The 288358-nt window shown below is 42.5% G+C and overlaps 7 protein-coding genes across 9 annotated transcripts; all 7 read right to left on the reverse strand.

Annotated features, from left to right (window-relative positions):
- Positions 1 to 2721: 2721 nt before the first annotated feature.
- Positions 2722 to 6785, reverse strand: BCL2L10 (BCL2 like 10). Its single transcript, XM_088519475.1, has 2 exons — positions 6367 to 6785; positions 2722 to 3857 (listed from the first exon to the last, which is right to left on the reverse strand). Exons 1-2 carry the CDS (start codon positions 6766 to 6768, stop codon positions 3729 to 3731), a joined length of 531 nt encoding a protein of 176 aa, XP_088375601.1. The 5' UTR covers positions 6769 to 6785; the 3' UTR covers positions 2722 to 3728.
- A 3771-nt stretch (positions 6786 to 10556) lies between these two features.
- On the reverse strand, positions 10557 to 30185 carry GNB5 (G protein subunit beta 5). The gene is made up of 11 exons (XM_010218176.2): positions 29967 to 30185; positions 26124 to 26260; positions 24944 to 24985; positions 24072 to 24148; positions 22570 to 22702; positions 18999 to 19142; positions 15558 to 15649; positions 15388 to 15436; positions 12968 to 13064; positions 11749 to 11915; positions 10557 to 11350 (listed from the first exon to the last, which is right to left on the reverse strand). The coding sequence occupies exons 1-11, from the start codon at positions 30076 to 30078 to the stop codon at positions 11339 to 11341; spliced, it is 1062 nt and encodes a 353-aa protein (XP_010216478.1). The 5' UTR covers positions 30079 to 30185; the 3' UTR covers positions 10557 to 11338.
- A 10579-nt stretch (positions 30186 to 40764) lies between these two features.
- MYO5C (myosin VC) lies at positions 40765 to 71648 on the reverse strand. Its single transcript, XM_088520890.1, has 41 exons — positions 71622 to 71648; positions 67727 to 67837; positions 67133 to 67298; positions 66725 to 66869; positions 66160 to 66316; positions 65450 to 65593; positions 64580 to 64661; positions 63888 to 63995; positions 63249 to 63355; positions 62347 to 62612; positions 61811 to 61892; positions 61310 to 61450; positions 60931 to 61056; positions 60325 to 60408; positions 59893 to 60027; positions 59496 to 59593; positions 58319 to 58405; positions 58118 to 58229; positions 57035 to 57246; positions 55904 to 56069; positions 55361 to 55507; positions 54405 to 54569; positions 54089 to 54182; positions 53472 to 53535; positions 52726 to 52900; positions 52088 to 52181; positions 51710 to 51773; positions 51547 to 51627; positions 51139 to 51319; positions 49756 to 49849; positions 48900 to 48951; positions 48528 to 48693; positions 48187 to 48274; positions 47369 to 47467; positions 46274 to 46428; positions 45117 to 45206; positions 43719 to 43869; positions 42556 to 42838; positions 41808 to 41982; positions 41238 to 41318; positions 40765 to 40960 (listed from the first exon to the last, which is right to left on the reverse strand). The coding sequence occupies exons 1-41, from the start codon at positions 71646 to 71648 to the stop codon at positions 40808 to 40810; spliced, it is 5208 nt and encodes a 1735-aa protein (XP_088377016.1). The 3' UTR covers positions 40765 to 40807.
- A 1779-nt stretch (positions 71649 to 73427) lies between these two features.
- On the reverse strand, positions 73428 to 168322 carry MYO5A (myosin VA). Its single transcript, XM_088520906.1, has 41 exons — positions 168296 to 168322; positions 146672 to 146782; positions 145090 to 145261; positions 142114 to 142258; positions 128049 to 128205; positions 125730 to 125873; positions 124636 to 124717; positions 122991 to 123098; positions 119859 to 119965; positions 118215 to 118480; positions 117620 to 117701; positions 114955 to 115095; positions 113937 to 114062; positions 111535 to 111618; positions 107992 to 108153; positions 107375 to 107472; positions 106852 to 106938; positions 106643 to 106751; positions 105459 to 105670; positions 104364 to 104520; positions 100552 to 100791; positions 99786 to 100034; positions 98142 to 98235; positions 97166 to 97314; positions 96349 to 96462; positions 94594 to 94737; positions 94193 to 94246; positions 93254 to 93481; positions 91017 to 91117; positions 90353 to 90433; positions 88283 to 88481; positions 86717 to 86791; positions 84707 to 84800; positions 83312 to 83458; positions 82772 to 82926; positions 81448 to 81537; positions 80578 to 80728; positions 79492 to 79774; positions 78621 to 78795; positions 77615 to 77695; positions 73428 to 76767 (listed from the first exon to the last, which is right to left on the reverse strand). Exons 1-41 carry the CDS (start codon positions 168320 to 168322, stop codon positions 76615 to 76617), a joined length of 5634 nt encoding a protein of 1877 aa, XP_088377032.1. The 3' UTR covers positions 73428 to 76614.
- A 6295-nt stretch (positions 168323 to 174617) lies between these two features.
- On the reverse strand, positions 174618 to 184188 carry ARPP19 (cAMP regulated phosphoprotein 19). The gene is made up of 3 exons (XM_088519484.1): positions 183962 to 184188; positions 179178 to 179300; positions 174618 to 175921 (listed from the first exon to the last, which is right to left on the reverse strand). Exons 1-3 carry the CDS (start codon positions 184004 to 184006, stop codon positions 175751 to 175753), a joined length of 339 nt encoding a protein of 112 aa, XP_088375610.1. The 5' UTR covers positions 184007 to 184188; the 3' UTR covers positions 174618 to 175750.
- Positions 184189 to 187755: 3567 nt separating this feature from the next.
- ATOSA (atos homolog A) lies at positions 187756 to 228076 on the reverse strand. Of its 3 annotated transcripts, none has more exons than XM_088519549.1 (12): positions 227987 to 228076; positions 201706 to 201890; positions 200733 to 200935; positions 200337 to 200462; positions 198224 to 200069; positions 197608 to 197724; positions 196498 to 196577; positions 195703 to 195811; positions 195286 to 195444; positions 193134 to 193202; positions 192086 to 192285; positions 187756 to 188746 (listed from the first exon to the last, which is right to left on the reverse strand). In XM_088519549.1, the coding sequence occupies exons 1-12, from the start codon at positions 228000 to 228002 to the stop codon at positions 188593 to 188595; spliced, it is 3264 nt and encodes a 1087-aa protein (XP_088375675.1). In that variant the 5' UTR covers positions 228003 to 228076; the 3' UTR covers positions 187756 to 188592. The 3 variants fall into 3 exon arrangements, with proteins under 3 accessions (XP_088375675.1, XP_088375669.1, XP_088375683.1); XM_088519543.1 differs by lacking the exon at positions 227987 to 228076 and adding an exon at positions 217936 to 218035; XM_088519557.1 differs by lacking the exons at positions 187756 to 188746; positions 192086 to 192285; positions 193134 to 193202; positions 227987 to 228076 and adding exons at positions 194840 to 194937; positions 217936 to 218035.
- A 23141-nt stretch (positions 228077 to 251217) lies between these two features.
- On the reverse strand, positions 251218 to 266767 carry ONECUT1 (one cut homeobox 1). The gene is made up of 2 exons (XM_088519641.1): positions 265687 to 266767; positions 251218 to 252503 (listed from the first exon to the last, which is right to left on the reverse strand). The coding sequence occupies exons 1-2, from the start codon at positions 266765 to 266767 to the stop codon at positions 252211 to 252213; spliced, it is 1374 nt and encodes a 457-aa protein (XP_088375767.1). The 3' UTR covers positions 251218 to 252210.
- Positions 266768 to 288358: the final 21591 nt, after the last annotated feature.

Consider the following 288358-nt stretch of genomic DNA (forward strand, 5'->3'; position numbering starts at 1 on the left):
TCAGCTCTCGGTCCTGCAGGGATTGCTGTGTGTGGCACAGCATTAAGGATTCAAGTGTGGTATCCATGATCAGGGAATGACCACACGACTCCATGTCAAAAGCCACAGGTGACTGGACACACAGAAGGAAAACAGAAAAGCTCAGATCAGCACTGATATTAAATGTCACGGTCAAGGTGGGCGCCTGACTTCCCAGTAGACCAACTCTGGTGTCCTCAAACCTCCATTCAAATCTCTGAGCTGTGCTGTAACATGGGATAAGATGTGTGGTGAAATGGGACACATCGGGGAGTCCAACTGCCCTACGTGTGAACAGGGCTCCTGCTCATAGAGCAAAACCCCACAAAGTCCAACTCAAAGAGTGCTCCCCTCTCTGCTCTTCCCTCAAACAAAATCCTTCCCAGCACCTATGTGCCATGAGGTAACCCGTTGTACACAACCTCTGCAGGCTACGACACACTTGGGCCTCAGCTGAACCTAGGACCTGCTATATGGGACAAGGCCTTTTATCCCTGGCACCTGCCAGGAACGTACATGAACTCTGAAGATGTGGGCACTATAATCAGGCTTAGATACAGCCTTCTGCTTGAGCACTGCCTCCTTTGCTTCTTCATATAAAGAAAGGAACAAGAGAATTTTACTTCCCTTTTCTGGGGTAGGAAAGAGGACGAAAAGCAGTTCCATATCAATTGAGAAACAGCACGTCATTCAAGCAAATGCTCAGACTGAAACGGGAAAAAAGACCAGAGGGGTCAGGCAAACGTTATTTAGTCTAAACCACCCCGAAGTCAATGGAGTCCCAGCAGTTCGAGCCACAGTGCTCAGCCCTGCATCACAAAGCTCCCTACAACAGGGGAGAGCAGAGGCTGCCGCCAGCCAGGCCAGCCCCTCTCTGCTCCTCGCGCTCCGGCCAGCACGAGGAACTCCAGCTCCACACGTGGGTTGTGTTCACAGCTAAGAGAAGCTATCCCTTGGGCACAGGCTGCCAGAGGCTGGAAAATCCAGCTCTGGAGTCAGGAATCCTGCATGCGGTGTCGCTTCTGCACTGCGGAACTTCGCGGATGTCTCCTAATCCAGGGCTCCCATTTTCCTAAACCAGTCTTCTCTCCCTTCTTAGAAAGGTTGAATTCTCCCGTGCCAAGAGTGCTGCCAAATACTCTCCACAATCTACCTCCACTTCAAAGGGCGACCTGTACACCAAGGTTGATATGACTTAGGAATAAAGTACTTTTCCAGAAGCTGGCTCATAACATAACTCATGGCATTTTCATCTCTTCTCCAGAGTGAACTCCTAACAATCAGCACAATATTCTCTGCTTTTGCAGGGCTTGTCAGATCAGGGTACACTAGAAATCAAGACACTGTTATTATCTTTGTCCTGCTCAGCAGGAGACAGACACTGAAATCAGCAGGAGGAGATTTCCATGCAACATTTGCCCTCTGAAGGAGGCATTTCTCACCCTGCCTGTGCTCTCCAGTGTGTGACTCCCAGAGCGCTCCATGGGTCAGAAGCCCCTTCCTGGTCTGCCAGGCTTCTCCCACTGCATCCCATGGGTCAGGCACTGCCTCCCCCTCACCTTCAAAGAGGAGCAGAGGGAGACCCCTAAGGCCACCGAACTGCCCCTGAAGCAGCCACTGTCAAGGTGGGAACCCAAGAGAGGAACCAAACACACTATGGTCCCACATCCCAGCATCTTACTCCTTTTGCTGAGAGGAGCCAGACCAGAGTTTAGAGAACTGGAAGTCAGAAAACAAGCAAACGTTTGTTCTCAGCAAGCGGTGCGAGGGGGAGTTACTGCTAGTTCCTTCCAGCCTCCATGGGACTTACCGTGTCTGAATGTTCCTTTTTGTTGTTCTCCCTGCGCTTGCATTCAGCCAGCACAATGGAGCTCTCTGTGAGGGCACTGCAGCGCGCGGTGCTCCACACCACGGTAGCTGCAGCAAACAGCCCTCCTCGGCCAGGGCCCGGGAGGCCTCAGCTCGGAGCTGGCGGAGAGGCTGCCGCAGCGCTCGCCCAATGCCGGGAGGAAGCCCGGCACGCGCTGAGCGCCCGGCAAGCGGCAGGTCCAGCGCAGCACGGAGCGGCGGGCCTCGAGAGGAGCACGCAGGCGAGCTCAACAGCAGACTGGCACCTTTTAACAGGCATCGGATCCGTCAGCGCCACTGAAATATGCAACCCTGAAAGTTTTCCATGTCATAGGAATGTGACAGGGCTTGCAAAAATATTCAAGCCTGAGACGCTTAACACACTCGCAGCGGCTCAGGTATTGCTGAACCGAGGGGCACTGAGCTAAACCAGCAGTTGCTCAGTCACCGTTACGCCAGACCAGCTCCTGCTCCAGCAGGAAGCTCCACAGCACGGAAGAGCAGCAGCAGCTCGTTCAGCATGGCAGCTCTCTGTACCCAGCTACGTTAGCAAACTTTGGAAAGATTTTTGCCTACAGAACCACAGGGTTATTTCCATTTACCGCGGGTAAAGCTGGCCTTTGGCACGGGCTTTTCCCCTGAAGTATTCTTATCACTAATTGTGAGCGGCAGGACTTCTCTGCAACGAAGACTGGGAATCTTCATGCTGCTCTAAAGTTGCACTGATCCTTTTGTTTGATGCCAGAACACCAAGCAAGCAGATACAAACTCATGCACCCAGGCAAACAGTGATGCACTCACATTCCAAGCAGTTAAGTCCCATCATCCATCTGATCAAATAAGCAGAAAGTTAGCTTTTTAAAATAAAAATACTCAACATTTATTCACAATTTGAAATCACCATAGTAAAATTGTACAAGCTATAAGCAACCCAGGAACATCAAAAGCTACCAGAAACATAAGGCAATTTGTACAACCATTGAAAGAAATACACAGCATGAGTGAAATGTTACTCCAACAAGACAATGCTTGATACACACTAGAGTGATACGAACCAGCATTAAAAATTAAGTTCTAAACAAAAATAAAGATGTCATGGCTACAAGTATTAAATGGTGATAAATACTTCAAAAATATATTAAGATATATGGAAATTCTCATTTTGTCAGGGAAATCCAGAGAAATTCCAGCCTTCACTGGATTTCAATATACCAATTAAGGTTTAACATTTAACTTCCGTTCAATAAGAACTGGTACTGCAGCCATTACTGTTCTGTATCAATAGTCATCTTCTTGTAGTGTAGTGAAATCAGCCTTATGCTATTATTAAGCCATGTCTCTCACATCACGAGCACTGAATCGCTCTAAATCAACCAATGAGTTGCCTTTCAGTAACAAGTGCACTGCATTTGAAGCTACAAATCATGTTACATCACAGTCGGCGTCAGCCCACTTTCCAGCATTAATAGAAGTTGAGTTCTGAGACTTGCCTCCAATTAAATAACACATCTTGAACAGAGGATTTAGTTTCAAGTCCACCACAACTCATCCTAGCGTAACATTGAGCACAGTACAAGAATCATGGTAATGTTTGAGTTACACCTTTAAAAAGAAAGTCCAAAGGATGTTCAGAGACAACGGGTTTTGAACATGCACAAATGGTGGTTTAGTACACATCTGTTTGTGCCGTTACTGGGTAGCGAGTGGAGCAGTTCATAGCCAAGGGTCTGGTAAGAGAGTCGTCCAAGCCAGTTTAAAAATATAAACTTCTTCTTATAGGGTCTGTTCTATAGAAAATAGAATCAAATCTGGAAATTGTCAGTTTTGAGAGTACTTTCCCATTGCAAGATCCATCCGTCAGTCTACCGCACCACCAAGAGAAAAGCTAATCCTGCTATTCCAAACCCTGCTGCTGCCATTATTGCATTGCTTATGGTACTGTTCTGTTCAGCGGGTTGAGAGTCCTGTCTGAAGAAGTGATGGAAGCCATCCTAGAAAAGCAAGAGAAAGGAACGTTGAGTTGGTTGGCTTACAATTAGTCAGATTTAGCAGATCCCTGAGTTCATATTCAAAGCACAGCGTTTGTCGACTCTAGAGTTATCTCGACTTTAATCACAAAAGCCTAAGCCCTGCTGTCCTCAGCACTCAAAAAACGCTTTGTGCGAGCCTGTGCTGTAGCCTTCCCACAGCACGACCGAAAGTAGTAGCTACAGAGTATTTGCAACTTTGCTCAAATTCAAGTGCAAACTTCCTATTGAGAGACTCAACATGTCATTACACTATTTTTACCCTTTTAAGCAAGTTTCTGACCAGAGCTGCCAGCATTGTTTCCCCTCATTCAATTTTCATATCGCATCTGAAACACAGGATAAGGAAATCTCCACTGGAAAGGCAGGCATCTGAGGCCGGTCCCATCGCGGCCAAGGCACGACTCCGATTACGTATCCCACTTGGAAGGGCCTAGTGGCCGCTGCTCAGCGCTGACCTATGACAGAGCGAAGCTGGCAGCTGCTCGACCAGATCTTTATTTGTGATAATCAGAAGTGGCAGTAACGCAGCTCCAGATGGTCGTGTTTGAACTCTGTTCGGCAGATGTCTATGTAAACAAGTTATACTCTTAATTTCTTCCGGAACTTTGTTCTTTACACTTTAATTTGTGCGAACAGGTAATGTGATTTTGCTAAATGATAGTTTACTTTGTAGCCAACCACCATATTGTTCTTAACATTTAACATTCGGATGCACAAGTGACCACTGAAAAAAAAACAAGTTAATTTTGGTCACTGGATAAATCGAAGCCAACTCTTCCCCCCTCCCCGCCCTATTTTTAGTCCTTATTTGTACTGGCATAAAATATTCCACTAGTCTTAAAAATAGAGAATTTGAAATTCTAGGGGATAGCTGATATTTTGTTCAGACATAGACACAGCTGGACACACACCTTCAACATCATGCTTCCAATACGCAACCCAAATGGGAAAAAATAAGCAATAGCAGCCACTGCTTTATGTCACAGTATGCAGAGATCATGGCCCCCAGCCTGACCATCAGTTTTAGAACTAGTGGGAAGCAGAGCAGGAAACCTACAGGACAGGTAGCTTAACACACAAGCATATCTAGGAACAGGCACATCAGTATTTTGGGTTTATACTTTGGAGAACACAGATATGCATCAGGCTGCTCTCTAAAATCCAGCCATGCAGATCTCCAGAAATAAACCTTGGCTCCCAGAACTCAGCAGCATCACCTCTATATTTCGTTAGGGGCCACTGGGCCTAGGAGCACCTCTTAAGTACTCTAATATATGCTCGCTGCATATTGCTAAGAACTAATGACACGCAGGTGGGGCCTGAAGCCTTCCCCTCACCTGCAGGCACCTCGCCAGCAGCGCTGCATCAAGCCCATCGCTCCGTACACGAGCGGCTTTCCTTGCTTTCCTTGCATCCCTGACTGAGCTGCAGCGAGCACCACTTAGCTAAGGGGAGGACAGGACTGACAAGACCCCGGCATTCATTCCCATGTCTCTTGCTGAGGCAGCGCCGGAGGCTGGAGCTGCTCCGGGGCTCTCCCCACCAAGGGCAGGAGCTGGGGCTCCTCTGGTGTCCCGAGACTTCACTGTATGTTTCAGAGCAAGGTGAGAGCTTATCCGCCGACGTGGTCGTGTCTAGCAACTAACCCTGAAACACCTTCAGAGGATACAGCAGCAGCATCGCCCTGGTCCCGCACAGCGGGGGCTGCAGAGCAGGATACCCGGGTGACACACACACCCACACCTCGCCCTCCGTGAGACACGTAGGCAGCGAGCGCCGCTGCACCGACGGGCTGCCGGCTGCCCCGGCAGGCCTGGCAGCACCCGGTGACACGCGGCCCGGAGCGCCCGGCAGGCAGCGCAGAGCTCTCCGGTGGAACAGACGTGCCACGCAGGGCTGGAAGGCAGTACCCAAGCCGGCTCCGCCATGCGTGCAGACGCAGCAAGAGCGATGTGGGGACTGCAGCGCGTTTAAACCCCCTTCCCAGCCTGCAGAGGCTCCTCCTTGTGCCTAGCTTTAAACGCTGTAAGCGTTTTTTTAACCGAAGGCAGGCACAAATTTCACAAGACAGTGCACAGTTTTACGCAACGTTAACTGCTATGCAAGCAGCGCTCGAGCTTCGCTAGACGTGCTCATCCTCTCCTGCACGTCCCCACCACATCCAAGGAAGGCAGAAACCCCCTGCCCCCCACATCTGCCATAACCCCATAACCCCCCTCGGGCAGCGCCTTCACCGCGGGGGCAAATCCCCCCTTCCCTCCCGCCTGCGAGAGGCGCAGAGCCCCTGGGGCCGCTGCGGCCGCCTCGGTGCGCGCTCAGCCCGCGCTGCCGCCCCCCTCCTCCGCCCGCGCCGCGGCCGCCCCCTCCGCGGGCTCCCCGGGCCGCGCGCCCCTCGCGGCTCCGCGCCCAGCCCCATCCCACGGGCCGCGCTGCTCCCGCGCCCCCGACGCCCAGGGGCGGCCGCGCTCACCCATCCGCCGTGCGCCTCGAGCCAGGCGCCCTTCTCCTCGGCCAGGTAGGCGGTGAGCGCGGCGGCCAAGCGGCGCGGCCCGTCGCCGCAGCCGCGCTCGGCCATGGCGGCGGCCAGCGTGCCCGCGAAGACCACGAGCGCCAGCAGCCGGCCCCAGTTGAAGCCGCCGTCGGCCTCCAGCTGCGCCGCCACGCGCGTCAGCAGCGCCGCCGCCTCCCAGGGCTCGACCCGCGCGAGCGGCGCGCACGAGCGGAAGAAGGGCCGCTCGCGCCGCTCCAGCTCGCCCGCCGCCCGCCGCAGCGTGGCCGCCGTGGCGCTGGGCGGCAGCGCGGCGCCGCCGCGGCGGTGCTGGAAATAGTCCTCCAGCAGCAGCGCCGTCTCCTCCTTGAGCGAGCCCGGCATGGCGGCGGACGGCGGCGGCTGCGGCCGCGCGAGCAGCTGCCGCCGACTAAGAGGCGGGGCGGCCCCTCGGCCCACGTGGCCCCGCCGCGCCGCTCCGCTCCGCCCCGCGCGGCAGGGCCGGGGAGGGCGCGCGTTAGTTCCGCGGCCTGAGGGGGAAAATGGCTCCGCGGTGACTGCTGCCTGCCCCGCCACGCAGAGGGCTCGGTTCTAGCGCTGCTCTGAGAGACACTGTTGTCATTTGTTACAACAGCAGCGGCCAAAGCCTTCCCTGCAGCACAGGTTCGGGGTTTCTAGGACTCCAGGACACGCACAGTTTGTATTCACCACCTTAATGCAAGGACACCTGCTTGCTGATGGGCGTATAGGCACGATTTAGGATTACAATGCAAGGTGCAAAGGTTGGGCAGCGCTGCTGCTGTAAAATAAGGAGGCTGAGAACAAGCCCGGCCGGCAGGCTCAGCGCTGCGAGAAGCACCCAGAGCCTGCGCCCTGGCCGGCCCTTGCAGCACCAACAACTGCTACCACCCAGCGGGTAACCAGACCTCCCAGGATCAGGAACCAGAGCGGGGAGCTGTAGTATCACCCAGCCCTCGCTTCCCGCTCAGTGCGGGTCGCGGCGGCTGTGCTGGTGCTGCCAGTGGGCACCCCGAGCACGCGGCACGGGCAGGGGCCGCAGCCTGCAGCTGCACGAGGCTCCCCGCGCACCAGGCTCACGGTGCCTCGCAGGCCTGCTGGGCTTCATGCTGCCCGGCCTGGGTTGGGGCCCTCCTGCCTCAGTTTTACTCTCGCAAAACAATCCCAAAAAGCCCAGAAGGTCGGAAAACATATAGGTGGAATCAATTCTGCTATCAGGAATCGGCCTGATCTCAGTCATTCCAAAGGCGATCTCTTAAGTTTTAACCCTAATATTAGGCTTAAAACAAATCAACCCACAAAAACCAGGGAAATCTAGACTGTGTTATGTGCTAGGGCAGTACTTGAAATAATATCTTTATTTTCCACCAGGGCTTTACACACATGCTTTTTTAAACCATTTTTTCCCTATGATTGTTAATCCTCCAGTGGAATTTCCTATCGCAGTCCTCGTGGCAGGAGAGCAAGAGGGAGAGGCTACTGTTTCTCCAGCAATATCCTATTCCACCCTTCCTGTTTATACAGCAATTTTTTTTAATAGAATGGGGCAGTTTGACAGTGACTTAGCTCTTAGGGAAACCCAGCTATGGTTTCCCTTGCACTTTCAACTTGGTTATGGCCAGCTTCCATATCTGTTCTGGACTGTTTTTCATTTACTTTCCTGCTTAAGTTATGGAGCAGGGCAAGAAGACAGAGGCCAGTGCCTCAGTTTCTAGAGGTGACAGTGCTGTTTCATTGCTCTACCCAGGTTGCACAGCTGGTCACCAAAGTGGGAGAAACAGAGGAAAGGCCAAGAAGCAGTTGTAAACCTCCCCCATGCTCAGGAATAGGGCAGCTGTGAGACAGGTGTTTAGGAGGAACCAATGGCTTGACTTACCTAATGGGGGCATCTCAAAATGCTGGACTTTCCAAAGGTTCCTTGGGCAACCTTCAGTCAACCAGATTTACATGAGGTATATTAATGCCTTTCCTTTATTTTTATTTATTTGATGGGAAGTTGAGGTCTCTCCTGGTTTGTAACTTCCAATATCGTCAAAGAAAGAAGATGGGTTTCGTAGGTGTTGAACTCATTCAAACCCCAGCTGGAGACCACAGCAAATATACAGAATTCCAGCAACATTGCCATGAAGTGGAAGAACCGTGGAAGAACAGAAGTCCAAGTTCTGCCAACCTATTCTCACTGAACCAGTGACAATTTTGGCACTGATGTCACTTAGAATAGGCTGCCTCAGCGCTTTCCCCAACCCAACAAAAGAAAAGGAAATGAAACAATGTGCTTAAGTTGATGTAGTGCTTTTCCAGTGTCTAAACTGAGCACTTCCACCAACAGCCGTAATGCTGACCACAAAACCTACACTTAAGTGGAGACAGCAGCTGATTCTAGCACACTGCTCTTCTGCTGAGAAGGCAGAAAGCTGAGCTGCTCCATCTATGGTAATTTGCAAATATGATTTACCCAAACAGTGATAGCCCAGGCATACAAGAGTGTTTAGGTGCCTAACTGGCCTCAATCTGCAACATGAGGAGAATCCCATGCTCTCTGCATTTTCCAGTGCGTTTCTGCGTAAAATGATGAAGATCTGAAAAGCTGTGACTCTCCTAGGCAGGAACACACAACCTGAATTCTGGCCTCCTAAACACAAAAGTGATGGAGTACAGAGCAGGTATTTTCAAGGACTACCGTCTCACCATTACTGTTGCTCACCTTGAGTATTTCCAGAAGATATTCCAGAAGCAATTTGCTGAGATCTGAATTTCACATGGCTCTTTGTAGGGCAAATGATCCAAGAAACTGTACCTTGCAAAAAATAAATACTGAGAAACAAAAACTATAGCTTCTATTGTAAATACCTACCTGATGGGAAAAATGACTATATACACATTCACAGTATGTAAAATACAATTTATTATATTTAGGTCATTCATAAGTATCAACACTGTGTAGTATCTTCAAAACAAGTATCTTACCAATAAATACTATCTAAACATTAATTTTCAACCTTTGATCAAATGTGTACAGTGTAGTGACTCAGTATTGCACAGTGAGCTCTATATGACATTACATTTTCCATAGTGCATTCAGCTTTTTTACAGGGACAGTTTACCATAAATATTGCAAAGCATTGGAGTTGACTTTTCCAAATGGAAACAGCTGAATTATTTCATTAGGGACTGAAGACTGACCTTTCCCCTGAAATGTCCATAATCAGTCATGGATCCTGATGTTTTCATGCAAGTGGAGACCTCTTTTCTAAAACAATTTTTATATAGTTAAAAAAAAACATTTCTATATAATTAGGTTGTTAAGCATCTAAATTATGTGAACAGCCAACTCCAGTGATTGTTAGTTTACTCTTGTTTCCAACTAAATAAAAATTATATCTTTCATCATTTCAGATATGCATCTTATTACTTGCATTTTGGAGGCCAGACTCTGCTGATGCCCCACATTACTCTGGTACTTCACTCCCCGAGTTATGCTCGCCTCAGCACCATCCACATGAGCAAAAGTGACTCATTCTAGTCTCAGTAGTTTCCAGTGCATGGTACAGATAGAATTTTTCAATAGTTCTGTAATTAACTATACCTCCATTTTACCCAGATATATTAATTCTACAGCCTTGGCTCCACGTGGCTGCAGCCCTGCTGGTTTATATCACATTCTGATGGTCACACAGAGGGCCAGGTCCTGCAGCACATGTACCTGTTACATTCCTTCCCTAAAACCTGCCTGCTCATCAATCCGCTGGGATTGCTTGTTCTGGAAAGCATCGTACCTGTGTCACAGGTTTGCAAGGCTGTGACTTAGAGCAGTTCTTCAAATACTCACTGCTGTTCATGCTGAGGACCAGTTATGACAAAACTGCCTTTGCTTCAGTGAGAGATCTGTTAGAGCAAGAACTGTACAATTTGGCTTCTAAGGTCTGAACTGTATTTACATTAACTTTTACTTCTCTCATATGGCAAAGGAACCTTAAATGGGAATATATTGCCTTTATACGCATTTAAGGCTATATTACCCTGCCAAAGTAGTGTGAATTGGCCAACATGTAAATAAGAATCATGATCATAGAATGGCTTTGACTGACTTGGAAAAGACCTGACCATCAGCATAATGGTGCCTAGTGCTTAGCATGTAGTATCCCTTTATGTAAAAGAAAATTCACTCATCAAGTGATACAATTGAAAATTTCTAAGAAACTACTGGTTAAAATAGTACCTCATGATTATGCAAATCATGTTAATATCCCTCAACTTCGTAAGTTAATCTTTTTGTCTACATTTAGATTCTTTAAATTCAGATAGCAGAGATGAAATACATACTTCTATCTAAAAACGAAGTAGGAAAAACAGGGATTGAAAGGATTCATTTTTTTGTACAAAAAATGCCTTTTTATCACAGCCTGTGCCTTCCCAATGGGTCCTTTGCAGCTCCACTTAGTACCAAGGCTCAGCCATTCATAATGCCATCATAAAGCATCAGAGAGTTGTTTTTCTTTCCACTCCTCAATATCAAAATTCAACGCACTACTATGGAATGTTTCCAAAGTCTTATGCTACACCCTGATAAAATAAAATCAGGATTTGTTTTTTAGTTTGCCATAAAAAGAAACCCAATTCATGCAAATAAATACATATTGTGCACAGAAGAACTCATTTCTATCATACAGACGACTTTAGAGAAAAGCCTCTTTTTATCCTTATCTAAACTAGTAGAAGGTAGTTTCAAAAAGAGAACTAAAAACATTTTGTTTTCCTACAAGTTGATGGTTGCTATGTGTTCAAGCAGATTACATTTCCTACTTAGTTGTGTTTATCTGTAGTTTCAGTATCACTATTTTGTAGTTAAGTAAATACTTCATATGGTGGTGTTTTTATGCAGCTTTTGTAGTCCAGGATCTAAGTCTTCATTTGATTTTAGATACAGGATCTCAGGTTAAGCCCAGATCTGCAGAAAGAAGAGTTGAACAATCATTTATGACATTGCCTCTTCTATCAAACATTTAAAATTTATACAAACAGTCAGATTATTGGTACAAGCTGTCAGTAACAGTGGTATGAGGCAAAATTACAGTTTAAAGCCATAAGATCAAAATTCTTTTAACAGTCCTGATAGCATGCCGTGGCGACTGTTTGTTACCAATCTCCTGTTAATTTGTTTTACATAACAGAGGAATATTGCTTAAACCTAGATCTTTGTTGCTTCTCTACAAACATTTAATTTTGTTGAAAATCTAGGGGATATTAGTCCCTTTAGAGACCTCTAATCACCCTGGACAACTCGTCTCAGCCTATTTATTTATTTGCTTATTTTTAACACTCAAACCAAGTCCTCCACGTGCTTACTCTCAGAGTGTGGTCCCAGGATCCTGAGCAGAACGCTGTGCCATCGGGAGACACGCGCAAGGTGCTAACACGATTTTCATGGCCAAACAGGATGGACACACGGGAGCCTTTCAGCACATCCCAGACATTTATGGTGTAGTCATTATAACCTGCAAACAGTAGACGACCTGCAAACAGAATTAGATTTGTACAGAATAAGGTCTTAAGCAGGTAGCATTCCTAGACTGCAGCAGGACATCCACCACCAAAGCAGCCACTACCCACATTTCCTGCGCCCGACACAGGAGACCTCCCTCCTGCTTCCCACATGCCAGCTGTGCTCTTGCTAGATGCATGCCCTCCACAGTTGAACTAGCCATATTAAATGCTGAATCAATTACAATTAATTAGCTAAAATAGGGTAAAAAACAAGTGAAATTAGTTTGGAATATGCATTAAAAATACATGGAATCTGCCCAGTCTTTAGAGAAAAGGAATTAAAAAAAAAACACTTCAGTTGCTATTGCAGGTAAGAATATTCTGCTCAGACTTTACACAAGAACAGCTTCACAAAGCTGAACATAGATGGGTCAACAGTTTGGTCGTGCTTCATTATCAATGAATTATGGAGTTATTACTCAGTGGCAATTCCTGCTATGGGGAAGGTGACTGTGCATGACGATCGGAGGGGCAGCTCGCGCCGCACGCCCGTCCCCAGCCGGGGTGACAGAGGCAGCTCTGGGCTTGTGTTGGAGCAGGGAAGGAAGGGAGGGAGAGAGGGAAGGGCTCACACTGATCTCTGAATCAGTAGTAAAAAAATGGCTCTGTCTTCATGTCCTTCTAACATAGTTTTACCATCTATTAATCATTTATTATCCTTTATAAACTATTTATGGGAGTATGCTTAATATTTTAGTTACATTTCATGTTTCCTTTGAAATGTTTTTAATCATTATCATGTAATTCTAGGCCAGCTGTAAAATATGTCTTGTCTTCATTGGGGCCAGAAAACTACTCTTCGTCACTACAGGTAAGCAGCAGCCAAGTAGATTACTTGGGAATATTTTTTCCTTTATGAAGAGGGAAAGAAATAAAGGTTTCCATGCATTACATATTTCTTTTGGTATTTAATGTTGCTTTTATCTGTAATAATATATGTTTTATCAAATTAAAACTTACAAAACTTTACAATCTTTACCAACTCCCAACTCCAAGATAACATCCAAAACCCAGTTCTCACCGCTGAGGGAGAAGTCCACACTAGATGCTCCAAAAATGATGCTCTCTTTGGAATAAATTGCTACTTCTCTGTCTGCACGAAGGTCATATAAACGACACTAGGATTAAAACAAAAACAACACACGTGCCTCACTAGGGGCTGCAGTCAGTAGCTTGAAAAAAAATAGTAGCTTGTGGAAAAATGTGAATGGGAAGGACCCCAATAATCTAAGCAGTAATTGAAATCCAGGATTCCAATTTGATGCACAGGATTAAATCTTTCGTCTGCTTCAGGAAGACTGAGTGTAGAGCATGGAGGTCGGGACAGTCCCTCGGCACAGGGGGAAGCCTAAATGCAAATCCATGTGCTGAGTAAGACAGGACAGAAACAGCCACTGGCCTAATGGGAGGCCTGTCTGTCTCAGCAGCAGTGCCACCCGAATCTGGAAAATCAACGTGAAAATCACTTGTGACACATTTTTATAAAATCTCTGGCTTCTGTTTCTTAGAAAAAGTCCACAGTCACCTCCACAATCTTAATTTTCTGTTTTTAACCATTTGCTTACTTAGGCTTAACATGGAAATAATATATAGTCAGATCAAACTTCAGTGCCTTTCAGAATGGCAGCCTGTTAGGCCTCAAATCAAAATGTGTTTTTGAAACTATTTTAACTTAATATCTTCCTTAGTATGTTGAGTTTAAGCAAACACTGGCCAGGTGGGTTTGTTCATATTAAGACTAAACTAATGAAAAATGGCTGATATTCAAGTCTGTACATAAAGGAAAGACTGTTTTATTCACAGCATCATGGTAAGCTGCCAGATATTTGAAGTCTAAGTTTCCCAGTGCTATGCACTAATGAATAATTCTATCCAAATATCCTGAAACAGAGTCAGGGTCACTTCAGGTGACATACTGCTGCGTGAACACACTTTTATAATTTCCCTCCAGACAGTCAGGATTATCTGTTCCCCCCAAGTCCCCAAGGATACAAATCAGGTCAGGGATACCAGTCAGTGCACCAGTCTGTAATGGAAGGAAAAAGAACTTCTTCATTTAAGCAAGCAAGGAGGCAGAAGCTGCTGAAGCCTCTGTCAGAAGTGCAAAGATGGAAATTTCCATTCTCCTATTCAGGTCAGGGGAGTCAGGAATTGTTAAGAAAGAAAAACTCATCGAATGAATTAATAAGCAGAGAAGCCCAGAGCCAGTGGTACTGGGGAGAAAAAAAAAAGAGAGTGCTCTCATTGGAATTTAATGATGGAGAATTTCTCCATCTCTCTCAGCATCTCGCATACTCTAGTGCCACAGCTGAATGCAGAGATGCACTGGGCTCACCACAGAGACAGAGGTGTTAATTTATAATAGAAGCTTTCAGGATCTAAAAGCGCCATGCTTTTTTTTTCCCCTCCCAGAAGTGCCACAGCAGCTTTCCACTTCCAGTGAGTCCAGGGGAATGTTTCTGCTGAGGTTAGCCAGTTTTGGAGCAGACTTAAAATGCACTTGGAAGAGAGTACCTCAGAAAGATCTGTCACCCTCATGCAACTCAATGTGGTGTTTGAACAGACAGGAGAAACAAGGTGCCAAGCATCTCTTCCAGATTCTCTTTGGAATTAGAACTACTGTCAGCTCAGCTCCTGCAAGACTGTGCCCATGGACAGCCTGCTCCCTTGTGGACACCCTCTGCCTGCCACGGGATCCGCTGGCCCGTACGGATAACTCAAGGGCACCAGCAGATAAGTGGCATTTTGCATGCAGCACACTGACCAGAATTACCAATCGAAAGGTACTGCGTCCCCTCCTCAGAGGTAGTCATATTTGGCAAGAGCTATTATAACATCAAGGATGCAGTGACTCATTGCAGCAAAAATCACTGGAAATCTGAGTCAGGCTCACAGGAAAGGAATACATAGCCAAAGGCAACCTGGGCCTGCATTCCCAGAATATGCAGAGGTTCTAAGGCCAATTGACTGGGTCTGCCCTGCACTGCAGGGTCCTTTGCATCTGCCTTGCTTCCTCCTTTGCAGGGACATGCACATTTGTGTTCAGGCTCTGCCCATGCCCTTGCAGTGTGCTGGTCCCTGTGACACCAGTGGTAGGTTCCTCTCATGCTATCATCAATGACTCAATGCAATCAAATACCTTCTAGTAAGACAATTAATCAAAAAACTTAAAAAAATAGAAAATCTATTGTGAAAACCTACTGTGACTATTTGGAGAATACCTCATGCAGAAAACTTCACAGAGGTCACCCAAAAAGCCTTACGAGAATTTTCCAGTAGCATTATATGTGTTATATTAGAGAATCGTTGTTTCTGTGACTTTGGTGTCACAGGTACAGTTTAGCCACTTAAAGCCATCTTTAGATGTGACCTGGTCTTTTAAGAATCTCTGACTTGAGAGGTAACAGATCTTTCCTAAACTACGTTGCTGAATTAACATACCGTGGCATCGTCTGAACCAGAGGCAAAAGCATCTCCACTTGGGTAATATCTGTGCATGAGTAAAAGAAGACCAGAACACATTACATTACTTGAATGAGGTCATACTTCAATAATAGAACCAGTGCATGGCTCAACATCACAACTGTGTCCTCACCCAGAAACATACTGACCTGACACTGTTGATATCTGAATCATGGGTTTCAAAGGACTGGATGCACTGACCGGAGCGCATATCCCAAACCATGGCCTTCTTGTCACATCCCTAGCAAGACAGAAAAAAAAAAATCACTACGGTTGTGCAAATGGTGGCATTCACCCCTCGTGTCTTATGTGTGTGCTCAAGCCCAGTAACGTGCGCAGGGCTCTGAACATGACAGCTCTGAGGAGAATCAGCCAGCAGAGTTTGCAATCCTGGATCTTCCCAAACTGGTGCAGCTAGAGATTGGAGGAATGTGACACAAAAGCCAAATCCTGAGGGGGTACCACATGCAACTGCTCGTTTAGGGCCGCGGTGCCACTCAGCAAGGGGAGGCTGGTGAGCTGTTCCTATGCGAGGAGGCTGTCGAGCTGTTCCTGTGCAGGGAGGCTGGCGAGCTGTTCCTGTGCGGGGAGGCCGGCGAGCTGTTCTCCTGCAGGGAGGCTGGTGAGCTGTTCCTGTGCGGGGAGGCCGGCGAGTTGTTCCTGTGCGGGGAGGCCGGCGAGCTGTTCTCCTGCAGGGAGGCTGGTGAGCTGTTCCTGTGCAGAGAGACCGGCGAGCTGTTCCTGTGCGGGGAGGCCAGCGAGCTGTTCCTGTGCGGGGAGGCCGGCGAGCTGTTCTCCTGCAGGGAGGCTGAGGTGCCCGTGCACGCTGCCTGCCTCCCTGCCTTGCTCTGCTGCTGCCATACCTGCGTCCTGCAAGTCCCACCAACACACCAAGCTGCAAGACTGACTCATGCTCTACCACTTAACGTGCCTGATATAAAAAATTAATACCCAGCACTTAGAGTTTTATGGGAAATTCTTTTTATACACTGAAATAGAAATGAAATAACTGTATCTGGAGGGTCCCCCTGCTTACCCTCCCAATAGATTTACCTCCTGTTGTGGCTTGTGTGCTGGTTAGATGAAAGATGTATAAGGCCATTTCATCTCATCATGGAAATCTAAGCTGTCCTTCCAAGCTGTGCTTCAGGGGAATCATTTAATGCTCAGTCCTCAGAGTAGGGACCATCTCTTACACGAAGGACCAGCTCTGGTCTCATTCTCAGCTGCGGTGTCTCATTACTGTCACAATACGGTGACAGGAGAAAGAACACAGGGGTTTTCTCAAGGGAGATTTTTATAAGTATGATCTTGCTAAAGGGAAGGCAGTAAGCAGGCTTAGCTCAGGGGACCTCTGCCTTTCTGTGCAGGTCCCAAAAGTCCCAAAGATACGTGAGGAGCATGGTGCAGGCCAAGCCTCCTGCCTAGTAAGCACATTCTGCTGAGCAGCACACGCATTATTTATTTTTAAGCAGATATAATTACTACTTAAACTAAACTATCTCCTCACAATTCAAATCTCTCTTTCTGTACCAGTTTGTAGTTTCTGCATAAGGAAAAACATACAGGATGGAGAACATTTTGGATTCAGCAGATTTCACTCTCAAACCCAGGCACAACCCAAGCCCATCCCTGCACATTTCTTCCATGTGCATCATTCTTACTGACCTCTCTGGGAGTTTGGGGGCAAGACCAATCTGACAAGATGGTGTTTTGATCCCTAAGGTTTTGAAGGAGAAATCAGCAACCATCTGTGGAGAGATGGGCTCCCTACGTACTACCAAGTTTGCCCCAAGGAACAGTGCTCAGCGAACACTGAGAACAAAACGCAGGGGCTCAGCCCTGAGATCACCCAACTTCCTAAGGAGGACTGTGATTTTTAGTTAAGTAGTTAAATTTAACAGTAGCAAGTCTACGTGCTGTAGTACTAGAACTGCTTATTGTGCCTCAAGCTTACTTTATTATGTAGCCATAAGGCAGTGAGTGTCTCTATGCCACTATAACTTCAGGTTCTACTGGCTAATGCTTTGGCTATATCCATATCAAATCAATGTAAGATGAATCTTTGCTGAGGCAGTATTCTGAGTTTGATGAGTTAAGTCCCTGTAAGCACAGACATGCCCATGCTGCTATATTGATGCAAGTATTACATATTCTCTTAGTAGTACCATAGCTGCTTGTGATTCTTTACCCTATAATAAGCTGAACTGTTCTCATGGAAAATGAATCTGTCCTTTCTGGGAAGTAAACTGAGTTACAGGAAAGCCTGGCAAGACTAATGCACTCCGGTGGAATTAGCTTTCGGTCACGCTTCAGAGCAGCTGTGCTAGTGGTGGACAAACCGGGCCAGTCTGTTAGGCTCATGATGGGCCAGCCAAATAAAAGAGCCATAACAGGAGAGGTCGGGTTTATTGTGCATAGATGGGATTTTGACTCAGAGCACAAGTGGAATCTCCCAACCCAGGGTTTGAGACTGCTGGCACAACAGCGAGCAGCAGGACCAATGCCAGTGGGGACCACAGCACCCTGGGGGAGGCACCTCTGTGAGGCAGCACCCTGGGGAGATAAGGAATCACACTCCAAGAAAAAGAACCTGATTTCCCCTTAGAAACCAGGCTCCTTCAGCAAAGGTGCTGGTAGCAACCTGCCTCTTTAAGAGAGGTCATTGCACAGCTCCTGCCTGTTCTTACAGCACACTCAACCTCTAACATGGGAAAGAACACCACCACCTTGAGACAGAACCGAGGTTTGTGCAAGTCACCTTCACACCTTGCCTGACTTGCTGCCTGGTTAAATGCCAAACAGCTGTGGCTCAGTTGCCCTGGGGAAAGTAGTCCCTCAGCAGCCAGCCAAGAGTGAGAAAATGTGCAGCACTTTCCCAAACTGGCCCTGGGGGCCCTGCTAAGCTTGTCTATTCCTCCAGGCCAAGGCAGGGAGGCGGGCAGTATTTGCCTGACTAAGGGGCTTTAAATGCCTGTGGTACCACTGGAAGGCAAAGGGTACTTAGCAACAGCTGAAGATGTGGCCACACCTCATCTGTGTCTGCTCCAACTTGTGCTAGAGTTAAGCCAGTGCCTAAGCTACCCCTGGCTTCTGGGGAGCAGTTGAGCAACGCGGTGGCATGTACTGTATTTACAGCCCCGCTGCGATGCCCAGAGCAGCGCCTGGCACACCCTGTCCCTGACTCCTGACAGCTGGGTGCGAGAAGGGAGCCAAAGGCGAGAGGTTGTTTGTTGTGCAGGGGCTCCCATGTAAGGGGGGTTCACACCTCTGCTTGCTCCACAACCCGCTGCTTTAACTCGGAGCCTTTTCCTTTCCCAGGAGCAGCTTTGTTTTGATCATGAGTTGGATTGTTTTAGTGTGGGGTGGAATTTGTTAAGTAAGCAGAACTGCAGTCAGACTGGCGGTGTGGGTTTGACCCCACAGTCAGAAGTTTAATTTGCTCCAGCTTGGGAAATGTGTTTGCAATGAGTGGATTTCACTGAGTCTCCCACTAAATACTTCAGCACTCTCTAACAAGATCATAAGCCCCCTGCTTTGCTGCCTTTTCCCTTCCACATACCTTAATTTTATATTAAGCTCTAGCTTACCCCAGAAACAAAGGTATTTCCCGTTTCAGAAGGGGCCAGATCCAGACACAGGACATCAGCTCCATGGCCATGGAAACTTTGTAGAAGCTGCCCACTCTCAACATCCCAGAGCGCACAAGTCCCATCTCCGCTTGCTGTCAGGATCTACAGGACATGGCAAGAAAAGGCATGATACAAAAATCAGCATATGATCTTTAAGGTCATGAAGAAACCCCTAGTATCCTACACATATAGCAAGAATGGCTTGTGTAATATTACACTCTAAAACAAAAACATAACAGCAATGTGGATCTAAGCGGAATCCATGTTTCTTATTTTTTCAGAAAAAAAAAGGTAGAGTGGTAAGGAGTATTGACAAATCTATTACTTAACAGTGTACATATTATTAAATAAATAATGCTCAGTTTTGTGCAGTGGGCTTTGAAGAACTGGTGTCAGCGGGGTTCTGTCGATATTTCCATACCCTGCAAAAGAAGGAGGCACCAGATTTGTATTTCTGTCTGCCCAGGTACATAATCCTCTCCACACTTAGGTTGCTGGAATTCAAAGGGACTTAAAAAAAAAAAAAAGAAAGAAAAAAAAGAATTGTTGTATTTAAGCACCCTTGTTTTAATATACCTGTTTTACTCTACATTTTTTTTCCTTGACTGAAATAACCAGATCAAACCCAATAAACTGAATTTCATGGATTTTCTGAAAGGGAAGTGAGTCTGTCTAGACAGTTGTTTGACAAGTCCATCATCTCTCACTTGTCCAAAACCACTTATGCGTGAAGGGACTTGAGCGAATACTGACCGAACACAGCTCACAGCTTCTCTCGTCTGCTGCAGCGCTTGCAGAAAGCACATGTGATCTTGGCTTGTTATTGCGGTTAAATCCTGATGATGCTCAATTGTTCAAAATTTCCCCTTGGCACTCAAAGCTGTTATGCAATCACAAATTCTGTAGGTTGAAAGGGTGCCTGTGCACAGGCATGGAAGAGACAAAGGCGAACTTAGGAGACCTTTCGGTTTTGTACACAGGCTGTTTTCATGCTCAGTGAAGAGCTCAAGGGAACCCAGTGCATAGTCAGAAGCCAAGAAGAAAATGCACTTCAAGAAGAAAATGATCACACAACTGTGAAGACAGTAACAGAGCTGCATAAAGGTTAAACACAGATCATGTTTGACAGATGCTCCAAAAAACACTCCCAGAAACAGAGGTCTGCAAAAATTGCAGAACAGACCATTGTGAATCCTGCAGTAGAGACATACTAATATCTTGAGATTAGTAGATCAGCAGAAGAAAGTCCTAAACGATCTTTTGGGCCAGCTTTAAGTCTCAATTTATAATTTTCTCTGTTCTCTGGAATACTAGTACTACAGGATGGGGTATAGAGACTTCCAGTTCTGAGGACTTGCTTTTACAATAGCATGTGAGGAAGACAGGAAGGGAGCAGAGGTAACTAAACGTGGAAGCAGATGATCTGTTGGCAACCCAGACCTCCAGCAAACGTTTACCACAAAGTATTTTGGACTGAAGTTCAGAGAACTATCATATAAAAGCAGAAAGGAGTGAAGTGTCATTGCTTTTAGATGTGCCTTTCCCTCCATGGCTCTGGCAGCGTGGGATGGGGGATCCTCACCCATCACTCGCCAGAACAGGCCGGGGAGCCCTGCACCGCCTGCTGCCTTCGCGGGCCTGCGGGGCCAAGGCCAGGCTGGAGGCAGCGGTGGGGAAGCAGCAACCCCCACTTGTCTTCGCCGGCACCAAGCAATCGCTCCTGGGGGCTGCACTTCCATTTTCAGCCCTGGGGAGCACAGGAGGTGGGAGCATGCCTGGATTCCCTGCATGAAACACTCCAGATCCCAATGAGCTGCAGCTGCTAGTGGAGGCGAGCGCAGTGGCAGGCCGCAGCGCCACACTCGTGATGTGACCCCGATGGAGGCAGCTCTCCCGGCTCCGCGTGCAGCGGGGGCACAGCCTGCAGCGCCGCGCGCGCCTCGCCGGGCGCCCCTCTCCCCTCACAGCTTCACAGCTGCTGGGCAATTTTAATCCTTCGGCCATTACATAAGAGGAAGGAGATAAGAAATTCAAGATTCGCTATGATCTTTAGCAAAACTGTGTCCTAACAGAGGCTTAGACAGCCCACTTCTGTATTTTGAAACAAGGCAAAGCTATAAATGTTCACTTAAAAGCATGAGCCTATCACTCTCAATAAAACTTCATTATAAATTCGTCAGAAAAATCTCTGAATCACTGCATATCACTATATACAGCATCTAAATCCACTATTGGTATTATTATATAACACTGATACAGGCCCTTCAACATCAGTGTAATTTTGTATGTATTTTTTCTATATATTGCAAAGAAAAAAAGATAAAATTTTTCTTTCTTTTTTATTATGAAAAATAAATATTTTCTGCCTTTTATAGGATATAATCGGAATGCAAATAGGTATGGACAAGAAAACATAATACTGGGTTTGTTTCTCTCCAGAAGGTTCCACTTAATTTAGACACCGTTCTAGCTATCCAGGGCTCCTGCGTAGCAGGGTGGCAGCTACGCTCCTCCGTGTTGCCTGTTTCCATGACAATAGACTTGAATTAGCACCTCAGAGTCATTACTGAAACAACAACTTTCTCCTGGGGATCTTGTGTCTTGAAATAGAAGCAATAAGAGCTCGTGTTTCTTTCCTCGGAGCTCCAAAGATCTGGAAAGAAGGGAACAAGTGTATTCCCTTTGTACCCAGCCTGCTGCCACTGAGAACAATGGAAATGCTCCCTCCTTCCCTTTATTTTGCTGCAGAGTTGGACTGAGCATCAAAATGCTACAGCCAGAGTGGGTGAGAGGATTATTCTTTCATGTTCTTGGAGAAACAGATCCTTTAGATGCTCTGTACAGAGCTGGGTTTTGTTCCTTGCTTTGCTGCTGACTGCCCTGTGACCTTGAGCAATCACTGTGTGCTTCAAATCCCAGCTGTGAAACAGGGATAACATCACTTCCTTGCTCTCTCTCGGGAATACAGCACTATGTAGACAGACAGGGCCAGCCCTGCGGAGCTTTCATCTTGAGCTCACATATCTCACTCAGTACAAAAGAAGTACTAAGGAGGAAAGCACAATGCTTGCAAAAGCAAAGTTGATTGAACATCCAGGACAAATTAGGCAAGCAACAGTCTCCACCAGCTGGCATAGCATATACCCAATCTAGTCTTATCCAAAATGGGTTATTTGTATTAGTCTGAGCTCCTAAAAGCACAAGACAGCAGAAATATAATAAACAGAGAATGCACTGGGTACCAGAGAGCTCCCTTCACCATGGAGCAGCAAACAGGACAGCTCTGACCCTGTGCAGGAGCAACCGTGACAAGGGCAAGGCCTCATGCAGGCTGCTACAAGCATTTCCTTACAGCAGCACCTGCAGCACCTCCACTGCCACCAGGGAGGCTTTCCCAGCTGCCCTGCATGCTGGCATGTGCCACAGAGTGCCAAAGTGCTCCAGGTGCAAGGAAGACAACCGGCACCAAGGCCGAGTGCAGCCCAAGCTGGGCAGGGCTAGGCAGCAGCAGCGCTAGGGATGCATTTACCTGCATGTCTGAGTTAGTGAAGCTGCAGGCAGACAAGTAGTTTGTGTGCATTGCAACGGATTTCTTCTTCGCAGCCATATTTTCATTTTTGTCAAATGTCAGTGGGTACACAGAACACTTGTTGTCCAGGCCTCTAAAGAGAATAATAATAGTAATAACAGACAGAAGGGAACTCGTTAAAACTGCAGTGACAAAAGGCAAGCGGCGATAAGAAGGAAACCACCTGGCAGTGCTGCGCTGCCAAATCCTGCCTGGTCACTGACTTCCCTGTATTATGCTAGCTGGGATCTCCCTGCACAAGGAAACCCCAGATGCCTCACCACACAGTTCTCTTTGCAGTACTTTGCCAGCTGAAATCCAGCATTTTTTACCCTTGTTTAGTTTATAAATGGCACTGAAAGAAACCTCCATAAAGCATAAATTCGGAGGTGAGACAGCAGTCATCTTACGGTTAGTGGTTTTATTTTATTTATTTATTTATTTATTTATTTATTTATTTTTGGATAAAGCCAACTTGGGATTTTCTATTGTTTTTTGTGATTATTAGTCTTTAAATTATTTATCTACCTTAATAAATATGATCAGCAATGGAAAGATGGTATAGCAAGTTAATACATGTGGAGACAGGGTTTTTAGAAAGAGTTCGGAAAAATGGCAACATAAATACTGACTCTGTGCCTTGTGTGTCCAGCTACCAACTGTATCTACACCAGCCACGACTGGGTCTCACAGGCCTCATGTGCCCACTCTGACTCATTCCTAAAGTCCTAGGAGACTCAGGTCTCCATGGTCCCAGGTACATGGTCAGCTATGAGAGTTCAGAACCCTTCTCCACACACACTCAGGAGTCCCTCTGCCTCAGTCTGCTGCCTTCCATATTTAATAGCTGCACAGTAAAATAGTTTCCCATATTCCTTTCTCTTGCCCCACGCTTTCATTGTCTAATTCATCCAGCCCCATCCAGTCCACTTTTAAAAGGTGTTTTGCCAACATGACATCTCTTTGTTTTCTTCCCTGGGGAAAAAAAAACTCCATTTCTTCAAACACGAACCCTCAGAGAAGTTGGAGAAGATTATCTGTACAGAGGATGGGGTTTCTGCCCCTCCTCTCCCTCTCCCAAGATCTATTCAAGTGCTGATAATCCTCAGTGTTGCCCTGAGATATCCTTGTGCTAAGATCATGGTTAAAACAGCTCTCCCTTAAAGGATGTATACAATACGCACAACTGAACTGGAACTGAGAACTGCATGCAAGCAGAATTCCTAAGCTATGATACAAATGCTGGAAGAGGATTATTTGCCCTGCTTACACAACAGATGTTATCGTGCTGATGTCAGTGGAGATCGTGTGTATGAACCATCACGGGAACAGGATCAGAGGCACGGAGTGCAGTCCTCCTGTCTGTGATCAAGACATGCACGCTCATAACCGTCAGCATGTGCTGGGACAGTGCTACAAGGAAAGGCTCCCTGTGTAAGCAGCTGCAGAACTCAGGAACTCACCCGCAGGCAATGGCACATCCCGATGGGGCATACGCACACGCCATCACCCAGGTACACGGCATCGTCACTGCGTGTTCCTGAAACACAGCATTTCCATGAAGCCAAGCATCACCATTTCACTAACCAGCGCAAGGAAAGGAGCATACAGTAAAGAGTCTAGGGACCTCACTGTGGTTGGTGAAAGATATGGATACTTCTCCCAGTTGTAGCCCAATGTGAGGCTGGGTTAACCCTGGCTGTGTAACACTGGGGAGCAGCAGGAAGGTGGCCAGTCACTCCCTTCCTAATATGTCCCACATTATACATGAGCCCCACACTGATCACAGACTATCTTTTATTGAGGTTACTGGATTTGGTGTTTTAAAAGGTACCAATGCTGCATGCATATGAGCGAGTTACAAATGACCTGCTTTTCTCAGGGGTCTGAAGTGGCGGGTGTTAAGGGAGCCCTGGCAGCACATGGAGAAGCCCCGGCACTGTGTCACGGCGAACACCAAAGCTGAAGTGTTCCAGTTGTTTAAACGTGGCACCCGGTACGGATATTATGCAGGGAGCATCTCCGTTTCAGCAGCCTGGCCCTTCCCTGCAGCAGTGCGTGGCAAGGCAGCACGTGCTGGAGCCACGTTCCCTGCGCGTGGAGCCACAACGCTGCAGACCCCAGCCAGGCCAGCTCCAGGACGCAGGCCCTTTGCTGAGACCTGAGTGAGCTTCTACACCCTGGACTCCTCAGCTGGAGGTGTCCTGTGATGTTTGAAGGTTATCCAAACATCCCAAAGCCTCCCACGAGGCACCTGCAAGCCCTCCCCGCCACCACTGCTGTCCCCACTATCGTTGGCACAGAAATCTTAGGCTTACTCTGAAGTCTTGCCTACCTTGTTGGTCGTGAAGGAATCCCACACGATCACCTTCCCATCCTAAATGGAAGCACACAGAGACAGAAACACTGAGAGACTGAGGACATCCGAGTGCGTTACTGTTAGTCCCTTCCAATATCTGAGGAAAACACTGCTGCTCGTTTCTATCCCCTGTTCAGTCCTCTCATGAAATTTTTGTCTTCATCTTAATAGCACAATGGCCGTAATGAAGTGCAGAGGAGAGCTTCCTCATGCTAATTATTTCTTTGACCAGGATAAGGGCACATCTTCTCCTCACAGACATGACTAATGTGGATTTAAAAGACTGATTTATTTATAAAAGGGCTTCCTTTAGCCTGCTTATGGGCAGTATTTTTCATTTACAGCACACACGGAAAAGATGATCTCCTCAGGAAACCATTACTAGAATGAATCCTTACTTGCTTCCTTTCAGTGACCAACTATTTGTCCCAGCCTATTGACAACATCTGTGAAGCCAGTCACATTTCCCATACAAAATCTATTGGTGACTCTGGCAAGGGCCTTACAAATACAATAGGTGACCTATATTACAAATCACTCTCAGAGCTGGCAGCACTCATGGGAATTATTTATGAATATCGAATTGCTTATTCATTTTTGTTTTTCTGTCCTTTATCTGCTTTTCTCACCACACCTACTTAACCTTCAATTATCCTTTGATGCAACTGGCTAAAAAGCCAATAAAAACACTCAGTAAAAAGCAACGGTCCTTCTATCCATGCTGTCAGGCCAGCTACTTTGTCTCATGCACATAATATTGTTATCCTCTCCGCATTTGAAAGTGAAATATTTGTTAAGAAACAATTGTTGCTGTACCTGGACTCATTACAGTTCTTCAAGTCAAAAGGGCAAAAAATGCCTTACAGTTTCCCTGTTTAGTTCTCTGATCTACACATGGACATTTTTTTACCATTTACAAATATCACAGTAATTATTTAAATTTTTGTTCTCTTTTCTAAGAGCACCATGAATGATAACAACTAGCAGTAGCTCTGAAGGTGGCTTGCTATGTAGATCATCTCCTTTTATCCCTCAAGTGAGACCCCTGACATTTCATACATGCCTAAAACAGCTGTGAGATGCAGCAAGCTCGCTCACTGCCATTCTGGGTGGCAATTCAAGATGCCCAGCAATAGCTCTGGAGCGAGTGGCATACCTGGGAAGAGCTCACAATTCTTCTTTTGTCTTTGCACCAGTCCATGCAGAGCACTTTATTGCCATGGCCCTTCAGGGTTCTTCTGGTCTTCATCACAAACTGGCCCAGGGCCTCCACACGTTCTGCCACCTGGTGCACTGCAGAGAACTGGTCGTTAAGAGAGACCCACTTCAAAGCTCTGCCCTGACAAACCTCTACACTCCTGAGCAATGCTACTTGCAGGAATAAATCCATGAAATATCTTTCTATGGTGTAAACCAATGGGTTGTGTTTCAGAGTTGACAGGTCGTAAATCCCTATGCCACGGTGAGCTGTGCATGAGTGGATAAAGATATGGATGAACTCGCTCTGGGCTGAGCAGCTGAAGTCCTCACAAACTACCACAAGTAGAGCTAGAAACTATTTTACCCAGCCCCTTATCTCCTCTGACTGGGAAATATTCAGTCTGACTGAGGCTTGAAAGACTAATACTTTCAACTGATATTTCCTAGCCATTCCCCTCCCCACCCCCAAATTTCCAACTGTGCAAACTCACTTTGATGTAAAATCCAACCCCTTGCAGCTGACACAACTTAAGCCATCGCAATTAACCCTGATGCCACATGCTGGAGCCGTCTGTGCACATCTGGGAAAAGCACCATCTGTGGAAACCCTTCTCCAGTGTTGTGGATTCAGTTGGGGCTGAGCAGGGGCACAGTGTGTTCTGGAGCCCCGTGGCAGCTCCGCCTGCTCCAATATACCTCACACAGAGAGCCATGGAGTGTGGGAGTTGCCTCAAGTCTCACAAAGGAGTGCAGGTCCTGGGGCAGAGACTGGAGACCCCAGCACTGGGATTAAAAATGACTCAATCCAGAGAGGAGTTACTAGGATCCAGCCCTTCCTAATGTTGTGTGCTTGTACACACGGGAACCTAAGATGACACAACTGCTGTTAGACAAAGGGGCAATGCCTGACCCAAAACATTTGAAATAAAGGCACAAACTCACATGCTTTAATAAGGTGGGAGAGGAATGCTTAAGTTTTTTCAGCACAGTGCTGGAGACTGAGCTCACGCCTTGCACGGCAAGTGATGCTCTGGAGCTTTGTTGCTTCTTCACACCTGTCTCTTTTCTAGAGCTGCTGTAAGAAAACTCACGGGCTGGAAAGGGCTGTCAGTGAAAGAACGGGCATCCTTAACATTATTTGTGATTATTTCCTGGCACAGGGTCAGGTGAACAATTTCTGTCTAAATCAGAAACGGATTTCTAGTGGATTAAGCTTTTCCATAGATGGTCTCCACAAATACCAGCCTTGCAAACTGTGCCAGCATAAGGCTCTCATCTGAATTCATCAAGTGCTATCCACCATTCCTGCCCACTACAGAATCATCTTTAACAGGGATCAGGAACAAGTAAAAAGATCAGAGAAATACTGATATGAGAAATACAAGTCCACTGAGGAAAAAATATATCTTTCCTCTCCTTTTGCCCACTGAACTTTGCTAAATGATTACTATAGTTATTATGGCACCTGAAAAGATGTTTGTCTCCAGAATATATCTGGAAAAAAAAAAAAAAGAAAAAAAGCATTCCACAGGTAATAGGCCATGTTTCCATTATGTCAATACAACCTGGACTCTGTGGAATTGTCTGTTTTAGCTTTACTGGTTCTCTGAGGACGCTTATCTCCAACAACAGTCATAATAACCTTGCACCTGCCTAGCACAGGTTTTAAAAACACATAATTATTTTGAAACATTCGCCAATATTGTTTCAGAACAGCGTTAAAAATTATGCGCTCAGGAAAGTAGATAAGCTAAAGTCAATGAGAAACTAGAGCAGTTTTACAAGGGTCCAGATGAATCAGATTTTCTTTTCAAATCATATGGCTTGACCTGAACAGAGGCTGTGGACTTGATGCAAACAATGCTGGGTATCAGCCTTTGATCTTTTCTGTTTTGGAAGTCAGTTGGTCTTAGTAATCCTTTCTGGCTTTAAAAATCTATGGATCATATCAACAAGACAAACTGTCTTGTCTGTACCTGAAATTCTAAGTGATGGAATTCAATCCTTAAAATTGTAGGACTGCAAATCAAATGTATGTCTGCTATTTCCTCTTTCCATCCACAGTTTTGAGAGCTGCAGTTCAAAATGAGTTGAACAAATAAGGACAATCCTAGTTCAACTAGTTGTTTTGCTTGGGAACCGTGAAGGGAAAACCATGATTGGACTAAAAAAATGTGAAAGATATAATTTTAGATTAGAAAAAAAAAAAATCCAGAACTTCTAACCTCTCCAGAAATAGCTCTTGGGAATAATTTAAGTGCCCCAAAGCTTTGATCAGTGAGATATCGTGAGGGAGCACTGTTCCGTAGTAGTTTAAGATTTTTGTCTTGGAAATCACGTCATGGATAAGTAAACACAGCCTTCCAACATAATTTCACGGATTTTACATGTAACTGCAAGTTATAAATGGCCTATGACACACATAGTTGCAGTTTCACTTCAATCATAGGTAAAACTCTTTTGCTGATCAAATTAAACTTTAGCATATGTTGAAGTGGTCTGTTGAATACAGGCCACACTACCTCTGATACAGAAATTACATTGTAGGATTACGATGATTTACAGTAACATTTCTATAATGAGGCCATCTGCAGTTATTTAATGATTCCTACTAATGGGACACTGATATAACAGATGATTATTCAATTTAAACAAGAAAATGCCTTATTTACTTTAAAAAAAATCTTAAGCTCCATCCTCCCAAATGTAGGAATATTTGCCTATCCCTTTTAAAACGCTAGCATCTAAATCACTAGATACAGACTCATGTTCCTCTTCAACAATAAAGGCATCAAAACAGAAAAAAATAAAGTTGTAATGACCCAGCAAAATTGTTAATAACATGAGCCATAGGATTTCAGAGGAATCTAGTAATTGCACATATTTTCTCAAAAAAACATTTCAATGCATCATCATAATTATAAAGATGATGCAATCAAAATAAAAAGTTTTTTTGTGTGTGATCTTGTATCTCTGGTAGACTCTGTATGTTTTTGAGAAGTTCCATAAAAATAAGATCAACTTATTTTTCTGCTGAATAGGAAGCAGAGAAGGCTGAACTCCTCTTATGTCATTTATATTACATTAACCACATCTTGAAACTGCAGCTGATGACAGTGAGCTAAGCCTGCAGGGCTGGAGGATGGACTCACCTAGCAGCTCTGGATGTCTCTAAATTGTTTCCTTGGAGGAACAGGGATGGCTTTGGGAAACAATATATATGCCGGCCTCATTAAATAAATTCCCCTCAGCTTCTGCAAGGCTGGGCTTAACCCCTATTTCTGCTGCTAACAAGTGCACTACAGCAAAGCAAATAAATCTCAGAATCCACAGAGCAAAATACGTCCCTGCTTCTTCCCCGTGTCTCCCTGCTGCACCGAACGTGAACAGAGCCGCTCTGTGCCCGCAGCCCGGGCCCGGCGCGTGGGGAGGAGGCGCCCTGGCCTCAGCGCTTCCGCGGAGGCCGCAGGCCTGCCCACCGCGTCGCGCCGCTCCCTCCTTGTCGCAGCGCGGGACCCGCGGCACGGTCGTGTCCGCCTGCCCGTCGCTGCTTTCGTCTCCCCCGGCACACGCAGAGACGTGGCTGTGACAGCGGGAGCGCGGCGCGCTGCGGGAGGGCCTGCCCGTGCCGGCCGCACGCGGGGCCGCAGGGCTCCGTTTGCGGGCGGCAGAGCCGGCCTCGCGCTGCACCTCGGCCCCGGCAGCAGCACCGCGCGTTACGCGGCCGCGCTCGCCCGCGGAGCCGGGCGGCAGAGCCGAGCCCCGGATGCGGCACGCGCGGCCCCTCGGTCCCACTCACGCTCCACGTCGTGCAGCTTGGCCCTCTCCTCCTCCAGCTTGCCCTTCAGGCTCTCGGCCTCGTTCTTCAGCGATGCCAAGGTCTCGTTCTCGTGCAGCCCCTCGGTTGCCATCTTTGCAAAGGAAGCAGGGAGGGAGAAGGGGAGCGAGCGGCGGGGAGGAGGAGTTTGCCTGCCCGGCTCTCAGGGATGCTGCGGAGGCTCCCGCTGCCTCAGCAACTGCGCCGGAGCCGGACTGCGCTCCCGCCCCCTCCCCACGCTGACGTCCGCGGCCGGAGCGGAGGCTCCGCTCGCTGCGCCCGCGGGCAGCACCTGCCTGGGCGCCCCTGCTCTCCCTGCGCGCCTGCCACCCGGGCTGGCCGTGGGGCTGCGGCCTGCGAGCTGGCCTCGCCGCCTCTCCCCTCTCTGCGTGCAAGAGTGCGCACGGTGGCGGGGGAGATGCGTGCCATGCAGCACAAGTCATTTGTATGGCCTGGAGTCATCGTTTCCCCAGATAAATGTGCAAAGCAGTGCCTGTGCTTGGAGCCAAAATCTGTTTGTACCCGTAATAGCATGCTCTGTGGGAAAAGAGGGAAAAACTACCTCATTCTTTACCTCAGTGGCATTTTAAAATGTCAGACGGAAAGGCAGGTCCAGTGCAGGCTCACCTCCATCGTCCCCTCTCACCCCTGCACGCAGGAGCTGCCTAGAGCACTTAGGTACCAGCAGGTCTCTGCTCAGCACAACACACGTAGTGGTGTGGTCTTTCACTACACTTTGAGTTCTTTGCTTTTAAATCTTCTGCTATCACATTTCCTTTTTCGTTTTGAACTAGCTACCTCTTTACCCTGAACAGACATGCACGTTAGGGTCTTCAGCCTTCCCTACCCCTGAAATGAGCCAGTACTAAAAACTCAAGCAGAAGGAGGAATCCTCGAGCAGCTCTGACTCGCAGTCACCCAGTATCTCACACATCCAGAGACGGAGCCTGCGGCAAATAGCCCTGCAGCTATTTGGTCCCTGGAAGGGGAGTTCTTGAAAACTCCTCTTCTCTTTATACGTGGACTAACTTTGCTAAGACTGACTCTCATTGTCACCATTTAGCCAGAAAATAGGCAACCCAGATGCCTATTGTTCAACCTGGAGATGTTCCCAGAGCGGAAAGTGAAGTAAGAAAATACAAGTTTGCAGCTGTTGTTTAGGCTCTGGGTACATCCTGGACACACTACTGGGTCTCAGAGAAAATCAAGTCCTTTCCCACAGTGGGTTTAGCAGTAGTGCTGCTGCCAGTGCGACACGCAGGTAGAGCTGCTGCGCTGTTCAGTGTGGGTCTGGAGGCTGAATTTAAGCCTTGGTAGGACCTTGTGCTCAGTGTCTGCCTTAGACAACGTATCTGCAAATAGCTGTCTTATTTGGCTGGAGAATCAAAAGCAAGGGAGGCATTTCCAGGCTTCACAGTGTCTGCAGAAACTAGTGCAACTTAACCACATCAGACTGATGAGGCAGCCCTGGACTTACTTTGATACAATTATGTTCAAAATCACAAAAAAAAAAGGGTGACAGTGTAATCTGCCAGAGCTGGAACATTCTTCAATGTTACTTCAGAGTAAACAGCATTTGCAAAACCTTCCCAAGACACTGATGGGGCTGAAGAAATTAATATTTGGTGTTTTCAAGTCATACAAGAACTATTAAAAAAAAAAAGGCATGATGAAGCAGGAAAGTGTCAGAAAGCATCTAGCATATTATCTTTGTGGCTGAAAAATTAGATCTGTTTATATTAAATTCAAAAATGTGGCTATTCTGTGTCCTAACAGAGGGGCAGGGGAAGATCTTGAAGAAGAAATTTGGTTTTTTGAAGGACTTTCGTCTCTGACAAATGTCCTACTTCTGACAGCTGATAAGTGTGAAGAGACCTGGAAGCGGAGTCCAACAAAATCCATGAAAAACCTGTGCCTTAATAGGAACTCATCAGCTCTGAAGAACCTGGCTTTGATAACACTTGTATGTGAGATGGCTGGCACAGTAATGACAGCGAAAGGTCCAGACTTTCTTGCTTTACTGATGTTGGCAGTCTCACTGCCTTGGGAAATGGGATTAAAAAGCTCTATGAAGAATAGTGTAGGCGGTGTGAGAATTGTATGAAACCACACATGTTCAGACTGCGTCTTGATGTCAGTCCCAAGATGACAAGGATGAGCAGAACCATGAGATGAAAGGGAAGTCTCTGCTGAATAGAGTGAATCTTTAACTGTGTGATATATAATGTACATGTCATTAGTATGAGTAAAGTAGAAAGTACTTAGTTCATCTAACCAAGCTGCTAAACTACCAATGTAGTCATTAGCTAGCCATCCAAAAAACAGAGGTGAGGGTAAGGCCATTTGGGAGATTTAAATAAAATGAACCAGGATTGGATTAATTTAGGGGATAACACAATATTAGGGTAACTACAAAAAAAAAAAAAAAAAGGCAAAGTAAAGAAGTAAGAATGTTACAATGTGGTAAACAATGCCTAAATCCCAAATCCAGCCTTTTTGTTTCTCCCTTTTGATAAAGCCTAGTCATGCTGAAGGCAAAGTACTTTTAACAGCACATGAACAATTACTCCAAATAATAATTATAAATAATAACTTGTTAGTACAGTCTTAAAATTCATTATGCAAAAGGTGTGTTTAATCTGAAATGGCAGAACAATGTGCAGCAGTGGATAAAGTGAAGGTCCTCTTAACTTGGACTCTGCAAACTGCTTTGGGGTGGGTTTCAAAACATGTCAATGCAGGCCAAATGTTTGTGAAATCATTCCCTAGAGGATGGGTGGTATGTGGATTCTATGGGAAAGGGGCAACTAACTGAACTGTGATATATAATGTGATAATGATTGGTGCAAAAAAAGCGTTTGTTGCTGTGGCCTCATACTGTCCACTGCCGTTCCCTAGAAAACTGCCTGTTTCCAAATTAGCTGCTATGTCCTCAATCACAGTGAGCCTCCAAGCTTCCCAAAACAAGGACAGCTTCTGACCAGACGACTTTTGTCTCTGACCATTCCCAACAGAGCAAAGGCAAGCTGGCCTCATATAATTTGAGTAATTATCACTAGCAACCATTCTGGAGTGGTCAGCTTTCCATGCACACAACAAAATTAAGTCGAGTGCTACAGAAGAAAATGCATTCTATCACCAAGAATTGTGACAAAACCAATAGTTACTGCAGCTGTAAACCTACTTTTCAAACTTTGCAAAAAAAAACAACACATTACATTAATTGGAAAACATAAAAGAAATTTGGTATTCTTCTATCAAAAAGGACATATGAGAAAAAGGATGGTGCAAAAGTAAGACACTAATGGTTGTCTATCTCAAGATGTAGGTTTTAAAAGTTTTCAGTCTCGTGGGTTCACCAGCTAAGCCCTGTAGTAAAATAATCTAATACTTTTTGTGGGTACTAAAATAGCAAAGACTGACTGTACTCGAGTTTCTACTGATTAGCATCTACCACCAAAACTGATAAACCCCAGAGGGAAAAAGAAGATTTTGTTTAAAAGGCAACTTATCCAAGTAGGATGATCACAATATTGTGATGTGGCAATTCCTGAATTATGTTTTGCCTCAGTATGTTTAATAGGGAGATCAAAAGAACAGGATGATAAAAAAGTATATATGAATCTGGTCCCTTCTGCATCTGAAATTGAGTTACATCTGCAATCTGGTAGTTGCAAAAGGACCAGCCAATTACACATTATATTATGCACATGCATCCGCAAACATGCAAAGACATGGCAAGGCATGTTGTGCATTGATACCAGCTGCACTGATACCCACAGCTCTAAAAAATTAGTTCCAGAAGGTGAAGGACATAACTTCGTTACCTATTTGTATTTCAGTGCTAGTGCAAGAAGCTCTGTAAGCATTTGCTTTAAAATATCTTTCTCAAAATAAATATGAAGGAGCAAGCTGAAGCCAGACCTATCAGAAAGCCCAAGATCCTACCTCAGTGTTAAGAGGAAGGCTAACAGACTGCTAAGTGCTGAGGTAATTCTTCATGAGCTCTCTTTTTCTTCTACTTAATAGCTGTTTCTGTTGGTAGGCCCTACCTTCTATAACATGGAAGGTAAATAAAAGGAGGAAAAGGCTGCAGGAACTGTAAATAACAGTTTCCTGCAATTCCAGTGTTTATCAAGTCATGCAAAAATTTACCGGACACAGAGCTATTTATCAACTGCTGGCCAAGAAGGATATGAACAAAACAGCAATTTCAGAGTCATGAGAAGCAAACAAATAGGGAAGGGACTGCCTTTTGTCTTGCAGTCATTTTATCCAAATTTCCTTCTAAACAAAGTAACACATGAGAATGTGCTGTGTCAGTTAATGAACTGCACATATTGCACCATCTCTGCCCACCAGATCAGTGCTCTCATCTGCAGGTCTTGCAGTGTTTTGTAAACACAGCCACTTAAACCTTTTAACATTTCTGCACAGATCTTTTGATTGGAAACTCAAATACAATAAGCAGCTGGTCAGAGCACAGCAACAGTACAGACCACTTTTGAGGAGGAAGCAATGAAGGATGTCTTCTCTAACTCATAATACACAACCATTTAGGAAGAATAGAACTACTCCAAGTTGGAGTGTAATCAGGACAATAACATTCCTAAGTCTACAAAAAGTTTTGAAGACCAGCTCATCAGTGGCCTCATGAGTTTGCGACCTTAGCTTTGCATTTTATCTAAAAAAATGTGATACTTCACTGGAAAAGTGTTCCCTACCAGGAGAATGGGATATTATCTCACAAGTAACGGTTGTAGCCTGGAGAGCCTCCAGCATCTCCTCCTCATGCAGGCGTTCTGGTAGGACACATTGGTCAGGTGAGCAGGTTCACAGACATTCCCCGCTACCACCTTCTGGGGAACATGGACACGACGACAGAAGAGGCTACTTTACCATGCAACGATCTCTTTCTGCTTTATCTTCATTGTAGCTAACCTGTGCTCTCCAAGATCCCTCAGCACGTACTGCACTTGGCATGCAAGACAACGTGGTCTCAATATGACATGCGGGTCAGGAAGGAGTTCTGACAGCACTTGAATAGGCCCAGTTTTAGTAAGATAGGTTAAACCCACTCTATAGCCTCTAGTCTCTAGCTGTTTGGTTTAACTACGTGGTTTCTGCAATGGTTTCATCTAGTGTTAAGTTCTAATGGCCAATATTCAAGATCACGAGCCCAGCAGACTGGCAGGTATTTATTTCCGGGCAGAGTTAACTAGCTATCTAACATTTATACAGAATAATCAAAGTGAAAAATCTTGTGGTCATTTTTCAGTCAGGAATCAAAAAGGCATCAGTGCATGCAGAGCCCTTTCTGTTCCAGGCTCAGGGAATAAACCTGATTCTAAGTGCCTGATGTTATTTGGATTAGAGGCAAACATGCTTTCTGCCCACCAAAGCCTATTTGCTGCTCAGAAAAAATCCAACAAGACAGAACACTAATACATCCAAACCCTATTTTTAGCAGTATTTTCACATTCTGGATGACAAAATCAACAACGTACCATTTCCACACATATTGAGCAGTAGCTGAGTTGTTCTGATTTGATGTAAACAGGCCTAAGGGGTTTCTCCTTGGAGCACCTGTCACATGGACCAAATACAATCGCTAGAAATGTCTGGTCGCACATCTTGGCGGTGGAGTGGAGCTGAAAGAGATGGAGAAGGAAGCAAACATGCATTGCAGTCTAATCCTTAATTTCCTGTATTTCCAGGTAGCTAATGCATCTTAGACTGTATATAGACAAGTGTAGGCTGGATAATCTCTCTGTGATTAATCATTAAAACCTGATGAACTGCAACTATATGCAAGACAGTCACTAGCACATGCTTGGAGATTTTATTTTTATAAAGAGAGCAGGTAGGAGAATATGTTGTTATAACAAGCAGCACTAATTTACTACATGCAGGAACTAACTCTCAGTTTCTACTTAACTAATGCCAGCAGACAATAACCAGACAATACATAACCATAAGCTGGATTTCTGAGACACCTGCATTTGATCAATATGTATTTTTTTCCCACTGCATTATTATACTGTCAGTATTATGTATTACTTTTTTAAACTGAAAAGATGTCCTAGGATTTAGTCATCAGCTACAAAAATATTATGAACGATGCGTTGCTTGAACAGAAATTAATGTTTCAGCACACACAAAGCTGGGTCATTATGCCTCCCTCCACCCACACTCTTTTTTTTAAAACCATAGTTACCTCTAGGAACAAAGCACTTTTCTTGTCATCACTAGAACTAAAAATTGCTTGAGAGTCAGGAATAGAAATAAGCAGAATATTCTAGTGTCATTTTTCTCCTCCATTTTTTTTTTCCACACACTTTTTTTCTCCCATAGGAAAAAATGAGATCTTTCACCACTTCTAAAATGAAAGCTTTTAACAGTACTCTGACATACATAATAAACACAATGAGTTTATTGTCTCATTTTTCAAGTAGTCCAATGAAATGCTTAAGAATAAGCAGTAGAATGCAGGCAAGTGCCCTAGAGTGATGGGTTCCCCCCGCCTCCTAAAATGCCTAGCCAAACAAATTCAAAAACCTGGATTTGCTTTCCTTTGCTTCATTTAGCCAGATCCTGCAATAGCTTCTTCTCATTTTTAACAATGAACTCGGAAATCCTGCCTCAGTAGGAATTTTGCTATTGTCTCAAGAGAGACTAATTTCATCTCAGAACACATGGGAAGAAATCTGTCCTGAAATGAAGTACAACACACTGCATTGTAACCTGAAATCTGCACAGAGTTTTGAATGAGGTATAGGCAAAGGGGTTTATATCTTGTTTGATAAAATGCAGCAAATATGTTCTGAAGTTTTTAATGCATTCTCTCGCAAACAAGAAATGAGCCTGATCACGCGTCTTTTAAGGAGTTTCTCTTCTAACAGCATTCCTGGTAGCTTTAAGGTGACTATAGAATCAGGGTCCACTCATGACAAGACAAATGCATTTAGAGTAAATTAGTGTCTTACCCAGAGGTTCTTAGAATTAGTGATTTCCACTGTGGGCAGTTCAGGTGATATTTATACCTGGTATGAGGTCCCTGGACACTAACCCTATACTGAACTTTGGGAGGAAAATTTTCACTTTGAAGGAATGTAAAAGGCAAGCATTACAGACAAAATGCCATCTTAGTTTCTACAGACTTTAGACAAGGATCTAATGCTTGGAAGATGGGCAGAATTAATCATAGAATCATAGAATGCTTAAGGTTGGAAGGGACCTCTAGAAGTCATCTAGTCCAACCCCCCTGCACATGCAGGGTCCTTCAGATTGTGTATGAATTTATTGGAATCACATCCAGGATGAATCTTGCCCGATATCAGTATGTTATTTCGGATGATATTGTGACATGTTATAAAAATGTTTCTAGAAAAGGAGCCAACAAAATTTCCAGGTAGTTAAAAAGCAGTATTATACCTGTGATAGTACATATCTTTATAAAATAGGAAAGAAATCCATCATTGTCACGAGCAGCTTAAACCAAGAAAGATCTGAAAGGATCACAATTTCTTGTGCCATAACCGGAGATTTTTAAACTTACTAGATTTTTAGAAAGTCACAGTAGCAATTTAAAAATAGTGGCATGATGAAACATAATAACAAATAAACTAATTGCAGAGTAATTCTGTACAATGAATCTTGTTGATAAATATTAAGATTTACCTACCTTTTTGAAGAACAAGAACCTGCAGTGTCTCAAGATGAGTAAATAAGCTGTGTGCAGTGGCTAATGTAGAAAGGCAACCTTCCTGTTAAATCTGCTTAGAGGATATTTAAAGCTCAGCCTCTCCAGTTCTCCCAACTCAGACTGGTTACGATGATTAAAGTTTATATCTTTAGTTTTAATTGCACTTTTTCAGAATAGGAAATAAAGAACATACTCAAACTGTTAGTGAATACAGATTTTGACTGACTGTTCCTCATAGTGGCAATTTTTGTTTTGTTTCAAATGTTGAAGTTTGAACATACTAGGGGATGACTGACTGCACTGATTTTTCCAACTATTAGTTGATATTGTGACAAATGATACTGTTAGTGTTAAATCTATCTCCCACATTTAATGAAAATTATGAGTACAAGTTGAAACATTATGGGTACAATTTAAATTATTAAATTATGAGTACAATTTAAAGAAAGTTATGGGTACAAGTTGAAACATAGGAAGTTCCATCTCCATGTGAGGAAGAACTTCTTTGCTGTGAGGGTGACAAAGCCCTGGGACAGGCTACCCAGAGAGGCTGTGGAGGCTCCTTCTCTGAAGATCTTCAAACCCGCCTGATGCCACCATGTGCCACGTGCTCTGGGTGTCCCTGCTTGAGCAGGGGGGGTTGGACTAGAGGACCTCTAAAGGTCTCTTCCAACCTCAACCATTCTGTGATTCTGTGAAAATTAAAAGTTAAACACACTGATTAGCATTCATGCTGCTTTCAGACATACTTCTTTAGGTATGCTTTTGACTGTTCACCTGATTTTCAAATTGTTGTCTTAAAACAACAAAATTAAAAAAAAAAAAGCCTTCTTACACTGTTTAAAAACTCAGGAAAAAACCTATGAAAATATGCTGTAAGAAATATAAAAGTGCTCTGAAGGTCACATGTGCTATTGTGAGCCCAGTGCAGTCATGCCCCTAGATACCTGCATTCAATAGTCCAGAGGATCTGAAGCAAAATGAGAAAAAAAATGTGAAAAAAATCTCAGCTGAGCATGAATTTGGATAGAAGGAACTCATCCTAATCTTTTTTATCAGAGTACTATGGGAACAGAAGACTGAAAAGGATCACCCTTTGGGTCCACCTCCAAGTCCCATTGCCAGAAGCTGCACTAGTTACATATGGACAGAGGTCCAATGATGGCAATAGCATCTCATATATCTCTCCATAAGTTATTTCAGTAACTTTGCAATAAATTATCATAACATTTTCTCTGATCAGCTATCACTGATTTTTCTCTCAAAGATGTACATACCTTCAGACACTTCTATGTTGCCTGATTTAAGAGCAGACTGTGATTTTAGCCGAACTGTACGAGGTAACTGTAGAAAAGTTTATATACAATTTATAGGGGGGGGAAAAACTTACTTGCATAAGAATATTTACAGAAATTCATGAGGAGAGACAGGGACAGCATAGCAGCTTGACAGAAAGATGCATGATGCTGTAGTAAAATAAATAGACCATTAAGTAAATAAGCTATTACAGTGTAATACATGACTGGCAATATTCACTAGGTTCACAGAATCCAAGTAGTTTTGTTTACATGATTTAGTATCAAAAACATAAAATAACTATTACATCAATCAATATACTTAAAATTGATTTAAAAGCTGCTTTATTTATCAGATTTAAAATACTAGTTTCTGTCTGTGATATTTTTACACTTTTTGTTGCTGTTAAACAAAACATAATTATTTTCCTTCATTTTTTTTTTATACATCTCTATGGACATCACTATGAATATGTCACCATTCATAGTAAATACCAAGGACAGTAAACAGCAAAAATGATTCCACTCTTATATCTACAGATTTTCTGTGAAATTAAACAAGAAATACAAACACTGTATAATTAAAAAATAAAAAAATCAACAGTTCCTTCCTATAATGTTTAACTAGCTACATTAAAATGGAATCATTTAAATACAGCAGAGCTTTAGTACTTTATTATATTACAGTACTTTATTATAATAAACGTACAATGTCTAACACATTAGAAGGAAAAATAGCATAATTGAGAAATTTCTAATGACAGTCAACATTGTAGTGGGATGAATGCTTTTTGTCGGGGTGTCCTGACAGAGTCCGTATTAAATGGTTATTGTTCACTGCCTTCTGGGCTTTATGAAGGGATTGCACAAAGCAAAACAGAAACTACCACTGCTTACACAGATCCTGCAATATAAATTAAATAAATAAAACATAACCTAAGAAATTAAGGTTGGTTTATTAGTAAGACTAGAGCTCAGTACCTGCTCATTTCCTACTCAGTGTCAGGACTGAGGAAAGGAAAAAAAGCAAAAAAAGGAAGAGAGAAAAAAAGACGTGCATACCTGTCTATGCTCAGTGTATGTTCTGGTCTGCCTGGACTATAAAGAAAGCATTTCTGCCAGGGTGAGGAACCCAGCATTTCTACAAAAACAACACAGGTTTGTTACAGCAGTTCTCTTAGCTCCATCTTAACACTACTCCTGGGTTCAACAGCAGGCTGACTGTACTGGTTTTTATACTGATTTTTTTCTAAACTGCTGTGTGGAGACTTTCCATTTCTTCCTGCTGCAGTCTTCTGGAAAAACTGTTATAAGACACACATTTCAAAAAGAAATAAAGGTATAAAAATACATAACAGTGAAAGCCACTGTAAAACAGATCCATAGCAAAGAATTGGAATTAGCATGGAAAAAAAAATCCTGTTACAGAAAGTAAGGGCCAAGAAAAATTACAAGATAACAGCAGTTATCCAATGGCAACCCTAACAGTTTCTCCTGTGACTTGTACTTTAGGGTTACTGACAGGGCACCAATGCAAGCTTGTGAGACAAATGTTTTTCTTGACAGATCTGGGCTACTTAACAATAAGGTCACTTTTATATCCAGTTGATAAAATAATACCATCTATTTTAGGACTGTAATGAAAACTAGAAAACAGCAAAAGAAGACAAGAAGAAATTACAAGCTGAAATTATTCCTGCTTTTTAAGTCTGCCTTTTTAAAGCTATAGTTAACTGCAAGCTATCATACCAACCACCAGCTGAAGAAATGAAACATGAAAGTCTGTCTTTAGCCTGTGAGGAAATACTGATGTATCCTTTTTATTACACTCTTGTGAGAAAGCCAAGTTTGAAACTGCTGGGGACTTGTATCATTTCCAAGGCATGCGGCGAGGAGGTGAAAGGAAATGTCACTTGAAAGACATACTTGGTATCGAGCATCAGCTGTGGAACATCCTCACGGTTATTTAGCATGGCCTGAAATTATAACAGAAAGAGTATGAAAATATTCCATTAAGAATAAAAACAAAACTAATAAAAATATTTTTCCCTATGACAGATCTTCTGATTTGACAAATCTTTTGCATAACATTAAAAAGGCCTTTATTGATAAATTCTGAATGTCTAGAAGCTAAACAACTTTATTATAATATGACTTAAAGGTCAAGTATGAACTTAAATTATAGCATGCAAGACAAGTGTGTATGAAACATCCTATATCTTAAAGATCAGAGATAATGATTAGAGCTTTTACCTGGACTTTACGAACAAATGATGGAGTCACTCTTTTCTCAAAATCATCTATTGGTGTGTATGAATTGAGGATCTTAACTATCTGTTTAAATTAAAAAGACTACTGTAATATGTAACAAAGAGAGTGAGGAGACAGAAAGGAAGAAGCAATAATATGACATTTTTTATTGATATTTAATTGAAGATGTAGCAAGGAGTTTCACAATAATGAAGGAATTTTAACTGGTCACCTATTGAGTGGTTACACATGTGATGATTGCTATGACTTGTTTCCAAATCAAGAAGTAGCAGGAAAAGCTGAATTAGTCAAGAGAAGTGTAACAAAGTTACCATGGGCAGGGAGGGGGGAAAGCAGGGAGGTAGAACAATGCACACAGAACAATACACACTACTGAAGCATTTAAAATGTTATCAGGAATAAGCAGTGACAAAACATGACAAGTAGTGATGTGAAGTGTTGAGGAGTGTTATGTTCACAAAATGAAAGGCCAATAGCAATTATGTAATAAACTATTTCAGATAGCTAAAATCTTGTAATTGGTACTGCCAGAACAAAATAAAAATTCATTACCTGCACAGTGGAAAGAGATGTGCAGTGTTCATATATTTCTTTGGCATCATCATCAGTGATCTTTTTGACCTGAAGTAGCCAGGCTGCCTGAGACAGAGGCTCCAAAGTTTCTTTGGCATTGCTGCTTTGGAGATTCTTGTCTTTAAGCCATTCTTCCAAGTAGCTGATATTGCACCTGGGTTAAACACAGAGAAGACACAGAAAAATCAGGTCCCCCTTATAAGAATTTTTTAGTATAACTTGCTATCATTAATGATATTAAAGGAACAGCGTTCCTTTAATGGATGTTCAAATGTCTACATTTTAAGCTAAGTAACATATTTTTAGAGTATAAAGCCCAAACGATTAAAGGCTTATTGATTTGTAAGTTTAATTCCTTTGATGTGCATTTTAATCCTTTTTATTTTATTTCTTAAAGCTTGGGCTATAGAAAATAACTTACTAGCTTAACTGTCATTTACAAAACATTACGAATAAATATTGGCATTGGCTGTTATAGTGGTACATTATATATATAGAAAATACTAATTTACAACTGAGTTTATACAAGAGATGAGATACACTCTGCACCAAGTAAGGTGGGGCTCAGTCCGAAAGGCAAAGATTACTTTTCTGGTAGAGTAAAAAAATAATCGGCTACTTCCAGCAGAATATTCACAAAGAAAGGGGACTATGCTACAAAGAAACAAACAAACATGTTTAAAGTCCATTCTCAAGCAACTGCTCACTGAAACTTTACTGGCTTTACCTTATCTGCATTCCTTTTCTACAAGAGCACATGTCCTTGCGGAGGAACAGACTATTGAGGGTGACAGCTCCAATCAGAAAGAAAAGCTGCTTCACTGCCTGCTTTAGAAGCTCAGAGTCCAAGCCATTCTGGCACATCGTACTATAAAAATAGCTGAGTTGTTGCAGAATAGAGGTCATTGTGTAGGTATCTGTGTCGTCTATACTTGAAGAACGTTTACGGAACCCTGTAGGTTTCAAGCCAGAAATTCCTTGGAGACTTTCATATTCCAGCATGCCTGGAACTAGAAGACAGTAAGAAATAATGCTAACACCAATGCTATTAAAGCTCCTTTCAGTTACACTAACTTAATCTGGAACAAAATGCAACTGAAGGATATTTTAAAAATTAAATGATACTCAAAAAATTAGACACTAATAAAACCTTCTTGAGTACACAAATTAAAAGTAGTATATTATTTTTGTGGAATGTTGGTATCTTTCTCCTTTCCAGGCTAACATAAGACTACAGCCACAGTAAGTTTCATTGCACATGCTGTCAGGTTAGCACCGCTGGTTCTTTGAGAAAGAGAATTAGAAAAGAAGTCTGCTTTGCATAAATCATAACTAAAATGGTACTCGTACTATCACAAATAATTAGACAAAAATCATTAAAGGGAGAAAAATAATAACATTGCAGCAATTTTCCAGAACAAAGACTTTTATTTATACTGAATTTATACTGAAAGTGATATTATAAAATAATACAGAATACAATTCCTTGCTTGCATGCTGCTTGGCTACTTAGCAATATTGGTTAGGTGGGCAGCACAAGGCAGTGAAATAAAAAAAAAATCTAGAGAGAGAATGATCCCAGTGGTGCCTCCATCCTTAAGAAAATGAAGGTGTTTTTTCTATATCTACCCAACAATCCGATTCTGTTTCAAAGCATTACTCCCTATTGGGAAACTGTTCTGAAGTCAAAGTTTTTCCAAATCCTGTAGGGATATAATATTCAGTGGAATTTATATACCCAGAAACTTATGTGCATATATACAAACATCACATACATATAAGCATAGCCAACAGGAGAATGAAGCTTGTCCCACCCTTTGCCTCCCTGTGTAAGCTTTATTTGGGTACTTCACAAATTACATTTAACTCTCTGTATTCTTGCTTTCTTACCAATCATTGGCTGAATGTTGTTCTCCATTACAATAACAAATTGGTGATAGATACGAATGGCCAAGTCACTAAGAATCTGTCTGTATTCTGAGAGATCAAAATGCTTTAAACAGTTTTTATTCTGACATGGGGTATTATACTTCATAAATTCCTAAAAAAATGGCAAATAAAGTTATTAGAACAATTATTATCAATCAGCATTAAGAGGTAATGTATGTATTATAGTAACTCATTCTGTCTCTGACCAAACACAGTCTCAAGATGAGTCAAAGCTACTGATGTCTTCAAGAGATTCTTCCCGTCCTGGCTTCCCACACTTATTTTTCCAGTATGCAAGTAGTTTCTTCCAAAAGCTAGATCTAGCTCCTACTAAAGCCAAAGGAAAGACCTGCACAGGTTTCAATGAACTTTGGCTCATTGGTCATTTAAACAGAAAACAAGCAACTGTTTCTCAGGAAAAGCCAAAACACAGTTATTTAAACTACGCTGGCTTAAAAAAAAAAATTATTACAAGGAGGGGATGTAATTTTTAGATTTTTGATCAGGAAAACCCTGACTTCAATAATCCAGACCGGATCCTAACTTGTGTGAATATTCACTTCTTGTGAGTAGTCCATTAATATATATTAAAACTGTAAAAACTGTATTCAGACCTTTCTCAATTGTTGGAATTAAACTATAAAAGTATGTAATGAAATGTTTGTGTGTCTAATGTTTTCAATTCTCCACTGCTTACTATACCTTATCAATATGACCACAAGAGGGAATATTGTAGGTTAGACAGTACAAAGCTGCTGTGATTCCTAGGCTTTATGGTATCTCTTTGCTTTTATCTTGAAGACCATATTCTCATGTGCTTGTGCAGTTTCAGTTAAGTCTAAGTTTATAATCTCTAGCAACTGAATATAGCAAAAGTTTGTAAATTAAAAGAATCTCAAAGAAAAACAGGATGAATCTTAGCTTAAACAAACAAATAAAATAAGGGGAAAGAGCCGCTTTATCATTATGCACCCCTCTTGGGGTTTTCTTCTGTAGTTTTATATTGGTGTTCTCATAATTTTGTAAATGTTTAAAGTGGTCACAATTACACATAACAAAACTCTTTTCTATGCATTTAGAAGAACACTGAAATCCACCTTACGTTAAATCCATCTCTTAGGAGATTAAATAACAGTTTACATGTCATGTCTTTAACAGAGTTTAACACTTCAGTGTTCTCTTGAGTTCACTTCAACAGATCTTCATGTAAGATATAACACCACAGAGACATATGATTACGTTAATATCTTTAAGGAACAGTAGCGACCTAATGGATAATGATCCCTGTCTATTTTGCTTGCAGAAGAAAAAGATAGCCAAAGGTAAAATAATTACATGATTTGGTAAAATCATTCCTACCTCTTCTCCACTGTACTGCTTCAAACAGTTAAGAAAATAATATGTGTTGGAAAGCCAAAAGGACAACATCTCAAAGTCTTCTGAATGTTCCTGTAAATAATAAATAAAGGAATTTTTAAGAGCATTATCCAGTAGAGTTTAATTACACTACTGATCTTAAGACCATCAGATTGGTATAACAGCATCTATCTATATCAGAAGGAGCACCAAGCATATCTGTAACATGCTAGCTTGTACACATCATACTGTGTTTTCAGTCACAGTCAATGTTCCGTCTTCTTTGATAAACACTGTTTAACTCTTCCAATACGAGAGACTGTCTAAAAAAATTAGTCTGAATCCAATATCTTTACCTACATATTGTGGTGTAGTATACTGGAGGTCTTCCTGCCATAATGCTAACAATGACTATATAGACGAAGGAACTATATATATAAACTCAATTATAACTATATTTAAATATGCTTTTTTGTCCTGTTAACTAAGTACATTTTTTCCTAAAGATAACTTATGCTATCAGCAATAGGTACTACTTACACAACAAAATCAACTGCATATACCACAGTTCATTTCTACCTGTGCTACAAAGCATGCCTGGTGTTCTGTTGCACTATAAATCTATAATAAGGCTTTCACATAAGTGAAATTGTAATTCCTTTCAGAGAGTAAACTAATGATTTGTGTTCGTAACTTGGTTTTCTAAACTGTCTGACAGCACAACTTCCTATCTTTGGGGCACTAATGCTGCAGCACCAACTGACATGTCTAAAAATCAGCATAGTAAAAAGTACTTTAAAGTCTCATACCTTTCTATAGCCAAACATACTAACTATAACCCTTATTTTTAGTCATGCAATTTTTACTAGGGTTAAATTAATAGGCATGTGGAACCTAATTAACTACTCACTTTCAGATGTAAAATACTTGCAATCATTTTGTCAACAAGCTCCGCATTTAAGGACAGTTTCTCTTAAGGACAGCGCAACCTTACCTGAAGGCTACACAAGGATATTACTACAGCTCCAAAAGGAGTGTCACTAATGGTAATTATTCTACCTTAGGAACACTAGCAAATGGAAGTGTCTGCACTCTGCAGGTGAAAGGCATTCATCTTGTAAACCCGACACTAAAATCAGGAAGCCAAGCATTATTCCTACCTTAATAACTTGCTTGATACCATTAATGGTTACATTCATGAATGATTTCAGCATGTCAGCATCATTCAGGTAATCTGCATATCTCACACACATGAATAGGATGTGAGCTGGAAGGCCAGGAATCATATTAACTACAACACCACGTGGCTTTAAATCTGCATAAAGGAGAATCATCAGGTTTATTATATATGGACGGAATGATGCAATGTGTCATTCCAAAAAAGACAGGCACTGTGGAGTTCATTTCTTCAGTGACCAGGTACTTGATAATGGATTTACTGATGAACTGCTTGTTCCTGAAAACTTGTATAACAGTATCTTTCATATGAAAGTATTAATTAAGTTTTCCAGAGTGGTAGGAGAGTATTGTAGCTATGCCAGACACAAAAACTTCAAAAAGTGACTGGCATTTAGCTATCTGCAGGTGGCCCCACCAAATTCTGGCATTACTTAATGACACTCCTGTTTTCACAAAGAAAGAAACATGCACAAGGCTGAAGCATGTGAGAAGAAAGGAAGCATGGCATTTCCAAATAGTAGTTAATAAGGGTACTAATGTACATGGAAATTGAGTTTACTATTAATTGCAAGCTAATGAAAAATCCCAGTGGTAGGATGATATTGTGGAAGTAACTCAGAAGGGCAAAATTCTCCCACAAGAAGGAACCATATGAAAGCACAAACTTTGGTGAAGGAAACTATACAGAAAGAACAGACAGGAGATTAGTAAGCCACATATGGATACAGGCCCAATGACTTACAGACTTAGTAGATGACCAGGACAAAAGTAAATTCAAGTCCCTGGAGTGCTCTTGAGATTTCTAGCTTTATGAGTGAACAAATAATAAGAAAGATAATAGAGTCAGAGTTACGCAGAGTGAGATAAATGATTTTTACACAGACAAAGCACTTCTGCTTTTGAAATGACTGTCTACAGAAAGGAGTTTTATAGAGCCTCCAGGCTGTACTGTTGATAAGGGAACTGGATAAAGCCAACCTTGAACTTGACTGAAGTACAGGGACTTGCAGTTTTTGCTGTAGTGTCTACCTGAATATCACTGACTACTGTTTAAATTTGAAGTGTAACTAAAGTACCAAGGATCAGGTTTTGAACAATCCTTTCTTCATCTTCCTTTTTGTATTCCATCATTCCAACGTACTCTTTAGATGAAGTTGGCACATGAACTTCACTGGCTGTCAAACACAAAAGCACTGTTACCTGCAGGTAAATGATTAATTTAATGCTCACATTTTAGTATAAACCACTGGAGATAAGGAGAACTCATTGTAATAAAGGAAGCGCAGGCCCTGTTTACCACAATGCTCTTAGCTTACTGTTCCATGCGCAGAGTTAAATAACACTCATTATGTGAACAGTGTCACCGAATTCAGTGGAAGTACTTGCATTAATAAAGCAAACAAAAAGAGCTGCGTTATCAGCTACTTCTGCAATCTTTTGAGATGTATTCCATAATGAAGAATTATTGTCTTACATAAAGTTTGCACAAACTAACTTTGTATCAGGAACTATGGGCATCTGAAGGCAAATATAGGGGGGTAGTTACTCAACTAATACAAAACTAGCATTCTGCTGGCTCAGAGACAGTTTGTGTAAGAACATGTATTAATTTCTGTTGACAGAAGCTAATGTCACTGGCCTAAATTTTCTAGCATAATCTAGGCTGGATACCTGTCCATTTCTATGCTGTGAAGAGGAAAAACAAAACAAAACAAACAAAACATTTAAAAAACTTTTCTTGATACTTCTGTGGTACTTTTTTCTGAGGTTTTAAATTTGTTTTTAAATTTGTTAAATGAAGTTTTTTAAATTAAAACTCTTACCTCAAACCTTGCCTTTCTCTCAACACACTAAACATCTAAAAGCATAAAAATATCACATAACAGCATCTCACCTTTTTCAATAGTCTTGGTAAGAGTTTTGATCTGATCCTCCAACTTTTTTATTATTCTGTCCTTCATGTCTAGTTTTTCTTCAAGATCCTACAATAAAATTCAGTGAGTTCAGAAAAACCACATGTAAGAAATACCTTTTCTTGCTACATGTTACTGCCACAAATGAAGCACATTATAACATTATTTCACTTTTACTTGATGGAGCAGAGATGACACCTCCGTGTCTTATTTCTGCCCTAATAAACTGAGAACGTATTCTGCCCATACAAAGAAATCAAGATTTCTTCATTTTTATCTCACATTTTAGGTGTATTTCCTTAGTGCAAATTTAACATCTCACCATATTTTCCACAGTAAGTCGATTTGTTTCTTGTTTTATCATACTTTTTACTTCATCTTGGGCTTCATCTTGCTTCAAACCATTACTCAGCCTCTCAATTTCTTCAGTTGTTACTTTCGGTCTTTCTTTTTCTTTTAGGTCTATTTCATTCAGGCCTTCATTTGCTCTAGAAATAGATAGGAAGTTTTTTTCTTATATCATTATTTCTTTAAAGCACAGTCGTATCATATTTGGCATTACCTATTAAGTGTACCCACTGCTGTGGGAAAAATCTTGTGCTGGACATGGAACTCCAAAATCTTTGAGTGACTTTGCCACTCTAGTGTATGGCCCTTCCATTTCTTATAATATAAAAACAAAAAAACAACTTACCGCCTTTGTGTTCTGTCCTTTTCTAGCTCATAATGCAGCCGATTAGATATCTCTTTCACATTTTTTTTCAGTAATAATTAACAGCAAAACCAAAAACAAAAGAGAAACAACAAAATCACATTTACTTACTGATCTGTACTAGTATTTAGTAAATCTTTTGTTACACCCACAATTATGTTTCATCTAACAAAACTGAATGACATATCAGGCACTCAGGTATCCTATCCACTGCACACAAATTATATAGACGAGGGACTTTTAGCACTATTAAATTATTACAGTTAGTAGCAGAGATACTACCATATTAGAAAGAAAAAAGCAACTGCTGGGGGGACTCTAACTTATAGAACCCTCAGCATATGTGTTTTCCTAATTAGACAGAATCTATCAGGAAATTTTCCTTCCATCTCCCACTCAATTCCCTGAATCCTTCAACACTCTTCTACTTAAGTCCACCTCACAGGGAATTCCTTAAGTTCTCGAATATCTTTTCTTTTTATGATTGTTTCCAAAGGTCATACTCCATTGCACATATTCTCAGCAGTCTACTGAACACACATGCATGAACATATGCACCCAAATTATAGAAATGAAAGATCAAAAATGGACTTCAAAAATGCATGTACTTGGGCATATATTTAATTCTTCAGTAACAGATATAGATATATATATATATACAGATATATACAACATACTTTGTTCATGGTGTTTCTTCCACTTTACTAGCAAACAAATAAGTAATAAACCAATTATGTTATCATGTAATACTGTTTCAGCTCTTACAAATTAAGATCTAGAGAATTCAGTATTTTCTTTTTAAACTACTCTAAGGCTAGTAACCACACAAGTACTTTACCTTTCAACTTTACAGTCTGTTCTTGAAGACGATTTTCAAGATCTAATTTTTGATTTTCCAACTCAGAAACTTGTTGTTTAAGATCTGGGATCACCTTTTAGAGGAAAAGGACATTTGAGTATCTTAGCATGTTTCACTTACCAAATATATCCACGGTAAATCCTTCAACTGCAAATTATCAAGAACTGGAAAAATACTGCACGGAAGTCCTGCTACCTGCTTGTCTGCTCTGTGTAATTGTTCCTTAGGCATCTACTGCTGGGCACTCTCATAGGTGAAATAACTGCCCTCTGGTGGAGGGTCTCAGAGCCACCCACATCTACAGCTACCATAAATCCTACAGGTACCTGCTCTTCACTTTCAAATTACAGAACTTGTCAATCTGAGACTCAGAGATCTGAGAGTCTTGAGATGGAAAAACACTAATTTCTGTCTGAACATTTCTCTCCAAATACAGGGAAAGAATATGGCAAATAAATTCTGAACCTGAATGCCTCAGTGCAATGGAAGATTGAACCTGGCAGAGCAATTTACTCTTTTAAATGTTAACCCAGAGAAAGTTGCAGTATTATGAAACTGCTCTTCATTAAGCCTTAAAAATATATAAAAAAAGTTCCATCAGAAAAACATAATGATCTGATCTGCTACTCTTTGCAAGCATCAGATTAGAGATTTACACTAGATAGTTATTTTTAAAATTACAGTGAGCTAACACCCTGGTCACTGCTAAACCTTTGAGTCATATTTTTAGTTAAAATTATGTATAAATTAAAAACATTTGTTTTTCATGAGTTCCAGTATAAAGTTGTGTATCTGTAGAAAGACATCCCTCAAAAGTTGTTTGCACTGGCAAAAACCGAATAGAGCATAACCAAAATATATGTGTGAGCTTAGAAAAAAAAAAACATCCTGGAAACAACTTGAACATTAAAAAATCTTTTATAAATTCTGAATATTTAGCTACATGAGCACACAGGAGTTTTATGCATTCTGAATATTCTAAAGATTTTCTCAGTGTCATCTTAGTTATCAATGGGAGAAGTCAAATCTGTGCGTGCATCACACACCAAGTAACAGTTTGCAAAATAGTATTTTACCAGTCTATGATTAGAATCAAATTTCAATTCAAATTTATGTCAAAGAATGGGGAAAGCCCCTGTGAGGTTTTTTTCAATGAGTTGAATGCTCAGAAAATAAATTCTGCTGCCTCCTAACAAGCTGTCCAGGCATGCAGGGAAAGAGCCTACACGGATGTTCCAGGCATATCTATTAGAGCTTTGAGAATTCAAGGATAAGATTTTGAGGGCTTTCAGACACACACACATTCTGATTGTGTTGCTAAGTAATAAAAAAATACTTTTTTTTAATACATATTGATCTTACCAGGTTTTCTGAAGTTAGTCTGCTAACTTCAAGTCGAATACCATCATTTATGTCATTTTCCTCTCGAAATAATTTTTGTAGATGACTAATATCTTGGCTAAGATGTTCAACTTTAAAATTCAGACCTTCAATTTCCTTTTCATAGATTTCTTTCTGAGATTGGAAGTGGCTTTCCAACACTCTGTTTAAAAAACAAAGGAGGGGCAGGTGGGAGAGAAAATTGCACACATAGCATCACTTTGATGCAACGGGTCAAACTCACTACAAAGTGAAAACAAAGTTACATGCAGACATTCCCATTACATCATCTGTGCATTAAGGGAATTGGAAGTTAAACATCATATCTCAAATATCTGTTTATATTCTAGATTGCAGGTTGGAGCTATGAACACAAAGAACTGAGCTAACCTTGTCGCTTTTTTCAAGCCCTCATAAGCAAACCACAATTCTCCATCTTCATTTAAGTGTTCCAAATCCTCCGTAGAGAGTCTAGAGCAAAAGATAGTATCAATAGTGCATAAGTGCATAAAATACATCTCAAGTTTTTAGAGAAATCCTAAAACAAAATTACCTGCTTCTTACATCTTCAAAATCATAACTTTCAAGAAGCTGTTTCGTAACTTCTGACATCTTCTCTGGGGAAAAGGAAATATTTTTTATATGAATAATTTTCCCATATTCCATTTGGAATGTTATATCTTTCTGTTCTTGATCTGGAAAACTGCTAGAGTTATATAAATGTTCTGTTACTTCGTGCTAATTACTACATTAAGTGTTGCAGAAATAAGTTTATTCTATGACTTGCTTTGCAATGCAGTTAGTGTACTAAAGCACTTTTATCAAGAAATCTGGGTCTTTGCTATAGCTAAAAAATGTGGAGGAAAGTTGAGAGCAGCCTCTTTCACACTATGATTAGTAAGTTCGCTGAACTATCCTGTACTTAGCTTACCTCTCATTTCTCGCTTCTGAGACTGTGCCTGCTTTTCAACATCCATTTTTTGTGTCTGTAGTAGTTCAATTTCCTTTTGCAATTCAGGAATTGTCTAAGTAAGACAAAAAGTATAAAACGTAATTGACAAAGGGCTAAGTATCAGTCAAACCATAAAGAAAATTGTGAATAAGAACATGTTTATCTGGCAGAAGGCTTAAAACTTATTGGATTTAAAGCTTCTCACAGACATCTGAGCAAAACAGTAATATGATATAATGAATCCATACATTTTTCTGACTCACAGGAACATGACGTTACATGACTTTAATAAAACCAGTACTTTCAGCATCTGTTTCTAAATTATATTTATGAAAACATCCCCCTTGAGAAAACAAACAAACAAACCCAAAAACCCAAAAAAACTGGAAAAACAAAGTGAGAAAATAAAAATTCACATATCTAAATGCGCAAGTATTCAGGCACAATTACTCTTGAATGCTACTTATTTCTGTGAGCATTAAGGTACTCATACTGCATTCCACCTGAAAATAATTTAATACAGAGAAAAAAAAAAAAAGAAGAGAATGCGTAAATAAGACACTGACATTCTCTACTTGCTTTAGCTAGCAAAGATTTCGAAATGAGTTATCCTTTACCTGTTTTGTAAGTTGTCCTATTTCCATTTTCAAGCCATCCTGAATGATAATTTCTTGCTGAATTTGACACTGTAGCTGATTTTTTTCTTCCTTAAGAATCTTAATTTCTCCTTTGAGCATTTCAATTTCTTTTTCATAGTCCTGTTTCTGATTTTGGAAATTTTTCTCAAGTATCCTAAACATGACAAATTGAAGAGGTGGTTTCACTTTCATAAGTAATTTTTCAGTTTAATTTGAAGGAAATATTTCAATCAAGAAAACGTTTTTTTTTAAAAAAAAAGAAAAAGAAAAAAAAGCTTAAAACAGCTAAGCCACATCTTCAGTCAGTCATCTCCAAAATGGGTAAGAATGTCCCTGATCTCTTTACTTCTTATTCAGGCACTGGGATTTAATTTAAAGCAGAACTGAATTTTATCACTTAAAAGTTAGTTTTCTAGTTCTTTGAGAGCTAACATACCTTCAAACCACCAAAGACACATGAAAAGACAAGAAATTGCAAAATCAAGAACAGTCTCAAGTCTACACAATAGTTTCCAACATAATATGGCTGACTCACAGGCATGAGCTTTGCCTTGACTGTACAGGACGTACTTCAGTTACTGCTTCAGTACTAGCATTGATGTCCAACAGTATCAACAGATTTGTAGTAATATGTGAGTACGATGTATTTACAGTAGGAGAAGGAAAGGCAGAGAAAGAGAAGAAAATAAGTGTTCTTTTAAGGCAATTAAATTCAGATTCCATACATTCTCTGTCTTTCTTCCCTTTGCACATCCTCAAAGAACTGCTTCATGAGGTCATCCATTTTGTCTGTCAAAAAAATATTTTAATATTTGAGAGACCTTCATAATATTGCACATTTGTTAAAATGGCATGAACACTATGAGAAGTTTTTGTTTTAAGCAATCCTTAGCATTGTTAGACTGAAATTAATCTCTTAAATATCATTAATTTTCACAGTAATTCCAATAAGTAATCATACAGAATAAAAAATTTCTGAAACACCCAAGCATCATTTGTCTCAAGTATTTTGATCTAATGTGCTGCCTTGGCCCTTTGAACTTAGATTCTTAAAAGCAGGATATTAAATGAATCAAGGATGCAGGGAGGCTTTGAAGAATGCACATGCTGCCTTGGAGACAGAAAACATAATGAGAGGCCTCTTTTTTTTTTTTTTTTTTAACTGAACTAATGAACTATTAAATTAGAAGAATTTGCCCTGCACGAGGTCTACCTTCAAATTATTGTAATTGAGCATTTATATTGTTTTTAATATAACAAGAATCATTCACACTTGCTGCAAAGATAGCTTTATAGATCCCTCCCCCCATAACTGCTTTCAAGCTCCTGTAAATTACTGTACCTTTCATTTCCTCAGCTTTTTCTTGGAGCTTTCTTTCTAAGGTCTCTTGCTGTTCTCGCAATTCTTTATTCTGAATTTCAAGTTTTAAGATTTTCTGTGCACATTAAAAAAAAAAAGGTGTAAGATGTATAAAGAAAGAAGAAACAGCTCACAGGTAGTGTCACACTGTGTAACGAGGACAGAGACTCCATCCTTCATCTCTCCCCCACAGCCCAAAAGTGTTCTTTAACTCTCAAAATCACACATTTGACAAAGCATAAAGAGACTTTAAAACATGTTTTTAAAACAAGCAGCAAGATGATCTCGGAAAATTTACCTGTTCACTGTCCTCCTTATATTTCTTTCCTTTCTCCTCATATGTTCTCTTCTGCGCAGCTAACTTTTCAAGATCTAATTCAAGTTTCTGAATTGTATCCAAGTCATTCATACGAGTTGAAGACAGATTGGTTAACCTTTCCAGCAAGCCATGATTTTCTTTACTCTACAGTAAGCAACACGAGTTAAAATAAAATGGAAAAATGCACATGATTTTGCATTTTTATATTCCCCTAAAAAATTACTGCAAAAAATCAGCTCCATCCTTCTCCTTCAGTCAAACAGCATTTTCTATGTCTTTTTTACTTACACTTTTGTATAGTTTAGTACTATCAAAAATTAAATTTTAAATATATCACTAAATTGAAAATGTGCACACAGAACTCTTTGTGATTTACCAAAACAAACATCAAGCAACACCTGGGCAATGCAAACTGTAGTTTGCCTCTCCACAGCTATGAGGAAGCACCTGAACTATTTCTGCTCCCTACTCCACCTAAATTATGATCACTTCACAATTGAGGATTGATTCCGTTGGTTAGACTAAAGGTATCACATTAAAGACAATTTGGTCAGTATGGCTTTCCAAAACAATCCTTGAAATACAATACTGAATCCCCCCAAACTGACCAAATATACTGAACTAGAATTGTAACTGAACCATCCTTCATCCCAAGATTAATACCATCCAGACTTGGAATTGTGTAGTTATGAAACAGTAAAAAATGCCATCTGCAGACTCTTTTCATTGGCACAGCTAACCTGAAAATCCCAGTATCACATGTTTCGAAAACATAAAAAAATTACTGATTTGTTATAAGGGGACATAAACCTTATGTTTCTTGTCTTGTCAAATAAACTATGGATATTCTAAACATCTAGTCAATACAAGACATTTGAATAAAACTAACATGATAACAAATTAATAAAAAGAATCAACAGACTTGTGTCCTTCACCTGTTCCTCTATCTTTTTCTGCAGTTGCTGAACTCTGTATGAAAGCTGAATATTCAATACAAACCGACGAATATTCTGAAATCTGCGCCTTGCAAGCCATGCACGGGCATATTTCTGAAGGATTACAGCCTTGTGTTCTTCAAGCATCTATAAAAGAAAAAAAGAAAAAATTAACATCTGTCTGTAATTATCTGTGGACCAATCAGCATCAATTAAAATGTTCTGTGAATCTACATACACTGGTGATAACAATGCTGCTACCAGAATAATCCAAATACACGTGCAGTCCAGATTTTTCAGTATTTGAACCACTGTAATAGTTGCATTATGTGATCTCCAACAAGCATAAATTACTCTCAGACTAGATCTATGCTATTGTGTATCATTATATTAACAATAATAGAATACCAATACACTAGAAGGTCTGAGAACAATACATGCAAAAGGTAAAGCATTACATACCATTAAGCCCCCTTATCTCCATCTTTCTTATGCTGCAATAATTGTTTCCAGTTATTGAAATCAAATTTTTATTGGCCGTACCTTCCGATATTTTTTCCTTGCTAGAAATCCTCTTGTATAAGCTTGGATTGTTACAGCAGCCACATGGATGAGCTGGCAAAGTTTTCGAACCAGGTAACCCCGACAGTGCTTCTGAATAACTATAGCTGCCCAGGTTTGCTTCAGAGTTCTTGCACTTATCGTTTGCCTTAATTCAAGAGACAAAGTTTACTTAGGTCACATTAGCTTTCTCTTCCTTGTTCGCTCAGTTAGCCAAACAACCAAAAAGTAGTTTGGTTCATGTAGAAATAATTATTTCAGCTAAATACACATGGTATTATGGTATCACTTTCATGATAACACTGGAAATGCAAATACTTCATGATAATATAAGCGATGTATCGACCACATAACAAGATGAAAGTGCAGCTGGGACCAAAATGAGGTATATTCCCCTATGGCGTGTTTACAGAATGCGTATTTCATTTAGACTTTTTCCTCCAGGAATGAATCAATATACCGAGCCAAAGCTCAAACCAAGTGCTAGGAGGCCATGGTCAGTCCTAGCTCATGACTAAAAGTCATGAAAGGTGCTAATTAAATCCTGAATGACGGGGGAGCATCTTCTGGGAGCACCTCAAGGGTCTTGCATTTGAGCCCTCTTCTGCCACATGCTGCAACTGAATTTCATGGAAAGTGATAGCTAGGAAGGCTGGAATGTCCTCCTTAGAGCACAGTAGCATAGTATGCACTTATCAGCTACAAAATCTGATTTCCTGGTCTTTGCTTTTATTGTGCATGAAATCTCATGGAAACAGAAAGTGCAGGGTACTTGACCTCAGTAAACTCATACTCTATTTTATTTCATCTTAACTGCCTTACATAACCCTGGCAATAGGAAAGTGCTCGCTCTGCTTCAGTGTAATAACTTCTACAGGCAGAAGATATTGGGAAATGGCACCCATTATCTAAAAGACAAATTTCTCTGCAATTAATGTTTTTTTCACAAGCAAGTGCTCTAATGGTCTTTTTCTGAAATGTTCAAAGCCTAGACAGTCACCTTCTTCTCAGCCTGCTCTACGAACACTTCCAAATTAGCGCTGGGCACGAGTCTGACCTCCTATGCATCTCCAGGTGTCCCTAACAGCAACATGATTTATTTGCCAAAAGTACCGTACAGTCCGCTGCCCACGGAAGTACTGCTGTATTGTAATAGCTGCTTGTTTTATGAGAAGGAATTTTTTCCGTTGCAGCCAGCCTCTAACACTCTTTTGGATCGTGATGCAGGCATGTCTCAGTTTATCTGATCGCAGTTTTTCCAAGTAAGCAACCTGTCCTGCTCTGAAGAAGATTTTTGTTCTCCCAAATTGGTATTGGTTAGGATCCTGAAAAAGAAAACAATAGGTATATAAAGGGTTTTTTTTCTTTATTTTTGTTTAGCAGACACTTCTCCCTTGCATAAACCATCCCTTCAGCCAAGAAATATTCAAATGACATGATCTTGCTAAAGAAGGGCATTCTCTCTGCCTCCTTTATAGATAAGTGTATAGGGAGTAAAAACCACAAAACAGGAAAAAAAAAACCCAAAAAACCAGATAACGGCACCTAAACCTCTAACTCGGTGATCTAATATTAAAAGGAGAATCTGGCCTTATTGTCAGGACCATTAATGCAACCTCTTCACCTGCTCTTCATCCATTTGGCTCATACCATTCCATTCCATTCTACCATTCCATTTAGCTCAGTACTAACTTCAGGTCCAGCCTTTAATCAGTGAGTTGTGGAAGAAAAAGCTTTGGGAAGCAGCGGTCTGCGAGCTGTCTTTCAGGAGCTACTTTGAAGCTCAGACACTTGTCCTGGGAGGTTTGTAGAGGTCAGTACTAGGGTCTCTGCAGCTACTATCCTTAGCATATACAAACTTAAAATACCTGGAAAAATTATACCATTTCTTATGCATTGATTTGTAAAGATAGCTAGAATATCTTCTATTTTATTCGTGATCATATTAATCAGAGGGAGGTTAAATGATCTGTATATGGTCACTTTACAAATGAATGTCACATGAAGAACCACCTAAGATTACTGAATCACAACACACCAGAACAGGAAAGACACATTAAGGGTGTTGGTCCAGCAATAAGACAAATATAATGTTATCTTTCTTATTTACGGAGTGATATAATACAGTTTGGAGAAGAGACTTTTCATTGGTAATAGATGTTATTACACAAAATGGATCAGTGTATATAAACTAACCTGGATTAGCCGCTGCAAAACAGTCTTGCAAATCTGCTTCTTATCATTTATGGAGAGTTCTTGCTGTGTCATTAAAATGCTGTATCGGCTGAAAAACTCAATGTAAGTCCACCTGGAAAATTAAAAGTTGGCAAATCTTGCTTATGTAGAAGAGACTTAAATATATTTTTTTCACATACAAAGGCCTACTGCTGGCCTTACCTGGATGGATAGCTCTGTGCACTAATTCGAATAGTTTCCAAAACACCACATGCTCGTAGTTGTTGAGCCACCCTTTTTGAGTCAAACCTGAAAAAATAGAGTTATAGATTATATTTTTGCCAGGTTTGGCAAGCTATACAAAATTATAACTATTATACTAGCTGGATTTATGTTTTTGCCTCTAGGGCACAGGGCTCCCAATTTTTTAAATGATGTATACTCGTTTTTTTGTTTATTTTTTCAATATGTAATGGAGACTATCTGAGTTTTATTTCCTCAAAAAAAAAAAAAAAGTAAGAATACATTTCTCTCTTATGGAAAGTCTTGTTTCCCTTCAAACTAAGTATGAAAGTTCTTATCACCAAGCAGTGAAGAATCATGCTATCCTCAGCATAAAACACGCAAAGAAACAAATTACTTTTGGCAAAAGTCTATTGGGATTTAACTCCTTCCAGGTATTCCTTATACACTGATTGGAAATAAAACATAATTTAATCTTGTATATATGAATTCAATGTTAAGAATATAAGGACAGGAAAACTCCCCACACTCAATTCTGGATCTGAGCTGATATGTTCACAAAGCACTATGGAATGGTGTCAGTCCAGTACTAAGTAGCTAAGAGTTCATGGACAACTTTTACAAACTTATTGTAAGCTATTCTACTCTATTTTGAAAATGTTTCTCATTATCCAAACAATTTCCCTCCTCATTGTTATTACACAAAATAATGAAGTTTCAATGCATTCGCAGTAAAGCATTAGCTTTTTTCTTTCCTGAATATGAATAGAAATAAAGCACACAGTGCTTTAGAATCACACACTAAACAAGAAAACTCAACCTATGCAAAATTTCTATCAACTTAAATCTAAAATAGATAACCTTCTGCTCCAAAAATATTATGACAAACCCACAAACAGTTAGTATCTGACTTAATTATTTGTATCCTAGAAATTTTTTATTATGATAAAAAATTTTAACTGGACTATTCTACTTATGTAGGAATACAAAATTGTTTTATCCAGTCTTCAATAAAGAAAGATATTCTGTTAGTTAGTCAACAGTAGCAAAGTTAGTCAACAGTAAGACGCTAGCTTGCTGACATATAGTTTATGTGAAATAGAAAAATCCTCCTTCAATTTTAAATACAACAGATCAACACTACTAATCTACTTACTCAAAAGGCAACTTCTCATCGTTTGGCTTTATGCATCTTACGTAATGAGGGGTGGTTGTGTTAAGTGTCTCCATAAGTAAATACAAAGAACTGCGGAACTAGAAAATACAAAATATAACAGTTTTGGTACTAAAACATATACAGCTAAGCAAAAAGACAAATCAAAGTTTTTAAATTCTCTGTTATTGGCTGGACACTGGGAGATTTTTTTAAGGTCTTGGTCTTAATTACAGGCAACATTTGTATTTAAAACATTTTCCTATATATAAATTAAACATTGCTCTCTCATGGCAAAACAGATACTCTATGGCAAACAGCAAGAGTACCACAGTTTCAGGCTGCCCAGCACCATTTCCTAGAAGTACGAGCAACACAGAATAACATATTTATACAGTACCTTGCTGCCAACTGTCATCCGGAACTGTTTGTTAGGAGATTTTAGAACAGGTCTTGCAGATTTGATGCTTATAGATGAACCGAAAGGTGAAACAGACACCGAATTGTCTTGGAAAAAGTTTGCACACAGATGAAACTACAAGTGTGGTGAAAGAATCACAGTTAAGTACTGTTAAACTATTCAACAAAAAAATATTAATTCAGGTAAATGTGCATAATATGACACAATCTAAAATAGTGTTATTTAATCTTTCAGGGGATTTTGAAGTTGCAACTACAAATTTTTCTTGCAGTAAAATTGAAGATATAAACTAACAGATTCAGACTATTTAATAAAAACACCTTTTTATTAAAACAAATCTTTAAAAATTGGATCTGAATTAATTCCAAAAAGGGTTTCTAGAAAATTCATCAACCTTAATTGTTCACAAACCTTGCTATTTTTCAGGATTTCGATTAATACTTCATATACTGTATCTCTGTTTTTTTCCAGAAATCCATCACATTTATATTCCACCTGTATAAAGGAGTGACATTATTAACTTCTCAGAAATACATGAACAGTTAGCAAAACAACAATTTTTACTCTCTAAGCTTCTCTCTAAACTGTAGTGGACAACAGGTCTTTACTAATCTTAAACAAGGTGGATGTAACTCTACTACAACCAGTTTCATTAGGGTAAGCACATACAAACACATGTTTACTGCAAGCTTAGTTTTGCACGACAAGCTGCAATTACCTTCTACCTTGATTAGAGTTTCTTTCCTTCCCTCCTTTCATTATTCTCTTCTATGATTTCAAATAAAAATGCCAAAAAATAAATACCAATTTTCAAGTGTAAGTAACTGGCACGTCTTATGCTTAAATGGCATGTCCTGGTGAACATTGCTAACAACTAATATGTTTTATGATATGTATCATCACACAGACATTTTTTTAAAAAGTGTTATTTCCTCTGCTTTTGATAAGCTTGTTTCTTTTCCGAATGAGATACAGCTGGAATTATGGTGAAATATTACTAGGTTGTGTGCACCCTACCTTATCAGCAAAGTGTTGAATAATGAAAGATGTGTTTGACATCCTTGGCTTTTCAAAGAGTGCATTTTTGTTGATGAAATTATTATATAGCTTTTGAAGCCAGTTTTCATCTGTTCCATGAGGTAACTATAAAAACAAGGCAAGAGATCTCTCTTAACAAAACTGTGCTTTACTGATAAAAAACAGCAAAACTGCTTACTATCAATAAATGCTATGTCTTAAAATGAAATCAAGGGCAACCAGATACATTTTATTTTCATAAAGAAAAGGCTCATCTTTCCATTTAAAAGGAAGAAAATATGGATTAATCCAGTAGCCTAGCTTGTAACAATATATATAGTTCTATGTCAGCTCATAGGTGCAAGAATTTTTAAATTACCAAGCACTCTTCATCCAGAAGTTCTAAAATACCCATTTTAGCTTCAATAAGGTCAATGACAGGCTGATTGTCATAAAAGTCTATTAAAGTCCATGGGATATCTTCCTTCATATATTCTTCTTGTTCAAGCTTAAAGACATGCTAGATACAGGAAAATTATGAAAAGTTAACAATTTAGAAAACAAATTCAGACAATATGCTTATGTGTGCATGTATATATGTGCTTGTATATATATAAGACAGAAACAAAATGTTTGTATTTTGCAATAGAGTAGATTACTAGCTCGTAAGAAAACAAACTCAGAAAATTCAATTTATGTACGAATATGTGTATGTATGTTAGTGTGTATAAGGACTTTTTTTTATCCATTACTGGATAGCCACTATCTGGTAATATCCATTACTAAAATACAAATATACAAATAAAATTTGCTATTATGCAGTTTAATAATCTCAAAACTGATGCAAAATGAGATAAACAACTAAAATATATGAACATACCAGGTTAAATTGTTGTTGCAGTTTTTCATTAGCATAATTTATGCAAAATTGTTCAAAGCTGTTCACATCAAATGTTTCAAAGCTGAAATAAATATCGAATAAGAAAAAGGAAGATGACACAACTGTACTGAATAAAAAATACACCCCATGATTAAGTAAGTGGTAATAGCTTTGTAAGATTCTGAAGTTAACAAGATATAAGAAAACTAAGTAACCATAACACTATAGAGGCTGCTAAGACATATCAAAACTTCCCTAGAAATTACCGTTACCATGACAGAGCTAAAAAAAATCCAGTTAAACCTATACATATCATACTAAAACTCAAATTTAGCTCTCACAAAAAAAAAATACTAATATTTATAGATGCAGAAATTCCCTCTAAACTGCATGTAAAAGAACTTACATGACTACATCCTTTTAGCAAAACAAACTCTTCAAATAGATTAGCAGCGCAATCAGGTAGCAGTGTCTCTTAGCAAGCTCCATAGAAGAGGCCCAGCTTAAAGTAAACTTGTCTACAGAGACATTCTTACCCATAAATGTCCAAAACACCAATAAAAGCATGTTGTTTGCCAGTGAAATGCAAAGCCTGATTAATTCTTTCCACAATGAAGTCAAATAAATGAGAATAGATCTTCTTTGCCAAAGCATCTCTTGCATTAACAGCCTGAGATCTTGTCATTGGCTTTATTACAGTCTCTGAGGTAGTGATAATCTTTCGGTGGCATAACCACTGCGCCATTTCGTCACAGTTTAAATCCAGAAGTTCACAGAATATATTGAGATGTTTATCGTCCAGCTTCAAAGAAGATGTATAAATATTGTTAGATTAAATGTAATACCTTAACAAATAACTCTTGTCTAGTCAGTGAAATCCCGGCATCACCGATTTCAAACTATGGCTTTATTTTTAGATACACAGGGGACTATTCAATTCCTATTCTGGCAAAGCACTGAGAGGAGGTTTTGCTAAAGCAAATAACCCTGCATAAACTACTGATACATGAAAGAAGAACTCAGACTAGATGAGATGCACTGGATCTGATGAATAACAAAGAAAGAGGTTATTTTAGACATTTGGATGTCCTTGCCTTTTGGACTTGCATAGTCTGCTGCGACGCTTTCTGAGCAGCAGCTTTGCCAATCCTCTGTTTCATGCATTCTGCAAAGAGGCTTTTCCAACAGCTGTATATCAGCTGGATATAAGGTTTTCTCAATAACATTTTGCTTTTGTTCAGACTTTCTGAATTTGGGTAAGAAACAAAATTAAGCAATTATTGTGATTCTACACAGATGAAGATGGAGAAACCTCTCTAGCAATTTTAGTAAACCACATTTAATGCTGATCTTCACTCCAAAATATGAGAGAACTATATTTCTAAAGGATGCAGCATATAAAGGAAGTGGCATATGTCTGAATAAGTTATTTCCTTACACTGATGGATGATCTTTCATCTCCAACAGCCATTATTTGTACATTGCCTAAGTGCAGGATTGCTGCCAGTGTTTTAAAAACATCCATCTGAAAATCTTCCTTCAGACCTAAAAAAAACAAACAAACAAACAAACAAAAAACCTCCACAATTCTTGATCATTTAAAAACTCAAAAACATTGCAGCTAATTAAAATACCACAATGATGAATTACTTGCTTTACTATATAGCCCAGGATACAGCATCTCTACAGACAAAGCCCTGGTTCTACCTATTTTCTGCTTGTCTGATCTGATAACAGATCAGGCAAAAATTCCAACTCAACTAAAGTCCACTTTGGCTTTTACATCAGGCATATGGGGCAAAGCAGCTTCTAATTCCACTTCCTCCACAGCATATTAGCTTAAAGACCAGTCAGACTTGAGCCCCTAGTGATTCTATCACCAACAAAGGACACCAGCTGTTAACAGCCATTTGTTCTTACAAAGTCCCTTTATAAAGGGCCAAGAGTGAAATGGATAAGCTATGGAGGAAATTATTTTGGTAATTACTTCTAATATTTTGGACACCTGAAGCAAACCATCTTTTCCATTTCAGAGAAATAAATAAATAAAATTGTTTGAGTATTTCCAAGAATTTACCCAGTAACGCAAACGTCTTCTGAGTCTCCACCATATTTGCTCTGTCATCAACTCCTTCAATAACTGTGTTGCCACCCATTCCTGTATAGTTAAATTCTTCTGCGCTTCCTATAGATAAGAGGCAAAACTTGTAACACTGGAAAATTAGGGACTGGGGAGAGCCACATATTTAGACTTTTGCAACACTAGAAAAATAAAGATGCCGTCAGATGACGTCTCTTCAATAGTGAGATGACGGTGGTCTTTTTTCTGGTAAAGACAAATCCATGAGCTAATCAGTAAAACTGACACTAATTAGCACTCATAACTCCTGCCATTTTTAACAGTTCATCTAACAAACAAACAGGAATAAAAACTGAGTAACTATATATGGAGAGCCTGGTTCTCTCAGCTGTAACTGAGGTTTTTCTGTAGTTAAATGAAGCAAGCCCCCAAACTGTCAATACAGCATCTGTCACTGAAGAGAGTATCAGATTAAGATTTTAAAAGGTACTTGATCACACACTATTCAGGGTACCAGATTTGCTACTAAGCTCAATACAAGCAAGATTAAGAGCTAAGAGATTTAAAAACGAATTTCATTGTAAGTCAGTGAGATTCATGATATGAGACAATACTTCAGGTTGTAAAAACCCCATGTTGAAAGTACTTCATTACAAAGGCGAAGAGCAGATTATTCTCTTGAGACTTACCCAATTTAAGATGCTTAAATTCAGGTTGTACAGCAGATGCACACAGCTGATAAAATATATGGTAGTTTCTTTCATTCTCTGACTGCAAATGAAAGAAAACAATACCATTATAGAAAGAAAAATAAATATGAAGGAAAAAGATATTTAATATTGCTGTAAAGAAATAATGATTATTCGAGCTTAAATTCCTCTGCAATAGTTTCATGTAAGCATTGCCCTATATTAAAATGGCACATTTTAGACATTGGTAAGAGCTCTGAAGGTAATAAATCCAAATATACTTTTTTCCATTATCAATATGCTGAATCAATATTCTTTCCACAAGACTTTCCTCTAATAATTGCTTCAGTTTGAACAACCATCTACTGCTAAGAACTCACAAATAATCTAATTAGGAACGCACTTGGACTGCCAGCTGAGACACTGCCCCTAATAACCCAGAAAAGTCTCAAACTATTTCTAAACCATTTTTCAGACAGCAGATATATTGAATTATTTTCCATAGTACTGTAATGAAGCACATAGGATAAATCCCAATTTAATAAACCATACAGCCAGTATTTTAGTGAGACTTCCTCTGCATTACCTATGTTGTTCTTTTCCAGAGGCAATTAGCCTGTATCACTACTGAGACTGGAAGTTACAGATTACTCAAATATCTCCTACACTTGGGGAATCATCCCTAAAACAGAGACTAAATTAATCTCCTATTGTAAATAAAATTAGCTCCTATTAAAAAAGAAAGCAGATGTTTTAGATACACGATGTAAAACTTCACAGAACACTTTCCATACTAAAGCAGCAGAGGTAAATGATACTACATTAGTGGTTACACTCATAGTGACTTTTTAAAAATGTCATTTTACCCACCTGAAAGACAACTCTGGATTTCTCAAGCAGGTATGTTCTCATGTTAGCGCCAATGATCTGGTAACTCTGATCAAAACTGATTTCAGTGTATTTGCCAAAGCGACTGCTGTTATCATTCCTTGTGGTTTTTGCATTGCCAACAGCCTAGGAAAATGATATTTTTTCAGGGTTTATTAGCATGTTTCAGAAGAAGAACTTTTGCAAAATATCACTCATATTGAAGTCAGTAAAATCTCAGGAGCTCACAGGTCAATCTCAGCATTCAACTGTGCAACTTGAATTTTGAGGCCCCAGACAAATATGTCTCAGATCAAACAATATAACAGTACATAAGCTGATAATTAGAGAAAGTCTTTTTTTTTTTCCCCACCCCTTCAGGGAAATTTTAATCATTTTCAATTCCCATGAACAAATAATCTATTCAATATTTTTCTGCCACCCCCCAATGCACAGGATTTGACCAGATAAAACCATTGCAAATTAATGCTTCCAAAGGGCAATTGCTAAATTAAGCAGAACCTGACTGTTCCAAACTGCCTCTGGATACTGCCTGCTTCTTTCTTTGGATGACAAAAGGCTAAGCTTCTAATTCAGATATTGAAGTCAGGTAGCTAAAACAACACCTGAAGAGTTCAAATAAAGATGCTTGGAAGTGGTCAGAATTCTTTCTTTAATGAGTACAGGCTTGACAGATACTTTCTGAAATTCACCTCCGTTATTGGATTGGATGCCAGTACTTTATCCTCCACATGTGCATTGCTGCTTGATTTGCTCACAGTGGCAAAATATCTCATAGTGTATCTTGCAGATACTGTCTTTCCAGCTCCAGATTCTCCACTGACTATAATAGACTGGTTCTTGTTATTTCTAAAACAAAATAATCAGACTATCAGACTGAATTATCAGATTATTTTACATGTATAAGAATTACCTATATGAAACAAATCTATGAAAACACACTTATAGACAACTCTCATTACTGCCAATTTCATCTGTTCTTTTCTTTTATTCCTCTGTGCTTGTACAATCTAAGCTGATGTTATTACTTAGCTAGGACAGGTTTGTCTTTTGCCTGGTCAAAAATAAAACAAATATGATTATGAGTTACAGAAATTCCTTAGCAGATTAAGGAGCTACTCCCTTTTTAGCTAAGGTACCCATTTAAACATATTCCTAATAGCCTATGGCATACATATAGGCAAATTAAATTACATTTAACACTGACTGCCACTAGACCTCAGGTGTCATTTATGGATGTTAAACAACATACTGAACCTCGCCATTTGCTTGTAAGCTTCTTCTGCCACAGCAAATATATGTGGATCCATGTCCCCCATGTTCTGACCACTATATGCATGGATAATAGCATCTCCATATATTGGCAACTGTTTATAGGGGTTCATTGCAACCAAAATTATTCCTACAACAAAGCGTACAGAAAAACATAGGTTAGGTCAATGAAAATGGTCAACAATAGTGAAACTGATATGAAATAGTGATATTTCCTATACTAGGTAAAATAAAAGATCCTAATCAGAAGATAAGTCCATATTCATACAAAAGCTTAAATAGTTTCAAATATACTAGAGGAAAATATTCTTCAGATCATATCGCAAACTGACCTCCAAAGATTTTTTTAAAAAATTTAATAATACTTTAAATCTTGCATTTGACTTTGCTTACCACTGTAGGTGTAGATAAGTTTTGACTCCACAAAACGAACTTTAAGATTGTGTAGAACAGCTGGTTCATGGAGATAACTGAGTGCAGTGAGATCATTTTCACCAACAAGTATGTCAGGATTTCGTAGGGGTGGCAAAGCAACTGGATCAACAGGGTAGTCCAATTCCTGTCAACAAAAATGACTTGCAATTTCTGCATAAACACAATTAATCTTCTATCTTTATACAAAATTACAGAGAAGATGGCACACTCTTCCATTTTGTTTTTCATAAATTCCATACACTTCAGTGAACTTGTGGAATTCAAGACAGTACTCTTTGTTTATTAAAAACAAAGTCTCATTCTCTTTATTTACAATTTTTTGCATTGAAATCTGTAAAAATAAGGAAGCTCAAAAAAAAGTAGAATTGCACTCTATATTTTTGGATAACAGATGTTTCTTGTAGAAATTTTAGTATGAAAAAGCTCTGGTCACTACAGAGTTACCATCAAGGGCCATTTGAGCTAGTCACTCAGGAAACTTAGCTGCAGAACCTAAGTTTATGCAAAAACCTCTCTCAGCAAACCCCCAGTAACTATGTATTTTCTCCTTACAGTTCCATCTTCTAATTGCACATGGAGCAAACGGTCTCCAGCTTTGTAGTCTTTTGTGATTTCTGCAGATCGCCAAACTTCTTCACTATCGGGGATCCAAACCCTATTGTACTACAACAAAAGAAGACAACTGTTAGCTTAGCTATCATCATATTACTAGACTAACATAAAAACTTAAAGTGTAACCTAAGTAATTAAATGCAGATCTGGATCCCAGGAGTTTTCCTTTTTTTTTTTTTTTTTCCCCGGCCCTACCCATTTGAGTGGGCTAAGTTTTTTGTACTTTATTTAGTTTTCATAAAATAATAAATAATAATAAAAAAAGAGTGCAGACTCAGACATGCTTGTTCTACTCTTGCTTAGTATAAAGTCTGCAGAGCAACGCAGAGTGCAAGAAGCTGACCAAGGCCAGATTGTTGCCAGGCTGTTCAAGCTCTCTTACTCCATGACAGTGAAGGAAAAAAAAAACACTCTGGGGGAAAAAACTCCGATTCCTAGGAGGATTCAAAGAAGCAAGTGCCAGAGAAGATGTCTCATTTAGTAGAATTTCAAAGAGCACTTCATTCCACTCAAATATGAGATACTGAACGTAAAAAAAACATTTTGCTATAAGCACAGATGTATGCACAGTATAGCTTCCATACAGTTACCTTTCTTCTCACAGTATCTAAGAACAATCTCCAAATAACATCTACAACATGCCTCAAGGATTTATTCAAGGTTTTTTTTTTTATTTACTAGCGAGCAGCTGACGCAGCCGGAATCATTCCCAGGGAAGTACTGCAACGGTTTCAGGAAGAACACATTCTACCTAAAAGAACTTTCTTTTTGGTGTTAAAAAATTTGAACAACAAAATCACATTCTGAGGTATAAAGATTTCAACTTTGCAAGAATAAAAATGATGCTGAGTGTAAAGTACTGATACAGGACAACCCACTACAATACATACATGCCTGTCCCATGCTTCTCCATCCCTTTTTCATGCATGTCTGGACTAAATAAGTTAGGTCTTACTGAATAAATACCCATTTAAAAGCACTCAACTTTAACTGCAATACAGAAGAATAGTATTTCAAGTTGCTAGTGATACAAGGATATAATATTAAAATATTATATAGCTCCATTTATAATTTATAGTAACATGTTTAATTGACTTCTCATTACTGCTGAATATGGTTGCTGAAGTTTTGGCCTATCTGGGTTATCAGCAAATTGGTTTGGTTCTGTGCAGACCATCTAGTTTTCCTATGCTGAGGTTAAAATTCTGAAACACCAGTAGTTCCTATAAATTCTAGGGCACAGGATTTAAAGACAACAACATTCCTGAGAAGGAGGAACTACTCTTCCTGCTGGGGTTTCACAAAGCAGCGCCATCCCTGAAAGCCTCCCTAACACATTAATAACTGTTTTTTTTTTTAATAACACTGAAATCATATTCAGGATCTGCAGTTTGAGACCATTTGTTAACATGCTACCATTTTCCCTAAGCCCTGATGGAAAATATTTTTACTCTTTGTTGCATGTATCCCAGACAGCAACGAAGATGATATTGCGAAAATGACACCCAAGAATTTGGGTGTAAGGAGAAGGTGTAAGAAGTATTTGGGTGTAAGGAAAAAAAGAGGCAACAGAACAAAATGCATGAAAATCCTAATACAGTGCATTCTAATACAAAGTTACTTACAGGCCACCTCTCCTATTTTGTGATAAAGTAACACTAGAGAGCAGAGAACCCTTAGGTGACTGTATCCAGTACCAATCACATCATACACTCCTATTCCAGTAGCTGTCTGTTCTGATAACCAGAAATCTTTTAATTCCCATATCCTACCTGTATCTATGGTCTGTTTGTACCAACTTGTTCTGTATTTAAATAATACAGTGAAAAACGCTGCAATTGTATACTTGGAAAATTAACATTATTCGAGGATCTCATGAAGCAAGAACTTACCCATAGAAACCTAGGAGCTTTTTATTTTTTGTGCTGCAACTGTTATTCTGGCAGAGATCACCTTTTTCTTCTCTAACTTGGAGGAAGCCCTGGCAGCTTCAGCACACAACGGTTTCCATTCTGAAGACCCTACTGAACCCCGCAGACTGCAAAACGGCTGCAGATGCTCCTGCACTGTAACTCAGCAGCAGTTCTCCAAGCTCTGCCCTCTGAGCAGCACTGCAGAACGGCGTAGGAGGAAAGGGCCTTTTGCAGGAACCCCTGCAAGTTCAGTCAGGCTGCTCGGTGAGTTTTTGAGCCATTTGCAGCTGAGTTTTGAGCACCTCTAAGGACAGAGTTTCCTACAATTTTCTGGGCAACCATATGCCAGCCAGGTGATGAACACCAGCCAAAATCCCAGCAGCTTTCATGATCCCTCCCAGCTGATGTCTTCAGGACTTTTTCATACCTTTTTCATGCAATCCCAAACCATGACGATGTGACAGGGTTTTCATGCATCCGACCGAAGTATAAAAAACTTTCACAAACATCAATTAAACAGGCAAATAAAAGATACGGCTAAATGAAACAAAGTCAGTTTTAACTTAGCTTTTACTTGACTTTATTAACATATTTTTCCCTATCTTTCTCACATAATCCTGTTTTGCTGGCCCTGGAAAATATTTATATATCTATTTAGAGTCCTTAAATAGAATTCCTTATTTATTACTATCCTAAGTATGTCAAGAAAATCACCAACACACTCAGGAGAAGATAGCTTGTTCCCATGCAAGAAAGTGAAGTACACAGGCAAGAAAGGAAGGGAGGAAAAAGAAACAGCATGTGACCAGAGTAATTACTCTTCAAGAAAGTCCTTACAGCTCCAGGAGCCAACACTAGCAAACATCTCCCGCCTACCAAAGTTCAGCTTCTCCACAACCCGCCTTACAAGCAAACAGGAGGGAATTTGCTCATTTTCATATCAAGTTACACCCACAGTCCTGCCCTTTCGCTGGGTAACACCAGCCCAGATAAAACAAATTTGTCCTTTCAGCTGCTCCGAGAGGGCTTTACTGCAATGAATGGCTAAACACTGCAGCAACAAAAGGCTAAACAGCTTATCATGACATCTGGGCTTGTGTTAAAAGAGGTACATGGTTATAAATTAGTAATACATGTTCATGTTGTTTATTTTTGTTATTTAAAGATAAGAAAGCAAATCATGTCACAACACTCTGGTGCTACAGGAAAAACAGGTAACAAATGAGAAAACAACAACAACAACAACAACAAAAACCCAAAACTCAAAACTCCAAACAGCTGCATTTAGAAGTAACAATCTGTTTTGTTTTCCAAAATTGCTATTCTTATTCGATGTTGACAAGAAAGGAGAGAGAACTCTGATGCAGTGTCTGGAGAACTACTTTTAAAACTTAAAAACTTGCCTTACTGCTGGCTTATCTGACAACTTTGGCTAAAAAAGACTAATAGCCCAAAAAAAAAAAAAAACCCACTTTCCTGAGGTTTTAGGGTCTCTCCATCCTCGCTTGAGTTCACCTGACGCCCGCGACAACGACCCATTCCCCCTGTCCCCACAGCGCCACGTTAGAGCGCGAGGCCACGGCCGGCGCTGCGCGCGGAGGCGGCGGGGCGGCCCGGCCTTCCTGCTGCGGCGGCGCCTCCCTCCCCCGGCTGCCCGAGCGGCGGCTTTTCGCAGGAACGGACGCGAGAGACCACCTTAACGTTTTAGGAACGCACCCTTCTGAGTTTCCTTCTAACTTTCAGCGACAGATGCCGAAGTAGAAAAAGAGCGGCTTGTACCGCACCCCCAAGCTTCGCGTTACGTGACTCGCTCCCCTCCCTCCCCTGGCGGCCGTTGCTCCCCTCACGCGGCGGCCGTTGACGCCCCCGCGCCGCCCGCTGCCCCCTCACGCGGCGGCCGTTGGCGCCCCCGCGCCGCTCACCTGCGTGTAGAGCTCGGCCAGCGCCATGGGGGCAGCGGCCGCCCGCGGACACAGACGCGGTGGCGCTGGCGCCGCAGCGCGGCGGGCAGGTGGCCGGGCCGGGGCGGGCCATCCTGTTGCCCGTCCCTGAGGCGGCCGCCGCCGCCCCGGCCCCGCAGCGCCGTCCCGGATACGGGGCTCGGCTGCTGCCCGCGGGAGCCTCGCCTGCAGTAGCGGGGGCTGGGGCGACCCAGGAGCTGTAAGGGCAGCGTTAGGGGCCGGTGGTGGAGGGAGATGAGATACTCCTGCCGCGGCTGTGTGCTCACCGCTGGCAGCCAAGGTGCTGGGAAGCCGGGCACCTTCCCTGCTCAGAACAGAAAGTGCAGGATCGAGCCTCGACTCCTGTGCCAAAGCATTCAGAAACCCGAGGGGATGGGGTCACCCTGTCCTCACCCATGCAGTGCAGGTAAGATGCCTTAAAGTGCTCCTGGGCAAGGTTGGCATCTGGGATAAATAATATTTTGCTAATAAAAAATTGTGCCTTACCTAGATGCTGTATCGGTTTTGAGGAGGGCCTTTCCTGCACAAGCGAAAAACAAGAATAGCATTAATCACCAGGCTGTAGGACTCCATGAAGGAGTTTCTCTGACAAAATGGAATAAAAACCCTCAGAAAGGAGTGCTAAGCTTAGGGCAAGAGCAGGTTTTATACTAGGAGCAGATCTGAACTTCAGATGGCTGCTACTCCTCCCTTCCAGCCTGATCCTGTAGAGCTCTAATACAGCAACTATTGGGAAACAGCAATAGGTATTTTACTACCTAGCACAGAAAGTCTATCATGATTCAAATCTATTATTTTAACAGCATTTAGTTAATATTTGGTAATAAGCAATCACAACAGAACCAGTGTCAAACAAAAAACTTTGAAATATGCCCAGAAATTCATGTCATGCTCTCAGTATCTGGGTGCGTATTTATACAACACTCAGGTTTTAAACAACTCCCTTTACAGTCAACAGTAAAACCATGAGATCATCTGGGAATCTGCTCGCACACAGTATTTGGACTCTCCTTCAAGTTAAGATATTACGGTGTTCCTGTATTTTCACCCATCTCTGTGAGCACTAGGTCCACCATTTGCAAACAGACCGTAGATAGGGCCCAACATCTGAACACAGTTCAGTCCATACCCAGACCAATTCTTAATGAATATGCTCAAGTGGCCAAAGCAATAGAACTAAGGAAGGATCTTCAAAAGCTCCTAGCACTGTGCCAGAAATGAAAGAATTGAAAAACACTGCACAGCTTTCACAGAAAGTAACAAGGAAGAACAGCTTTGATGGAGGGTTCAGTGAAGGGCAACCAAGCTAATCTGGAATACCTCAAAGGTGTCCAATTTAGCCACAGGATATAACAGAACATAAAGCAGTATCCCAGAATAAACTATTGAGGACAAATGTATACACAGCTTATCAATTTGTATAAATCCATATATTGTGGAACAAGTTAGTTTTACTACATATCATATGCAGAATTTCAGAGCATTCAGGTGTTGAGTTGTGTGTAACAGCACCAGAGGGAGCGTGAGGAGAGAGAGGGAGAAAAGGCGGCTAGAGCGTATCCATAATGGCCAACAGATGGAAAGCTGCCCTGAGAGGAGGTTTGGGACAAAAGACAAGACAGTTTCGTAATCCATTTAGTCCAAAAAAAGTCAGTGAAAACTTGGGAAAAGCAAGAGGGTTGCAGGAGGCAACCCGAAGTGTGACAGCCCCATAGCTGTGTATTCACCCAAAATCCCCAACCAACCAAACAACCTCAAAACAAAGCAAATCTTACAGTTGTATTTTTATTTTGACATTTTCCAGTGATAGCTATTAGGCTACAGTTTTTATGATGCATACATTTACTAAGTACAACATCAGACACTACAACAGATCAGCGCTCAGGTCATTCTGATAATGTTTTGGTTTTCATCTATGAACTTCAGTGGCATCTAGTGAAAACCTATGATTAAAGGCTTTTACTTACTAGATGAATTATCAGTATCTTTAAAAAAAAAAGAACAAAAAACCCTTTATTCATAGTTTTTGTTTGGTATTTGAAATATGTTTAGTTTAAATCATACATTATTTTCAAATTGCAAATGCTGGTGTTTCCAAGTTGGGAACAAATATTACTGGACATAAATCCACTGTTCAACACCGGTGTTGATGCTATTTGTCTCCTGTGATAGGTAGGCTAGATTGATCACATTTAATGGACTTTCATGTTTCATCCCAGATCAAAGTCTGAGAAGCAATCTGTTAAAATTTGTATAGAATATGGTGCTCTAAACGTCAGAATAAAATGATCACTGGAATAAATATACACTGAACTGAATGAGGTAATTTTTTTGTGCAAAATCTCTAGAATAAGTGTATAATTCTAAGGGGACATTGGCAAGTATTTTCCAGCATCTGATAGAATCTGTTATAACAACAGGTAATAAATTAAAATATGAAAGATATGTCCACATTAAAAGAGCATAACCATGATTCAAAGGAAAAAAATGTTAAAATAATTTTGCATTAGATTCTATGGTTAAAGAGCTATTAGTCCTAAAGTGAAAGATACTTTATATTATACACTGACACTACAGTTTCATTTCTGAAAAGTGCATGTAAAATACTGCCATGTAAAATATTAGATGAATTACCAATTACACATTTATTTCAACTTAAAAATATTTTCCTTTAAAACATGTCAAGCAGCATATACTTTTAATGTGATATAAAAGTAATACCAGTCAAACCACTGAGTTTAAGGATAATACCTATAAATTACTAAGTATTTTTTTTTTAAGGAAACAAGATACAATAAGGCTTTTTACAGGTAAACAAACTTTAAAAATAAACAAAAATACATTTAGGCATACACTGTAATACACTAATGCTTAAGTATTGGATACTTTTCCTGATCTACAGTACAAACATACTGTAATGACTTTTTTTGTTTTTCAATAGGAGAAAAAAAATGTAGGTCAGCATATTCTCACCTATTTTCTCCTCTAAACTTGCTACTGGATGTAAAGACTTTCTCCATTACATTCCCGCAAGTGCAGTACCCTAAAAAGTCAAAAACTACTATACCCCACCATTATTATATTTTACCTTATTTGGAGCCACTTACAGTAGCTGCAGTTTCAGAAATAAAATAACATCTGAAAAAAACAGATTTTGATATGCTATGCACAGGTAAATAATCTAAATCATTTAGCAAGGCTCATTCCGAGTATTTATGCAATGCAAGAGTAGGTTCTTGAAAGTATCCATGTGGTCCATCAAACATAATATGGGGCATATACATTGAAAATAAAATGATATCACCATTTCAAAATTTTACTTACAAAATTTAGACTGTCTTTATTACAGATTTCTTTATCAGCAACCATATGAACAACATATCTACCTCTCAAGTAACTGAAATGTTTCGGTCTGCTTAACAGCAAAAATTTTGCAGGCAAAATGGTAAGTACCTCCAGATTATTTCTTTATATATTAAAAGAAATTATATTAAATTGTTAATTTTTAGAATACATTAGAAGTATTGCACTCTGCAACTAAGTAAGGTGTGCGACTACACGTATATTTGAGCCATACACCACAAACTATATGTTTCAAAGTTCAGAATTGGAACCTTAAGCAAGGCCTCTGACTTTATTGTTGCACATTTTGAAATGTGAATTCTACATAACAGATCTAAGGCATGCAGGAGGGAAACATCTTTATGGTAAGATGTGCAATCATCAAAATAACAGGGTTTCTGATTATGCACTCTGGATTTTAAAACATTTTATCAGCATAAACAATAGTCAAATGATAGCATCATAGTCAAAACTTATTTAAGAATATTTTTCTTAGTCAGCTTTTCAAAGAACATGAGATTTCGGCTACTGCGGAAATTTTGTGTCTTTTTTTTCCCCCTCTAAATACCAGTGTGAAGGAATACATTTTATAAAGTGGCAATGAAACAAAACAGATAATATTAAAAATACAGACTGCTATTTCTGGGGTCTACAAACCAAGAAAAACCTTGGAAAAAATACAAAATTTAAACAAATACTAACATCATGATTGACTTTTGATCATTTGCTTCAGCATACTGTATTTTCAGATAACTACTTTAAAAAGAAAAAAATAAAACTCTAAACATGTAACTTCCAGTGTGCTACTTGTGCTTAGTTACCATTTTCCTTTACAGGTGATACTTGATAACATTTGCAAAGATCCAGTTAAAGTAAGAGACTGTGTTGAACTGTAAACAAGGCTGACAACAAAAAGTGACATATCTCATTTTTAGTGCCTAATATGATACTGTCATACATTAAAAAGAACACAATATGCAGCAGCGATTTAATATGCTTGATAAACCACAGTACTAACAAACGACCACCTATGTTATACCATGTAGTAAGCTATAAGACTTATCACTATAACTTATGTCAAACTGACATAAATAAGGAAGTGGTTTAAGAAATTATTTTATGTATTGCCAGTTCTTGTTTCTCCATCCCAGTTTTTACAAATTAAATGTAACAGGCTCCCAAATGACTGTGTATTCTACTACAAAATGCCTTACTTTTAAGTCTTCCAGTTCAGGACAATGATGTCCTTTATTGGTCCCTGCCTACAAGACTATTACACATGGAGTTTAATTTACACTATTTAAATATGTTACTAAAGATCTAAAAATGTCTCTAGACAGATGAGGACACAATTTTTGCCCAATCCTATTTCCACACTCCAAAAATGTTTAAGTCTTCATAAATGTAATGACTTTACACAAATGCTCATATTTCTATTAGCCTTCTATCTGTGGTGCTGTTACGTAGTTTCCCAGTTACTTTTACTACAGATGCAGTCAAATACATACTGTTTGTTCAGAAAAAAAATATTTTTAATGGCTCACTATGTTTTAATGGATAAAGATGCTGAGCAACTGAAGTGCCATCTATCACTGACAGCAAATCCCTGGGATTAGACACGTGAGATGAAGCCCAGGCCCAAGCTGGCTGGAATCTGAATGGTTTCTAATGCCAGAGAGGATGGATTAAATGGAAAAGTAACAGGAAAGATGTGCTTAGCATCCATGAGCAATTGAGGAGAGTCCTTCCTGTCTCTCAAACGCATCTGGAAAGAAAATGATTACATTAGCATTTGACTCATAGATAATAATCATCATCTTGCAATGAGGTAGCATTTAATCTATATGCATAGATATATGTGTAAATAAACATGCACAAATTCTATGGCAGCTTGTCCTGAAACATTTCTATCAGTTGTGCCGTTAAACTGTGGTTACTTTGAGCAGTTTCAACTCTGCATTTCCTTCCCATAATAATGCGAACTGAAGATATTTATATTCTCTGTAAAAGGTAGAATTTGCTCACTATCTGCTCACTGCATTTTTTAGTAAATCTTTTTTTTTAATTTCATTTTTACCTTCCCCATCTTCCTTATTCTGCTAGAAATGTAATTAAAGTTCTGACAGACCAAAAAGATCACCTTGTTTCATTTCTTTTGTTCTATTGGCTGCTTCTCTACTGAATTTTCAAAATGTTTCATTTTCATGAATATAGTTAGATTACAAGGGCTAAGTGAGGACCTTCTGAAATGTACACAGGCCTCAGTTTTCAAGCACTCTATTACACACACAAGTCCAACAAAAGTAATTTTGGCTATACAAATGTTAACACCTGAAAAGTGGGCATAAAAGCGCAAAAAATCCCTCATTTTGCTGAAAAATCTCACACAGAAGGATTAACTGGAACTTTTTTTTTTATGCAAGTCTGGAGGCAATAAACTGAATACTTAAAAATTTAACTCTGACATCATGTTTTTGAAACAGGAGAAACAAGTATGGCTAAAAAGCCTAGTTTACTTGAGATTCCTGAATATGTTTGAAGACATGACCTGTTTTGGGTCATGCGCAGGTTTCCTAGAACTAGCAATTTTTTTTTTTTTGAAAAAGCCATACCTGTATTGTACGTATAAATGATACCAAGACTCTTTCTTCAAACTCATTAACAGGAGTATACAAATTCAGAACTTTTACAATCTGTGAAGAAAAAAACCAAAACATTCTTAATTTCATTTTATTGATGAATCAACAGGTACATCCATGTTTCATTTAATCTTTTTCATATTTGCAAATATCTTTTTATTAACTATTTTAAAAGGGAATATTTTTACAAATATTCATTCTTTTATGCTTTATCGATTCATTATCTATTTAAAGCTATGATATAAATATGCCTTCTTCAGCCTGTCTGTTCCCTGAAGGCAGAAACTCCTATTTTTACATCTGTGAAAAATGCCAAACTGTGGAGAATCAGATGACAGATAATTTGTGTTCCCACACGCACTAGAAACATGCTCAGTTTCTCTGGTTTTGATTCTGTACTTATGACCTTCCCCTGCTTGCAATTCAAGAGAGTCCTGTGACTTCACTGCATTTTAAGAGAGTATTATTCTGAAAGTAGAGCTAACACAACCAGAGAAAAGAACTGTAATGCAAAGGCTTTAAATAATAATATGGGCAAAACATCTACAGCTTAGAGAAACATTATTCTTTTAATAAACCCCTTTTTAACAAAACTAAATAAAGAGGTACGTAGAATAACTTCAGTGAAAAAAACACCGATTTTCCAGTAACAGGAATTTCTAAATCAAAATCGTTGTTATATCAGTGCAACTTCTAGCTCTGATATCACGTCAGCTGTGTTGTTTACTGAGGTATATTTGGTTCGGTCTTTTTGAGGCTAATGGGTACAGTAACATAATACATTTGTATACAAACCCTCAAACAACAGATCTGTGTGAATTGTCTGTTGCCTTAACTGGACACTAACTCAGATGCCAAAAAGATAAATTCCTCATATCCCAGGCAGAGCTGCCCAGAGTACAGAGATATCAGATTTCTTCCTGCCCATTTTCCCAGTCTCGAAAAGTGACAGTTAAAAAAAGAGAAAAAGTTTGATTACCTGGGCAGTAGTCAAAGCATTGCACATTGAACAAATAGCTTCTGCATCTTCATCCGTTTTCTTTTTCACTTGCAACAACTGTGCAGCCTGAATGAGAGGTTCCAGTGTTTCTTTAGCCCCACTATTCATCAAATTTTTATCACGTAGCCATTCTTCAAGTTGACTCACATTGTATCTGTACAAAGAGATAAGAGTATCAAGACTTTAGTATTTGACTACAATTTCTTGCAATTTAATTTTTATATAATTTCCCTTTCATTAAAGAAGGAAAATTCGAGTTTTAAAACAGCTAAAAATGACTGTCAAAGGCTTCCACTAAACTTGTTTCCCTGATCCTCCTCCTGGCAGGACTGCGTACACAAGTATGTGAAGAAAGACAAACAAGATTTTGTCCAAATAACTGCACAGTGAGGCTCTTCAAGATTACCTGAGGCACTGGAATATCTTGGCTAAATTCCCTGTCATATGCTAGTAGAATTCACTGCATAACTGATGCCAAAGGCAGGAATACAATAAGATGGCTTTACAGCAGGAAGCAGCAAATTACAATATGCCCGAACACAGCAGGCATCCCCTGAGCCACCAACCTACGAAGAGCAGAGCAGGCATGTTTGCTATTCCTCCCTAAAAGCTGAGAAAGAAATTATCAACATTTCAGCTATAGTTCTGGTTCATACTTGTAAACCAAGTATTTTTGTTTTGCTCCTTTCAAGTTTCCTTGGAAGACAGAGCAAAGCCTCTCTAAGGAGTTCAACTGAACCTCTCAGAATCAATTTAAAAGCATCCACAACTGCCTGTGTTTGAAATAATAAATTTTTACAGCATATTTGCGATTCCATCAAAATTGATGAAGAGAGATGAGCTGCTTTACCTTATCTGCATTCCTTTGCTCCACGAGCACATGTCCTTGCGCAGGAGAAGATTATTAAGTGTCACAGCCCCAATGATATAGAACATCTGCTTGATAACCTGCTTGATTAGCTCTGGATCCATTCCATGCTGGCACATCACCGAATGGAAAGAGTTCAGCTGCCGAATTATAGAGTCCAAAGTGTAGGTCCCTTCATCAGCAATGCTGGATGTTCTCTTCCGCAGCCCGGTTGGCTTCACCCCCGAGACACCCTGGATAGTTTCATGCTCCAGCATTCCTGAAACTGTGTTAGGTTGTGAACATTATTGTAATAATCAAAAGTTAGCTAGATCAAGGTGAACTGTGCAAACTAGCAAGCCTTAATATCTACTCACACTTAGTATCTACACAAAAAGATCAGGCCAGGCTTTTCTAGCCACACCATGATTCAGAGCAATCCTCTCAGTGCACCCTTATGTTGTGCAAAATCTATGCTTACATGTTTTTTTCACATGTATATGTGAAAGAAAAGTCTGACTGCAACTCAGCAAAAGGGTGAGATGAGCAGCAGAGGGCAAACCAAGAGCTGTTCCATTCTTCTTTGTGCTGCGATTGGAAACAGTTAACAAAAGTTTGTGTGAAAGTACTGTACAATAAGAAAAATGGCATGGACTTTCTATGAAGAATTCTCTGTGAATGTGAGCTCTGTCACTGCTATTTCACTGCTGATTGCTGTCTAAAGTGACAGTCAACTATGTTTTCTCCATGTTCATTATGAATTCTTATTCAATCAAGTTCATTTTTTCCAAGGACAGGACAACAAATGCCAGACTGTCCTAACAGTGGCTCCTTCCTATAAATACATGATTTAGGTGTTAATAGGGTAAATCCATTTATTCCGTTACTGTCAAAAGACCTAGCCACTGTTCTCTTCCTCTAATCCAGCCTGTTCAGTGCAGTCCTTGTCATCTATAAACAGAATATCAGCGGAACTATTAACAGAACTATGCCGTGGAGGAAGGAACACATGACAGAGCATGTTATCACCATCACAAATTTCCTTTTGTTACTATGGTGTGAAGTTTAAGGAATGAACCTTTGCCTTACCGATCATTGGTTGCAGAACATTTTCCAACACTCTGACAAGTTGTTGGTAGATCTGAATAGCCAAGTCACTCAGCACTTGTCTGTATTCAGCCAAGTCAAAATTAGTGAGGCAGTGTTCATTCTGACGAGGTGTATTATGCTTCATGAATCCCTGCATTCATAGAATAACATAGAAACGAATGCTTCAATGGAACACAAAATCATTTCGCAATACGAGGATTTATATATTTTTCACACAGCTGACAAATGATACTTTCAAAATAATATTCACAGTCCTTCAAAACTGTAATTTGGAAGTTGTTCTGATTGCTACTAATGCTGGAGTTTGCATTTCAGTTATGCCATATGCAATGTCTGTTTCTTTGACTTGAAACTTTCAAGTGACACCGGTATAAACACTGTCAGCTTTCTGGCACCTTCCTCCCACTGCAGCATGGATGATCTTATCTGGCGACTTTCTGCCAAAATCCCACTTGAGTCTGAAGAAAGAATTAGGCATGTGATATCTTTCAAACTTTAGTCAATGCGCAATACTGTAACTAAAGCGCTTAATATGACCTTCTACATAGGAAGCTCAGTGCATCTGAGCAGGAACTCAATGCTACGAACCTGATTTTTCTGCTTAATCTGCATTAGCACTTTCTGGAGCACAGTGCTAGCCCATGGCCTCCTAGCCTGTGACCAAGGGACACCGCTTTAAATCTTGCTTCCCTGTGCTTTCTACTGAAGTCATCACCATAATTCCAAACAGTGTGGCTATTTTTAAGCAACTGCAACTAGATTTTGAGATATTACAGGAATTTGTAGCAGAGCAGTGTTCGCAATGGTATTATGAAGTGGAAGAAACTAAAAAAAGAGAGCGCTTCCTACCTCTTCTCCACTATATTGCTTTAAACAGTGCAAAAATCGGCAGGTGTTAGATAGCCAGAATGACACGGTTTCAAAGTCATCACCTCTTTTCTGCAGATTAAAAAAAAATTCAATGGAGACTGTTAAAGGGAATAAAATAATAAAACATTAGATAAGCAATTAAGCACTTCAAACCCACTTTCTTCTAGTAGCTCCTCAGCTTCTGGCACTTTGCAAAACTTGCAGTATTTCAGGAATGGACTTGAAAAGCAAGGTTTTTGACTGAATCCCATTAACGCCTCCCATTTTCTAAACTCTTTAAGAACATCCAAAATACGATTTCTGCCACTGCTGTGGCAGTTCTGTGTTGTACAGATCCATGCCAACAGCCTATGCAGAAATCACAGGTCAATGTGGTGGGCATGACAACTGCTGCAAGAGCAGCCCAGCAGGAAGGCCAGTAACGAGGCACAGCCAGAAGAGGCAGTGGGAAGGAATTCCGTTTTGGTTAATGTCATTTAGGTCATAACCATTCTGGCAGCCTGACAAGGAAAACAAAACAAAACAAACAAAACAAAACCAAAACAAAACCCCAAACAAACAAACACCCAAACCCCTCCTCCTGAGAGGACACAGAAAATAGGATGTGCTATTTCTGTAAATAAACTTTCTAGATGATTATAGCATGCACTCTATTTATTTAAGCATGCAATGATTTTCCAAAAAAACAAAGTTCCAGCAGAAATGTTTGCTGAACTTTTTTTCCAAAACCTGTAGTTTAGTTAAATAATTGTTTTGAGCACAGCTGTTTTATTTAGAACCTAAAATAGCTCCATGAAGCATAAAGGGAACTGATTTATTATTTAATATTGCCTTCAAGATACCCTTCTAAGGCCACTCATCGCAAGGACTCAAGGCAGTAACGTATTACCATCAATATAATCTGTAGACAAAGCAAATGAGCAAATCTTTCGACTGAAACAGCAAATGAAACATTTGCATTGAGCGCTCTGGATAGGATTTATAAAGACCCATTTTATGCAAATGACTGTACTCAAAACTTTACTTTAGCAAATTAAAGCCTGAAATACTTTAAAGATATAGCTCCAGAGGAAGAAGACTAAATGAAAATCTGGTAGTTCTTTTTTTCATTGACTCAAAGCATCTGTGCTATGATGTGAAGAAAATGCTATCACTATAATGTCTTGCTTGCTTATACAACATTTGGAACTTCAGGAGGAGCTTGCTGATCAGAAATCCAGACCCAAGTCTTTTCCTCACTCTTTAACATAAAAGCACAAGCAAATTTCAAGTAATATCTTCCTAAACAAATGGAGAAACTAACCTTTAACACTTTTTTGATGCCATTGATAGTGGATGTCAACAGTGACCTCACTTTTTGGTCATCATTGAGGTAATCTGCGTGGCGTACACACATGAACAAAATATATGCTGGTAATCCTGGAATCAAGTTGACAGCCACACCGCGTGGTTTCAGCTCTTGGGATGAACAAACACACATTGTTTTGTTAATTGCAAAGAGTTATACGTGGTAAGTGCAACCTCCCAGTGAAACCAAATAACAATCTAAGAGCAGGCTAAGAAGAAGGCATTTTCTTAGCAAACTGTCAGAACAGAAGAAAGCATAATTGCCTCCTAAAAAATATGTGGACACATCCTTAGGTGTGTCTATATTGATCAAGAAGTGAGATTATGTTCTCGTAACAGACATTTAACTTAGTTTAATATATAAACTTAACACTGTCAAAATTGAAGTAAACTAAAGGACACATCTCACAATGCAATTCTAGATTCTTATAGTTATCTTTTTAATTTTTCAGACCTCTTTGAAGCAGGCAAGGCTGCAAATGAGAAAGATATTTACCTAAAATAAGATTCTTGACAAGTTTTTGCTCATCCTCCTTCTTATATTCTAGCATCCCTTGGAAGTCCTTCTCCTTCCGTGGAATGTTAACTGGACGAATAGGTTCGTCAATGATTTGTCCTGGTGATATGTTCTCCATCTGACCCACTTCAGAAGGGAAAAGAAAAGATGAAATGTTTTCGAGTGAAGCCAGTTTTTACCACAGAAAACACAAAAACCTTCTTCTAAGGAAGAACTCAGTTCAAAATGGTTGTTTTGGACTGAGGACTATTTTTCTTTGGTTCCAGCTAGCATCTAGTAAAAAAAAAAACATCCTCTAAAAAAGAAGACAGATTCTTGAGGAACGTATCCCAGGTTGGTGTTCTTCCTCTGAAGAACAGTGAAAATGTCGGAATCATAATCGTCAATACAGAAATATTGCTGATTTCCTGAATTTTATCACATAAAAGCATAAGGAGACAGGAGACAACAATTAGTCACAGAAGATCACTGTTAACAGTCCTGTAAAACATAAGCATGCTTCCAGCTTGACTCCTGTTACCTAAAATCTTGCATTTCAAAACATTTTCAAACATAGCTCCTTTCTAAGGAGTAATAAACACAGATTAAACAATGTTTTCAGGAACATTTTTCCACTCCATACTGTAAAAAGTAATATGAAGATCACTGTGTTCTTGTTCAGAGAAGTAACCAAACAAGACTACCCAGCCACTAACCTCAATCTTAGTACTCAATAAAAATGTCTTGGAAGGGTTAGGGCACAGACTATTTAAAGACAAATTAATTCTTCAACTTTCTAAGACTATTAATTGTTTTTAACAACTAAAGTGACTTTACTTATCCAGAGGCATATTAAGTTCTCTATCTAATCAGTCCTGAGACCCTAAAGCCACTCACTTTGACGCACACAAAAATAAAACATGCTTAGTTGTGTATCAGTGTTCTCACATTTATGTTTCGCCAGCAATTGGAAAAGGAAACCTCAGGCAGCAAAAGACAATCGCAGCATTCTCAGCTCCAGTGAAACACGAATTCACAATCAAAAGAAACTGCAAAAATTATTTTTGCCTCATTCACATTTAGGGTAACTTTTGTCTTGATAAAAACAGATCACGTCTTTGTACACAAAGTCGTCAAGTAACACTTTCTTTGAAACATAAGAACATGAGAAAATTCATCACTTTTTCGCTGCTTTAAAATACAACTAATTTTTACTATATTTATAAAGGGACACACAGAGTTCTGAGTGGATCTCCTGTTTGGGATCAATTGAGAGAGATGCTACGGAAGACCCCAGGCCCTAGCTGCCCCAAGGCAACTGAGACAGATGGATTCAATAACAACAACGATGGATCACAAAAAGTAAAACAAAATCTATGCATTCTCTCAAAGTACCTTCAAGTTCACCAATCTTCTTAGCAAATACTTTCAACTGTTTCTTCAGCTTGCGAACAGTTTTGTCTTGCTTTTCAAGTTGTTCCATTAAATCCTGCAAATTAAGGTGAGAGAAAAATTAATGTATGAGAAAACACGAAAACTAGTGACAGAGACAGAACCAGACAAAACCAGCACTGTTAGAATTACAGGACGGTGAGGAAAGCTGAACAGTAGTGCCATCCTATGGCTGAGGTTTGCAAGCTGGAACACGGCCTATAACACAAGCCAAATATTACAAATTTTATTAAGTTATGTGCAACATAAGAAAGGCAAAGCAGTATATTCTGCAGATATTCAGAACTAGGTCAGTTCTTACAGGGAGTAGAAGGCATTTTGCTGCAAACAGATCTCCCTAATGACTCCTCTCTGCTCTTCCAAATGCCTCAGTGAAATTCTTTTCTTTATTATTTAACAGCTAGGCTGTACTTCTGCAACACCTGTTCATGCTTTTAGGACTGACTTCTTATTCAGACTTGTCTATTTTAAGTGAGTATAAAAGAGAATCTGAAAAGAGAACATAAATTTTATTTAAATGTACTCAAACATCAGGCATCCCAACCCATGAGGTTTCTCACAACACCGCCACCTCCCTGCAGCTTGCTGTCATGGCCCTTCCCGAGACACAAACAGTTCTCACAGGAACCTTCCTTTCACTCTGTACTTGAACGGTATCTAGCACATAATAGTCTTAGTATTGCAGTAAGGTGGCATTTTTCTTTCAAAGGAAGTATTCCAGAAATCTAACTTTGAATAATTTTGTTATCAATGGTGGTTAATTAATGAAATAATTAAGAGAATGGAAAGCCTTTACAAAGGATGCCAAACCTCAAGGTCGAAAAAATCTGAAAGCCATTTCAGAGTGAGGGTTTCAAAACAGCTTAAAAGAAAAATGCTCTTTTAGTAAGCTTGATTGAATGTGAACAAGGTACCCTCAGCTCTCTGCATCAAAAACTTAATCCGGTTTTTCTTAGAAGTATTGAAACATGTTAGTGTGGTATTGAGAAAAAATGAGAATTAGATATAAAAATGGTTTCAATCACATAGTAAAGAGTTCAGAACCTTATACAATGTACTTAAACATACAATTGCGGATTTGCTGAAAGAACAGAACCATACTTCCTATTCAAAATAGTAGTAAAAATTTTTAGAAAATAAATTCTGTCAATAACATCACTATCTTCAGATATAACAATTTCTACTAAAAATAATAATGCGGAAGTCTGGTTGACTGTTTTGAAAATATTAGTGAAGAGAAAACATAATAAATACATTAGAAAGAAAAAAAACTTCTCTCTCCGGTTCCTCTAATCAAAATAAACAAATTTCGCATCTCGTTAATATTTGGAATCGCATAAACGATACTCTTTCCAAGATTAGGTAGGCTACAGTCTCTATTTGCTGGTCTACCTTTAATTATTGTGGAAATGCTTTTTCCCCCCCATTTCTTCCTATTTGTCCTTCAAACTTTACATTCATGCAAAGTGTAAATTAAAACCTCTGATTCAGTGCACTGCAAACAGATTTATGAATAAATTCAGAGTAGGGTCAGGCTACTCGTGTTTGCAGGCATTATGCTCCTTCATAACTCTCTGTAACTATTTTGCTGAGCTGAATATTATCAAAGTTTTAAAGAAAAGAGGTGGATCTGAAAATTGAGCATCTTTTACATCACGTTATCTCTTCTTCAAGGCATAAAGGCATTTTTAATCCTTTGAATTCAGAAAGAAACCACTTGATCACAGTGCAAGACTTATATTAGTAACAAAAACTGTGCATCAAAAACAGACACCGGGATTACACAGAGGACACTCAGACTAGCAACAAAAGCAGTGAGGGAAGAAGTCGGCATCGGGAAGCGCTCTGCCCGGCGTTCCTTGGAGAGGGAAAGGCAGGCAGCCTGCTGCTCATTAGTGCTCCAGAAACAGCGAACAGGACAACAGAGAAACAGGATTCGTGTGATCTACATACAATCATCCGTCTGTAAAGTGAAATCCGGTACGACTGATACTTCTTGGGATCATCTGCATACAATTCCTCATAAAACTGTGAAAATAGGTACAGGGTTGTTTTTCTCCTTCCCTCTGAGATACCGATACATCAGTAAGCACTGTATGAGCACAGCCAGCTAAAACAAGACCAGGAATCTCCAGTTCTTACATGTGGGGCTCACTCCAGCTTCTCCAAAAGAGGAGCTGATGTCACTGGGTTGCAGAATGGTCAGATCTTCTAAAAATGGCAAACAGTGTAACTGTGTAAGTCTAGAATATAACCTGTGTGATAATTTGGAAGGGACATTCTCTTCCTACACTAATAAAGATGGGTACACAATGAATATTGAAATTCTAGTCTTACACCTTGATAGGAATAGGAGTGGAAAATAAACATATTCCCAATGTGGAATGGGCTCAGACAGCTGAAGTGAAATACTAAGGAACAAGTCTATACTTAACAAGTAAAATTACATTCACTGTATTTGAAAATAGAGAACTCCTCTGGGATGTAATTACATGACTGTGTGTTGTCTTGGAAATGCGATGAGTAGTTCTCTTGGGTGAAAACAAAAGACTAAAAATCATAATATATAATTAGGCAGCAGGAGTAGCTGTCCAAGATGGAAACATTTGCCATACACCTTTTCCAGAGTGAGATGGTTACTGCTGAAAGAAACTTGTAATATATTTTCAATTATGAACATACTTCTAGGAACAGTTTATTCTGATCTATCAACTGAATTATCTATTGTTTTTCTCAAAAACTTGGTACTAAGACACGAAGAAAGACAGCAGCAGCAAAGACTACACCTTGGTTTGTTTAGTGGACACAATGATACTCAGTTAGGAATTTTCTGTTGTTCACTTTGTTATAAAGAAGAAACTCCATAAGAAGATCCCAAGCTACTAAGCAGTTTATCGATAAGTATTTCAGCATGGGCCTCTTTGGCCAGTTCTCTGAGGAATCAACCAGCCTGCACATGATAAACATTCTCCTCCAGAGAGAAAGATAGGGAGTTTCACCTGATCTTTCCTTCATACAAAAAATCCGTACAACAAACAAGAAACAGCAATTAGCCAAGTGACTCCCAACCAAGTGTCTTTTTCTAGAACTACTTGTTTCTTCCAAACATACTGAATAGATGTAGCTCACAGCACAGTGAATGATCTATGAGCTTCAGGCAGAATGGAGAGAAAAAGGAAAATGCTACATTTAAAAATAAAAGACCTCCATCAGAGTTTTTCTACAATATGAGGTTCATGGATATCATTCTTTCTGTGTAGGGATGACAGTACTGAAACCAGCACTGTTACACTGACATTTACGAGCTTTCCCCATGCCGATGACCTCTAACAAATTCCCCGCCACAATATTACTTCATTGGCAGTCATTAGTGTCTCTTATGTTAAATTTATCTACACCAATCCATTGCACTCCTGCAGTTTACCATGGCAGGCTGCCACCAGGAAGGTGATAAGAACTGGTGGGCACAGACAAGTCCCGCAGCCTCGCAGCCTGCTGCCACAGCCCCGTTTCCCTTACCAGGTTTTCATTAGTGAGCCGGGTGATCTCATGCTGCAGACTGGCCTCGATCCGGGCCTCTGGGGGCAGCTGCAGGTTCTGCGCCAGGAGCTGCTGCTGCCGGTTGTTTTCTTCCTTCAGACTCTGGATCTCACCTCGCAGTGACTCCAGTTCATTCTCGTGGCTCTTCTTCTGCGACTGAAGCTGAGACTCCAGCAGCCTAGAGAAGTTGAGCAACAGTTGCAAGACACTGAGAAAGTTGCACCCCAAATTTACAGAGGGAGTCTAAAGCTTTAGCTGCTGCTCAGGAACAATTAGCCATGGCTTGCAAGGGAAAATGAAAAAGGCAGAGTACTCTTTAAACCCTTCAATATGCCTTCTAATTAAAGCTTGCATGATCAAAAAGTGGAGAAAAACTAATTGTGACACTGCTTTGCATTTGCTTTGTGATTGAACAAACACTCTGTGTGGTACCACAGAGAACATGTGGTACTAAATGTATTGCTAAGGCTTCACGGCTTGTCACTGTTTTTAAAGGTGTAGACAAGTTTTACTTAATCAAATCAAATCAGCAGTGTAAGAGGAAGAAGATATTTGCTTAAGCTCTGTGATATTAACAAATTAAAATCTTTTTAGTTAACTCTGTTCAGTCAGAAACTGAAACATTTAACTGCAAATCCACATAAATTATTTTTACATTAAAACAAAGATTTCAAAGACAGTTGTCATTTGGGCAGGAAAAGTTAACAAGAGACACGAACTCTGGACTGGGATGCAGAAGGGCTTTTTTATTCCAGACTCTGCCACTGATTTGCTGTTTCCCTGTTGGCAAATTTTGTCTTGAAATCTTCTCATGTGAAATAGGGATAGTATTTAATATCCGCCCTCAAAGTAGTGCTGTGTGGACTAACTCATGTTTGCAAGACACTGTCCAAGTCTTCTGACTCATAATTTCATAAATATACACACACAGGAAATGACATTAATAGGGACTTGTAGGGGTCAATTAGACAAACGTTCAGGGTTTAAATATGCATAAGGTAGGCACATTTATTAGTAAGTAGACTGACCAAGCTCGCAAGGGCAAATAGTCATTTAACTGCAATGCTCTGCCATTTAACAAAATTCTTACTGTCTCTACAGTACTAGGACAAAAAAAAATAAAAGTAAAAAGATGCAGAGCGAGCACTCCTGCATCCCGCTCTGCAGAACGCAGGCGCTAAGTTCCATCCTGGCAGGCTTACAAACAAGCTTAGGCTGAGAATTTGTTAGCACAAGAAACAGAAAGACAGTAGTTAGTAGCATTCATTGCAAAATGCTTCCTTTTGTAGTTACTGCTACCCATATTTAATAAAGTCAGTACTGCTGATCTATTAAATTAGTTGGCTGTACAAGACTACAAACCATTTTGGAAGTCTGGGACACATGAATGCGGAGAGCCAGACATGCACACACAGCCAGACTGAATTTACTAACAAGGTAAATTCCAGCAGTTAAATGTCCAGCACACAGCCCGTGCACAGGGCACAGCGACTGTACAGGTTAGAACGGCGCCACGATGAACCACAGATTACTGATCTGTTGGTTATTTTGTGTGCGCTACATTTTGACTCTGGTACAAAGGTGTGGGAGAGGAATTTACTGAATTTCAGCTGCAGTAGGAGAATAGGAAGTGTAACTATCCAAACGTTAGGTGTCTGCAGCAGCTATTCGAACAATAGCTTTACAATTACTAAATTGAAGGTACTTCTTTAAGCTGAAAATTCACAAGGAACATTAATTTCTACATCCAACATAGAGGCAGACGAACAATAGAGTTACAATGGTGCAGCTTTTGGTATTTGCTAGTCTATGTGTGAGTATTTTTATGGATTATATATTAGCTGTTATCATCACCAAGTTTTTAATGATACAACCTGACAGGTAAAAAAATTTGGGGAAACTCTGGATTTGTAACGATGAATTAAGTTTTCTTAAACTATTAGTGCATAAGAAACACTGTAGCTAAAGCAAACCCACAGAAAGGGGCATAGTTAGCTAGAAAAGAAGATGCAAATGAAGAAAAAAAAACATTCTGAGAAGTCTGGTAACCTGTTGGCTTGTTTTAACCCTTCATAAACCAGCCAAAGTTCTCCGTCCTCATTCAGCATATGATAGTCCTGGGGAGATTGTCTTCCAAGAAAAATGTTTAAAAAATACAAAAGAGATACAGGATGGTGATGAGATGACATGTTAAGGGCAGTACATAGCATATTACAGTTACTATAAAAGAGAAATAAACAATGCTCTAAACACTTAGCAAAGTGCATCTTGTGCTTATACTTCTTTATTCTTAATGATGAAATTCAATTCTCAGTGTCAGAGATCATAGCTAGTTATAGCATTTCATGATTTTACAGTATGTGTTTTACAACAAGTTACTGTGACAACTATTCAATAATCGATAGAAACATCGGGAATAGCACCCTGAAACAGAGAAGGAATGTCAAAAAGTAATTGTTTGAGCAATTCAGTCAATTAAAGCCTGAGTGCATGGAATCCAGGAAGTTTGATTTTGCATTTCCCTATTGGTTCCTAATCCTTTTGGATACTGCATTAAATTGCATAAGGCAATTTAACTCATCAAATTATATCCCCCTCTACAAGTGCTCTCGAAGAATCCAAGCTTGCATGGATGCAACTTACTGAATATGATACGGTGAGTGTGTCACAGCAGACCCCAAATGACTTAAAATCAAATGAAAAGAACTCATACCTGTTTGTTTCCTTCAATCCAATATACGCCTGTGCTATTTCTCCTTTGTCCTTCATCTTTTGCACATCCTCCAAAAGGATTGTGGCATCTGTCATGGTATTCTGAAAAAAGAACCATCATTTCCAGGGTAAATTTAACACTGTAACTGTCCTTTGAATATGTATTTTAGTCACTGTATGCAAAAGGAATGTTACTCCTAGGGCAGCCCCATTAAAATTAGTGTGGGTAGTGGGGAAGCAGGAATCTGGTATGTAACTTCTCTGGCCATCTGGCATACTTTTTAAAATGAATGCCTGCAACATGTGGAAATACCAGTCTGTCTAATAAGCACGTGCATGCAACAACCTCCTTTGTTCATCACATAAAAAGAAGGAAATGGTGGATTTGCATTTTATTTTGAATTAGCAGGAACATCGCTGAAAGTGAAGAAGTGTAATTTTGCAATATGTTTACACATAGAGCTCAGTTCTATCCATGCTATTTAAATGCAGCAGCACCGGATTCTTTGGAACCTTCCAAGTTCCTTCTATTCCTCCCTTCACCTATTTTAAGTACTCGGGCGAAGCTGGAAGCCATGTACAAGGACTGGCAACTTTTTGAAGTTGGTTATCATCCCAGTACTGTTCTGTTTCCGTTTGGAATGTTTATTACCACACCTTCCCTCTTCCTTCAGTTAAACTTTGACCACCTAACAGGTTTTCACTCACCTAAACCAGTCTGATCTAAGCCTTATGTCCTTCCTGTGGATGCTATTGGTGAAACCACAAGGGGCCACTGGATATATTGAATTCTGACTTCTCTTCTTGACATTCAAAATAATCAAGTGCTATTTCCCTTAGCAAAATTTTACAAAATATTCGCTACAACATCATGCACATATATATTTGGAGTGCAACACTTGTATAATTTATCTTCTGTGAAAACCATAAGCTTCCCATCAAATTATTTCCAACACGCTTATGAAATATTTCTGATTTTTCTATTTTATTATACAGTAAAACTGCTGTAATCTCATTTGCCAATCTACCAAGATTTAGCAACCTGCACATATTTATTATTTTGGGGTTGAAGGAAAGAAGTGCTAAATACTCTTCTGTCTTCAAGAACATCCTACACACTCTACTTATAACATTTAAATCGTCAGCCTTCATTTAAGGCCAGTTTGCTTCCTCATACTCTTAAGTATTTCCAAATCACAGTGTTGCTCCTGCCTTCCAAATACACTCAAAAGATACATTGACTGAGTTAGACAGATTTATGATTCCCTTCATGTTAAGGTTAGTATAAACCAACAACTCCAAATGGTTACATTTGATTGTTTCCAAGTAACTTGTTTCCTTTTGCGAGGGGAAAGTGGGTGGAATTAGGGAAGGGACAATAAGAACGGCCTCTTCAATAACGAAGTGTGAGAACAACATCAACAACATGCAGGTTATGAGATGCAGGGAAATGACAGTTCAAGCACTGGCGAGGTTTTTTAGCATTTAAGAGATGCTAGTTTATAGCTGTGGGAAAAAATATGTACCTTATCCTCCTGGCAATCAAATTGGTAGGCAGGAGAGAAGAGAAAGAAACCATTAAAAAATTCTGTTCATGCTGCAGCTATCCAGGCTAACAAGCAGAAGCTATATGTAAACTGCCTATTAGCCATCCCCCTGTCACCCTTATACTTCTGTCATAACAGCTGTCACAACAACACTTGGATGCCACCTTTGTTGAGAATTAGTCACTCAAAGATTTACTATTCAAGAATTTATGTTCTTAATAGTAGAGGAAACCAAGGTTTTATCTCCATATAATTAGCCATTCACAACAAGATATATACACCTCCATGCATCACACACTTCAAATTTATTTAGTATGTAAGAATATCTTGGCAGTAGCAAAGGAAAGAGGACACCACTGTTTATTCCCTGCTGAGGTTATGAACCACTAGATACTCCAGTTCAATGGGAATGACTAGTTACTGGATTTACCTAATACAAATCTACCAGCCTGGCGTGACTGGTATGGTATCTTCATACAAATGCTGCTAGATGAGCCCAAATTGGTTTGAGTTTCCCAATTTGAACTGCTGTAGTTTGTGCACTAATAATTGATCATGAATTGCACCTAGAAAGGCTTTGGAGGTTACACCATTTTCCCCTGCTTTTCCAAGCATGCTGCAAGGTTAAATAAAGCACCTCAGCAATGCAATTTAACTTTACTACCCAGTATATCTGCTGACTATTCTTTACCTTGGGTTGAATAGCTTCTTTCTGGCTAACCAGCTGAGACCTGAGTATGAGGACTTCTTCCTTGCGCACTTCAAGCTCTTCACTCACTGAAGTCAGCTGATCCAGCAGGACCCGATATGCAGGGGCACCAGGAGCAGTTACCTCTGGAGACCACGTTTCTGTGAGGGCCTTCTGCAGCTCATTCAATTCATTCTTCAGTTTTTTATTCTCAGATTCCAGTTCTTGACGCTGCAAGAAATAGCGATAACTCCATCACTTAGTGTAATTCCTATGCCAACAAAATACAGCCACGAAGGTATGGATAGAGAGGCTGAAAACTAGGAGTAACTGCGACAAATCACTCTAAAAGAGGGTCACTCCCTTAAACCTGGTTTCTTGACTACTCTGAAATCCTCTGGAAGGATTTCACCAATAGGGCTACCTTTTGTCTGAAATGTCATATGAGAATACATATATATGAATCATACCAATTGATGGAACAAATTTACCTTTCTTCCCCCTGTTCTTCTCCCCTCTTCCCCCACCCAGCAAAAAATGCAGTTCCAAACAGACAGTAGTCAGCAAGCTATGAGGAGTCTTCAGTGATATTGGGAAACACTTTTACTTTCAGTGGCTTAAGATATGCATCAATTTCAATAGCATGTTTGGAGGAAAGGGTGACACTCATCATTGCATTCTTGCTTAAATTAACTTGCAAGCTGTACTAAGCCGTGAACACAGAACTCTCTCTGATTTAACTGGATCTTCATACATGCAGCCTCTGTCACACATTCTATACCTCAAAAAGGACAATGCTATAAAAAAGGCTTACTGGGGAATTTTCATTCTATTTTTTTCCAGCTAATATGCTGAAACAAGAGGGTTGTTTATATTTTATAACTATGCTAGTAGGTAATTGGTGGCAACATTCTCACTCTAAGATAAATTTTACAGAATTACCTTGAGCGACTCATATTCCAACTCTGCACCTCTTATTGGGGGCCTTTCCTCCTCCTACGAAAGGACACACACAACAGTGAAAAACAATCCAGTTCTTTCTATTCTTTAACTGAGCTGAAGCAGCAAAAGGAAAGCAAGCATTCGGCAGCCACAGAAAGTTGCAAGCACTTTTAGTTCCTGTTAACTCCAGTGAAAGGATCTCAGTGATACTGGAAAAGAAAATATGTAGCCCATGGTAGCAAATGTAGAAAGCACTGAGGCATAAAACTTGCTGCCAATAAATAAAGCAAGTACTATGGGAAGATAAGAATTTAGTAAATGCCAGTCAGCATTCACACAGTTGATACACTGCAAGGAGGGATACTCTGGTATCAGCATTTCATCAGCTAGAAAGATTCCACCTTAGCTTTAGCGCGTAGAGCCTGTTCTTCCTTTCTGTCCAGTTCATCCTGCAGGGATTGCTTTTCTTGCTCCAGCTCTGTAACCCGTTTCTGCAGCTTGAGGAACAGAGACATATCCAGTGGTGCCTTTTTCTCACTTGGTTCCTGCTTTAGAAAGAGCAGAAGGAAGTCAAGAAGTGTTGCATTTCCACACCAAAAGAAAGCACTACTGTGAGTAAAAGAGGGAAACAAACTGGGAGGGAAGAAACGAGCACAAAAACGTTACTTGATTTTGAGAGCTGGCTACGGGCATCTAAGATCTTTCACCTGAAGACTATTTTTAAAAGGGATCTACTGTTATAAAACATTTCTAGACCTCAAGTCTAACAAAAGAAAGCACTAAAGACTATCTAGCTGATAGCAAGTCTACAGTTAAGCATACCTTTTTTTCTTACTTGTGTGGAGGGGGAAAGGAGAAAAACATCTGTGGTTAGACTCACTTGGAAAGCAACTGCAGGTAAGAGGCTACGTTTCTTCTTTATCAGTTATTTCTACAGCAGGTTCTTTAGGTAAAGAGAAATCTCTATGCTGATCACAGAGTTAGACCCATGATTAAGCAAAGCGAATTCAGAGGAATGTCAAATAAAAAGGTACCAGAAGATATAGTTTGTGTCCTTTTCATTCTATTATGCTAATTAAGCAGCCTGTACTAGGACTAATCCACTAGCTTTCTCAGTGTTTTCTGGGCAAGGACCAGCATTTGTAGTCTGAAAGCGCATCAGAAATTGCTCATCAGCCATTTTGTACTTTATCTAGCAAGAAGATTAAAGCATTTACTATGAAGTGAACCATAAAATTTTGAAGTCCAGAAAAGGAACTAGAAAATTAATATTAAGGACTACAGCAGACAAGCAAGCACAGCCATTTCCACCTCATCCACTTTCACAGTTGAGGGAAGAGTCATAAACTGCAACAGCAGCTTAGGGAAAAAACAAAAACAAAAACAGAACAAAAAATTGAGATATTAACAGTCCTAAACAGTAAAGTGAAATGTCCTCTACTTTTTTCATATGGTTTGGTATTGTTAATTTATATTGTTAATCTACAGTAAAACTGAAGTTTGTCTGCACAGGATAAATGTGTCACAGTATTTGAATCCATGATAGAAAATAATTTTCTGTGGAGAATTTAAAAACAAATTATTGCAATAAAAATGCAAATATGTACATAAGTAACAAGGATGGAGACCAAATGGATAAGTTGGGGGTATATGATTCTATGACTGATCCCAGTTAAGAGTGAGGCAGTGGCTTAAGAAAAATAAAAAAAATCCCCAGTATGCACAGGGAACATTATGCATGTCCAAGCTGCCAAGCACAGTCAGATTATGAATATGACCACTCTGTCATTTTTAACCCATAGATATAATGCTCCTAGAAGTCTCCTGATTTTTTTCTGAATTGTCACTTTGTGACAATTGTGCTTGTTGTGCTTGTAAAAGATGGTGTCTGACAGATGTCAATCAACTGGCCATGCATCTAGTCTACAGTGACTACCTTAGAGGAGAACTCAAAGCATCCTTTCACAAAGCCTACAGCCAACTACTAACTGAGCTTTTTTTGTAAAGGAAATGGAACAGCATGAACTGAAGCACTAGATTTCTCAATATAAACACCTAGTATTCAAAAACACACAGAAAACGAGATGGGAATTAGCTCAAACATTGATAAATGAAAAGTGGTGGTGAAGTTTTGTTTGTTTTTTATTTAATGTTACCTCCATCCTCAGTGGTAAGTCTTCTGCCTCTGTGATCTCAGAGCTGAAAGTATATTCAGATTCATTGCTACTGTGAGTCGAATCTGTTCGTTTGTGTCCAGGCTTGGGGATGTTCTAGAACGCAAATGAAACAGATTAATACAAATTAATACTACATGTTTCTTCACAATCTATAATTTAGCTTGTAATATTCTGTATTATTTCATAACTAGCACAATTAAGAAAGGTAAGAAAATGTTTGTGATTCTGGTCTCCCATGCTGGCTAAAGTCTGCAAGATAAGGTGCACAGTTCAAAGATATGGAAACAGGTCAGCTCCTACTCCATCAAGTATTTGCTGTCAAAAGCAGAAGCAAGTGTTTTGTGGAAAAGAAATCTTGGTTTACACAGAAGGAGCAGAGCAGGAAAGTGGAGGCAGTGACTTTCTGAAATTCCAGGGACAGGATTCTCCCTGCATCCTCCCGCTACACAGAAATCAGCAATGGCTAAATGTGGTTCAAATGACTCCGACATGTGCTAACAACTTCTGGGTTGTGAAGATAGAAGCTATGTGAATTACCACTAGCCACATCACAGTAGAAGCTTAACCTTCTTCCACAAAATTGAAAATAAGAGTATTTAACCACAAATTTAAAGTGGTTTTGACAGTACAGAGCATTTTCACTGAACTAATTTAATTAACCTGTACTTCAAAGAACAAATGCCGTTTTCAGATACAGATTACCACCAGACAGCTGAGGGCCAAAACAGGTCCTACCTAGATTAACTAAAAGACATTTAAGAGCAGCTTCTAATTTCTCAGATCTTTATCCACTTACCACCATTAAGTTCATTTCATCCTTAAGATCATCATAACGCTCTTCTAAGCGGCTGAACTCATTCAGCAGGTTCTGATACCGTAACCTTTCATCATTCAGATCCAGCTCCAGCTGTTTTGTTTCCTCCACTAGCTTCTTCTCCATCGTTTCTGCAATAGAGAAGGGGAAGCCCAAGTGACAACTGCGTGTCTGAGTCAGCTACGGAGCATCTCTCCTGTGGGTGCGGGAGGTCCATGTACTCCAAGGACACAGGGGCTGAAAGGGGGCTGTGATTTGAAACCAGTAGGTGCTATTTGCACTTCTGTAGGTAAACACAGAGCCAAATACACAGAGGACCACAGCCTTATCATGGCAGCCACACAAGGGTTCACAGAAGAGTTCACAGAAGGCTTCACTCAAGCTAGTGACTCTTCTAATGCCCTGCATTAGCACTTCCAGAGGAGAGGAAGGAGGAACATTAGGCCAGTGCTCTATTATGCACCAAGCAACCAAGAGACGCTCTATGCCCCAGGCACACTGATCCTCCTCAGCCCAGCTCCTCTGCACACCCGGCACGTCTAGAGCTACAGTCTCCTGCCTGCTGCTTAGGGAGCCAGAGCAGCACCTGCCGCAGCAGCTAGGAGGGCTCAAACGTTTTGGCTCACGTTTAGAATCCTCTAAAGAGGTAAGAGACTAGGAACATGAGCGTCTGCCTGCCCAGGCAGTACATTTATTTCCACAGTTGATAGATCACACGAGAAGAATCACTGCATTAAATAGAAGAGCCTCCATTTATTAAGCAAAATGCTTTGTAACAGCAACCTTCACGAGAAAGGCCTCAAAAGCTTTCTGGGAATTCAAACGGCAAATAATTGTGATGTGATTAAGTTCTTATGTTAAACTAAACAGGAATACAGCTACAACATATTAGCAAAACCTAGCCAAGAGACTTTTGTTTTATAAGGTAACCTCAAGCTTAAGAGTGAAAAGAACCAACCTGTTATCTCCCTTGCCTGGTCATGGATGCGACGGTTCAACTCCTCCTTTTCGGTTTTCAGTAACGTGTTCTGCTCTTTCAGTTCTGATACGAGCTACAAAGACAGCAAAATATTTGACTGGGATCAGAATGCACTTAATCTCCCATCACTAGCCCTAACAGCAAATGCACCCTTGCTATAAGAGTTCAAATGGACTTTTTTTTAACAGTTCCTCCTCACTGAAGAACACTGAGGAGTTTCCCAGGAGCTCCTCACTCCTTAGTCAGTGAGCTAAGTTACAGCATCGTCTTTTCTCAAATTACATTTATTTCATGCTCCTAGTGCAGATTCTCCCACATGTTCTACATCCCATTTCTGCTCAGATGCTGAAACAAATTTAGACCACTTAATTGTGCCATAATATTTTGCAGGAAAATCCCTAAAGATGTAATTTATTGCTTAAAATAGAAATATTCCTAAAATAAGAACAAATGCAGTAGTTTTGTCATGCAATTCCATTGCTTTTGGTAAGATCGTAATCTAGCATCTTGTCTACACATGGAAGTTGAACCATTTTAACCATGCCAAGGTTTGTCAGGTCCTCATTTGCCTCTGTTTATGGTTACCATACCTTCATTGTGCTTAGTCAACTAATATTTTTCCTTATGCTCATGTAATCTTGAACTGCATCATTGCAGCAGAGCATAATGAAGACAGTGATCTACCAGTATTCAAAACTGGCATTATATCAGTAGGTAAGTGTGGCAGGAAACAATTTTTTGATATGCTAGTGGTTAAAGCAGAGATAAGGGATCGGTCAAAACCTACTGAACTAGTCCGGACACACATCCATGCAGATGTGTGTGCTCAGCAGACTGATTGTCCAAATGAGGTAAGATAAACAGGTACCTTTGAAAACTGCACATACTTCTGAAATCTATACAGTTTTGTTGTCTAGGCAGATAAAAGGATTTCTTCGTTTGAGCGCTCTGTCTCTTTGATTGAGTGAGCTTAGATATGTGGATTGCAAATATTTTCAGTTTTAAAACCTGAATAGATGTAATACCTATGTGTATATATGAAACAGATTTAATATATACCTCTAGCAGAAGTGTAGTACTAGACCTATTTAGAGTTATACAATTATAACATTGCTTTAAAGTATTGTAAAAATCTCATAAATGTCATTTAAAATATTGTAAAAATGAAGGAAGTAAGGCCTCTGTAAACCATGCAAAGCACCAAGAAACAAGAGAGTATTTGCTTTATTTCTGTGCTTTATGGTAACATACAGCCTGTCTGAAATCGTCTATGAATGCTACATAGGTACAGGCCAAAACACTACAGGTCAAAAACCTGTGACACAGATGGACAGAGAAGCAGTAGCAGGATTGTTCTTAAGGGTCCTGAGAGCCACCTGCAGTGACACTACACTCAGCCCACTTGTAGGGATGCTACACTGATACACTGCACATCGCAGCCTGTGCTGCATCCTCCCACAGAAACAAGGGAAAAAGGGAAAAAAAAAGAAAAAAGGGACAATTTCAAACCCTCAATAAGATGCTGAACTCAATTAATAAGAAGTCAGCAACAGTAGAATAAAAGGGATTGCAGAAAAAAGAGATTACACCTAACTTTGTAGTATTTGGGGACTGAACACTTGCCTGCTCAGTTTCGTGTTTGTATTTGTCTGCCCATTCCTCGATGGTCTTCTTCTCGGTCTGAGTTTGGTGCAGCTCCTTGCGGAGCTTGGTGATCTCCTCCTGGAGGCTGAGCACGCGGTTGGTTGCGTTCTTGGCCTCCTCCTCGCTCATCCGAAGCCGCTCCACGTCGCTCCGCAGCCTCTCTGTCTCTGTATTGTACGTGATCTCCAGGCTACTCAACTTCTCCAGCAGAGATTTGTACTCTTTGTTCTTTGCAAAACACAACACAGACACAGCAGCAGTTGAAAATATTCTGGATTATGGGCGCCTTCTATTTGCCTACAGAATATACATAGATTGGGGAGGAAAAGAGCAGTTTTCCCATTTCCAAGAGTTTGTTTTTGCAGGAAAACTGCTTAAAGAGATGACAGAACAGTCCAGTCTCTAAGCCTGCACATTAATGTCCTGAATTCAAATCGGAAAAAAAAGCCCCCACACATCCAATATGATCTTCTCACTTTCCCCATAAAACAACTGAAAGGCTTCAGAGGAAGCTTGAAGCTAAAGGAGCAGATGTTTTCTCTCAGTGTTGCTGAGAGTTACAAGTGGATGCTCTGTTTCATTATTACTGTGGTCTCCTCATCTCATCTATCAATGTTCTTCAGCAAAGAAAACATCTGATCCCGTACAATGAAAATTCCAGGAATTTTCCAGTGAATGCGCACAGTGCTAATGAGGAGGATGAGACAAGACTTCCAGATAACTTCCCTGAGCAGGACGCCTTTACCTGATCATCGATTTTTCGTTGCAGCTGCATGATCTTGTTCTCCAAACCAATGTGAAGCTTCTTGTAGCGTTCCACAGACCGGGCCTCTATCTTTAGTTTCTTTAGCTCCCTCTTGGCCATCATGCGCCGGTAACAGCATTGCAAGTAAACAATTGCCTTCAAGGTCCTCTGGTAATGCACTCGAGCCAGCCAGCCTCTGACATGTTTCTGAATAATAATAGACTTGTGCTCCCGAAGCATCTACAGTTAATAAAAACACAGCACAAGGGGCATTAGAGTTGCTAACTACACCCACTCAGCTAAGCAGTCTCCATAAAGAGAGTTGTAAAGATGATGTTACTAGAGGTACCACAGTCTGAAAACAAAACTGCTGGTACAGGAACAGGAAATGAAGAGACAGTTTAAAAAAAAAAAAAAAAGTGAAAGGAAAAAGAGGATAGGCCTAGGGAAGAAGACCAGGAAGGATCTAGATGAAAAACATGCAAAAAAAGGAACTGGAAAGATATGGAAAAACTGGACATTCCATTGTGTTGATGTCACATCTGGGCTGATTACAACACTATATGGTACCTATTGACAAGACCACAAAATACAAACCAAGTGAGGGCTTGGTGCTGTTTTTTTTTTGTTGTTGTTGTTGCTGGTGGTTTTTGGTGTTTTTTATTTTTTTAAAACGATATCTTTATCTTGAAACATTTTAAAAATATTGATATATGCAGCACAGGCTTCATCAACACACAGTTTAAAACCACACTGACACATAGTGCAAACATTACATGCTACAGTCTGGAGCCCATTACAGTAGCTGCTAAGAATAACAGCTGTAGTCTACCTGAGTGACTACACTTTCCATTTTTCCCTTTTTTGAGGAATTTCATTGACTAGCCTGCATAGAAAAATACCTTTCTCACTACTTTTTCTAATCAGAAATTCCATTCTGTATTAATTCCAACCTATTTCATGGGGTAAATTTCACCCATAACTTCAAGATGAAATTTTTTAAAATAATTATTGAAGATCAACAGTCAATGCCAGCAACTTCTGTCAATGTGACAGCCAGAGATTCCCACTAGGAAGATTCTACTGCTTGGTTTTGTAACAGAGATGCGATCAGAGATGCCTGAGGTCTGAAGGACCTGAATTCCAGTGGACCACAGCTATGCTCGTAGAGCATGCCCAAACCCACAACACTTCCACGTCTCGGAGATCTTTGGAGTTCAGCTAACAAAGCGTCTGCAAACTAAACAGTTTTGTCCAAAGATTAAAACTGCTTAAGATTATACGTTACTTACAAGTTTTGGTATTTTGAAGACCACACAGAGTTCACATTCTTGCAATGATTTTCCACAAAGTTCATAAAACAAGCTAAGAAAATTATCTTTTATATTTCATAACAAACACACTGAAACGTGTTACGGATGTTATACTTTCAGATCAATGAATCAAATGACTCAATGGCAAGGAAGCAAGATTATAAGATAAATAAACTTTCTCCCTTAGCCATTTATTCTTAAAGAAAAATTGAGAAACTAACAGAACAGCACTAGAAAATTAACACACCTAGGTAAAGAAATGGAACTATTTAAAGTATAGAAGGTCAAAAGCCAAAGTCCTTCGAGTACGCAACATGCGGTTGGCTCCCCTGGCTCCTGTTTCTCTTCTTACATGTTTACCAGAGTAGTTCTTCAGGTTACCTGCCGATGCCTTAATAACTCAAATGCAATTTGTTTTCAACATTATTTTCACCTCAAGTTTGAAAGCAACAAGTCACATAAAATACCTCCATTCTGTAGGGATGGTCCTCATCTGCCAGGGAGTTCTTATACACATGTAATCCAATGGTGAAAGAGTACACTCCCACAAAAGAATATCAGAAAATGTGCTCAGTTTATGAGCTATTTCCCAGGAAAGCTTATGTAAAAGCTGTGGAGGAACTCAGCTCCTGCCAGACTGACAAACACACCTCAGCGGCTCAGGCAGCAGTTCCCCAGGACGTATGAAACAGATGATTCAGCCATTTCAAATTCCTCATATTAGCCACGTGACTGCAACACATGCCTTCTACTATTATAAAAACAACAGTCTCCTTTCACAACCCTAATGAACCCACGTGCATCATAGGTAGAGTCACAGTTCAACCCAGGGTGCTGTCGCAGGACAACCTTTCAGTTTCATTCAGCTGCAATCCTCAGGAATTTCAGAACCACCATGTTAATCTTAGCATGGCCAAACTTGTGCTTCTTTCTGCAGACATTCCTGTATCTTACTTTTAATAAAATTCCACCTTTCGAGGGCACTATGTACACACTACACATAGGGCACTTAATACACATTCCATCTGTATTACCAGAATTTCATGTTTTACTGAAAGGAATAATTCACTGTTCTAGGGGGATACTCCTTGACAGGCAAGTCCACCCACCTCTTATGGAGGTGTCTCTGAAATCTGCATCTCTATTAAAAGGAAATGTAACAGGTTTATAAATCAATGTGCTACCAGACAGATGCCGTGTATATCAGCCACACAACTCATTTCAGGAGTACAGAATCATCTTCCAGTTTCCTAATGGCGACCTTTCTTCTACATATTAATGTGATCCCTCTATCAATTTAACATGAAGTTTATTCCTTTCTGTACATTAGCTGAATCACATCTATCAGATTACTGTTAAAAATATGTCCTATATCTTCTAACAACATAAAATACTAAAACACTGAAAATTCTAATAAAAAGGCATACCTACAAAAATACACGCCTACGAAAAAGGACAACCGAGGCAAGCACAAGGGACAAAACTTACTACCTAGAAATTCTGACTGGGGATTGTTTGTTTTCAAACCATCTATTAATGTACGCTAAGATGCTATGTAGACACGTACACATATGATTGTAGCTTTAAAACAAATAAACACGTGGAAACAAATAAAATAAACATGTGGAACATAATCACTAATTAACTTTTGAGTTATATTCCTTTCATATCTGTTTGAGAAAAAATAAAACCCTTTGAATAACTTTTCTGTGAAACATAGGCTCTTGAACCTAGTTCTGTAGAGTCTCACAGACAAAAAGAGCCTCGAAAAATGCTGACATATTACAGTCTAACCCTCTAAACTATCATTTGGTTTCCAGTCCAGTAACCACTGAAGAATAAATTCTAATTTCTCTAAGGATTTTTTTAGATATATATCAAGGATAGTCAAGAAAATGTTATCAATATCATCAGGACAGGCCTATATCAATTTCTCTCCAAAATAAATTCAGCATTAATATATAACACCCCCCAAACACACTTAAGTTTTAATCTCCTATTTCTATGGGTATCTGCTTACTAACATTAATCTTGTTCAGTATATTCCATCAATCACACTTTTACACCGCTTCACAAAATCACTGAAATAAGGGAAGAGCAGTGCATCATATCTACATTAATGTCAGCAATACTAATTTGGATTTATGAAGGTGTATTCACACAAGCAAACTTTCAGTATTTATTTTAAGGGCCTCAACTTTCTAAATAATGAACAAAAAAACTTTCTCAAGAGGAGTGCTCTAAGTCTAGATGCTAGATGCTCCTCTGACTGTACAGTGCATTCAGGTTAGATGACAAGTGAGCATCTCTAAAATGACTAGTTCACTGACTGCAGTACCAGATCTTTCTAATTTCTAGGTGTTGTGCTTCAATATATGCTTTGATATCTTGCATAACAACACGCTCACAGACATTTCAGATTCCCCTGGGAACACCACAGAGCAGCTTTCCCCAGAAGGTATGTGGGAGGTGAAGCAGAAACACATTAGGATTTCTTACCATTTGGTATTTGTTCCTGGCCATGTAACCTCTTAAGAGAGACTGCAGAGCAATCGTGGCCGCCCGCATGTGTTGGTATCTTTTGCGGACCACGTACATGCGCTGGAACTTCTGAATGGTGATGGCAGCCCGTGTTCTCCGCAGGAACTTGGCATAGCTATGCGAGGAAAAGATTACAGATTATACCTGCATTTATTTTCCAATTCTTCAATACTATTTTACATCCTGTTACTTGACTGTCTTAAGAGCTGCATATTCTACTTCAGATTCTCCAAGTCATCAGCAGTACAGCATATTTACTTGCTATTCTACCATATGGCAACATGACAGAATAACAAATGAACAGAAACGTTGCAAGTTTGTCAAGGAAATGTTTTCACTTCCTCTAAGAACTGTGCTATAGAACTGACAGATAAATTCAGCTTCATTTCTCATCACCTTGTCTCCAGTCTTAAAGCTGTTTCCACTACAGCTTTCCACCTTCCAGGTTTCCTCTCCTAACTCCTAGATGTAGAAAATGTTTATTCTCTCAGCAAGAGAATTACACAGTATCCTGACACTCCCTTCCAAGGCACACTCTTACCATCTTTGTAACCACCTTGCCTTCCAATGACACTACCCATCCTCTACTCTTTTCCCAGGCTCATCCAGGGTCATCCCTCACCTGTCAATCCAAAGGAAGGATTCTAGCAGATCCAGCTCCCCCCACTGCTGCACCTTGTATGAGCAACAGCTTCTCCAGCAGTACAGGCAAAACTGAACTGGGAGAGCAAGGAAAAGCTGGGCAATAAAATTCAGCCCAAAGTCCAGCTTTTCCTCACCGGCAGACACATCTCCAACTAGTCCTTTTATTCTACTCAAACTAACAGCACACTGTCCTAAGCATCACGCAGCCATAAAGCTAGCATTTCCATATGAAGGTCAGAAACAGGCAGAAGAGATAACACTTATTATACTCTTCTTCCTTCTTTCCACTGTAAAATTATTCCCTCTTAGCCAGTATCAGAGGAGAAAGAAGTAGCATCACATTTAAATGTCCTACTTAGAGGGATCTGAATCGAGGCTAGCGTGGGTTTTCCCAAGAGGATTGCTTACCATCGTGCTTGGTACCCTCTGACATATCTCTGAATGGTGATGGCAGCCTTCCTCATACGCAGGTACTTCTTCCGCATCAGCCAGCCTCGGATGGTCTTTTGGATGCGGATACAGGCAGCTCTCAACTTATCTGCCCTTATTTTTTCTAGATAGGCTACCTGGCCAGCCCGGAAAAATATTTTTGTCTTGCCAAACTGGTACTTATCCTTGTCCTATTTTCAGAGGTAAAAAGACGATCAGTTATAGGATTAAAGGTTAGTGGATTTATTAAAAAAAAAAAAAAGTCTAAACAAAAGTACAGTTAGTAAAGAGGTAAAATGATGTGTAATATTTCAACTAAATCTAGACTTAAATTAGTTAGTGGAGGAAAGTATTTAATTCTACCATTTTCTCTGTATGACTCTCTTAAATAAATAAGGCTACATGTAGGGCCTTAGGGAATAAAACATGAGGATATACAAGAGCACCACGAAGTTTGTAAGAGACTTTGAGAGTAAGGAAAGTGAGCAAGTGGCCCAGGGGATGAAAGTAATTTAAAAATAATGAACATTTGCAATTTATCTCCACCTCTTCTCCTCTGCATGGTCCATCTTCAACCATACTACACTGTATAAGGGACACAGCTGAGGCTTCAAACATGTATTTATCATTTACTGCACTAAGACAAGGCAGGTAGGAAATGGTGAGAGGGCTACAAGATTGAAAGAGTTTGACTTTAATATAGGAGTTCAGGAGAGTGAAAGACCCAAACACATATACCCAGACAGAAGCAGTTCCACATTAGAAAGCTTCCAAAAAGCCTTCAGAGTTAATACACTCTGCTGCTAATCAAGGCAACTTCCACCCTCAACACACATTTAAAATCTCCATCTTACTTTCCTCTGAAACACTGGTATATCAAACTACATTCCCTATACAGCACTACTGGAGCTACACACCAAAGAGCTACTTTATTTTATTATAGTAAGAATTGCTTTTCCTTAGGAGGAGCCAAGCCCTACAGCTTCAAAAGATCAATGAACAACTAGTACAGCATTTAGAAAACCTATGACTTCTTGTGCTAACATTGGATGATTGGTAGTTTTATAAAATACTAAAACTGTATAATTATTTACAAGCTGGTAGGGGGAAGCTCTCTTTAACCCTTCAGATTCTAAAGATTATTTAAGCACTGAGTTTAGTACCAAAATGAGTTTCTCCAGGACATTTTTACATGTCTGTTTTCTGTCACTAAGGACATCTTTCTGCTTCATCAGAACACGGTAACGACTGAAGAACTCTTGGTATGTCCACCTGCACCAAAACACAGAGTCAGGGTCAGCCCAAACAGTGAAAACCTCTCTCAACATCAATAGGTGCTGCTGAATGTCATCTAGAAAAAAGCAAAATATACCTTGAAGGGAAGCCAGCTGCGCTGATTCGGATGGTTTCCAGGACGCCGCAAGCCCGAAGCTGCTGTACCGCCCGTTTTTCATCAAATCTATTTAAGAATAAAGAGAGCTCATCAACATATTTTTGAGGAAAGCTCTAGGCAATTTAATATATAAAAAGATAAGGAATAAGAATATGCAGAAACAGATTCCAGTCAAAGAATGCAAATGTCAAGTGAACTCTAGGAGTGCAAACTATCAGTCAAGCTCAAAACAGGAAGCAATGAAGCTGCAGATACTTTTACTCCTACATCATAACGAAAAAAATACTCCTCCAGAAGCACTTTTCCTTCTGTTCAATCCAAAAAAAAAAAAATCTCCCATCTAAGCACATGTAGACACACAGTAAATAGATAACAACAGAAATAAGACATGCCATGTCATTCCTGAGTGAGCAATGGCCAGCAGAGCTGTGATCCTCCAAGCACTTGGGCCATTCTCCCACTCAGAGTCAGGCCTACATGAACCACACACGACCCAACTTACGTGAATGGAAACTTGAAGTCATTTGGCTTAATACATCGCACGTAGTGGGGAGTTGTAGCATTGAGGGTCTCCATCAGCAGATGGAGCGAGTTTCGAAACTTTATGAAGAAGAAAAAGGAAATATTATCAGGGAACAACATGAATGAGGTGTTCATGTTTGAAATAATTTCAGAAAGGGGATCTCTTGATACTTGCTTATTTGTCATAGTGATTGTGGTAGTAAACACAGCACCAACTTTTTTTTTTGTGGCAATAGGTATTACAGTTTTAGATACCATCTTTAAGCAAACTGTGTTATAGTGAGACTTCTAAATGTTAACCTCTATGAAAGTAAAACTACCCTACAGGCATGTGATAAATTATAAAAAAATACATGATAGATAGATGAAGCTATTTTCAGCTTATGACCATCTCATTTACTTTACCCTAATCTTTGTCTAATCCACCTGATCATGTTAAAACCTCACAGCAAATTAAATAGCTCTTTAAGTAATTTTTAAATCAAATTTTAAGTTAGGAAAGCATTTAAAAAAAAAAAAAAGAAAAAAGAATTCCTTTAGCCCCACTGACCCCAGTGTCACACTTCCAGGGGCAAGGAGTTACACTTCCAAACTCACCTGATGTCCCACAGTTTTCTTATGTTCCTTGCTGGTTTGACCCGGCCTGGTCTTCGCTGGCTTTACAACAGTCCGAGACAACGGCACCCGGCCCGAAGGGGCTGCAGACGTGGGACTGAGGACCTTCTCCTCCTCCTGGAATAACTCCGGTAGCAGCTTAAACTGGGGTAACAGCAGGAAAAAAGATGATAGCTAAGAGCCCAGCAAGTGATTCCACCCTTTTCTATTTAAGATATTAGAATCCAAGCTCAGGTTCTATAAGCAGTGTTTTCTCCTATCCCATGTGGGAAAATGGGAACAAGTGCAAAAAGCATTTAAGCTTTAAGTGTAGCAAGTTTACTAGTAATGTAATACTAGGATTTTCATGGTTTTGATCAGTGATTCTCCTTCTGAATGTAGAATTCTGATTTGCTTCCATCTGAAATTATTAGATACTGAGAGCAGTTTTGTAAGCGCCAATTGCAATTATATATAGTTATTTTGATGTTAGGAGGACACAAAATGATCCTCTCCTATTTCAGTGATGCACAGGACTCCTTGCAGTTGAGAAATTTTCTAAGTCGGGACACTGAATAATCCAACAGGCAAAGAATATTCCTGCTTTATCACTCTAAAATGAAATAATCAACTTAAAAGTTGAGAAAGAAAAAAAAGAAAAATCTTCCCAATTATCACCCAGGGCTTCTGGTTTTTAACTATAAACAGCTACAAAATGCACCCACGTATAATAGCCACTTTGAAGTAACTTGTAACTACAAATAATACCATCAGGCCTTTCAACTGACAAATTTATCCCTTCAGAAACGTTATAGGTATAAGAAAGCTCAAGCTTCTCTACCTGTCTCTACCTGTCAATGAACAATCTTCTATCTAGCATCTGTGCATTTTCTCCCAAGAGACTCCCAAGAGCATTCAATTTTCAGTACTAGAAAGCGCTTGGGGTAAGTACAGCCTAAAAAATAACAGTAATAATAATAAAGGTTTTGCCTTATAAAACTTGGTGAACATGCATAATGTGAAACATGCTGTGCAAGAAAATGTTTGTGCTCAGTGGTTGTACCAGATGGACTAGGCAAAAGGCACCAAACACTCCTCAGTAGCTCTAGCACAGCACTCCAACAGAATATCATGACTGTGAACACCACAAAGATATCTTAAATCCTTTAACTATAAGAGGAGTATCACAGCTCAGCCTTATCTGATCTGAGTCTGCTAGATTAGGAACATGGTCACCTCAGATTATCTCTTTAACTGACGGAAGAATGACATCTCCAGAGGGCGATTTAGCCCATCTGCTTCCACTGATTCAACGCAGAGCTGAGGATGACGAGGCCACCAGCACCTCAGTGGCGCCCCGCAGCCAGCCGGAGCGAACGTGTGCTCAGCCTTCCTTGCTACTCTGCCAAGTCTCTCCATCGCACAGGTAAACTCACTTAAATCCAAATATGCTTTGCCTCCAAAGAAACTGCTGATGCTCTAACACGAGAGGGTGCAGGGAGGGTGTCCCTCAGTGCCTGGATTGCTGATGGATCAGATCATCTCAGGAAGCAAGTACATAAGTCTCATTCCCTCTTCCACTCTAGGGAATGTCTGCCTGTAAAAACGGGCAAGTGCCTTTCAAAGTCACCATTTTCAAAGACACTGCCTCGGTTATTGGGTACAGAAGATGCCCTGCATACGGCAGTGTATCCCCTCATCAGCAGAGGTCTACAGCTGCACAGCACTGTTGAGAAGATCCACACTGTCCGGGGTGTTTCTGTTTTGTTTCTTTTTTTACCGTCCCGTCAGTTTTCTTGGTTTCACAGAACACTAGCAATGTTCAAGGAGGGAGGAAACACTGATCAAAGGGCAGATAATTCACATGGTACAAAATAAGCATTTTCTCCCTGTGAATTTTTCAGGTGACTTAACCGACAGGCTGACAACATAACCTAACAGATCATTTATCTAACAGATCATTTATCATTTATCATACAGAACTATATCACGAAGATTTCTACAGCATGCCAGTAGCAGGCAAAAAAGCCAATAACTATCATATTACTTTCATGACAACATGCATGGAAACGGAAATAGTTCCAACAGACCCTGTGGGTGGATTGATAGAGGAAATCAGCATATACAGCTGAACACTACAGAGCCTGCCAAGAGGAGCACGCGCGTCATGCACCGCGCAGAGCAACGCAACGTTCTAGCTATGTGCTCATGTCCCTAGAAGCAACACTGTGCATGAACAGGATGACAAGTGATGCATTCTATTTAGAATTACCTTCTGTTGAATTTGTACAGCAGACCCAGAAGAAAGCAACAAAACAAATTAAAAAACAGAAATATTCTCCTACTATAATTACTAACAAAGACAGTCTCCTGAAAAATACAAATGAAACATTCTCCTTTTGAAAAATGTATTTCATTCACAAATGATTTTTTTCCTGTGGAAAACATTGATTTTGGTAAAATTTCCATAGAGGAAAAACATGTTTCTTAACGCTCAGACTGAACAGGCTCAACCCACTGACCTGCCCAAGCTTTGCTACGCTCTTACGGGAGCTGGGTGTCCCTCCTGCTTTGGCAGAGCGCTGTGTGCCCCGCTCCCCGCGCTCTGCAGTACAGCGCGGGTGACACCGCCGCGTCCCACACACACGGCTGGCTGCGGCTCAAAACAGCTCAGCGCTTCCCAGTGCAAACCTTGCTGAAGTTTTCTTTATACTACATGTTTTGACCATTTAACTCCTTATATCTGCTGAGAATATGTGCAGGGGAAAAAAAATGTTGAATTTCCTGATAGAAGAGTAAATGCACTGCCCTGATAATTGCATATAGTCTGTCCTTGACACCAAGCTTCCTGGGACAGTAGAGCTAGTTATTCCCAACAGCCATGATAAAGCAATGTTGAGTTAATTGCCTTCACATTTCAGAAGAGCGCAATTAGCATTTCTGCCATAAAGTAGGCAATTGCCACTGAGCACCAGTTTTTTAATATTCCTTCATCTAATATTTTTCAATTCAGATGTATCTACTCATAAATATCAAAATGATATTGGTTCACCATCCCTATAGATTTCCTTCCTCTCTTATTTTTTTCCACCTGGAACAGAATTTTTATTTTCTATTCAACTGTCAGGCCAAAATCAGGAAGCTTCTACTTTCAGATTAAAACATCATCATCAACAAATCAAGGTCTTAGCTAGTAAGTCTTCCTTCACTCCTACTGTGCATAAGGAGCTTATTACACCTTTACAAAAAATATAGTCAAGTTTTATGGAAAGCTAAAAAAAAAAAAAAAAAAAAAGGAAAATTTTTTTGAATTTTGATCCACTGAAATCTGTGGCTAAACATAGCCTCATCTTACAAGGAGGAAAATCATGCTACAGGACCTTCTAAATTTGTAGCATAATCAAATAAAACATGAACTATGCTTATTTTCAGGTGATCTGACACTGAGGCAAAATTTTCCTAGAGTTCTGAAAAATTTCATACTAAAAATGACCCTGAACTGAGGACTTCTTAATAGGAAAAGGAAATAAAAATCCTTATACTAACCTTGCTTGATTTTAGGACCTTAATTTGTTCTTCATAAACTGTGTCCTTATTCTTTTCCAAAAAGCCTTCGCATTGATATTCCACCTGAAAATAATCATTTTACAAAAGCAAGCATTAGAAGTAGTTAATATGAATGTTTTGTAAGAATTCACCAGTGGTAGGGCTCACTTTTAAAACAGGTAATTCCTGTGGATGTTGAAAATATCAGTCTTCCAATGTGTCTAAATTAAATACAGATTTTGCTCAAAGAAACTGCATTTCAGGAAAGCATGAAAACATATAGAAATGAGCAATCCTACTGCAATGCTACTGCAGCTGAAGTGCGTTCTAGAGGGATGCACAAGTCACTGGTTACCGTGGCGCTTTGTCGGGCGTCTCCACTCTGAAGTTCCCAGGGCAGCAAAACCACATGAAACCCAAAAGCAGCTCAGAAGAAAGTTACTCATGTCACCAGCTGAGATACAACAAGTAAATATGTCTGCAATTTATTATGAAAATGTTTTATATGTGCTATTTTTTTCCAGGATTAAAAAATAAAAAGATTGAATGTTGTAACAATGCACAATCTTCTTTTACAGGGCCATGGATTCTCCTGGACCAAAGAACAGCCAGGTCTTTGAATGAGAACCTGACAGATCACTGTTTTAACTGGAGGCTGCACAAAATAGAAAATCTATTGCCAAAAAACTATACCTGAGAATGTTAATTAGCATAAATATTCCAATGCTTGCCAAATGTCTCATACACTAACTGTTTGAAGGAGGATCTTGAATCAGAAGTGCAGACTACCAACTTCAAGAACAGACCCTCTGATCAATTTTGTTCTTTCAGAGCAGATAGATGGGAGCCGGCAGCAGCTCCCTCTCAATCCTGCCATTTAACAGTGCTCACACAGTGACACTGTTGTGGAAACTGCCAAAAAAAAAAAAAAAAAAAGTAACAAACATATCCTAAGGGGAAAAATAATAATAAAAGGTAGAGGACCTGTCCAGGGTCTATCCACAACTGCACTCCTGCCCTGCTGCTTTGGGTACCGCGGACGGCTGGCACTGACGGCGGTTGACGCAGGGCCACCAGAGGGCAGCAGGATTTCTGTTACTGACACAAGGACAAGATGGACAAGACGGGCACAGAGTTTACTAACCTGCCTGCAACAGCTTCGTTTTTCCTTCTCAGTGTCTGTGTGCACTCTTGTAAGCATAGGTGAAAGGGTGTATCACTCAGCAGAGATACTGCACAAGAGTTTAGAGCTCTGCTGATACCTGCTCACAGCTACTTTTAGCTTTTCTTGGACCACATTCCTCAGAGCAGTCATAGGAAAGCCCTATTTTCAAACACTGAAGTTTAGCCTATTTAACAAGATATTAAATTCTAATTATGTCCTTCTTATTCTCCCATTCAGCAAAGAAAAGAGAATTCCTGAGTCTAACAAGAACATTTCTGTAACTGTTTACTTTCCTTAAGGAAACATTAGAAGCAGGATCTCCCTTCTAGCTGCAAATTCAAGGACTTGGAGGAAATAAAGCCGAGACAAATAACAGCTGCCGATTCTATAAATTGGAGCTATAGATAAAAATTGCAGGATATTTCTAAGCACTGAACAAACTTCTTGTGGCAAATCTGACAAAATTCTCAGACAGCTGCTTTGTTCAATAAAATATTACCTTGAGTTAATTTTAACTTTAGTCTGAAGAGTTGTTCAGTCTGTGCACATGGTCCCAGTCTAACAAAACATGCACTGCACTGAACTACTTGTCTTTCAGCTCACTAGAAATGACTGTTCACTTAGCAGCTGAGGTAAAGTGTGGAAAAAGTACATATTGCTCCCGTGATAAGAAGGGTGTGTGAGCCTCTTTCTTGTTTGCACATTAAAACGGTGACAATAAAGAGGAATTTTGTTCTTGCTCTTTAGCAAAAAAATGCAGTGAGGTGTATGGTTTTCTATCAGATGTAGTGCAACTGAAGTTTGTACAATTATGTTGTAACTTGCAAATACACGAAGCTGTTACGTTTTGAAGGAAGGATGGCGAGTGCATAGAGCATGTGATAGGAGTCAGGAGCTCGTTTGGGTTCTGCTGCCAGGTCAACTTCATTCTTCTGTTCTGGTAAGTGACAGGCACAGCCACAAACAGAGGTGGTAACCTCTGGCACAGCTACCCCTGGAAGCGTATGTCGGTCTGCAGTCTGAGCTCTGTATCTTCTATCTCGTCTGCAGACAGGTGTTACCAGTGTTCAAAGTGTTTCCAGGCATAAGTTTCATTCTGAGTCAAGAGGTAGTCCAGTCTGCTACCTGCCTGAAAGAGCCACTTATTTCAACCTTCCCATTTGCCCCCCGCCCCTGCCAGTCTTAGTAATCTGAACTTTGGAAAAGAAGTACCAAAATAATTTTTAAAAATCCTTACCTTGTCAGCAAAGTGCTGGATGATAAAAGCCTTATTTGACAAACGTGGTTTTTCAAAAAGGGCACATTTATTCAAGTGAGTATTGTATAGTTTTTGGGCCCAAGTGTCATCTGAGCCTTTTGGCATCTACATAAAAGAACACAAAACACAATTTAAAATTTCCTGAAAAATATTCCATAGTGGAAGAAAAGAGGAAGACGATACTTGTGTTTTGCTTTAAAACTCCATCTCCGCTTCAACTCTAGTGATTTCCAGTACCGAGTAACCAGTTATTCACACACTTAAGGCCTGCTTAAGTGTAGTGTCTCCTACAGACCCCACAATACTCAGAGCTGTCTCCTTCTTCATGACTCTCCATGCTGCTTAGAAGTTATTGAAACACCAAGAGGAGGGAGAAGAAGAAAGAAGGTAGAACATAGACATAAAATATATAGCACATATGATGCTAATAATGCTTTCTGTGTCAACACATGTAAAAGCAAGGACCCAGGAGGTCTATTATCTGAAGTGGTGCAGTTCTGACCCACAGCACTTTAGCAGGCCAGAACCATCATTAGAAATTTGGTGATGCTGTCACACACGCAGAAAAACAAGGTGAGATGGTGAATTAGACACCACACACCATACAATGAAGAAACAGTGCCAACTATATGGCTTACATAAAGTAATCTAAGATAAAAAAACAGAAGGTGAGACTTCAAGCAAGAGATGACCTTAGGAAGAATTTGAGAGATGAAGATTCCATTTGTTACGCTCAAGGTCAAAGTTGCCATAGTCAAAATAGACGTTGATCAGAGACCTAAGAGCCACAGATACTAAGATGGAGAGGGAAAAAACCCCACAAAAACAAAACCCACAAAAAAACACATGAGTAAGACTACTCTTGTAATTGCAACTCTAAATTTCAAAATTATTTCAACAGCAGAAGGTCAAAATAATGGTTATGTGCTGATGACTCTTCTCTGTTAGGTTCCAGAAACGGGATGTCTCATGACTTCTTTCAGGCTGCAACACACACCTTACACTCCTCATCTAGGAGATCCAGAATTCCCATTTTGGCCTCTATGAGGTTAATGCAAGGCTGATTGTCATAGAAATCAATCAAGGTCCATGGTATTTGTTCTTTCATATATTCTTCCTGTTCCAACTTAAAGACATGCTACAGGACAAAAAAAGAGAAGAGTTTTTTTTGTGAAATAATACTCAGGAAAAAAAAAACACATAGAACTCTCTCTTGAATTCTTCTCAGCACATTAATCCAGGCTATCATGTGACACACAAGTTCAATGAATAAACCCTTTGGCAATTAAGTGCATGAAAGATCAATTAGCTTTGTTTTACTGACATAAAAACAACAGACTAAATTAGAGCATTCTTCAGTATTCTCTGAAAAGAATGGTTATTTTTTCTTATCTTATATATATATATAACATATATCCCCACAATTACTACAAGCTGCTATTATTTAAAATATGCAACCCAGAAAAAGCCTCAAATACAGGAATAGCAATTTATAAAATTGTATGTAGCACACTTGTGATTTCACTATATATACTTCAGTGTTTTCTTGTAAAAGAGCAGAGTTCCATTTCCTCTCAAATGATAACTGTTTTTTTCTGAGATGATATATTGCATAAAAATATACTCCAGCAAAAATCTGAAAGAATGACTTTGACCATCAGCACAAGAAGTTTTTTAAACAACACTTTGGGAAAATTGTGTCTGGTACAAAGAACAATAAAACGAAATTGGGTTTTTTTGGTAAAAAAAATCACAAAAAACCTGCCCATCTTTAATGAAATATGTAGAGGAGATAAAATGAAACTTCGGAAAAAAATGAATAGCAAGAAAAAAATATTAAACAAGCAAATTATGGTCTTAATAGCACATTTTTTTTTAACAAAAGACTGCTGAGCCCAGTTATTTTAAACTATGCTTTATTTCCATTTAAATTTTAATATATACTAGCTGTTATATCTTAATAAAGACCAACATAGTTTCTGATATCATTTAGGGGATCAACACAAACACTTCTTCTTAGAACAGGGGTACTTAATTAGCCTTTTAATTCAATGTGGAAGTCGATAAACACTCTGTACCTGTAGCTCTCCAGCACACATCAGTGAGATTGCAGAAAGTTATCCTGACAAAGCAGTTTATCCCCTTTGTTTCATTAGCTTAACACAATCCTTTCCAAAATAGCATTCCCTGAAAGTGGGACTCATCCCACATGCTAGTCACTTAACAGCTGCCTTACATGCTAAGCTAATTCCTGACAGAAAAGTAAATGATAAAATTTTATAGGCAAATCATATCCAAGCTATCTAAATCCTAAAAAAAAAAAAAAACCATAAAACTATATCCTTACAGTAAGGAAAATAGCAATTATGCATTAAAAAATGTCTTTAGATATTTGGCTTGCATCTTTTTAATCTTCCTTCCCCCAGTAGTAAAAGCCTCCACAGAGAGACAAAGTGCTGGATAAGGGAGAGAGGCAGGAGTGAGGGGTCAGCACCCCAGACCGTGGTTCTCCGGGAGCCCCAGCTGGTCCAGGAGGGCTAGTGACAGCCCTCTCCTAAACAGCCCTCAGCCTCCGCACTGGTAGCGGGGATCAGTCACAGGGGAACACGTCGAGAGAGCAGAGCTTTGGCAGCTGACTAGGAAATCAAAGTACATACAAAACACAAGGCCCTTTGCCCTCTGCCTTGTGAACTGAGTGCTGAGAGCAACGACTTGAGACAGGGGAGAACACGGGCACAGAGATCAGCACTGAAGTGAACCCTGACAACGGTCACAGTGACTGAGCTTTTGCTGCAGAGCTGAGAAATCTCAGAAAATCCTTAAAATTACCAGTTATGAAATCTGGCTCATGGAATTGAAACCGTCTGTAGGGCTATAAATATAGAAAGCACTTTTTGGAGCTGGAAAGCTCAGCTCCAGTTCCGACAAACAGCTTACTTCCCATCAGGTATATCTGCTGCTGGGATTAACAGTTTTTTGGGGTGATCCAATTCTGCAAATATGCACCACTATTGAGATGCATTTGTAAATATAGTTCAAAGCTATTTCAGTTCTGCAGTGGAGCCAAGCAACAGAACTGGCATAAATAACTTGGTTCTTCATTCCACAGGTAAGATACATATTAACAACATCACTAAGCCTGAGGAGAGAGAGAAAAGGAATTGTGTCTCTCTGAAGGAGGGAGAAGAGATGTCTCTTACTGCATGACAGTAATCAACTTTAAGAGGTGGCTGTAAACCCTCACAAAATAAAGCCAGTTGCACCAGCAGAGGAAAACGAATGTGGCAGATTTCCAGCAGTGTATTTCTGCTCACTGCTGTCAGTGAAGAGGTTCTCACTGGAGGTTATAAAGATACAACTAACTCCAAATGCATCCACATAGTACTCTCATTGACAGGCAATCTCAGGGTCTTAATTGCAAAGCACTGCTTCTGTCTTATAATTGCTACAGTGATCAGAATTTCAAATAGTCCCAGAGTAGCAGTTAGTCATAAAATCTATTTCTAGGAGATAGTCAATCTTCCCCATTCTCCCAAAGCCCACAGACAGGACAGCTGGTTAATAGACTGCAGGAATTCATCTTAGCCACTGGGGACTCAATTAGCAGAATGGACTTTGGTGAGAGGACAGAGAAAAGGAAATGCCAGTAATTTCCTACTTACCATATTGAACTGTTGCTGCAGTTTTTCATTGGCATAGTTGATACAGAACTGCTCAAAGCTGTTGATCTCGAATGTCTCAAATCTAAAAAATGCAGATATTCAAAATTACTAGTGCTGTGGAGGAAAAAAAAAAAAAAAAGACCCTATAATTTTAAATTTCTTCTCTCCAAATTCATTAAGTTATCCTAGGGATACCAGGAAATGAAACAGACAGGGAAATGCAGTACAAGGGCAATTCAGAGTTGCTCCCTCTTCTGTCTGCTGGAGGAGAGGAGGAACACAGAGGGATGGGTGCTTCTTGATGCATGTTAATTACCTTTGCCTTCTCTGAAACTGCACCCCTGGGGGAACTCTCAGATTACAATTCTATTGTAATATTCCCCAGTGCAATACATAGAGCAAAAAAAAAAAAAAAATCCAATTATAAATGTCAAACCTGAAACCCAAGACAGAGATCTTGTATTCATGTCAAAATAAACACCTACTTCTTTAAACTGGAATAAGTAGCTGCTAATGTTTTTGGTTTAATCCACACAACACTACATGATAATGACACTCTGCAGTGAGATAATTATATAATGGAATAAAGACTCACCCATAAATGTCCAACACTCCAATGAACGAATGCTGTTTTACAGCAGAATGCAGGGCTTTGTTCACGTGATCTACAATCCAGTTAAAAAGATTAGCATAGATATGTTTGGCAAGTGCATCTCTGGCATTGATGGCATGAAGTTTAGAAATGGGTTTGATGTAGGTTTCAGTGGCAGTGGCGAGCTTCCGATGGCAAAGCCAGTGGGCCATCTCTTCGTACTCCACACCCATGAGGTCACAGAAGATGGTGAGGGGTTCATGTTTGGGCTAATAAAAACAAATTTGTTAGGTCTTGAAACAGCGCTACCAAAAGCACATACGAAATCACGCAATCAGAAGAACTGCCTGCCAGAAGTGATCTAATGTTAAGCAGCAGCTGCATACTTTATTAGCTCTTCTTCCCTCAAAATGTAACAAGTTCCCTACCCACTTATCACATTTACATCGCTTGAGTAAATACCTGAATCACAGTTTCCCCAAAAGGCATTTACTATATTTGTGTTCACCAAAAAGCCCCACACAAGGCACCCACGAGCTTCCCAGAAATGAATCATCTAACTTTGCAAGGACAGGCTTTGTATTTTGAATTCTGATAACCACTTTGTTTCAGTTTTGAGTAAAGAAAATGGAGAGATGACAAGGGCAAGACAGCAGTTGTGTGCTGAGGACAGCATGGAATTAAACGCCCGAGCAACCCTCTCATCTACTCACATACATCCATGGCTGGGATCTACACATAATGGGCCATCACAGACCAAGTTAAGAATGAAGAGGTATGGAAAGGCTTTAGCATTCTGGCCTCATAAATTAATATATCGACAGACCAGGCAGCTGCATCAGCTGCAGCCTGAGGACTTGTCTCAGCTCCACAAGCTGCTACTGCAGATACTTGAGAAAGCAACCTTCAAACGCTATTAATGTATGGAGAGAGAAAGATGAAGGCTCAATGGTCCATTCAGTAACTTTCAGGGAAAGGTAAAATGAGAAACTGGTCATTTGGAAGTCCAAGAAAGAATAACAAAAGGAAAATAAGCCATATGCCTTTTTTTAACTCTTATCTCCACAATATGAGCTCCAGTAAAAAGCTTTGGTCCTCACTGACACTGTTTTTCAGGGACTTCCCATTTCCCATTGTTGACCTCCAGAGAGATAAGAAAGGTCTGATAAAACCATGACACACTTAAAAGTTACACGAACCACTGCTTTTTGGTATATCCTATACTCTCCTCTAGATACCTCAGAGAGCTTTGAGAAATGTCTGATTTGAAATTATTTAACATAAAATAACTGCAAACCACTTACCACAGGCAGAGAAACTATGCAGGAATATAAATATCTACACACCTGTCCAGCACTTCAAAGCTAATCTGCCTCGGAGAGTTTTCTAGGACAGACCAATTAGAATTCTGGACAGAAATTAAGAGAGCCACAATTATAATATGGAGAGTCTATGAAAGGGATCTAAACTGGAAGAAGCTGAATCCATCTGCAAAGAAAACAGTGAAAATGCTACCAGATTAGAGTCACATTGCTTGTGTTTTCCCATTGTTACTCTTTCTTTTGCCAGAAGTCCCTGCTCCTACGACTGAACAGAAAAGGGAACTGTCACAGTAGAAACCAGGCCCTTGAGCTCAGTTATACTCACAGGAATAGTGCAGCTGTCAGCATCCCGAGATGCAAATTCCACGTTTCCAAGGTGAAGGATACCAGCAAGGATTCGAAAAATTCCCATCTGGTAGGAATCACTGATCCCTGAAAGAGGATTAATAAAATGTTTTGAGTCTTCACTGAGAGAAATAAAGAACCAAGAGCTGCAGCTGATGAAAAATATTATTAGAAAGAGAGAGAAAAATCACAGAATCACAGAATGGTTGAGGTTGGAAGAGACCTCTAGAGATCATCTAGTCCAATCCCCCGCTCAAGCAGGGACACCTGGAGCATGTGGCACAGGGTGGCATTCAAGAGGGTTTTGAAGATCTCCAAATCCCTCTTCACCCTCACCCTACTCCCACTCAGTAGATATTCAGGGGAATACCTGGCAAGGCCACTTACGGTTTGACTTTGTGTGCCTTCTACATACGAAAATACTGCTTAAGACAAATGTTACAAATATCTAAAACAACTCAAACATAATTAAAACAAGAAAAATCAAAACAGCAGCACTTGGGAGTGGGCCTACATGCTTTGTTTCCTTTCTGAGATAAACTGATGGAATTCCATAAACTGATGGAATGAGAGAGCTGAATGGAGAAAGATGCACTGAAAAGCAGTGGGAGGAGAACAAGAGGGAGTAGAGAGGGAGGTGAAGGCACCGGGGTAGGGCCCTGCTCACAGGGAAACCATGTTTAGACAGACCCTGAGGACAGACATCTGGATGGTAGTGACAGAAATGACCTTGCTACCAAGCAGGGACAGCAACAACTCTCAAATACTGCAGGAGAAGATCTAAAAAAAGGACCAAGTTTTCCTTCTGAATGCATAACTCACAATAATTCTATCTCTTTTCAATAATCTTTCAGGAAAATATAGAAAAATTTGGCGGAAATGTAAAGCAAATTAAGGGCATTTCTCTGTAACCTCCAAGACTTTCAACAATCTAAGCGATTCTGATCACTTTATCACTCCTAACCTGCCTTTTTAACCTGAGTTTACCCTTGGGCCTACTACCCCTGTTTACCCTCAGGCCTACTGCCCCTGTTACTACATAATTTTATTTTTAAAACACTTACTAACACATTTCAATCACGAGCGAATGTTTCATTGTAAATCTGGTTGGAACAGTTTAAAGAGTCCACTTCTTATATGTGATTAACAGACCCTGTGGGAATCCTCAGCCATTTCAGTGCAAACTCAGATAACTTGGTCAACTGAAGTGGAATAATTTGTACCAACACTTGCTTTGAACTGAAACTGAACTGGAGCATTCAGACAATCAGTTCCCGCGATCTCCAACCAATATGCAGTTAGCTGCATCACATGCGAGTGTTTTCCTCCTTTCCTTCAAAAGGATTTTAATGGTAATGTATAGAAACACTTTTATTGGTATCAAAAATTACCTTGACAAAGGTAAAGGAAACAACAAAAGTGGGAGGTCTAACCAATTAGAGGAGTTGTCCAACACAGAAAAAACAGTACTAACAAAGAAGCTATACGGTAGAAAGGTCTGCCATCACAAAATTAAATAATCAGTGAATAGTGTAATGTTACTTGAAAGGAAGAAACTAAACAGGAAAAAGAGAAACGAACAGAGAGAAATGAACAGAGAAACAAGGAATGTCAAGAGGAATTGTACTGGGTTAGTTTAGTCTAGGCCAGTGGAAACTAAAAAAAAAAAAAAAAAAAAAAAAGGAAGCTGATATATCCAATTACTAGTAATGGCATGGTGATTACTTATTCTCCGCATCAACTTAAGTTGTTAACAACCATAAGAAAGAAACAGTCTCTTTTAGCAAAGAAAAATTAGGTTGGATATCAACAAAGCACTTTCTAAACACATTCAGATCATCTGGATGCTTTTAAAGACAACTGTCAGTGAGGAGTTAGGTATAATTAATGTTATATCGGCTCAGTGGAATGCACTTGAGCTCTTGAGCCCTTTCCAGCCCTACTTTCATATTATTCTGACACCTGATGCCCTGGCTTGCTAGTGCTCTATTGAATTTAAACATTAAAAGATTACCATCTCTAGGAAAGAACAACCCTCATTTGAAAGTGAACAGGGGCACAGAAAAAGTGATTTGAAAACAATTTCACTGAATAGGCTGGAAAATTAATTCCAAATTCAACAGTTACCTTTGCTATCAATTAAATACTCATGTAAACTAGTTAAACACTATTTGTGTCTCAAACATAAGATCTTTCAGGTTGAGAACTGCACCTTTCTCTCTTCACCAGTCACCTGAAATGAATTCAGAATTCCCACTGTCCCTGAGGAGCAGTGCTGAATTACCACTCTTCAGCTGAGCACAGAACGGGGATCAAAAAGCACAAGGAGCAATGATGATGAACCTGTCCTTCCACAGGGAAACAGCTGATCCTGTCAACACAGCTAGATGCACTTTGCATGGACTGAAATTACATACCACAACAGACATTTTAGCTATATTATCAATCCCACAACAAACCTGGCATGTCCGATAGAAGCAATCACACTGTCAATGCTTCTACAGTTGTAAAACTCTTCACAGGCTGGTCTGGAAGGGCCTTGACACTCTATACGGCTGATGCGACATGTGCCCACGATCAAGACGATCGGCATCAGCATGAAGGCAACACAGAGAGCCCCGATGATCATGGAAGGGAGTAACAGGGCATAATCATTCGTTAGACTCTCTGCCCAGACCACTGCAGATATATTTTGCAGTTTGTGAAAAAATTGTCACCAGTGTGCATTTTTGCAAAGAATTTGAAAGTGCTTCTTGGCTCCACTTCTATTAACTTTTTAGAGCCAGATGCAAAAAGATCCATTAAAAAAATGAACTATTTAATTTGCTGTTTGGAAGTGCTTTCTCAGTGACTCTTACCGTTGTATAAATTACACAAGAGGGAACCCTGCATTTATTTATGCTCATATAATGCACCCTACTTCTGCTCCAGATATCCAATTCAACTGCAATTTAAAAACCTTTCAAATGCAACAACAACTTGGTCCCAAAGTTATTCAAATTCTCCTGTTTCTTAAGCAAAGCAGAGTATGAAGAAAAGCAACACAAACAACACTGAAAACACTTGTTAGGACATCAAATTTGGGATGTGATGATGATGTTTAACAGGTTACCTAGCAAAGTGCAGGCCTGCCTGGTGTTTACCATTTCCTTAGCATCATCAATACCATCAATCACTGGGCTTCCACCTTGCTTCGTATAGTGAAAGTAATTTGCATTACCTGTAATACAAAAAAAAAAAAAATCTCTTACACGCACAAATGTAGAAATTCACCTCATTGCAAGCGCATCTGTGTAAACCTGTATAATGATTAAGTGGCAGAATCCATAGCTTGAAATATCTCAGTGTATTTTTAACTCTGACTCATAGGATCCTACCTATTCTGAAGATTTTTTTTTCTAGATTTAACAATGCAGAGAATTACTCCTAAAGCTGTTTACTGTGATAGACCCTTAAGAACATTCTCTACCCAACCATGTTTCACACTTCCACACCTATGGAATAATCACATGGAAATAATTATTCTGCAAGCCAAGGAGTAAATGCAGAGATGAGAGTAACAATACTTTGTGAGTATATGGCAGACACTATTATCTATTATACATTACTGCATTAAAATTTGCCCTTTTTTAACCTATTTTGCACCTGATTTCTTTTTGTCTCTAATTTATGATCTCAACAGTTTAGCTGGATGATTATCAATTCCATCTGAGAAGACCTGATTGGAGAACTGAGAGCACCACATGACTCTGGGAATAACACTGGGCATCACTGCAAGAGCTTTAATTCTTCTGGATATTGGGTAAAGGGAACATTTCCTATGGGTTTGGTTGTCATTCTTTCAGCTGCATTAACCACCTCTTTTTCTGCTAATCTACCAGGGTTTCAAGAAAGCTAAAAGAGGAGTCTGCTACATGACTTCCTTAGTTACAGTTACATCAGTTCCTTTCTTTCCTGTGTCAGCAGACGTCAATCCTAAATGTGCCTAGATGGTATAAAAGAGCAGGGAAATATGTAAAAATCAGAACAAGTATTTCAGAAATCAGCATTCATATATTGTGCAGTTTTTCCACTGAGCAATTAGCTTTTAAAGGCATACAGAAAAGCATTGAATTTTCTATTAAATTAAATTGAAATAAAACTGATAGGAGCACTGCCTGTCCCAAAGTCATCAAAATGCCTTTGCTTTGGAGCGTCAGTTCCTCTAAAATGAGAAGTACTTACCAAAACACCAGCATTTAAAAAAAAATAAAATAAAAATAAAAAAAATCACTCATCCAACTTGTGATTACCAGGCTACCAGAGACGGTAAAATAATTATTGGTAGCAGCACAAATAAAGGTGTGCAGATGCAAAATACTCTATCAACTTTTCAGTTGCTCACACCAGAAATGTCCAATTTTTCTGACAGTTGAAGCCTCAGAAAAAAGAGTTTTAGAGGACCAAGAGAAAAGAATTCTACCCTTTTCACAGGAATAGGACACCATAATCCAGTACACAGTTAATCTTAAGGATTACAATTACAGTGTAATGGTAGTGCATGTTGACATATCAAATCTATTACCTTTGGTTTATTTACAAACCAGAATGTTTGAAATCTTTTGTTTTAGTTATTTTCAATATATTTTAGTGTATGAAGGTTAAAAAGTTATAATTTAAAAGCCAGCAATTCTTCTTTTAGTTCTATGGCTCGGAAAGCTTGGAGATAATACTTTGTACATACCGATTACACAATACAGTGAATGTGAATTTTATACCTAATCGTAGAGTTTTAAATTCAGGTAATGCTGCAGAGGCACAGAGCTGGTAGAAGATGTGGTAATTTCTCTCCTCTTCTGCCTTTAAAAAGAAATGAATTGATTGCATTTTACAATGTAAGATGTACCAGAAACATCCATTTCCTTCTTGATCAATTTAATCCATTTTCAATGGCAAGAGGCATGCAGACTAATTAAAAAAATGCACAATTTTGCTTTTCAGAATTGTGACTACTATTAAATATAGATCTGGATTCTATAGTTGGATGAAATGATCATATTTAAAAGCTTTTCAGTTTCCAAAAATAACTAATCATTTGCCTCAGCATTTATAGTAAGCCAGAAAAGGGAATATCTTTTTTGCCAAGACAAAACTGGGATTTTAAAATGCAGGACAGGCATAATACAAAAAGGATAAGCTTCATAATTAACACTGTAAGTCTGAATTTAAATACTCTTAAGTGTCATAATTTAAAAACAAGCAAGGCTCTTTCAGTTGAATAATACACAAAAAATATCTCTGTAACAGCCCTATACAGTGTCCCTCATTATTATACCTGTTGGCGCTCCAATCTACGGTTAAGTCCATTTTTACTAATCTCTAAACCATAGGGTAGTCAAATATAGGGATGAAGCATAGGAGACAAAATGTTGTTGATTAAGCAAGTTCAAGGAAATCACATATTCTTATTTATGCAAAAAACGGCAGTTAAGAGTGATTTGTAATTATTGTGATAGCAGTGGGTTTTAACAGGAGATTTAAAGGAAGCTAAGACAGCAGCTTTAGAAACCACAACAGAGAGCTCCTTTCTGGTCGATGTGAAGCCCTATTCTATAACACTATGGTATGCACAACTCTTATCAGTATTGCGCCAAAGTTATTTCATGTTTAAATGCACAGCCTTTTTATAGAGATTTTTACAACCATGAATAATTCCGACTTGTTTTTCCTTCTTCCCTCCACTCCCCACACGAACAATACCACAAATAATACATTATCACAATCTCAGGAGAGATACTTAGTACCGCCAGGCAGTAAGTCTTTCAGCATAGTTGCACAAAAATATACAGTAGGAAGATTGTGCCAGTATTACCTGAAATACCACTCTTGATTTTTCCAAGAGGTAAGTTCTCATGTTAGCACCAATAATTCGGTATCTCTTATCAAAACCAATTTCAATGTATTTCCCAAAGCGACTACTGTTGTCATTCCTTGTGGTTTTGGCATTTCCAATAGACTGAGAAAAAAGAATCATGTAGTGGTTAAATAACTTCTAGAAATGGTAATACTTGCCTATTCATCTACATGGCTCATAAGCACTAAATAATATTCATTTTTTCCTGTTTTCAAAACAATCAAGTATATAGTCCTGAGAGGCCAAGGGTAAATGATGGCTCCTGCTTGAGGATGACCTGGACTCCTTGCAACTTAAAGCACCTCACTGCTTTTAGAGGTCCCACCACCATGGACAGCAGACTAGAAACAAGTAAACCTTGAGAAAAGCAAATTACAACACACTGAACTTCAAAGGAAAGCATTTTCTCTTCCTAAAGAGGCTTATACATTAGTCATTGCATTGCAGTTCAGCTTCCAAAAAATCCTAAAGATTCAAAAAGAATGCCATTCCAAGTAATTCAGACAGCACCCTGCCCTTTCTAATATGCCAGTGCATGTAAATTATTAAATATCTAGCTCTAAAGTGTACCAGAACCAAAAAATGCTGAGCTGCAGCTATGTTTTGTTTTTCTTGTTTGAGTACCCATCCTATAGGGACTCTGTTCTGAAATGAAGTTTGAGAAAAACAAGTGAGGCCAAATAGCAATGCTGAAATATCAGTGTTTTGGATATGCAAAAGTCCGGGGAACTCAGTGAGCACTAGCAAGGTACTGTGTAGTAAGCTGGAATTAGATTTTCTGAGCACTCCATTACAGTAATAGCACATATACCTGGCCAAGCAGATGTCAAAGTGGTTATCAGGTGAGCAGTTGCTATAAAGCTTGTAAGCACAAATTGCATCTTTGCAGTTCTAAGAATATGGAATTCTTTCATAGGGAACATATTCAATTTGCATTCAGATGTGTGAAAGCTATTGGTACTGTGATACATTTTCTTGCAGGTAGCAATGTAATATTATAAGAAAGAAAGAAATCAATTATTACTTTGAAAGGGCCTATTCCAAAGTAGTAAGCTTGCATGTATTTAAAAAAAAAAAAAAAAAAAAAAAGTTTAAGGCATTGTAAGGATTGCTTACCAGAGTAAATATAATAAGCTTTACAATTTGTATAGCTATACAGCGTGATAAAAAATTAAATACATGAGGTAGTATATAAATACATGCTTTAAGACTTTGACTGTTCCTGTATTTGCAGAAGGAAAATTGGACACTATTGCATACCATTGCATACAGATGCAAAACATCTACCAAGACATTAATTGTCCTGAGCATTTTGTTTAGAATAAGCACTATGTGCACCTTTACAGAACTGAGCTATTTCTCAAAAGGAGTTCCCCCAAGACTGCTTCTCTGTGGCAAATCATTTTTCAATATAGTTCCTCAATTTCAGCTGCAACTTGAATGTGCATATGTAGGCAAGAACACGAACCATAGCTAACAAAGCAATTCAGATGAGCTTGAGAAGTGCTTTGGGCTTGGCCATGAGATCTGAATTAAAATGTCTCCACAGCTTCCTGGAGAAAAAGGGATCCTGAAGCAACAGGGAGCTGTACATGGTTATCTCAGTCAGGTCAACGGCTCTGGGCCTTGATTACAGTAAGTTACACAAAGGTCTCTCTGGAATTGTAACATTACATTCTAAATAATTATTGCAAAGTTACGTCTGCTGTCCTTTTTTTTTTTTTCCCCCTCTGAAGCAAGTTGTGTGCAGCCTGTACAACTCTGCTTCCCCAATCTATCTTCCCCAATCACATTTCCTAAAACTGAACATTTGCTTTACTCAACATCTCTCTTCCCCGCAAAATATAATCTACTCACCCTGCATTGCGTAAGGTGGTTTCAGGCAATATAGAATCCTGTTTTAATTCTGTTTTGAACGTTACACACAAAAACATTTTTCTGCACATTTACTCTGTCAACAGTCTTGGAACTACCAGAGTTACAAGGCTGAATAGATTTAAAGTAGCATTCATATAAGAATTACTTTACTATGTGAAATACATTAACAGCTCTAAAAATATTACCTCATCTCTTCTCTCAAACTTTCATCAAATTCTACACAATGCAATGCGCAAAGGACTTCTTGGATAGTCGATGAAAACAATAAAGTTTTAAAATCATATTAAGTCTAGAGCTTAAAATTTAAGGATTATTCTCTTTATTGAATGCTTGTGCTGGTTCCAGAATAGTAATTGCAAATTAAGTTTGATTAACAAGTTAATGCACTAGCTCTCTTACCTCCATTATGGGGTTGGAAGCCAAGACTTTCTCCTCAACATTGGCTTCACTGGCAGACCCACTGACTGTGGCGAAGTATCTCATGGCATACTTGGCAGAGACCGTCTTTCCTGCTCCAGATTCTCCACTTACAATGATTGACTGATTCCGCTCATCTCTGAAACACAGAGACCTGTTAATGACCAGCTGCTCTCTGAGGAAGACTTATTCCGTGTGTCCCCAACTTGGCAGTAACCCTTCTATCATAAATGTTAGCAATACAGGTAACAAATGCACATGGTTGAAACCAGGCTGTTAGTGATCAAGCTTCCTGAACAGCTAATTGGACTCCCTGTGACCATGGCAGAATTGATCTGCCATCGCAGTTCAACTAGTCATTAAGTTTGCTCTAAAGAACCTGCCTACATTAAATTAAATTACCTGTTAGCACTATAACACTACATACTTCTGTAGCTACTTCTAGCCAGCATCTTTGGTATAGTGCTCCACTAAGTTATCAGTGCTCATTAGTAAAGACCATTAATGTCATCTTACAGATAGGGAAATCAACAGCAGAGTCAGCAACAGCAAACTTTCATCCTTCTGATCTAATCATCTGCTTTTGCCAGAATTGCTCTTAAATCTGAAAAATTCAAGCAGTACTATTCAGAGAGGATCCTTTTGTTGTAAATGAACTTATATTCACTTAAAAAGGAAAATCTCCTTTTGAGATCACAATATTTTCCTCTCCTCCCAGAGTCCTATCCATAATCCCCAGACATACAACTAGTAAACAGACTACAAAGTAAGAACAATGGAAAGCAGCATTTATGTATCCTCTTTTGAAGTAAAAAACATACGTATTTTAAGTATTTTATAGTTTCAAAGCAACAAAAAAGTTAAATGAATGATATTTCAAAATACTTCTATGAGTTGGGCAAGTTTTAGTCTATCTTAAACATTGAAAAAATGAAAAAAATAAGAAGATTTACAGAGCTGGGACTAAAACATAAAAAGTGTGTCATGTCCCAAACCAGGCTGCATTTATTGTTCAATAATTCTGAATGAAAGCCAAGGGATGTACATGTTCAGGCACATATATACAGTCTGCACAGCCTCCAAATGCCTACTGAGCCACCAGTAAATGCTATGCAGCCGAGACTGGATGAAGAGATATGCATTAAAAGCTTTGGGGGATTTCTAGAGCCTAAAGGACTTCCAGGAGATTTGGCATTCTATTAGTGAAACTTTCAAAGAGGATGATGATGAAATTATGAAGCTAAATGACAGATCACATTGTTACTCTCAAAATGGAGGCTATCTTCTAAAATTTCCCCAAGCCTCAAGAAAAGCACCTAACTTCAGCATCTGTTCCATATTGCACAAAGATGTAGGATCAAAGCTAAAGGCAGCCACTGGTTATATCACATATCTCTGGGAGAGGCAAGGTATCATGCATTTAACCAAATGAAGCCATTGATTAAAGCTAGTTTTCCACTTTTTGGCATAGAAAATTAATTAAAACGGCTGGATGTTGCCTTAAATTTAGTAGGAAAGTGTTAAGAAGATCAAAGCAACCTCAATTTGTGTTCTCAACTTCCAGTTCACACATATGGGTAGGTGTGAATGACTACAGCACAGCTCACACATTCACATGCATCAAGCTGTCAGTCTCAGTAGGAAGAAAGCTGTAGGAAAGCAACACTATTCAGCTTGATACTAGGTAACATATAGTCCACTTGCACTGCCAGAAATGCTGTCCTTGTTCCCAGGAAAATGAATTTCCTCTTAAACCTCTTAAAATATCTCCTTTATAAAGGCAATCAAGCCTCTATCACATCCTCCTGAGTGAGGGCAGAGCTCTGTGTGACAGCCTGCAGTAAAGATGAAGAATCTGCAGCTGGAGCATAACCCTTCCCTCATTCCTCATTCACTCCTCGCAGACGTTGATCTGCGGCAGATTCACATGCACGAGGGAAAACGTGTAGCTCTGCATAGCAGGAGGTGGCATGAGTTATAGTGATGCTCAGGTTGGAAATACAAGTGGAATGACATGAAAGAAGTCCAGCCCAAAGCTTGACATTTAGGCTCAAACGCAATAACTGGCAAAGGACTGTTTTCCTCCCATACAGGCAGTCCCTGCAATGAGTCACAAGCAGAGGACTATTTCTTCACAGGACAGGCAGCTTTTATTCCTCTGTTGCTCTTTTATATAGGAAACAAACAAACAAAAAACTCAGCATTGTAAAATATTAAACTTACAGTCTGATTGCAAGATCTGCCTAACACAAAACACTGGCAATGACATGACCAGCTTTTCATTTCTGGATCACCAGCTTTGTTGCATGTATCAAATATCATGAAATATATGAAGACTCATGAAGCTCAAGCCCTATGAAATATGTCCTCTGGTGATTTATCTTATTTTTAGCCTAGTTCCCAAAGTGCAGAGGGCTTTCACACAGCAAAGTAACACAGCCTCGATACTAAAGACTCTAAATCTGCCAGCAGGCTGCTAACTGCTGCCAGGATCGGCACATCAAATAAGCGTCTTGCTCTTATTATCACATCCCTAAAGGACGGTCTCCAAAAGCTGATGGAATATCACACGGCTTCCGCCCACTCTTCCAGCTACAAAGCGTGAAGGAGCATATACAGACAAGAATAGAATTTAATGTACAGTGTTTATTATTGCTATTCCAGGGAACCTTCCAAAAGTGAGTGACTTTTACAGTGTCTTCTGAAACAATTTTGAAATAGATTCTTCATGTTACTGTTTTTAGCAGAAAGCTGGTTAAAACGCACTAAATACTCAGTGAACCAAACAAGTTTCAGTAATCCTCCCACCCTCCTGTTTCTGAAGAGACAGAGTGATCCATTATTATCTTTATACAAAATAAGGGTTTCATTTGAGAAAAACAATTCAGACACACACACCTGTCTTGCTGCCCACCCAAGCTTTCCTATACCAAATTGTCAATCACTGCCCATCTCTCCCTTTACTCATCTAACAGAGCTCCAATGGAGGTACCTGATAACATGACAGACTTGGTAATAAAATCTGCTTCAAAGTTTCCATGAGGCCTTTAACATTTCAATTCAGTCACGCACTGATAAATGCAATACTAAATAACGTGCATGACTCTTCCCTCCTTTCACAATGACATTACACTTTTAAAAGAAGATGAGAAAATTAGCAGAAACCAAATGGTATTAGCTCAAACCAAGTCAGATGCAAGATCATCCAGCACATGTGCATGAACATGCAAACCACACACTATTTTTGTCTGCCATGTGGGCAGCCACCTTCTCAAGAATTTAGAAACAGTAAGAAACTGAGTCTCTGCAGAGTGCTACAGAGAAGGGAGCACCATATTCTCAAGGACAGTAATGAAAAAATGAGAAGCAAATGATTTCTCTTAAGAATACTGTTGCAAGTTATGCCTGGAGCTTGGTCATTTTCCCTCCCCAGTGTCATAAGATAGGAAGATTTACTCTTCTCCTGTCCACTCGTTCATAGTTGGTAACAAGGGATCCATTATCAGATTTCTGTTTATATACCTTCTATAAAATTGCCTAGAGAAGACTTGGCTGGCACAACGAGACTGTGTGTGGGCTGAAAAAGTTGCTGCCATCTCTTCTGCAATGAATATTTGTGCTGGCAAAAGCTACGACAGCCAGGAGACACAAAGGCCTCTCTCAGTGTCCGCGCTCAGAGCCCTCCTGCACTGTCCCCCAGAGCTCAATTCACGCTCAGAATGACTCTTGTCTTTACAAGTACATTAGTCCATTGTTTTGCTTTAACACACTGCAGCACCATTCTCTAGCACGTTATTCTTTCTGTCTTCTTGGCAGAGAGAGAGAGGAACACAGCATGATGTCCAAGATCCCGCTTGACATTTGGAGAAGCAGAGAGTAGAGCTAACATCCAGAACACAAAAGCAGCAAAGGATGAGCCATTACAGTCACAACGCTTGAAAAGACCTGGCAGATGACCAACACGCATTGAGATACTACAACAGACAGCGAGATATTATTCTACAAAGAAGCAGGGTGAGGTAGTCTTTCCAGGCAACGGTGACAGTGCTGCACAGGGCTTCTTCCATCACTAAACCTCAAGGAAACAGTGTCCCATTAATTTGGAAAGAAAATAACAACTAAAATAAAACTAAAATACACTAAATGATATCCACAAGGTGGTGAGAATGCATTTTAAAAGGTTTGGTATAAACAATGATCAGTCTAAAATATAACCATTATTTATGCTAAATGAATTACATGTAATCAGGCCATACTAAAAAAAAATAAAATAAAATGAAAACAGTGTTGTGCTTTGTTCCTTCCTGTGGCTGAAACTCTGGATATATTGCTTCATCTGTTCTGTTAGACTCAAGGCTCTAAAGAAAGCAATATCAAATAGATGCACGTAAGTGCACGTACACACACACACATATACATAATGGCCCGGGAAAACAAAGAGAGAGAATATAGCAGTATTGACATCAATATCCATGTTCATACCAACCCATACTTACCAAAGCTACCAGCATCACCACCTGGCAGTATCTTACAAAAACATGAATTTAAAACATTTTGTTATGGACTTTTTAATCTTTGCCTGTGATGAACTACTTGAAAGTTTAGCAGCCTCAGTGTCACACAGCATGGATGAGATTGACACATGGACTCAGAGGGAAACCTCCTTGGCACAAAACACAGACTAAATAACACAGTGATCTTGATGAGAAGAGCAGTAGACTTTACTCTGCCTTTGATCCTGAATAATCTATGTTTGTTAACCTCAGGGACAGTGCAGAGGTGCTCTTCTTTTTCAGGAAGCTTCTTGTCAGGATGGTTACTCTAGTGCTGAAAGGTTTAATTAAATCTACTGCCATTTTTTTAAGGAATTTGCAACTGTTTCTTGTTTTCATTTAGAATAACACCTTTAGGTTATGACTAAGGGCACCATCCCCACAGCATACGGCAGTTTCAATTCTCCCTTAAACAAAAACAGCATAAATCACTGCTAAAGGCCGGATCCTTCAACCCAGACCTCATACTGCTTCAGTACAAGGCCAAGATCATAATAAACAGCTTTTACTTAACCTTTTTACTTAATGACAGCCTGGCCTACATTATCTCACTGTGGCTCCTTTACTGCAGTTCTGTGGTAATGAAGTAAACTTAGGGCTTTTAATTGCTTTGCATTTTCAAAACAGTGGATTTTGAATGATCAAAGAACATTAAAAACTAACTTGACACAAAATCTCAAGGGAGGAACGTGTGACTCGGGCAACACTTGGGATAGATTCTGTTTTTAACATACATAGGTAGCTACCATTAACAATAATGCATGTCATGTTCATCAGAGACAGAGGAAGAACTTAAATTTGCTTTCTCAATGTTATGTCATTCTACAGCGGAGCTGCAGCAGCACAGAAAACAATCCAAGAGAGTAACTTTTAAAAAGCTATGACATTAATGAAAACTCAGGTAGGAGCCGTTCTGAAATGGCAGCATATTTGACATCTTGCTGTATTTCCATTAGCTGCAGCCACACTGAGCCCCCTAGCATCAAACAGGGACGGACACAAACGGAGCTTGAGTGGTTCCCCCCACGCTCCACATTGGTGGATGGAATTTCAGTGTGGTGTTTGCAGCCGACCCGAGTAAATGGCACCAGCAAGGCAAAGAGAATTCTGAACCATGAAAGCATCCCGTGTTCTGAAATGAACCTTTCAACAGCCCAGTAGTGTATCTGTGACCAGATGTGACCAAAATGGCCTGGGGTATCCAGAGTCAGAACATTCACACATCTTTATATCTGTATCAACAGGATAACTTAACAAATCAACCTACCGGAGAGCACTTTTCTCCTGTGAGGCTCCCATAGCAAACACAGGAGCACAGAAAGTAATATCAATTTTTTTTGGTTCATATGAGCATGTTTTTGCAATGCACTATAAAATAAAAGCAGTGTCTAAGACCTAAGTATCATTACATATGTTTCGTCAGTTTTCCCAAATATTTTGCAGAGCTATAGGCAGTTATTAATGTTAGGAGAATATAGAAATAGATCTAATATTATACTGTTTCCACACACCTTAAATGAAGCAGAAATGAAAGCACTTTGAAGCTTCCTAGTACTATGAAAGACTAACAGAGTTATGGCTTTCTTTACCATTTGATATTTTTCCACGTAATCTTAGATCACCAAGCTAACTCATAGGCATGCCCCCAGCAACTCAGTGTAATCCCTCTTGGATTTAATATTTTTACTATTTACTTAGTATTTAACTAATCTTCAAATTTTAACCGATAAAAATCGCAGTATTTTAGACTGACAACTAGTTTAACAGGAGAAACAATCTATGGATACTTAACACATCTATAGGACTGATTTTATTGACATGAGCAACTCAGAAGTCCTGATGGGAAGTATTTCACTGACTGCTTTCTGGCCTATGTTAAATCAAAAGTTCTCTTTGAAATAGTTTCCCATAGAAAAGATTTTTAGCTCCATTCTTGAGAAATCCATCAGCTTTCATCAGATATCAATATGAAATTAAGATCTCTCATATTCAACATTTTGTGACCTTCACAGAAAACTGCTTGTTTAACTTAAGTTGTCTAGGAAAGAATATACCATTCCCAACGGGCCAGGCAGGGATGGCTAAAGGAACTACCTTCATCAAAGGAATGGGGATTTTTCAACAGAAGATTTACAGTAAACAAATGTAGGGAAGAAGAGTAAAGCATGGGAGAGATATCAAAGAGAGAAGTGTAAAACCAAGAGACACAAGATGTAATAAGGTTTTGCACATCATTTCTGAAGTCTCACGAAGTAGGTCTGACTTAGCATTTCCTAAAAACATCAGTGACTGCGAACTTGAAACCAGAGTATATCCATATTTTCTACTATAGCTAGATTTTAATGCAGCTCTACTTATTCAGGTGGATTATGAATAACACTCCAGGCAGGCAGAGTTCTTTTCCTCGCAGTCTGAAGCCCTTTCCAGGCTGCTCTTCTCCCAAAAGCTGTTCTCCAAACTTTTATTCACAGGTACAGTACCTGCACCCGGGTCTGTGTTAAGAGACACTTGCACCCCTCTGACCTGCGCAGCCGCACGGAGCTCCTGCCCACCCTGGGTCCCACAGCCTGCTGGGTCCCACGCTCAGCCCTGTTCTGGTTTGGGGTGTTGTCTCTACTGCTATAGTTACTTGATTTTCTGAAAGACCAGCATTGCTTTTTGCACAGAACACGAGACAAAAGTTTGCAATAAAATCCACCCGCTTAGGAAGGCTTACTGCAACTCAGTGCAGCACATTCAGCTTCGCCTTTGCCCAAGAACAGTGTTCTGGGACTGCAAACAAGGCCGGACATGTTCAGCAGCATCTGCGCAGTGCACAGGCCTTTGAAATGCAGCCCAGGATGTGCAGCACCTGTTAGAAGCCATTATGAAAGCTGGCAACTCTACAAGCCCAGGGTTTGCTTTTAAAGTTTACTGTTCAGTAAATAAAAAAAAGAATTCACTAAGTGATTTTGCTCTCGCCCTCAGACCAAAGGAGAAAGCACCAGACTGGGAGAGGTGCTGATTCCAGGTTGGGTGAGCCTTCCCTTGATGGATCACACCGAATGCAGGAGGCAGAATTTTGCCCTTCATTAACCTAACCTTCTGAAGAAACTATTTTAATCACACAATTTTTCGCAGCTCTAAATAATTTCCATTATCCCCTGGCTTCTGGATTTGGCTCTCTGGCCTCCTTGGTATAAAAAGGCACTCTGGTCTTGTCTGCTCACTTTCCAACTGCTGCCTGCGTTGACATGCAGCAAACATCTTTCCACTCTCCTTCCGTAGCCTGCTATGCCCTTCCCCTTGGAGACCACCCTGCTCCAGAGACGTCTCCCACATCCCGTCACCACTGATTATTGCTGGGCCAACGCTCTACTTCCACCTATACTCCCTTTTCTCTCATTTTGAAATAGTTTCCTTCTTCCAGTCCTCCTGTCTGTGCTGAGAGCTGCCCTCCCCACACTTGGGCCCAACTCCTCCATCACCCGGAGCCCCTCCATCCCTCGGGCACAGCGAGGAAACCGAGGACTCGCTCGGACCAGCTCATCCCACACTTGGGCCTGGCACAGCAAGCACCCCATCTGCCTCCAAGGGCCGTTGCCTGGATCAACAAGCTACATCTAATAAAACATCCAGATTACTCAAAATGCTAGGTAAGCACTGAGAATTTTTATTAGAGATTGAAGGGTTTTGAAGCATTCTCTGGCAATGCGATACAAAATTTATATATATATACACATATACATGCACACACTTTTCTTGGAGCCTATGCCCTAGAAACCAGTTTCATTTCTTCCAAAGAACAAAGCAGCTTCATTTCCCAGTATATCCATCTGCATACTGTGTACTCCTCAACTTACTTTGACTATCTGGATCTAACATGCTGTGACTTGAAACACCCTGGTCTTTACAGAAGCTATGTGTTAACAATTCATATTCAACTGCAACCTGAGTCATAGCAATTGGTCCTGACTAATCGGTAATTTTTTTTCTAAAATCATTCATTTAATAGGCATGAAACTATGTCCTTTTACTGCATTTCTAAGTACATTTCTTGTTTAAATATTGTTTAAACTTTCTGTCATAACAACATCTCTCAACGACATCTTCTTTTGCTACTGGAGAACACATCAGAGACCTGGGGCTGGAAGCTAAAAGCCAAGAATAACTCTAAGGTAGCACAGAAATGGCCACAGCATCATCTCTGCCTCAGTTTTTTGTCTTATAAAAACGAGAATATTTAGACTGGCATTACAAGAGAGACTTTCGTGAATGCTTGTAAGGTCTTTGGAAAGCCAGAAGCCTTCTGTAAATGCAGACATTATTATGCAATGGATGTTACCTGGCACAGAGTTCCCTTAGATTTTGCATGACTCCATGCGTATCGGGTTCATTTTCATACAGGGAAAATCCTGAGGAGAATATCACCATAAAACTAAACTGCAACTCTATCAATCACATAGCCTACTCGTACACTTACTACATCAAGGTGATACGATCAAATAATTAGACACTGAAGAGGGACTTCCAAGATGGAAGATGGAATAATGATACTGTTCTCTGTGAATAACCCTGAGATCTGCTCAAAGTGCCACACAAAGATGAAATATAAGTTTTATAACCGAATTCACCTGAGGTGGGTTCAGTTACAAACTCAACTACTCCAAAAGACCTCACATTCTTAAACATCCTACGGCTCTGTCCAACAACTGTTCACTGTAAACACTGGAATACTCTCAAAACCAGCAGATGTATTTTTTTAAAATGAACAAATCACAACAATTGCCATTTTAATTGTATCCAAGAAACACAGATCTTGACTGTAAAAATGCCAAAAGCTGAAAAGATAATGAATTCACTGTCACTTCTCTCGACACATACAAATGGAGAAAACTGAGGTCAGCACATGCCGCAAAATCATGACAGATTACACTCGAGGGGAGCACAGAGATGAGCCAGCACTACCAAACTGGTTTATCTAGGGATTAGCCAGAGGTCACTCCTGCAACAGTTTACTAAAGCTTATTGCTTAGCTACCACCAGGACACCTTGCATGAACTCTAGCTTTCCATTAAGACCAGGCTTAACCCTTCTGCTGCCAAAAAATAACCACTGCTCAAACAAGCAGGATCTTGATGTTACGTCAACTTGATTCTCATATCTGGTCTCTTGTACTTATAAAACTATAGAAAAGGCACACAAAAGCTGGAGGGTTTCTTCCTTATTCACAAAATCTGCTTTCTCCAGAAAGGATGATTTCCCTTTCCACTCCAATTTTAAAAACAGAATCCCCAAAAGAGCTACCTGTCTGCAAGATCTGAAAAGCCATATGTCAAAGGCGGCTGCTGTATGTTTGAACAAGGTCCACCACAGCAGGCTCCCATTTCACACATAAATAGAGATGCATGACAAGTAGTTAATCATCCCTCTCTCAACTTTTGGCAGGGGAGAACAGCTTATGCATTTATGAAGCGCTTGGAGGCAAAGAAGTTGCTGATCAAATGTGCATTTTTATATGAGGACATCATCTCGGGAGGCTTGTGATGACTGGAGACTGTCAGTCAAGGTGCTTTCAAAACACCTACTCACAGCTCACCAACTTTCCTTTTTTTAAAAAAGGTGATATACAAAATCTTTATACAGTTGAGAGCCAAGAGAAACATGTCACAAATCTCAACAGACAGGCACCACCTGCTTATTAAAAATAATTTAATTAAAAAGATACACATTAATGTGGAATAAATCATGTTTTGTCCAAACAGAAAAAGCTAAATTTTGGAGACTGACTTGAGCATGGCTTTCCATTCTGGAATTTGCTGAGTTTTATAAGGACTTCATCAGAATGTAATCTGTTTCCAGACATTATTTTCAACTTGCATTTTGCCAGACAATTTTACTCATTAATAGAAGGCAATGGCCAAGTTAGTTTACTAAGCTGAAAAGCACTGGCTGGCTGCATCTGTCATCAACCACGGTAAAAATGAAAAAAAACAGACCACTGAAATATTGATTTAAAAAATAGGTTATCTTAAATACTGCAATATATTCTCACCATATAGCAAAAGTGGTCCCATGTATGAGTTAGAATTACCAGCTTCCCAACAGTATTAAAGAAGTTCTAAGTCTGCTTATAAGCTTGTTCAAATTAATCGAATTATTTATGAAAAATACCTCCACGTACCCACACCCTGACTACATACAATCCAAAATGAATGAATAGAAACTGAAACAAGAGATTCACAATAAAGGCAAGTCCACCCAGTCTCATATAAACTCACATGTTTGGCAGTAAGAACTACTTACACGGAGTCTTAAACAGTCTCAAAGAATCCTCAGTGTCACCACATTGTATTTTAAACTGACCAGAGACTGGGCTCTGGTGGATTCTGAGATGTGTTTTGTTCACACATTTCTCACCGCCCTCCTTCAGAGAGTGGGATCTGCTCACAAGCAAGAACAGTGATCGCTTTCCTCTCCCCTAAATCTAGCAGATTGTGTATCTGTGAGAAGATAAGTCTGAAGAGAGGTCCCAGCCCTTTCCAGAAGCATAGCTGTGCTAAAGCTGTTTTTACAGAGCCACAGCAGCCCCCAAAATACGAGGCATGAAACCTCAGCGGCAGAAGGGGAGCTCTGTACCACTTGTCTTCTTCCAAGGGGAGGATCCCACCAGGGAGCTCCCACTTCCTCCGTGGTGTCACACCTCTCATGAATCACCTCCCTGCCTGCATGGGAGGAAGGGAGATGCCCTGAAACCTTTTGGCACCCACTCTGGAGAATCATGCAACCCATCCCAATCAAAGTAACTCTCTCTCTATAAGGATTTTGGGTATACAATCCAAAATCTAATACAATCTAAGTGCAACTGTAAAATTAGTTCATTGATTACTGGTGCTTTTTTGGAGTATAGCAAAGGAAAGGTGGGGAAGATTCAGCTTTCAGTCTGTACAGAGAAACTAGAGGAGAAAGGGAAAGAGAAAAGGAAAATGACTAAATACCAGGAGGAAGCCTCTCACTTACAGCAGGGGCAGTGTTGAAGCTGGTAAGAACAAATTCTAAATCATTACAGTACAAAATATCAAGAAGACATAAGAAGTACTTACAGGTGCCTAACAAAGCTTTACAGATAGGCAAGCTCATGACTGTTTAGTTCAGTTATCACTTAAACATGGAGTTAGGAAAGATTTGAGACAATAGAAAAATAAATCTTACCAAGTATGTTCACATAAGTAGATTATTGCTATAAGTATAGCTACTATATGAATATTTAATACAATTACCAAAGCTTTAATGAAATCGTCTCAGACATAATCTGATTTTCACTTTTAAATACCCAACTATTTAACTATATGCCTGTGCATTCTTTTTCTTTTAACTTTATTGCTCAAGAGTAAAAGGTGAATCTCAAATGTAGAAAGTATCACTGATGTTAAACGGAAGAAAAAATGGCTAAGGAGTTGGGAACAGCAATGGAAGACATGGCCCCATAAGCAGACTCAGGAAGCCTGAATGACAGAAAAAAAACTAAAAACAAACACTCGCAAAACAGAGACAGGGAGAAAAGGAAATAAGCATTAGGAATATACATGAATAATGAAATTGTTACTTCAGTGTTGAGGAATTGTGTGCTCAGATTTCATTCTGCACTTAGGAAATGCAGTCATCTATTCATAAAATAATAACAAATCCTTTATAACATTGTCAACACACAAGAGAATATTTTATTAAGGTTAAGGGATTATTTGAGATCATTTCTATGCTTTATTAATTTCTCATCATTTAAAAATAAACTTTTATCACGTCTTATTTGCAACTATTCAGGAAAGCAGAATTGCTGGAGGGAGCACCTGGAGTTGCAGAGGTAGCAATTAATGCAAAAAGGGAAAACCACAGCAGAAACTTCAGTCAGAATCACAGCCCTCCGAGCGCTCCTCTGCCGTCCCAGGAGGAAAGAGGAGTGAACACAGCTGTAGCCACAGCAAGCGCCCCCGACACATCAGCTATTAGCAAGTTAACAAAACCCAGGCAATCCAGCGTGGGGGAATTTCAGTGCAGGGAAGAGATCAGCCTCTTCCAAACAGCAGCCAAGGCAGCCTGTGCACCAAGGTCCCTCTCCAACCTCCTCTTGGCTAGGAGTTTCTGGGGATCTGAATTACATTCCTCATAGAACAACAGGTTGCTGTGCCTCAGGTGTAAAATTGGACCAATAAATTCCTATTTCAGAGTAGTTAGGAGGACTTGATTAATAGTACCTGTAAAATAACTGTGACCTAAATTGAGGAGCCACAATGCAGATATTACTCTCATGATATATTGTTTTACCTTTATAATCTCATACCAAACTGTAGGTCTTTTACCTTGGCAGAAGGCAGCTAAGGGAAATATTCAACATCTGCCATACAAGAATGCAGGTGTAGAATATTTTTTAAACAGCAGCTGTTTTGCAACTGCCCTAATTTAGGAAATATTGCAACGTTCTTTTGAAATGCCCTATGCGGGTATGGAGTATTTTATTCATTCCTTTTACTCTCATATGAATTCTTAAATGAACAGATAGCTAATTTTAAAGATGAATACTTTTTCTATTCAATCCATCTTCCTTTTGCCTCCCTCTCCTGCAGTACAGTTTGAGGACCTTCACAATTACTTCAGAGATCAGGGAGCCTTTTCCTTGACTTACTGGATCAAGGGGTACTGCCAACAAAGAAAAGTCCATCAGCAACTTCGAACTGAACAGTGAGGCTATTAGAAACCATTCTGTCAACCAAAGATCATATGGCAACCCAAAAGGCTAATCCCAGGAATAAAATGGAAAATGGTTCAGCTGGCATGTTCTTGGACTGAAGGGGAAGAACAGTTCTTAGAAGCACCCTGCTTGGGCGATGAGTTCACTTTCATACAATGCTAAGAAAAAAAATAATTATTTCCTATGCAGTCCTCACAATGTCCTTAGAGGACTGTAATCATAGATACCTGTCCTGTTTTCAGGCAATCCCTAGGCAACCTGTCCTTCGTCCCTCATAATTAGAGGGGATCAAAGGCAAAGGCAAATCCCATCACTGTTTCCTTACTGGCATCACTAGGAGACTACAATAGTAGGGGCATTTACAAGCTATGTAATTGCTTTCTTTTGCCAATACTTAATACAAATTTAACACAGTTAATCTGGCATTTTTTCCTTTAAAAAGCTGTGATGATTGGAAAGTACCTCCATATTTTGCTAATCAAATTAAAAACACATAATCCTATAAAGCACTCGACTAATTTTGGACTTAAATTTTGAAGAAATCAGTGAGGTCCCTACTGTCACCTGTCTGCAGACATAGTCTTTATGGTGTTCACTATATTTTACTGTTTGCAGGCATCCTATCCTCTCGTCAAAATTACTGAAACACTGAATAACAGACAGATTGTAAAAGATTTCACAAGTTGTAAACAAAATGTCAGCTGGTCAGAAACTTTTAATCTTAAATTTTTTAGAAAAGGTACAAACCCAAGACTTGTGTTCTACTAACCTGGCCATCTGTTTATATGCTTCTTCAGCCACTGCGAAGATATGCGGATCCATATCCCCCATATTTTGGCCACTGTAGGCATTGATGATATCTTCGCCATAGATAGGCAGTTGTTCATAAGGATTTATGGCCACTAAGACAATACCTAGAAACCAAATCAAACAGAAAATGTTATTAACAGTTGTCTTAAAATGGATTTAATAGCGACTAAACTACCTTTTGTGCCTTCTAAAAACACTAGCTATAAAAAAACAAGGACCTGACATTAGCTTCAACAGATATTTAACCTGGCCTCAAATACGCATACAAAAACTGCAAGAAAAGTTTACTTGTACATTATTATTGGAAACACACCAGGGAATTTTGTTTCCATCTCTCTCTTCTGGAGCAAGCATGCATAAAGCAATATAAGAGGGGCGGGGGGGAAGCAACTCTAATTTTAACTGTGGCCATTTTTTAAATGGATTTTCTTCTCACACACATATTTCAGTACCTGAAAGTGACACACAGCTGCAAGTGGCTGCATGATGACTGTATGAGAGCACTATAACCACCTTCTTGCACCAACTGGTTGCTGATGAACACGCACCACAAACCTTTCCATAGCTCACACACACGGTCACACACACATTTGCTTCCTGAACGTGGTTCCCAGCCCTGTCTTCTATGCAGACCCCAGAGTTATGATTTCTGTTTAGGACATTTTCCATGCAAAAGTGGAGAGAAGGGAAGTGAAAGCAACTATAACCGGGCTCTGCTGCTGTGAGTATCTTCCATTTTGTAAATCCCACTATTAATTTATAAATAAAGCACAAGCCACAGCAAAAACATTAAACAGCAACAGAATATATTTCAAGAAAAGATCTAAGAGACCTTGATCTATTTGCACAAATAGACTGCACATCATATGTGCACACATATCTAACTAGGCTCAGTGTTTTTCCATCAGCCATGATTTCACTGAAATGACTCAGGGATGCCAGTTAAAAGTGTCTGTAAAAATTATGCCAAGTTCAAATGCTTTAATGATGAGCCAAAAAATGGAGGGAATTGGGAAGGGGGAATAAAGGACCTCAGTACTAGCAGACTTGTGGAACGATTTGGGTGTCAGTTTTGAGCATCTACGCTTTGAAATTACAGTATATGAAAAGGTAAGTTTTCTTCAAGGAATATTGCAGGGTCCATGCACTGACAAGGAAGCCACGTGGCACTGTGGAGACAGTCAGCAGCGGGTTAGACTGGGACGGCTGAACGGACGTTTTTCCCTGCCTGCTCAATTCCCCATCTACTGCGGGCGGCAGTGCAGCCAGCCAGGGAACCACCAAACCAGCCAACCAGACCAGACCGAACCAGGACAAAATCATGCTAATACCTGTAACTGAAGCACAAAGATGGAGCAGTAGATGCAAAGGATCAGGTTTGGGTGCTATAAGAAAACTAGGTGGGACAGCAAAATCAGTCTGGATTGCCTGAGGGGATACAAACAAGGACAAATATATGCTGGCAATACTTGGCAGAGGGCAGTGCCTGGACATGTCCATGGCATGGCGGCCTCTTCTGTACAACCAAACACACCCACAGAAACTGCAACACAGCTAGAGCGTGACTAATTCCACAGGGAAAGGCCTGGGGACAAAGCTAGGTCTCTTCAGAGCAGCGCAGGGGCCTCTGCCGCTTGTTTGCTCCTACGCTCGCTCTGCTCCCAGCTTGTACTGTGTCCTGGAGGCAGCAGGTGGAAGCTATGGATCTCAGACACCTCCACACCCGGGCACCAGCTCCTCAGAGCTCCAAAGGAGAGCAGGGCACGGCACCACGCAGCCAAGGAGAGAAGCTATCCCAGGGCTGCTGGGGTGCTCAATGGGATGTGAGGAAAATTGTCTGGCATTAAGAAAAAGCCTGAGAAGCACTCTTGGATCCCGATGGTCCTTGGGGGATTTGTCAACATTTGGAAATACACAGGAGAAACGCTCGCTCACTCCTCTTCAACACACTCCAGAAGCACAGACAGCCACATGGCCTTGGGGAGTTTACAGGACTCGGAGCACTGAACAAGAACCATGTTCCAATTCCTAATACCACCAATAAAGCAAGCTAAACAAAATGACAGTGTTATCTGTTCTTAACCCAAGGTGGCCTGACGGCTCCACAAGAGAAGGAATTAAAAGGTTTCTAAGGTAAAAACCTTCGGTGGAGAGGAAGCAACAAATAACTTCAGATGAAGACTAAGCAAGTGACTTGAAAAGTGAATGGCCACAGCCAAGGCATCACATTTCTAAAAGATAACATATTGCAATTATTTAATTTATTCTGTAAGATACGGTATATTTACCTACATCCCAAGTTAATATATCCTCACCATAATATATTCCTCCATGCACTGATTAGTATCAAACTTCCCCTTTGACCACCTGGAACCCCCAGGCTACTTAATCCACACGTTTCTACTAAATCCAGCATGCATTTCTGAGAATTCTCCATTGAGTCCTGTTTGGAAGCAAAGAGGTTCGTCCAGCTCTACATTCCCAGCTTTCTGGCAAATCACTGAACTCCAGAAATAGTTAAAGGCCTTCCAGCCATTTGGCTGTATAAGATCAGCTAAACCGCCAACAACAGAAGCACTAGGAAAACCAGGAAAACAACATGCTTTCCAAAACACAGCAAAACAAAACTAGCAGGCAACACATTCCTTTCGAAAGCCTCTCAAACGATGCTAAACATCCACATTTGCAAGCCAACCAAGCACAAACCAGGCAGGCTGTCTTACGGGCCCGGCACAGTGGCGCTAAGGTCAGTAGAGACTGTTGCTTGGGAAGCCAGAGGACATATAGCACAGGGCCCTTCACAAGAATGTCCCAACAGGGCCTGTCATTAAAATACTGTAAGTTAAAAGCACACATATTAGTGATCAACTTCCATCCCCACCATCTATGTTACTCTCCATAAAGATACTCTATGGTATAAAAAGAGGGCACTTACCACAATAGGTATAAATTAGTTTAGAGTCTATAAATCGAACTTTGAGGTTGTGTAAAACAGCAGGTTCATGGAGATAACTCAGTGCTGTGAGGTCATTTTCACCAACAAGTATGTCAGGGTTTCGCAAGGGAGGGAGTTCCTTGGTCTTTGGATCTAGGCAATATTCTAAGTCCTGAAAAACAAATGGATACGTATGTTGAAAAAAAATGTGGTTTTTAATGTTTTCTCATTCAGCCCGCCCAACCTTTCTTCCTCAGCAAAATATTGTCAAATTATAAAGACACAATACACAATCTAAATTAACAACTGATTTGACTTAGCATTGCTTCCTCCAAAAATATTGTTAAAATTTTCCCCAAAAGGATTTTCTATTTTTACAACATGCAACCATACTATCATATTTTTTAAAACTATTAAACAAATATTTTGCTACCAAAATTTATTCTTAAATAAACTGAAAGATATCATGAATCTATTTTTTCACATTATTTTCTTCTCGAGCAGAACAAAGTTTCATCAGTTAGCTTCATATGCAGAAGATTTGAGAATACTGGCAGAGCACAAACACAAACACATAAAACAAAAATAATGCACAGATGAAAATTTATGCAGCCGTAAATTTATCTCTACTGTAGATGATTTGCTTGCATCTGTCCATAGACCTAACGCTACTTCAGTTTAGCTTTTCTTGGTCCAACACAATATGATTTAAGTGCCAAACACTGCTATTACATCTACCACATGCAACATCCAAGTGTATAAGACCACCACATGTGTGGTGGCGGGAAATAAACTTGTCACACTGTAAAGGCTATACTCAACTTGTACTGTAAGTGACATGACAGACTCAAAGACTGAAATTATTCAAGGAAAATATTTTATTTAGAAAGTATTTCTATATCTAATCTGTTAATTTCTACTTCATTACTATATATATATACACCTATACTATATATCACTGCATAAAAACGGGATCCAAGCTGCTCAGTGGTAAGAATTAACAATAAAATGACCCATTGCAGTATATCTTTTTTTTCTGTGAAGATCTAAGCGATCACCATCATTACACATTGAAATCTAAAAATTTCAATGGCATATGTAAAAATTAATAGGCTTTCACTATAAGTATGTGAGCTTTTCTGTAGAGATATCATTATTTCTTTATACAGTATGCAGTACTGTTAATCCTTGTCCCAGTTTATCTTTATTAATCTTCTGACTGTTATGCTTCACTCAGAAGTCATAGTTCTTTTTCTGCAACACTACTGCCCTAGCAGCACACTGGAATATCTAACCAGGGTTACAGCTTTAACAGCATAAACAGAAAAAGATGGTCCAAATAAACACGAGGAGCAGCTGGATAAAAGCAACAAAGAATAGTAGTTTGAAAAATCAGATAAAATTGATTTTTTCAAACAAACAGAAAAATTTGTTACACACACAAAAATACTGCTCAAAATTTGTCAGCAAGAATAATTGCACTTACATAAATATATTTTGACAACGCAGCTTTCTGTGTTAGATACACCAGGCTCCAGCTGAGAGCAAGAACAACCAGTTTGCAAATACCGTGGAGACCTACCTTGCCCTCTTCAAGTCGAAGCTGGAGAACTTTATCTCCAGGTTTATAATCCTTGAGAAGTTCTGCTGACTTCCAGACCTCCTCTGGATCAGGGATCCAAACCCTGGCATACTGCAGAATGAAGACAAGAGCAAAAGTTTAAATTACTTCTTAGTTAGAAACATAGTTAAATCTTCAATATATATGACACCAAAACCTTTCTTTTAAAGATGCATTTGTGTAACAGCTCAGCCTTTAAAGAAGAGAGAGAATTTATTAGAATGTCTGAGGGGACTAAGTTGCTCTATTGATTGATAAAAGTCTACATTATTTCCTATTCAGAAAGAAAAAAGTATTTTGCATGCAAAATAAAGTTCCATGAGATACACTGAATGCTGAAAATCTGCAAAGAAAGATGTTTTCAGAAAGATAGAAAATTCATCTAAAAGAAATAAAGTGACTCTTCTGAGACTTATTTCAACTGAACAGGTTTTAGGTGTATTTGCAATAATGTAAAATAAAATGCTGCTGCAATGTTAAGAGATTGCTTAGGCATATCTGTGTTAATTCAGACAAAGCTACCTGATCTTAAGTACTGAGAGCTCTTTTCTTGGTATATGCAAAATACAGGGAAAGTTTAGAAAGGATTATCTTCAGAAGGAACAAAACAAAACAAAACCTTGTTTAAAAGGCCTCCAAATAATAGAAAAATTCATAAATCCAGTTAAGGATCATTTTCATCCAAACCAAAGGCCCGGGCGTGATGACTGTCTTTAGGAAATTTTACATGGGTGCCAAACTCAAGAGACTGCCTGCCTGTTTTCTCCGATATTGAATCATGGAAATGTCACGAGGAAGGCTGCAGGCTCATGGGGACACCCTCCTGCTGCTGCGAATGGCCTGAGCTAGCCTCAGTAACAGTGTTGAGATAAAGCCCTGGGATACCAAAGGGGGAAAAATAAAATAAAATAAAATAAAGCATACGGGAACTGTCCATGATTAATAAATAAGGTGTTTAGAATACTTGAAATGGTTCTGAATATTGAAATGCTTGTTAACAGAATGAAAAGGTTATTTATCATTTTAAAACAGAAGCAGTCACATGTTTTAAGACATGAAGTATGAGCTAAGGGAACCAGACTATTTCAGATATTCGTACAATTCAGCTGCATTACGGCAGATCCACCATTGCACTTAGAAAAGCAATTTTGGTAACACAGAACACATACACTACATGTTTGAAAACCAAAAAGAATAGCCATGTTTTAAAGTGAGCGAAGCCAGCTATCACGGTTATCTCATGTTAAAAGAATCAATTCAAAGTGAACGCAAACTGTGCTGGTTACTTGCGCCGCTGCACGTATGTGAGAACATCTTTACAGCAGCGCTAGGCGAAGGTGAAGGCACTTCCAACGCAGCAGAGCTTCTGAGCTGATGCTCTGCAGAGCCCGGAGCTTGCCCCACGCCCAGGGTCTCTGGGAGCAAAGCAGCCCCTGGCTTCACAGATGCCGTCATGTTGCAAAACCTCCTCGAACACGAGCCCCAGTTAAAAAAGGGCAGAGAACCGGCCTTTGGACAGGAGAGGCTGGTATTTTCCTTGTCTCTAGCTAGGGGCCTGGAGCCCAAGTTGGAGAGGAGGCCTCCTGCGCTGCCCGCGAGGTCCTTGCGCCTTGACTCGCACTCCAGCAACCAAGTAACGGTGGTTCCTGCCATCCCCACACTCTGCAAACCACCTAAAAACTGTGTGTGCCTGGGTTGTGGGGTATATAAAGAACAGTACATAAAAGATACAATGTACAACACCACAGGGTTGGCATTTTTGCATAGAATTAAGGTTATTCTTTCAGCCAACATCCAGATAAGTGCTCAGCTAAGACTTGTGTAGATTTCTGGCCTTCAGCAAAATCAAGAAAAATGCTACATGCTTTGTAAGGCATCCAGAAGTGACTGTAGAGGCAACTTAAGTTAAAATAAAGCTGAAAACACATTCTGGCTAACCAGAGTTCATTAAACACTTGTTGAACTGTGCACAAAATATGGAGTTAGGAAAATCTCATGTTTTATTCTTATTTTTGCCACTTTTTTTTTTTTTTGGCTCAGTTAAGCCAACAATTCCCTAACCAATGTGTCTGACTGATAAAAGACTGATAAAAGAACTACGATGACAAACATGAATAGTGATAGATTTTATGTGGATTATATTTCTTAAAAGGACACCAAAGAAAATAACTACCAGGCCATAAAAAAATCATTCGCTCCTAAAAATGGTGATTCTAAACCTGCACAGTGTGTATTTGCTTCACTTAATGGTGAGTAAATAGAAGTTTCTCTAAGCCGTATGGCAATGAATCACTGAAATTGGTATCCACAAACTGTTTCAAAATAACCAGAAAGGATTTGTCAAAGCATGGCATTTGAAGGCAGAGAAAACTAGGTATTTGGTCATTCAGTTTAATCACCTATCTTACACAACTTATTTTCGTATAACATGTTCTGTCTCAACAAATGCTGAAGCTTTTTTCCTCTTTTCTTCTTAGTAACCTGTTTTTCTAACCACTTCAATGACTAACTTGTTTCTATTATTTTTTTTTGAAGGGGATTGGGGTTTTTTTATTATTATTTTATTTTTTTGAAGACAAACCTTTGGATTGCCTTCTTGCACGGTAGGAAACAACAGCACAGGTCTACCAAATACAACTTCTTTGGGAAGGAAGCTGGCAAGTGTTTAGGAGCACGCAGCACCGGAGGAAACGCTCCGCCTGGTTTGCATTTGCCAGCGAGAGTCAGAGCAGGGCTGCAATTACACAAGCTGGAGAGTACCCAGGGCACCAGATTAACATTTCTAACTCTTGCAATAAATAAATAAATAAATAAAGCCTACAACATTTTTAATTATCCTGCTTTAATATCTCATTTGAAATTTGAAATATTGTAAATCCAGGCTGAGTGCCAGTGGCAGCAGCCGAGTTCAAGAGCACAGCTCCTGGCGGAGGTTTTCGTTTCTCCCCGCTCCAGTTTGCTCCCTTGTCTTCCAGGGGGACGGTTGGTCCTACCCCTGGAGTGGCAGCATTCAGCGCGAGCACCGCTGCAGCCTATTACACATTTCAGGTATCATCTAAGTCTACCATAGGGGCGTCCCATCGACAAGGCTAAATTAAGCATAGCCAAAACAAGGATTGCAAGAAACTTTCAGGAACTAAAAGGAAGTACAAAATAAATGAAAAGCTAAAATGATCAGAAGCAAAATGACCTAAAATGTACCTGGAATTACTGTAAACTTCATAAAACATTTTGTTTCCCTCAACTGAAGTGCTTCCACCACAAATACCTCACGTTTCTGTGCCTAGTCTTTCTTACCAGATGATTATGCCAACCCTCACCATGTATTTTATATGATAAACTTTCATTTCTGTAGTAAATATGCTTTTCGTTAAGCTTTAGTAGATTCATGCATATTGTTATTAATACAGAAATGCAATAGTACTTTTGGGGTACATGCCCTCGTTACTACTCCCTGAAAGGTAAAAATAATGATGAATTATTTGAAAAAAGAACAATTCAGAAAACAATACTTCAACATGGGTCGTTGCAATTCATGCAGCAATGTATATAAATGTAAGGGATATCAGTAAAAATTCAGCAGAGCAGCTGGAAAATTAGGTGCCAAAGACACGGTTTAGTTACTTAAATAATTTAGGTACTGATGTTTCTCCAGTAAAATCTTTGAAGGGAGATTTTCAACCGATAAATCACTGTCAACACTGGAGACCAGACTGAAACACAAACATGGGGAATAAAATGCACGAGATGACAATAATCTATCTAAAAAAAAAAAAGTTCAAAAGGATTAACAGCTCATTAGCTACCAAGAACCTTGGAATAGTCTTGAACCACTGTATATGCAGCACATTTACAATGCCCGATTCGGATGTTTAGGGAGTTAGGAGTCTCTTGTCTCTACTTCACTTTCCAAAATCAGGCTGGATAGACATGACAGAATCTTGCTTTGTTCAAGGAGAATTTGCAGAACTTCTTTAAACTAAAAATCAAAATTCTGGCAGGAACTGTGCCAGATGCTTAGATTAGCATCTTTGTGTTAAACTATCAGACACCTCTGAAAACAGATTGCATCACATCTCTCCCAGGACTTTTTGTTTTGTTTTATTAACTTCTCAGTTAAATCTGTAGCTTCACATCATTAATATTTCTGACAAGATACTACTTCTCTCTCAGCCTAAGAATTAACAGAAAGCACTGTAAAGGTAAATACAAAAGATGATAAATGCTTTTAAATATTGCTTTTGCAAGCAAGTTAGCAAGCCAGTCTCCACAACACAAAGTTTTGCCAAAAAAAAAAGGGCAGCAGCACTGTAAGACACAAGCTCTGTTCACTGTACGTGGAAACGTTGCACAGCTGCTCCTAAGTGCATGATCCAAGCCAGCATGAAATAGGCACCTTTAATTTATTCAGCTGAAACTGTTCATTTTCCACTGCCTTTCCACTGCAGAAGGGAGGAGAGCAGCTCGCCATAGAAACTGGGTAACTAGAGCTGAGTGTTTCACACAACAACCTTGCAGATACCGAAGGCGTCCGCGGAGCGCCGGGCTGCAGCTCTGCACCTCCAGCACCGTCGCTACCCGGGCTCCAAACCCTGCCAGAAAACTAACTGGTAAAAAGGACAGGTGGGAGGAAAGAGAAGGATGCTGCTAATCACCAGGACTGAGTCATTGCAGAGCATTTGCACCTTGCTAATTTAGCAGAATTAAATCAGATTTTCATGGCATCTTTTACATAAGCAGTTGATATTAAAATCCTACAGCTCTACAGGTTCTAGAGTGGACAGGTGAAGCTAGTGACCTTACAGAAAACTGCATTTTCACTGTCAGAAAAAGGACAACGTCCTGAAGAAGGGGAACACTTAGTTTTTTTCTTGGGAAATACCTTTTATTAGTATGTTTATTATTCAACTCCTCCTTATTTACTAACATACAAAATGAAGATTACGACAACATTAAAATAAGACTAAAATACGTTAAGCTTTTAGAGACACTGAATTATGTATCAGTCTTGTACAAAGAGAAGATTTTAGCCTAAAACACCACTGAAATTTAACAAGAATTACAGCAAGAACTACTGAAATTGCACCTGACCACGGCCAGGGAATTTACTCTTCTCAGTAGTAGATTAATGCAAACTTTTAACTACCATGGAGGGGCGGGGGGAGAGTAAAAAGAAGTAGCAAAAATAAAGAATTCTTGACAGGTGAGATAATAGTGAGATTTACTCAAGGAAAGGCAGTGAATCAGAATATGATTCACTTAAACTCTGATACCGTCCATGCCATCACAAGCTTGCCAACACAAGCAAAAGTGCCCCTTTCGCTTTACATTTCGGTAATTTACTCCCAACTAGGTAAAGACAGATCAGTTGCTCCAAGAAATCTTCCATAAGGTGAGCAGTGGTGTTCAGAATGAATGTACAGGGCGCACAGATGAGACAGGCTTGTACCAGGAGGAGAACAGAAATAATGAAATGCTTAAGAACAGCTTCATTTTGAAGCCTGATTTCTTGCCTAGACTCTCTCAGAGAGCCTTAAAAAATCAACGTAAACAAAACGTCACCTCCAAACTCACACGGAAGTATGGAATCGCTGTACTTTCCTCAAGGAATGGTAACTTGGGTTGCTAAACTGATGTAACTAATGATACCTCTATGATGACTGCAAAATTGTTCAAGGCAGAAGAATAAGGACAGGAAAAAGTTTTCATTTTCCCTAGTGTGTCAGAAGGCTAGCGGTACTACCAGAATTCCACACAAGAAAATATAATAAGAAATTGCAGTATTCTTCTCATACCTCATGATTTCATCTTAGATCACATGGAAAAAAAAAATCAGCAGACTATAGTAATTATCTATTAAATGAGACCACATGACTCACAAAGCTTCTCTGCAAGATCTTAACCTCTTGAAGCCCTAATTGACAGTGCTGACAGACAGGAACGAGAAATCCAAGTGGTGCAGTGCTCACATCAGCACTGCAAGAGCTTTCTACTTCTATTGCATAACCAGAATTACTGCAGAAAGAGACAGAACCAGTTGGCTCGCTCTTCTCATATGCACTGAAAGAGTTCAGGGGAGTGCTATTAAAACAAAACAAACAAACAAAAAAAAATCAGAAATAAAAAAGGAATTCGATGCCTAAAAGCTGTCCCCAGTTTCTCAGCAAGCTCTACCCACACATGTAAACTCGCACTACTTTTAGCTTAGCAGAGATGACTAATTTAGAGACAGCCTCCAAAATCAAGTCTTTCAGGCATTATTCATGTAAAGTATTTATGATAGGCCCTTTCCCCTCTTTCAAGAATGACCTTATTTTGAGTGCAATAAAGGAAAGTTTGTTACTACCTGAATCAAAGATATACTGCCAGTTTTGACAGCATCAGCTAAAGCTGATAGCTAGAACAGCATTAACTAATGAAATTCAGAACCCAAATTCAACTAAAATCCATCAGGGAAACTGGAAAGAGAGAACATCACTGCTGCTAACTGAGTACGGTCTCCTGGAGAAACCAACCTGCATTCTTAAGTTTGGAAAAAGAAAACTCTTGATGTCAGTGAGCTGCAATTACCAGGGAAACTACAAACTTCTCAAAACTCAAACAGAGCAAAACTGTTGAACTTGCATCATCTATGAAAAATGCTAACATATTAGAAAGAGATTTCCTGAGCTGTATCATTTCTTGGAATTGTTCTTAAAACAGAAGCTGATGCTATTGGAAGGGTCTGCTCTCCGCTTCATATCAAGCTTGCTTCACACTGCCACCCCCATGGATGATGACACTACGATTAAGACAGAAAAGCTTCACATTTTATATCCATAGAACAAGCAGATGCCCAGGCAGTAAGGCTGAACCTGACCACCCTATATACCATACACAGTGATTGTGGTAACAACTAACACAAGGAGGAGGTTCATTTCTTCACTGCTGAAGCCAACAAACCTGCAGCCAGTCCTAAGATCTGGAGGTCTCAAGGAAGTCCCGTATTTCTTTTCACAAAGTGTTCCTGAGGGCTGCAATTTCAAAAGACAGGCAAGACTTTACCACCCTTCTGTAGAAGTGCCAAGTAACTAGGAAGAATCGGTAAGCAGCCAAAGGCGGCGTTTCCGTAACAAGCAGGCTGCACACTCTGTAACAACTCGTCTAAATTCTCATTAGGACGAGGGAAATGGTACAATAAATTTTGCAAAAGAATCAAAACAAAAATTATTGGCTTTCTCAAATGCAGTAGCTTTCCTTATCCCGGCCTTGGCACAACACACCACTAGATCTGAAATGTATTTCCTTCTTGTTGCTCAGCAACAGCCATTTGTACCTCTCGTGCGCAGTTTAAGGCCTGACATTTACAGTATCAATTTAGAGACATTCATATCATGATATATAGTGGGGAGAACATCCATGACGTGATAAACGCTAATTATCTGAACAATAATCTCACATAATTTGTTGCTCTAATAGAAAGATTAAGAGCCCTATTTGCTAACATAAATCTTCTACTCATAGGAACAGAAATTTCACTTCCTGGTTCCCCCAATTTTTCAACCATTCTTAAGAACTGCACTTCCCTGGAATTGCTGAACTCTGCAGATATGGTGTCCAGTATGTAACCATCTTTCTTTAGTACCTAAACTGCACTTTGCATTTTTGAAGGGTTAAAAACAAGCAAACAAAAAACAAAACAAAAAAGAGGGGCAAGGGGGGCAAAAGAGGGAATTAAATCGAATACTTCTGTCTGCCCTTCTGCAGTTCACATCCTAGCTGCGCAGGAGAACAGTCTTTCCACGCTGTAATACGTCTTAATTGCCTTAAAGCTAGATAACCATCATTGCTCCTCTCTTTCTGCCCTCACATAGTGCTTAGCTCTGATAATAACTAAGAAAAGAAGTTCCTAGACATTACTGGACTCCATTGCTACGTCCTTCAAAACCAGGAAGTTGAGAGAATCAGATGGTCACGTTTCATTTGTACCTTACTGCACAGCGTGCTTGTAACTTTTAGTATCCACTGGGCCCTACCCGTTCATATAATCAAGGACAGCTATTCTGGTAAATTCGGTGGTCTGAAAACTCCAATTCTGACCAGCAGCTTCTTCAACTAGTAGTAATGCAAAGCATTTTAAATCCAACTTCAACAGAGTTGATTTATAAAAATATGCAAGAATCTTTGAGCTGGAATGACTCGAAGATTCCCTCAGCTACAGAAATAATTTCACTGATGTCTTGAAATATCCTTAGAAATGACTATAAAATTCACTGAGCTTCGTATATTAGTATAATCTTTAACAGTTACATAAGGAAAAACAACAACGTAAAAACAAAGAACAAGCAGTGGGAAAACATGATACCTGGGAGGAACGTGGACACAGAGGAGAGTCCTTTGGGCCTGCAGGAAAGTCCTCAGGGGGGCTGTTAATGGGCACAACGAGTCAATCGGGACACTCCGAGCGGGAGCCGCAACACCCACAAAACCTCCCAAACACTTCAATCCCTTGGACAGGCCTCGGGGATCTCTCAGTGCTGGTAAGTGGCAAACATATAGATAGAACTAAAGCGGAGCAGCAATGCTACTAAAAGCTGAAGAAACTACTATAAATACTACCTGAAACTTCACCGTAATTCCATAATTAAGCAGTGCTTGCAGAGACAAGACCCGGGATTTCTCTTTTCAAACTCTCTCAGCAAGGAAAAATGAAGCACCAAAAAGCACATGGCAGTTCCCATGCGCACACAATTAAAAGTGAAAACTAACAGGAAAGTATTAAGCAGCAAACCCACAAAACGCATAAATACAAGAGGTCTCTGAAAGGGGAAGTTGGATGTTCATTTTTAATCTCACGGTCACTCTAAAGGGTTTTAAAGACCCAGTGTATCAAGTGGTGGGGCTGGCAGTTTGGCTGAACCATCCTCCAGGCGCAAGCAGCATGGCAGGTTCTCACAAACCCGCTCCAGGTGCCTGCAGCCGACTGAGCCGAGAGGGACGGTGCCGGTCCTGGCTCTACATCCCTCTCGGCTCGGTCGGGCCTGTGGTCAGCAGACGTCGGGGAAACTTTTTAAGAACAAGGGGAAGAAGGGCCAATGATTCAGACAGCAAAGCACCTCGGTGCCAACACGTAAGCACGCAGCGCAGCCCCCCGCGCACCGCACACCCGCTCACTCCAGAACGCGCTTGTTTGGAATCCAGAGATTTGAGTTACACTTAGATTTCACTGCCTCGTTTGCAATAGTTGAGCCTAACAGACTCTGACACCTGCCACTGTACAAAGGCAGCAGCTCTGTGCTGACAGGAGTATGGAAGTGGCTTCCTCGCCGTTGGACTGAGGTTTTAGACCCATAACTGGTCATTGATTTTGCAGAAAGGATGTTTTACAGAGGAAGCATGAGACGTAATGCAAAAGGAACTGAAGTGTGGGAAACTTTATTTTTCAGCCATTCCATTTCCCTCTTTAGCTGCAGTGCAGAGCTCCTTAAATGCTTATACACTGCGGTACAGGAAAAAGGGTGCCAGGAACAGTGTTCGGTGACAGTGCCGCCTTCAGCACCGACCTACGGCACAAGACATCAGGCAGCATCTACCGCGACGCTGCCTTTCTTTCTCTCTCCCCCCCTTTTTTTTTTATGTGTGTGTGTGCAAATCTAGGTCAAAGTGTCTGCAGCACTCAAGGTCAAGCATATAAGATGCTGCACTCTGAACTACTCACAAGGAAACTACTTGAATCACAGCACACTAAAAAAAAATCTACTGAATTTCAATATCTACTGTATAAATATCTGTTACATTTGAATTCTGGAGAGCCCAAAGCATTCTCCTTCCTAAACACTTTTACAAAGCATTCTTTGTGTTCAAGGCCTGGCCACTTGTAACAACAATAACAGCTCCTAGGTTGCGCGCCAAACATGTCTTTGGCACAAAGTACAATCAAAATGTGGGTGAACTATTGGCATCCTATAGAGAATTACTACACTGCAACTCACAGCTATCTTTAGCCATTGAGACAAAGCCAATTTTGTCCACCACCCTACACTTACAACAAACTTGACCTTATTTTAAAGAAAAGATGCAAAACCCAATCACAAGATCGATATCCATGCTACCACATGCAACTTAGGTTATGAAAAAATAATTCTTTAAAAACTGAAATTATTACCAGCCTTCTGATTGAAACCCAGAGAAAATGATTGCCCTGGAAAACGACACACCGGGTGTGACATCAGAGTCAGAAAACCTAGTGTTTTAAGTTAAACTATCAAATTTAACCAAAGAAGACTTACTTCCAGGTTGGTTTTGGTCTGAATTTGATAAAAAAACAGGTTTTGCAAGGAGTTAAAATTTGGGAAGTGTTTTAAAATTGCAAATGCTTTCTCTTTAAAATCATCATTCTCCATATTTTCTACTGACTATACTTGACCTTCTCTTTAAAAATGTCATATAGAAAGCATTAGATGTGACTTATAATTAGTCATTATTAAATCATACAAAATTTTAGCTATCAAAACTTTAACCCTCTGATCTGCTAGGTGCAGTTACATCTGCCAGGTTCTACTTTTTTCTTTTTTTTTTTTCCCCACAGATCCCTTTTCACACTTCGTATGAAACCATTCTCCAAACATAGGAGTAGTTTTCACTCAACTCCCACTGTTTAAATTCTTTATTATGTGATATTTACCATTTATGTTATGTAGCTTGTGATTCTACTTGCATACACTAGAAAAGCACTAGATATCTAAGGGAAGTCACATGCAATATTCCTTTGATATATAATGAATTTGACCACATGATGTTTTTCACAGGGCTTAATTACGGTGGTATTATCAATTACATAATATAAACTGCCACACAAAGATTAGTACAGACACTAGCCTGACCTATATGTTAAAAAAATAAGACAACCACAGCATTCTCTGTGAGTTAAATGCACACAGCTCCCATTCCCAGCAGCCACAGTGAGTCTGTGTACAGAAGATAAATGAGTTATCAGTGCATCCTCTCTGCTCTTGCCTTCCATGTGTCTCACATATTCCTCAAACAACCACTAAACTTCAGAAAAATCTGCGGAACAACCATCCAGTTAAACTCCAGCACCTCTATATTAACGCTGCGGTGTTAATTCAGAATATTTCTCAAGTAATAAGCATACTGTAAAGTAAATTAAGCATTAAAAAAACAGTGTTTAAATGTGTGGAGCAATAATGATTTCTAGACCTGTCAAAGAAACAAACATGATTCAGAAAGGTCTTCACAGAAGATGGCAATTACAGCTAGATCAAAAGCACAAATATTTTGGTCACCACTTGAGACACAAAGACATAATTAAAGTTCTGAATAAGTCCATTAAAAGTAGTGAAGAGGAGAGCACAACCGTGATGCCTTCCCCAGGCTGAGCCATAGCAGCCTATTCCGAGTTGCGACACGCATGAGGTTTAGCGCTGGCTCGTATCCACACAAAGAGGCACAGTATAATGCGTCTCAGTCCACGCCATCAAAACAGAGAATTACTCGATGTTGATTTCAAAAAGAATTTAATTACAAGTCTACCTTAAGATACCTTCCAAACCATCCAACCTGAAAAACATGTTACGAGACCTAATATTGCTCCACGCAATATGCAGAGCGACCCAAGTTTTACTTGGGGGAAGAAGCAGCTCAGTAGACTTGAATGCAGCTGGTTGTTCATCTTCAGTTCACAGAAACAGGAAGTATCTGCTTGTGTGCGAGTGTTACTGCCTTAGCACAGAGCCATCTGCATTGCTGCCATGAGATTATTTGGCTTATCTAGCGCTCACTAAGACAGGAAGAGAAAATGAAGGGCTGCATTGATCAGACAGATGTACTGAACCGCACTGTGTCACAGCTTTAGAGGCTGAAACAAGAAGTTATTGAGGAAAAGCTGCGGAGCCAGAACTGATCACCCACTGCGCAGAGGCGATGCAAAGCTAAATTATCTGTATCCATGAAGCATCTGGAGGGTGGACAATTGCCGAATTATTTGTTAAAGGTAATTTTAAAAGTTAAAAATAATGCAAAGATGTTTGCTATAAATGTGGTAAGACTACAAAAATATACTTAGGAGAGTACAAAGTAGAAATTGAGTCCTAACTATGTTTCTACTTAGTCCTAGCTCAGAGAAAAGTCACCTTCAAGGTAAAATAATCTGTTCGATGTTATACAAATCCGAAATTAATGTCTGCAAATCACTGCACTACAAGTGAGAATAATTATTTCTGTTAGAATGATACAGAAGCACCACGTATTGATAATTCTGTCATCGAAACTGGGCTTTTACTGACTTTGCTTGTTTTCACCTGGGGAAACTAGTTTTACTTGGCCGATCCAGGACATAACTTTGTGGTCAAGTTTGAATCAGACACCTTACTAGAATAGTATAACAGCAACCTAAACTAAGTGAAGCACGTCTGATGAAGCTATATTGACTGTATTCAGCCTCATTCACCACTTTCTCCGTGGGAGATTAACCATGAGTCTATACGTAAGGAAATGGAACACGCTGCTGAGCTCCAAGTTAAGACCAGCAGGCAGAGCTGCATCTCCCAGACCCTCCCAGGTGCTCGGGGAAAGGTGCAGGAGCAGAGCAGGGTTAGTGGCCAGGGTTTACACCGAGAAATCCCAGACAACCTCAGCGGAGAAGGACTTTGCTTGGCCGCCCGTGCTGCCAGCAGCCAGAGCCTGCGCTCCGCAGGGATCACACGTACGCGCTGCCGGCGCAGCAACACCGAGCGCATCACAGCATGCGGGCTAGCCAGCCTTAGTAGTAGTGAAGTTCATATCTGGATTTTCGTGAGAAATTATCAAAAATGCATCTGTCTTGGAGACAGCAGCAAAATTAAAACTCTTCATGCTAGTTGCTATATTTAACCTCAGCTATTTTCTCTACAACTGTTACATACTATTTGCAGAATGTTTGCACTGCCTCTGCATTTTATCTATTATCATCATAAAAAGTGCATCCTGATATCATGTTATGCAAATGCATCTTATCAAACAAAAATTTCTAGGTGAAACAATGAAATTATCATCTGGTATGTCTAAAACAATCTTGTTTATCTATCTCCGGATCATAAGCAAGAACTGTATCTTCTTTAAACCTTCATTAGTAAAGAGACAAAATCGAAGCTATCATATATTTGGTTCAAAAGCCTTCAACTACAAAACAAAGAAAATAAACATACACTACTTACTTTAACATACATATAGTCTAAACCATCTACTTCCATCCCGTATCTCTTGCAATACAGATTTCCAGGACCTTCAGAGTCAGCCAATATTTGCTTTTCAGGCAAAACAGCCTTAATCTACACGGAAAATACTCCCATGCTACTTGTACCATGTACACTAACTCATAAGGCAACTTGAGAATATCTCTCTGGTTTCCTCAGCAAAACAACTGAGGTCATCTGCTTTAAAGATATGTATGAATAACCCATGGAGTCTGCAGAGGGTAACGTGTGACAAGCCATGGTGGAGCCATGAATTCCCTCATTGTTAAACTGACCCACAATATTTCTCTAGCTCTACAAAGAGCGAGAGTGTTTTCCTATAAATCACCAAGCAATTGCAAAATTCTGTTGTCTTGTGATAATCAAATGGAAGAACTCAAAGACACTGCTAGCAATTCCAGCAAGAATTAATGATCTGCCAAAGTCATTAAAAAAAAGACCATATGGGCATGAAAAGCTCTCAAATAACAAGTGTCTGTCTGTCTATATTTAGAACTGTCATGCTAGAAACAGGCAGTTTCCATCTAACTTCCCAGCTTTTGAAACTTCCCATGGCAAGTCATAATTCGTATCTTGTTTCTGCATTAGGTGCAGTAAACATAGAATGAGAGCTCTTCAAAGCGATGCTGCTTTACCCTTTGCATTTAATTTTAAAAGCAAGACTTTCACCAGACCAAAGCGTTAGGCAGCTAGGAAGAGCCTGCCCTCGACCACTTCCACTAGCTCCTCCATTTCCAACACACTTCAGGAAGATTTTACCATCAAAGTTTTAGTGCATTTTAGCAAGCATTAATCAGGTCTTGCGCTAACTCCAAAACATCCACAGAGAAAGCTCCCGTGAAGCAGTTTGCCCGTACTTGTGCAGCACGTTAACCAGGCGACGGGAGCAACCTCCGCTCCGGCCCCAGTTTAATACCTACACTGCTCCCTCACAGCTTGCACATCAGCACGGTCCTTTGGCACTCACTCCTGCTCCTGTGGTGTTACCTATGTATCTTCTTTTCTCTTAACACTTTAAGAAGCTTTACCCCAGCCTCCAGTACTGCTAGACTGTTATTGTTCATGCAGAGATCTGTGACGAGACTTGTTATTGTCTCAGACCAGCAGTCCAAAGAAGTTAAATCCATGTCACTAAGGTAAACAGATGGTGGAAAGAGCAGGTCAGATCTCCACTTTCATAAATAATACATTTTCATCTTCTTCAGAATTTGCATTAGAATTTGCAGATACTCACACTAAAAGGTGGGTTGATATCTGAAATCCACACAAATCCAACAGGAGACAAATCTTCAGACTTTATTAACTGCACTTTATGTTCGCCGGTACGTTACAGCTGCTTGATGCCCCCCAGGAATCGACACGAACTTACACTCTCTCCCTCTTTTTCTTTCTCCTTTTTCTGGCAGAAAAAGACTAGGTTGTAACCCACATGGCTGGGAAGAGAAAGACACCAGAATCCCCAGTATCATCAGCTCAGAAACGTTAGTGCTTTTTGCACTTGCATGCTGCTGGGGAGTTGGGCTCACCCATCGCACGCAGCATCTCGTGCCAGGGGCTGCCTGGAGCGTACGGAGGGAGCGGTTACGGCTACGAGGGCATGAGTCCAACCATCACCTCCCCGGGACGGCACACCACCCGGGAGGCAAAAGCCACTCCTGAAAATACGCTCTTGCCACGGAGTATTGAAACGCCAGTCTAAGCAGACAGGCCCTCCCTAACTGCAACACTGCATAGGCACAGCTTAACACAAAGAGCTTGTCAAGGAAACATCCCAAGGATATGTTTTCACTTGTTTTCCTGCACAAATTATTCTGGGCAGGTGTATGACAGCAAAATTATTTCTCTGCAATAAGAGGAAATAGAAAATCAAAGCCCCAATTTTGCAGATTTACATGCTTGATTTCAAAGCATAAAATTAAGCAATAGGATTATTCATAATGAATAAAGATAAATCTTTACGGGATCAGGGTTAAGTAAAGCCAAATAATACCAAGTGCAGGGAGGAAATGATGCAGTCACTGCAAAGCATAACGCAGAACTCAGCACTGGCATGGGCATGAAAGTGCTGCTGCTCTATCATTAAAGCCACTAAGAGCATTGCTATTAGCCTTGGCAAATATGGTCTTAGCAACCCAATCACACAACACTCCATCCTGGATGCAGCTTAAAATTAAGCCAACACAAGGAAAAAATTATTGTACAAAGAGCCTTTGAATCCAACATGGTTTGAAGTCACACTCTCTGTTTTTCATTACCGCTAGGTAATGATTTATTTTTGTGCCTACTGAATTTCCACTTTTTATTTGAAAGTTTCAAGTCCAACTTAAACCAATCACACCCTTGGGAGGATCAACCCCCAGGCAAAAACATACATTGGCTATGATGTATCATAAAGAGGGTTATGGTCTAGGACAATAACTTAAACAAAAAGACTTAGACTAATAAAAGCAGAAAAAGCCAAAAAAAAAAAAACCCACAAACATGAAGAAAATTTCCAAGAATCAGGAGTTTATTCTGACTCCCAAAATATCTCTTCTACAACAAGGACCACCTGGATACCAAGTGAACACATCCAATTCTCTCTTCTTTTCATCAGCGCAGGAGAGGAGGGCAGAGGTGCATCGCTGGAGTAGTTTGTTTCTACTCTATCGGAGCAGAAACAAGAGTCTGGTCCAAGTGTCTTGTTTCTTGGCACCGGGCCCGACTGAACCAACACTCACTATCAGAGCGAGCGAGACAGCCAGAGCAGTAAATGCCACTCGCTGCGCGCGAGCCCGGGACACGCTCGGAGACAGCACAAGCTCCGCGCGCACATGCACCCGAGCGGGACGCCCGTGGGAGCCAGGCGGGAGCGCGGAGGCCCTACAAAACGGTTCTCACAACTTTTGTTGACGTTCTGGGTTTTCAAACAAGGACATCCCTTTAAAACATTAAATGGCCGGCCGCAGGGACTAACCCGGCTAGTCAGAAACGCAGCCGTCTTCAGGCAGCGTTAACGCCGCAGCCGCCTCTTTGCCAGCCGTGCACTGTATTTCCCCTGCAGCAGAAACGACATCTGCATTTGACTTCTTGCCCTTTTTTTTAATCCTATTAAAAATAGATCATCCAGAAACACATCTTGTGATACCCAACATTTCTGTGACTTGCTCAAAAATAAAAATTCTTTCACTAATCCTACAGAGATTAAACAATGGGTTTCATTAAACACTGGGAGAAATTACTCTGTTATTGGAACACATGGAAAGGATTAGACTTCCCAAGGCTCCATAAGAAGATTCTAAGAACCAGGTAAGTCTGCCTGAGCTGTCACCATCCCTTTCAGTTTAACCTGGAGCTGGGCTCCTTGCACACATTACCTGACACAGTAGGACTTTGACAGAATCTAATCATTTATTTATCTAAAGAAATAGCAATAATTCATCATCTAAGCCATCTGGTGCATATTTAAAATTAGTGCAGCAGAAACAGAAAATAACTTGTACTAGCTCAATATATACAGACTGCAAAGATTTCTGACGATGGTTTGTGGGGGTTTCCCACATAATCCATTAATGCTATTAGCGATTAATGTTTTAAGTGATACACAAATAATTAGACAAAGAGTAGTCATTAGCAATTAGAGCCTCATAATTATTTCTTTCATGTAAGAAAGAAACTTCATCTATCTTTGAAGACTTGGTATTCAGCAAGAGAAAAAAAAAAAAAAACAAAAACCACACAATTCTGAGTGTCCAGCTATTCCTTCTTTTCCCCAAGAAGCCGCTCCGGTGATGCTGCGCTCCCCGCTCCCCGCAGGCCGGCACTCTGCGCCCTCCAAGCTCCCCGAGTTGCTCGCTGCCTCGCAGGCCGAGCCACCCTGCCCGGGGCGGCCCCGTTTCCTGCTCTAGCACAGTCCGGTTCCTAGACAGCTTTGCAGCAGAACGGCCTCAGATTCACACTGTCATTAACTTTGACAATAACAATCACATTTTCACTTAACAGGAATAATAAATTATTGACAAATCACGGAATTGCTAATAGAAATCTAAGGGCTTTTTTTTCCAGTTTCTTAAATTGCTGTGATTGGCATCCAGTGACAGGATTTTTTTTTTTTTGCTCAGACGAATAATAAAATAACAAGCTTAGGTTAAACCAAGTATCATCAGACAGCGGCACAATGCCACACGCAGCACCCTCGGTTTGCAGAGGGCAGCAGTGACATTGCTGCACACACTGGAGTCGTCACTCACAGAATTCCCATCACTTTCACTCAAACAATTCAGCAGACCCTGAAAGCAGACAAGTAACCCAGATATCCCCTTCTTTTACATGGGATTTTTAGAAGACCAGAAAGAGGGACTGTCATGAAGCATGCTATAAATGTTCATTATCACTTAGAGCTGTAATAGCTTAGTAGTGTGTTTAACATCTCCCTGCTCCGAGCGGCACCGATCCTGCTCGGAGCCAAGGGGGATGCTCTGCCCCGCTCCTCCCCACTGGTGCAGCTCACGCCTCAATCCGCACATGGAAACAAGCGATTCCCACCGCTACGCAACTGGGCAGTACGGAAGAACAAAGCACTTCTCTGCTGGGACAACTGGCTACTGATTAATTCATTAAAAATTTGTATATCACAGGCAACAGCTTGAAGTAGCAGTATAGATTATATAGAAGACAGCATTTTTCTTTCCCCAAGAAAAAATAGTCTAAAAAGCACAGAAATTTGGGAATATTGCCATCTTTTCTCTGTTGGTCTGTTTTCTGGTATTCTTCTCTCTCCTTCTCAGTATACACCAGGAGTTTGCCCTGGTCAGAGGCTGTGCTTGGCCACCGCGTGGGGCGGTCCCGCACATCACCCTCCTGCTTTGAGAGCGGGCGCCCAAAGCTGCCGGGCGCTTCCTGCCTGGAACGGCTGCTCTCGGCACTGCCCTCCGACACTTCCCTAAAGCAGAAACCCTCAAACCGAAGCATTTCAAGCAGAGTGGCAGAACTGAAGGTCAGCTCCCAAGTACAGCTTACACAGTGAATTTCTGCAATGAAAATTGTCCAGCGTTGCCTTTTACCATCAAAAGGAGTATTTCCATCTACTTTAACTGAAATTGGATTAGTCCTGAAGATAGGAGCAAGCTAGATGGAGAGAGCTGCCCCAAATTCAAGAGATATTGGACGGGGGGGGAATGTAGCGGCAAAGATATAAATAAATACGTTGGACACAACTGTACAAAATTCACAAAGAAATCCCAAGAGGACAATGCAAAATACTGTGGCAAACACAGCACTGAACATAATTCTAGCAGAAGCAAAGAAAACCAAGGCGGGGGCAGGGAGTAGGGATGAAGGGGCTGATGCAGAGCATCTCACCTGCTTTGTGAACGCAGGTAACAAGAACTTCTGCTGGGGTTTGTATTTCCACAAACCTGAAATTTGTGACCCTGCAGTCCAACAGTGACGTTAGCTGCTCTGCCAGCAAAGATAAGGGAAATGTGTTCAGGTCTGGGCAAAGCATCCTCACTTGTCCTGAATTTCAGAGGAAAGCAGATTACATTCGGCACAAGCGGATGCACAGTCTGGCTCATCCTTACTGCTTTTTATGGGTCAGCACAAGTACAAAAGTGTCTGTGCTGGCCCACAGTTACTGAAATACAATCGATTACTTGTACGTGCCACGGGCGGGGGCTACTGTTACTTACAAGACATGTAGAGATTCTACTTAATTTCTTTTCAAAGCCAGAGAATCAAAACTTTCAAAAAAATACAGTAGGATTACTGATCTGTCACGGAGGGATTTCCAGCTGGACAAGTAAAATTGCAGCTCACAAGGACAGTGTATTTTTAAGAAAAAGGCCTGTGATGCAATCATGGAAAAGCTTTAGACTGCTGCACCTGAGAGGTGAAGCTAATGCTCCCAAGTAGAGGCTGTATCTGAAACCCCAGTGGGTGCAGGGATACGGAGCACAGCACAGCGCGAGCCCGTCGTTCACAACTAGCTCGTGAACGTTCTTGCTCCAGAACCCTTCCGCTCACCCACATCCAAACTTCCCCATTAACTAACACCGGTGCACGACAGCAAGGCTGTCTAGGTGCTCATCAAGCTTAAACTATGAATAAAAGTAATGGGACTTTCACAAGAGTGACATGACTTCTAGAAAAACACATGTAGCACATTTTTGACAAAAACTAATATATCTGGGGAAAATGATGGCTCCTGTGTACTGTTCCCAGGTATCAGACGTGTGGTTGGGACAGAAGGTGCTGTTTTCACTCTGGCATGCAGCGAAGCCCCGCTTGAAGGCTCTCCCGCGGCCGCTAACAACCCTGGCATGCTGCAGGTACAGCAAAGCCCTCCAGCTCTGCAAACAACAGTCTGAAATGAAAAGTCTCTCACTTTCTCAGATAATATTTAAAGAGCCATCTTCTTGCACCGCTGGCATTCTAGTTGTTTACGCATTTTTATCAGCTTTTAAAAAGAGTAATTCATTCAACCACAGCTATCTGTTCAACTTAGGCAAGAAGGATCATGGACTGAGAGCACAAGAGGGGCAAACCAGCTCTTTCACATACTTATTTTCAGAACACGCACTGGAACAACTGAAATGATGTGCTACGTACTCATACCCTGCCTTGTTTGCCAACAAAACAAGTCAATATCACATGTTAAGCGTGCATTTTAAGTTGGATGCTCTGCTACTTTAAAGAGCTGTCCTGAATGACAACCCTGAATGTGCCTGCCAATATAAAAAAGATATGAAAGTCACTCTTTCTGTGCCTACATATGGTTTTAAAGAGGACAAGAATAGTGTGTGTGAGAGCAAAGCACAGAAACAATCTTGATGATCTTAGTCATCCAGTAAGTCCCCTATTGCAGCACTATTCCCTGCGTTTTGCTTTTCTGTTTGGTCTTTTTTTCACCTTTTCCCCTCCAAGGTTAAATGTTGGATTTACATTAGGTATCTGATTGAAGATGCTTGTTGTTGCTATTTGCTAGGCAAGAAACTGAACTCGATTAAAGAGCAGGATGGTTTTACCTGGGGACAAGCAGGCAGAGAGGGGAAGGATGCAGAGCCAGTTTCCCCCTACGCCCCTCAGCTTTTCACTGTAATGTAGCACCAAGCAACAGGACACCCACGTTTCTGGGGCAGTCTTTGACTACAGGATTTAACCATCCAAGAAAGTGAATTCAAACTACAAGAGGGATTTAACTAGAGGAAAAAAAAAAAAAAAAGGCATCTCCATTTAACCCTTATACGGTAGACATTTTATAGACATTTTAATCCCATAATGAGAACATCCACAGAGGTGAATCAAGAATAATTTTCCAGAATAACTCCTTGCATAGACAAGTTCCACTGGGTGCTTGGGAACAACTCTACTCCACCACTGCCCATTTGACCAGAGTGCTAATTTTCATGCCTTTTGCAAGTATACTTAATACAGACACCAGGCTGAAAGACGTAAAGATGCATCATATCCACCAGAGTGTTTAGCTTTCTTTAGGGCATGCAGGTACCTATCTCACCTGCCTGCACTGCCGCTCCCGCACAAACAGACCGTTCAGACGTGGTGCCCGGCGAGCGGGCTGCCCCATCCGACCTGCACGCCCACCAGCTCCTTGGATGCGCTCCCAAGCAGGGTGGGCAACTCATGCCAAGACAAACAGGCCGTTTCCTTTCCCTTTCTGTCTCAGACAAAGGGCTGGAGCGGGGATGGTTTCGGGGCGTTCCACGCAGCGGCTCCCTGACCTGCCTTCCCATAAAGCGGCCTTTGGCTTTGCAGCCCTATGGAAGGCGCCTTCAGTCTGGAGGTGCCCGCATGGCATCGCGTGGCCCCAACGGCCCCTGCTGCCCTCAGCACCCTGTGGTCGGACACCCTTTTAACATATTTCACGCTAGAACTAGACAGAGGAATAAAAACAACACAGTGCTAACACATATAGCGACCATTCCCTCAGCTCCAATCTGCAGGCTTTTGCATCAGAAACGAGGGTAGGGCAAAAACCTCTTCCAGGTTCGAGCTGATGAAGCAGCAAAACACAAGACCAGAAAATTCTCCCTTTGAGAGCCCGAGCGCGGCCGGGCCAGGCGCCGCGCGGCTGCAGGAGGCGCCGGCTCCCGGGCAGCGCAGCCCCCGCCTCGCTGGCGGCCGCTGATGCTTCTGGAAGCGGCGCCGCAAGAAGCCGCGGCCCCGCTCCCGGCGCGGCGGCTCCGCGCGTTGCGTAAGGGCGAGCGGGCGCGGAAGGCGGCGCGGACGGTGCCGGGTCGGAGCTGCGGGCCGGGGGCGGCAGCGGCGCCCCCCGAGCCGCCGCCCCCCGCCCGGCCCAGCAAGGGGCCCGGCCGCGCCGGTGGCGCCGCGTCCCCCGCCCCGTCCCCGGCCCTACCTTCGTGTACAGCTCGGAGGCCGCCATGGCGCCGGGCGGGTCCCCGCGGCGGCGGGGGACGGGCGGGCGGCGGGGGATGCTCAGGCGGCGGCGCGGGCGCGGCGCGCCATGTTGCGGCTACCTGGCGGGCTGCGGGGCCGCCGCCGCCGCGCTCGGTGCATTGTGGGAAGGCGCGGAGGGGCGCGGAGCGGCCCGCGCGGCGCAACGCGGCTCCGCGCAACGCGGCCCCGCCCGCGCCCCGGGGCGGAACGGGCGGGGGAGGGCGGCGCGGAGCCCCCGCGGCGGCCGCACCTGGCAGCCCCGCGCTGGACACGCTGCCCCGCGGCCCCGCGCAGCGCCCTGGACTCGCCCCCGGCTGTGGCCAGCGCCGCCCCGGGTCCCCTCTGTCACCCCCCACCGCCATCTCCCCTTTCTCCCTTTAACTCGCAGCATCCCCCCGCTCCAGCTGCTCACAGCGGGGTCATGTACGTGAATCCCGCGTGTCTCACTTAAGCTGAGAAGGGCAAAGCTGACGAGAAGGATTCCCCTAGATAAGCAAGGGATGGGGAAATGCCCATCTTTGAGAAGTTCCATCTCCCCCTCCCGAGCAGGAAAAGCAGAACCCTATTCAGGGGGCCACAGGATGAGCTCCTTCGCCCTCTGAACCGTTACCTGAGCTCCACGGCACGCGGCGAGGTCGCTGTGACAGGGGAGCCGAAGCTGCTCCTGCCTCAGGAGCAGTTTGCCTCTTCCCTTGGGAATTCAGCCTGTGGGTCACACGCAAAGTGGTCCAGGGTACAAAACAAGATCAAAACAGGCAGGTGATCCCTGCCACACTCTCCTTCAAAGTGCCTTGATTCCTCAAGCAGTTGCTCTGAGCAAAAATTTAACTGTTTAAATAGCAGCTCTGTATTTAGCTGGTGGCATCTGGGCAACCACAGAAAGGTGCAGCTAAAACTAGTAAATACACACACAAATCTGTTTTACAGATAAACAGAGCCACAAAAGAAGTGGGCTCAAGATTACACATCAACTCAGAGAGAGACAGAAATAAAAGTAAGCTCCCTTGGCTCCCCTGCACCAAAAATCACCCCCAAGAAACACCATCATCACTAGCTGTGCTTTACTGCTGCTGTCTGAAAGGTAAGAGATTGAGAAGGGAGGAAAGAGAAATGAAAAGCATGAAAAATAACTGCAATGAAAATATGGAGCCCTACTGAGAGATGTTCATATTCACTCCCAATACAAGATCACAGGTAAAAAAAAATGGAGCTGAAAAATTCCGAGAAGTGGTTTTAAAACAATCGGCTGTGCTGGGAGAGTTCAGAAAGTTGAAACCAGTTAATGAGAACTAAATTAAAAGAATACCTTCCTTCCCATATTTTGCCAGTATGTCCAGGATTATCATCCAACATTACTGTCACTGTCCCACGCTGCCATCAAGAGAACAAACAGGAGACTTGCTGCCAGTCCAAAGAGAACAATTCCTACTGATTGATGCCCATGCCAGGGCAAGAAGCTTGTACAGCTATTTGTACACACGCCATGTAAAACAGAACTGCAGTACAAAGCTACCAGTCACCTTTTGTATGTAACAGAAAAGAACAGAAAGAGAGAGGAATAGTGATTTGGGGCTTAAGATTGTGATTATCTCCTTTTAATAGATTGATGTATGAATCTGGATGTCTGGACCACAAAAAAAAAAATCTATTTTAATTCCTAGAAGGGAACCAAATATTCCCTCATGTGTCTTGCTTCATATCTGGTATCCTATATCCCTTCTTTAGGATGCCACCTATCCCAAATTCACAGTGCTCATTTCAGGAGTTCAGCTGGACTGTGGATTACTGTATCAGCCATTCACAGCTGGGGCTCAGGAGCCAAATGTAATTACAAGCGCCAGCAAAAATAGACAGCCTAGTCCAAAATACGCTATGATTTGACACAATTTGCATAACCCAGGATTTCAAATCTGTCATTAAGGACAGGAATCGGGGGCAATGAAAGTTGTAGAGAAGCAACTTGTTCTTAACATATCTAGCCTGACTACTTAGCTATTACTTTAACATGCATCTCCTGCTTCAAACACTTGCTGGCAAAATCTTAAAGATGCCCTCATCTCATACCTTGCACAGCATGTTTTCAGAAAGATCACGTATGGCATTTGATTTAAGAACATATATCCAAAGTGTTCTAGCTATGAATAAACTGCTCCCGTAACTAACACAGATTATATACACAATTCTATACTGAATTTCAATCCCATAAAAAGTAGAAAAACTTATCTTTCCAGAAACTAAGATGAGGTTATACAACTTTCTTCAGAAGCAACAACAAAGCATGGGCCATGTCTCTGCTTACAAACATGCTTCATTTTTACCCATGGTGTGTTCAACTGTGGTGTAAAAAATTTCCCTCAATGAGGACTACATCCTCGATTGCTGTCATGCTGCACCACAGCTCAGTTCTCTGCTGATCAAATGAAAAAGGAAATCATTAGAGGCATAGAAATAATGCACACTGATAACATAACAAACATGGTATCGTTTATATGATATAGCGGATGGACCCAAGCACTCCCTCAGAAAAGCCCTCCTATACAACAGTAACCAGAGGTTTGATTCCAAGCTTCCAGTGGACAGTGGCAGAAGCCAGCACAAAGCTAACTCAGGAATTCATAGGCTGAAGTCCTTACCCTCTCCTTTCCTGTATCCTCATGCTGTGAGCATTAGGCCTATAACTTTTAGCTGTAGGAAAAACTGTGTTGCTTTCAGCCACTACTGATTAAACAGTTAGAAATCAGTTAAGAGTTCTGAAATGTAACACAGGGAAATCAAATACTGCATACATATTCTCCAGATAAAATCTGTGATTTATTTTATTTTTGTGGATTTTCAGAAGAGTGGTTTTAAATGCCATGACAATTCTTAATGGCATTCTTAATTCCCAAGTACCCCCTAGTACCCTCATCCTACTAGGATGATTTTTGTAGAACATCAATTTCCTTTCATTATAATAGCAGAAATTCTTAAAAGTATAAAAATATATATCAGCTGAAATCAGACTTGGATGGTTAGAATAACCTACAGCTCCCCTTTCTTGCATCTAAGCAAGACTGCACTTTTAGCACTAGAATTCAGCTCCAAGAAAATGTTCATAAAATTCCAATCCAGTTTCTCAAGGGAAACTCCTTGAATTGAGGCTGAACCGAGTCTCTACAAATTCAAGCTACCCTGCAATGCACCAGAAGTGTCAGAGGATATTTATTCCATAATATTGTCATGGGAAGTTGACATCATCTAAGCACATTTCTAAGTAAAAGCTACAATAAAGTATTGTAGGTGAACTAAAACCACCAACATGAATCTTCTATTAAATTAAGACAAAATTGGGTAACGAGAAGTATCTTATATTCCTATCTTAAACCACAGTCAAATAAGCATCTATCTGAAAGCAGTGGAGGCTTTGGCAATGTTTTTCACATAGACATATGTCTGTTTAGACATAACTAAACAGACTTCTGTACCTGCTATACATATGCAAAGTATCTATAAATAAAAATAGATCAAGCAGCATCTTCATGGCAACACATACCCTGAGAAAGACAGGGACAATTCAGTCACCTTTAAACTAAAGCTTGTCTGCCTCTGTGCAAGTATTTCAGAAGCATTTTCAAGAGAAATATTTAATGGAAATAAACAATTTGAATACATACAGAACTTTCAGGATATCACATTACTCTGGATATATATTTGTGTGTATATATATATATACACACATATATATGTGTGTATATACACACATATAAAATATATATTTTATATGTGTGTATATACACACATATATATGTGTGTATATATATATATACACACAAATATATATTTTATATGTGTGTATATACACACATATATATTTTATATATATATAAAACCCCCCGTCAAGATCCTGATTTCTTGGAAAATGTCATATTCAGGTCAATGTAATCTAGAGCAATGCAAACTTCTACAAGCCAAGTTAATTTCCCGAAACTCCCCCTCACTCTGTATAAGGGACTAAAACAATCCTCTGTTACGGAGTTTTCAAACAATAAGCTTTAATTGCCTTATTAGAAAAATAAGCACTGAAATATATATAAATGTGATTACATTAAAGTAATTCTGTAGTCTAATGTACTACAAACCAAAGCCCAGTCATATTTTTCATGATACAGAGTAACAAGATTTGGGTTTTAGAAATTATCAATAAGGAATAAGGAGGTATGCAGAATCATTTGGGAAACCACAGTAAAGACGAGACAAATTTGCACATTGCAATAAAAACTAAGTAGATCAATTTATTCTGTATACTATACAATGTGTATGTTTGTAAAGAACAATTGACATTTTCATCACTGTAACATCTTGACTGGGTGTAAATATGTCCACAAAATGTACTCCTGTGGGCTTTACACAAACACTGCCCTACTACATAAAGAACAATGAGAGGGAAGCCTTTGGTGCTACAGATTTGGGACATATCTCTGAAGTTGTAATTAATCCACTTGTAACTATCTCAAATAAAATGTCGGTGCTATCAACTATTATTAGCCTACATGAGTACTACTCTAATAACTAAACACTCTCTTTAAAGGCAAGATATGAAAGGGGCTGCCAGACTACAGTGTGGACAGGTTTTCTTTGAAAAAGGTCATTATCAAATGGTAAAACTCATATAATACATTATGTACATAAGTTTGGATAGCTGAGTTATCTTGCTGGAGTAAGCTGAAAGTAAGCATCATTTTGCAGTCAAGTTTGATTTACTGTTAAGTGATTACTGGACTTAAGTTTTCAACAGTGTATAGTGTTCAAATAGCTATGCCTGCTGTTGAGGTCTGTCAGACGTGAAGGCTCATAACCAGTCGCTGACCTAGTTAGAAATACAGTACTCCAAAGATACACTTCACATGGATAAGATACTTGCAGCTGAACCTCCTTAAGAACTGCAAGCACTGAGTGAATATCCAAAGAGCTTGTGTTGTCCCAGCAGCAGGACAAGCGGAGGTGTAGGAGAACAAATGGAATGTTCAAATTTGAATGGCTGTTTTTAAACCTTCCTAAACATCAAGGAAACTTACCCTATGTGAACTACAGGATAGTGGCACCAGACAACACACAGCAAGTCATCTTCAATTGTTCAAAATTTGTTTCAATCCCAGTCCCATAATTGTTTCAATTTTCATTTATACATACAAAAATAAAGAGGGATTTTCACATTAGGACAAACATCTATAAAAAGCAGTTTACTTCAATAAACTCACTTTCCTTGCTATTCTGGTTTACATTTAACTTACTAAATTCTTTTTCCAGCCTAACTTCTTACCTAAAGAAACCAAGCAAATCTGTTTCTTCAGCCTGTTCCTGTGAAAAAAATTACAAATTCATTAAAATGCTAAAGGGTTGGGGGAAGGAGGAGGAACAGGAGGGTTTCTCTCAAGCCTGCCCTTAATTACTATACAGGGTGAAAGACTAAAGATAAGGTTAGCAATTTGGAATTCTCTGAACTGAGAAGACTATAGAGGTTATATAGACACTGATAGACTTTGCTCATGCTCTGATCAAACTGAGACCAAATTTCGATTATTCGTTTTCCTGATCATTTTGTGATGCTTAAGTTTGCATTTAGAAGAGAACACTGCAGAAAATATCAGCCAGCATTGCCCTTAGCTAGCAAATATTTATCCTGCAAGAGCTTTCTGAACATGTCAATAAAAAGCACATCATTTGAAAAACATGTACCCTTCATTAAAAACATTCTCTCTCATAATGCCTTTTTTTTTTTTTTTTTTTTTTGAAGAAACTGTATCAGGACATTTCTTTTAAAGGAAAAAAGGGATTCAGTAGGCTGATCTTCTTTAAAGAGCTTATGCTCCCATAAAATATCAAGGCTATGATTACGTACATTAAAATCGATTACATTATAGATCACTAATACATCTGATTTCATGAACAAGCGTGCTCTTAAACACATCAAGTTACCTGCCTAATACCAGCTGTATTTTGGCAATCTAGTACTTATGACCTGCATCATGCAGATGATCTGAAGTTTGCTCCCATTTACTGACATGAAAAAACTGCCTATTCCTCCATAGGTCACTATATAAACACTAATTCCATTTTTTACGTCGCCCAAACCAGTAAGCAATTGTTGTATAACAGAGAGACAAAGAGTTAGACTACTTCCACTTTAGGAGTTCAAGAAAAAAAATATTAAAGGGGTACACACACTCACTTCTAGAAATCTAAGAGTCAAAGACAATAGAATATCAAACCTTAGCAAGCTTAGACTTGGGGTCTGCCACACAGGAAACTCTCAAGCACAATCCATTTAACCATCTTTCCCATCATCACACAATGCATTTCAGCTATGAAAGCTTTAAGAGATACTGAACAGAATGGATACCTGTGTTCAAATATAGGTAAAAATTTTGAATTAAAGTTGAATGTGGCCTGTTGTTACTAAACAAAATAGACAGCTGCAAAAGCACGTGGCTGAGTCAAGTGTAAATGCGTTTCACAAATTTCAGGTTTATAGTTTTTACTTTCAGTAGCAAGATTCTGGGCTCTTAGTTTCAGGTACTCTGAAAGATACAGAATCACTTGTGCTTTGATTGGCACATTGTCTGCTTTTTAAAATGTAAAATTAATAGACATTTGCAAAAGGTTGTGCAAAACTATTGTATTTACAAGAATGGCACAAGAGTGAATTCAACAGTCTATGCACATGCACACTTCATTCACATCTTTAACAAAAGTGTCTCCTAAGCTATGGAACTGAAGAGAATACCAGCTTCAACAGGCAGTTGTCAATAAGCACTAGATTCACAAGAGTTACACCAGAATGGGCAAATATTGCCCAAGTAAAAACTCTATTGTTAAAGCTGAAACAGGTTTAAGGCCGTTCAAGAGCAGGAACAAAATTCAATCAGAGCCCTGTCTTTGTTTTTATACATGCTTCACCTTCTAGCAACTTGTGGTCTAAACCTCTACTTTGGACAACAAACCCAAGCACAGAAGAAAAAAAACAACACAACTGGAGGTTATATTAAATACAAATATGCTGTAATTAAGGTGAAATAACAAAAGCAGAAACATTAAAAGTTGTAAAACTTGCCATGTCACTTGCTGGAACCAGTCCTACACTAGGAAATGGGCAATATGTACATTTTCAAGTAGATTACATTGCTCTAACCAAACTTGTCCTTTTAATCAGTGCATTGTTCTCAACTAGTCCAAATACTACACATTTTACTTCTTAACAGTACTCCCTTACAATAGCAGCACATGCTATCGCTACCTGCAAAGCTGTCAGTCTCATGACTTAGTGTAAGAAAAAAAAAGACAAAAGGAAGGCGGGGGGGACGGGGGTGAGGGTGAGAATTAACTATTAAGGAGAAATAAAAGGAATGAGAATATTCATGCAGTTCAGCTCTTCTAGTCAGCCAGCCAGCTTGCTAGCAACAAGAGAAGGTTTCCGCTGCGGGAGATCCTGTGGAGTAGGAATATGGTCACCAGTGACTTCTGTCTTGTCAGGAGCTGCAGTCGGCAGTTGCTTATTCTTCATCTTTGCTTTAGCCATGTTGTAATCACCAGAATCGAAGTACTTTTGCTAGAAGACAAAATTATACATATTTTAAAGCCTGAAGTGTTACTAGATATACACACTGGTATATACATACTTAAATAGATTCTTTAAAACTTACTTATTAAAACTTTTTGATTTGGTATTGATTGTTGATCAAAAAATCGTATCAAAACTATCAGGCATGCATAGATGAACTCTGAACATTAATGTATATGTGGAACCTTAACCATATTCTTACTATCTAAAAAAATGCAAGCATTATTTTTGCCTTGGTGTTCACAAAAGCATTGCACACATCTTCAGTCCTTGAGGTTTGTAAAATTTGTTGCAGCAAGCAAATTTTGCCAGACAGAATAACCAAACAACATACAAACTAAAGCTGGAGAATCAAGTCTGCTCTACCATACCAATTAAAAGCAGTGTGTGTGAATGAAATTCTTACCCCAACTCCATGTTGCTTCTGGACATAAAATACTAATTTAGGATCTAAAGAGTACATTAAGTTTGAATTTTGCTTTAGATTCATTTTATAAAAAGATCTTTAAACATAAGCATTCTTATCTATTTTATTTCTGTAAGCTTTTATTAGCATTAACCTTTATAGTCCTCCATCTGTTTGCTGTCACATCCCTCAAAGCACTAAATTAAAGACAAATGACAAAGATATTAAAGACAAATGACCTATAATTATTTGTGTTAAGATTAGGTATCATCCGAGTCATGCATGACATCTTCAACTGATGACTGACACACTTCAAAGAAATGGTTATATTTTGCTTATATCTTGCTCAGAGGCCTATCACAAAGGTAGTTTCAACGTGTACCTTTGCACAGATTACCAAATGAAGCCCAAAATTAGATTCACTAGCAAGTGCTGTTTACCATGCACAATCATCTCTGAAGAGAACACTCCCTAGGAAAGTTTACAGAGGTAAGCAAGCCTAGCTAAGTCAGCTGAACAGCAGTCATTATGCTTAAGTGTTTCCAGAGCACACATTATCACCACTCCTTCATTTTGTTTTACTACTACCTGTAAAATGTTCAGCAGCAGAAGTTGAAGAGAAGTAATTTGAACACCTGAAATAACAGGCCTGTAACCAAGGATGTAAAAGGATGTTTATTCAGGGCTCCTGAAAAAGGCATTCAGCCTTTACTTACAAATCAGCATATCTGTCTTTCCCAAGCAGCCAGTTCACCAGACCCACGAACTTTCATTGGCAAATCTTCCAATTCAATCCCTTTGATGGTGTAATCCTTTATACATCACAATATTCTGGTACTGTATCTGTAGACAGGCCTGGAAATAGGCTTTTGTATTTTGTGCTTCAAGACTGAAGCAATGAAAAGGAACCTCTATACAGGAACTAAATAATAACAAATTGTTCAACTTTTAGATGCTCTACTGCTTTCAACTGATATGTATTTCTATGCAAAGAATTTGAATGCTTTCTGCAGAAGCACAGCATCCATTCTTATCTATTATTATAGAGTAAACAAACTAATGATATATGCACCTAATTAAACAGGCAGAGTGTGCTCCAGTTGTCAAATACAAAAGGATCTGAAAATGTAAGTTTAAAAAAATGTCTAAAATATACCTTTCACACATTAAAATATCAGCCCGTTTCCTCCTTTAGCTCATTTCTACATTTTCTATTATACTCTAGCTCCTCATGGATGGCCTGTATTTGATCATCCTACTCAAGCAGACTCTAAATTTGCATAGAAGTCTTGGCTTCATAAAAGACTTAAAAGCTCACTCACTACCCAAACTCTACTGCAAAATGCAGTAATTCAGGCAGGTCAAAATACACCAGAGGCCTAATCACCAAATAAAGGTAATTCCTCCTTTAAAACACTGAACACAAAAATAGTAAGAGACATGGCACGGTAGAAAAGTATTACCACCACATCATGAGTGGAAAACTGAAAGAAGCAGATTATGAATCAGAATCCACAACCTTTTGTCATCCTTCAACCTTTTGTCATCCTTCATCTCAGTAGCAGAATCCCAAACCCAGAACCAAATAAGATGACCTTCTCTGGATCAAAATACTAAAACCAAAATGGCATCCAAGCACTCAAATTTGAAAATATGGGCTGCAACATCTTTTCTATAAATGGTACTATTTTGAAGATGAAGCTGTTGTAGAGATTATTATTATCAATTTTTTTCCACATTTGTACTGCACAGAAAGCTCTAGCAATTGCTCTGTGGACAAAAACACCCACTGATTTTGCAGTGCTGTCTTCCCAAATCATCAGCACCATAAACACCTACCATGATCCTTCTGCGCCTACACACATGTATGAGGCAGCTAAGGTCTCACTTCGGTTGCCTTTGACCACGTAACAGTCCAACTCATAGAAGAAGCCACCTAAATCTCCTCCTACCTGACCGTTCCCAGCAGCCATTAACTATGCTGTGTATGCTCTAACTTAGGAGAAGGCATGTCCAAAAGCCACAAACAGTAATCAATTCCCAGGAGATGTTATCAAAGAGCATAAAACCAGATCACCACTGAATAACAGTTGGTTCATGAAGGATTTATACCTGTAATTACTGTGTGCACTCAAAGAGCCTAAACAATAGTAAATAAAACAAAACCATTCTTGTCCTCACCTCCACCCCCCTCCCAAAAAAAGAGCAAAAGTAATGAAAGCCCCAAAAGCTGTGATAGTGTTTTTTAGCAAGAACAGAGGTCACTAATATGCCTGAAATGCACAACGTAATCACTTTATGAGTAAGCAGCAACAATCAGTTAAATGACTTTTTACTGTAGGCTAGGGTTCATATCTAGAACTACAATGCCATTCTCAGTCTACTGATGTAAGATGGTGCTTGGTGTAAGATCAGCTCCAAGCTCTCATGCACTAGAAACATGGATGATATAGAAGAATGGCCATGAGTTTTGGCAATGTCACAATGGGTAAGATAAGATCAGTACAGAACAAGGGTGAGCTTCTGACCTATAATGTTTGCTATAAACATGTATATATATATATATAGTCTATCACAGCAGCAGTGACCAAGCTCTAAAGCTTAATTTTCTTCTTAAAGGTGCAGTTAAGTCATTGATGCTGTAAGCATTTACGGGCCAAGGGGACAGTTATTTTGTGGTAGTGATGTTTTAACAGGTCTCTTCCTTGTGCTTTTCCACGAAAAGTTTCAACTTCTTAGCAGTTTTAGTCATGTGAAGGTCTGCTGAGTGAAAAAGAATCACAGATATGGGAGTTTTGGAATTTCTTGTCTATATTCTATGGACAACAAAGAACTCACTCCTTTCTGAAGCCTCTTTCTCAAGAAGTCTGAGCCTCCTGGCTTCTGGCCCAGATGAGGATATCTTGCTTTCAATTTTGCTTCTTCAGCTTTTTCTGGGCTGATCACCTTATCCTCCATTTCCTGAAACACAATTAATAATAAGTTAAATATAACAGAATACACTATTGTCAGAACACCTTCACAAGCAACCCACCAACGTACTGATTTACACTAGCATCTGACTGTATCCATTATTTGACATTTTCACATTCTCTCAAGAACTGCAAGTTCAGCTTCCCACCATACCTAAATACTTTCCCTGAACATGTTCAAAAATAACCAGCACAATTCACTTTTACATAAAAGCAGTATATATCAAAATCAAGTTATGCTATTCAATTTCAACAGCAAAATATTCTTGAGACAAAAGATAGGGCTTCACTAGATTCAAATAAATACTGAAAGCTGGGCAAGAGACCCAATACTTTATCCACCTACCTCTGCTTCTTCATAAGTAGCAGAGACAAATTAGTACTTGCATGCTTGAAAATCTATTTTTTATGACAGTGCTGTAACTGTGACGCACTGATGCACACCACGAAACAGTACTGAAATACCTCAGTCCCAAAAATATACTTGCTATCATGTTAATGACAGAAATACTGTAGTTCTTTATATTGGCCTTTTATCATCCTAAATTATCACAATAGATAGCCCATTTATGCAGAATAAAATACTTATTCTGAGTGCAGTGTAAAACGAAGATGCTCGAAGTAATGAAGATATTCAGCAAAAGATGTGACTTGTACATTCAAGACTTCCACGCTGACCTCTGTATGGTCCAGTTCACATAGTAATTTGACATGTACAGCAGAATTTTTTCTACTAGATCATTTCTAAAATACCTTCAATTTAAAATTATTTTTTCACTACCTTCCTGTATCCAGCGAGCATAATTTTTTTGCATGCCAACCATGGTTTGGGGAAAAAAATATATTTATTTGAACTGGCTGCTGTAGGTCTTGAAATATAATTTCCATCTGAAGTCACAGGAAGACTTAGGAAAAGAATTGTCAGTGAAATGAGGAGAGCCCACTATTCATCCATGACTAAAGATCCATATTCTTTCTAGAGATGCATCGGGAGCCCTTTCACACCGACACCATCCTTTCTTTGCGTCAGCCTGCACGGCTACACGTATTCCACATGAACAGGTTACAGAAACTAATTCAGTTGAGAAACAACCATCTATATATATTCCTTTTTCCTACTAGCTGTGACTCAGTGGATCAGCCTCCCCAGTCTGGTTCACCAAGCAGCTACACGAAAGTGCAGGTCAGCACAGTGGCAGGGAGAACAGAGGAACGAAGCAGGTGGTGGCTCCTTCAGCCAGGACTACCAAAGACTGCAGCCATGACACCAGCTGAGCACAACCAACAACGCTCTCCTACATCTCTTGTAAAAGCTCGAAGATACATAATATGCAACATCTTTCTGTTGCGTGCTCCATAAGCAAAGGATATGGTGAATCCCAACAGTCTTAAAATAAAAAGAACAGTCCAGTTGCTCCAATAGTGCAAGACCTCACAAAGAACTTCTCACAAATGAGCGTGGATCTGAATTAACAGCTCCGCAATAGAAGGACAATAATCTTTGTAGTGACTGCAGAGAAGCTTCTATGAGGGCTGAAACCAAGACAATAATCCACATAGTGATTTCAGAGAAACTTCTTTGAGGAAAAGAACTAACACTTCTCAGATACAGATGAAAACATAGCTAGGCAGTACAAAGATACATAAAATTCACCTGACATACTATGGAATACTGTTTTTTTTAAAAAAAACTATATATCGCACCAATCAAAACCACAGTTTTTGTGTGTTATAAAAATTGTTTCCTAAGAGTTGCTCCTCCTGTCGTGCTTTCCTATCAACACCGACTCCCACATTTTCTCCAACAGTATCCTTTCAGCTAAACACATTTCCAAGATCTAATGTCAGGCTATTCATCACTGAACCAACAGAGCATTTAAGGGAACATGACTTATCAATGTTAACCAATAAAAGAGAATTTAAGAACACAGGGCCTACAACAAATAGCTTGCATAAGTATGTATTTATGGTGCCTCAGAGGAGATACTTATGCAAATTATCAGGGTCGACATATCCCAGAACTGAAAGAAAACACACACACAGAGCTGTCCACCCATGTGGCTCAACTGGACACAGGCTTGATTGAGAAAATTAAGACTGCAAAACTTGGAGTGACAAACAGAACTAGTGGATGGTAGCTTTAAAGAGAAGACAACAGTTCTTCATATAATGAACAGTTCAGCTACAGAACTCCTTGCCAGAGTATAGAGCATATGCCAAGAACTCAGATGGATTCCAAAAGCAGCTGGATGTGCTCCTTCCCAGCTCAGGAGGTTTTTAAGCCATTGACTGCTGAGCCTCAGGACAGTATTCCAGGGAGGATCACTGCATGCTTCCCTAACCTTATATTCTTACACAGGCTGGGCTGTATCCAGTAGTCTTGAAGGTGCATCACTGGTCCAAACCCACACTGAACTCAAGCCAATAAGGCTGTTCTTACATTTTTCCTTTGAGTTATAGAAAGAACCAAGTGATTAACCACCAATGGAAAAAGAATCAAAATACACCATATTCTTTCTTCTAGTAAATGATATTTTTTGTGGGGCAGTTGTCTACAGGAATTTCTACACAGCTTATAAATCAGCTTACATCACTAAAGAACAGCCAGTAGTTAGATAAATCACTGAACAGTAGCTCTTGCTTTTTAATCTTTAGAGAAGCACTGAACACAAGAGGCTTCATATCTGCTGGACAACGGGACCGCATGGTTAAAAAAGAACCACCGGCCTTTTCAAACTGTGGTATGAAGAGCTCACTCTCTTTGACAAAAGAATCAGTCAGAACGGGAAGTAAAATGGGAAAACAGGACTACAGCAACACCATAATCCTTCAGTCGACAGCTATGGCAAAAGTCTGTCCAGAAACAAGAGGCACCATTTTTAACAGCTTCCTGAAAAATAAGATCTAAAGCAAAAAAAAAAAAAAAAAAAAAAAAAAAAAAACTGAATCAACCAAGCACATTTTCCATGACCTAAAGGTTTCTTTGTTGTTATTGTTCAAACTCACCCTCCCCATATCCTTAGTTTTCACCCTGGAAACACTGTTTTTACAACAAGTTCGTAAATATATATCGCTCTCCTGTTTAACATCTTTTTCATCTATCTAATATATATTCTTTCTTTTTAGACCACATTGGAGCATTTCACAGTAAAAGGTCTGATCGTTAAGCCACTTTCTAGCCAAAGTTCTTTTAGGGGCTCAATCTTTCCCAAGCATACACGTAAACAGTGCAAAACAAGGTGATTTAAACAAGTGCTTCAGAGCTAAGCATTTGTTAAGCCAATACTCAGCTTTGTCTAACTCGCCATAAACATTTTCAGTACAGCTTAGTACTGCAATGCCATAACACAACCTTGTAATACTGATATTACAGTATCCTTACAGAATATAGTTTTAGAGAAAACAATTATATTTGTTTTTTTTTTTCATTTCATTTGGCTTGAATCAGTAACCAGACTAAAACTGAAGTAGAAAAATTGGCAAGGGAGACATATCACATATAATCAGGGAATTTTCAAAATACAGCATTAAAGCACTACATTTGAAGACTTCATACTGCAAGTTAGTTGGCAAAATGAGCCCAGGTCACCTGACTTCATGAGAACACACTAGAAGGCATCACAATAAACTTGCTACCACATGTTTTACTACTCTCTTATTACAAAGCTATTCCGGGACTGCTGCCACAGATTTATTTTTATGTGCTTTGAATAGAAACACTATCCTTTCAATAGTCTACCTAAGCGTGAAAGCAGATCCGAGCTGCAGGACACACAATTTTAGCAGCATGAACAATACCTCACCAGCTGTAGAAGGCCGGACCCAACTACCGCACTTAGGACAGTATCATTCTGTACTGCTCGAAATCACTCCTATTTGTGCAGCATATTCACGTTACAGACTGTAAATTATTAAACAAAACCTTAAATAGGTGAGACAGAACAAGCTTTTCCTTTTACGGTCCTTAAGAGCAGCGCCTGCGTTTCATAACTTCTTCCTATCAGGAATAGCTGTAGAAATTGCAGCCGAGTCTGTGCAATAATGACGAAACTCGGAAACCGAAGGACTCTCTAAAGTCGCAGGCGGCACAAGGAAGCTGCTACCTGCACACAGCGCCTGGGGCCCCACATCCCACGTAAGCGCCCCTCAAGACTGCTCGCTACAGCCATGATCTAACAGCGCCTTTAAACTTCGCAGTTGTTCCTTCTAGAAGCCACGCCGAAGTAAAACGAGCCACAGCAGCGCAGATGCGCTCGGGATATTTTTCCACCCTGTCAGATTGCACTAAAAAATAAAATTAATGAAAATAACGAAACAAAAGCAGCGGCGGTTTACCCAGCTGCTTATCGGGGTCTACACCGCGGCGGCGGCGGCGAGCGGCTTCCCCCGAGGACGCGGAGGGCGGCGGAGCGGGGGCCGCCTCGCTTCGCCCCTCCCGCTCGCGGGCCCCGCGGCGGCGCCAGCCTCGCCCTTTCCCGGAGAACGCCCGGGGGGCGCGCGGCGCCGCTGCCGCCGCTCCAAGGGGGCGACCGGGGCCCGGAGCGCGGCGCGGGGGCGACCAGGCCGGGCGGCGCCGCCCCGAGCGGCCCCGGGGGCAGGCGCGGCCACCGGGCCCGGCGCCCCCCGCGGAGGGGCCGCCCTGGCACCCACCTTCTGCTCCTCGGCCGAGGCGGGCTCGGGGCTCTCGGCAGACATGGCGCCGCAGCAGCGACCGCGGCGCGCTCAGGGCTCGCGGAGACGCGCGACCGCCGCTCGTGCCGCTCGCGCCGCCGCCTCCCGCACAAGATGGCCGCCGCTCTCGGGACGGCAAGCCGGCGGGACCACACTTCCTCCGCACGCAGCCTCCCCCGCGGCACCGCCGCACTGCCGCGGCGCGGGCGGGAAGGGCTTCCGCCTGCTCGCCCCCGCTCCCACCGCCCCTCTGGCGTCACGTCCGGCCTCCCCGCGGGCATGCTGGGAGCTGTAGTCCGCCGGGGAGGGCGCAGGCCCACGCGTGCTCCCGGCTACCGGGCTCTGAATGCGGGGGCTGTGCGAACAGGAGCTCTTATCTCCCTTCACTTAATGTATGTTGAATTTAATGAAACATTCCCTCCTGCCAGCATGCCTCTCCGTAGCATCCTGTACTCTCTCCTCCATCTTTTGTATCTTTACCTCCTTCCTGCAGTTTTGACCTTCCAGCCTCCCTGGGAGCGTTCCGCACGCGGGACCCTGTGGCTGGGGATGGACACGCGTTCCCCACCGGCAGCCCCCGCGCAGCCGGCAGGACGAGCACGGGCAGCTCTTGGGCGCACGAGGCCCGAGGGAAGAGCGAGGCGCCTCGGCGGGAGCGCCCGAGTCCGCACGGAGCCAGTCCAAGATGGCCCTATGGTTCAACACTCACATGCAGCCCTCCAAAGCAGGTGGATGAAGCTCTTCACTGGTGTATATTTCTGCTGCTAAATTAATTCATCCAGGGAGGAGGATTTTGTGATAATGGGGAGCTTACTATGTATGCTTACTCATAAAGGGATACAGCAGGACAGATTACAAGGGAAATTCTTAGAATGCACCAGAGTCAACTTTATGTTTTTTTTCCTACTGTTAGGAAAAAAAAAAAAAAATGTCCTACATTTGCTCCTAGCCCTTGCTGTTCTTCCAGCAAGGAACTGTGATAATATAAAAAGACAACAACTCTGTAGCAACAAGAAAACCAGAAAATTCATGCACCTCATAAATTTTGAAATGAAATAGAAAAACAAAACAGTGGCAGCAACAAAAATGCAACCTCGGCAATCTTTTATCTCTTGGGAAATTAATCTGGGGGGAAAATGTAGCTTAAAGAAGTTAGCATTTCCTTAATAAAATGATAGTAAAAGGGTAAACTTTTCAATGCAGAGGAAAGATAGGAATTGTATGAATAAAGTAGCAAAAGAAAATCTCGTGTTCTTCAGTAACCTCCAAGACATGAAAGTCACATAGAGAAAATAGGTCAAGTAATGGAGGACGTATATCAAAAGCAGCACAAAGCACAAAAAGATGGCGTATGGATTCAGAAAAGCCTGAGCAAAGAAATGAGATCCAACCAGTAAGGGACACGATGGCAGCATTCTACACAATATATTAAGAAGGCGCTTCAAGATTTTTATTTATTTACTTACTATCTAGAGCAGAAGATGATTAAAAGAGTAATTCAAAGAAGGTAAGGTGGCATTTTTTTTCCTCAATTTGGTGTAATCATAGCATAACAAACTATTAAAGAATATAAACTCAGGCTAGAATAAGGAAAGCTGAGGTTACAGAGTACTCACATTAAATTATTTTTCCCCAGTCTGATATTTTGAACACAGATGAAAAATAACCCTTGAGTACTTAGGGAACTGGCTGAACAAATTTCAGACCCATTAGTAGCCATCTATATAGGAACGTATAAACAATTAATGAGGTTCCAGAAGACTGATAGTTTGTCCATTCCTCAAATTTCTTTCAAGGGGAATAAAGGGAGGACAGAACACAAACAGGAATTTATAGTTAAGCTATCTAATCAACTAAAGCAAGTACTCAAAAAAAATTGAGTAACAGAAACCATGCATTTGTAATTAAGGGTAGGTATTTCAAGCAATCATATTCCTTCAATGCAAAGGTAAGAGAAGTGAGAAGTGGTGCATGAAGTTCAAGTTCCAGAATCCACCTGGCATTAACAAAACTGCTAATACTTCCACATGTAAACCAGGGAAGCAAAATGAGGTGGAACTTCAGTGCAGTGGGTGCAAATTTTCTCAGAAATAGCACTCAATTGTTCAAAGAGGAATGCCATATTTTTGGCATTTTCCCAGAAAGCTTCCCACGGCCAATATTATCCACCAGTTTCCTAGATAATCCAAATAATGTACTATAATCCTTTTTATTATTATAAACAGATTACTTAGAGGTGGAAGAAGCTGCTAGAAAAAAAATGTATATCAGAATAATCCAGAAAACCAGACATAAAATCTTAGGTAGTGGGAGAATGAAATTCAATAATGACACACGCAATACAGCTACTGATTTGGAGTGACTAGGTAATCTCTGTTATAGTGGAAAACGAGATGCATATAAGTTGACAATCATCTATTACTTAAAAAAAAAAAAAGTATTATAATGAGATGGGTGAATTGGAATTTCATCCATAAAACATATCCACCTCAGGGGCTTAGGTGAGCATAACCGTTGCACCTCAGCTGGCACTGCATGCTGCACTGCACTGCACGAGAGCCCCTGCCCACACAAAGGGCACGAAGGCAGAAGGATGGGGGATAGGCAATAAAAACGTCTATGAGAAAAGACTGAATGAACAATCTGGGGTTGTCGTGCATATAGAAAACAAGGGAATTAAATTGTTTTGTTTATTTGTGAATAGGACAAGCAGTTTGGCTCCAATTGCAGCAAGTTTTAGTGGGATGCTGCAAACAGCTTTCTAGAGGCAAGCACAGTTGAACACTAGAGAAGATTACCTGGAGTTTCCAGCACTGGAGCCCCTTATACACCACTCAGGAACATTTGTCAGAATGAATTTTACATGGTTGAGCCCATTGACCTCTTGAAAACTAGTCGAACCTCATTTGTTAACCCATGCTGTGGAAATTAGATGGAATTCAGTTCATTTTTTATGAACACAAAACACTTACCAGGAAGTGTCCTTAGTGAAAAGTGTTAATTCAGATCAAGGTATAAATGAAAAGTGACTTAAACTTGTGTACAGATCCCCTACAATTATTTTCATTCTAGGCATCCACAATGGGACGGGTATAGTTTACCTAATTAAGTTACGACATTACATGTAGTGACCGCATCTCCAAAATTCTGTATTACCTAAGCTGCAGCTTTCTGTACCAACCGCAGTTTGAATATACAGTATCACAGCTGCAAGATACTTGATAAGTATCACCTGGAAAGTCTGGTCTCCCCTACTTTCCCTGTCTGCCTTCCTGGAGATCTCATGATGCACTGACTCAACTAGAAGCAGTTTTCAATATACAACATGGCCATTTAGTCTTTCTCCAAAGTCTTCATCAGATAAGGATGTTATATTCCCATATATGAACATCTCCTTTTATATTGCTGACACTATGAAAATCCAGTGTAAAAATATATATAACCCAAGATAAGACAGTGAGAAACTCTGAGATCTTTGGGAAATACAGTCAAACTGAAGCTGTTCATTGCTACAGATAGATCCCAAATACACTAAAATATTCCTGCTTTTCCCCCCACCACCCCTACTCAGCCACACAGTTTAAGACTTGGCACAACCTTTTTATCTGACTGTTGTTTTAGGAATCACCTATGTATTGGAAAGTGTTTATATGTCCAATGTAGCATTTCCAGGAAAAGTTTCAAGCCACCTAGTGGCCTAAATGCCACTTGTTACAAACATTTCAGATTACATGAAGATCCTCCATATCTAAAAATAAAACAGAAAGTACAAGTTTCATAGATTTTGCATATATTTAAGATATAAATACTAATTTGTTTGCACAGTACATCCTTTAACACAATCTCAGAAATCAAAAATGGGGGAGGGAATTTTCTGTGAAACATTCAAACTGTTAACAGAAGGAATATTCAAGTGTCTCTTTATGACAGAAAGAAATTGAGGGAGGAAAATACGAATCTGTGATCTGAATTCAGAATAAATCAACATTCTGCACTATGGTTGCAAGTGCTATTAGATCTGTATGTGAGAAAGAGGAGAATATTACAGACAGAAAAGAAGAAAGCCAAATGCTTGCATAGTATGAAATGTTATGGAAGTTCAACTGTTGTCCCCATTTTCAATAAGTTAAATGAATATCACTTAAAACATCACACAGATTAAAGACATCTGTATATATTTCAGATTTCAATATTAATGCCAAAAATACATAGTATGATTTTTACATAGGATTTATGCTACATTAGAACACTAAAGACAAACATCACTTGAGTATTAAATGAAACATTAAATATTAAATAACTGAAAAATAAAATAAAAAGTGTAAACACTAAACTAAGTTGGGAATTTGCTATTGCAACACATCCAATGAAGTGGTTTAAACAGTACAAAAAGATTAGATTTAAGTATTTGCTTCCAGTCTACTTGGAATACACAAAGCTCATTCCAGAAACCTTTACAAAACTGGTCCAGGATCACAGCAGAACCTTGCTTCTCTTGCGCGCTACTTCTCATTCCTTTACAGATTTAACTTTATACTGCCCTCTATACCAATCTTTGCCTTTAAGGAGTAATCAACAGTAAAATGAATACTTTAGTTTGCCGTTATTTGCTAACATCTTGGTGAAAACTGAGGATTTGTTGGAGATTCAGTGTAAGATTTGAGTTCATATGCAGCGCCGCTATCAACTTCCATGGATTTCCGAGAGAACAGGAGCCTTACATCTCTATGGAGGTAGATCTTTCCAGATTTAGAACTCTGGAACCTGAAAAACATTTATCTGTATTATAAAACAGACACATAGAAAGAGACTCCTCTTTAAATACTACTAATTAGCACTAGATGAATCCATTTAAGAAGGTCAGAAAGCATCTGAACATGAGAACAAAAAAAAAAATCCCGCAAAATAGAGATTTCTGACAGACGATGTCATAGGCATAGTATCAACACACAAATACAGGAAAGTTTGAAAACACAAATAACAGATGAGCCAGAAAGCTGCCGTTGATGGCAGAGAAAAGAAACTTTAAGTGATAAACATTATTGGAGAAATGACATATACAAGCACAAAAACACTATACTTTGTACAGGCTGCCAAAATACACTATGAACATCGTAAGCTACGGAAAAAAGATATAGCAGACAAACCATAAAATAAATGTGACAAGACCTTTCTTTTGCAAGTGGAAGAGACTCATCAGTACAAGAGTAAATAAAAACTCATTATGACTATTATATGAATTCTAGATTATAAAATGCTGACAGATCAAAAAAATCAAAAAGCAACTAATAAATGAGCAGTAACAGGTGCCGTAGCTTCCACCTATAAATGTGTCATGAGTCACAACAGGAAAATATTCAAACGAAGTTTCTCAACACCCTGAAGAATCACTACTTCAAACAACTAGTTTCAAGTTTACCCCCAATCTAGTCTTCAGTAGCATTTAGTTAATGAAAAAATGCCACTGCTTAGCTGTTAAGCAACTGCAATTATAGCCCAATTATGCTCCATACTGGCAATATGCCTGTAATTAACACCATCTACTTTTAAAGGTTGAAAAATGGTGAGGGTAGATTAACTAGTTAACTGCCTATGTATTTTTTTGCAGATTTAATTACAATGCAAAAATCATTGCTTGATAGTTGAAAATGTTTCCCCCCAAAACGCATTTTCAAGACACTACTTAAACTGCAAGCACAACTTTTGATTTTGGTTCAGTAAAGAAAGCTTGGCTGTCAATGCAGGCTACGCTTGCTACCTCAATACTGTAGCTGTGAGTACAAATACCACCTAATAGCCTATCAAACAATTTCTCAAACACACAAAAATGTGTATGTAAAAACTGCACAGGCAATAAATCTGACTCTTTGTTTTGGTGTTTAGGAAAATCTCACTGGCAATGTTAAGTTCCAGACCTATGCAAGCATTTTTGCTGAATTACCACTTGAAAAAAGGCTTTCATAATGTGAGTGCTGACAGTGGTAATTAAGGCCTCACAAGCAGATGCTACCAAAATGCAGCTTACTGTTTGTGACTTCATTTGTTTTTTTAGCAAAATTCCAAACTAAGGTATTTCTTTTCAAAAACTACAGCAATGATAAACAAAAATCCACTTGCTTGAAGTAACCACAAAATCCTTAATAGTTTTTTATTTTTACACAGGAGTTTTCAGTAAAATTGTTTTGAAGAAACTCTGCCACTTTTAAAAATGAAAATTGTTAAAAATATAATTTTTGTATGTGAATAATAGGCTACCAAAAATGTATTAACTCTCTCAATTAAAATCAATCTTTAATAATGATAATACTAGAGAGAGAGCAGAATCTTCTGTAAAGTCTGAAGTTCTGTTCAATAACCCTCAGACAGATCAGCTTAAATTACTAGAATATTTCAAGCAGTTCTAGACTTTTCTGTTTAATCAGAATTGAAATGAAAAGACCCACTGCATGGGTTCATCTCTGAAGCAAAAATGTCAGCATAGCCTGAAGATTCTCACTTTTCAGGCTAAGCATTTAAGCATCCTAATCATGATACAGCTGGTTTTTCAGTCAGAAACAGGTACATTTTGAATTATATTTTACACATCAGAAATCCCTAAGTTGATCCCTACTGGAGGCCTGAATGTACTAAATGTAGAGGTATTTTAGGTATTTTAAAACTAAAAGCAGCAGAGCTGCTGCATTTGTATCTCACAACAGGTATCACAAATAGGAAGCTCATAAAAGAAGACTTGTTATCCACCATAAAAGGTGATGGAAAAGAAAGTAGGTTTGCCTTGCAACACAACTAAGTATTATGTCTCTCTAAAATGTACCTCTATAAACTACATTAAAGTACAGAAAGCAGAAACTAAGAGGGAACAGAAGTCTAACACATCATGTCTGTAAGTCAGGCACAGTTGGCCACAATTTTCCCCGCTCTACAGCTGATACCAGTCAGCAGTTCTTTGCACTATTACATGCAAATCAATATTACATGCAAATAGAGCCCTTTATTTGGGCTGCACATTCTTTTTCAGAATTGATTCTCTCAAGAAAAATTTTGGAAGCCAGTTAAGTGATAGGCAGCAAATCAGTGCATCCTAAAAGCTTGAAGTTGAATCTAGACTAAAATTCAGAATGAAAACACAGTTCAACAGCCTAATCATAGTGCTATTTTCACACTCTAGTAAATGAAAGCACCCTTTTTATGACTGTCTAGATTTATTTAATGGGGTATCTTGGTCTGAAATTACTGACATAGACAAAGTTGTGTTTGCAAAGCCTGCTTCGTAGAAGTGAATGCCATTAAACAGGAAAATAATAACCACTGAAAGCAATTCTACAACTAGTTAAGGGAAAATTGGAAAGCTAAAAACATTTAATTTCTTCTCCTTCCTAGTTTTAGGATATCAACTGTTGTCAGGCTTTAAAGTGGTGCAATCAAATCATTATGTCTGCATTTATGTGGTCTGTTTACTACAATAATGCTGGCAAAAGTCTGCAAACTGCAGAAGAACTAAGTGTATCAATCATTTCTCATTTGTTTCAAATTGCAGTCTCCAAAGCATCCAAATACTCCTAACACAGTGTTTGGTTTCTGGCAGCACTTGTAAATCATTTAAGGAAGATTGTCATAATGTATTATAAAGGACTTATATTGCATCACGAAACAGATAATTTACATTTTTACCACTAAGCATTGCATTTTTAGGAGTCACTACTTTTCTCTTTAGAGCACATTCTGCTGCACAGGAAACATGCTATGGCACTGGCCACCATCTCTGCACTGATCCTTAATTTTGGCTTTTTCCCATACAACATTCACTCCTTCCTGTGACCCCCCAAAAAGCACACTGATCCAGTCAAAACTACATTTCTCTTGGTAAGAAATGAAGCAAGCTATACAAAAACTTCAGTGACAGAAGAGGACTTTATATTTTAACTTTGTTCCTCCTCAGCAGGGTCCAAATTATTTATTAACATGCCTTTCTCTACTATCCAGCTGGACGTCTAAGTCAAAAGCATTCTTTGTTAAAAATAAGCCTGTATAGAAAGAGGCTGTTTGGCAAAGAAGAGGAAAGAGTGGTGCTTGGATTATTCCACCTCGCTCTGAGGAGCTTACCTCAGATGTATGAGGTAGCGTAGGAGCCTTTCTTCAGTCTGTGGAGTATTTTCATTATTGACAGTTCTCTTGATTTCTCGTCTCACAGGAACAGAAAACGTTCTTTGCCGTAGGAATGTTTGATGATTAGCTGGCATTTCTCTCAAGTCATAGATCACTACAAACATCTTCACCACAGTTTTGTTAGGGTTAAATAAGGTCTGAAAAGACAAACAGTTTAGAGTACAACAGTCTTTAGTTTGCAAACTAAAAAAAAAGTCACCTACCAAAATAGTCAAAATTTCCAGACTGTCCCAGACTGCTCCATAGAGAAGTATTTACATAAAAAATGTACTAAAGATTTTTAACTGTTCAGCTATTACCAATTCTCATTAAAAAAAAAAAAAAAACCACTAATCATTATCTAATTTAAAACACTAGAATATGACTACTACTACTTGCTCGTACAGATTCCCATTTCAGTTTTTTTCTTCGATCAGCTTTTTGTCCATATTATTGTCTAGACACACAATAGGTGTACAGGAATCACGATGGCTTGGCTTCACATTTGAACACACTTTGCTTTTGTATATGAAATTAGCAGTTTGCAGTTTTGAACTGGATTCTTTAAAGAACTAGAGTATTGATTTCAAGAATTACTGTATTTTACTTCCTGATTTGAGTAGATGTTTTAAAATTATTTCTAACTGCTATAAATTACATAAAGCTGAATGTTTAATAAGAAAGTTGCGTATAGAAGAATTTCAGAATTTGGATGGTGACCTACTTCATTACTTCTTCAAAGCTATTCTGTCACCAACTACTAACTTGAATGTTCAACAAGTGATTTTTCAGCTTCCTCATGGTACAGATGTTTTCACGTTTAGAGCTATTTTTGTCCCACAAATTCCACGCAGATTTATACTTTGAAAAACTAGAATACCACAGTACCTACAGAGATTCACATTTCCAATGCTTCATGCCCCTCTGTAATAAACAATCTAATTTACTGTGCCTGAATTCCTTGATATTAGTGGTTTTAATGCACTCAAATCTACCAAGTACCTACCACTTGTATTGTTCCTGAAGGCGGTACCCGATAACCCCTTTTACCAAGGGACTCTAAAGTAATAACACCCTAAAAAAAAAGCAAAACTTTAGTTCAAGTCAGGATATTAACAAATGAAAATACTCTTAATTGTGTAATTATACTTATTCTAAAAACAATAAATAGATACATTGGCAGATCATTAAAAACTGTGCAAGGAGGGGAACATTCTCCTCTTGAAACAATATCCAAGTTTCCGCATCTTCAGACTCGTAGTCTGGCAGACACAGCGAAATAAGGCTTTCTTCTTAAAATGAAACATTTGTACCTTTCTTCCCATTTTCAGATGGCCTTTAATTGCACCAATTATACTCCAAACCTTGCAGAACTTAATTTCTACTTTTCGAAGGCTGCAGACGCACCTGAACTTCCATCGTAATTCAACACTTGGCAGTACCGTAATTCACTCCTGCACCGTCCGGGACATATCGGACACCTGACTCGCCCACGTACCATGAACCGGGCACCTCGCTCTGCCCTGGCACTGCTCGGCAGAGCACACGCTTGATTTACTGCAGTGCACAACTGAAGAGGACATGCAAAAAACTCCCCCAAGCCCAGAGCACAGAAACGAGCTATACAAACAGAAACAATGTTTCTGATGATGGAGGCACTATATAAATGTTATATTAATCCTATAAGACTCAACCATAATAGCATGTTTACAGCATGTGGAAAAGAATGAAACAATGACATCCAGCTAGTAAAATAAGCAATGCTACTTTAACCGTTTATGGAACAAATTACTTCAGGACCTGGAAGAACATGTGAAAAGCTGGAAAGATTAAAGCAAAGAATAGATATTTCTTTTACAAGATTAAACTGTATTAACCAAACTTAATTTTTGCAAAGACATTTAATTTGATTTTCTAGACACTTTCAAAAGTAGATGGTCAAAAATATGGTAATGTGCCTTGGATTCTAAATATCAAGATGATAGTATGTCAATACTTCACTTGCATGTTTAAACAGACCATTTACCATATCAGACACAGACACACATACTAAAACCTCTCTTAAAATTAGATCTGTCACCCATGACATGACTGAATAGGAACTTAAAACAAGTCTATTTGACTGATTCAATGTTGGCATACAACACATCTTTTCGTTTCTTGCAAGGGAGCACTTTAGGCATCCACCAAAAAAAAAAAATATCATTACAGAAAAGCAGAACAGGCTTAATACATGAATATTAACAACACAAGTACTGTGTCACTATTAAACATCAGCAAACTAAACAGCTGGTGAGAATGATTTGTCTCACACTAATTCAGATAGCATTTGCTTAGAAAGAAAGGGTTAAACAACTTTTGAGTTGCAGCTCTCTCCATCAGCAGTTGTAAAGACCTAAACCTAAACCACTCACTGGCTGTCAGTGACAGCCTGGCATCAGCAGGATATAGACAAAGTTAAGCACACCTATTGCCTCACTGCCTATTTTAGGTAAGTTGGATAAAAGGACACAGCAGGGCCTGATCCCTCAAGTGTGGAGGGAGACAAATATGTTCACTATCCCAAGATGAGAGCTGGATGGCGGAGCAGAGAAACAGGAGAAGGAATAATAGTTTGGGAAAGGGAACAGAGGGAGGAGGATGAGAAGTCCAATTGAAGGCAGCTGAAAATACCCCAAACCCCTCCAAAGCACCACTTCCTGAACTCCATACTCACCTAGCTCTTGTTCTTCATGTCCATCCGTCAGAATTTAATTCCCCGCACTCTGAAGCCAACTCTGTCTCCAAGTAAAACTTGGGGGGTTTGCAGCCTCAAAGGATGAAGGTAAAAATATCCTTATTCTTGATTTTCACTGCCCTCAATTTTACCAGTTTTGCTGAGAAACTCTGAACTACCTTGGGATTGTTTGCATATGTTAATAAGCTGAGTATAAAACACCTGTGCAAAAACTAGGGTTATGTACTTTAATACAATAATTAAACTTAAATTAGAAAAGTTCACCTCAGTTAGAAAAGTTCACCCGTCTACAAGCTGTCATCAGGTTTGTTCCAGCCTAGTCTTCCAGGAAAAAAAGTGACTATTATATTTGGCCCTCAAATGCTACTTTGAACGCTACTGGGATTGAAAAGAGGAAAAATAAATTCAACCATAAAATTACCATGTAAGGAGAGGGTGCATTATCATCTGAAACGCTGTAGAATGACACTTCAACTGGAAGAGTCATATGAGTAGGACAAAAGACTCCACTTGCTCCCACTTCCGCTGTGAAACCATCAACAACACCTAGTGGGTCTAAGCGGAAATTCAAGACAGACTCCTGGAAAATGAAAACGTACACAGTTTAGGTTGGGAGTGACTCACATAATCTAACAAAACTAAACAGCAAATAAGCACTTCATGTAAGAACTTGAATCTTACAGACTCAAGAAGTTTATTTTACAGAAACTAAAACAAGTTTTATTGAATTCTGTTATGAACATCAAAATCAGACAGGAATTATCCACATTAATGCACTTTAAAAGGCAGAACAGAAGAATAATAAAATACCACAAGACTTATAGAGAATATGCAGTACCTCAAAGTTTCCCAGAAGGCTAAGACTTGTTACTGGTGGAGCACTAGAACTCAGAAATGGTTTCCCATGGCTGTCTGGATCACTGTCTCTGTTTATACATTGTTGAGGGCTATTTAAAAAGAAGACAGAATAAAGTACAAACACAATCTGCTTTTGTTTTCTGGGCATACACAGCTCTCGAATGCCACAGTAACCTCCCATCCACGCAGCAGGCTCTCAGATATAAGGAGATTTCAGCATTCATCTCAAAAGAGCAGGGAGATTAGCCATCCCCAGCCTGTGCTGGAGCCACCTAAGCATTTTTTCACTGCTGACAACATAAAGCAGACAAATTCTGCTTGGCCAGCTGAGACTCTGAAATGACTTCATGTTGGAGAGAAATAAAATAACCAGTGTGGACATTTGTTTTCATATTTGATTTTTATGACAATTTAAAAAGATAGAAACCATACCAAAAAAGATTATCTATTTTTGTTGCACACTGTCGGATGGTGATGTAGATTTAATGGATGTAAAAAAAAAAAAAAAAAAAAAAAAAAAAAAAGAAAAAAAGAAAGAAATACAGATCACTAAGGAAAATATGTCAAACTAATGTGCCATTGGGGCGGGGGGGGGCTAAACTCTAGTGTCTGCCCAATTGCAGCAAAATTTAAAAGTAATTATTTGAAAATAAGGATTATTTTGAAAAGCACCCCATGTTCTGTCTCTGTTAACTTGCTTTATTGCTGCATACAACTATGCATACACATTTTATCTCTAAAAAAATTCTCAAAGTTTCTCATAATTAAAATGTACCTTCTTGCAGACAAACACTTCAACCGTAGCAATGATGAGTCCAGATCAAAGCATCCAGACTGTGTTTTTCTTTGAGGAACCTCAAGAAGAAAAGAGCACATTAACTTGAACATATCTCTATCGAAGGCACTAGTCTCAATTTGGCAAGAATTTTAATGGCATTACAAAATTACAAAAGCAAGGCAGAAAAGTAATTTTAATTAATTTTTACATATTCTGAACTTAATGAAGAAAATTCTTGGATTATTTAACATCAGTACTGTAAATTCTAATTACGAGGGACTACTTACAAACACTAAAACTGAAATCTGCTCAACAGACAGTAAACAGTTAGAAGTTTAGAAGAATACAAAATTTGAACAACAAATACTAATTCTACTCCCCAAAATCAGTCTCATCCATTTAAGAAACTGTACATCTCTTTGGGATGACACAGAATATTAAATATAAGTTGTATCAATTTCTATCAGAAACCTCCAAAAACATGACACGCTTTACAAATGCACCAAATAATAAAATACTTATGTTGGTTACTGAATATCAGTTGCTACTTCTGCATTCTTAATTGGGACTGCCTTTTGTTCCAGAAGTCCCAAATAACATACCAAAAACTGTTCTTTCCCCAGGTGTGGCCATCTTGTCATAGCAGTTTTATATTACCTTATCAGTCAATTACAACTCCGATTACTGAAGAATATACCTTACAAACGGTTTATAGAAACAAAAAGCTTTAGAATATCAGGCCGGCAAGTATTAATAACTCTGTTTTAAATGATAATATATGATAGCTCATACTTAAAACATCAAGCTTCAAAACCCTCTCATGCTCTAAAACAACACCAAAGCATTTTTGCTATAGAACTTCCTAATATCAACTTTTGTTATTCATCAGCAACTAGCTCTCTAATATTTTAATTCCTACAATTATCATTCAACTTCGTTTGAGCATTGACTCTCAAATTTCTACTAGCAAGAGTATTCATTCTATGATACTAAAAGCAAATATAAACAATTCACCCAAATATTTGATCAAATTTTCTTAATACGCAGGTATTAAAAGAGTAAAATATTTTCTTTCTCATTTAAAAGTTAATTTCAGTAACTGCTTACAGGACTTGAAAGTAGAGGCAATCCAGTTCTGGGATGAAAAGCCTTTGTCGAAGTCCCATCCAAGGATCGAAAATTGTGTTTCCGACATGTATTTGTGTTTCTGAGAGATGGTGTTTTCTGTGAGCAAAACAAATTTACTTAATGGGACATTTCAAGGGCCTATCAGGCTAATACCTGGCTTGCTTTAGCAGAAAAGAAAGACTTCTGAACCAGATGAATCCGCATCACATTTAATAAAATATTCTGAAGAAGTCTCCTTTTGACTCTGTGTACAATTACTCAAGATTGTTCACTTTTTAATCACCACATACCACATGCAGACAGTGGTATATTTATAAAGAGCAGGATGTCTAATTACCTCTGGAAACTGTCATTAATAATGCAATTACAGGAAGTAGAATGAGACAATGTGCTTCTAAGCGTTAAACATATAATTAGGAATGCGTGCATACAGATTGCTACAGGGACAAACTTCACTTCAACCTCAAAACAGACAACAGTGCCACGCTGTCAGACAAAAACTTCCTCTTTACACTGGTTCTTAGCAGATCCTGAATACACTCACAAGTTATCTAATAGCAGCCAATGCATTTACCACTTTCGGTCATGTATTTACCTGCACATCTGGGTTCTTTAGCCGTTCGCACTTTGCTAAGCAGTCTTCTATAGATTTCTTCTGACAACTACTTTGGAAATCAAGGCCTACTGGGTCTTCATTCTCATCATGTGTAGTTTTTGTTTTATCCTGTTTGTTTCTGCTTTTGAAACTATCATGGTCTTTATTTAAATAATTTTCAATACTAATAAGTTGAGTATTTTGCTCATAAATATTTGATTTTTTTGAGTCTCTGTCTAAACATTTGAGTTCATTTTTGTGCAAAAAGTCAGATGCCTGCATCACAGTTGCTTTTTTTGTACCTTCAAGTATTCTGCATTTATCTATCTGTAAATTGTTAAAACTGTCCGTGTTGCTGTTTTCACTAACGACTGCTCTTTCTTTAAGTTTATTTGTGCAAATCTGTTCATCAATGCTGCAGAAATTCGAACATTGTTTAATTCTACTGGTTATTTGGTCTTTCTGTGCATAAACAGAATGTATCATTTCCAATTTATCTGGCAATTCAGATTTATTTTCTTTAACACAAGATGATGATGCATGCATGTTAATAAACGAATGAGAAGTTTTATTTGAAGTCTGATGAAATGCATTTTGGACAGCTTCACTAGGTTTTTCTAAAAGCAATTTTCTTCTTGCTTGGAGTTTCTGAGAAGCCTTCAACTCACCATCAAGTCTAGAAGGACTAACAGGAGTATCAAGTGTTTTCAGCCTTGATTTACTGTTATCTTCTATCAAAGAAAAATCGGTTTTAGCAAAAGAAACAGATGACTTTTCCTTGCCTTTCTTCAGCAAATTTTCATCTTCGTATGTACTTCGGAAAATTTTTGGAGAAACTGGGCTAGTTTCCTGTACTTTGAATGGATGCCCAGCAAGATGAGAAGTAGCTGGATCACAATGAATGAGGTGCTGGGCAATCCTTGCTATCACTTCTTGCCGCTCCTGAAGCAGGGAATCTATCAAAGGATTGCCCTCTCCTACAGCCTGACGGCCACAGTGGCTCACTGGAATATGAGGATCAACCAGCGTCATCTCCGGTATTGCTCTGGTTTTGCCTTCACCATCATCTGGTATTGCATTATCTAAGTTGGCCACAGGAACAGAGGAGGTTTCCTTGCCTTTCCTTGGCAAGTTCTCATCTTCGTAAGTACTCCGAAAAGCTTTTGATGCAGCCGAAGTGGTTTCATGTAGGCTGAATGGATGTCCATTAACTTGAGAAGTAGTTGGATCACAGTGAATCAAGTGCTGAGCAATTCTTGCTATGACTTCTTGTCGCTCCTGAAGTAAAGAGCCTATCAGAGGATTGGTTTCTCCTGTGGACTGACGAGAACACTGACTATTTGAAACACGGGAATCAACCAAGGAAAAGGATTTAAAAGTTCTCACAGATGTTTCATGAGCTTGTATCTTGCCGTCTCCCGTAGCATTATAGCACTGAACTTTAGACTGTGATGCTCCAAAGTCAGATCCAAGACCAATAGGTGGATAAAGTTTTAAATTTCTGATAGACGTAGTAAATTCTGGTGACTTTTTTACATTAAGCAGGCCCTCGGGTGTCATTGCCCACGTTTGTTTCCCGCACGCGCGCTGCAAACTAGACGTACTGCATTGTTCTACTGCAACGGAATCACTGCGCTGATGTAATTTGTGCTCTTGCATCCTCTTCTCATAAAAACTTAGGTTGGTGTGAATACTACATGTCAAAACCGGGTAGTTAGATTGTCTAGGCAAGGACTGGACGCTGACTTTCAAGGCCACATTGTGAGAAACATTAGGAACAGGAAATATGTGTTCAGTTGGTGTCTGGGAGAATGTCCATTGCAGGTCTACATCTGCAGCACTTACTCTGAAACAACAGAAGGGTGCTTTTACAAAAATATCTAAATAAAAAGTCTTTATCAATCTACTTCATACCACCAAATTCTAAGACAAAGCATTAAAGACACCAGCAACTCTCATACTTTGCAAAGTAAATGAACTACATATAACCATCAGAACATGCAGCCCAACAACATACATCTTCTAAAAGCAAACAGGAAAACAGGTGGAAAAAAATAAGACAAGCTGCAAAAAACCTGAAGACAGTAAACATTTTTTTCTGTCTCAGACCTACCTGTACAGAATGTTACGAGGAACAGCACCGTGTGAAACACTTAGCCAAGCGCTTAACTGAGAGAAGAAAACGAAGGACCGAACAGCCAGTAAAAGGGTCTTCTCTTCAATAAATCGATCTCCACTTCTAAAATACATCAGAAGAAACAAGTAGATGTCGGTAAAAATATTCACAGAGAATTAAATCTAATAAGATCAAACATTCTTTCATGACAGGATCTGATGCTGTCCTTGTTTCTTTTTCTACTTGCCTCCTCAGTTTTGACTGATAAATAGCCATTTTCTTAGATCAATCGAAATGGTGAGGAACCAATTTAAAAACACTAACAAGCTAGTTTAAGAAGTTCAAAATGGTGAGATTCTTGCAACCATCAAGTAATCACAATATCCAACTTACTGTCGAGGAACTGGTTCCAAAATCCACCTTTCTAACAACAACGCATCTTGTTTGATTGCAGGATCATTTAAATCATTCCCCTCAGTGTTAGGCCCTTCATCACTATAGCAACAGTCTGGAAGTAGCATCACTTCTACCATGATTGGAATATTGTTTTTCCACAGTAGCATAACCTCAGATCTGGTTCGCCTAGCTTGACGGCACTGAGGGAAAGAAAACATGTCAACACATGCAAGCCATAAAATTACTAGCTAGATTCAAGTCTATTTTTAAAAATATGTCTTGAAGATTTGGAAAAGGGAAAGGGTCAAATCTTGTAGACAATGTTTTACCAAATCACAGATAAGATCCAGGGGATACCAAATGATAAATAATTAACAAATCCATTATGGTTGCAATTTGGGCAACTTCTGTGCAGACTAAGAATTAATATAAAACATTTCCCCAGTCATCACCCTTTTCTGCTTGAACAGCAACTTAAATTCCCACAGCGCTTAGAATCTTTTCCTTGATGCTGGACACTCCAACCTTACTCCAAAACACTTGACTTGAATTTGATCATATTTCTGATTTTGGATATAAACTTTCAATTACTGAACTTTTCAAGACTACCTAGAAAAGCAAAAAGTGTTAAGACAGCCTACACTTAAAAAAAAAAAAAAAAGAAAGAAAAAAAAAGGACTAAGTATAGTGCTTGAAATTTTGCATAATAAAGATTCAAATGGGTACTGTATTTAGACAGTCTTACAGAAGTTTATATTCAAGGATAAAAGTCTTAATGATCTCTCATTTTAAGGAGATCTATTATTAGTACTGTAGTGAGCTACATACTTGTTTAAACACAGAAATGACAAAGTAATTGTTATTCAGTGCTTAACCGTGAGTTTGCTAGGGAGTTTCTCAGCTGATCTTAATCACGATAGCAGGGAGGTACTCCATGTTACTTATAATAATACAGATATCATCATCATACCTGAGCCAGTTTGTCGCTGCATTCATGCTTAGATGTTGGTGGCTGACTTGATTGTGCTGGAGGGCAATGAAAACCCTCCGTTCTACCCTTTATAGAATGTTCGGGTGTTCGACCTTCAGTGATCAGCAAGGCCAAGGAGACCAGGAACTCCTCAGCTTCGTATTCGAAGTATTCATCTAAAGTATCTGTCATTTCAAAAAGACAAAAAAATAATGACCTATGCCATATAACAATGCTGCATAACAAGTAATTAACTGTTGGCTGTCTCTACATTTCATTTTAATTTATACTTGAAACACTGACTAGGTAAAATGGATGCTCGTATCAGATGACTGCACTCTACAGGACTCAAATTATTCTACCATCATAATATTTATCTTTGTTAATTTCATACAAGAAGACAAAGTTTGAAACACTCTAATGAAAACACCCCATGTCGTATCTGCTCAACTACACAACTTCGGTGCTGTTAATAAATAATTGTTTGTGGTGTTAACCACAGCTGAATTCCAGCTTAAAAAAAAAAAAAAAAAAAAAAAAAGAAAGGAAAGAAAATGCGTGGATTTTAGTGGAGGAAGGCTAATGGCAGCATGACTTGACATCATTAATGTCATGTGACAGAAATAAAGAGAAGTCACAATACATAACATAAGGCATTTAAAACTGAATAGGAAAAAAATAGAAGAGTTACTTATACAAGGAAAAGTGGGACACAATGTTCTTTAGGATTTGTATTGTGAATTCCTCCTGCTCAGAGCAGCGGTTACTTAAGAGAGCTTCATTTTTAGTTAACATTACCAGTGTTCACAGAGAAAAGGTTCACGAGGAACATACAGACTATCCACTGTTCTGTACAATGTTCCGTGCTAACTAGTGCAAAGAATTAAAACTCAACAAGTCTCAGTAGAGAAGCAGCAGCTGGCCTGGCTCTCTGCTGATTGCCCCAACACACTCCATTCCAGCAGGATACAACTCTCCCCTTGCCCTGTGGCACTTTGGAGAGTCTCCTGCTCCCTTGTCATGAGGATGTCACACACCATTCACACAGATCCCTGCGTAACCAGATCATATCAGGCCTTCTGTGCTTGCATATATTGAAGTATCAAAATGATTTAGTTACTCAAGAGTTTTTAAAAAAAAAAAAAAAAAAAAAAAACTTCCCTTCCTATAAAGCTAAATATATTCAAAGTGTCCTGTAAAAGCAGTGAAGAAAAGGAGGTAGATGAAAGCCTGGCAGGGAAGCTTTATCTCTGTGTCGTTATGCTTCAGTGGAACGAAAACACAGAACCTCCTCATAACTGTAGCTTAAGTTTCCTATGTTATCCATCACAATAGAAGTACCAATAGGCACAGAATTAATTTCTATTCATGGCTATTTTGATTACCATGCATAAAACACCTTTCCACTCAGAAGATTTTTTTGTCTACATTCCATAGAACCACACCATTTAACAAACATGGTAAGAGACAGACTTGAGAGATCTATGTACAAAGCAAGGATGCATTCAACAAAAATTCCAATTAAGCGTGCAATTATCTGCTTATGCAAGTTGTAAAGTGTGCAAAACCAGCATTTGCACGTACCTACTTGCCTAGCCCAGGCTTGCACATCCTGGCCCCCAGGCCTGCTAGACTATTTGGAGAGCTGCGTGAGGTTAAGCACCAAAGTGAGCCTACTATCAGAAGGCTCAGTTTGCTATACAGGAGCCTACATCTTTACGCATTTTTCCCCCCACATTCTTAGCTGGGGGGATCCTAAGGAACACACATTTCCTAAAGGCAGGTGCCGGAGATGAGAGCAGGGCTCGGGACGCTCACGCGGAGCAGGCACGCGACCTGAGTGACCTACGCGCTCCTGCCGGCGGCAGGAAGGGGTTATAACCCAACCTCCTTCCCATGCATCACCGCGCCCACCGCACGTGCGCGGCCCACATGACGCTTGGGAACACCGCTGCACAGCCCAGGCCTCTGACCGCTGCCGCCTGCCGCACCGCCCCGGCCCCATGGGGCCTTTGGGGCACAGCAGCCCCCTCCCAGGGCCCTTCCCACAGGGGCAGGACGGACTGGCCTGTCTGCAGCGCTGCCCACGGAGCAGCGAGGGGCACGAGGCCTCCGAGAGCAGCCAGCTGCTGCCAAGCACCTCATCTGGCCACGGGCTGCAGGAGAGCCGGGGCAGGCCACGGCAGGGATGAATTACCCTGGAGGGCCCCATATGGCACATGAACTATATGTTAAATCATCTGGCACGAGTTAAAATGGCCATTCGTCTGACAGATGACAGAAAATTACCAATAAAGCGTGCCTGAAAGATTAAAGGAACAGTAAATAACAAAGAGGACACGCCACCTGTGTAGCCATACGAGTCACCTACAAAATTAGGCACCTGCATTATATATATTTTTTCCAGCTAAAAGGCTGGTCAACAATAGGGAAGACATAATTGTAGAATAGGGAAATAAGAGGTGAAAAAACTCAGAAAATGATTTAGATACTACAACTGACAAAAATAATGTGCAGTATTATCCTGCTGCCAATACAAGCATCATGCTCATCCTTGAGTGTCCAAAGGTCAGGGCTGCTTTAATAAAGGAAGTCACACTGGCAAAGATCACTATTGAAATACTTGGACTCTGATGTAGGACTTGAAAAAATCTAGGAAGCGTTCAGCAAGAGTTACAAGAATTTAAACAAGAATTGCCTCAGGATTATCAGACTATGCAGAAGGGGAAAGGAGACACTCACCTTTAGAAAGTGTTTTAGAAATTCTGTTTAGTTAAAATATGAAAAAAAAACCAACCTCCAGTTTTCAAGAAAAAGGTAAAGAGCTTTGATCAAGATCTGCAAGTGCTTACGCAAACAGATCATATCTAAGGCAAACATTTTCTTACTGCAACAGAAAAGTGCAGATTAAGAGGTGATACCTGAGAATTTACACTAGAAAAGAAAGCAAATGGCAAGCAACAGTAAAACAGACATGACCTTTACCTAACATCAACTTACAACACAAAGCTATCTTTTATACAAGGAATCTATATTTGATCAGAAGCTTTTGGCCTTGACATAAATTAATAAATGCAATCTACTACCTGAGTGGTTATGTATAGCTAGTTAGGTTCAATTAAAAGAAGAAAGGGGAGAAAAGGAAAGCCAAAGAGAGAGAGAGAGAGAGAGAGAGAAGATTCTGTCTCTTTGCATTACAAATACTACAAAATTTATATTGCATGCTTGAAATATTCATCTTTTTCACAGGTATTCTGTACCAAAAACTGACTTCATGAACTTCATGGATGAGCAGCATCCAAATAATGAGTAAGGAAAGTAAAAAAAAAAAAAATCATTACTTAAGATACAGAATGCATAAGTGATAGTAATTTTTAGAAACAGTTAAAATTTGTTTAAAGTTTAACTTGCAAACACTGCCTAACCTTCTGTATAGATCATCCCTTATGCTCTATTTTTATTGTATAAATCTTAAGGTTAGCATTAAGGGAAGCATTATTTCAAAAGTAAACAACTTCTCATCTCAAAGATGGAAAAGAAGATTCAAACAGTTGGAAATACATATTTGTATTGGCTGCAGTTAAAAATATTATGTCATTTCAAAATTAAAACGGCATCCCAGTTTGAGAAACACTAAGTATTAAACTAGAAAATACTACTGCTTTCCTAACAGCATTACGAAGACAGGGACAACAACTTAAAATTATGTCAATGTAACAAGCATAACATTTGATTTTTTATTATTATTATTTTTAAAGTACAAAAAGCAATCAGTACTAAGAAATAGGTTTTTATATAAGGTTCATGTTCACTTTTTTTTTTTTTTTTTTGCTCCACTTGATGTGTATAATATATAGCAACCTTTAGGTTTTTATAGAGGAAAATATTGTTAAGTACTGAGAAGTCTGGCAATTGTTCCTAAGACACAACAGACAAAATAGGCAGATGATGCAAGTTGAAGTCATTGAGGACAAGGGTGGGAAGACATTTATAGACACAGCAAACTCAGTGTTTAGTTAGAAAGAAAAGTCTGTTAGCCTGTGTGTGTGCTGTAATAATTTGCTTTTGTGTATGAGTCGACCATGTTTAAGGCACCCATCGTATACTGTGCATAAAATAATACTATAATCTGACTAAACACATATGATTATTACTCTTTTTCAACTGAACATGCAAGTATATAAAACTAAAATATATATATTCCAGCAACAGGATGTATAGAAACTACAGTAATTACTATCTTCATTCAATAAATTGAAAGTAATGATTATTGACCAACTGATTACAAGAGGTAGAGGCAGATGATAAAATATTTTAAGAGGGAGAAACTATGATTTAGTTTCATTACCTTACTATTCCAAAAAGTAAGTTAAAGGTAGTTCTAGTTTTAAAAACTATGGCAAGGATTGAAGAAACTACAATAAAGAAACAAAGCACAATGTAAACATTTGACTAACAGCTTCTCTTTTGGAATTAGAAACATCTATAGACGCTCCAGTTCACTAATCCCATGTTGTGCTTCACTTCAAAGAAAGTTGCCCTTGTACCTCAGGAATTCCTGATTTTCTAAATGAACAGTCACGTTGTGTCTGCATCTTACAAACCTGTAATTATATCTGAAGTCACACAGTTCAAAAGCCTTACAGGATGAAGAACTGAAGCACAACTTAAGCTATCAAGAGCCAAAGTTATGAGCTATACTCCTTCACTCAAGAAACTAGCTATTAGTTAAGTTTACTTGTAATCAAGCAAATGTAACGCACTTTTCACCATAGCTTCTTCACCATAGTTTAGGAGCAATCACCATAGCTTAGGAGTAATTCCTACATGGATTTTGCTCACACTGACCCTTGTCTTGGATTGCCAGACATTCGTAACCTTGGGAACCATGATAACCATTATGAAAATGTCGGCCGAAGTCCATTACCTCATCCTACTCTTACCGACCTCTTATACTTTTTAGGGTATTGAACTGAACCACTACCCATCACAACAGTCCAGCTGCTGGCAGGACATGATGACAGAGGAGTACTTAATTAGGGCTGATACATATCTGCTATTGTTAGAAGAAAACTAATTATAAGCTAAAAAAAGTGTGGGACCTACTTAGCTCTGCGTAGCAGAATCAGAAGAAATTCAAATTAAAGCAGTTCATAATTAGAAAAACAGAATGAAACACAATCTGATGAGAAAAAAAGAAAAAGACACAGCTACACGGCAACCAATGAAGTTAGTCAACAGGAATCAGTCAACACAGTTTCTATATTCAGCTCCAGACTGCAACACCGCAGCAACCTCCCCCCACCTGTATCTCACAATATCCAAACTACTCTTGAGTCCATTTTATAGTAAATAAACTTATCAAAAAGGCTAGAAAAAATGCAACTTAAATAATGAATTTTATTAAAACTTCTTCAGAGTCAAATGGCTGAATAAGTACAAACAAACAAACAAAAAAATCTGGGTGAGGAAAATGTGTTTCCTTCACTGAAAGCTTAGGCTGAGAAGAGACGGGGAGGCTGCGGAGGCGACGCGGGCGGCCCGGGCGCCTCCCGCCGTGCCCAGGCCCAGCACAGGGCTCGCCCCGGCAGGACTCTCCTTCCAACTGCAGCTTTCTATTTTTGCCTAGCGACATCACTGCGACCTGTTTTTTTTCCTCTTTTTTTGGCTTTAAACTGAATTTCAGTTGCAATGTGCATTGGAATGCATATGACATTTTGTGAAGTAATACACTGAAGGGTTTGTCACTGGACAACACATTTAAACTAAACTTAGGGAAAAAAAAGGGTTTCAAAGGTTTTTTTGTTGTTGCTTTTTTGCTGGTTCAAGTATTTATTTCCACATCATTAAAAGTACTCAATAAAGCCTACCCAAAACCTACCACTACAGCCTAAGCTGCATAGCAGGTGTCACACACCCCTCAATATCAAGAGCTTTTATTCAGAAATGTGTAGAGTCATTTTGATCTTTGCATGTTTTCTCTCCATTGGACAACCAGAAGGAAGACTCAAGGGCAAACACCGTATGCCAGGTTATTTCGTGCCCTGCAGAACACCCAACAGTGCCCATCCATACTGAGGTCAGACCGGCGCTCACCTGACATCATAGTCACCTTAAGGTGAGATTACATCCTAAATGCTTGTTTTGGGGAGATGAAAGAATTGGAGAAGATGACAGTAGATCAAGACAGTACAGAAAATACGAAATAAACAGAAAGTTCCATATATTTTATAAGCCTTAAAATGATTAGGCATTAAAATACTAAAAAAACCTGCAGTAATGTGTGTATGGATTTTCTTTTATACATGTCCTTGCACGCTTCCTTCAGAAGGTTTCAGCAAGGCTTCCCTAGCCAAGGCACTTTGGAAATTATGACCACAGGTGACCAGCTGCAGTATTGTTATTCTCTCCAATTCAAGAACTTAGAGAGCAACTTAAAAACAACTTACGAGGCTGATGACAAAGACTGAAAGCTTTCATAGACTTACTCGATTTCATTTTAGCTTTAAATTTTAGCTTTAAATATCAAAATACACCAGCTCCAGATCTGTGCTTTCATTTCAAAGTAAGCCTGGAAAGTACATATATACTTAAAGTGAAAAGGGGCATGAAAAAAGATAAGGGCATCTCCTTCTGAAGACCTATCTTCTGTATAACAGGTGCAGTAATTGAGTACTGGTATCTAACACTGTTCAGAAACCAAGATATCCCTCCCATTAAACAGACTGACAGCACCAATGTATTAAATCTTAACAGTGATTGTGGATTCAGTGATTATATTTCTGTAATACATAAATAAAAAAGCATACCTGAAATGCTGAAGCCCCCAAGACTCACAAGAACAGACCTAAGCCCTCTCCTTAACATATTTAAGGATATCCAATTTGACAAAAGTTCAACTATTTGCATACTTCTGCAAAATTTTATACAAAGACTTGTTTAACGATGTAAAACAGCAATTTGTGATAACAAATCAGTCTCACATGTTACTGGAATAGAGCACTGGCTTGCTGTTTAAAACAGATCTACAAAAGGTATGTCAACGCTCATGAGAACTGCCAGAGCAGCCCTTTACTTAAAGCACTGTGTGTGTTTGTATCCGGTGCTGACCAGATTGTTGTCAACATGTTACTCAGCCCTTTGCTCCTCTTTAGCTCACCACCCTCGACATAGGTGTAAGCACCTTTAAGAACAACATTCTTGCTTTTTGGGGTTAGACATGCCAAAAACATGTTGTTTTTTAAACTTTCCCTACTAATTTTAAAAACGACCTCTAGCATATTTCAACATTTTTCTCCTTATTACTGGACTTGAAACTTCCACAGTATACTTAGGTGCCTTTTGGCTTATTTCACTACGAATGCTGATGGAACAACATTTATTTTCTGAAGAGATGTGTAAATGATCGAGTGAATGTCTTGGAAGTGTCATTAGGGGACAGAACTGTAATGGGAGCGAATGAAACTACTGATGGGGAAGCTGATCAAGCTGAGGGTGAGCACAGGTTCCATATCCTTCTGCAAAACACAGTGGTTTTCCTCCCTATGATCATTGCAGGAAAAAGAGCAGTTACTTCATGTGACTTTTCTTTCAGAGCACAGTCAGACTTGAAAATAAACCAGACAGAATCTGCGATGTGCACTGTGAAAGTAAGACATCTGCCCTGACTCGGAACTGACAGGGATGCCACAACCATTAGAGTTGCAGATAAGCATGTCTCGCAGGAGGGAAAAAACAAACAAACAAACAAACCAAACAACGGCCTTCACCACAGATGTCACAGTCTACAAAACTTTCAACAGTCAGTAGCCAAACACCCTCATGTTCACTTTAAATCCTTAGAATTATAAAATGCAAAGATACCCAAAACCAAGATTTTTTATATTTTTTTTTAAACTTTGAAGTCAGGAACAAATAAGTTACTTAGAAGTTCTACGGGAAGCTCAGTGTTAGACACCACTGGTTTATCCTATTTTTTCCCCTCTTGAATTTTTTTTTTCAATGCATAGAACAATATAGGAAGGCAATTTCCAAAGATTACTGAGAAATCTCTAAAACTTGTTGAGAATCTCCTCAAAGTTAGCCTGATAAAAGCAAATATTGTGATTTCTCATTTTTTCTGGGGAGTATCTTAAAACAAAATAACCCTGGTAAGCCAACGTATGTATGCGGGGGTGAATCTAGTTTTTGGGGGAAATAAACATTTATGCTGTAGCCAAATTTGGGAGAAAGAAGGCAATTGGTAAACTGAGGCCTCCCCTATGTCACTGAACTCTGACATTTTTTCCATGGCAGGCATCTTGACCACCTCCCAGGTGTTTCACTTCTCAGAGTTCTTGTATTATTATTAGCATTATGATAACAGTAAGAGCACAAAAGAGGGGCTATCAACATTATACCAGCGCAGTGCTGAGCACTGTAGTCCAGAAGCACAACCTCTGTAATGGGCACGCAGCAAGTCAGCTTCATACATTCTGCTCTTTTAATGCAAGCTATAAAAACTACATTTAAGTATTATGAATGCATATAAAGCGTTGAGCATGGTAGCACTCTGTATCCAGTTCAGCTGATATTCTTGGCTCACTTAACCTGGTATCAAGATTGATTCAAAATAAATTGGCTTTATTTTTGTACTCCAGAAAAAAAAAAAAAAAAAAAAAAGGCTATAAAGTTTTCCACAATGCTTAAAATATTCCACCTGCCAGGAAATAAAATACTACAACTGCCTGAGAAGTAAGGCACCTTTAGCTGAATCCGAGCAATCAGAAGTTATTTCAAGTGTCTAGCCCCATTTCATCTGTGCTGAGCACCAAACAGTTGGACAGCTGCAGGTTTTGGTCTTCTTTGTATTTGTCCAGTTCGAAGAAACATCAGAATGAAGATGTACAATATCTATCTTATTTTAATTCAGAATTACTTTAATATTTAAAAAAGTCCACACTACTGAAACTCTAGAGCATCTAGGTCTTGTTATGTTCCCCCTCACCCCTTCGTGGAAAGTACTTTTTAAAAAGTCATGTCCACTCAAACACTGAAATTTAACTGTCATACTGGTTTACTTACAAGATATGAATGTCTCCTTTCCCTCTCCTCCTCATTTAACCAACTCAGTATGGTTATATTTAAATTTTGAAGGGTATTTTAAGTATTCTAGCCACTAAATCCCCTAATGGAACCAAAGGGGTTTACAGCAATATTCTGAAGTGCTAAAATTAACACTGTTAGAGCAGGAATAATAGCGATGTACTCATAATGTGTCTGTTCAAAACAATTCTCGCTCCTCAAGGGAAAAAGTGAGTCCATGGATGACTGAGCAGTTGTTGGCACTGTGTGAAAACAGGCCCTGCGAAGGCCAGCGCGCGCAAGGAGCCCTGCACAGCTCTGACCTCGGCTCACCCAGCAGCCCTGGCCTCCACGCAGGGCTTATTGGTTGCACGTGTGTTTTATAACACCCTGTACTGCATATTCTTAGAACATACTTTCCAGAGAACCCAAGGAACAGGGCTCACCCTTCCCCTTCCTCCACCACTTTCAAATCAAACTTACTAGCAAGCAGTATCAGTCTGCTGCTTAAGATAAATTAGCAGTTTATATAATACTTGAGGATCCAAGCTCCGCATTTGCAGGCCGTTAACATTATGGGATCTGTGTACCAAAATACAGAGCAAAAAATCTTAGGGAGGGAAAAAAATAGCACACTGCAAGAATGGCACAAGCAACATATGAAAGAATAAATATTTTTTTATCTAGTCAAAGCCCAAGGTCCTTCATGACCTCTTTTGTATTTTACACACACAAAGACACAAACAGATAAATAAAACTGAGTCTAGTTTCCTCCTTTATAATTTGTCAGTAAATATATATTTACCACAAATGTTTACTTAATCAAAAGTACACATTGAGGAGAAAAAAAGCAAGTTAGAGAGCATCAGAAAAATGTATTAATGCACAAAGTACACCATACTTAACAGAAACCTAAAACAAAGATGCCAAAATTACTCTCTTTTAGGAGAAATTCCTCCAAGCTTTCTGCAACTTAGAAATTCCAAAAGCTCAGGACCTGGGACACATCAGCTGCTAGCACAGCTTGGCCAATACTTAGGATTCACCCGCTTGTCAGCTTTAATAGATATAAATTATCGTGAATGTTTAAGCAGAGCATCAAATAAGCTCCATCCCATGAACATTAAATTAAAAGCACCTGAGAGCAGTATTTGTTCTGGCACTCCTTTCTTACCAAATAAATGTATAAAGATTATGTGAAAGAAAAGAGTGAAGGGATGGAAAAAAAAAAAAAAAAGAAAAGAAAGAAAGAAAGAATCACACACAAAAAATACTTATCAAGTAATAAAGCAATAACCATTCATGATTTTGTTTGAGGGAGAGAATCTCCTCTAAAAAAAAAAAAAAAAAAAAAAACAGAAGAATGAAAAGGCTATAACCAAAAAACATTTTTAGTTTACATTTTGGAATATATAAATACACTGACTTACTGTAAACGGCTGTTGTTTACAATCAGTTATTTTCAAGAAATAAAGATATATTTGTGAGATTTTAAAAAGAAACATTTTATTCTTATCATTTAAATCAGTGTCTGAAGAGGGTTCTGTTGAAACAACCAGAATCTGACATAGGAATGGGGAAAAACAGCATGCCCTCTTTATGCACAGGAAAGTGTGCCGAGCCAGCTTGGTACACCCTTCCTGCTGGGTTCAGTGTCCTGTAAGCGATCCCTAGGAAACAGCACTTAGGGAATAAATAAAGCACAGGAACATGCTAGCTATGTACTTTCCTACCCTTTGGACAGGGCCTGCCCTCCTGAATATGCTTCTGGAAGACTGGCAGTGACATGGCTGGGGTCACTGTCACCAAGCAGGGACACGGTGCCCCACCGTGCACAGAAAAGTCCCACAGGATCCCTCAGCCACCCCACGGCCTCAGCGCAATGGCAGGGGCAGAGGGACTGAGAACACAGCGCACACCACCTGCACGCTGGTCACCGTGCGTTGGACATGGACACTTCCCACAGGATAATCCACAAATCCATGCATTATCGCTGTACATCTTACAATCATATCTGCAAATCCTATGCTGATGTTCCTAGGAGCGATGACGTTCACCGACTTTCTGTGCAGCCAGGCCTACACAAGGACTGGCTTTCAGTACCTGGAGCGGCAGGGTGTAGGAACTGGCTGCTTCTGTCTCCACATGCCTACGGAACCAGTCTGGTTGGCCTGCCCCTGCTGGGGCACGAGTCCATGGGACTTCCACACAGGAAGATAACAACATGGCCTTTGAATGCAACTCCCCTCTTCCCAAGCACTGCCGGATTTCACCCATTCTAATGCAAATTTGACAGCAGCATATAAACACAGCCGTAATAGACAAAAAAAAGGCTGTCCTCCGACCATATCCTTTCAGCAAAACAGCCTTTTTATTTTCTCCTAACTAACCAAGAAAAAAAAAAGTATAAAACTTAGTTTTCTGATAAATTCAATCCAAGTTATAATTAAGGTGAAAAAATCTCCTGCTGGTTCTTATCTCTGGGTATGGGTAGCGTCCACGTGAACATCACCAAGCTGTTACCTAGCAGAGAGCAGTACCTCATCTGCCTGCTCTGAGAATTATCAGCGGTGACCATAAAACTTCTCATGGACTTCATACTCTTTAGTGATTAATAAGAGAAAACATAATGCCTCATCAACATTTAAAAGTACCTATAAAATGTGCATACAAAGAGGAAAGCACACAGGGCATCTTATTTCCTTCTTCTTTCTTTTGATTGCCATCCATCTTTTTGCATTTCTCTGATGAGATCTTCTTTCATAACAAGAAAACTATTTTTCTCCACTTTCAAGCTTTTCCATGGCTTCCATGACCTGAAATCATTAATCTACAAAAGCACTTCCAGCTATCATATCCTAAGAAGACATCTTAAACCCTGTACTTTGAATTTAACTAGTTGGTATAGATACCACAGAGTAACTTTGTTATATTATACAAGAAAAAATAATACTAACTCAGACTAAGGGTCCTTCTACATTCTGCTTGAGGCACCCCAAGACAAGCACTTTTGCAAAAGGAGGACAACGTCAACCTGCAGCAGCACTTCTCCAGTATGCGCTTTCAGCCTCCAACAATTTGCAGGAGATTCACCAGTTCTCCTTTTTCTCACCAAAGAGGCAGGGAATTCCCAGCCTCCAGAGCCCTCCAGAGCACCCACCACAAGTGCTCATTCTCAACAAGCAACATTTCCCACCCTCCAGAGGATGGAGGTCTGGCTGACAACTAAGTCAGCTTGAAGGCCGTGTCCATCCCATGAGCTACAGGTTCTACCTTGCTTCTTTACACCGTATCCAGGCCAAAAACATCCTCCTGCCCTCCATTGCAATCACATTCTAGCTATAGCAATCCAATTTGCATATCAGGCTAAGTGAGGACTCTAATGGATTATAAACTTTTATATTTAAACTGTCAGGAATTTTAAGTATACAGTACTTGACATCTTTTAGAAAGATTTTATAGGAACTAAAACAGGCAAGGCTTCTAGGAATTTATATCCACGTTCTCTTAGTTTAGGTTTTCTCTTCCAGCTGGTATGCTTTGCCATTTAAAGTTTATTTTATAGCTGTAATGCTAACAAGTCATCTTCAGTTCCGTAAACTTTCCTATAACCAGAAAAATGTGTAGGTTGCCATGGGAACAGTAAGGCACTGTGGGGTCAGGATGGAGAAGACTTGTCTTGTTCTGGCCAATTGTATCAGAAGTTCTACCATCTGTTATTAACCATCAACAATTTGTATTGTTATCACTGGTATACTTGCTCTTTCAGCTTGCAGAATAAACTGCCACACCTTAAGTCCTTCTATAAAGAGTCCTAAAAATGTGCAAATTCATCTCGCATCATAGTTATCTTCCAGGCAGCATGACTATTATGACTCAGCTTGTTGGTGGATAATCTCTTTTGTTACCAGGAAAAGGGTACAGACTTAAGTGAGATCTTAGAAGTAGCAGTTTTATTCCCACAGGTATGATTTTGAACAGACCTGCAGTAGAGTGCATGGCTTAGCTCCAAGACAAACTACATCCCTTCCATTTAAGCATATCCAACCGCATATTACATTTCTTGATTCCAAAACATCCTTTGATCTTCCATATTCAATCTTCTCACTACTGAAGAAGAAATTATTTTCATAGTTTTACTTCAGATTACAAACAGGGCAAACTCAACTATGTGCTAATAGCACAGCAATACAGATTTTTATCCTCTAAGATAATCTGAAATATATTCATCTATGAGCTGTACACATCTGAGAAAAAAAAAAAAAACTCAATTCATATATTTCCAAAAACAGATTTTTGGAGTTGAAATTTAGTTTATCTTGACATGAACAATTTCATTCAAAACTATATGACCTAAAGTACAATACTATCTCTGTCCTAGGACATTAGGCCTGATTTGCTGCTCTTCACTTGTGCTCTTGGAAGACTATACACTGAGAAAGAGAGAACAACATATGACAGTTTTAATTTTACTGTTCCTAAGGCTACTTCACAAAAAGGGTGAGTAACAGGCCTTCAGCAGAAAGTACTTCTTTCAGACATTTAGAGACCCAAGCAACACTTAAGCGTTCCAAACACTACTTCTGGTTCAAATGAGGAAGATGCAGCTAAACTGTTGGAAAAGGTTTTTCTTTCAGCATATTTGGGAAATATGCTTCTGGTCACAGAAAGTCAACTTCGCATGTAAAGACTTGCAGAATTACATCCAGGGCAGCTTTCTGACTATCAAGCCAGGCCAACTCCAGGGATCTGATTCAACCTTGAGAAGCTACCCAAACACCAATGGCATATTTAAGCCCAACACAACCATATGGCAGAAGAGCAGATAAGCACACTTTTATGCCTACATGCAGGGCACTTAGCAATGCTGCTGGGCTTTTTTTGTTTGGTTGGATTTTTTTTCCCCTCCCCAGAATACCTGAAAAACAAGAAAGGGTGAGAAACAAAGCAAGAGTGCAAATGTACTGTTAATAGCAAAGCTTTTAAAAATATTCACAAGGAGAAGAGATAGAAATGCTTCAGAAATCAATAATTTTATTTAAATAGACAACACAAACAGCAGTTATGCAGGTCAAGTAGGAGTTGACAACTTTATTAGAGCCATTATGTCAGCTAGAAACCACAGCAACTGCTGGAAAGGTATGCACTACTGCTGTAAAAAAGAGAACTAGCTATCAGGCTACTTAATGAGAAAGAAAGAACAGCAAAAAGAAACATAAAACCCATTAATAAAAAAAGGCCTCAGGTGAGAAATGTAGACTGTGAATCCCATTATTTCATCTGAAAAAAAAAAAAACACAGCAAGCTATTTTCATGACATGTAAAATCTGACCTTTTGCATTGCAGTTTCTTTCTGCTACATTCATCTTCTCTTTAGTCTTTCTTACTTCACTTCTCAAAACCTTTTGATGTTACTGCCTGTTTGCCGTCGTCCAGGTAGTGGGTAATTTATCTTGTGGAACTCTGTCAGAACATGTTTGACCACCCAAAGTCTCCCTAACCAGCAAGGCTCCCTTCAGCTTCAGTTGGGTTATTTCAGTATTTGCAGTCTAGATGATACAGAACGTGGGGGCAGAGAGAAAGGAATAAAGCTAGAAGACCAAAAGATGGACCGGTAGTTCTGAAATGCAAGGAACTTGGAAAGAGGAATGATGAAATTGATGACCTCAGAGTATCAGGATGCTCCTCGGGTAATTTACCCGATCCTATTAGCCTCCACCTACCAGCCTGCACTGAAGTGTTTCAACAGATACCTGCAAAAAAGTTACAAGAGAGACAACATATGCTTCTTATGTTGAATACTTCATGGAGAATGGTCAGGCCTATAGACAGGAGAATAAATCAGGACAACTCTCAGGCTGGGCAAAAATGTTCATTTTAAGATGGACACTAGAACCTGCTACAAAGTTATGAATGCATAGAACAAAAAAAGTTGACAGTTCTAGAGTAACATTATGTCACGCACAGCAAAGTCCTCTTATTTATAGATGTCTTTAATGTAGCTCATTTTTTAAATCTTTAATAGTTTTTTGGTATTCAAAAGAAAAAAAGAGTGTAATCAAAATAGAATTAGGGCCAAGATCCTTGTTTGCTTCTTCCACCCCCAACAATCCATAATTTGCCACATGATTCTATATAGCAGGCATGAAATTAATGCATTCAAAATTCTTAATACTATGCACAATAATTATGAATTTGTCTTAACAATTCCTTGCTGCCTTTTAAAGCAATGCTTCAGCCATCCACAACAGATATTCCCATACAGACCACGTAGGCACACTAGTGGGATCCTTCCTCCTCCTGTCGCGAGGCGGAAACCTAAAGTCACAAAGCTCCCCTAGGCTGCAGCACTGGCACCGCAGGCAAATGCAAACAATTCTATACCCAGAAGGAGCATACACATAATCATCCAGTCTGAACAACGTTTGCATTTTTAGAGAACTTCTTTGTATAAGAAGAAATGGATAATCTTCAATCCAGCATTTGCGCGTGGTATGTTATTTCAATGACTTGAGCATATAGCCGAGCAGTTAATAATAAGCTAATTAGAAGTATCGCTCCCTCCCTGGTTGCCAAAAAAAAGCTGACGTATTTGAGTCAGCTTCAGCTGCCCCAAGACAAGCAGTAGGGGGGGGGCGGGCGGAAGACTTACAGTGCTTTTGTGTGTTTTCTTTTTGTCGAAATCAAAATATTGTAATAGTTTCCTCCGCCTGGAGGAAAGAAGGAGGAAAAAAAAGGGGGGGGGGGAGGGAGAAGGAGTACGCGCAAACCCAACCTACATAACACGGTGCACAAGAAACTCGGTTCAACTTAAACGACCCTGGAGGGAGGAAAAGCCCTGCGGTTACCTATGGCTACAGCAGCGACCACGCTATAGGGCCGCGCTACGTCTAAGCGAGGGCCCGCTGACAACGCGCAAACCCCCGCTCCCGGACACAACAGCCCAGCGTTACCAGCAGGTCTCGCTCCCAGGCTGCCCGCGCCTCCGTCCCGTAAGTTAAAGGCAAGTCGCGGAAGTCTCGGGTATTTACCCTGGGCAGACACGGCGGGCGGCTGTTTAGGGACTTCTCCCCGCCGGCGGCCCTGAGCCGCGGGCCCGCACAGCCCCGTCCCGCCGCGGGCACGAGCCTGAGCGCGGCCCGGCGCCCCCCGCGGCCGCTCACGCACCTTCTCCGCGCGGCCCCGGCCCTCCTCGGTAGCCCATGCCGGGATCCTCGGCCGCGGGAGCGGCCTCCTAGCCGCGCGCCGCCCGCGCCCGCCGCCGCCGAGCGCCCGCCGCCCTCAGGGCCGCCCGCCCGGCCTCGGCCTCGGCCCCGGCCCCGCTCGCGGCCGCCGCCGCCCGCCCGGCCGCCGCGCCAGACATTTTCCACAAAGAGGCAGAGTAGGGGCGCGCATAGCAACAGCGCCCGCCGCCCATTGGCCGCGCCGCGCCGCCGCCCCGCCCCCTGTCCCGCCGCAGGGCCGCGCGGCGCCGCGCGGGCGGGACGGGGCCGCCGCCGCGTGAGGAACCTGCGGCGCCAGGGGAGCGGCGGCCCGGCCGCGCGCGCCGGGAACGGCCCGAGGCCTCCTGCCGCGGCTGCAGCCCCTAAACCACCTTGTTATCTTATTCCGCCCCCCTTCCTTCTCAGTTTTCCCTGTAGGAATTTTGGGGAGTCACTGATCAAGCTACTTCAAGATAGTCTCAAAGTTATTATTCTAGGTGCTGCCCAAACAATGCGCTGTTCACATTACGCAATTTCATCTAGCTAAAGAACCAAAGCTGGTTGACAGGCTTTGACCACGATACACCATAATCGGTACATTTGAAACAAGAATCTTGCCACCCACCTAACCGCCAAGCAAAACAAGACTAAAACTCATCAGTTCGGTGCCCTGGATCTCTCAGCAGTCCCAGTTAAACCAGTCTCTGCAGCAGCGTTCAAGATCCAGCAAGAACCATTCACACAAAGAGAATTGAAAACATGATCCTTACTTCACAATACAATGATTTTCAACTCATGCTCTATAGAGTAGTATCATTTAGCTGTGCTTGCCTGAAAACATAGACGCCTTTGACTAGGTCTAGGTGGTCTATTTAAAGATTCTAGATACAGAATAAATCTTGCAGAAGAAAAATTACATGCAAGACATACAATTTAGCTATTCACTGACATCCAAAACTAACTTTATTCTCTAAGTGTTTCTCTTTCATGCAACATCTACTCTTGCAAAAATACATTTGCTTACATAGTTGTCTAAAAAAAGCAATTTCAAGTTATTAATCAAGCAACTATCTCATCTTTCCAGAAAAAGAAGTACTCGGCTGGTTTTCTATGGTGGCAGGGGCTGTGGGGAGGGCTGACAGCCGTCAGCACGGTGGTGCAGGGTCAGCTGCTGCTCATGGAGGGCCCTCAGGACCCCACTTACCCTGTTGCACAGGCTGGGTGACAGCAGCTACCCCGAGCCGTCCGCACACACAGGGCGTTAGACTGTGACCACTAATGTCTTTTCATACCTGATGTTCTTCTGATACAACAAAAGTAGGACAGCGTGTTGGTGCTGCATCTTATAAGCTGCCTTACTGTCCTAAGCCAGCTGTAGCTAGGAGGGCAGGACTAAGCCCTGCTGATACTTGTGGAAGAACATATCCCAGAAATGAATGCATGTGGCCTACTAAAACACTAAATTTAGAAAGGAAAATACTCAAGAATCCACAAAACTGCACTAAACTCCTTTACCCGTTTGATCCACAAATTCCAGTAGATGTAGAAGCATATGAAATTATATGACAACAGACTATTAGTACTGTGACTAAGCATAAGAGAATACAGTAGCATGTAGAGATAAACAATATTTTATCCCAAGTTATGCATTCACCCTCATAAAGAAGCTGCGCTTAAAGCTTCTGCCACAAACAAGATAACACCTACTAAAATAAAAAGATGAGAGCTTGAAAGAAATGAATTTTCTCCCAATACGATCTTTCAATAGAAGTCTGTTACATTTCACAAAGCAGGAAATCCTAATCAAGTGTGTTTTATTCCAGCACCAAGTCAATAACATATCAATTAACACCACTTACGCTGCCATGATTGACACTACTCCTGCATTACAAAAACACCAAATTTCAACCGTTGGAGGGCAGCGCCCAAGAGCAGGATGTCTGTTAAGCAACTAGTTCAGAAAAAAATAAATCCCATTTAAGGATGCCTTACTCAGGAAAAAAAATAATAAAGTGGTACATAGAGATAACCAAATAACCCAAGTGTAAGCGACGCTTCTAAACATCACTGCACACAATCAAACTGTACAGACAGCAAAAATTAAAAAAAATAGAAACACATTTAATCCTACATGTCCCTCGCTTTAATAACCTCAGCCAAAACAATTGTTTAGTCTGCAGGGTACAAAAGACTTTTAAACTAAGAGCTTGCATGGAAACAGTCCATAAAAGCTGAGTCCCTTGGGATTCTTTTCCCAACACATGAAGCACAGTGGTTTTGCTACATCCTTCCCAAGACACCACCGACTGCTCCACTGCTGTATCCCAACATCACCAGCTGGGAAAAGCCACTGCAACTTGTGAAGTCACACACAATTCTGAAAATAACAGGTAATAAAGCAAGCTAAAAAGTCTGTAAGTGTCAGCCCCTTCATGCTGGCTACACACACCATGCAAACTCTGGTGAACATCTCCTGGCCACTGCACCTTCTGCTTTCTCCCTCGGATGCTCTCCAACCCTCCCTGGTCCCCTAGGGTTTTTCATTTGTTTCTCCCTTTGAGGGGAATAATGAAATGCACAGTCTAAACTTACTCTTGGACACTTATTATTACGGACTCTCATGAAACTGCCACAAAATATGGGAATCCTTGCATAGGAAACATGCCTAGATTTGCGTTTAAAGAATTATATAGAAGAAAAAAAGATTTTGCCTTGGTATAGGGCAAATGTTGATATCAATCCTTTAAATATAACCATACAATCCCAGTTCGGCCTAATTTTGACAATCTTGTCCTTGTACTGTTCCTACTGGTGCGAAAGTTTCCTTCCTATACTCTGCACCACTGGCGTATTCATTAAAGCTCTTCTTTTCCCAGTACATGTTCTCTATCCCCAAGTCACCCTACTTTATTAAAATTAAAAGCTTGACTACAAGCTGTAACAAAAAAGTTAATAGGATGAATTCTTGTAGATGTATTTTAAATACTCATAGCTAATATATAAACAAAATGCACAGGTACTTTCCAATTCTACAGAATATTGTCTTAATTAAAAAAAAAAGAAAAAAAAAAACATATCTAACCCACACTCCTATGCCCATCATAAAGGCTGTATCTTCAGCAAGTATTTAACACAGACTTCAACTTAGATGTTACTCTTAGCCACCTTTTTTGCCCTTCCAAAGCTTTCTACCACACATGCCTGTCTGCTTGACGGCATGAATTTGAATGACGGTTTCACTTGAATTGCTGCTCGGTGCCCATGGCAGGGAACCAACAACAGTACCTGGTGGGGAGGACGTCCCACGGCCCGAACAGAGCGTGCTGACCACAGCAGGGCTCTTCCTGCCCCCTACTCAAAGGGGCAGAGACTTGACACTGTTGGGACACAACCCCAACGCCTCCTGTGGTAGTGCTGGCTCTGCTAATGCTAACCCTCCAGCTCTTTGCTGCTCCCTGCCCCTGTTATATCTAACAACAAGCCAATACTTGCACAGTGGACTAAGGAATAACACTTTTATTTACTTATTGAAGCACACGGAAGTGTGAAGCGAGGTTCCTCGGTGGGTAAGAGGAATACTTGCACGCACAGCTCCTGCAAGAGGTCAGCGCAGTGCAACCGGTCACTTGAGTTTCACTATTAAAGTTCATAGTCTACAATGGATATACCAACGGGATCAACGCTATTCACAAGGAGCTGAATGGGGGGAAAAAAATCACCTGCTTTAACTGGATACGTAGAGTAAAACTGATTACATATGGCATGTGCAAATATAGACTCTTTATTTCAAATAAAGCCTTTTTTTTTAAAATATAAAAAAAAGGAAAGTCTGATATTCTTCCCTAGGAAGAACAAAGCCATCTTTAACAAAAGGTTGTGAGATTTTTGTTTTTAATAAAGTGAAATGTTTTGATCGTTATTAAGATAAAAGCTAAGTGTCCATTGGGATACTCAGTACATGCTTGGACAGACTGAATGCATCCACCAAAAAAAGAAAAATGATCATTGAATAAACATATATAGGCAGAAAACTGAACAATCCCCTTACTATTTTATATGCAAGTGCTTCATTCTCCACATGTTCTCTTCCCTCCACTGATTCGCACACAGCTGCCCTCTCCAAATTAACCCCAAGAATTCTTGGCATTATCCCATTACATCTCTGTATTTTGAGTCAATATCATTTTATAGTATATAGTAATACTGTTCCAGATAGCAACTTTAAATAGCTTTGGTCCCAAAGCTAGTGTTAAAAGACAACATTCATTGTCAAAAATAACTAATCAGGACCATTTAACAAGGAAGAAAATATATGAAAACAACTTCAGTATAAACATTTTATTTGGTCTGAATAACATTGAATTGTTGAAAAATGCTGGAAAAATTCCATGAGCACCCCCTGAATTATATTGTCTATGAATAGACTTTATAAAAATCTCTTCTCCAATCTTGGTAATACATGTAGATCAAGAATTAATTGTATACCAAGGCTGTGCATACAGAGCTATATATTAAAGCCACCCTGCAAGGGACAAGCAGATAAAAGAATCTGTAATAATCATATAGTCTTCCAAAGTCCATCTGGTGCCTAAGCAGCACCCTCACGCATTTGCATTCACACAGGTTTAAGACAACTGCCTGGTAAAACACAAAGTTTTATTTGCACTCAGGAGTACAAAGGTGAGCATGAAACTGTACGTGCACTCCTGAAGCCTTTCACACTTAAAAATTAGCTTCTGTCTAAACAATAAATACAAATAACCTAGAAAGATGCAAAGAAAAACTACAGAATTTACTACCACTTTGGGAAAAAAAAGAAAATAAAAAATGAGACACCTTTAAAAATCTGCAGACCATTAGCTTTCAATTATCATGTCAGCATGAAAAGAAAAAAAAAAAAAAAGTATTGGCCATTGGGTATGGCCATTACACCATCATTCAGCAGCTGCAATTAGCAGGCATTTGTCAAAATACAGAACAAACATTTTGCAAACACTAAACAAGGTATAGCAAGTTCTTTTAATAAATGTCATACAGCTGATCTGTCTTCAGTTGCTGTTGCCAGAAAAAAATGCCAATTTTAATATGAAGGACTTCATTTGGCAATAAACTCATTTTTAACGAGAATTTACATTTATAAGATTTAATATTGCAAAATAATATTTTGAAGCTGACAGACATTGATCCAATAATAATTTCAAAATTGCCCTTAGCAACTCAAATCAAACCTAATCTGTTCTAGCGCAAAACACTGACATGGTATGCTGAAGTTTCTGACTTCCACAAGTACCGAATACAGTAAGGAGGGCCAGTTACACATATAAAAGTTAACAATTCTCCAAAGCCAAGTTTTGGTAGTGGAAATTTAATAGAAGAACATAAATTCCTGTGTTTCATAGGCAAGGCCATTTAAAGAACCAACAATCTGTTGTCTATTGCAAAATCGTCATGAAGGTTATATTCCCCTTCCACTGTGCCTGTGTACTACGTGCTCTCAGGACAAATCCCTTTTCCCCGAAGATTAGGCCTGGATGGCTTCATGACTTGTAAGCGGAATCCGAGCATAATAGCCTGACCACCTGTCAGTATGCTGTTACCCTCAACGTTTTGCAATTTTCTGTCTTAACTCTGGAAGAATAAGAGATCCTTTATATTTAATCTCAGGAGCGAAGGCACACACGCGCGCACTCCTTCCTCCCCGAGGCCAGCGGTCCCCCTCGCTGCCCGGGCTTGCCAGGCACAGCCGGGCACCCTTGCCAGCAGCTTCCCCCGGAGCCTGGGAGCAGCGTCCCCAGGAGCAACAAGCACCAGCTCAGTGGGGCAGCCAGAGCGTCGCCAAGGCGCTCGCAGGGTCACAGCTCCACTAAGCAGGAAGCTCCTCATTTCCATCTTATTACTTGGTTTACAGTCCACATCATTCCACCACGGATGGAGGTTAGGTGGTAGATGACATTGCACTGGGAAGATATTGTAACATTAAAGTGTCTGTATCACAGTGCAACAAGGAACACTAAAATACAACTCAATGCAACTTTTCCAAGAGGTCTTTTCATTTCTGAATCTACAAACTCTCTAACACATCGCATTTGCTAACATATTTTCCAAGAAATCTTTCATGGAGTACTACATAAAATCATGTCCTGTTTTCAAAAGCAAGGATATCCTTCTCCAGACCATGATCTCCACAATTCCTACAGCTAAAAATGTTGATTCAGTTCATTAGCCTCACTCTGATGGCCCCTCATACTTCCTCTGACCATTGGAAGGAGAAGCACACTCAAAGCATCAGCTTCACTAATCTCTCTTCCTCTCATTCAGAGATCCTTCAGGTATGTTTTTCAACAGACTTCTGTTCAGTCTGAAGAGTTAGCTATAGGCACAAGAAATCATTAAACAAGATGCAAGAAAGTGTCTTAATCCAGTTGCTGCAAATAGACTCAGGGATAGATATCCAAGGTCTCTTCAGAAAGGACGATGGATAAGGACAGACAGTCTTCAAACTGACCATCCCTCTTGCAGGCCGAAAGCCCCTTATTTAAACTAGGATACCTCAAGGAGGGAGTTAATGCTTCAGAAACTCAGAAGTACCTTTTTTTTCTCCTGAATTTATAAGTGAAAAAGAGAGTGAAAAAGACAGCATCTCCTACACAGCAAAAACATAGCTGAGGAACAAAGAAACAAAGTAATTATAACAAGAAAAAAAGTAGGTTAAGGTGATAAAAACTGCCGAGATGGATTTAAAGACAAACCAGGACAGATACGCTTGTCTTTCTCCTCTAAACTGGGCATTCACACAGTAGAGGGGGGAGAGGAAGAGGAGTAAACTTTAGTTTAGACTATGGTAAGACTTCTGATGTCTTGTATTCTTCCCACAGCAAACTATCACTACAACGTAGATTCAGCAAAACCACAAGATTTTTTTTTCCACTTGTGCACCAAATGTACTGAAAGAGCACACAAGCCATCCAAGTTTGGCAGCGTGCTATCACCCTGACATTAGGCAATGTTTTCATTAACTTGGATGGTGAAACAGTATGTTTATACAGTTTATGGACAAGGCTGAACTGGAAGGGGTTGCAAGCACTCTGCTATGAATTCTGGTCCTGCCTTCCAAACTCAATAAACTGGCAAAGCGATCAGAAGTCATCAGAACAAAGTTCAGTAGAAACAAGAGCAGAGCTCTAAACTTGAGAATGGAAATAAAGGTCCCAACATGCAATATGAAGGAACAGACTAGGTAACTAGAAACTAAATCCTGAGAATATCAAAGCCAGGCAAGTCAGTAAATTATTACTGCAGAAAGAAAAAACAAAACTCACACTCTACAAGACCACAGTCCATGTGAAAGGAAGATAAATCATTCTTTGCATCATCACTGCAGCAGCCTCAGCTGAAGCAATGTGACACTGTTTTGGAATGCTTCGGCACTGACTAAATCCTATCGCAGGGAGGGCGAGGACGGGCAGCTCCTGCAGCATCTGGGGCTGGTGGTTAGATGAACGTGTTTACTGCAGCAGCTACCTTTCTCATTAGCACTTCAGCCGAGGGGTAAGTGCCGAGAGAAGCTCTTGGGAAGAGCCCTGTGCACCCCTGCTCACGCTAATTTTGCACGGCCAGGGAAGGAAGTCGACGCTCCTACTCACTCTTTCAAAGCCATCACCTCTCATCCTAACTTGCAGAATGGCCCTGCCTATTTGCCTTACAACACTCCATATTCCCTTCTCTCCACGCTGCTCCACAGTGTTTAATGTCTACATCTCTGTAATTTTCAAGTTCTCCCCATTATAAAGGGATGCGGTTCATTTTAGGGACGAACTTTTCTATCTCATACAAAAAAAAATCTCCTTCCACTTCTATTCATCCTTTTCACCCTCCTAAACATCCTGAAACACTTCTTCCTGTTTAGGAAGGGCTTGCAAATTCAGATCTCCCCTTTCCTTCCCTGCACCGTCCATCGTTACTGGTGATGATGAAAATCTTATGTGGAAGTATGATGAAAGCTAAACCATACCTTGTCCTACTATGTCTGAGCATTACAATGTTATTCAATATAGTTTTAAGCTTTATTCTAATTACAAGAATAACAGATCTCTACTCCAAATGGATTCCGGTATCATTACTGATAGGAATGAATAATCCATTTAGAGCCTTTTCAAGTCTGTTTCTTTATGCTTTACTCTGAGTGCTGATTCGCAGACTTCTCCGCATTTTGGAGTCCTGTAGAGAAGGGGTAGGAAAGCTGTGCAAGAGCGTCAGCTTCACCTCTGTCCTTTGCTATTAACTTGCAGATATGGGAAGCAGGTGACTGCACACTTGACTGCTCGCATCCTGTGGTGCAGCTGCTATGCAGAAAGCAGCACATGCAAACATTTGCATGATTCGTGCCTCCTAACAGCGTCTGGGGGCCGCATGTGGCATTTAGGCAGCACTTTCACAACCCCTTTTGTGCTGGGTATTACTCTATTAAATGAACACACAGTTACGTTAGAGGCATACACTAAATGGCTGTAGATATTCTCCAGTTTTGGTCAAGGTCAACAATTAACTTATCTAACAAAGGAATTTTTAAGAGAATTAAGTCGATACTTCTGAAAGGTGTCATCCAGTTTACCATAGTATAATGTATCATAATCTCAATATGTTAACTGATAGCTTCCAAGAAAACAATTCAAACAAAACCAGACAAAAAAAAAGATCCTATAATTTGCTTTCTTAATAATCCCCCCCACCCATACCAGATGGGTTACAAAAAGCATATGATCACTTATTATACAACAACAGCTTAAAAAGAGACAGGAAAAAAAATAGACAAAGGTTATACAGAGCATTTGAGCAGCTGCAGCATTTTAAAGCTGCAAATACTGAACTAGGTTTTATCTGATTGTTTTGAATTTTTATTTCACATTGACAGTAGACAGTTTTCAAGCTTCAACATCTGATCTTAAAAGATAACAATATTCTAGAAATGACCTGCTTTGCAGCAGTCAATCCAGCTGAGGGTTTCACAGGTATTAGCAATTAAGAAACCAGCAAAATGTAAGTGCTAGGGCTTAAGTCATCTTATGCATAAAATTACAATCAGTTCTGTACTGTATGTGCTATTGTCACATCTTATAATGCATTCATACCTCAGTGCATATACACACACAGAATACTTCCCAGAGTTGTAATTTATGCAGTGTCTCTACTAAGAAACATGTTAATGAACAAAACTAATGAAGTACTTCACGCAAGTGTTAAGAGTTTTTAAGACATGCCGTTTAAGCAATGATGTTTCTCAAAACACCAAAGGGAATACAGAACAAAAAGGTTTTCAAAACCGAAAGCACTCAGGTAAACAACGAGCAGCATCTAAGAAGTCCAAATGCCTACGGAAGAACGCGTTATAAAATCGCGATAATAACACCCCAAATTCCACCCTGAGCACTCATACGATTTACTACTAACAGGAAAACCTCGCTTTAACGAGCAGGAGCCGGTGACACCGACCCTGCGGTTCAAAACAGCGGTCATGACACGTCTCCAACTCTAGGGGCACCAGCAGCTGTTGCTGCACCGCAAACAGCCCGACTGCCATAAACATATACGTAGGCAGGAGACTTTATTTTCCTGGGAAACCTGGCACGGGCAGCCAAGACAAGAGCAGCAACAAAGCGGGATGGAAAGTTGGTATCTCAGCGTGCTGGTCACCAGAGCGCTCATTGCTAAGCGGAAAGGGATTAAAGGAAAGGAGGGTGCGCGCCCGGCTCTCGGCTATGGCCGTTTTCGGGGTGTTTTCCGGCTGCTCTTGGCTCTTTGAGGCGCCGCTTGGCAGCGATGCCCGCTGTCTCTGCCCGCCTCCCGCTGCGGCCCCCGCGCAAAGCTGCGACACGGGGCTCGTGTCGGGACACGACACGACACGGGTCACGACACGGCACGGCCGCCCCCCAAGACCCGCATCCCCGGCCCCCCGGAACAAAACACCGGCTACCGGCGACCCCGGGACCGGCCAGAAGGCAGCGCCGGGGAACGTTTACCTCGCTCGGGCTTCATGGTGGCTGCTGGCGGAGCTCGCGCGGGGCGGAGCGCGGCCGCCCGCCGCTAGCAGCTCGGCCGCCCGGCGCCCATGGCGCGGCGCTGCGGGAGGCGCCGCCCGCCGGCCTGTCCTTCCGTGACACGGCGCCCGGGCGCCGCTATTTATAACGTGCCGGGCGCGATGCCGCGGCGGAGCCCGGCGACTCCTCTGAGTCACGGGCAGGGCGGGCGCCGCCGCCGCTGCTCCTCGCACCTGCGCCCGGCCAAGCGAGGCGCCAACGGCTGCGCCCGCCGCGGAGCTCAGCGGCTCAGGCCCCGCGAGCGCCTTCCCCCGCCGCTCGCCCCACGCACACAGTCCCCTCCTCCTCCTCCTCCCCGCGCCGCCGCGCAGCGCGGCTCGCCATGGCTCTGTCTCCTGCCCTTCCTCTTCCTCCTCCTCCTCCTCCTCCTCCTCCTCCTCGCCGTGCGCCCTCCCCTCCCCACGCCGCAGCCGCCGGGAGGGGGCGCCGCGGGGCGCGCTCTACCCACGGCCCCGCGCGGGCCGCGCTCCGCGCTCCCCCCTGCCCTCCCCGCACACCCCGCGCAACGGGGCAGCGCGGCCGCGCTTCGTCCGCACCGCAGCGCGGGCCCCACGTGGCCCCAACGCAGCCAATGGCCGCGCGGCGGCCCCGCTGCCATGGCAACGACGTCTCCGTGACTCCGGCCTGCGCGTCGGCCCTGAGCCACGCGCGACGGGCGCGGATCACGCACGCCGGGCCCGGTTCACACGCGTCGGTCACGGACGCCGGCCGCGCACACGGGTCCCCAGTCACACACCCTGTCCCCAAGCCCGCACACCGGTGCCAGCCCCGAGTCACTCAGTCTCCCCCCGCCGTTCGCGCCCGTCGCGGCCCCTTCTCCGCACCTGCCTCGGCCCGCGCAGCCCTCGCCGTTGCAGCAGCCGCCGCGGCCTCTGCTGGCACTCACGGCCCGGGCGCAGGCCTTAAGAGGCGCCAATGGCTCCGTGCCCTCCAGCAGCCCCTGGGCGCGGCAGGACCGGCCCTGACGCCCACCTCTCACCGCTGTTCACACTCACTTCACACCGATATTGACACCCACCTCACACCAGTAACGCTCGTGCAGAGCAAGGACTGCATCCCCGCAGGGCTGTCCTAGTCCTGCAGACATTGTGTCTCCCAGAGAGGACGGACAGGCCCCTTACCCACGCGGGCAGCCTGCAGGGCAGAGCAGGTGGGTCAAGAATACCTGGAACAAAATACAAGCTCCTGTCTGGACAGCAGCTGCGGGACGGGGTCTCTGGGGTGCCAGCGGGGAGCACCCCAGTGCTGAGTGTCTCAGCAAGGAGCTATCTCCTTCCCTGCAGGACCCTCTCACCCGAAGAGGCACCAACATCCAGGAAGGCCCAAGAGGCACCTCTGCTGCTCCAAGCAGGGCTTGGTCACAGGGTGAGGGCCAAGCAGCCACCAAAAAGTGCTTCAAGGAGCTCAGACCTTCAGAGCAACCCAATTCCACACCATTAGTGCGTATAAACTGTGACCTTCCCTCACTCACGTGCCACAGGATGCACATCCCATGCAGGAAGGTGCTGCAGGGAACAGGCTGTCCATGGATGTGTCCCTCCATCCGTCATGCCCAGCAATGTGCGAGTGGGCAGGGGGTGGCACATGGCGAGCCCTGATTTCGCCCTCCAAGGAGCTGACCAGGGCCCACGCTGCTGTGCGACTGCGGCCGCCTTCTTTGTTAATTAGAGATTTCAGAGCTCTACGCTGGGTGAAACATAATTGCAAATGTGGCAATCCAGGATTAGAGAGGGAGGGATTTGGCTGAGCAGTAAACAGTGGAGCTGTGCGTGCGTGTGAGGCTCAGTGTGACTACGTGCAGTGTGATTCAGCCACCCGTCAGATCCTCCCACTGGTGTTACTGTCCTAATGAAAAGTCACATCCTTTAGGCCACTAATTGCTGTGAGGTATTGCAAATCAGTATGCAGCTTGTTCCAACATTGGTTTTAAAATCAAAACCAAATCTTTCTTTCTACAACTTAAATACAACTGTAGTTATTTAACTGTTATGCTTCATACAGTAATAGTAAATGTTTTTTGAAGTCTTAAGTCTTAAAGTCAGTTTGGCACGTTAAAAATCATCATACACAAATAGGCCCAACTTCCCAGAAAATGCTTTCTCAAGACACTTTTTTCTCTACAATAGTTTATTCTTAATTAATCAGCCAAAACATAAGGTAGTTTCAAATATTTCACAGTTCTTCTCAAGAATTCAAGACAACAGAAAGTGTAGGTGCCAGTCTGAAAACCTTTTAACATTAAATGAAAAAAAAAGGAGAGAGAGCTACCAAACGATGGACTCCACATGAATACACAGAGAAAATATGGCATAAAGGGATTCAGTCATGAGAATTTGCAAGCACATATTCAGGAGTTCTTTGAGAACAAAAGGACCATGCTGAAATGCTTGCCTGACCTGAGAAATGGTACATGAAGTTAAAACATTTGAGAAATGCATGGCTGAGTTGTGCATCACACAAAAGCAGGATTAGCTTAGAAACACTAGTGGAACTTGACCCTCCCAGTGCCAAGTCCAAGCCAACACGAGCTGCTGTGAGCACAGCGCTCACCAAGCTGGTTTTCCGATCCCTCCAACTCATGGTTGATTAACTTTGATGCCAACAGGTGTGAGCTTAAGCTGCAGCTTTTGTGTTGTTACAGTGGCTCTCACACATGCAGTCCTTGGCGTTTAAAAGTGTGAGTTTCAGTGGCAGCCTCCTTCTCAGTGCTACTTGTGTCTTTTCATGAACTTTGTCAGAGCTTTGTTCTCTCAGGAACACCATCCATGTGTGACGCTTGGCTGGAATTTACCCCTAGATTTACACAATCACTAGTTGGGGCAGCATGAGAGTGTTATCACATAAACTTTGTTCCTAGGGAAATGCAGTTTTAAAAATGAGTTTCTTTGAGATCTATCTATCTATGTGGCTGTATTTTCTTCCGGTGTTTTGACACTCCATGCATTCAACACTGTCCCTACAACCTGGAACAAAATGTATCTTAGGCTGCAGCCCTCAGTGTCTTCAGGGCATTAGTAGTCAAAGAAGTGACATCCAATGCAGTGGATCAAGATTCCTGTGATTCTTGGGGACAATTACTGCCTGCTAAGTGACGTGGCACGACTGCTTTGGCATGACTGCCTTTGTGGCAGAAGGCCACCACACTCACGAGAGTATTACAGCCAAAGGATGAACTAATACAATCTGAAATAGAATAAGAAACACAACATACAATGAAGCAAATTGAAATGTGCTAAAAAAGTCCAATGAAGAGTCAGTTGTAATTTAAATGTTGCCAGCAGCAGCAATCACTATGGTAAAAAGCAATTAAATAGAAAGTTATGTGTGTGTAAGTGTTTATTAATCCATAAGTACATAAGAGCCAGCTGTTACTCAAACTAAGAACATTATAAACAAATAAAATATCCATATGGCCTGGGTGTTCAGTATTAGCTATTATCAGCATTTGGGGCTTTGTTTTCAGTTCATCAATACGCACAGGTAAGTGGATCCATTGTTGGTCGTGTTTTTTTCAGGACATCTGCAACCACAACAACAAGGATAGCTTTAAACAATTGTCTTTATCCCCCCTCCCCTCTATGTCTGTGTTCCATTGCATTGTGTCCCCAGGCTTCAGCCTCCAATACTTCTGAGTGTCTGTTGTAGCCCTCTTCAACATCTTCATCTTCCTTTAACAACTGGATTTAAGTATTTCTCAGTAGCATCTACCTATCAGGAACAATAGGTCACAAACACCCAAATCACATTTCCCATCCTTGTAACTTTTAAGCTCTATGGTTCACAAGGTCCTGCAGAGATCCCCAAATGACACCGCAGCAGCGCATCCAGCACTGGGGAGAGCCAAGGGCTGGAGCCGGGAGAGCCCTCCTGGTCTGGGCTCGTCTCCAGCTGGGCAGCCCTTCCTGCTGCACAGCTCTTGGATCTCACCAGCCTAACGCAGAACAGCCCCGAGGGGCCTCTCAGCTACATCTAGGGCTTGTCTTAGGATCGAGGAGAGGAAAACGGGTTCACCACATCTCTCTCTATTTTGAATCCCCCTAACACATCACCAAGTCAGGCAAAATGGGCTGTGTTCGTATACCACAACATACTATGGTATGAAAACTGTGTACTGGATATATTCCCATACCATTAAACCTGGGGTTAGAATTAAAAGCCTTCAATGCAGGATGTATGATGCTAACCCATAACAGTATTGGGACATTTAAATGAAAATTAAAGTCATCTTCAGCTTTCATTGACTTCAGCTGAATACATCAATCCATAGCATTTCTAAAAATCAGGGCACCTCTATTCTGGTACCTAATTAGAAAATTAAGAACCTAATTTTAGATACTTACTTTTGTAAATTTTGACCTATGTGTTTGATCCTCTACTGTTACGTGAGGGCTCCCTGTTTGAATGATTCTAATAAGTCAGTGGAGTTACTTCCACGGGAAACCAATCTCAACGTGAAAATCAGGCTCTGGGTCAGAGCGAAAACAATAATATTTTTGTTTGCTTTCTGAGGAAAAACACAAATCATGGTACAGGTGCTAAATATTTTGAAGAGAGGGTAAATAAACATAAGTGTAAGCCAACAGGCAACCTTCTGTTGTTACTAACCCCTCTGTGTTTGCTAACGTACTAGGATTCGCTTTTCATGCAGTTCTTACCAAAAGCCTTGGGTGCTTGATTTCACTACTGTTTCATCCTTTCAAAGTCAAAATATCTAGTTTTTATCATGTTTGCACCTCCTAAAATCTATTTCTGGAACTAGTAAAATGTCATCTGTTTTTTTTTTTCCCCGGATCCTCTCAAATTTCTTCATCTTCTGAGCAGTACTTTCTCACTGGAGATGCAGCCAACTCCAAGTTAAAAGGCAATTGGAAAGTAGCAGTGCAGCTCCTAAAATGATGTTCCACCAACAGCATGAGCTGCTCGAGTAACTGAACTGGGATGTGTAACTGGAGACAAGCTCAGGAAGAGAACAGTGCTGTCCCGCTAAGGGGGTTTGTTGGTGGAATGGATTTACAGAGGTGTAAAGGTAAAGATATGTAAAGATGCTGCTTTACAAAAAGAATAAAAACCTGTTGTATATAAGTGTTAGTCTAAGTGGTTACTTACACAGTAAGTTTGCAACAATTAACCTTCATTACATCAACACTTGTCCAATCATGCAGTAAGACAGTAGATAAGCAATCTATCAGAAATTAAGCATTTATTCACAAGTAGAAAGAAAAGAGAATTCTTCTTGTACATAAAAGGTATTTTCTGTGGCTGCTATGTTAATTCTAGACTGGAAACACAGCATTCTCCTTCAATGGTTTTCAAGGGGGTTGCGAGTTCACTGATGAACACTAAAAAAATATACAGAAAAATATCAGAAAGTATATTCCAAATCAAAATAAGCCTTCTGTGTCAAAAAAAAAAAAAGGTTTTGTAGGAGCAAGTCTTAACATTCCCTGAACAGAAGCTAGAGAAATTTACTGAGAGAAACAGCAGGACATTACCAACAGTAAAAAAGTTTGGAGGAAAGTAGAAAAGGCAGAACTGTTTTCCATCTAGATCATCTCTTGTCAAAGAGCACTGTTTACTTTTGAGCAGGTACATCCTGAAGCTGTGTGATCATCTCACTGATCCCACAAGAAGCCAAACACCCTGCTCATACTGTTTCTACTAAATTCAATGGAAAGTGAATGCACTGGACACTTCCAGAGTGGCACTCAGAATTTCACAATGTAGGTTTCTGTATCGCCAGGGGCTTGATCCATCTTGCAATACTTTCCATGCACTGTTTTGTGCAAGTGCTTACCCCAAACCAATTCATGGTGCAACCCGAGGTGTTCAGAGATCAGATGTTGATGACTCAGCCAGCTGTGTTCACCTTCCCTCTCCTCATTATGGTGTGTTACTGTCCTCCAAAAAGCTGCTCCCCTCTTGGGCAGCCCTGCAGCAACACAGGCCTCATGTTCATGTCATCTGCCCTCTCGGCCTCTGATGCTACAGGCTCCTAGCCTCCCCGATAGGCTTTTCTCCCCTGTTTTCTGAAGACTCCTAATTGCCTTCATCCTTTGAGCTCGTGCTCCCAGCAGGACACCTCTGGCTGGGCACATCCTCTCCATGTTATCACCCATTTCGCAGGAAAGCCCAGCAGCCAGGGAGGCGGCGTCCCATCTCCTGGCGCGTGTCTCGCCATGCAATTATAGCCAGAGACAAAGCTGACACAGTGAGCACGTTCGCAGCAGGATTACGATTTACCACAGCTACCCTGCTGGGCGCATGGAAATTACAGACAACTTTCCACACGCACTGTAAATGAAAAGGATAATTCCTTTTTATAGGGAAGTGATTACCTTGCTAGAGCAAGTCCTGCCTACAGATCCACCCAGGCTGGATTAATTCCATAGCTCCTGCTAGGCTCACAAGAGACTGGGGTAGGAAAAGAGGACGTTGTTAAATACAGGGCAGTATTTAATGTGACCACACATATGGTTTACAAGAGAATCTGCATATCATTTGCTAAAGAGAGCTGGGGTTTATTAGGTAAATGCCAGAGCTATTGCCAAACTGCCATGGCCTCATTCTAGATGTTGTAGCTGCACAGTTGCTAGCCAGAACCCCTTTAGTCTATTCACAGTCATTTAGTGGCATATTACTAAGTGTTAATAGTAAAGACTGAATACAAATCACACGGAATAGAAAGAGTTGCATGCAAAGAGGGTCATCTAAACCATTTTTTTGACACAGAAGTATGAAAAGCACACAGATTCAAGTTTCACTGTTTTCCAAGCTTTTTGATTGTTTCTTTTTAAATGAAAATATTTACCTGAAATTACACTCATTAGCCACTCCACACCTGTGTAACTGTATGATCTGTAGTGAAGAACATGCTCAGCTCCCTGACAGATAGCGTTGGCAATACCACTCTTGTGGACCCAGCTGCGCTCTTCTCACAAACCCAGACTCCCTGATAAGGACCATGGCTGCACCACCACCACCACATGTGCAAACTTTGGTGCAGAAAAGCCAAAGTCTTTTTAGCAGTCTAGTGAGACTAAAACCTCAAAGGCCTCATTCTACTTTGCTACATAAAAAATATATATATATTGACAAGTGCCATCAATGGTGAAATGGAAGGCCCGCAAAGGTCAACTCTGCTTTGTACAAGGGGGATAGGATTTCAACTCTGGCTATATCAGGTTCAGCTGTCTTTGCTACATTCACACTGGTTATGCTAGTTGAATTATAACCTTAATTCTTGAAGTTGATTTAGTCTCATGTTATAACAACATTGTTTGGAGGTTGAAAGGAAGTTGACATTTATTCAAGGCTCTCAAAGGTATGAAGTACAGTATGTGTACTGAAAAAATAAACAAAATTGCTGTAGAGGATGGGGCCAAACTCTTTTTGGTGGTTGGCAGTGACAGGACAATGGGTAATGGGCACAAATTAAAAACACAGGAAGTTCCATCTCCATACGAGGAAGAACTTCTTTACTGTGAGGGTGACAGAGCCCTGGAACAGGCTGCCCAGAGAGACTGTGGATCTCCATCTTTGGAGATGTGACCCTGTGACACGTGCTCTAGGTGTCCCTGCTTGAGCTGGGGAGGGTGGACTAGATGATCTCTAGAGGTCCCTTCCAACTTCAACCATTCTGTGAAAGTTGCTCACCTTCATATATCAAAATTTGAAGATAAAAAAAGAATCTCAGTAAATATTTTTTCCTTTAAGTTGCTTGACTGTGTTTCTTTCTTTGTATAAAACACAAGCAACTTCTCTGTCTCAAAAACACAGGGCCTTGTTGTTCCCTCGCTTACACCAGTGCAAAGCAGCAGCTACTCCACCACAGTCTATAGAATTACATCAATGTAAAGATGACATCAGAGAGAAAGCAATCAAAGTCCTTGTTTTGGAGTTATTTTTTACTTTTAAAAAAAAAAGGAAAAAGAAAAAAAAAAAAAAAAGCACAGATCACATTTGCTTTCCTTCTCAACTGAAAGGTCAAATAAGTGCTCTAGTTCTAGCATTATATCTGTGTGGGATTTGCACTCATGGATCACATTGGAAAAGCCGGGCCTTAGTCACAGACTATCTTGATATGAGCCCATTTCCTTCATGTGTTCGGAAGAAAGGGGAGGGCTTTCCCAACACGTTTGCTGCCATTGAAACTACCTTTCTCACCATCTAAAGAGAATAACAAACTGTCATCATCTATTAGCAATGAACTTTCAGCAACAAATACAGGACGCATCTGTATCAATTCCCCAGTTTTGTTTCACCAAGCCAACCACTACACACATTTAATGCTTTCAAAACTTGCTTTCTTGCTTGACGATAAGAGAAACTCTGTACCCTCACTCACTCCCAGCCCCTTGTGTTTCCTGTTTCTTCCTGCGTTGCTCCTGGCTGGAGCAGGAGCGTGAGTTTTGCTGTGCTGCAGGACTTGCAGTTCTGATCGTGTCCCCACTGTGCCAGAGCTCTCCCAAACATCCTGCAGCCGCAGCCCTAGGCGGTCCCTGCCACCAGCTCAGCAGCGCCCGCGCCATTAATGGGGATTAACCCACGCTAGTTACACGAGATAAACCTGCCTGGCCTGGCACACCCTCTGGCCCTTCAGCCTTCATCAGAAATGTCAAAAGGAGTGATTTACACAAGAAACCTGCATTGAAACTGTAGCTTTTTTGTGTACCACTACTAGAGCACTAAAGGTACCACAGATGTTAACCAGTTTTATGTAGCTATGTGTTACTTGCAAAGGAGTGATCTAAAATTTGCTTATAAAATGATATACTTGAGGTTCTGCGGAGCAGAAAAGATACAGTTTGTGTTGACAGAAAATTCAGGTACTCTCTTGTGCTTCTCAGAGGTGGGGGCTGCTGAGGACACTATACACACCAGGAGCCCAAGAGGGTAAAACAGCATTTCTGTGCTCTCCCTGCAGAGGCTAAGCCTCCCTTCACCTCTCCTGGGCTGGGGCAAGACTCCCAGGCACAAATGACCTCGGGAGCTGCTGGAAAACCAGAATTCCCTAGGCAAGGCACCACATTGACAGCAGGCCTCAAGGCAGTGCCAACCCATGCCCACCACCATGACAGGGAGCAGCAGCTTCCCATGCCCACATGCAAGGTGACCTTTACCTACCGAGGTAGCTTGGGTTTAATTGGTTATTTTTCATGGCTCCAAGTCTCCCTTGGATAATGAGGCTCCATCAGGCACTACTTGCAGCAAGCCTTGAAGGGAATATTATTTACATGGAAGAGGTTGTATCCTGAAGAGATAGGACAAACATGTATTTGGATGATTTAAAAAAAAAAAAAAAGAAAGAAAGAAAAAGAAATGCCTGATTTTCATACAAAGAACTCAATTATTCAGGACTTGTAATTAAATTATTACTTTGTCAGCTGTGTAAGAGGTTTGCTAGAACTCGTTTTCACCATCATAAAATACAAATCAAACACACAGTAAACAGAATATTAAAAATCTCAATGAGTTGTCTACGACTCTTGATGCTTACTCTGTGCCTCTTCCCCCCGCCCCGTTTAAAAATAAATAAATAAATAAAGCATACCACTAGTCATGTAAAGATGACACAAAAATCAACTACAGGCAGGGAGTGAGAGACAGGAAGTGCAGATTCACAGTGACTACCAGCAAAGAGTTTAGTACCGCCACAGTAATTTGTTTTTTCCTGTGTCATAACTGTACAGTTTCTTGCTTGGTGTGGTCCTTTGAAGCAATAACCTTTTCACTCACGTTTGACAAAGGAAGAGGTAATAAAATGTTCCTGTATTTCAGTATGTGAAAAGAGACTGTTAATGTTTAAAGTACCACATCACAGGAGCAAGTTCTCCAGCCTAAAAGAAAACATATTCCTTGGAATACACTGTCCCAGGCAGTATTTTTGACATGTATAAATACAGAATCAGAATTAGAGGGTTGTTCTAAGTTATAATGTGGAATTTCCAAAAATAAGCACTGTCCTAACCTTTCCCACGTTGGCTTCACTAGAGGCGCCTATTTGGCAGCCATCCCATTGCCTTCACTTGACTCTGGGCTGCCACTGAGGTTGGTTCCAGATTCTTTTCAAACCAGGCAAAACAAAATCTGAAATAAGTGAACAGTGTTAGAGTGCAGTTCACCATCTTATAAAATACCAGGAAAATCAATAGCAAAGGTTATAGAAAAAAATCAGGAATAAAGGAAATATTACTTGAGGAACAGCCCTTTTCCTGTTTGGCTCATATGTTACACGTATGTATGTTTTTGCACTAAAACTCTTTTTAAAACACTGACGTTTTCAGCTTTTCAGATCCAGATTTCTCACTGTGTGTGTAAAGACCACACAGAGCACAAACCCTGTAAACAGTTTGCTTTTTTCATACGCATTAATTGCCTTTGCCGCCAGCCAGAGGGAGATGTATCACCATCAGGATAATATATAAAGCTAAGTGCCATCTTGCCAGGCAGAGCAGGGCAATCATATTCTGTGATTTTTATAGCACCTTCCCCGCAAGGGGCACAACACACTTAACAAGCAAGATTGAATTAAGCTTGTCAGCAGTTTCCATGGGAGGTAAATATTTCTCTTTACCGTGAGGAAGGGAAACTGAGGCACCAGTATTAAGTCCCCAGAAAAACACTTAGCTGCCTGCTTTCAACCCTTGAAATATCTCACGTGATTTAATTAAACACCTACTCAAGTGCCTTGCTGGAGCCGTGCCTCAGGAAGACGCTATCGCCCTGACACAGATCTATTCCACAGATGGAAAACACTACGGGATCCCCAACACTCGCCCCTAATGACAACCGCTGTTTTTCCCCCTGCTGCTCTCCCTAGAAAGCGGGACACAACTTTCGAAGCCCATGCTGGGAGCAGCACCGTGTGTTTCCATGCTGCCGTATGAGCCCACCTGCTTCCCGGGAGGCCTCAGCCGGTCGGGAATCTCAAACGTGAGGCAGCCCGGGGCCCTAACGCCTCAGCTTCAGTGCCCATCCATCGACTTACTGCAGCAGGAGAGCAGGAATCGCTGCGGGCACGCAGTTCCAGGGACCAGGTCTGCTGCCTACCCCAGGACTCAATGCAGCCCAGCACAGTTCTCTAGCCTGCAGGAGGGCACATTTCTTTTCCTGAGGAAGCCCATCCCATCCCTGACAAAAGCTGTGGGTTCTCACCAGCATTTGGAATCTTGCCATTCCTCACCTAGCCTTGCCAATGGCAGCACTAACACCCGGATAAAGGGTGTTGTTCCTGCCCCTCATTGCATAGGACTTCCTGCAATTTAGTGCTCGCCAAGTGAGGTGCGATGTTAAGGTGCAGCATAAATAAGGAGTTGTCTAAAGTGCTTCTAAGATCAAGTGCTTTGAAAAAGCAGGGTTGTGAAGCCCAGATTTTTCATTTGTTTTTGTTGCCTATCTCCATATTGATTGCCCATCTGGAAGAGCCTGAAATTGAATCAACTCTTAAATTGACATACAGATAATACATAATTTCCACTACAATAAATACTCTAATTAAAAAGATAAGCTGCACTTTGAGCAACAGGGGCTTTAGGGAAAGGCTAGTTGTTGTGCACTTGCTGATCAAACCATGAGAGCTGGCAAGGGCACTCGCACAAATCAAGGTGATTTTTTCCTGTGACTGCTTGGAAGTAGCAACATTGAGCAGCACAACTCAGAGCTGGACCAGGACTGGGGCCAGGCTGCTCCTTGGCCAGGCTCCGGCCCCACATCTGTTACAAACCTCCGTGAGTAACACGCACACTGATCACTCGGGATGTGAACTCACTGCACATGGCTCTACATCTGCATCGGGGGCGCTGGGCTGGCACTGGCTTTACAGAGCGGCCTGCCAGAGCGGCGGCTCCGTGCCCGAGCCTGTTTCCCAGCTCCTTTGAGCCCCGTGCACTGCCCTGCTGAGCGGGGCCAGGCAGCAGCGGGGCTGCTGGGGGAACACGCTGAGCACCCTGGCAGGCTCTGCTGCTGGAGGAGGGCGGCTTTTCCTCCAGAAAGACTCGTTTGCAGCCACGTTTTTCCTATGGGCTTCCATCCAGCAGAGCTCTCCACAGATCCCTTATCATGTTTACTCACCCCGTGACACTGTGAGGCAGAGGAGAGGGTGCCCAGAGGAGCGAGCCCGGCACGAGAGGGCACATCCCTGTCCACCCCTCGGGAGCGGCCGCCGGGGGTGCTCCCGGGACGCGGCGGCTCCGAGGGCTGCTCCTCCTCGTCACCACCGCGTCCTCCCGCCCGCTCCCGGCTCCTGCTGCGAGCTGCCAGCACCGCAGCCGCTTCCGGCGGCCGTTTTCCAGTGTGAATCACAGCGGCTCATTTTCTATTTTCAGTAGCTGCTAAGAATATGACAAATTTTCCCTAATCCCCATGAATCCAATAGCCACACAGCCTTTCTCTACCATAAACAGCAAAGAAATATCTAATCCAAGGTTTAAATTAGATCCAGGAGAGCTCTGGTGCCCTTCCCCGTGCAGAAGAGACCATTTGGACACACTTTTGGCATCCTGTCTCCTGCACCACAGATGCCTGGAGCTCGACTTGCCAGGGAGCGCTCGGATTAACAAGAACATTTGTACCCTTTGCAAGGTCGCAGGAGCAGAGCTCGGCCTCTGCCCCCAGGTCTCATCTGTCTCAGCTGCTGCCTCAGATTCACAAATGGCAACAAAGGGAAAATGTGGGAGAGGCGGAGGGGAGGGATTTACCCTGCTTCTTCAGGCCCCTCGTCATGCCCCAGCTTCTCAGGCCTGTTTCACACAACTAGGGGAGCAGGAATCGGAAGAGCCTAGCAAAATCCACCTGGCCTCAGCAGATACTAGAGCTGAGGGCCCCAGGAGCTGCTGTGGACGCACACTTGCTAAACCTCACCCTGCAACAACCACCTCCTCGGGCCCCTGTCATATCCCCGTGTGCCCCACCATAACCCTGCCTGTTCCAGGGGAGGATTTGATACTGGGACCCGCAGTAAAGAGCGGATCCTTCCTCTGGCACCTGGTTCACCTGCGTGGGTGCTCACCCATGATCAACACCCGCTCTCCAGCACAGGGCTTTGCAGGAAGGTGACTTGCTTGCAGCCTTTCCAAAGAGACCCTGGGGGACTTTAAGTACTTCCTTATCTGATAATTACATTGCTTGGTGAGTGACTGGGAAATAAAGAAGGCATATCCAAAAATCTACATAAAAATAACAAAATCCTGTAATCTTTAAAGCATCGGCAGTTGAAGACAGAGCCTGGCTGGCAGTGAGCCAAACCCTACATGGAATTTCCCATACTTCCTCAATTGTAAAAATAGGAAAAAGCTGCCATTTTAATCAAAACCCTAAGGACAGATGAAATCACGAGAAAACATGAGCTTTATTGCAATGGATATTGACTGTAACTCATTAAGATGTTAAGGTATTGACATCCCGTTTGATGGGAAGGCGTCTGATAGTGACCGTACATAACTGCGTTACACAGAAAGCCAGTATCAACACATCATAATGAGTAACTAATGATGTCTGTGGCCTAACAGGGCGATTAAAGCAGTATCCTTTGATCTGCGTCACTGACTTGATTTAATGCCATGCCAAGATTGAATTTCTGCGCATCACCAGGGAGATCCAAGTAATTTGAGGAAGTCACTAGCTGCATCCCTGCACTGCCAGGGATACTGGTGGCAAATGCAGCTGCTTTGGAATCAAAACCAGCCCAGGAGGCCCCGCAGCTGTGGGGAGGTTGCCCTGCTCCTCAAAACCCTCCCCTCTGCCTGGCAGGGCCCTGTGTCCCCTCTCCTGCCCAGCCCCTGCTCCGCACTTGGCCTTTTCAGGCTGCTGCTTACAGAGTGCGAGTTTTGGAAGGATCCTGTTGGAAGTAACTCGCAAGAAGATAGTTTCCTACTTTTTTCCCCCACTTGTCCTTTCCTTCCCCTCACCCTTTTGTGCCAAGCATAGGAGGCCAATCTGCCACACTGCACCAAAACTCAGGATTTTGTGCCTCTGACTACAGTGCCCTGCGCTAATTGCTTTTGTTTTAGCCTTTGTACATGTCCTGTGAGAAAATTTATATGTGCCTGTCCTCCAGGAAAGCAAAGAGGGTGCCAGGAACCAAAGTCTGCACATGCCTCCAGAAACACAGAAGTTTCCCGTGCTGTAACACACGGCCGGTGATTTATCAGCCCACAGACAATGGAGAATTTGCAGACACAGGCTTGATTAAGCAGTGCTGCCCTGGGGTTGCAGCTGCCACGTTCCCCTTAATATTTCATTCATGAGGAGATGGGAGCAAGAGAAACTGCCCCTTGGTGAGACCGGAGGCCGAGTGACCAGAAGGGGACAGCTGGGCTGAGGAGGGCAAGCCCATGGCCCCTGCCACCTTCCAAGCCCTCCCAGCTCAGCAGTGCACTGAGCCCAGGGCAGCAGGGGCATTAGCAGCCACTGAAGATTTCACTCCCATGGAACATTTGTGTTTTAAGCATTGCAGCAGTCCTTCCTAATGAGGACTACTTGCTAACAAGGATTCATTTTCTCTCCCAATCATCTTAACCTTAAGTGATAATTAGCATCAAAAGGATCATTGAGAATCAAGCTCTGGGTACCACCCTTGGACAAGAAACTATTTTGCTTGATGAATAGACCATTTTTACAAAGGGCTTTTTCCTGTGCAAAAATAACTGCATCCTGGCTCCAGAAGCAGGGGTGTGATAGGGCCCTCCCAATTCAATGGGGATCACTCCCTCCTGGGGAAGGAGTGAGCACAGCTGCAGGGCCAGAGCTGCTGGTGCTTAGCAGCTCCCTTTCTGCTGCCACAATGCTTGCAAATGCTGATTGGGAGCAAAACACCCAGGGCTGGCCATAGGGCCACCCTCCAGCTCACAGAAAGGATTAAATCCCAGCTTTCCCTCACAGGTGGGTCCTATCCCACAGCCTCAGAGAGCTCAATGCTCTGCCTGGGTTTTAGGCGTTAGCACTCATGTTGGTCTATAACGCAGATGCTCTGGCACACCAGGCTCCAAAGGGTTCAACACAACGATGAAGAAACCACTTCCCTTCCTGCCCAGGGCCAGGGACCCCACTTACCAGAACAGCTTCAGCCCATCAAGACTGTGGAGTTCCTGGGAGGGGTTTTATTGGTGCTAGGAAAGGGAAATGCAGCCACCTGGGTCTCTGTGGGCTGCTCCACCTGGGGCTGCAGCCAAACCGCCTGGTTTGGGGCCTTGCTGTGGCTCAGGTGGAGAGGAGGCCAGGGAAACACTTCATGTAATTCATGCTAAGTTACTACTCAGTGAGCAAAGTCTGCAGCACTCTGGTAGCTTCCTGGGCTGTGCCCAGGACACCAAGCCCAGCTGATGTCTCTGGTCACACTAAGGCGTGGGAGACACACGGTGGATTTAGGCAAAGCCAAGTCGGGCCCTGTTTTAGTGCAGTTCCCTTGGGCCGTGCGGGCAGGCCTGGTCCATGGGCGCTCACTGCGGTGCCATGCGGCAGCTCTGCCTGCGGAAGGGTCGGCTGCAGGGGCCACCGGCCCCAGAGGAGGGCTGCAACACGGGAAGTGCCATGAAATAAAGATGCAGAGATTTAAAATACCCTGAAGGGAGATGCCAAATGCTGGCGGAGCAGTGAGGGGGCAGTAGGGGTGTGCGGTGCTGCAGGGCTGCATCCAGTGGCCACAGAGCAGGAGAGGGACCAGGATGCAGAGATCAAACGACAGGCTGAAAAGAAGGCAAATGGTGAAAGCTCAGCGAAGATGAATATTAGCGATTCCAGAAAATACTGCAATGCCAGCATGGTCCTGCAGGGCCAGTGCCCTGTCACCATCCCCTCCGTTCCCACTCCTGGCAGGCCCGTTCCCTGCCCTCCAGGGACGCCTTTTGGAGCAGTTTGTGAGCAGAACGAGTGGCAAGGCAGGGCCTGCGCACTTGTGGGGATGAGGTGGGTAGGGAAGGTACGTAGGGAGGGGACAGGTCTGGGTCCCTGGGCTCCCCTTTTGGTGACAGAGCACCCTTCTGTTTCACTTCCCTCTGCCCTCAGCCCTGACACCTCCGCAAATGTGGGTTGCCAGTGGTGTTTCTGAAACAGTCGTGGATATCGACCCCAAAGGAACCAGATGCATTTTAGTGCCTCTCTCTTGGCTTAGCAGTAAAAAGAAATTGCACACCCGGGCACAATGTGCAGACAGTGCCACAGATAAAATATTGTCAGCAGAGTCCAGACTATCCATCAGAATAAATGCAGCTGATGCCATGATTTATGGGACAAAGATGAAGGTTTAATCCTCCTCTCAGCAGTGCAGCCCAGTTTGCCACAAAAACCTGTTAAGTTTTGTGGCACACGCTTCATCACTTCATTAGGAGATAGAGAGAAAATGGTTCAATGCATTGCTGAATCTGTTACAGACAGAGCCTCCCCTCCCAGCGCTCTGGAGTGAAGGGTAATCTCTGCGATCAGCCCCCCAGAGAAGGACCCTGTGGGATTACAGAGCACGCAGGCATTAACAACAGTGACAGGAAAGGAATACAATATCCCTTTAAACAATTAAATATTGATCCTGTGGGCCTGAGGTGGACTCCATCACACAAAAGGAAACACCTCTGCGAATTAGTTTGGTGACATCCATACCCTCAGACAACATAAAGGAAACCAAGATTATTTGCTTCGCTTATTTTCTTAACGTTTTTTCTCTTTTCCCCTCAATTAGAGGAATACATCTTGCATAAACCACATGCACGTTGCAGACAGTTCGCGGGTGCTTTCCCTACAGCCTGTCCTTGCCTTTCCCCTTGCCGGGGCCGCGAGGTCCCCCTGCCCGCGCCCCCATGTCCCTGGCTGCCCCTGCCCGCGTCTCGCCCCACGGCACAGCCGGGCCCGCCAGGCACCACCACCCGCCCTGGCTGCGTGTGGGGAACAAAAGGAGGCAAGAAATATCTAAATTTAAAGTGCTGGAAAATCCAACCTTTTATTTTACTACATTTTTGTGACTACATAAACGCTGAAACATTGTAACACTGAAAAGCATGATGACATCATCACTTGCTTTTTTCTTTTTTTTTTCTTTTTCCTTTTTTTTTGCTTAGCAAACACAGCAGATGATATTGCACGGCATAAAGTGAGAACAGTAGCAAAGCTTAAAAAAAGTAACTTAAGTCTTAACGCAGTACAGGAGATACTCATAACCAAACCAGAATAATGCCTAGTGCATTACACCTGTTGCTACACACAAAAATACAGAAGAAGAAGCGCTTGACTAAGAGAGAGAGATTGAGGAAATATCAGCAATCAACTGTAATTAGGTACAATAATCACTTAGTCTGAAATGCAACGCATAAACTACTACTGCTTTCTAATGGGCAAACTAAAAATGACAGCGATGTTGTCTTTTAGCAAAATCTTCTCTTTGTTCTCCTTTTTTTCCTCCCCTTTTTATGTGTTTATTCCTTCATTGCTCTGGAAGAACTCCCTCTTGCCTTTGGAAGATTTCCTACCTCTACTGATCCTAGACCTGATGATTGTCTTTGGCGCCCTCTTTATGTGATGAAGAACCAAGCTAACTCGAACGTGGAAACGGCCTCGCGTCGGAAACGCAGCCAAGTCCTGCTGTGGGCAGGGGGAGAAAGCGGAGCGGGGAGAGGAGAGCTGGGCCGGGGGCTACGGACCCGCCTCGGCCTGGGGCCCTCGTGGCTCTCTGCTTAGCTTGGACTGGACAGGGGACACAAGGGTTATGAAGACAACTACCAAAGTGAGTGAAAGGCAATGTTTTAAAGTTTATTTTCATTTAATACTGTTGTTTGGTTCATACTGCAAAACTAAAATGATTCCACAATGATTATGCAATAAATGCAGAATATACCATGAAAAAATCAAACTACTACAACAGGAAAAGAAAACATTTTTCCTAAGTACAGTTCTGTCCAGTGTTTAATAGGTAATGCTGAATGAATAGACTAATACTTTGACTCCCCCCTACATGTGGAACATAACTCATTGCACAGCATCAGTTTATGCAGTAAAGCAGACATTTAGCCAATGCTTACCAACAGACCATTCAATGATCCTGCATTTCAGAGCATCTTTATTGCCCCATTTCAATACTTGAAGTATAAAAAATGTATCTAGAAAGTGTAACTTCTGATCAAAAGCTCAGACCCTGCCCTTGTCCTTCCCTCCCTCAACCCCTCCGCTATCCCCTGAACGAAACAACGTACACTGTGAGCTCTGCTACTGTGCATGAAAAGAATATTTACATCCGTCACAAACCATGTCGGTACACAACATTCAGTCGAAACAGAATCTATTATTTATGCAAAACAAAACACAGGAGAGTGGCATCCTATTTTCTGTGCCATGATGCCGCCATCAGCTTTGCAGAATTATCATTGTCATTACCTTTTTGTCTGTTTGCTTTAACTCAAAACTGCGTTTTCCCCTTCGAAGCTGCACGCGGCGCTGCGGGGCAGCCCCGGGCAGCACCATCTCCAAATTCAAGTTAGCTCTGCTCCAAAGTCTCACGCCGCTACTTGTTCTACCCGTGCGAATGGCAAATAAGAAACAGAAAACGAAAACTCAGCAAAGTCTCTCACAAATGCCAGTGCTTTTTTTTTTTTTTTTTTTTAAACATTAAACAACTTTTAAATTCTTTGGATGCGCAGGTCTTACCTGCAAAGAAACCTCTCTAGAAAAAGACAAATAAATTAAAGGAAAAACACACTCATAATGCCTTTCTGCTTTCTAAGTGACAAAAGTACTACCTTGAAACACTCATTTTGGCATGTACAGTTTTGGGGGAGGGAGGCCCGGGGGAGATAACCTGGCAGTGTTTGTAACACAGGTTGAAGTGCCTGCTAAGACAAGCCTGAAGATACACCCTGCAGTCAAGAGAAGCACTCTCCTTCAGTTTATCTCAGCATCAAGAATGAAAAGATTGTAACATAAAGCTTTGGCCATTTTTGAATCTACTATATACATTTTTAAAACTACATAGTCATAAATTAAAGCACTGATTAAATAAGCGTATACAAAATGTAATTAAATTAAAAATCACAGCACATTTATAGAGGAAAAATAGGAACAATTTATCACAGCAGAGAATATTTTTTTTTACCCTGTGAAAAGAACATTGACAAGAAAACACAAAGCCTCCTAATTAAAATAAAAGCAAACAAAGCCATTTTCCCTTTTTTGCATTCATGGCAAACAGCAATCTTTACCCACTTTGAAACATTTCCAGGAATAAGATCTTTCTTGAGTACAACAGAGAAGTTTTGCCAAAAAAGAAGAAACCCAAGCCCAAACAAAACAATAAAAAAGAAATGTACAAACAAAACAACCCCTACAAAATAAATAAGAATTATAAAGCTTTTTTTTTTCTTTTTTTAAGTAACCTTAACAATTATCAAACTAGTAAGTTCTGCCTTATCACATAGACTCTCTATACAACATAACCCTAAAGATTTATTACTATGAGGTATTTGGAGGAATTGGTAAAAGCAATGCACGGCCTGTCTGGGTTGAGGGACTCAAGCTGCTTTCAAGGGGAAAGAAGGAGGAACCTTTGGTTTGTCAGCAAGAAAGTGGAAAAAAACATTTTCCTTTGGTATCAAAGAAAGTTTCATTGCATGGTTGCACGGCAAAAAGCACCACGGTGAAGAATTATTCCTTTTTTTTTTCATTAGTGGCCTTTCTAACAGGCTGAGGTATTCAAAGAGTATAAGGTGAGAGATAAAGAGGTCAACAGCGGTTTAACACTTTGGTTCAAGCAAGGCACTCGTCCTATGAGTTTACAAAGTTTGCAACATGTTTGCCTAGAGCTTTATTATTATTATCCTTATAATCGTCAGCAGTAGTAGTTGTAGTAAGAGAAGTATTCCTAAGGTCAGTATCATTATTATTATGAATGAAGACAAGTTTACACACTGAGTGAAGGTTGAGGACGGGGTGTGGGGACAGGGGTTGAGAAGGAGAATGAGTTCCCTTTACAGACCAAGGCCGTGCATGAAAAATCTTTGGTATTCTTTGGTATCATCAATGTGATTAAAATCACCAATGGAAATCGAGTGAGGTAGCGTCTTTGGTTCACACTATAAATAGTAGATCTTTACACACTTTTTTTTTTCTTTTTTTTTTCTTTTTTTTTTTTAACACGTGGAAGTAGCTATTCCTTACCTTTTGCTTCTTCGTCTTTAGCAAATAGTTACCAAATGTATTGTAAAGCTAACCACACCACAATAATAAACCAGAAGGCTAAGCAAAGTCTCAAAATTAGCCTCTGGAGCTTTGAATGCACCCAAACGCAGCTAGATAGAAAAGGATAAGTGCTTTCTCTTTGTTTGCTAAATGCATAGTTTTCATCCTTATGTACAAAGGAGGAGGAAGAGGAGGAGGATAGAAGGAAGCGTAGTAGAAAGAAGGACCGTTTTTCGGGGTAAAAATGTCTTGTTTATGTCTCAAGTGAGGAGAAGTGTCCTAAGACTCTTTGGTATACGAAGATGAGCGGCGTTCCCAGCCCCCCGAGGAGCAGTGTCCCTGCAGGGCAGCCTTCCTGCACGCAGGGCGGCCAGTGCCCAGACCATTCCCAGGAAAGCGGCCCGGCCGGCATCAGCCTCGGCACATGTTTGCTCCCGGCATCGCATGGAGCCGGAGCAAAGGGCCCGCTGGTGGCTCGTTCTGGTTAGATTTGCTTGACCTGAGTAAGGAGAGTGGGATGAGGCCCCTGAAAAATAATGTGGGGTTGCAAGTAGCACTACTGGTTGTTCTGGTTTTGTTTTTTGTTTTCATTTCTTTTTTTATCCTGGCAAGCTAATAATGCAGTTTGCAGTGGGGATGGATTTAGACATTTCACCTCTTTGCCAGCCTCCCCTCTCGGGTGGTTACAGATCTTTGTGGAGGCCCCTTGTGAGCAGAGCGCCCATTCCCAATGCCTGCGCCTTCCAAGCCAGCGTTGACTGGGCCCACTCTCCCGGTGTGCCCAAGCGATTGCAGGCTTTGCTCCCTTTCCTAACTGTTCTTGTCGGGATTTAGGTCCTTTTTTTTTTTTTTTTTTTACTTTCTTTTTGTAATTCAAAACTAATTGTCATTTTGTCAGGAAGCCAGTCCTGACTTTATCAAAGCAAACAGAAAGAATATCTTTAATAGGATGGAGACAGGATTTTCTGTATAATTTTAAGTGTAATTTCAGAAAAAGATTCACCTTCATGGATGACTTGCTAAGAAATGATAGTGATAAAAAAACAGATGCACTAAATAATAACCCACCCGTGCTTCTGTCAATGCATTGGGCAGTCTGCTCAGAGGTAAAACAGTTTTGCAACCAGAATGAACAGCTCTATAGTTATTTGCTTCATGTTTTGGAAGGAAGAAAAGTGTGATCTTTGTTTATTCAGAGTATGGGGTATGTATTGCTTGTGGGAAGAGTGTTTGTTCTTAATGGCTTATAGAAAAACAAAAAGTTTATACTTAAAAAAAATCCACTTAAAGTCTACAATTTGTGCATCAGCTTTAGTGTGTGTGGATATAGCGTGTCCATGTATACATATACACACCCACATAGAAATGTGTGTGTGTATATATACAGAAATAAAATCAAGGGCTTGTGGGTGTGTGTATCAGAGATCCTGAAATTGCATATTGGGTGCAAATTTAATGCTGGTATGAAAGTTCTCTTTGGTTTCAGCAAGTAGTCTTTAAAGACAATACAATGGAAATACTAAAAAAATGTGGTAATGTACTTTGAATTTCCCTGCATTTTTAAATTCTCAAGTTTTAAATAAATAAGGCTTCATTTTTGAAACTATATGTAAGTTACAAAGTAGTGTTTTGCTGGGAAAAAAACTAAAACATTAGTTATCACTGTCCCTTATCAATCTTATACTAATGAGACTGCATTTAGAAGATCCTTTTTACGTGAGCTTATTAATATTTCCAGGCCAATTATATCTCATGGAATGGAACATTTTAAAAGAAAGTTTGCTAAAATTTAAGGTAAGCTAGAGACTCTGAAAACTCACAGATTACGTCTGCTTTGTCAATCTTAAGGTGGGTTAACATAGAAAAATGTGGAGAAATATTTTGTGCCAAAAATACTGTTTTCATTTGACTTTATTTTAATAAAGAGATATTTTGGTTATATTCTAAACAATTCCTGGCAATTAACTGTATACCCTGAAACTTCAATAGACCCTGTTGCCTTGGGAAATAAATGGTGCTACACAGTCACATAAATTTGGTGCCTCTAGAGTTTAGATTGGACTTCATAAAAGACAGCATCTGCTATTGTTGGATTCTAGTTTACCTTGAATTTTTCTTTTTAAATAGAGTATAAGTAAGATTTGCTATTTCTTATTCTTGCAATGGGACATATGCCTGCCTATTTGGTTACTATGCAATTTAATATACTCAGAATTACTACAGTAATTTGAAACACCAGTTAGAAATCTAACAGGCATGTGTATGGTTTTGAAAGTTTCTTTTCCCCTTATACTAAAATTTAAGATGCAACTGTTACATGCTTTTCCTTTTAATTTGATCAGAGTATGAACTGAATGATTTATCATCTAAAGTTCTGTTAGCAACAGAGCATTTAAACCTTTTCAACTACCGTTTTAAACTATTTCATGCATAAATCTGATTAACAGATGAGCAAGAAAGAATGCACAAGAAGAAAAGCTCAGCCTGTTACACACAGATACAAAACAGGTTGTATCTTGGTGTTGTGGGAATTTTGCTATTGACTTCAAAGCATCCATAATTTGGCCGTCTAAAGGTCCTATTGGGTGTCCTGTTAGAGTTGTTCCAACTAAAGTTAACTGATGCTGCACTACTGTTCTCAAGAGTCTTTAAACCTGTTCCTATTCCTTTGCCTATTAAATTGGTAGGCAAAATAAATAAATAAATAAAAGCTCACTAATGTCACTAGGTCTCAATCTGGTGCTGGGCCTTGTGATTTTACAGTTATCCACTCTTTCAATGGTTGCATTTTGAATGCCTTCAGTCTCATGTTTGCAGGCTAGGTGGCAGAGCTGAGCTATGTTTTCACAGGACGCACGGCTTGGAAAGGTGGTTGTTCAGCGGGTTTCCAGCAGGATCAACCTGGGACAGCGTAAGGAAGCGATGCACACTGGGGAGCTGCCACACTACCTTGCATGAAACTGCAAAGGCCCCCCCTTCTATTGCTTCTGCCAAAGTCAACAGCAAAAAAGCTCCTGACTTCAGCAGAAGCAGCATCTCATGAGCAGTGTCTGTGCTCTGACACGGGGTTTAAACTCCTGGATGACATTCTTTCTTGCCAATCATGAAAACAAACAGTAACGTGGTTTTACTAATTGCAAATAACAGTCTTGATAAGTAGTTTTATGTGTTATACAGTTAGATTAGTTTACACCTATAACTCTACATAGTATTTTGTGTAAAAATAGCTTTGGAATATTAAAATCATTGCAATAAAATACCTGCAATATAATTATTAAATGTGTTCTTTGGTAGCTAGTCGTTTTTTATGGATGGAATAGTTTTCCTTTTTTTAAATCTGAACATTCCTTAACAAACAAAGAGAATGCACTGGTTTAGGTACCATTCAAATTTCTTTGCCTAGTTTGAACTTGTTTCCAGGCGTTGCACCAGTTAAGTTCAAACATCAAAACAGCAAAAATCACACTACCGTTCAAATGGATTCAGACGACTCCACGCTTTGACAGTCGTGCTACGGCACAACCCTATCTGAAGACCAGCCCTGACTAAGTCCCTAGCCACCGGCGTGTACATAGTACCGATACACTCTACACCTTCATGGCAATTGCTGTGAAAATGAAGAGCCATGTCTGAAAAGATGTCCATTCAATGACAAGAAATCACTATGCTCCAAACCACTAAACAGCCAAGGACGGTGAAAATGATCATGGGCGAAGGTGTAAGACCAGTGGTTTATTCCTTTTCTTTCTGTGTTCCATTTCATTCATTTCCTTTCCATCTTTCTTCTCGTTTTTTTGCAAGTCGTCGTCCTACTAAAGTGTGTGTCTTAGAACAAAGTCGTAATGCAGGTGAAATAAGTCTTTGGTTTCTTTGGACTTATAAATAACATTTTTTTTTCAAATAGTTCAAAGTATAAACCTGCTATCTTGAGGTCCTGGTCTGTCTTTATTTATTTATTTTAAAGCTTTTCCACCGAGGTTTAGTTTGTGGTTATTCCTTCATGCTTTGGTACAAGTGCTTGATGAAGAAGATGAGTTGCCTGAATTGGAGCTGCCCTCGTCTTGCCACTTATCCAGACTCCTCCTCCGTGCATTCATGAAAAAGTTGCTGACGGTGCTCAGCTCCAACCCTAGCTGCTGGGAAATGGTGATTTGTAATTCTTTGGATGGACGCTTGTTTTCCTTGAATATTGCATGTAGAGTTCGACGCTGGACATCCGTGAAGACCAACCGAGGCTTTTTGGGGGTGTTCCCTCTATCCTTCCCATGCTCTTGTTCTTTCCTCTTGCACGCTGCAAGAAAAGGGAGCAGTGGTTAGCAGTTGCACAGAGGAGTCATTATGAATACCCTAAATGAGAAACTTGGAAAAAAAGACCTTTCATTTGGGCTTCTAAATTGGGAAAGGACACATGACATGTATAATACTCATTTGCTCTTGCATGCAGGATTCACAGGTCTACCAGGCTGACTCATAAGGAGGGTGATACATGCTACTCTTTAGCCACTTGCCTCTGCTAAAATTAAGCCAGATGTTCTTATGAACTTCTGCTGGCTCCACTATTCAATCCCCAGTTCACCCCCTTCTGAACTTCAGTGAAGACACTGACTGAGATCCCAGGGTCATTCCCTGATCTTGGTTAAGGCCCCTGGAGGACATACAAACACGGTACATGAAATCATGTGGATGGAGTGCACATTATTAGGGAATGAGAATCCAAAAGACTAAAGTTGAAGCACTGTTGGGGAGCTCTGTTGGTGTCCCACGCAGAGGGACTAACACCTCACACCATGAGTGCCTTGGGTACCTGCGCAGCTGCCATCACGGGGACACGGTTGCCCTGTTTCCCCCTAGCACTGGCCCTGGAGGAGATGGGGCTCCTGAGATTCGCTCTTTTCCTCCCTCCACCTCTGCAGCAACTTGTCATCCATCCCTTTGTGCCTCTTTCCATTGGCAGAGAAACAGAGAACTGGGAGAGAAGAGGCTTCTCATGCCCTCTTACCAGCCCTGATGCTTATGTGTTTTGAACAAACTAACCCCCACTTTGACATGAAGAACGACGGCAGAGAATCTTTCTTACGAAAACAGAACTTCCCTTTAATTTCATCTAATCTTCCTGGCTCTCTTTTTTCAGCATGTTATTTGACTCTACATTATTAAATGGCATTTGAAATTTTAAATTTGCCTTGCAGATCACCTGAGGGGCACAAAGAAGAAGCCTCAATCTCCTTGCTGGCCTTTGACCACTCGCCAACCTGTATTGCCAGTGTATGGCTAAGGTAGAGATTTCCTTGGAACAACAGACTACTCCATCTCACTTTCAAAAGAGCCTCAAGTTGTCCCTTCCGCCTAATAGGGCCCCTTAACACTGACTTCAGAGTTAATACCTTAACACTGGCATTTGGAGGATAATGTGGATGTCTGTCTGTGTGGGTCTAGTTATATTCTGATTTTTTTGTAGTGTCTCCACCAGTTCCATGGTTATTGAGCTAAAAAACTGCAAATTACTGTACTAAGGTCCTTGCTGTATCCTCTATGGCTACTCAGAGCCAGTGCTGGCATGAAGATTTAATTGCTTAAGGAAGATATAAAAGTAGGCATCCATCTTTTGTACTTACAGAAGTAGTAGTTGCACAGACCAGAAAATTCAAGAGATGGCAAATCCTACCACCCCCATGCCTGACCCTGCTGGTCCTGCCCTCAGGGAACTCCCATGAGGCAGGAAACTCCATGGATGAGCTTTGGAAGAGCTTCCTGACATTACATATTCCATCTGCAGAGCCTTTCATAAGCAATGGCACATTGATCAAACAAAGTCATATCTTCTACAATAATCTTTGTATTTTATAACTTCTGATCTGAAAAAAATAGTTCCTTCACACAAGCAAGGCCTCACTGAAGTGGAAAACTCAGCATATAGACCAATTCCTAAGAAAAAACGCGTGCATTGATTGAAAGCAAACACTGATAACTCTGAGGTTAAAAAAACCTTTGCAAGAACGGTCCACCATTTACCAATAAACATGAAAAGGTAGGAAATGAGGTGTGAAGAAGAGATTAAAAGAAAATCTATCATGCAAGCATCTGTGAACATTTGTCAAACAGAAGCTCCCAGCAAAAGCAGCCTCAGACCTTGAGCCCTGCTCCAGGAGTCCCCTTCCCTGCTGGCCTCCCTGCCCGTGGGACAGACTTGGCCCCATCAAAGTCCCTCAGAAGAAGCATCCACCCTAAAACTTCACTTCCCAACAGGCTCCACAGCAATCCACAGCTAGATTTCTTCTACTTTGGGAATTCAGGACTAACTACTTGCTGGTCCAGAGAGTGCAAGCTCCTGACTCTGTGCCAATTTGGGGCTTATGTGCAGCGTGGGAGACCCCCGTGCAGCAGGTTCCTTCCTTTCAACACGGATACGACACAGCACGGCCTGAGCAGGCCGAGCAGAGAGGCACCCGCTGCGGGTTGCAGGGCGGCACCGCAGGGCCCGGGTCTGACCCTCGGCTCCTCTGCACCCCGCAGTGCCCGGCCAGCGCCGCATCGGCCCCCTCGAGGAAAGGCTCCTGCCCATTACTTCCCTCCGGAGCTGGTGCTTGCAGATCATTTTTTTATCCTGGGAGAGGCTGGGAACATTTTGAGAGTCCTGTATGTGCTCTGGTGATACAAAACCAGTTTCCCTTTCCTCTCTCCTGCTGCTGACTTTCATAAGAGGTAGATTAGCGAAAAAATATATTTACATATGCCTAAGTGTTTAAGCCAGGCCTCATGTTGTGAGCAGCAAGAGAGGATACCGCCTTTCATCTTCTGCCTTGCCCAGACCCAGGAATATTAATAGCACTTAAAAATAAATAATGGTGATAATGAAAAACTGTAATAGGGTTTCCTTGCGATCGTTTTCCCTGCATTGGAACCAATCAATTTTAATAATAAATTGTAGCTTCCAGCTTGCCAGAGAACAAATGTTCACCGCGGGACAAAACCTAACACAAGGGGCTGCCCAGAGCCGGCACTGGCCTGGGAGCACGGATGGACACGAGCGCCTTCCCCTGCGCTCGGCCCCGGGTCGTGTTCAGACCGAATCTTCTGGCCAAATCTTCCTTTCTTTAAAGCAGGCCATGGTATTTACTGAAGTCAGTATCTGAATTAAGCCCATTTTTGGATAAACACCAGGGCTTGTCTTCTGATTTGTTTATTGTACAGCTCTATCAACATCTTATTTTATGTAGCAGACGATTAGGAAAATAATTTGCACTGACGTCCCTAGCACGTGCTCCCCATGAGCCATGTGGACAGGCTCCTTTCTGCCCAGAACCTCAGCTCAGGAAAAGGTGTTTTGCTCAAACTGCCCAGACAACAGGGTCAGGAACAGGGCTCTGTGACTCTCCCGATGATGCTCTCACTCTTGGCCCCATGAGGAGGGCTGCACGTTTTGTCTCTGGGCTGCCCCAGCTGGGTGATGCCTCCTGAGATGCCTTTTGAAAGGGCCTTAAGACAGTCTGGTAAAGAAAAAAAGCAAACAGAGCACAAAGGGCGAGCCTTGGCTCTGGCGACACGTGTGCAGATGCGGCGGTGCAGTGTTATCAGTGCCAGAAGGAGTCCTCTAAGCCCTCTGCTGAGCCCTGGCCTCCTCCAGTCACTTCCATCTTCCTCTGCCCCAAGCAACAGATATTTCTGACACTTGCAATTCTCCTGATACAGCCCATCCATCTATTTTTGTCTCCCTTGTTCCTTCGAAGTCACCTGAGGGATTTGGCTGCGTTAATGTGCCAAACCTTGTAAGGTTTGGACATCTTATTAAGGGCCAGTTGTCCGTGAGCGGTGCAGGGTACGCAGCCTTGCTGCTGCCCGCTGGAATTGCGTCATTTGTCACTGCTCTTCCCACGTCCCTCCTGTGCCCGACTGCCTGCCCACATGCCCCAGGAAAGGATGGACCCTGCTCTGATGGAGGCACAAACAGGACCGCGTCCCCCGAGGAAATGCACCGATTAGATCATTAGCTTGCGATACGGAAGAGGCTGTTTTGCCTACCTGGGAGGTGATCTCTGCTCTCTGTGAGCCTGAAGACCAAGATCACAGTAAGCACAGGTATTAACCTCAACGCTTGATGTACTCTTTCATCCCTAGAGAGTGTGTTGCTTTTCAAAATCTAAGAAAAAATCAATTACCATAATGCCCATTTTCAGAAGCACTCTGTATGCGTACTGCAGGTCTGGCTGCATGCTACAAATGTAAAATTTCTTTTCCTATACACACGAAAGCAAAGCACAACCCCAACAAACCCCCAAGGCAGCCTGTTTTCTGCTGTCTTCTTTTGGGCACATAACAAAATACCACCACAAGTCCAGGTGCCACCTTTGTTGGAAAACTAGGGAATTATGACAGAATGTGTGAGACAGCTAAAACCCATCTTAATTTGGGAAGTAGAGGGCAGCTCGGCCTAGAAGAAACAAAGATCAGCCCTAGGCTCCAGCGCGGGTGAGCAGGTGCTCAGTGTCACGACGCCAGGGCAGTGGGGACTAGACCTGCTGCCAGGACACCAGTGTCCCCTCAGACACACCAGCTGCACTGGGCGCCTAAGGGATTCCTTTTCCCCTTTCCGTGTGCCCAAAGCGGGACGGACCAGCAGTCGGAGAGGCATTGGCCATCCCGGGCTGGCGGAGCCCGTGGGGCGGCCAGCAGGCGCAGCAGGCCCGGCAGCGGGTCCAGGGCCTTTCACCTCGAGGTGACAGGTCACGCTCCCAACCCGGCCCAGGTCACCGGCGGCCACAAGTCATTCCTGTTTGCCGGTCACCAAGCGCCTGTACGCGACGGGGCTGCGGCCCCCCCAGCCCCTGGTGAGCGGCTTCACGCCGCTCTCGTTTCCGTCACATCTGACACGTTCCTTGACACCAATTAGCGCCGCGGCTGGACACCGGACGCTCCGTGCCGGGGAGTGGCGCTTGCTGGCCACGGGCACGACCCCTCCGCAGGGGGCCCGGACACGGCAGGGAGGGTCCGGCGGGAGCCACAGCCTCGTGGGAGCAGCGTGACCCTGGGACCTCCCCGCTGCGGAGCCCGCGTTCGCGACACCCCTGCTCTTCCAAACAATCAACACCCTCATCGGGACAAGCCCCAGCAGTGCTTCCCCATGGATCTACGCTGGGGGTGGGTGAGGAAGCTGACAGAACGGACCTTGTGCCATGACTGAGGGGAAATCTCCTTGCGGCCTCCACGCAGGGGCCTCCAGGTGTAACGACCACCCTCACGGCACCAGTGCCGCCTCACCTGTGCTGCGCATGAGGTCGCTTCCTTAGAGAGGCAGGAGAGAGAACATGGGCACTGCGCTCCTCGTGGGCTCCTGCGCAAGGTCCCCAGGCAGCAGCAGCAGCGACGCCACCAGTTTCACTGCTGGCAGATGCGTCGGCTACAAAGCTCCAAGAAACAGCACAGCCCCCTCGAGGGAGCGCCAGTGCGAGCAGGGCACCCTGCACAGGAAACGACGAGGTGTTTTAGGAGACGTGAGAGGGTCCCCAAAGCCTCTGTGAGGGGCATCTGTCCCCTCCTTTTGCAAAGGCAAATTCCTTAACTATCCCAAGTCCAGATGAACAGGATGCATCTTAGACAGAGACATAAGAAGTCTTCTAGAATACCCTTTTTAAAGGCATTTTCTGATCTCTCCTGTGTGAGGGCTACAAATACCAGGCTTTTGTCATCCTCCTGGGCCCTGCTGAGGTAGAGGCTGACCTAGCTGGCTGGAAGGTAGGAATCCCTTTCTAAAGCACCTGCTTCCAGCTTTGAGACATCACACAACATGCCATAGCCAACATTTTTAGAGAGAGAGGACACACTGGAGAACACTCATCTGACAGCAGGGCTGACCGCGGGCAGCAGAGATGGGCCTAATGGCGCAGCTAGAGGAGTGCAGGGTAAGCAAGTCCCGAGTTCATGGTAAGTTTATAGAGATAATAATTTGTGGTGATGATAATGCAGGTGTGACAAACACTGTCCCCATCATGGGAGTAAATGCCCCTGAGTAGGCAGCAGGATGCACAGGTACAAGTGTCTCCTAATTGTCACAAACTTGGTATTTGGGAGAATATGGGGAAAAAAAAATAGGGGCCTATAAGATCCACACTAACTGAGTGCAGACTGTACCATACGCGCTAAAAGCAAGCAAACCTCTTTGGCCTGGAAGAGCCACCACAGCTTCTCTGGGCTATTTGTTGTAGTATCCCACCATTCAGCAGGGAGCAGAGGTAGCATCGACACTATGTGAGATTTTGCCCAAAGCTTCCACCCTGCTGGGACAAAAGCGCTCGCAGGTCAGTGCCAAAAGCCTGTGCTGGCCATTCAGTGCACTGGTTGCTCCCCGAAACCTTCTCCTGGCTGAAGAGAACATGGGCTACACCAAAATGTCTGAACACACAATATTATATTATGGTTTCTTAGTGAGCATGGTTTCTCATGGTTCAGCATTTTCACCTTGTTTTTCCAGCTGCCATTCAAGGTTATTCAGAGTGCAGTGTATCCTGCTAAAACTCAGGCATTACTCCCCTTTTCTTTCTTCATACCATGAGAAAACTTGAAAATACATTTGCACAGAGGGAGCTCACAGTGACTTCAGCCTGGCCACAGAGGGATCGCAGCTGAGACAGCGAGCGGTGAACATCTCGCTCCCGTGCGCTGTATGAAAATGGGTGACCTTAATTTGCTGCCACTGGAATAATAATGTGAACCAGACTGAGCAGCGGCTGACTCGACATTTTGGGATTCGGGGCTTGTGCAAACACGCGGTGTTGATGGATCTGTAACTGCCTGAATGAGCTAACATCACCACTCCAGAATATGCTGCTAAGTGGATTAATCAGGGGGAAGCACCCGGTTTTCCTGAGATATCATTTAAAGCAAACGTTATATTTCTTTAGCTGGGTCTTTAGTTAACCATATTACTGTGACGAATATTTCTTTGCCTACCATAAGTAATTAGAATTTAATCACTTTAACTGCATCTTAATTACCCCAAATGAATTGGAAGGACATTTAATAGCAAAGATTAAATTGCCTTAATGAACGATTTTTGCGACTGCATCAATATTTTAATCATGTTAACGGCTCCCGGCCGCGGAGGCGGCCACCCCCGAGGGGGCGCCCTCGCCCCGCGGCTGCGCCCGCGCAGCCCCGACGGGAGGCGCCGCTCCGCGCTGCTCCGCGCTGCTCCGCGCCCTGACACCGCGCAGTGCCCCGCGCCCTCGCCCCGCACCTCCCCACCGGGCAGTGACTATACGGGCTGCTCCGCGCCTCCAAACCCAGCAGCGTCCGACTGAGCCGCGCCGCTCCGCGCCTTCCCACCGGGCAGGGACCATCCGCGCCGCACCTCTGTCCCGCCGGAGAGCACCCGACCGCGCCGCTCCGCGCCGCTCCGCGCAGCGCCCGGACCCGCGCGCCTGCGCCGCTCCGCGCAGCCCCGCGCCCGCCCCGCTCCGCCCCTACCTGCCTGCCGGGCCCGCCCGCTCGCTCCGCCCCGCTGCGCGCCCCGCTCCGCCCCGCCGGGCCCGCTCTGCTCCGCGCATCCTCCGCGGCGGCGGGTCCCGAGGGCGCCCGCGGGATCCCTGGTTGCTGATGCACTTGGGGCAGCGTTGCCCGAGCCCCGCGGGGACGGGCCCCGAGTCTCCTGGTTTGTCCGCGGATGTTTCCGCTAAACCCACCACAAAACGCGCACACGCTGCGACGCGTTACCGCGGCCCGGGGCGCGGGCTGCGGAGCCCAGGGCACAGCGATCAATCGCGGGCTAACTGCCACTGGCCCCGGACATAAAATGTTACCGCGGAGACTTCCCATTACCCTAAAATGGGATAAATTCAAAACTCTCGTTGTTCTCATAAATTGCTCCTGTAAATTATTCTTTCAGCTTCGTAAAAATGACTTCATCTTAAACAAAATAGCTCAAATAAGATGCATTTTTGAAGAATTTTAGAAGGAATTGGTTGATTTTCAACCAGTACACGATTTATCCTTATACAGATAGATTTATATTTGAAGTAAGAATTGATATTTGTTGATTTGATCATATAGTGAATATAGTGGTCATGAATGTACCCAGTGCGGTGGCACACTAGGTCCCGATTCAGCATTAAGGAAGAAGCCTCGTTGCTGCCAGTATTCCTCAGGTAAGTCAGAAGCACTTTAACAAAACAGCTGCATTTAAGAGTCCTCAGAGGCCTCTCTTGAAATTAGCCTGTCCCTTGGTTTGGGATGTGGGGTTCTTGTGCTACAGGGAACAGAAATAAGCTAATCAAGACAAAACACGGACTATGACTGAATTCAGAGCCATTCAAATGGATGGATTCCTGCCTGCTTTGTGTATTTCTAGAAAATCTTGTGTCAATTTAATAAGCATTTCGCCCCCGACTATCTAAGAGTACAGATTGCAAACGGCAGGGTTCAGCAGAAGCCCAGCACTCCAGCTCTCCATCCCTGGAGAAGCTCTTCCAGCGGCAGACGCTGCATCCTGCAGCCTGCCTGCCAGGCACCGAAGGAGGCACCTCTGCCTCTGCTTCCTTCCCGAATCACCTGGACCCTCCCAGCCCACGGGGCCCCGTGCAGACTCGCTCACGGTAACGCCGCGGAGGGAAATCGTCTTTCCTTGTCCTATTGGGGTGACCTGTTGCCGCTTTGCAGGAGAGGACCGGGGCAGCCCCTTCTCGCCCTGTGCCCAGCGCTGCCAGCTCCGGGCTCTCCCTGGCGCAGCCCGGGCCTTCCCGCCTGCCCCTCCGAGCGCTCCCCTCGCCCGGCGGCCCCGGCACCCGCTGCGGAGCCGGCGCTCCCCGCAGCACCGGGGCCGCCTCGCCGCCTGCTGCCGTTGCGCATAAACGATGCCACGTCGCTCCTTCATTAACGACGACAAGTGTGAGGCTGCAGAGCAAAACCCACCTGAGCCTGGCTAATGTCCCGCGCCTCGAGAGGTGAGGGCTCCTCCGACAGGGCGCCCGCAGCGGCGCTTGCACCGTAACCCCGGGCAAGGGCTGGTAACGCGGCCGGGCGCCGGTAACTGTCCGCAGTGCTGAAAGCGCGACTCGGACTCGTGCCGATGTCCACGGCTCCATGCGAGCTGAAACAGCCCGGCGACAGCGGCACCTCGTGCAAGCGCTGCCCGCAGGGCGCCCCCGACGGAGGGAGGGCTGGAACCCGCCCCGGCCTCCCCGCCCCCGGGCCGCCCGCCGCGCTCGCAGAACCGCAGGGCCGCCCCGACGTGTCCAAGAGCGGGGCGGAGGGGCCGGGGCGGCGGGGCCCGTCTCCGGCCGCCGCCCGTCAGTAGGTGGCGCAGAGCCCCCGGACACCGAGGGCGCTCCCGGCGGGGCGGGCGGCAGCGTCGGGCCGCGCGTGGCTGCGGGCGGGCCCGGCCTGGCCGGTCTCAGAGTCCTGGGGCGCCGTGTGGGGCCGTCGCCGCCTTGTCCGACGGCTCCGCCCGTCCCAGGGCCCGACCCGGCGAGAAAGGCCCGCAGGGCAGCCGGGCCGCGGGCCGGGAGCGGCTCCTGGTCAAAACGGCAGCTCGGGAGTGGCCGGGGCTCCCCCCCGCTCCGCGCCATCCGCCACGCGGCTCTTAATTAAAACAAACAGGAAACAAAAGCGGCGCGGGGCGACGCCGAGCATCGGCCGCAGGCGCCCAGCACGTGCCGCGGGACTGCGCCCGCCCGGGACAGCCCAGCACGGTTCGCTGCAGCACAGTTCGGTACGGCCGGCCCGGACCGCTGCAGCGCGGTTCGGTGTAGCACGGCTCAGCACCGCATGGCTCATCGCGGCCGGTGCGGAGGAACGCGGCCCGCCGGCGGTGCCGGGAGCGGCCTCCCCGCTGGGTAACCATTAACGAAAAGCAAACGGGGCCGTGTACGAGCGGCTGTAAATGATGGCACAAGGACGTGGCGGGCAAACAACGCGGCTCCGCGGGGTGCCCAGCGCGGCGGGGCCCGCGGCAGCCCCGACGCCCCGCGCTGCCGCCTCGGGTGCCGGCGGGGGCGGCGCGGGGCGAGCGGCCGCGCTACATTTCCCGGGGATGGCGGAGCGCTCTGATTGCAGTATCGATTTCTTTACAGTTAATTTGGTGAGAATTTCTCGCCGGCTTTCCAGGCTGCAGTTTAGATATGATTTGATTTTGGAGGGAGAAAGCGAGAGGCGAAGGAAAGAAAAACACAGAACGCTCGGGGCGCGGGGGAGACCGGGTGCCCGGACGAGCGCGGAGCCTCCGCGACGCCTTGCGCAGCTGCGCGCCCGTCCCCGCGGCCCGGGCCGGCGGAGCCAGCGCCATCTGGAAGCCGCGGAGACGGGCGCTGCTCGCGCTTCCTTGCGCGGAGCGTGGGGCGGCGGGGCCTGGGAACCCCGCGGAGGTGGCCTCGTCCCCGAGCGTTCCTGCGGCCGGGGTGTGTGGAGCCCTTCGCAGGAAGCGGCCCATGGGCAAGGGCCCTTCACGCAGATGCGCTTCAAAAACCAAATAGCTCGATGACGACGATTTTTTTTCTGAACTAGATGAGTTGATTTCAGCTTTCTTTTCTTTTTTTCTTTTTTTTCCACTCGTTCCTCAAAGAACCGGAAAAACATCTACCCCGAAATCCCGACAGGCTGCAGAAAGGCTATATTTCGTTATTTTGTCTTTGTATTGTTTTTTTGTTTATTTTTTGTGGTTTTTTTTTGGCATCCCTTCACTGCCCTTTCAAATGTCAGCAAGGGCGAGGACGGGGGTGGGAACCTCCTGGAAGAATAACTAATAGAGAAACGGCCAAATAGATAAATATTCAGTGCTGAGGGGGAGCGAGAGGGGGACAGACAAAGGAAAAGGGAACAGAGAGGAGAAGGAAGATGGGATGAATAAGATGGAGGCTGGAAGAGGTCAGCTTTGCAATTAGCAGTTCTGCTTACATTTCAAGAGACAGCCCAGGAAGTGTCAAGACCTCAATCCTGCTTCCATGTAACTATCAATTTTTCCTCTATTTGTCGGAGCTTCTGTAATCTGGGAGGTAGGGAGCCCCCAGGGATGGCTGGAAGGGGCAAAGACTGAAGATAAAGTGCTGGGCAAGACTACGGGGCCTGCAATAACCAGGCTCCCCCCCGACTCCCTGCCTCCCGCCTGCTGCCTGCAGGAAATCCGAGTGGGAATAAAGGCGGCCGGGGCTCAGCTCTGGGTATTTATCTACCTGCTAATTGTCTAAACTCCTGAGAGTGAGTTATAATTTGGACATGAAATTTAATTTGCGTCGGCTGGAGTAATTTATGATATTTTGAATTGATGTTCATACATCAATATCAATCGGAGCAGATTTTTACCACTTAGTAAGATCATCACACATTTAAAACCTGCACAAAATAAAATCGATGGTTGATGCATTTAGAGCGGATTGCCTGGCCGGCAGCGCCCGCAGAGCGGCCCGCGCGGAGCGCAGCGCGGAGCGGCACCCGCGGGGTGCGGAGCGGGGAGCGGGGAGCGGGGAGCGGGGGGGGAGGAGGGGTGCCCAGGGGCCGACCCTCATTGGTCAGGACGCATCAATATGCAAATGAGCACGTGCCGCGGGCTCTCCGCTCCCCGCGGCGCTCAGCGCAACGCGCCCCAACTCCGCGGGGCTGGAGCGGCCCCAGCGCGGCCGGGAGCGCCCCCCGCGCGCCCGCTGCCTTTCCCGGGCCTCTCCCTCCCGGCACGGGCTGCGCGCGCCGTGCCGCCCCGGGGAGGTCCTTTCTCCAAGGTTCCACTTTCAGGTTTGATCTGAAATGAAAAATAGAAGAAAAAAGGGTGGGGGAAATAATGAGGCTTTGTCCCTGTAACGGGATTAGCTGGATCCGCTTATCCCCGCGGTGGCTGGCGGCGGGGACAGCGCCGGGCCGCAGCGAGCGGCGCCGCGCGGAGCTCCCGCACGAGCGGGATGCCGGCAGCTCCGGCGCGGAGGTTGTTCCCGGTATCGATCTATGCAAATGAGCGGAGAGTCGGGTCGAGCGAATTGTAAAAATACACTCCAAATCGAAGCGAGTTCGCCTTCGCGATCGTTAAGGGGATATTGGAAACACAAACGCCGTCCTCCTCATCTGGACCGCACCAGCAAGACGAGGGGCTGCTCCTCGTGGGGGTGGTTGTGGAGGGAGGGAAGGAGGAAAGGGCATTTCCTCGCAGCACAGACCTTTGAAACAGAGTCTGCGGGAGGGGAGGAGAGCAACGTCCTCCCGCTGCCGGGCGGAGGGAGCCACGGCGCTGGGGTCCCTTCACTAGCCAGGCGGGTCGCGGAAAACCGGCAACGAAACGGCCGCACCCCAGCCGGGTCCCCGGCGTGCAGGAAGCGGCTCCCGGTTCACACAGCCCCTCCAGCGCAGGAACGTTTCCGTGCTCGAAAGAAGAAATATTTGATCCTTCTTTTTTGCCTATTTTTTTTTAATCTGTGAAACGGATCAGTGACCCCGACTCCAGCGCGGATCGACTATCTCGCGTTCTCCAGGGACAAATTAATGGAGACCTATCACTTAATTAACAACCCCTCACTCACGGCATATTAAACTCGGGCTCGGGCGCACAAGTTGGCGGATTTAGGGGGGAGGCAGGCGGAGAACAGGTACAAAACAAGACGGAAACACACTCTGCTCCTTAGGATGCCTGAGTAGACAATACCGCAGCTGATCCTTAGGAATAGATCGAGCCACCAAAATTTGAGGCATGTCTGAGGTTCTGGAGCAGCACAGGGACACGACACAGGCTCTTTCCCACGTGCAGAAGTATCCATACGAAATGCAAACTCTGTGGGCTAACGATAATTGCAATCAGTTAAAATCTAACGATTTTAGCCAATTGCATTTCTTCTGCTCTTCACCCACCAGTTACACTCCCGACCCATGTCATTTGTGGGAAAACAACACCCGTGCAGAACTCCTAATCTAAAACAAACGGGATCCGGAGCTAAAATGGGCTCTGCGCCCCGGGGGCGCCTCCCCGCAGCACCCCCGGCCCCGCCGAGAGTCGTTGCTCTCCTCGCGCACCCACGATGCCGCGGAGCCGCTGCGCGCAGCGCGGAGCCCCAAATCCCCGCGCAGCGATGCCCACTTTGGGCCTTTTTCCTCTGAGCTACCCCCGACGCCGGCCTTAATTCGCGTGTGAACAAGGCGAGCGCTGGAAAGAGGACAAAGAGGTAAATGCGGGCGGGCGGCCCCGCGCACTGAGGGACTCGCGCGCAGCGCCCGCGTAGCTGCTACGCGTGCCAGTGCGCGCACCCATACACGCACACGCGTGAGCGCTAAGTTGCAGAGGATTTTTGCGCACTCCCGAGCCCCGTCACAGAGCGTGAGGGAGCAGCGCGGCCGCGCACCGCAAAGCGGCGCCTGGTCGGGGCGGCGGCTCCGCGGCCGTTCCCAAATTGCGCGCAGCCCCCGCGGGCGCGCAGGGCTTTGTTCGGGCGCAGGCAGGTGACGCGGGGCGGGGAGAGACCCAGCCGCGCTCGCGGGACCCCCCGGGCCCTTTGCAGCCGGGGGCCGCCGCTCACCTGCGAGCCGCAGAGCAGACATCCGCTGAAACTCCGGCTCCTGGAGCCACTTCCACATCCTGCGGAAGGTCTCCCGGCCGGATTTGAGCTTGCTCCAGGGCTTGGGGTTCCTCAGCAGGTCCGAGAGGGTCCCTTGGGAGCGGCACAGCACCCTCTGGGCGAAGATAGCCTGGGGGATGCTGTACCGCTTGAGCTCGGTGGTGATCCTCTGAGCGACTTCTTTGGTATTGATTTCTTCCATTTGCCCTGAATTACTTCCACTGTTGACCTGCGAGCCAGTCACAGAGGGGTTTTGCTCCCTGGCGGAGCCCAGGATCTGCCCGTGGCCCTGGGCGTTGAGGTGGGCATGGGGGTGGTGTGGGATGCCGTTGAGGGGCACCATGCCCGCCGACGTGGGGGTGAGGTGCTGCTCGCCGTGCCGGGCTAGCATGGCGGGGTGGTGGGCTTCGAAGCCGTTGGGGGTGAGCATCTTTTCGGCGGGCATGGTGGCCCCGGGGTGCGCGTAGTGGGGCAGCCCTTGTTGGGAGTTGTGGATGCCCCCCAGGCCCGATCCAGACAAAGGCGAGAGGCTTTGCCCCATGCCGGTAACATCCTTATGGTAGGGGGTGTAGAGGTTGTTCATGGACGCCAGCCCCCGCTCGTCCCTCATGAGGGTGAAGCTGCCGCTCACGTTGCCCGGTATCCGCTGGTGGGGGTGGTGGTGGTGGTGATGGTGGTGGTGGTGGTGCGGGAACTTGTCTGAGACGGTCGAGATGGGAGGTAGAGGCTGCAAAGGGGTTAACGTGGTGTAGGTGCTGCTCATGCTCATGCCGGGGGGCGTCTCGCAGGCCATGGTCATGGTGGGGTGCAGGGCGCCCGTGAGCGCGTGCTCGGGGGGCCGGTGGTGGTGGTGGTAGTCGCCGCTGTCCAGGATGGACGCCATGCCCATGGAGCGCGGGTGGGCGGGCAGGTGGCCGCTGCGGTGGCTCACGGAGCCGCGGTGGTGGGGGCTGCCGCTGAGCAGCTCGGCGGCGGCGGGCACGGGCTCGTGGCTCACGGCGTGCAGGTCGCCCATGCTCTCCATGGCCAGCTGCGCGTTCATGACGGGCCGGGCGCGCAGCGCAGCTACCCGGCGCGCGGCCGCGAGCGGCGGGCAGGGCTCGGCGGCGGCGACATGCGGGCTCCGCGGGACGGCACGGCGGGGCTGGCGGCGGCTCCGGTCCCGCGGCGGCTGCTCGCTCTCTCCTGCCGTTTATCGTTACTACCGGCGCGGTGCAGGGCGCGGGCGGCGCTGCCCGCTCAGCGCTGCGGCCCGCGCGCCCCCTCGGCAGCCGCGGCGGCGCCGGCGCGCGCCTCGCCGCGTCCCTCGCCACCTCTAGCCATGGCTCGTACTGCGCCGCTCGCCTTGGCCGCCGCCGCAGCGCCGCCGCGGGACGGCGCCGCGCATGCGCCGCGCGCGCCCCGCCCGCCGTGACGTCAGCGCCACTATTAAGGAGGCGAGCGCGGCCGCGGCGCCCAGAGCGGCCCGGGCCCCGCGGGGGCAGCGCGCGGGGGAGGCGGTGGCGGCGGGCGGCCCCGCCCCGCCGTGCCCGGCGCCCCGGGGGGTGCGGAGCGGAGCGGGTGCCGGAGCCGCCCCCGGAGCCGCCCCGCGCCGCCCCTTTGGTGACTGCGCAGTTTTCGTGGGCGCGGAGCCCCCGCGCCCTCAAGTTCAGTTTTAACTTCCGGGTGTCCGCGCGCCGTGGGGCAGCGCAGCGGCCGGGAGCCGCGCGGCGCCCTCGCGCACCGGGTGTCCCTCAGGGCCCGCCGTGTCCCTCGGCCCCGTCCCCCCACGCGCGGCTCCCTCTGGCGCCGGGGAAGAGGATCCCCGTCCCCGCCGCGCCCCCGCCCCCCGGCAGCTGCGCCTATTGTTCGCCCATTGACAATAACGGGCCGAGCGCGCGGCGCGGGGGGCAGCCCCTTCCCCGGGGGGCCGCGGCCCGGGCCCCGCCGCTCCCGGCCTGCGGGCGCCCCAGGGCCCCGCTCCGCGGCCGCGGGGTCTGCGCGGGGGCAGCGGCTCCGTGGGCGGCGGGGCCCGGGCCCGCCGCTCCCGGCACGGGGCTCCTCTGCGCGGCGGCGCCCGCGCTGTCCCCTCGCTGCCGCCGCGCCGCCCATCCTCGTCGCCTCGCTCCTGCGCGGGCACCGGGGCGGCTGCTAAACGGCGGCCGGTACCGGCGAAGCGCTATGCGGCCTCGCAGCGAGCGCGGTGGGGCGAGTTTTGTTGGTTTTCTTTTTTTCTTCCTCTTTTTTGATTTTCTTTTTAAAATATATATATATAAAGCCAGATTTTTCACAGCAGGTTTATTTATTTCCTGAAATAAAAAATACACCCTCTGGCGAGGCTTTACGGCAGAAACCCGGGCCTTTAAGCGCGCAGGGCGCCGTCCCCCGCGCCGCTCTTCCCCCGAGGGGTCCGAGGTGCTGCCGCAGCCCGCGCCTCTCCGCGCCGCTCCCAAATCCGCCGTGTTTCCGCGGCCTCAGCGCTGTTCCTGGCTGCCGTGGGTACACCGGGAAAGGGGATCTGCGAGCGAAGCAAAAAAAGAGACCTCAAACCCAATTAGTGATCGCGGGAAATGTTTAGGTTTCCATACAATGAAATTGTCGGGAGCGTTTGCACACGGGAAGGAAGGGCTGCGATTCATTCCTAGGCCAACACAAGGTGATGTCACGAATGCGATCGAAACGTTGCCAGCTTCTTCGTTCTTCATATCTGTATACAATTTACGGTTTAATTACAAATATTTGATCTACACGCGTTTAGCGGTTAGTTACCAAAGCAGATATCACAGCAAATATAACTCGCTCTCCCGAGCTTGTACGAAATTACTCAAACTTTTTTTTTCTTCGATAAAGGAGAGCAACAACAACAAATTTCTAGAGCACTTCGATGTGGCAGCGCTTGTGCAGGGGTGCGCGTTTTAATCCTAGGAAAAAGAAGCTGCAATTAACTCCATCCCCTCGTATTTCTATCTCTATTTTTTTTTTACTTTTCATTTTTGTTTTTGTTTCACTAAATTTGGACGCGCCGCTGGTGCCGGGCACAGGGGCGCCGCGAGCCCCCGCGCTGCTGCGGCCACCGACTGCTGAGGCCCGGCCCGTTGGGCTCCGGGATCCGCGCACGGCCGCTCGGGCCGGTCCCGCTGTCACGGCAGCGCCCGGGGAGGCTGCGGGTCGCGGCGAGGCAGGAACCGGAGACGCTCCGTTTCGTTGCGCTGATCAATTCCTGCTCGCGCGGCCAAGTACCCGATATTTAACAGAATAATCGTTACCGCCTTGAAGTCTTCATTTGATCCGCAGAGGATCCGCGCGGACGCGGCCCGGCGGTGGGGCCGCCCGCATTGCCGCCTGGCACCGCCGGCCGGGCCCGGCCGAGGGGACGGACGGGGCGGGCAGCGCGGTCCCGCCGGAGCCCTGGGACCTGTTGGCTCGGAGGCGGCCTGCGCGGCCGGCCGCGTGTCAAAGGTGGCCCCGAGGCGCGCGGGGCCGGCAGCTGCGGCGGGGATTAACCCGGGCGGACTTTCCCCCGCTCCGCGGCCACAAAACCCGCCAGCTGTCGCGGGCCGGGCTCAGCGAGGGGCTTCAAAGGCGGCGGGAGTGGCGTGGGGCCCCGGCCGGCGCGGGAGCCCGGTCCCCTTCCCGCATCCGCGGCCCAGCTGCGCGCGGCACCGCGGGGCCCCACGCTCGGCCCCGACGGGGCGGGCGACGCTGCCTCTGCGCCGCCGGCTCGGTCGCCCCGCGCCAAAGCCGCTCTGCCGCTCGAGGGGCTGCGCGGTGCCCGGGCTCGCGCTCCGCGGCCAGCGACACCCCGCGCCGGGCGAGTGGGTCCCATCGAGGCACCTAGAGCCCTTTCGCCCCCGCCGCGGTGACTTTGCCGGTGTGGCGGCCAGGGACGCGCGACCCAAGTCGGGCTGCGCTTCCTCCGGGGCTCGGGCAGGGAAAGGGGGCGAGCGGGGCACGGCGGAGCCCCGAGGCCGTCGAGGCGCTGCGCGGCCGCGCTCTGCGCGCGCCTCGGCAGGAGCGGCCTGAGCGGAGACGGCCAAATGCCGTAAATAATTTAGCATTGTATTTCAGGAAAAAAGAAAAAAAAGCTTTCTTAAATCATCCTCTCAATATAACTTGCAGACTTACAGTATGGCCCTGGTAAGTCTAAATTTTTAAAGTAGCAATATTCAAAGAGACAGAGATGTCTGTATTAATTATTTATCCGCTGGTGCCTTCCTTCGTTTCTAACTTATTATTAATTAGGCGCCTCTAGTCTTTCGCAGAGAGCTCCACAGAGCCAGTTGCAGCTTTAAATATGAATTAAAAGCAAATCTAAGCTACTGTAATGCGAAAATTATTCCGTGTCTTCTATGGCAGAGATGAATAGCTGCGCGGATCAATACTGTGAAGCTATGCTCCACACGACAGGGTTATTGATAGCTTATATTAATGATGTTAATGATGGAAAAAGGAAAACAAGAACCTGACCAACTTATAAACTTTTTATCTGCTGAAACCCCGCAATCAAGCGGACAGGAGCATGAATTAAGGGGGCTGGAGCTAATAAGGACATTATTTATGAACCCGGATAAATGACTCCTGGCAGTGGGATGCGTTTGAGCTCCACAGCGGGGGCTCTCCGGACGTGGGGCTCGTCCCCGCCGCCGGGGCGCCTCCCGCCCGCGGCCCCGACGCCGCCCGGACCGGTGACCCCGCGGGCTCCGCCGGCCCGGCCCGTCACCTGCGGCCGGTCCCGCGCCGCTCTCCTCCATCCCTCGTTCGCCAAGAAGAGGGCGAGCCCCGTGGGCGCCCGAGGCCCCGTGGGCGCCCGAGGCCCCGCGCTGCCGGGCCGGGAACCGGCCGCGCCGTCGGTCCCGCTCTGCCGTCGGCGTCGACAGCTGCTGGGCCCTGAGGCTGCCTGGGGTTTCGCGCACACTCCGGCTCCCCCTTAAACACTGGAAGGTGAAAACGCCCCGGTTTGTCCCTCCGCTCCCGCGTTTGTAACCCCGAAACAAAATTAATCTTTGTGCCCGTGTAGCCGCCCGGCGCTGCAGGGATATGATTATATATATTAAAATACACATACGTATATGGGCTGTAATACAATAGAGATCAATAGCACTTTAGTGAACACTATTAATCTGGTTTATTATTTAGGGAAAGATGCTATTAAAAACCCGCTGGTTGCTAAAAGGTGACGTTCTTGAAGAGCCCTAAAGCAAAGCCCTGCGCCCGCGCGCGCGGAGGGGCCGGCGGGTGCGCAGGCAGCGCCGCGGCACGTGGCGCTGAGTTGGCAATTAGGGCAGGGATACATTTTAATCAGGGAAACTGCTCGGAGGGCCGAGCTCCGCGCTGAGATCTTCATTAGTTACGTGTGTGAGCGAGGCAGGGTGCTCGCTGTTTTTTTTTAACCTATTTTTATTCCTTCTTATTTTTGATTTTCTTATTTTTCCCCTCTCGGGCCCCGGACCGAGAACTACAGAAGCTGGTCGGGGCCGTAATTAGCACGAATTAGGTATTTTCCCGTGCCGTGCTGCACTGTGCCTGTCTTAACGCGTTTTATAAAACTTTGTCTAGATGCCAACTCGGATTTGCATGGTCAAGTTTTTATATACTTATATATATATATATATGTATATATATTTCTTTTTAAAATGTTCTTTAAATAGATGCCATCTATAAGCAAGTTTATATATGTATAAATATATATAATTTTGCAAATACTATTTTTAAAAACAGCTTTCTTCAGGAGAAAGTAGCACTTTTTTTTTTCAAAAAAAATCACAGCAGATACTGTAGATATCACTTAATTTCTACAGAAATCAATGTGAAAATTAGATTTATTGGCTACTTACATTGTTAAAAATGACAAAGTGCTGCCTTTTATTTTCATAAAAACAGAGAAGACCGAAAATCATTTAATAAAGAATCCACCTAGTTTAATTTCACTGTAGGTCTCTTGCAACAAAACCAATTATTTGAACCTCTCCCTCATAAACTTGCTTCTTATTCTAGAATTGAGGCAGATAAAAAAATCTAAAAGAGAGTTAAAATAGTAGAGTCTGTTTAATGCCTGAAAATCCTTTCCCACTGTTCGTTGAGATACAGGGTTAAACGAAACAGAAATCGTTGTTTCAAATCATTTGCAAACCCCGAATTAATAACGAGCCTATTAACCAGGAAGAGTCCCTTATTTTATTTGTGTTTGTATTTGTTTATGTGTTTTTTTCTTTTTCCAAGTGAAACGCCTATTTATTTCCTTTGTGTTTTAAGCTTTTTTTGATATTTTTATTTTTTAGCAAAATGAAAGCCAGCACGGAAGGAGGGAGGGAGGCAGAGAGGAAGATGCTGTCGTTCCCAGGGGCGCGGAGCGGGGCCGGGGCCGCAGCGCGGGGAGGCTCCGCACGGTGCCGCGCAGCGCGCAGGCCGCCCCGCTCCGCACCGGCGCCGCGTGCGCCCCGTCGGGCCGCGCCGTGCGGGGGCTGCGCGCAGCCTGCGCGGCCCGGCGCATCCCGGGGCGCGTTCGCGACCGCTCAGAGCCGTCGCGAGCTGAGGGAGGCGGCGCGGGCCGCGCTCCTCGCCCGCCCACGGGCGCCCAGGCCCGGCCGCGGCCCCGCTGCTCCTTGCGCGGCCGCGCTGCCGCCGCCAGGATTTGGGATTCGCGCCCTGGCCGTGGAGAGACCGTCGATAAAATTCTCCGTATCAAATGAGCAATCATTTGCTGTGGTTACACGTTGGGTAATGAAAGATGTTGGCAGGATCAATAAAAATGAAAACACTTTTACTTACATCTTGAGTTACTGTTTTAAGGGGTGAGCTGTGGTGATGCAACAAACCAGAGAGAGATCTACAACCGTCAAGCGTCGAAGCCCAGAGGGAAGCCCCTCACCGCGGCCTCCCGCCCGGCCCTCGGCCCGTGTCGCGGGGCGCCACGTGCGGGCCCGGCCGCGCGGCTCCCACCCGCAGCTGCGGGGAGCGGGAGCCGCCGGGCCCCGCAGCCCCCCGTTAAACACGAGGCGCGGCCGCTGCCCCCTCCCCCGGCACCGGGCCCGGTGCCCTCGGCGGCCCCGCACCTGGGCGCGCCCCCCACCCCCGGCGCGCGCCCCGCCCCCGGCTCCGCGCCCCGCTTACCCCGCGTCCGCTGCGCGCTGCCTCCGCCTTGGCCCCCCAGGAGGAGAGGAGTCCGAACAGCCCGCGCGATTCCAGGGGAGGCCGAGGAGGAGGAGGAGGAGGAGGAGAGGAGGCAGGCGCCGCCGTGCCGGTCCCATCCGCGACGAGAGCCCCGAGGCCGCGAGGTGCAGCCCGGGGCTTTTATTGCACCGACTTTAGCGCAAGCAAGAATCTACAGCCAGAATTACATGTTCTTCATCAGCCTGGCGTGCACCGGAGGCACGGGCAACAATTTGTGTATTCCCTGGTTTTGGTGGAAAAAGAGGGGAGAAGAGAGGAGAGACCCTCTTCCCCCCCAAAGAGCCTCAGGTTGTGGCTTAGGCAAAAACAAAAAGCATGGAGAAAAAAAAAAAGAAATCTCTGCAGCGGCCCATTTTGCTCCATCTTTAAGTCCAGTCCAGGATCAATTCTCTCCCTTACATTCCCCGTCACAAACAAACAGCTTCCAGCTAAATCTTTTAAAGGTTAAAAGCAACAACAACAAAAAATAGAGATAATAACCACGGCTTTTTTCCCCCCTTCTCCTCCTGCTTGTTGGACAGCGCTTTTTGGTCAGCCTAGCCTTGCATTTAGGGATGCTACTTGCATTTGAATAGCTGCCTGGCTGCTATGGATCGGGAGGCTGCGGAGGAATCAGTATGCAAATTGTTTCGGTTACAATCGAAGGGTTCGATCGGGAGAAGGTGCCTGGCGGAAGTGGCTGTCAGCAGCGCTGCATTAGGCTGCCATGGCCCCGCGCGGGCCTGCGCGCCCTTCCTGCGGCCTCGCGGGCTCCGCCGGCCGCTCGTTAACGCGCGCACGCGGGAAGGGGCCACGGCGCCCGGGCCTCGCGCGGCCGCGGGCCGGGGAGCAGCGTGAGGCGCTCGCCCCGCTCCCCGGGCCCTGATTACGCAGCCGGGGTGAGGCGGTGAGCGAAATAAAACATTTATAAACGGTTCCGCGCTTACAGTAGGAGAGGTGGGCCGGGGGGGCTGCCCGGGCGCAGAGCGCGCGGCGCAGGCTGCCGATCGATAACCCTTTCCTTGTAATCCCGGGGACGGTGGGAATCACAGTGCTCGTTTAAAGGGACAGCGGGCTGCAGCGGGAGCGACACTGGTGCCCAGCCCTGTCACCTGTGCTGAACCCCTACCAGGACCCCAATGTGGGCCATGGGTACAGACCCACAAGTGCCCTCCCCATGGGGCTCCTCATGGCCACCCCACAGCATGGCCCAGCAGCCACCCGGCCCTGCTCCCACCAACGGCCACTTGGGCTCCAGGAGAGCTGGTCCCGGCGGCCTTGGCTGGGCCGGTGCCGCATGCAGGCCGGCGGCGCGCGTGGGCAGCGCGGGGGACAGGGCCCTGCTCCCTGCCCTCTCCCCGCCGCTGACCATCTGTCATTCAATTAGGGCCCGGAGGCAGGCGAGGGGCCGCGGCGGCAGCGGGGGCCGAGGGTCAGCGACCCCGGGACAAAACGTCCTGCTGCCTGCGCGAGGCGAGGAAGTGCAAATGTTAAACGCCGCCCGGCCGGGCGCTCGCCTCCGCGCGGCCCGGGGTGAAGGGCAGCCGTCATTAGTGCTTCGATTTCAGCACCGAGGCCGGCCCTGCCGTCTGTTGGAGGGTTTCGGCCCCCGAAGCCTTAACCCTTCCCAGGCAGTCCGTGCCCCCCGGGGCCGGTGGGTCCCATGGCATCACCCCGCGTCCCAGCGGAGGGGTCCCCAGCACCCGCTGCAGCAGCCGGGCGGGGGGCACTGGCCCCTTCCCTCACCCCGCCAGGGGCAACAGGTCTCCCGCTGGGCACGAGCGGGGCTGAGGCCGCGCGCCGAGGGCAGCCAGCCCCTCTCGTGGCCCTCCCCATGTCGCTGGCCGGGCGCCTCCTCCCCTCCTACCAGCAGACCAGAACAAATTGATGAATTGAGCTTTCACTATGCTAATTTGGGCATTATAAATATTTAAGTGAGGTCTCTTGCGGCCAGCCGGACAGGGCTCCTTCCCCTCGCGTGCCTCGTGTCCAGGGGCTGCGCTTGCCCCAGGGGTGGCTGCCACGTCCCCTCGCTGCTCTTCCCCTTCCCAAGGTGGCCCTGCAGCTCCAACAGGAGCTCCACTAACTCATCACCTTTTCCAAGAGCAGCCCCAAAACCTGTTTGTTTCTGCCATCCTTGGCAGCTGAGTTTTGGCAGAGCCAAGGCACCACCATGCCAGAGGACTCACCAGGCAATACAAGCCTCGTTACACCTGAGGGGATGTTGATACATTTTCTTGTTTCCTTTACTTACTTTTTTCCCTGCTGGAAGGGGCTGATTTTCTCTCTTAGTGCTGCAGTGCACTGCGAGCACTTGCTCATGGCCGCAGAGCTTGGCTTTTCCAAAGGGCTGGAGCAGTGCGGGTGCTGCCGCTGGCTGCACCGCCAGCACAGGGGCTGCACCCCAGAGGGCTGTGGAAGCAGCAGGAAACGTCACTGCATGGGGTGCAGGGGCCCAGGGGCTTCAAACAGCCGGTGGGAGCAGGCCAGGGGCTTTAAAGCTGCCCTGCAGCAGCAGCCAGCCCCGCAGCGCTGCCCTTCCCTCCCCAGCTCTGCTGATTTGCTAATGGGAAGATGGTGGGGCCTGTTGTTACTCCGAGTCTGCCCCTCACCTGCTGGCAGAGAGGGGGCTGAGCATGTACATCCAGCCCCACGCTAAATACACACGGGAACGGAAAACTGTGCCCTGCAATCATCCCGCGAGTCCCTGAGCTCAGCCCACGCAGGGAGGGCACAGGCTGTGGCTCTGCACCCGTGTCCTGTCTGACGAGGAAGCACCGCTCGCTTTTCAGCAGGGTCGCATCCCGGGCTGCCATCGAAAGTGAGTCACAGCCATGTGATGGGTCTTGCCGTGCCATAAAATCCATCACTCTTCGCCATGCCTGGAAATCACGTCCTCTGTGGGCTAGGAAGTAGGAATCTTTCAAGTAATTTGTGTTTACCACGACAGATGCGTCCATGCTGATCATCTCTTTAGAGACCTCATAGAAAATTCAGAGGCATATTGCACATAGACTGGACGCTGGCTTTACCCTGTTCGTGGCCCAAAAGCAAACGCCACAAAGCACCTGCACACACCTTTCCACTTCCTCACGTAAAGACCATTGATTTATTAAAGAGAAATAGTAAGGAAATTACATACCGATGGTCTGTAATAGTACTCCTACAGCACGCAGGATGCTTGCACACACGGCGCCGAGGCGATACCCGAGCGCCTGGGGAGCCCCCTCTTCCGTGGATGCAGCTGACCCGGCACCGCTGCGAGCGGCCTCCTTGATATCCGCTGCGCGGGGGGTTGATCTCCTGTCAGTTCAGGTCAATGGAAACTGTCCTGCTGCTGTTGGCAGCACCGTGTTGGGCCTGAGCTGGATGGAAGGTGCAGCAGCTTCCTGAAGCTTTCCTTATCCTGCTCTTTCTAATTCCCTGAGAAAAGGCTTTGCTTCTCACAGTATTTTTTTGTTTGTTTGTTTTGCAGAGTCCACATTTTTGTCCATGTACGCGGGCTGTTTCTACCCTTCAGTTTCCCCTTTCCAACATGGGATCTGCAAACGGACGATAGTGCTTCTGACCCACGGGGCTGCAGATGCTGAAACCCTCTCACCACTGCCATTCTGACCATCTGCTTCCAACTCGCTCTGTCTGCGCTGTCCAAATTCACACAGTGAGCAGCAGCTGAACTGCAGCCTCCACTGAAGTTTTGAACTGCCCAATGCTGGAAGATGGCAGAAAGACCCTTTAAACCATGAGCTCATTAAGTAAAAGTATTGCTGAAAACAGCTTATGGAAGAGCCAAAACACAGAGCAGGCAAACCCAGGAGCGGAAGAGCCTCTGCTGAAGCGCACGCGGCTGTTGTTGGGGCCACACGCTGCCGCAGCGCTCGGCTCTGCCGGTGTCCGACTCCACGTCGTGGGAGACCATCGAGTCCTGAGAAAGAGCCCTTGAGGACAGGGACTGCGAGCATCAGGCAGCGTGTGAATCCCACCAGGATTCCTGGTGGAGGCACTTGGGCTTTTCCCATGGATTGTAATGCAGTGCTGATGAACTCATATTTTCCCAGTCCCCTCTGTGGATACCTTGGGAACAGGCCAGGGGCTTGAGCAGGGATCTCCCCCTGGCTCCAGAATTAGCGCTGTCTTTAATCTGTGCATATTTAAAAGTGTGGGGATCCCATAAATCCTTCCACATCTGGGATCACTTGTAATGGCCGGTGTCAGGAGTTTACAGAGGAGCTTTCTAAGATCTAGTGTCCAGAATCAATAACAGCTGGAATTCCAGCGAGGAAGATATGCCGCGGCCCCGGCTGATTCTCAGGTGTTTTCAATCGTATCTCCAGCAAAAAAATTATTCTTGTTAAGTGATTCTGCTAGTCCGCTCATGTCTTTTGAAGTTGCCTTTCTTTCTTTGAGCTCAGATGCCTTGAGATCCTACCCCTGCTCAGTCCCCAAACCCGCGTGTATCCAATAAAGCGGACAGCTTCCCGGCAGATGTCTCCATTTGCTCCATTTTCTCCTTTATGGAGGCTTTGCTGGCGGGAGCAGCTGGGTGTGTGGGGCCAGCAGAGGCTCTGCAGGGAGCTCCGCACGGCCCTGGCCCGTCCGCACGCGCTGTGCTGGATGCTCCAAGCCCCTCTCCCCACCAGCCCCGGCGCAGGGTGTCCCACCGCCGCCGCCGTCCCCACCAGCCTCTCCTGGGCTGGACACAGGGAGGGTTTCACTGCTTCACTACGGGGATGGCCCCCAACCGCCGATACTGCTTGTCCCACTGGGTTGGGGGCTGCCAGGAGGACGAAGACAGAGCAAAGGGCTGCGTGTGCCACACAGGGAGCCCTTGGTCACTCTGGGAGCAGGGCCGGCATCACTGCCCGCGCTCTGCCCCCTCCCGAGGCCTCGGCCAGACCCCTCTGCAAGTGCCTCCATCTGAGCTCCTCGTGAGAGCAGGATGGAGCGTGGAGGTGATGGGCAGCATCTGCAATAGGAAATTGCTGTCTGCAGATGTGTGTGTGAAGGAAAGCCTGTGTCAGACAAGGGTATCAAGGGATAAATTCCACAAGTGAGTGAATCCATCTGAGGGCAAGACACAAGAGGTGCGTTTTCCTCAAGAAGGAGCTGAACAACTCCAAGGACATCAATCCGCTTTATGAGAGACACGGTTTCCTTAGCGTTGCCCATGCTTTCTCAGGAGAGGAGAAGACAGCAGTCAAATAAACAAATGGTGGCTTCATTCTGGACCACAGTTTGAATCCTCACTGTCTTTGCACTTAGCTGAAGCTTTGCTGGGGATTTACTTGAACAGGAGAAAGTGAAGGACTAGACTGTATTCCTCTCTCCAAGGAGCCATGTGGGATTCCCAAGGAAGAAGCTCTGGACAGCGTGGCCCACTCTCCTGGCTTGCTCTGCGGGGGGATGTTATGTCATAGAAGATGCTGCAGCTCCTTCAGCATCACAGTTCGCCCAAAGAGCACAATGGAAGCTGCTGGTTACCTCTCCAGTGCACAGACTTCCCTTGCCTTTGCTCTGAGCAAGTGGCAACCCGATTGCCCCTTCTGATCTGCCCCTGCACACCTGGTGCTGCAGGGACCAGCAACAACCTGGCCCTGATCAAGAGCGCAAGACTGGACCTATTATCTACATCCCAGAAACACTCCGACCATGTGGGAATAGTTAAAGGTAAGAGAATATATAACAGATCATCTGTCTCTCAGCCCGAGTCAGCTCAGAGGTGGGAACAGATTGACCCAGGTGGGCGCAGCCATGGCCAGGAAGCCGCGAGGTGCCTGGCAGAGCCGCTCGAGCGGGCGCAGAGCGGAGCCCCGGGGGCTTCCTGCAGCGCTGGCCGTCGCGGGGCTGTCCTGCAGGGAAGGGCCAGGAGGTCTGGGGAGATGCTCCTGGGAGGCAGCACGGAAGCACCACATTTGCTACGCGCAAGCTCTGGGAAGCAGCCTGGAGAGGAGCCTGGAGAGGAGCCCGGGCCGGGGCCGGCAGCAGCGTCCGCTCCTTGCCCGATTCCAGTTGTGCTGAAGGGCACCACACATCTGTCTGCTCCTGGCAGATAAGCTGGAAACTGTCAAACAGGGAATGAGGCCTCTTGAATTTTGCAGGCTGCGTCGGGCCCAGAGGAATGGTTCATTAGCAATTTATACATTTGGTCTGGTGTGAAAGCAGATTCCTCTAGCAGCAGGATCCATCATTTCCCCATTGGGCTGCTCCTGCTTTACAGCGGCGTCTCCTGAGAAACCGCGCCAGGTCTGGGAGGGAGCTACCAGCTTCCATAGGGATGCGAGCAAGCCGAAGGGACGGGGTCACAGGGCCTGCCAGGCTTATTTCATGGATTCAGTCAGAATATTAACATGTTTGCATATGTAAATGTGTTAAAGAGAGCATCAGCTAAGGGAATACATTAAGCTCAGTGGCCCTTCCAAGCCGATTTAATCTGACAGCACCTCCATTAAAAAAATAAAAAGCATCAGTTTTCCCTTTGTGACTTGATGTACAGTAATTAGCTTGTTAGAGCAGGAAACACCTCCTTTCATAATTGATTTTGCACCCCTTTTACTTGGATATCTCTGACAAGCTGTTTCTAGCTCCCTGAGGACGCCATCAGTACTTCCCATGTGTTTGGAATTTCATGAATGTGAATAATGAATATGATTTATCCCTCCCACACTTCCATGCACCTATAATATATGTAGCCAATTTGTGAACCGGACCTTGCGTCGAGAGGATCGGCGTTGCAGTATTAATGACACAGTGACCTGCCGTGCGCGGGAACCGGGACGGAGCCGAGCGGAGATTCTTCTGGGCATTAGCCAGGCACGAACAGGTTGCGCCGCGTATTTGTCCACCGGGATGGAAAACCGGAGGAATATTTTCTGAATGATCCTGTGTATCTAAGTTAGCATGCCAAATTGGTTGCTTATTACAGCTGGCACAGTGCCTCGGTGGGCTAATGTGTTAATAACGTGTAATGTTTCTCCGAGGCGATGGCACCACTCTTCATTAGCGCTTCCCAAGGCCCGTCGCTGACGCTTAGCTCTACACTTTGTTTCTGGTGCTGGAGTGAGGGTATTTGAAATCAGGGTTTCAGATCTGCTAATACATGTCACACACTCTTTAAAAAATGGATTTTAAAAGGGCCTTGATAATTTTATGGCTACTAATAACATTTGTAGCTATGTGAGCTAAGCTAATGATAAGAGTAATCAAATTTCATGTTTCACGGCATAAAGTGAGCAACTGCAGGGGTCAGGAAGGTATTCGCTCCCTGTCCTCCTCCCCGGGGGAGCACCGCCTTTTCCTCTCGGTTCAGCAGATTAGTGGTGTTTTGGAGGTGGAACAGCGCAGGGCTGCAGCGAGGTTCAGCACCGCACACTGCGCAGACCAGGGCTCGCTCTTACAAGGCCACAAACTCTGCTTTGTGCTGGGAAACACTGAGGCACCCGAACGACGCGGTTGTTTTCTACCGATCACCCCGCACAAGCCGGGATCCAACGCACAGGACTGACACTCCCCACTTTTACAGCTGTCCACTCTGTCCCCCAAACTCAGGAATACAACTCTTTTACACTATGTTTATCTAGTGTCTTTTCATGCAAAGCCTAGAGTCCTGTATCTTGCTATATGGTAGTGAGGGCACCCATACTTCTAGCATGATGGGTTTTGCAAAGCCTTTTAGTGCACAGTGCTAGAGAGATACTGATGAACCTAGAAGGATTCACTTAACACAGAGCTTAATAAACTACACAAGAGATGCCCTGATAACAATAAAAAAACAAACCAGCAGAGCAGCAGAGTCTAAAAGTTCTCTATACATTTTTAAAAGATAGGAAAAGAAGCTTTTGTTTAGAGATTTTTTGGGGGCTTAAAACGACTATTTTTCAAAGGGTTGACATTATCACACAGAAATTCAAAAGAAGTTAAAAGCATCCAAAATATTTCCATTTCCATCCACATTTCACAGAACGGTGCCCTTGACGAGCTCTGGCCAGCTCCAGCTTGTAGTTAGGCTCCGTCTGTGGGTGCAAACGCTCACGCCGGGTGTGGGGTGAAGCTCTCGGAGCACCTGCTGCCTGCGCACGTTGCTGCTGCTGGCGCTGGCCTCTGCCACCAGCTTCTTAGCATCAGCAAGGAGCGAGCAGAAGTACAAATAAAAATGATATTTATAGACAACGCCCCGAAGATCATCAAAATAAAGGATGAGCAGATTCCCACCAGAGGCCAGAAATGCAGAAGCCCTTGGTTTTGCTTAGGGCAATGCAGGAGGAAGGGACAAAGCTGCGGTCAGCCTTGGGGCTGTGGGACTGCAACGCCGGGGCCAGCGCAGGGCTGAGGCCCTGGAGCTTCCCCGGAGCCTCCTAGCACGGCGGGAGCGTAATGGGAAAGGCCGGCGTTAAAGACCCTCTAATTGCGGCCTTCGGAGCGGTAAGTGCAGCACCGCAGTGCTCTGTTTAGGGGATTTGGTGTATCTCCACCATCAAGGCTACATTTGTCTGTAGGATTAATCACTTTTTGATCTGGAGGGTTTAAGACAGGCAGCTTACTAGGAGTGTGCCGCCCGGCTATCCAAGCCAGCAATTAGCTTTGTTCCCTCCTGTTGTCTTGCTCATTAGGCCCTGCTCCGTCACTGCTTTTCTGACCAACGTGGCAATACGCTAATGCATTTGCAACCCTGCTTTCAGGGGGCTTTTTAACAGGGGAATTTTAGTAAAAGCTGAATGCAGAATACAAAGTCCTGCTAAGCACTGTGTGCATGCACACACACACTCCCTGCTCCTCACTGAGGCAAGGCCATCCCCTGCTCTTTCCAGCCGGCTGTACAGTTTTCTCGCATGTCGCTTTCCCTGAATCGGGGGGAAGCTCATTCCCTGTGCCCCATCGGGCAGCCTTCCTCCTGCCATCCTTGTCCTCTGCAGACCAGCACAGCAGCTGCATCGCGTCTTTGCAGCCTCCTCGTTTTTACTGCTTGACGCAGGGAGCGCGGGGACGCGGGCAGCGGTGCTGAGCACCCCTGCAAGGGGCTCTGCTCGGTCCTGGTGAACCCGCAGCTCCTGAGTCAGAGCTCACGGGAGGCCCCGGCAGCTTCGCACCGACATCCGCGGGGTTCGCGCCAGCTGTTAACAGCTGTAACCTTCTCCCGGTCACACAACTTCCCCTGGGAGAAGCTCCCAGGACGCAGCACTACTGCACTCCCCTACTGCAGGCAAATTGTCTCCTGTTTCCTCCACTCCTCTACTCTTCTTTTAGTAGATATAACCTTTCTTTCCTATGGACCAGGCACTTTGCTGAGCCATCCTGACAAATGTTTTCAGGTTTTTAAAATATTCAATATTAAAGAGACCAGGCCAGATGTGCATGGCCGCCCTCATTGCTCTCGGGTGTGCTCCCTGTGCTGAAATGCTCCCTGTTGTCACCCAGCAAAGGGTGGCAGACGGAGCCCCTCTCGCGGCCTGACGAGCGGCGACGGCCCGGCCCCGCGCGGAGCACGCGGGCGTTGTTTTGGGATGACGTTTTGCCGTGTCACAGTTGCTTATGGGCTGCTTAAGCTGGCGTTGGCGAGTGATAGAGAACATGCACTAAACAGTCCCCGTGCAGCGCGCTGCATTCCCTCGTCCCCGCTTTGGGAGGGCCGCGCAGGACGGCGGGAAGTGCAGGAGGACATCGCGCTACTGGGGGTCTCCCCGAGTCCTGCTGATCCCAGCATGAGTCTTCGAGCTTCCCATGGGATCAGCCCGTGACCCAGCGAAGGGAATGGGCCCTGGACAGCAGGCTGAGGGTGTCCGCATGAGCCCACGCGCACGTGAGCGGCTCCGTAGCTGAGTACGTTGCCAGCTCTAAGTGCACTGATAGGGAAGAGAAAGCCTCCATTTTAAAGTAAAATCACTCTCAATATAAGGCATGGCTTAACGGGGGCTTGAATCTGAGCCTGCCTGATAGCGATTGCATTACATCTGCACGAATCCCCCCTGCTTGCAGCTGCAGCTCTGCGCGGGGACGCAGGGATGTCCTGCCTGTGCCCTCGAGTCCGGCGGGTTCTCCTTGGGCAGAGATGGTGCCTTTGCCTGGCACGCAGCTTGCTGAACCCCGGGTTCGGGCTGTTGCCAGTCAGAACAGCGCTGAGCATCCCCTTAGCAGAGCTCACGTTAAGGTGAGATGGAGATATCCCAGTTTGGGTTGCTATGAGAAATAGCAGCCCCCTTTCCCAAAAGGATATTAAGCCAAGCAGCAGCCCATGGCAGTGGGTGCAGCCACACATGTCCCCCCATGCTGGGACTCACTTTCCGACTACCCTGAGCTTCGGCCAAGAGGACACTGAAGGCCAGATAGAGCCCAAACAGTGGAGTTAAGGGCTAAGGGAGTACCCCTGTTTTTGATATCCATATGCCTCCTTTGCTGGGGACTTTTATTCATTTGTTTCTTTTCTCACTGCCAAATGCCTCCTTGCCATTCCTGCTCCTGGGAGATGGTATCTGGGTACCTTTGCCCTTGGGTGTTCACATGGAAATCTTCTGAAGAAATCTGGTTTGTTAAAGCCATCTTAAATCTTTCTAGATTCATTGCCAGTCCCCCAACCATTTCCAAATAAAGTATTTGTTGTAAAGAGTGTTTTTAAGAAATTGCCACTCTGCTATGAAAAAGGTTTTGGTTGGAAAGATCAGCTCCAAACAACCTTTCCAAACAATAGAGAAGAATTAAGAAACTAAGAGCAGTTTGGCAGAGACATTTTCTCTGTGTAGTGACACAATCAAATACTTAACCAAAAATAATGTAATGGAAACTCTAGGTCACAAAATAGAGTGCTGCAGCCTGGAAAAATAGTTTTCTGACCTTCTGGATTTCCTCTATCAGGGGACTCCTGTGCAATGAGCAAACCCTATTTCTTGCAACAAAGACATTCAGCGATCTGCAAGGCTGTGTCACCTTGCTGGCAGAAACACTGAGCGGCAACAGTGCTGAAAGTCAACACTAATAGCTGACACCAAATTAAACTGCCAGAGTTTGTGTGATGTAGTTCTGTCACCCTTTGACACATTTGATGTGAATTCAGAGGCTTCTGCTGTAAACTCATTGGCAGGGCTCATGACGCATCATCTTTACATATCTGCCCAGCCACATTTGTCAGTAACAGGCAAGCCTCAGATGACTTTGGTGGTTGCAATATAGATTGCTTTACCTTCACATATAGCAAATCAGACTTTTTAACACCTGTGATATCCTCAGTTCCAGGTTTTAACTGTCCAAGCCTTGTTAGCAGCACTTTGGCTGTCCGGCGTCGGCGCTGGACGTCAGGATTGATGAGGGCTGATGATGGCAGTGCGGTGGCCTGTCCCTCCTTACCCTGTGACTCACACCATCTCCCGTTTGCCCATGTAAAAGAGGGCAGGCAGGCTCCTAAGTATCTTCATGAAGTGCCTGATTGAAAGGCCACAGCCAACTAGGTGGAGTTGGAAGGGACACTTATGGGATGCCTCTGCCATATATTCCCTGTGTGGGGCCTGGCGGGAGCATGCAGCAAAGAAGCACGAAGATCCCTTGGCCTCTGCCTGTGTGGACCCGGCACCTCTCCAAGCCCAGGGACAAAAGACTTCAGGCAGGAAAGCACAGGGGTGGGAATGGCCCCATGAGCAGCAGGGTCGCATCCTGCCACTGCCAGCAGTGCTCCCAGAGGGACATGGGGCTGCTGGGGCAGTCGTTCAGCAGGGACAAATCCACCTTCTCCAAACAACAACACGGCAGAACAAAGCACAAGCCACCCCCACTCCTTTTCTCCCTAGACAACCTGGAAGGGATTTCCAATGTTCACTTTCTTTTTCCCCTAAACCTTTAGACGGATGTTTTCTGGTTATCAGCTGAGAATGGTTATCATTTTGAGCTTGAGCTAACACAAGACTGCTTAGAGAAGAGCAAATACCTGATGGTGGGTATCGGGGCTGAAGTTCATGAGATGCTCCCAACCATGCTGAAGAGTCTTACGATCCTTGCCGTGCTCATGGCTCTCCTATTGACCGGAAAGGAAAATGGCCTGTGATTTTTATTTATGTCTCCATGGTATGTAATATACCTGTCAGCTTCAACCGATCCTTACTTGCCACATATTGTCCTAGAATATTTAATATATTGAGTCTTTTCCTCCCAGTGACAGACTCTACTATCAATGCAAGCTGCTATGGAAAGCAAGCTGTATTTAGACACACTGGAAGAATAAATCCAGCACAAGGACCTTACATCAGATTTATTTTTTACTTTTATGGATTTAATTGAGTCCTGTTTGAACACATGGTTTAAAAACCTGGTCTCATAAGGTAGTATGCATCAAACAGGATTTATTCATGTGTGAGCTGTAACAGAATGGGAATGGACATATGAGATCCTACAAGAAAAAAAAATCATATTTTCACTCACTATCTTAGTTCTTCTGCTTGTATAATATATAAAAACATTTCACAGTGTCCCACGTGCAAACAACCCTTTGCACCACTGGAATGATCTCAGATCTCTACATTATAATAGAGTATTTCTACCCTCAGAAGAAGATGGTGAAATGTGCAAATGCCAGGTTGGAGCCAGGAAGAGCCATCCACAGCTTTCCTTGCCAGCATTCACTGCAAGGTCCGCAAGAACCGAGTACAGCATTAAGACGCAATTTACAACAGCTAATCATTCTCCCAGTGTCTCAGCGAGCAAACAGCCATAATGAGCACGTTGGAAATACCTTGATGGGCAGCGCGAGGAGAAGGCGGCTGAGCCAACGTGTCCGAGACAGCGCCAGCACTTTGCATGCAGCCTTGCTGCCCGCCGCTCCTGGAGGCACCGGAGACTCCCTGCGCGCACAAGGGGATTGTAATGGGAAGCTGACAGCTCTCCGCAATTATGACACCTCGAGACATCTCTATAATTACTGTGCTGTGGCTGTGGTGCGCCGTGTGCCTGCCGCAGAGCTCCTGAGGCCAGGAGAGCGCAGCTCCTCCCTGCGCGTCTCACCGCGTGAGTCGGCCCCTCTTAGAGCTCACAGCAGCAGCTGGGCTGGTTCCCTGCTTCCTTCTGCTTCCTGAAGACCTGTTAATAGACTCAGATTGACACATCTAGGGTAGAGGTGTTCCAAGGACCACCAAGTTTTATGCTGTGACCTGGAGAGGAGAGACCTGAAGTCAATACCTGGAGACACTATTTATGAACAGGTCCGGGTTTGGCTTTTGTGTCACATCTTCTCTTAGGCTGGGGCCATCTCTCCTTGCTCAGCCACAGAGAAGGATAAAACTGCCAACCTGCCAGTGGGAACGTCCCACCCTCTTGGATTTGGTGCCTTCCTCAAGATGTAACATCTTGGGGATGTAACAGGTGATGTACATCATCGATGTATATCAAGATGTAACAGGCGATGGCCCTTGTGGCGCTTGATATTAGCTCAGTTGAAAAGGACATGAGGTGCCCAAGCAGTCACCCTTGCTCTCCCCCAGCCTCCCGCCTGCACGGTCGCCCGTCTGGGACCCTGCCTGGCGTCGGGCCTTTCGCGGAGACGTGGCCATTGCAGCAGCCTCCCTGGCGCCACATGGCCAGCCTGAGGCAGCGCCGCCCGTCCCCAGCCTGGAGCAGTCTTTTCTGAGCAAAATGCCTTTTCTTATTTTTCAACTGGCATCATGAAAAAAAAAATACCACCCCCGCCCCCAAACCTGACCTTTCACATTTTACATGATTCTGGCTATGCTGGTTACCCCACGAAGCGGGGAGCCCATGAAGGGGCCTGCAGGGCTGGCAGGTGGAGCCCCCCGCTGCTGCCCCTGTCCCACCAGGGATAGATTTGGGGCTGCTGGGTCCCCCTGTCCCCTCAGGTGCCCCCAGAGTGAACCCAGAAATGGACAGTTATAGCCCGTAACGTATGTGCAGGTAAAAACCCCTCTAAGAGCTAATTAACTGTGAGGATTAATATTTCTGCTTTAAGGTCCACAGATGTCATTATACCATTATAAAATAAACTCTTGAAAAATAATTCACTTTTAAAATAATACATTGCTTTCCTTTTATCCAATAGGTTAAAGTACTTTGTTCCTGGGCACCAGCTTTAAATTTTTCATGTCAGGGTGAAAAGCAATTTTTTAATTATAATTTTAATGCAGCTGACCATATTTCGTAATGATACATTTTGAACCCAACTTGTAAATGTGTCAGAAGAAAATATGACTATTCCATAGAAATATCTGAACCGTAGGAACACAGTTGAAATAACATAGTGCTTCTAAAAGTGCCAATTATTTATTTTAACTGTGGTATTACATCTGTCATTAGCACCATGTGAAATATTTGATGCGATATTAAAAATGTTTCAAATTCAGCTATTTCAAGGCTCGCAGAATTTGCATGAGCACAAGGAGCTAAAGTATGGATCCTCAAAAGCAGCCCTGGTGGCAAAAGTCAGCATTAAGTCCATTTTAACTAATTTCCCTTGCTTTTCCTCTTCAGGTGCCATCAAGTCCCCCTGCAGTTTAGATGCTGGACATGGGATAGCAAAGGGGGTGCTTAGCGAGCCCACTGCTTGTCCCACACCTCTCGCCCTAGAGGACTTGGTGCAGATGTATTTTGGCATTCCTGCACCAGCCCACAACTCCCCTGCTCATTGCCTTGCGCTGCCCTGGAATGGCACATGCTTTCCAGGAATTTCCAGGGTGAGACTCCAAAGAAAAAGAGGAAATATCACCCCCAAACCAGACACGCGTGAGCCCTTGTGCCCCTTGGCACGCCTCCTCACTGGGTGCATGGGCCCGAATGCTCAGCGCGGCAAGAGGAGAGCTGGCGAGGAGCCTGCTGTGCTAAGGAAAGCAGCAATGGCTCCAGGAACACCAGGCATTTCTCCCTCTCAGACAAACACCCCTTTCCTCATTTATGATGGACCAAAGGTCGAAGATAGCTGCTCCACCACTTCTACAGTCCTGCTGAAATTTTATGCCCTGGAATTGCTGTCAAGTTTAATGTTCTCACTTTATATAACGAAATAGCAATCGTTCCAGCTCTGCAGCTTGAATGAAATCATACTGAAAAAGATTGAAATTTGGGGGTGAAATTTCACAAACTGCTCGGACCTGCAGCCAGCATCTTATGTTGGATTAACCACAGAGGTAAGCAGTATTTATTCGGAAAACTCTGAGCACTGATGTACCAGGAGAATTCTTTTTGAACCTAATATCAATGCATCTGAGATAGGAAACCATCAGAATATTTACCCTTTTGTATAGCTTCATCGACCCTTTCTTGCAGTCTCTTGTTGACTTTCCCCTTTACAGACTTTTGGTATAGATTCTTGGCTATATGTCCATGGTTCTCTGACATAATACTGCTTTGCAGAAAGGAAGATCTTTTCATTTTATACTTTTTAGACATAAAACCTCAGAATGATCACCTCTTTGGGGTAGCAACCACTTTACCTAAGTATAGTCCAGTCAACGCAACTCCTGTGGATTTTGATGGGTGCAAGAGCAAATCATGGGGGAACTTCAAAGATAACACTTTACCAGGCCTT

Source organism: Tinamus guttatus, unplaced genomic scaffold (assembly GCF_059628265.1).
Source record: "Tinamus guttatus ecotype Peru unplaced genomic scaffold, ASM5962826v1 Tinamus_guttatus_pri_ptg000004l, whole genome shotgun sequence".
Lineage (NCBI taxonomy): Eukaryota > Metazoa > Chordata > Aves > Tinamiformes > Tinamidae > Tinamus > Tinamus guttatus.

What these genes read in the sequence shown, in the direction of transcription:
- BCL2L10 (XM_088519475.1), bottom strand. Translation starts at nt 6,768, where the DNA reads ATGCCGGGCTCGCTCAAGGAGGAGACGGCGCTGCTGCTGGAGGACTAT. An exon ending in TCGAGGCGCACGGCGGATGG is followed by an intron (nt 3,858 to 6,366) that starts GTGAGCGCGGCC and finishes TTGCTTTTCTAG; the next exon opens with GATGGCTTCCATCACTTCTT.
- MYO5C (XM_088520890.1), bottom strand. Translation starts at nt 71,648, where the DNA reads ATGGCGCTGGCCGAGCTCTACACGCAG. An exon ending in CATCCAATCCAATAACGGAG is followed by an intron (nt 65,594 to 66,159) that starts GTGAATTTCAGA and finishes TCATTTTCCTAG; the next exon opens with GCTGTTGGCAATGCAAAAAC. An exon ending in TAGGACAACTTACAAAACAG is followed by an intron (nt 52,182 to 52,725) that starts GTAAAGGATAAC and finishes TGTCTTACTTAG; the next exon opens with ACAATTCCTGAATTGCAAAA.
- MYO5A (XM_088520906.1), bottom strand. Translation starts at nt 168,322, where the DNA reads ATGGCGGCCTCCGAGCTGTACACGAAG. An exon ending in CTGACAGCTGCACTATTCCT is followed by an intron (nt 118,481 to 119,858) that starts GTGAGTATAACT and finishes TGTTTTTATTAG; the next exon opens with CCCAAACATGAACCCCTCAC. An exon ending in GACTTCAAGTTTCCATTCAC is followed by an intron (nt 106,939 to 107,374) that starts GTAAGTTGGGTC and finishes ATTCTTAAATAG; the next exon opens with ATTTGATGAAAAACGGGCGG.
- ATOSA (XM_088519543.1), bottom strand. Translation starts at nt 217,972, where the DNA reads ATGGGCTACCGAGGAGGGCCGGGGCCGCGCGGAGAAG. An exon ending in GCAGCGACAAACTGGCTCAG is followed by an intron (nt 200,936 to 201,705) that starts GTATGATGATGA and finishes TCTTTCCCTCAG; the next exon opens with TGCCGTCAAGCTAGGCGAAC. An exon ending in ATGCACCCTCTCCTTACATG is followed by an intron (nt 193,203 to 195,285) that starts GTAATTTTATGG and finishes CTTTTTTTTTAG; the next exon opens with GGTGTTATTACTTTAGAGTC.
- GNB5 (XM_010218176.2), bottom strand. Translation starts at nt 30,078, where the DNA reads ATGGCAACCGAGGGGCTGCACGAGAACGAGACCTTGGCATCGCTGAAG. An exon ending in ATTCCTTCACGACCAACAAG is followed by an intron (nt 24,149 to 24,943) that starts GTAGGCAAGACT and finishes GCTGTGTTTCAG; the next exon opens with GAACACGCAGTGACGATGCC. An exon ending in GGATGTGCCATTGCCTGCGG is followed by an intron (nt 22,703 to 24,071) that starts GTGAGTTCCTGA and finishes TATTCTCTTTAG; the next exon opens with AGGCCTGGACAACAAGTGTT.
- ARPP19 (XM_088519484.1), bottom strand. Translation starts at nt 184,006, where the DNA reads ATGTCTGCCGAGAGCCCCGAGCCCGCCTCGGCCGAGGAGCAGAAG. An exon ending in CCTCGGCCGAGGAGCAGAAG is followed by an intron (nt 179,301 to 183,961) that starts GTGGGTGCCAGG and finishes ATTGTGTTTCAG; the next exon opens with GAAATGGAGGATAAGGTGAT. An exon ending in GAAAGAGGCTTCAGAAAGGA is followed by an intron (nt 175,922 to 179,177) that starts GTGAGTTCTTTG and finishes TTTGTCTTCTAG; the next exon opens with CAAAAGTACTTCGATTCTGG.
- ONECUT1 (XM_088519641.1), bottom strand. Translation starts at nt 266,767, where the DNA reads ATGAACGCGCAGCTGGCCATGGAGAGCATGGGCGACCTGCACGCCGTG. An exon ending in GTCTGCTCTGCGGCTCGCAG is followed by an intron (nt 252,504 to 265,686) that starts GTGAGCGGCGGC and finishes CTTTTCTTGCAG; the next exon opens with CGTGCAAGAGGAAAGAACAA.